Raw genomic sequence first — 238951 nt, forward strand, 5'->3', positions numbered from 1 at the left:
TCGGTGGTGTTGTGGTTAGATGTTGTTGCCGGGCGCCAGCTCTCTTAGTAAGAGCATCCTCCCACAAAGAGGTTAGTCGTGGACCATTCGGCCTGTGTGGCTTACCGAAGGACGTCACCCGTGCTGGAGAAATGATGCTATGCAGCCTAGCCTGAACCCTCACTGACCTAAGTGTTGCAGGCCCGTAGGTATGCCCCTCAGCTAGGATAACGATTGGGTCTAAAGAGAACTCGCACGTCTGGTAGTAGTCACGTTCGGCTTTAATGCAGCGCCCACACGTACCTACAACTGCACTTGCTGCTTGTCCGCAATATAGAGGCCGGTGCGCATCCGTGCCGGTTATTTACTTCGAAAACACGCCGGAGTTGGCCGGTCCCGTAAGCTTGGTGCCTGCTAGTGTTCCCTACAGTGCCAGGCGAACTGAGGGAGTTAGGCCCCTCGCTCAAAAAGTACATGCGTGCGGAGCTCCAAAAAGAAGAAAAGATGTTAAAACATTACTTAGAGAAATATGGCATTTACTAATGATGGGACCTCCATGAGACTTAGTCTGATCTAGCTGGTGGGTTTTACAAATAGAATAACGAGTAGATACAGAATGGAAACTTCCACGCTAGACTGCCATGCACCGTTTATAACGTCCCCGACGACTGGGGGACAAACTAACAGCAAGAGCGTGGGCCTTTTGAATCTTGTATGTGCCATATTGACATATTCAATCAACAATCTTAATATTCCAGTTTCTGGCAATTAGATAAAGGAATATTAAGCTTGTAACATTATGTTTCTATTAGCAAACATTTTTGTAAATTTAAAAATAATTTTTTCTTAATAATTTTAAACTGCACTATTTACTAAATGTATTTAAATTTTTTGGAGAGTAAAATTATTATGCTGTAGTAAGACATGCAATTATAAATAATAATACATAACTTTATGTAAATAATATTTTTAACTTTAAAAACTTTAACACTGTTGAAGTGTGGTAAGACCTAAATAGGGTATGTACATATCAAACAATAAAATGCAGGCCACTTATACTGTTTCACTTATTTTTACGTACAGGTGTTTAAATTATTTTTTTTGTTTTTGTTTTTAACAATGAAATTTTTTGTCGCAGCGTGGGCCTAACTAGGGAGTGCATCAGCAGTTCATTACTATGTATGTGACCATGTAAAAAATCATGTGAACCCAGCTTACGACTCTTGCCTAGGGTGTGACGTTGCCCGTGTGGGGTGCTAGAACTTAGTCCACTTGCTAATAGTTTTCATACAGACCTGGGATGCTCTTAACCACATCCATGCCTTGTAAGTTAAATGAAGTTAATTACACGTGGACTTTTAAAAATCTTCCCATAAGCCTCGTTCCTAGGCATGCACTCCCACATGGTTTAATAATTGAAATGTGGTTTTGGAAACACATCCTTACACCTTCCGATACGTTATTTCAGAATATCCTTTGGATGAAAACAGCCCAACGGCACTGAATCCAGATGAGGTGCAGGTCGCGTTAAGTGACATGTTCCAAAATGTGGATGAAAAAGTTAGTGAAGCAGTCTGCTTCCCGGAGGTAAGCCTCGATGTGAAACGAAAGGTTTATGTATCGTAATAAACAGAGCATCCTACCTCGGTGGTCGTCAGTGACCGGGTTATCTACACCGCCGAAAGGCAGAGAGTTGACGTTGCTGTTCCTTGCAATGATTTTTTTTATCTTATTTAAAATTGTACCATTAAGCAAAGAAAGATTTATTCATAATCATACCAATTAAATAACATGACATAACACAAAACCATTTAAGTATTAAGTCTACAAAACAAGCTGGCTCGTGTGCACATATGCACAGTATTTGCCTGGAAGGAAAAGAGGGAGTGGGGGTGGTAGAAGCAGTGCATTGCATCAGGCTCTTTGAGGGACCCAGCCCCTAGTTGATGTCATAATGTTATTTAATTTAGCCAACAGGAACTATAAAAAAAATTTATTTCAATGTTTAAAGTTTGGTAATTCTGCACATTTTGTGTGTGTGTCAAGAACGCAACATCAAGGGGCAGTGTTAAATGTGTGGAGTTCGGAAGAAGTAAAACAAAATCAATATTAGGTATTGTCTCTACACAGTTTGAATTAATCGACAGATAGATGACATGACAAATTGTCCCCTATAAGGATTTTCTTTCCATTTAATTTCTTCAAATAAGGGACCGCAATTGTAGCCACCCAATCATCAAAAGTTGTGCCATCAAACCAACCTGATGCCGTTCAGTTATACCTGATTCCTTTTGGTCCTCCTCCTGCCCACAATGAGTATAAATTCAATGCTCTATATACCACATAACATGGGAGAAGTACCCCATCTCCCGAGGCTGCAAACATTATAGATGTGGATGATTTTGTTGAGTTCATCACTCGTTCGGGATATTTGCAGCTTCGCTTAGTGATGATAGTTTTCTTTCCTGGGTCATCACTCAAATTTGTTTCATCGAAATTTACTATGTTTGCTGGTGACACATTCTCCAGGGATTTTTCCAGGTGATTGAAATATGTATTTATAACTTCAAGAGATGTGGCTGCTCGTGACCGCTTAATGTTTTGGCATGTTCTAGGTGTGAAGATATCTTTATGCCTTTTGACAAAAACCTACAGCAAAATCTGGGCCAGTCATACTGTTCTTAAATTTTGGTACTGTTCGTCCCAGTCTGTCCAAATAGCCTTTGACAATAACTCTTAGGTCAAAAAGATCAATAGGGTATCCCCATTTTGCACATATAAAAATCCTGTCCACTATTATATCTTCATCTTCTTATGAGAGAACTGTTTGTCCACCTTCTTTGATTTTTTTTTTTTTCCTTATAACCTGCCGAATATGGTGAAATGAATGTCAAATTGTCTTCCTGCCTCCCTTAAACTAAGCCCCTTCTGAACTGCATCAATTGCTTGCTGAAGAACATCTTTGTTCAGTGGCCTGTACTGCTTTCCGCGTGATTTGGTTTATATTTTCTAGGCATTGTCTGTAGCGGTAAATATTTACAATCGCTGTAGATACCAAAAAAAATGCTAAAAATCCGAAAATACTTTTATTCTATGCTCTTTCACTTCCTCTTTTCAAATCAACCGGCGGAGATAAGAAATTCCAAATACTTTAGGAGATATCGAATTTTTTAATTTCATGATATGTAGAGTCGCGGTAGATGCCAAAAAAATGTAAAAAATCCTAAAATACCTTTATCATATGCTCTTCAACTTCCTCTTTTCATTAAAAGCGGCGGAGATAAGAAATTCCAAATACTTTAGGAGATATCGAATTTTTTAATTTTGCAATACAAGACCTGTGGAACCATTCGAGCGGCGCCATTTTTGTTATTTTGCCATGTGTTCGTGAATACGTGAATCGTGAATGCGTAATTAATAAAATGGTTGATTAGGTCAGGTCAGTTACATTATTAATACTTTCAAACTTAGCCGACATTAAAAATTATTTTGTGAATTAATTTTAATGGATGTTTAGTTTTAAAATATTTATAATGTAACTGACCTGACCAAACAAACCCGGACAGAGGGTGAACAGTAAACTAAAATGGTCGATTAGGTCAGGTCAGTTATATTATAAATACTTTAAAACTAAGGTGATATTAAAAATAATGTGAATTAATTTTAATTATTCTTTAGTTTTAAATTATTTATAATGTAACTGACCTTACATAACAAACCCGTAACAAAGGATGTACAGTAACAACTCACGTAAATTTTTTTGTTACTTATTACTTGCGCAACAATATCAAAATAACAAATAAGACTTTAAAATTAGAAACGTTAAAAACTCACGTAAGTTGGAGGCGGTAATTAAACACCGTTTTAAACAATAATTGAACTAAATAATCACGTATTAGTTCATTTGAATTCTGGCCTATCACGAACAATCACGTGACATCATTATCCAATAAAAAAATAGATACTCGTACGTAAACAAGAAACAATGGTGCACGCACGCCACAGGAATGCGCTGGTTTTGTGCTGAAATTTAAAAATTCGATATCTCCTAAAGTATTTGGAATTTCTAATCTCCGCCGCTTTTAATGAAAAGAGGAAGTTGAAGAGCATATAATAAAGGTATTTTCAGATGTTTAGCATTTTTTTTGGCATATACAGCGACTCTACATATGATGAAATTAAAAAATTCGATATCTCCTAAAGTATTTGGAATTTCTTACCTCCGCCGGTTGTTTTGAAAAGAGGAAGTGAAAGGGCACAGAATAAAAGTATTTTCAGATTTTTAGCATTTTTTTTGGCATCTACCGCGATTGTAAATATTTACCTCTGTAGCTATTCACCCCATGCAAGTCTGAAACATGTAAACAAAGACAATATTATTTTGTCATACAGTAGATTTATAAAAGACACTTAAACTAGGTACCACAGCATATCACTTACCTTCAAGTAACAATAAGGTAAATATCTATATAAGTCTGTCTCTGCTGAAAAAAACCTTATGCACAAAGTTTAACACATATTCCAAAACTCACTATAATTCACTTTGAGGTTATGTCACCTTTTTTTAACAAAAAACATGGAAAATATTCATAGATACATTGACACAACCACAGACTACATGGTACAAAGATAAGAGACATAATAATATAAATGTTTTTAGTGTACCCTTGATTTCATGATGGTTATTGTTGGTCATGTTGAGGTTTTGTAGCTAATCACCCCGCAGTAGCTATACACCCCATTTTACGGTATATCTTCCAAAAAAAAAAAAAACAATCTGCCCTTTTAAAATTATTTTTAACTGCATTTATTAACAGGCAAATTATATTTGTCTGCAAAGACAACATGGAGCACAGACATTGCTATTCCCTCCACTTTATAAACATATTTTGATATGAACAGCAGGTTAATTCATAATTTTTAGTCAACTATTTTAAATTATAATTATACATTTGCAACATCACGGTTTTTTTTAATTATTTATAATAATTGACTGGAAAGTATGCTGCTAGTATTTTTTTATTATTATTATTCTCTTGATAGAACCAACTCTGCCAATCATGGGACAAGATAGGCCTGTTTTTATTTCTCTTTTCAAGTATATCATATATGGTTGAGGCTTGCAAATTAAATCAATACATAATAGTAAATGGCGTGCTAGTGCTCAATCCCGTTCGCTTGGTGAGACTTGCACTGTTGGCAGGGATGGCAATCGCACACGTAGTCCCGAAAGTCACGCGCTAGGCCCGGCCAGTGGAACAGCTTCCTGAGTTTCCATTGAGTGTGATATGCCCCAGAATGACCCGCCATGTCATGGTTGTGGAAGTAGGTACCACAGTACCATCTGTCGTGCTGTAACATGGGTCTGCTAAGTGTACATATCACTGGGCGACATGGAAGACAAGACTTCCTTAACAGTGAAGCTGAACGCCAGGTATTCAGCTTCGACTGTGCTAATGCAACTGTTCTAGCCCATGATACCAGTCCGCCCATGAACTTGATGCTGCACCCAGTAATTGAGTATCTGTATTTTATTGTCACTCTACCAATCTGTATAGCTGTAGCTTAGTAACTCACAGTTCCCTTTTTTTTATCAAACACTAATTTAGAGTCTCTAGTCTCTTTCAAGTATCTGAACACCCTCTCCCAGCAAGCCAATGGCATTTTTGTGGGTGGTTGTTAAGTTGACTTAAGCAAATAACAGCGCAAGATATGTCTGGGCGAGAAAATTGGGACACGTACAGAAGACTTGCAATTGCTCGCTGGTATGGTAATGTCTTATGATAATTAACATTGCCACTATCATGTTCCGCTTTGCCAAGGTCTCTTAAGGATGGTCCCGGCCTTTGTCTTGGACATGCTCCCTAACAAAATGATGCCTGATATCTATATGTTTGGATATTTGGCTGGTTACATCGATTTTAGCTACACGGGGTTGAGACAGGGTTGCAGTCTGTCATGCCAAATTTATGAAGCATGCATTCTATGTAGGTAGTTCATCTGTTCAATAAAGTGTTGTCCATTTTCTTTCTCCCTTTTGGTTTTCATACCTAGACAATTTTCTATCAGAACGAGGTTTTTCAAGTTGAATTCGATTCTAATTTCCTCTGGAATTGCCTTTGAATTTGCAGTTCAATTGTGGAGATTATAAGGTCATCATGATGACATTCCTGTAAGGACTTAGTGTATACGAGGATTCAGCAACTTTCCGCTTTGTTTAGGTCCATACATAACCTTTTTTGAGCCACCAAACCTTGCCAGGCGGCCTTCTCTCAAGCTCTTCTGGAGGTTACACGTATAAAACTTCATCTAGGTGTCCATGTAAATAAATAGTTTTCACATCCGTATGCACTATATCAAGGTCTTCCTTTAATGCTAGTGCAAAGAGGTATCTTAGTGAAGTGTGTTTAATCACTGGTGAGAAGGTTTCCTCATAGTCTATACAGAGCTTTTATCCGCACCCTTGACTACTAGTCTACCCTTGTATTTATGTTCCTTTAAGTCAATGGCGTAGCCATTTGTGTATGGGGGGTGTTAAGAAGCATGGCCCACCCGTATTAAAGCGGGGGGTCCGGTGGTCCTCCCCCAGGAAAATTTGGATTTTAAGGTGTAAAATAGTGCTATTTTAGCAGTTTTAGGTTCTTAAATTTAAATATTGTATTGGTAAAAATTTTATTAATTTTAATATGAAATTTGTTTGAGTGATGAATAAGAAATTAATTAAAGATTTGGTGATATGGGGGGGGGGGGGTTGAAACCCTAAAACCCGCCCTGGCTACGCCCCTGCTTTAAGTCCAGTTTTTTAATTAACACCCATTTTGATTTAAGAGGCTTTGTGCCATTTGGTAAGTCTACCCATTCATAAGTTTCATTACTAACAAATGAAGATAGTTTGTCGGCACTCCCGCTGCCTGATTATGTTTAAAATAAATATTGAATTGAAAATGATCTCGGGGGGGGGGGGTGTTGACCTCGTGGCTGCAGGCAGGAGTGCGTCGTTAGTTTAAACTACCTGGGCTGTTCAGGCCACCCAGGACTCCTTGAAATAAAAGGAAAATGAATGAGTAAACACAGTACTTTATTACTGCTTGATACACTTGCTTGTCCAATGCCTGGCCGAGTCTGTCGTCAGACCATCGCGTCACGATCGGTTTTACACATTGAAGTTGCACGCGAACAGGTTAGGCTGCAAACACGTTTATAAAGTTCTATCCTGAGGCCGGCACTGACAAAACTAAGGCTGTGGCGAATTACTGCAGAACTGATAGTTTGCAACTATATTTATATTGTAATTGAAGTTAAACATGAAATGGCAAAAATATACGATCAAAAGTTCTTAAACATGAGTGAAATCTAACATACTACAATACGAATGTTTCAGATTTTGCATAAGCATTGCTAGATGAAAATTATACTAGAGTCACAGTAGCTCCTTAAAGGTTGATAAAGTTCTTATTACGAGGGTAGATTGCAAATACATATATTACACAGTCAAAGTTAACTAAATCGAAAACACGTTTATTAAAGTGTTAGTACACCATGACACTAAAGGCCTGCCAGAAGCCCTAATCAAACGACGATGAACTGGCATCGAAGCCTGGAGAAATGCGTAAGACACAAGTCCGCTGCCCGAGTACTTTGAACATTAAATTTACGTAAAATGCCGAAATATCCCTGTTGGGATTTAAATGATTAAGCGAAAAAACGCACGTAAGAACGTACGACTAAGTGGGGTCGGGCGCAGAGCTAATTGTAAAAAATTAGGTAAACTTACGACTATGGCGATGAACTGGAAAAGTGGCGCGAAAACTATAGGCTCTGCGTTCACAGAGCGATCGGCCCCTGTGAGCTCCCGGCGGCAACTGGCGCTAGAGCCCCACGTGAACTCGCGTCAAGACACGTGTAGCATGGGAAAACAGCCACGACCAGTTTCGGACTTAGTTGTTAAATTTTGTGATATTACATGATTATTTTGCAATTGCACATAATTCTCAGATTACTTCAGAATCTTTTAATTGTTATTATTTTGGTTTCTAAAAAGAGGAATTTCTTATTTAATTACACACTAGCGCAATGCCAAACCCGGCCGGGCGCTTTGGTCGACTTGCTGTTCGTCGCGGCGCACTTCAACTCATACGGCGAACATCACGCACGGGCGTGTTCGTTGCACTTACGAGTAAGTGTTGTTGGGACATAACGGTCTGTGCAACCCAGAGGGAGCATTGGCGGCTGGCATCAAGTTCTTCATCGATTGCTTCCCTCCACTTTGCAGCTTGTGGACTTGTCAAAGCTTTTCCTGGTGTGAGGGGCTCATTATTTTCTGCAGTAAAGTAAGTCATAAAATTTGGATTGGCAGCTTTAGGTCTTGGGGTGCAATGAGATCTTCTTAACTGTTGAGGACTGGAGGTTTCTTCAATGTCATCATTTTCTGTAAACCTCTTGAAGGACTCTTCGTCTAAATTTGCAGCGAAGTCATTGATTACCCTGTACTGCTTATATTCTGGTTCTTGAGCGATAAGTTGTTCATTATCACCAACAGTTTGTGAGGTGGGCTCGCAACCTTTCATGTTATAACAATAACCAATAAATATAATTTTCTCGGATTTGGGGTCCCATTTCTTTCTCTTCTCTCTTGGAATTTGGGCCATAGCTTCACAACCAAAAATCCTGAGGTAACTGAGCTTGGGCTTCCTTGAATACCAAGCTTAAAACTGTTTCTTTCATTCAATGGCTTTCATCAGGCTCCTTTTGTTGGAATGGACGAAAGTCGCTACTGCTTATGCCCAATACATTATTGTAAACCTGCATCTTGTAATAAGCACCGTACCTTTTAAACAATTTTCCGATTAGCACACTCTGAAACCCCATTCTGCTTTGGTGAAGCTCTGATGGTGCATTGTTGACTATTAATGCTCTTCATTTTCTGGAAACTGTAGAACTCTCTGTTTACGAATTTGTTCTCATTTTCTGAGCATGAGATTTTTATTTTGTGACCCTTCTTATTTTCAACAAGTACACAGTATTCTTTGAACACATTACAGACCTGATCCTTTGACCTCAGTAAATTCACATTTGTGTACCGAGAATAATTGTCTGTCAGGTTAAAAAGTACTTACTGCCTCCAATATATTTTATATCTATTGGACCACGTAAGTCCGTATGCAACAGTTCCAACTGCAGAGGACCAATTATGAGATATTTAGAAGGGACAGAAATAGAAATGGGGAGGAGTAATAATATGTGTTCGAGAGGAACTCATTGGAAAGGTTGAATGAATGGGTGAAAAAGTGGAAGTATTGGAATTATGGATCTGAGGCTGGGGAGACAAGTAAGGTTGCTGGCGGTGTTCATACTCCCTGGGCAAGGGGATGAAGACATCCAGGTGGTAATGGATAGGTTGGACATGCTAGGGGAGGATATGAGGGTGATTGTAACAGGCAATCTTAACATGCCATGGGTATTGTGGGAGCAGGGGCCAGAGGATATGTGAGCAAAGTAGCAGAGTTGGGCATCTATATTGGTAAATAGAGTACTGGAGTAGATGGTGGTGGAGAACACCAAAAATGTAAATGGGAGAGGGGAGGTGGAAAGTGGAACTCTTTAAGACGTGGTGCTGATACGACCAGTGGAAGTGGTTGTAAGCAGTATGGTGATGGATGGGATCGGTGACTACAGGATCCTGGTGGTGGAGATGGGAATAGGGTGGCGAGCAAATTAGGAAAGGAGGGAGAAAGTGCTTAAAATATTGGTTAGGGCGGATGAAATAGGGGAGGAGGCATTTTTGAAGTTGGAGTATTGTAAATGGATAATTATTGGTGGACTTGACAGAGAATGGGCCGCCTTGAGAGACATGCTGGTGCTGATGGTGCAGCATTTTGAGCTTGAAAAGAGGGTTGGTAAAGGGGGTGATCGTCATTACTATGGGAGGGAAATAAGGATGCTCTTAAAGAGGACGTGTAGAATGCTACATGCAAGGGCCAGAAGGACAGGAGGGGGAGAAATAAAAGTAGGGATGAAGGAGCTGGGTAAGGGACTGGAAAGAAAAACTGACGTCGACCGGGACTACGCCCTCCCTAAGCCCAATGTGCCTCATGCCGTCGCCATCCCTCTCCTTCCACCACCACCCTCTATTTCAAACCCCCCGAGCCGTGTGCAGGTGTGTGTGTGTGCGTGTGAGGCGCCAACAAGAGGCGGGAGTAAAGTCTGTGCCACGACCCCTTTTATTTTATTATTCAATTTTATGTTTACCTACCTATCTTTTCTTTGAATAATATTCCCTAAGTGTTTATGTTTTAATTGCTAGTTGTAAGGACGGCACAGCGCCCCACGCAGCAGGCAATGGAACTACCCGCAACTAGTTTGAACCATAATCATAATTAAAATAATCAATACTCAACTTAAATAATTAACGAAAACTTGGTATGATTTTATTATAGAAATTTTAGTGTATTTTTTTTAGTTAAAATACGTATTAATAAATAACAGGAGAGACTAATGGTAAAACCAGTGCTTTCCGGCCGCCATGCTGCCCTGGCCTCTTCAGTCGCTTCCGTTCGTCACCCGGGGTAGGATGCTTGGTGAGCACTGCGCAACTTCATATTTTTCTTAATTAACTGATCTTTTAACATCCGCCGGACTTTTTATCATTCTTAAACATTTTTTGTATCTGCGAGGCCTACTCCGGGTGGCCGACTCGTTTTAATAAATATTTAAGTTCAATTCGAACATTTAATCACGAACCGCGTCCTAAACTAACGAGGCCAGGCCATGAGGTGACCTGGTCAGCCTGTAAACTTATTCTCTCCCGCCGTTGGCGTTAATAACAGTTTCATAGTGTATGTAGGTGTAGCGCGATTGGAGAAGTGTTGTAACGTTGCTGAAATAAAAGGAGTAGAGCGACCGTGTGACTTTTAGTCGAGTGACCACGTGTCCCTGCTCCTGAACCTCGAGGCGTGTGGGACGCCTTAAGAGCCCACTGTAACGATATCGCGTGCTAAGGGAACTGAGCCTAGCCCTACATGGGTCACGTCACGCCCTGAAGAGAGTCTCCGTCGGGTCCACGTGCCCACATCACGTGGTGGCGCCCACTCCGACAATTAATTTGTTCGTTCCCTTACATCCCTAGTCACGACAAAACAAGTGAGGTAAGGGATGTGTACATGGAGGGGATCTTTAGAGCTATGGGCGAATGGTGAAGGGAGAGGAAGGAATAGCGGTACTCGGAGGAAGAGAGAGGCAGGAATGTACTGAGGGCAGGGAAAAAGCAAATTTGCTACAGGAGCATATGCCTATCTGTATTTGTAAGTGGTGAGGTATGGTAGTGTCGGAAAGTAGCAAACATGATATAGTGGAGAGGTTTGGAGATAAGGATGGAAGAGGTGCGTAAGGGGGGCCAGGAATTTGAAAGGGAGGAAGGCATCTGGGCCGGATGGGATAGGGAAATGTCACCTTAAGAGGGGAGGGTTTGAAGAGTTATGTAGTTACTGAATGGTGATGTTCCAACAATCTCTGGGGGAGGGGAGGTTGCCAAGTCAATGGAAAAAAGTGGTAGTGGTACCAATTTACAAGGGATGTAGGGATAAGACAAACCTAGTGAACTAAAGGCCAGTCAACTTGATATTTTGTATAATGAAAGTAATGGTGAGGCCGGTGAGCAGTTATGTGGTGGAAGTAATGAATGATCAAGGTTGTGTGGACGATAGATAGCAAGGATTCAGGAAAGGGTTTTTCGTGTGAAACACAGATGACAGGGATGCTGGAAGATCTGGTGGAAGCAGTGGACAGGTTGAAACAGATAATTGCAATTTTCATAGATTTCGAAAAGATTTTTTATAGAGAACCAACCAAGAAATTAATGGAGAACGTAGAGATGCTGGTGGAGGGTGAGAGGGTGGTTATCTGGGTAGGAGACTTCCTCAGGGATGGAAAGCAGAGTGTGAGGGTGGGTCAGGATAGGTTTTAAGAGGGGGAAATAATGTCAGGAGTTCAGCAGGTGAGTGTGTTGGGGTCCCTGTTTTTAAAGATAATAATGAACGATATTGGATAGGGGATGGAGGCCAGGATAAGAGTATTTGCAGACGATTGTGTAGTGTACCTATTTGGTGGTGGGGGAAGCAGTTCATCAGCAAGTTGACTCGAACAGACTGGAACAATAAACAGAGGAGAATGGGATGTTGTTGAATGTTGGAAAGACGAAGGTAGTTAGGTTTTCCAGAATGAGGGATGTACCGAGGGAAGTGTATATGTGGAAGGGGCAGGATATAAAGGAGACAGAAGATTATAAGTAATTGGGGGTGACCCTAAAAAATAACTTGGGTTGGGCAAATCGTTTCAAGCATTATAGAACTTGCCAAAATGGTTGATATGACAATGCATATATTAAAATACTGTTTTATAAAAATAATCTGTTATGTGACATTTGATGGAAATACAATCACCTTTACACACACACTCATATATATATAACAACACGTCGACCCAAGTGTCTCCTCGGCTCCTTCAGGCCGTTATGCCTCGTCAGCGTCCTCTCTTGCATTACTAGTGCAACCTAAGTGCAGTGCTACGAGCAGGAACGCACCCGCATGCGCCCTGGAACGTCCAAAACAGATCTTGTGTGTTGTAAATAATTTCTATTGTCCTTTTCTTTTAATACTTTTCATTTCGGGATTTCTGTATATATTTTAAAGTGCTTATGCTGTGTCATATCATGTAGATCTGCAAGCCTGGCCCGCCGCGCGAGTCGCGTCTTCCCCGCCGGCCCGTTTCCCCTTCCTCCCATCCGCAGCCCGTGCGGGCGGGCAGCGGAGCGTCAGTCAGTTGCCTACTGGGAGTCGCATGGAGCAGACCTGTTACACTCCGCTCCGCGAGAAGTAGCACGGGGTCCGGGTCGCAGCGTGGATGAAACGTTCGTCTACCGACGTGGTCGTCCAGGCTGTGACAGGATTCCTCGCGATAAACCTCGTTAACAATATCGCGTCTTCGTAACTCCGCAACTCATTCCGCTCGAGACGCACGCAGTGCACGTCTGGACCTTCCTACTTTCTTAACCTGTATATATCGTTATAGAGTCGTCTACGCATACATCATGAGTCGCGTACGTGCTACGAAGCACCGCTGAACTTTTCGTAACTGGTACGATTCGCTACGGGACCGCATTCGCTGTTACGCCAGTTCTCATTTTGTCACCAAGTGTTTGTTTCCGGGAGTCCGGGTCGCGGCAGAGGAGGACGCTCGTTTCGCGACGCGCCGGCCAGGCTGCGACAGGAGTCTTCACGGAATAAAGGAGCTCGTGAAAATGGACAGCATCGTATTATCCTTGATACCATCTACCATTCCTTCCACATACACAAAGTTCCCTCCTGGTCCCTTACTTTCCGGTCCCAGCCACATTGGCCTGAACTCACTCCCTCACCGACGAGAGCTACACGGGCAAATCAGGACAGTTCACCACAGGGAATTAGGGACCATAGACCGAGGGACGTCAATATATATATATATATATATATATATATATATATATATATATATATATATATATATATTTGCCATCACCCGACCTCTGTGTAAGGCCCGGGAGGTACCTGACGGGCGCTACGGGCGTCGCGATGCTGTTGTTGTCCGGAGGGGCGCCAGGCTAGCGGGCTGCTAGGCCATTGATGTCGGGTCGTGGGTACTCTGCCCCTGCATGCCCCGCCAGGTACACGGCTTGAAATCTAACCTGAATGGATTTCCCTTGGCTGTGAAGGCCGCTCGGCCGTGTGGAGGACGGAAGACTACGAAAATGATTGTAACACAAGTTGGTGAGAATTACGTTTAATTTGAGAGCTTCACCGGGGGTCCGCGTGGGTACACGTTACACTCTACACATTCACTCCGTGGTTCAGTCCCGCTACAAAAAATCTCAACAACACTTGGCAATGTCTAGCGGTTACACAGTTACACTTACAAAACGATAAAAAAAAACACAACACTACGCGACACTGAAATAATTACCATGGCAGTCTCGCGGGACGTAGGTCAATGCTCGCTGGAGACTGCCAGCGCCGAAAGTTAACGGGTGCAGGGGGGGCTTGATGAGCGGGCTCCTAAGTTCGGGGTAACACTTGCGTGATAGTGCAGCCGGCAGGCAAATGCACGGCGTCCTTAAATAAAATGCTCTCGTTGGAGTCGGCCAGTACCGTAAGTTTCGTGATCTGATACGCAGCGCGGTATCACAATGAAGACGGTCGGGATAGGCCCGGTTTCGCAAAATACGCACCGAGTCGACATGGGCAGCGGTGAATTTTAATAAAAGGATTTAGCTATAAAGGTATAGTGCAGAATAAAAATAATCAGTGAAACTAACTTAAATGCTGCCCACGGACACACGTCTGTTCCCGGCGCGGAGTGATTGGAGACTGCCGAAAGATGATCGCTTCGCAAGGGAGGAAACTTTCACCTCTTTTGTGAGTCGGTGCCGAAAACTTATAATAACCTAATTTGTTATACTATGAGTAAAAAACATGTTCCAGGTGCTTGATTAAAACTTTGCACCTGGTAAATAGTTGCCTAAGGCTTAACAGTTGTTTTAAATGATTTAATAATTTAAAAAACGGCACCAAGTTCGCGACTGTAAATTTAACTTTAAATTGTCTCAACGTGCACTGTTTGGGTTTGAATTTCCTTAGTTTGGCCAGACCACTATCACAGGCCTATTAATCAAAGCCAGTAGCCACTGTGGCTAGTAACGAGGTTTGTTTTCTGTTCTGTGCATGCCGCGCACACACGGAGTCTCTACGACGCACTTGCTCACTGCTTGTGATTAATTAATTTTGTCTTAATGCCTCGTTTGGGAATTGTTTTCTGTAGTCGAGCCCCCGGGGTTTCGTGTCCAGATGTTTAATTCAGTTAATTGAGGTCACGCCCGGGGTTCTCGCTTGACTTATTCCGGCTGGGCTAGGGATGCACTCCGAAAACGTGATCCGGTACTGGCGGTGCAGAGCACGGGCTTAAAGGCCATGGTCGGTACGACGTCATATTGACAACGGTCCGCTGCCTCCCCGTCAAAGCTATCAAGTTTTTTGAGGAATGGGTCTCGGGGTTTGGGTTTGGCCAAGTGGCGGCAGGCAGGGACGTGTCTGTAGAGGTGATCCTTGGGCTGTTTAGGCCACCCAAGACACCTTACACTACAAATGATATACTCCGCTATGTGAAGTGTGTTTTTTATTCCTTATCAAACTTTACATGGCGCTATACATCCCCTGGCCGCGACTGTTCGGGGTTAGTGAGCTCTGCGCGTGTACGGCTGTTCGGTGATGACCCTGCTTATAATGGTGAAAGGGGGAGTTTGATGAGAACAGTACGTGGTGGACGTTGCTGCTCGTTGCGCGAAGACGACCAGCCTCTCCGAGCTCCTGGTGGATACTGACGATCTCGTGTAGCATGGCGCTACAGCAGGCCTGCTAATTGCGCGCCACAAGCGCAGCGCGCGGGAACAGATGCGGCCAAGTTTAGGACATATTCGCACGTTGAACAATTGCATTAATAAGTAAAAACGTTTGACGAATTATACATTACATACCTAATTTATGTCTGTGAGAGAAAACATGTGCCTTTGAATGCTATAGTCCGGCGGAAGCACATTGCGACACCCGGCGGAGTGCTTCTGCTGATGTGGCCGGTAGTGGTACTAGCTGTGGGTCGTTCGGTGCACTCACACTCGTTGTACCATGTTGCATGCGTGGGCGTGTTCGTGGCACATGGCTTTGAGAGGCGTCGGAGAGGCATCGCGGCCTGTGCGACTAAGATGCGCACTATCGGCTGGCATATATATATATATATATATATATATATATATATATATATATATATATATATATATATATATATATATATATATATATAACGCGTTTTTAAATAGTTATATTACATTTATATTTAACTAATTTTTCTTGCTTGAATATTTTTGTGTTATTTATGGTTTTTGTTTTTGTCATTGTGAATTCATTTCGCTGTGTGCTAAATTTCTGTTTTGGAAGCTAACCGACCAAAATTGAACGTTTAAAATATAATAATTGTTATCTATCTAAACCCCGGTAAACTATCGGTGAAATGTAACTTCTGATTATACTTTGATTGAGAATATTTAACCATTTTTTAATATCGTGGCGATTTGGCCCTAAGCATCAGTAATAAAGACCTTAAAATTTTTGTTGAAGGTAAAAAATCCCTTTATTTGTGAGAAGTTAGCAAGTTACTGTGTTAGCAAAATATTCATACAATTTTAAAATACTGTCAAACTCTAAAATGAGGATGGTTATGATTTTATCAGTTGATTTTTACAAAGTGTAAAACAAATTTTAATTAAAAATACGTGGGCTTAAATTAGAAGTTCTGTTGGCTACATTTACAGCTTTGCTACCAAATTCATGTTGTTTTCATGGCGGCTGTATGCTTTAGAGAGAGTAAGGAAATAATATTTTGGTTGTAAATCATCCTTGAAGAAAAGTGGTTTATTTTAAAATGTGATTGAAGATCTTGTGTGATACTGTGACCGTATGGAGTAACGTTTAGTTACAGGACGGTAGAAAATACCTTTTTACAGAAAAAAAACCTTTGACGGCGCTTTTAGAACGTTCACTGACAGATCGGAAATGTTAGACTTGTTTTGTTTACTTGCTTAGGTGTGTTGATTACAATCTTAATATTGTCTGACTGTAGAAAATAACCATCCTACTTTACCTTTTTAAAGATACACATTTGCAGTTGCCGACAACCTTAAGCATGTGTATGAATTTTACTGTTAGCTTTGGATAAAGTGCTTAGGAATTACAACTGAAACAATTGTTTGTTGCAGATATTATTTGAAGTTCATTATGGACAGTATTAGCGAATTGGTTAAGTTTTGAGCCATATTTCGTACCAAAAAATATCGACAACACATGTAAGTATTAATTATATTCTGCAGTGGGTCAGGCATGCCAGAATTATTTTTGCTCAAAATAGCTAATTTATGTTCTAGAATAATCATATTTTGCTGTACATTTCTAGTTTATGTCCTAGATGATACAGTGCACGACATGTTATTCAATGTTTAGTGTCCTTAAAGTTTTGTCTTTATCTACAAGGTATTTTTTATTTGCTTTTGTTTATCATTCCTATTACTATAATTTTGCTACAAAATACGTTGTTGAAAATATTGAGCACATTTAAACTTGCAAACTGTTGCAGTACTGCTTGATACTGCTGTTAGCAGCAATGTTGATTCTGCTGAATTAACTTATTTTATATTTTTTTATGTTTGTTTATTTATATTTGTAATTTTTTAATGTTAATATTGTTTTTTATAAATTAAATATTACAGAACAGACTAGCTGACCCGTGTGAATATTTCGCACAGAATCATGATCAACGTTAAACAGACTCTAAATAGATGGCGCCTCCTACATGTTAGTTGAATATATTTTCATTAGAATTCCATCAACAAATGGCATTCCTAATGAAAATGTTTTTTTTTATATATATATAAAAAAGTTGGGTAATAATTTTTTGAACTAAAACATTAGTTTTAAAATTTTGTCTATTTTTCGTCAATAGCGAGGAAAATAAGCCTTACAATTATTATGATGAAGAATTAAAGGATATATGTTATCACAGAAAACACCTTTGGGAAATAATATATATGATGTTTGTAGGTTATGTTTATGATACAAAATACTAACCGTAATTTCAAAAGTACTTAAGCTTACTTATAAGAAAAGTCTGATGTGCCAGAAGTTTTGGTTAAGTGGTTTTTGGTGGAATTTTTTGGTTAAGTTGAAGGATCCTCTAAAGATTTCTTTATCATAAGTTCTGTTTATTATGACGGAAGTGCGAATTAAAAAAAAAAAAAATATTTAGACTCTGATGTTTCAAGTGGATATCCGATTCGATATTTATCAAATCCAATTCGATATCTATCGAAAAATCGACGTATCCATTAAAGGACCTCTTATTAGATGACTAAATCTCAAATTTAAGAGAAGCGGTACATTTTCAGATGGTGGGTCTATTTTTCGTCATTAGCTGGCACGATAAGCTTTAAAATGAGGGGTAAATCATGGAATTTGATAAAGGGAGATCTCGTGGACAGACAGAATAACAGGCTAGAGAAATAATATATAAGATATTTGGTCCCACTTAATGCTTGAAAACAAATTTTATTTAAAACAAATGCCTAAAGTTGGCAGTTCTTCATGCTATTGTACAGTATCAGATTTCAAAATCATTACTTAATAATTAGCGTACTGTTTGTATCTGAAACTATATTTTTTCAAATAAGTTGTCTGATTGCAACAGAAAGCATAAAGTATATATTTTTTAATATGATTGCTGTATAAGTGCTGCTCTTCAGAAGGGTGGCTGAATTATTTGACTCACTTCTGCAGCGCAACATTTGCTGTATTCATTTACATGATCTGACTTGACATTGTTCATTCAACTTACTTTATTTTTAAATTTAAAATGATTTGAATGTTTCATGCTCTTTGTTTAGGGATAGTTTTGGTGAACTGGTTGCTTTATGGGCTGGCCAGCTAGCTCACGTGCATTTTAATGGGTTTACATAGTTATTACCGATTATTGTGGTTTATAGATTTATCCTAGGTTTTCCCTGATAGAACATTTATAATATTCACATTAAAACTATTTATTTTTAATTCACATATTGTGTGCTAAACATTTTATGAAATAAATTTTATATCAAAACTTGTTAAAAAAATTTAACTAATACAAAAATGGCATGCACATATTAATATACTTTAAAGTTTCAGGAAATCTTGGCATTATTATCTGATAATACAATAAAATAGCATTTTTAATATGATAAATTTAAAATTTAATTTGGGTGAAAGCTGTCAAAGTCTTAATCTCTACTCTTAATGCAGTTTTAAATTAAAACCAAATGAAATACTTCATCCTAAATTGAAATTGTCTTGTAAGGCAAGTGATTGATAGAAAGTGATAAACATAATTTTTTTATTTATCAGATACAGTTAAAAATGAGTTTTTTCATTGCTCTTTGGGGCATTGTAAAATAACAAGTTTTTTATTTTTATCAGAAAAACAATTTTAATATCTGTGGGAGTGTTTGTATATTATTGTACCTTTTTCATCATATTGAAATTCTGTTATATATGTGAAGCTTAATATTCGCATAATTTTATGTGCCAGAATAATTCCAGCATGTCTGTGTTACTAAGTGTGATTTGAGATATTTCAGAATTTGATTAGACCCTCCAGCAATAATTTCTCCCTTTTTATTTATTTATAGATTTTATTGCAATGATAGGTGTCAAGTAAACATGTATATATCATATTAGAAGGATTTGCTAAATAATTAATTAAAATTTGATTCAGAAACATTCCGGCTCGATAAATCTGGTCAGTTTAAAATTTTTTTTTTTTAATTTTTTTTTCTTAGTGAATGCCAAATTTATAAATATTTTACGGAGCAGTGACCTTGTGAATTTGTGTGATATTACAAAATTACTTATTTTGATATTGCTGAAACTTCATGCTGCAATACATTTCTTTTTGAAAGATTTGGTTTTGTTAGGTTAGCAACATTTAAAATATGATAAAAATTGTTTTCGAATTTTCATTGAAGTTCATTTTTATTCTGACATTAATCTGGAGAACATGCTTGTTGTGATGGGCTTTCCATTAAAATAAAATTTTAAGGTTTTTATATATTAAAATTTAGTAAAAGCACATTTTAAATATTTCAGTGTTTTTAATATATTTTTTCTCTTATATTTTTGAATTTTTAATGATTTTGTTTTTGCAATTTCTATGAGCTTCATTGTTCTCCTCATCAAGTTTTTTTATAATTCAGTGGGAATCAAATAACATGTGTTATAATTGCAGTATACTGAAAAATACTGTTTTCAGTTTTATTTTTGAAAAAAAAAACACTTATTTTATTATCCACCCAGTCAGACCTATGAGACAAACAATTTCTGGTTGTATCATTTACTATTATAACAGTGGCTGAAAGTAGTACTTGTTATTCATTTTAAGCATATCAATTTTAATTCAATTTAATTTTAAGAATACCTTTGAATTGGAGTTCAAAATTTTTTTTAAATTTCAAAACGTATTTTTGTCTTTATTCACTAGAAATCCAGCGATAAATATGTAGATAGCATACACAGAGAAAGAGGAGCATGTCAGCTTTACAATAGATAATGTTTTAATGTGGGTCTCGGGACAAATGAGGAAATATCTGGTTACAAGTGGAGCATTGTATGGTTGATAAGCAGAAATAGTAGAAATCAGGAGTAAAATACCAGCTACTGAAACTGTACTTTGGTTTATTTTCTATTCTCTGGTATTAATTAAGTTAGTGCGTGGACATCATGTTTTGATGGTTTTTAATGCAAAAAAGTTGTGATCTGATCTGTAATGTATCTACGAGTTGTCACTGTTGAATGCTACAGTGGCGTTCTTCAGTTGTCTGCAGGTTTGTAAGGGTAAATAAAGTCCATGTGTACTCTCACTTTGATCCAGTATTGTGAGTTGTGAGTATAGAGACCACCACTGGAGTGAAAACTCGTCTGAAACTATCTGTACTTCTGTACCAGTATTGTAAAGAAAGAGTGTGAGTTTACGTAAAATCTGAATTTATTCCTAAAATTATTTCACTGTATTATAAAGCTACTTTTTTTTCAGATAGCTATAGGATATGTTTTATTTTTACGAAATTTGTGTTTTCATAAGATATTGTTTACTAAAACCTGAAAACAACCAACCAAATTAATTGCTTTCATGGCTTACATTGAGTAAACCGTTAAAGAATACCAAATTAAGTTTTTATGTAATTATAATGCATTGAAACATTGGCTGCAATAGTGATAGAAATAGGGATTAGCCTACTGCTTATGTTTAAAGTTTCAATAAACATTTTATTTTTGCATCATTATTTTGTTTAAATTTTATAGGTAAGAACAAATTTTACTACGACTATATGGCAATGATACTGTGGATATTGACTTGACGTAAGCTTTTGTACATACGCCATTGTGTCCAAAAGCTTACATCAAGTCATGCACTCCCATTGCACAAATCTTTCAAAGATAATACTGTGGACATTGGTTATTTTATTAGCGATATAGATGTATACACAGAATGTATACATAGCTGAGTTCATCACAATTATTTGTGGCAAAACTGAAATTGCGCCTTGAGAGATGCTTACCACAGCTAGTTTTTTGTTTAGTCACACCTGGGTATTTAATGTTTACTTTGTGAGTTGCCTTATATTGTACTCTACCTGTAACACCATGTAGATTGTAGCAGCTGGTTTATCTCACGGACCCAGTTGAGGAACTAATCACACCGGAATTATACTTTGAATTTTCTGAGTAATAAAATGTTGTTAATTATTTTTTTTAAGTGCTCAATTATAGTCCAGCATCTTGCAAGGTTTGTACATGATTTAATTTTTTTTAAATAATATATATTAATTCTAAAAAAAATGGTGCAATTACCAATTAGACACTTGTCTAACAAAACAATTCAAGTGTTTTTTTTTGGGTTTTTTTTAAGGTAATGATAATTTTTTTTTCCATGTCTGTATAATGGTATTACCTACCTGAAGCATCTTATGGTGTGTGTGTATATAACGTTGCTTGCTGCTTCAAACTGTATCAGTGTATCTGTACTGTTACAGTGGTAGGGTGAATATCTCCTTCAGATATTTGTTCTACTGATGCTCTCTACTTGGCTGTTTGCTACTAAGGCATGTGTGCACGAGGGCTTGTGAATATGTAGTTGATTTTTTAACTTTAAGTGGTTCTTAACTTTTGTATTTTATTTTTATTGATCATTAATTTTGAGATTAACTGTGGTCATCAGGTTTTTTTTATCATAATTTACTTTTTACAGTCTAATTTTTTTAATAAATTACAATATTTTAATTCTCCTAAAAGAAAAATTAGCATTTTTTGTTGATAATACAGAATGCCTAATAAAGATTTTAAGAACCATAAAAGCAATTTAACTTCAAACATTATTTCTTTACAGAGATTTATTAACAAATGAGTATATTCCGCAAGGAGTCGGGAATGTTAATTAACAAAGGTAAAATTATTTTCGTTCAAAATTTTTAGATCTATCACCATTAAGTTCTCTCTGACAACTTTTTAGGTTTGGCATTCGTCATATCGATCAGCCATATATATTTTTAAATATCACTGAAATATGTTATCAGTGTTTACTGGGATCATCTGTACTTTTGAGCTACAGTAGTTTTATTAGAATTCTGCCTGGCACGTATGCAGAGAAAATATGGTAATGTAACTAAGCTACTAGCAGTATAGCCATTCAGTAAATAAGGGAACAGTTAATGATAAAAAAATGTTACTGTTTAGTAAGTTCTAGTCTTGTAGGAAGTTCTTTTACCTTCAAAATGATCAGCAAAAGTTAAGAATCACTACAGGCTATCGCATAGTTGTTAAGGCTTCCTTTATAATTAACATAGGCATAGCCATATTCAGATGACTGGCGGTATCATTAGGTACAAAATAAATTAATTGCACTTTTGGTTTCACTATCTAATGCTTAAGACCCTATTAACAACTTTTGTCTCATATTTTGCATTGATGCATTTTAAATCAAAGTATTTTTAATTTAACAGTGTTTTTACTGCCCTTCAAAGTTATTTAAAGTTCTTAATTTCTATTTTTCTATTTTTTTCCTTAATAACTTGACGTCGTCCGGGCCTGCGGCCCCTTTGAGCCCGATATGACACCGCCCAACCACCGTTTCAGTTCAAACCTCCCGCTCGTGCGTGCGTGTGTGTGTTTCCAGCCCGGCAAGAGGGCGCCTAGCTGCAGTGCGCCGCACCCCTAATTTGCTACGTTTTAATATTATTTGTAAACCCTTTTTTGTTTTTATTCATCTTTTCCCCAGTGTTGTGCAATTTACTTGTGTTTTCTTTAATTTAAATATGTTACTTGAAATAACCACAGACGTTGCCCGGGCGGACCCGAACAGGCACGGACTTGGACGAGGGTAGGAATGTTTTTATATAAATTATCATTAATTAAGTAGATATTAACAAACTTTAAACTGTCAGTAATTTTTATATATTTTTTAATGTTGATCTGTAATTTGCTTAACTTTCGCCGGGGCACGGAATCGTAGGATATAGTAACGGTAATTGTGTTGGAGCGAAGGGCGCCATGTTGCCACCTGCGAGCGATGAGCTCAGCCCAGTCCATCTTCATCACTGACCGAGAGCAGACGCGCCAGCACCCCGGAGACCTCAACCATTGTTCATCACTGACCAAGTAATTTCTGTATCGTTAATTCTTTCTAAATCGCTTTCGTTCGTCATCCTCGGGGCAGCTCTCGGTCAGCGGGCTGTTTAATTAATTAATTGTCTCAGTCGAGTTTTCAGCAATCGTGTAATAAGTAAATTTTGTAGCATGGCCACGTGTGTGGACCATGCCTTCACCTAAGTCGATTCGTGCCTCAGGCTTTTTCTACCGTGTAACGTGTAACGGACGTGGAGATAACGTGTTAGTGAAATTAAATCTGGGAATAAAATATAAACTGAGTATTTTATTTAACCACGTGGTGAGTGACTTAGCCTAGGAGTGTGGCGTGCCCGACGCCTAGAGCGGGCCAGGTCTGGAAAGGTAGGATAGAAAGGGCTGGTAACTCGTCCCCACTTGGGCTACGTAACGCCCTGAGAGAGAGACTCCGCCGGGTCCACGTGCCCTTCCACGTGGTGGCGCCCATATTTAACATCTTAAATTCACCGGTAACGCGCGAGCAGCCCTCAAATGGCGCCCAAGAACGTGGGGCGAGTTATATCTTCCGCGAAAACCAGACCTGTACGAGCGTGTGAGATAGGCGGTTGTTACGCGGAGCGCGCGGAACTAAAGTTCGCGCCAGAACTATTGTTCGCGCGGAGCGCATAGCGGGACTCTGGCGCGCCGGCCACGTGATCAGCCGAGCGCACGCTTCCAGGAATCCGCACACAAACAACGGACTCCGAGCGCAGTAAGTAACACAGTGCTGATGTGTTCGTGAGGACGGTTCGCGTGTAGAGTACCACGTGCGTAGACATGCATCCGTATCCGGACGAGTGTATCGGGTGTTATTTCCCCTGCCCGAGTTGGGACTTATATGGCAGGACCGCCGCCGGATATGAGTGTGGCTACTGCACGGAGTACCGCGTACACGGCGTGACGAAGTGTGGAGCTAGGTCGTGTCCTGGAGATAGTAGCGAGGGATTCCGCTGCCAGGAATGTACCGGCCTGTGGCATCGTGGCTGTATCGGCGAACGTGAATGGACCATGCTGCGCAAGTTTTTTGCCTTTACGTGCACACGATGTACCGCCTGCCCAGTCACCCAGGCGCAGTACGAGGCAGAGACGCCGGAAGATTCTCCACGACACGCCTCGACGCTTCCCGAAACGCCGACGCCGCTCACGCCGACACCACTCACGCCGGAAAAGACGCCGCTCACGCCGAAGCCAACCACGCCGAAAAAGATTCTGCTCGACTCGCCGACGCCGCCCGTGCCAAGGACGCCGCCCGTTGCCGGAACGTCACCGCAGCACCAAGCCGACTCCTCACGCACGACGCCGACACCAGCACCACGAAGGTACGTCCTGACGTCACCCGCACCGCCACGTGTTACGTTACCGACGCCTACCGCTCTGACAAAGACGCCCGTCGTCCTGACGCCCGTCGTCCCGACGCCGACGCCCGTCGTCACGACGCCGACGCCCGCCGTGCCGACGCTCATCGACTTGACGGCTCCCGACACAAGTCCGATTCCGCCGCCGTCTGCCACACTGCGTTTGGTCGACCCGACGCCACTTATCCCGACTCCGACAATTCCGCTACCGCCACCTCCTGTCCTGGAGCCGCCAACCCCGGCACCTCTCGTCGACCTGACGTCTCCCGACGCTGGTCCTAGCGCATCCTCGCCAGCAAGACCTCGTTTCGCCGACCTGACGCCACTCATCCCGACTATGATGACGCTTGACTCGCCGAAGCCAACCGAGCGACGCACGACGACGACCGTCCCGCCGCAGTCTGCGACGCCGTCCAGCACCCGCCTCGTGTCGGAGACACCTCCCGACGCCGGAATGACCTCGCCACCGCACCGAACCGCCGTCCCGACGCCACCAAGGTCATTTCCGGCAAAACCCGCCTCGTCTCCGCCACACGACTCGCCACGGACGCCACCAGACTCGACGCCGACGCTTCGTGTCACCATGTCGCCACCACCTGGCTTCGACGTCATCATGCCGTCGTCACCGCCACCAGAGTGCGCAGTCGCAAACAGGACGCTTTGCGACACGATGTCCAGGGCCCTGACGCCGAGACGCCTGAGCGCCGCCCCGCCGCCTGGGTTCGCTCCTCTGTGCCCACCCGGATTTGCCCCGCTGTGCCCGCCTGGCTTCGAAGCACAGCCGGTTGTACCTGCCCGAGTGAGACAGACGCGCGCGACGCCGACGCTGACGCCGCCTACATGCCCACCTGACGCGACGCCAGGAACGACCGAGACGCCACGACGCCCGATTCCGACGCCGATCGCCGCAGTACCGGAACACCGGTCAAGTGCCCTGCCGCCCGAGACGCCACCAAAATGTCGCAAGTTGGCAACATTGGGACGCCGCACCGTGAAGAGTCGCCTGAGCTCCCTGCGTCCGCCTGTCGCGATGCAGGTCGACGCCACGACGCCTGGACGCCCGACCGTCCCACCACCGAACGTGACCATCACCCGGACTTCGACACCTGTCACCCGTCTGTCACGACGGGCAGCGAAGCGCCCGCCTGTCAGCAAGGCTGAGCCGGGCCGTGCCGAGCGCCGCCCGCGCTTGCTGCCCGCCTGCCACGAGCCGCCTGACCTTGGTCGCCGCCGCCCCTGCCGGCCGGCGCCCTGGCCACCGCCACGCTATCACACGCAGCAGCCGCCGCAGCCGCAGCTGACGCAGATTTGGGGCTCGGGACAACTGGTGGGTCACCACCCACAAGGTTAGTCAGCCAGCGCCCATTCTGTCCGTGTGTATCGTCCTCCATAGTGTAAATATTGCTCAACTGTCATTTTGTAAACATTGCTCGCCGCCATCATGTAAACATTGCTCGCCCTTCCATCGTGTAAACATTGCTTGTCCGTCCGTCATGTCAACATTGCCACCTGCCCGCACAAACATAAACATCAACATTGCCACGTGGGAGTGCGCGACGTAAACACCACAGGCAACGCCCCCCAACCATCTGTCAAACGGCGCTGTCATATCGGCCTACTTTCGGAGGGGGCAATTGACGTCGTCCGGGCCTGCGGCCCCTTTGAGCCCGATATGACACCGCCCAACCACCGTTTCAGTTCAAACCTCCCGCTCGTGCGTGCGTGTGTGTGTTTCCAGCCCGGCAAGAGGGCGCCTAGCTGCAGTGCGCCGCACCCCTAATTTGCTACGTTTTAATATTATTTGTAAACCCTTTTTTGTTTTTATTCATCTTTTCCCCAGTGTTGTGCAATTTACTTGTGTTTTCTTTAATTTAAATATGTTACTTGAAATAACCACAGACGTTGCCCGGGCGGACCCGAACAGGCACGGACTTGGACGAGGGTAGGAATGTTTTTATATAAATTATCATTAATTAAGTAGATATTAACAAACTTTAAACTGTCAGTAATTTTTATATATTTTTTAATGTTGATCTGTAATTTGCTTAACTTTCGCCGGGGCACGGAATCGTAGGATATAGTAACGGTAATTGTGTTGGAGCGAAGGGCGCCATGTTGCCACCTGCGAGCGATGAGCTCAGCCCAGTCCATCTTCATCACTGACCGAGAGCAGACGCGCCAGCACCCCGGGGACCTCAACCATTGTTCATCACTGACCAAGTAATTTCTGTATCGTTAATTCTTTCTAAATCGCTTTCGTTCGTCATCCTCGGGGCAGCTCTCGGTCAGCGGGCTGTTTAATTAATTAATTGTCTCAGTCGAGTTTTCAGCAATCGTGTAATAAGTAAATTTTGTAGCATGGCCACGTGTGTGGACCATGCCTTCACCTAAGTCGATTCGTGCCTCAGGCTTTTTCTACCGTGTAACGTGTAACGGACGTGGAGATAACGTGTTAGTGAAATTAAATCTGGGAATAAAATATAAACTGAGTATTTTATTTAACCACGTGGTGAGTGACTTAGCCTAGGAGTGTGGCGTGCCCGACGCCTAGAGCGGGCCAGGTCTGGAAAGGTAGGATAGAAAGGGCTGGTAACTCGTCCCCACTTGGGCTACGTAACGCCCTGAGAGAGAGACTCCGCCGGGTCCACGTGCCCTTCCACGTGGTGGCGCCCATATTTAACATCTTAAATTCACCGGTAACGCGCGAGCAGCCCTCAAACTATAAACTTTTGCCAATTTCTGAAACTGTAGTGATTTTTTTTCTAAAAAAAGCTACAAAGTTTTGAAATTTTCATTCCATGATCAGAGTATTAATCATTCTCAAATTTATGTGGTTGATCCTAGGTCTGGGGACATAATATAATATATATTTATGCAGAGAATTTGGTCTCAACATGAAACCTATATCCTTGTTTGGAACTTCATTTAACTGTAACCCTACAATACCCAACATTTTGTATGTTTTGTTTTGAATGCACTGTTTTTTTTCTCTCAATAGATTCTTTTTCATGGATAAAATAGTACAGTTTTATTTAATTTTTTTTACGTGTTTGTGCAAGGCCTGCTCGTTTGTTGGCTTTAAGCTAGATACCAGTTATGTTAATTTTTTTCAGACTTCTGCGAGATGGTTTTTATTTTAGCAAGCATGATGAAGTTAATTTCTGTTGATGTACCTTACGCACTGTACTGTTGAGCGATATTGCAATACAAGCTGCGTCCAAAAGTTGGGATCCAAGGCTTCGTAACAATAATGTGCATATTGGGGTCCTAAGTTTGCACCAGCAGGTAATGGAAGCTTTATTTCAAGTTAACAATTTTCAGCTTTTTTTCAGTTAGATTTTTTTTAATTTAATTTTTTTTTTCCAGCCACTGTTTTTTATAATTTTTTTTATATTTTTGTTTTTTGACAGTGTGTTGTAATCTTCTGAATACCTAATGCACAAATATTTTTACCTGTAGGCAGGACATTAAAATAATATAATTTATTTTAGCTTAAGGGGCCCGCCTACTCGGGCGCACACATGATATGCAAACTTCAGAAGAAACCACACACTTTGAAAAGTGGTCCAGATATCCCAGTTGTGTCTGTTTACAAACAGCATTAAGCTATGCGCTGAGAGTGGATGGGTGGTTCTGCTTCCGTTTTTCGTTTTTAAACTTTATTTATAGGAGAATGTAAATGGCTAAAATGTGTGTTTCCAGAATAGTTTTTAGACATCAAACGCCAGTTTAACATTCTTGAAAGCACTCAAGGGGCTTACATTGCACCTTCATCTTCATTCCTCCTCCATCTTAAGTTATGGTTACCGTTCGGATTTAATAGTTGTCCTATGCATGACTAGAAGACTACAAACCCGTTCAGAGCAATGCGCTTAGAGGCGATACCGCGTTAAAAGCACCAGTGGGCGTCACACTGACCATCCCGTCTCACTAACACAAATACACCCCTGACTAGGCGGGCCCCTTAAGTACATTGGTGGAAAGATCGGTTATCAAAATATCCTTTTTGCTAGTGAAATGTTCCATGCTATCTTCTTATGGTGGTGGAACTATCTTAATTTTATTGGTTTTTATTAATGTCTTGTAGTTTTTAAATGGACAATCTAATTTAATTTTTTTTAACCATCTAACCAAGAATATGCATCTATGCTAATAATTTTGCACTTTTAATGGCTTCTACTTGACAATTGCTTTTAGCTGCAGATAGTTGCATTTTTCTAACATTAACTGGGTGACAGTTTTGCTACCATAATAGTCTTGTGACTTTAAGATTCAGAATGGTTTATATTTGAATAAGTTAGCTCAAAAAACTAACTCAAGTTAAAGTTAATGAGCAAAAAATTTAATTGAGTTAAGTTAAAAGTTAATGGTTAAAAAAACTTAACTCACTTAAGTTAAAAGTTAGGGCTCAAATATATTAACTGATTAAAAATTAGTGCATGGGAATAAGTTATGAATGTTTAATGATTAAATACTTAACAAATGTTTCATTGTAATGATCTACATTTAAGACTTGAAAACACTATTAAGTCACTCAAATACTATTTGTAGCAAAAACATATATATTGAATTTGCATTTGTACATTTGTGGTAAAATTTATTACCCTACATCAATCACTGTCCAAAATATTAAAATTTCATTTTAAAATATACTGTAAAAAAAATTTAACACAGAAATTTTTCAGCTGATAATTTCAAAGCTAATTATTCAAGTTAAACAGCAAATTAGTGGGCTATGATAGAACAAAGTTTTATTGTAAAACATTTTGGTTTTAAGAAAGTTGGCAAATTCTTTAAAAAAAAAAATGCTAGTAATTCAAAAAAGGTGAATTCAAGATGTATTGCTGCTGCCAATAGAAAATTAGAGAGCCAACCAATAGGAATGGGCATCAGGTCTGTGTGTAGTGCCTCGTACATGATGAATTCTGGTAAACATGAAAACTACAGGTATTGCAACAGACAACCCTTCAATCTATGTGCAATATGAATGAACCTATAAACCATAGGTAAGATATGATGATGTAAATACTAATGGAAAAGTTTCAATTTCTGACATATAATAGCAAATTATTAAATATCAAATATGAATTTAAATAATTCCTAAAAACTAACTTTTAACTTAACTAAAAATTAATTATTTTTCAGGCAAACACTAACAGTTTAAGTTGAAAATTAGGTACTTTCAAAACTAAAAAGTTAAGTTAAAAAATTCCCAAAAAAGTAACTTTAACTTAACTTTTTACTCGTTAAAACGTTAGTACCCATGCTGGAGTGATTGTTAACCAATTGCAACACATTTTAAGCATCTTTAGCAATATTGTTTTTGTTTATGGCTAATTTTGTGCTACATGAGCCAAGCATTAGATGAGGATGTACATTGTTCTGCAGATGTAGGGGCATTTTAATCAGAATGAAATTTGCACTAAGCAACAGCTAGTTTATTTAGCATTGTCATGATTTAGTTTTGATGAAAGTTGTAACTCAGTTTTCATAATATTGTCAGCTATTAGCTTTGTGGTATAAACTAACATATTCAATATAAAAAAAATTTGCATTTGTAACAAGGTTTATTCTTTTACAACATATACTCTTAAAATACCATGTTAGTCACATAATGTGTGCACATTAGGAAATAATGTTAGCACACTAGTGGTTAGAATGTTTCAGCATTGGAACCTGGTTTAATTTGGTATTTCAATTGGAACCAAAATCAGGTAGAATTCATTCACATGTGTTGATTTGTTCATTATTTAAAACACTGACCCGTTTCGTTACTTGTCGTAATGAATATTACTTAAAGGTGATTGGGAGAGCAGTACTTTCAGAGTATAAATTTTGCAGGGGGCTAATTTTAACAGATATGGTACACTTGTACTAATATTAACACTCAAAAGAAATCTTGGAAAAAAATTTGGCTGTCTTTGATACAATATTATAATTACCGTACCAATGTTTGTATTCCCAGTGTTGCCAGTTTCAGGAACTAAATTAATGAAGCTATAATATTGTTTTCATTATTTATGGGCTTAGTCCTGATTGTGATAACTGATAGAAATAACATTTTAATTTAGTTTAATGGTTAATTGATATTTGATAAGTTCTTAACCTTTTTTTTTTTTTTTTCACGAAATATGTAGGCAACACTAAATCCATTAAATTATTTATTATTAATTACATTTTATTTATGTGCTTAAAATAGTGTTCTCAGTAGCAATGAAAAAACAAATGTAGTGTAATAATTTATATATGAGGATGGTTTGATGACTTATTTGGTTTGCATTATCTCTATATGCATCTCTGTATGCAGTCATAAAGTTTCCTTCCTGTTAATAAATAATCTGTGGTCTCTAGTTTTTCTTACAGTAATTCATTGTTTGACAGTTACTTAAGCATAAGTGTTTAGAATAACAGAGAAAAATGGATATAATTGGAATTCGTGGTGCAATTCAATTCTTTTTTATGGAAGGAAAAACATGGAAGGAAATTCATGAAAGCATTTGACCTACCTACGAAAATGCATGTCCTTTTTGTGAATTTTTTTTGGATTTGGATTGGAAGGGCCCTTCCTGCCCCGGCGCGCACACAGTGCACAGAGCTTCTGGAAAACTATTGCGATTTGAAAACTACTCAAGATATTTAAGTGGGGTCTGTTTACGAAAAGCATTTAAGAATTCGCTGAGGGCCATATTAAATTTTTAAACTGTAATTTTAGGAGAGTTAAAACGGCTAAAAGGTAAGTTTTTGGAGTAATTTTTAGGTGTAAAATAACTCGTACAGATTCTTGAAAGCCCTGCATTACACCTTTATCTTCGTTTCTGTGCCATATAATGTTAAGGTCACCGCTCAAATTCCACAGTTGCCTATGGACAACGAGAAGACTCTGCCATTTCATAGCCTTGCCCTTAAAGGTGATATCGCGCTAGAAGCACCAGCGAGTGTCGCGCTTATCATCCAGCCTCGCTAACATACGTACACCCCTACTAGACGGGCCCCTTAACACGGCAGAACAAATATTGAATAAGCATCTCTTCCTGGTGGCCCCAAATCAGCTGTGATTTCTGTACTTATCAAGAAATAAAGGCCATGATTTTATTTTAGCCAACAGACAAGAGAAAGTGCACAAGTTAGTAGGAGCCACAGGCATTTCAACTTAGTGGATTCACTTCATTTTGCAAATTGAATTGCAGAATGGGTGCTGCATTAACTCAATCCAGAGAAAATTTTTGCATGCCAACATCTGATCTGCCGACAATAATTTGAGAGGTATCTAGTGGAGTTCTTGCGTGCTTTTTTGACAATAGACAAAAACTTGGATGCACCACTATATCCGGGAAACCAAACAGCAGTCAAAACAATGGATCACACATGCGAATCTGCTCGGAAAAATACCTTACTGCATTCCATCCCCAGCAAAAGTTATAGAGTCAGTTTTTTTGGAATGGAAAAGGAAATATCGTAATGGACATCCCCGAAAAGAAGGTAACCATTACTGGAGAATATTATACATCACTTTCAGACAGATTAAAGGTGGCAGTAGCAGAGAAATGCCTGGGATTAAAAACAAAACAAAAAGTGTTTCACCAATACAACACAGTAGTGCATTCAAACCGTGTCTTAAAAATTAAAGAACAAAATTAAACTTTTTTTAATTACTAAACCAACTTTTCAAATCACTCTCGTATACAAGATGTGTTCAAAAAGAAACCAAACTTTTGAAATAGATTGCCAACCGGCAGAGGGAGCGCGCTGCGACTAATGAGCGCACCTAGTGGCAGGTTTAAGCACGGACTGCTATTTTCTGCGTTTCACTATGACCGTTAGTTGGCGAGTTACAGCTGCTGAAGTGAGCACGTGCACATCTCTTTCGTTGGATTAATACCGAAGTGACAATGAAAGAGCTTCAAGAACAACGTGTGTGTGTGTTTTTGTGTGAAATTTTACTACAAACTGGGTAAAACTTTTACGGAGACTTTTAATTTGCTTAGATAAGCAAACGGGAAGGACTATGAGTCGCACTCAGTGCTATGAGTGGTTTAAGCGTTTTTAACACAGCAGAATGTCAGTCGGTGACGATCCCAAGCTTGGACAACCTTCCACATCAACAGATAATGATCGTGGAAATCACGGAAATCATTGTTTATCTGTTTGAGAAGTTGCAAACGAAGTGGGCATCAGCGTAGGATAATTTTGAATGACAAAACTTGACTCGTGTCAGTGCAAAATTTGTGCCGCGTTTGTTGACTGACGATCAGAAACAGACCCGTGTTGAAATCAGCCAGGAATTGCTTGACACTGCCAATGCCAATGCCAATGCAAACTTCCTTAAGAACATCATAACAGGTGAAGAGACTTGGGATTATGGCTATAATGTTGAAATGAAGGTGAAGTAGTCACAGTGGATGGGCAAAGGGTCTCCTCTTCAGAAAAAGGCACTCTTGAGTCGGTTAAAAATCAAAGTGATGTTGGGTGTGTGTTTTGATTGCAAAGGCATTGTCCATCAGCAATTTGTACAACGTTGCCAGATAGTAAACAAGGAGGTCTACCAGGGAATTATAGCACGTTTGAGGGATGCTGTGTGCAGGAAGAGGCCTGAATTGGGGGGAAACCAGACTTGGATGCTGCATCACGACAATGCACCAGCACATGTATCGCTCCTTATCCGCAGGTATCTGACAAAAAATCACTCTCCTGTTGTGCCCAACCACCCTATTTTCTGGACCTAGCCCCAGCAGACTTTATTCTTTTTTACCAAACTTGAAACCATGTTGAAAGGATGTCATTTACAAACCATAGAGGAGATTCAGGAGAATGTGATAAGAGACCTGCGCACGATCACAGAAAGTGCATTCCACTAGGCTTTCCAAATATGGAAGAAATATTAGGAACAGAGTATTGCAAGTGGAGGGCACAGTATTTAACGTGTTACGAGCGATAAAGATGTTAACAGCAAAAGTTTGGTTTCTTAGTAGATTAAAGTACCGAAAATAATAAATGAAAGTAGGTGTTAGTTTTCTATTTAGAACAGTAATCATCAGAGGCAAGGTGTACAAACTTCTGCTCCATATGCGGTCCTGAAGTTCAGCAAGGCCGAGTGTGTGATTTTACACTTTATTCTACACGTGATGCTCTTAGTGAAGAACTGGGAGAAAGAGTAGTTAATATATATCCTGTCATTTTTTGTTTCTTTAGACAATCATATTTTCAGAGTTTTTTTGTTTCATAAGGGTTTTTATGTTGTACTTACTGCCATGCGTAGCGGTGGACCACTTGGGTACGAACTCAGGGCTGGAACCCAGGACCCTCGTCACACGAGCGCAGTGCTATCGGAGGGGCTCGCCGCACGATCTTAAAACGAGAGCCGTGTTTGTGGACGGGGGAAGGGTTTTGCCCTGACTGCAGCGGCGTGCGCGCCTGTGCTCTTGGGGCCGGCAGGTTCGATTACCGCCAGGTGACCCTGCGAGCACCGATGGCACTGGAGTCCAACGCCTGGCTCGCGACCAGCAGCACGGCCGGCCGGGACCAGCAGCAGCACGCGGGGGCGGCGAAGCCGCGGGAGGACCCCGCCCTGGGCCCCGTGGCCCAGCAGAGCTTCGCGGCGGGGGGCACCGCGGCGGGGGAAGACGCGGCCCAGGGCCAGCAGCGCGGCCTGCTCAAGATCCCCTCCTCCGCGGGCAAGTGCTCCATGTTCACGCAGACGGAGCACACCAACAGGTAGCTGGCTGCCCGCTGCCGAGGGTCCTGGGTTCGCGACGGTTCAGCCGGGTGGACTCTTGTCGGGCCGTCCCGATTCCAGAGCAGCGTTGTTTCTTTAAACCACGGCATGTCGGGATGGTTCGTTAGCGTAGGCCATGCGATACCTTCCCAAAATTTATTTTTCATGTCAGTGGCGTAGCCAGGGAGGAGGTCTGTGGGGCCCAGACCCCTCCCTCCCTTCCGGATTTGAAAAAAAAAAGTAAAGACAAAATAAAAAGAATTGCAGCAAATTTAGCTAGTTTACAGATGAATTATTTTTTGAATTAATTTTTTGTAATTCTTGATGGTCTATAATAATGTATTTTTCTCCCTAATAGAGCTCAACATGCCTCGACACAAAATTGGCAGAAATTGTGTTACAAAGAATAGTGGTCTATATTTAGTGCCAGTTTGTACATGTTACTACTGTAAGCATGTCTTTCATAAATCGTGTATTTAATAACATTAATACATTTATGTGTTTATGACTTTTTATTTAACAAAATCATCAAACAATTGACTAAAGAAAAAAGAATTTTAAATAATTTAAAAAAAAAATTCCATTTTTTTTCTTAAGCATTTCATTATTAAAATTTATGTGTGTAAAAATTGGAGTTGTTAAAAGTCTATTATTCCATGAGATTTTAGTGTGACAATCATTTTTCTTTTGTAATTTAGTCACGAAGGAAACTCACAAGATGTATAGTGGTTATACTGTACCCCCTACTTCACAAAATCCTGGCTACGGTCCAGTGTGGACACCAGAGTTATTATCAGGGTTTAATTGAATAGTATGGAGCAGGAGCGTATGCAGAATTTCATTTGGGGTGGGGGAAGGGGGGAGGGACAGGACAACTTTGCCTTTGTTTCCATTTGTGGGTGGGAACATAGTGTATTTTAGGATTTCGGGGGGTGGGAGTATCCATTCCCCCTCTCCCTCCCCCTGCTTACACCCTTGTGGAGGAGTGAAAGGAAGCATAGGCCAGGGTAGCATGAGTACCCTGAGAGAAGCCCACCGGCAGATGGCAATGTCAGCCGTGTTCTTAATTTGCAAAGAATCTAGTTTCTAGAATCTAGGCTCGACCAGTAAGGCCCCTGCGATAGTTGAAGTTAACGGTGTTAAGTCGCACAGTTTTGCCCAGAAAAGTTTAGGTCGGTGCATTTTCCGAGATCATACTTGGCTCTGAACCATTTGGATACTGTCTTAAATGATTTCCAGTCTGAGCCCTCATAACGTGAGTTTATTTCTTAAAACATGCGTAGCCACTGTTGACTGCTGGATTGTGGGGGATTTTTCATTTCATGCACCGATATTTTTGCTGTAAGAGTTCTCTGTGGTTGTACACGCTAAGGCGTGGTAAGGAGGAGGGACATGTTACCATTTGTGACCATTTTTGGTATTGCTGCTAAAGTTGTGCTTTTTGAGCTTTTAGCCAACAACTGCGGTGGTCGGATGCTCACTACAACCCAGGAATTCCCATCATCTTGTATTCCTATGTGCATTCCTAGATGCACTTTTAACCATAATTGCTTTCCTGCTGTTGTTAATTTTGGGGAAATGTTCTTTAGAATATGGTAGACCTACTAATATTCTTCACATTTGTCAAAATCGAAATGCTTTTCGCCAATTCACATTATGTTGTAAACTTTTCAGCAGCCCAGCGTAACTGTAAAATCAAGTTTCGTCTCTTTTGAAATATTTTACCTAACTATAGTGATGTAATAATATAACTGAAACTATGTACAGTGATATAGTATTAAAATTTGTTTATTCATAATTTTTTTTGCCTTAAAAATATACAATAAAATGTCAATATTTTGAAAAATATTTGTGCCTTGGGTGTGGTGTCTATTATCAATTTAGTTTCAAAGCATTATTTTCACTAATTTTTTATGATCATGTAGATTAAGAGTTGATGTATTGTCTCGATACATGAAATATTGCTGGCATTTGCATGGTAGTGAAATTGATGCTTTAGTTTTTTTTTTTTTTTTGTTTTGTGAATATAGTGCCTGAATTTTTTTAATGCATCTTGATGCAAGTTTCAATGAGATTACATATTTATACTACGCAAATACTATATATATATTTTTTTCATCTATAAGCTAGAAATCTTGAAAACAAATATATTTTTACATAGTATATGTGTCTGCAATGAACGCACAATGTTGATTTTGCTTGTCCACAAATATATTATTGTGTATAATTTTATGAGTGGTATTTTTCTCATTGTTCAGAACATATTGGTAGTTTATGAACATTTATAGCTATAATTTAAACCATTCTAAAAATTTATGTGTTCACTTTTTTGCATCATATCCTATTTCAGGTTGTCAAATACGTGTATTTAGTGTTTGTAGAGGAGGTTTTTGTATTCTTTTTTCATGTGGCTATTATTATTTTTAATATTTACTTCAGTGCTCTGAAGGTGAGCAATCAATTCTTATGTTTTTCTCCACTATAAATTACTCTCAGTTTATCACATTGTGCATTGAAAGAGAGGTAAGTCAACTAGCTGGTATTGCTTGTTATAAGCCTTTGCATAATGTTCTTGTTTTCTTAGTCCTAACTAGGAATTTTTTTTAATAATATAATTTCCTTGCTGGACTTGCTAGCAAAGAATGCAGCTTTGATGATTCCAGGAAGAAAAAAAATTATGAAGAGGTCATTGGTTATCAATTGAAAAAGTCTTAAATATTCAGCAGTACGTGCTTCCTAAATGTATCTTATTTCACAAATTTGTAACAGCCAGCCAGCCAGCAGTGAGTAGCAACTGTTTGTGTGCTTGCCTTTCACCTAGTTGATTCTAACTAGCGGTTTAGAGAAAATATCCCTGGCCTTAAATTTTTTTTCTATTGTAAGTATGGCAAGTTACATGTTGATGTCATATTATCACTGTTCATCTTTTCTGTTTTTTTTTTTTTTAGTGTCATTGGTCATTATAATAATAAAAATTTTCAGGGATTTTGTAGCTAATTTCAGAATTTATTTGCCTTGTGAGTGGTAACCATAACACCTGTGTACTCTGTGATTATGACGTAGCTAAAACTCACAATACAAATTCACTGGCTCATGCGTGTTGGTGGGGATTTTGAATATTTATTGCGAACATCAGCTCAGGTGTCGAAATTAGAAAAGTTTTAACAACAAACACTTCATCTTGCTCACAGCTTTCTTGTTGGCAAGATATTCTGGGATAACATCCAAATATGTACAGTATATTCGTGTGTAAAACATTAATTAAAAACTTGTGTTAGTGATAAAATGAAAGCCAGGTATAAGGCTGGGTGTACTTAAGATTTTAGAACTCAGGCCTGAAGTTGATTATGAACTTAGTAAGTTTGTCATGTTCTCAGTACGTTAAGAATTGGATATTATTGAATTTTTATTGATTTTAATAACTCTATTTTATATCACTTGTTGACCTGCAGAATTCACACATACTTAGAAACGACTAAATGTATTCATTCTCGATACAGTTTTGCAGCATCTTCGCTTATTGTCAATATATTTTCTTTGTAGTGAAGCCTTTTTCATCCTTAATGAGCATGCTGTCTTGTGTTGGCCTCTTGTTTTAGAGGATATTGATTATTGACTGAATATCACTTCGTAGTTTAAAAAACTTTGACCCAAACAACATTAAATAAACCTTTTATTTAAAGTTAAATCAGATTTTTGGTAGTACTTCACTTACGTAAATTTACATCATTTCTAACTCTTGATGACTTATTGAGTTGTATTTTTGCTTCAACCATAATTAAAATTTCAAAAATATTTGAACTCGCCAGAGGCTTTGTTGCATATTGATAATAGATTAAGAAATTGTGAGCTGTATAATGAATGGATGCCAAACTTATTTTGTATTTGGTTTTTGTTAGGTTCACCCAAACAGAGCACCCGACAACCAGGTATGCTGGGAACTGTTTGGAAAACAACAGCAACGCTGTGAGCTGCAAGACTGATTCAAGTGCAATGTTCGACCCTTCGACAATGCAGCAGCCGCAGCAGCAGCCACAGCAGCAGCAACAGCAGCAGAGTACAAACACACAAATATACGCAGCCAACAACAGCGACGCCAAACCGAAGGACGGCGACAAGTCTGCGAACACGGTGGAGTTCCCGTTCTGCTACAACGTGAACATGCTGCAGAAGGTCCACCAGCAGCAGGGTGCGGCCGGCGTGCCCGTCGCGGGAATAACCGGCGACGACAAGGGCTGCTACCGCTTCGACGTCGCCCAGCCGTTCACCTACAACTACGCTCTGGTGAACCAGATGTCTCTGGCGGCGGCTGCGTCGACCGCGACGTTCAAGTGCGACGTCTGCGGGCTGGTGTTCAGCCACCTGTCGCTCCTGAACCACCACAAGCGGGTGCACACGGCGGGCGGCGCGGAGCGGCAGCACACGTGCGACCTCTGCGGAGCCTGCTTCAACCTGGCCGGCGAGCTGAAGAGCCACAAGACCAGCGTGCACGGCAAGAACGCCCAGAACCACAACCACGTCAAGTGCTGCGACTCGTGCGGCGTGGAGCTCACCGGCTGCGAGCACCAGATGGTCGCGGGCAAAGGCAAGAAGGGGAAATTCATAAAGTGTGAGACGTGCATGGAGATGAGCGCCGGCGGCGCCGGGAACAGTTCGAACGGGTCCGTGGGGAACGGAGCGTTCAGCGGCAGCAGTTCGGGAGGCGAGGGAAACTCGAACAATTCTCCGCCCGTCGTCGGCATCAAGCCGGGACACCATCCGGTGAAGCGTAGAGGAATCGCGAGCGTGACCAAGTGTCACAAGTGTAACGGTTCTGGCTTGATATTCATCGGCGGCACACGTAACACCACCGCTGTGGACAAGCCGTTTCACTGCAATGTGTGCGATGGCACTTTCTCCCGTTACTCTAGCCTGTGGAGTCATAAGCGTCTCCACAGCGGGGATAAACCTTTCAAGTGTGAAATCTGCGGTCTTGCATTCGCGAAAGCGGCATACTTGAAAAACCACTGCCGTGTTCACACCGGCGAGAAGCCTTTCAAGTGTGCCGTTTGCGGGATGCAATTCTCGCAGTCACCTCACTTAAAAAATCACGAACGTATTCACTCGGGCGAGAGACCGTATCAGTGCGAAGTCTGCGACAAGACGTTCGCTCGGCACTCCACCCTGTGGAACCACCGCCGCATTCACACGGGAGAAAAGCCATACCGTTGCGAGGTTTGCGGCTCTGCATTCAACCAGGCCACTCATCTGAAGAACCACGCCAAGGTACACACAGGAGAAAAGCCCCATCGCTGCGACGTTTGCGAGGTGGGGTTCGCGGATCGCTTCGCGCTGAAGCGCCACCGCGGCATACACGAGAAGTACGGCCGCACCGGCCCCAATGTGCCGAGCAGCGCTGCCAACACAGCGGGGCCCGCCGGCAACCAGGGCCCCGCGAACGGCAGCAGCCAGCAGGCCGGCAACCCGAGCAACGCCCCGCAGCAGACGACGATGGAGGAGCTGTACAAGTGCGAGGTGGGCGGGCCCATCGCCTTCCCCGGCTGCTCCCGGCCCCACGACGACAAGCAATGAGACAAGGTGCTCGGTGTGGTGATCGCGGGCGCCGGGGCAGCGCAGTATCACGAGCTGATCATCGGCGAGGGGATCCTGTGAACTGCATCTTGGCGTGGTTTTATTTTGAGAGACTCCTTGGGTGCGCCGTCCCTTCGGCTCCGCGGTGAGGTCGGCCCGGCAGCGAACTGGCGTTTACCGTTGGCCCCCCTCCCGGGCCGACGGTACTCTTCAGATCCTTGCATGGCCGGCGCCACTCAGAGACGGACTTGTGCCGCCGATGTTCGATAAAAGTACAGTACAAACATACTTTCAGACATCACAAGTTTCACGCGTCGCTCCGAGGAAGTTTTCCGTTCCGTTGACCCAAATCCTGATATTTAACACTATCACATGTTGTTGTTAGGCTGGACATTGTAAAATTTTTATTGTGTATATAGATGTTAACGTAAGCCGTAATATCATTTGTGCATAAATTGTTTCTTGCTTTCATTGTAGTCTAGCCTGAGAGTCAGAAAACTAAAATTAACTTTTTTGTACAACAGAACCTTTGAGCCTGTAAATACAAAGTAGATGATTTTTTTTATCATCATTTATATTTCCGGTTTTTTTTTGTAAATATATGAATCATTGTTCACGTCATTGCTTTAACTAAAAAATAAAAGAATGAGTAACATTTATGTCAGAGTACAATAACTGTCATTGGGGCTATGGTTGCACTCTAGTGTAATCTAATGAAATTTGAAATAATATTATTGTTCTATAGTACCTGTAGTTGGTATTATAAAATGTATGGTTTTTTGAGATCAGGAATTGTAGGAGTATATTTGTGGTAAAACTGGAAGATATAAGTTTTTTATAAACTTAAATTCTCAATACTTTGTTAGCACAAGAGTTTAACTGCTACTGGCATAGCCTGTAGTAATGCAAATAATAAACAAAAATCAAAATAGGATTTACATTTGATTGTTACAAATAAACATTTTTTAATATATATATATTTTTCTTGCATTTCCCACAGATTATTTTTTATGTAAGTAATTTGATATAGTTTTGAAAATATTTATTTACTGAATCCTTCAATTTATTTATTTACTGAAACCTCAGAAGTCCTTTATCATTTTAAAGTAAGGTGTTTGTAGCAGCAGACATGTTATAGAATGTATTGAATAAAATTATTTACTGTGCACTAGTAACTTCTTCATTCACTTTGTGTGTATGTTTTAAAGTCCTTGGAAATAGAGATCTCATTAGTCCTAGGTTATCCATGGCCTATTAATCGCTATATTGGATCAGTGAATGTGTAATGACTGGGAAAATATAATCATCAAAAACCAACCTCCATTGCTTTTTCAGAGAGAGAATATGATGTAATTTATGCCTGTGAAAGTTGCATTTGTAAAATCAGGATGGGCCAATATTTCCAAATTCCTTTGTGCTGATCATATGTTTGGTTTCAAAACACTGCTTTTGAATACTCAATACATGGAGTGGTTATAACATAAGTTTTGAGTTCTTAAAATTTTGAATGGTGTGCAAAGATATCAGAATTTGCTGGGTAAATGACTAGTATTTGTGCATCATTTGTAAGAAGTTCCTTAGTTAATATTGCCGGTATTTATTCTATATGTTTCTTGAAAAATACATATTTACATACTTTAATTTTTTTACTTGTGCTTTATGCACTTACATAAACTAATTTGAAGTCATGTTAGTTTGTTGAGCCAGCCCCATCGTTAACGTTTATACTCTTGTAATAAAAATCCTATCTTGTTATTGGCTCTTAAGTTTACCCTTTTAAAATTGCAGGCAGCGGGCAAAGACAATGTAGAGGGGAGTTAGTTAATCTGGCTAAGAGTGTAGGTTTAATGGCTGCAGATCAGAGAAAGAAACGTTGGTGATGGTACCAGCAAGATGGTTGTGTTAATGTTACTTTGTGCCTGCAAAACTGCTGGTAGATAGTTTCTGGCCATTAATAATTTCATTTTTCGGCTGTTGTGCCGATTATCTTCTCACAGAACAATATCTGGTTGTGATTTCCTGCCGCAGGGGAGGGGTAGTGGATTAGCAACAAGGATGATTTAGCCAACTGTATAGCCCTTCCCTCCCGGCCATCAACCCCTAGGTTCTTTATGTTGGAGGGTTGGCGGTCCACATCCAGTCACTGCAGCTGTCTATCCGCCCTCTAGCCAGGCTTGCGTAAGTTTGCTGCTCTTTTAGTGAAAAAAAGTTGGTCTGACCTGTGCGGAGCTTATGCGAGCAATTGCAACCACTGGTTCACACAACTGCAACTTAACATTTAAACAAACCATGACAATTTGTCTTTCGCAAGAGCAAGGGATGTGTACATATTCTTTATGCCGTTTTTTGTTTTGTAACATTTGTAACATAGGGTGTTCTTTTTTGCATTGTAAACAAATTTTAAGTACGATAATACGTGTTGCTACTAACAAGGTTCGTGGACGTTAGCCTTCTAAAAAGTTTAAATTTCTTTTATCAAAATTGCATTGAGCATAACTTGTGAACTTACTGCCATTGTCAGGATGGTGAGTGTGAAAGCAATTTTAACTGCGGAGTAAAGAGACACGTAAATTTTGTACAGCTATTCCTGGCTTATTAGATTATTAGCAGAAGGTTCAGTAATTTAATTTAAAATATTTAGATATACGCCAATGGAGATAGGTTTTGTCACAGAAAATATTGAATTTGCAATAATAAATTTTAATATGTGAGACAAGCTAAAAGTATTTTCATCTACACACAGAGAACTCTGAAGACAAAATTATAAACTAAATAATTAAATAAAACAATAATGAAAGAATACACAGATACTTACCTTATTTTTAGGTGTGTAAGACCAGAATTTTATGCAATTTTGAAACACAAAAATAAGGGTTTAAGTGTTGAATATGCTGCACCTGTATCCTAACTGTATTCCCAGTGATGATAGGACGTGGCCAGTCCTTAATTTTTAGGGAACTGATTTTTTTTTCCGTTGCCTATAGGTTTCCCAAATTCTGCACAAACGCAGAGCTTACTTTCTCGTTGATTTCGTCCAGATGGCAGACCCTCGTCTGGTGCCATCAACTCATATAGTCACTTTTGTGATCATCAGAGGATGTACCAAGCGTGTTGGTGTGCCAGATGAAGTTTATGGTAGTGAATACATTCTGGAATATATTTTGTACACTTTAATTGTCATAACAAGCAATAATTATTGCAACTTAAAAAGTACTTGAGAAAATTAGAAAGGCGGTTCTATTTTTTTGTAATGGTGCTGCTGTCTCTAGTATTTTTGCTATAACAATTCTATAGATGGTTGTGAAACATCCGCTAGAATGTGTTGGAACAAGTTTATAGCCTCGGGCAGGGCACAGTTTATTATAAGGGTCGCCAATCTGTTTCCTTATTAGGATTCGATTTGGACACATTCTGGAATATGGCCCATGAGTTAGGTTAAGGTTATATCCCAATAAGGCAGTGCTTATTTGCTACTGCACCCGAACGTCTTGGAATACCACCTTCAAATTTGCTACTTATGTTATATTCTTGCCCAGTGCTGTACCCCATGAGGCACAACATTAGACGTTAGTTTTTAATAACGAGCTAGAGAAGTGCTATGCAGAAATATAATTTTAATTTCAAATTAAATATCCAACAAACTGAGGGGCGTACCGGTGTTAAGGTTCGAATTACTGGTGGTAATAGTGGGCGCCACCACGTGAGTGGGCACGTGGACCCGGCTTGAAACTCTAACTCAGGGCGTTACGTGGCCCGTGTGCGGCGAGATATTAGCCCTCCTAATTTTTAATGCAACACCTGTTCCTAACCGAGCTCGCTCTCAGCGTCGGGCACGCTTATAATTAACCGCAGTGGGCTCTTAGGGCGTCCCACACGCCGCTGACTGGCTGACCCACGTGGCCCCCCCGAACACAAAGACACGTGACTCAATTAAGTTGGTTTTATTTACTCACGTTACGCGCCCTTATACAATCCTTCCTTGATACTGTTAGAAAACGCCCGAGGCACGAATCGATTTAGGTGAGGAGGTGAACCACGCACGTAGTCGCCTCAAATCGTTACTTATTACACGGATGACTAAAAACTCCGGAGAGTATAAGAGCTATTAATTAAACAGTCTCTCCGACCGAGAGAGGCCCCGAGGATAGAATGAAAATGATTTGAATAAATTAACTGAGCAGAACTACTTATCGTTGAAACAACGGTGATGTCCTCTGGGTGTCTGCAGAGACGTCCGCTCTCGGCCGGCTGAAGAAGGAGACTGGACTGAGACAAGGGCTTGCGGCAGGCAACATGGTGCCCTTCGCGCCGAACACAATTACCGTTAACATCTTAGCTATTGCGTGCCCCGGGTTATTATTGAAAATAACATGAACTCTTTATAAAAATTAGCACATCACATCCATGACCAGACCGTCTGTAATTATTACTTATGTGGTAAAAAATAGTTTAAATCAAGTTACATGTTAGTTCCGTCGTCGCCCGCTAGGGAGCGTCCTTGTCCGTGCTTGCTCGTATTTTATTACAAAAACATAATAAATTAATGAAACAAAAGGCACTCACGTACATAATCGTCGTGACACTATTTTGGGGCGAAAAGAAAAGGGTTACAATAATTATTAATACATATAGGGGTGCGGCGCACTGCAGCTAAGTGCCCTCTTGCTGTAGTTCGTGGTGCGCAGTTTAAATCTCACACGGCTACGTATGTCACGATACAAATGCCGGGTAGGAAAGGTGGTGGGAAAGGGAACGGAGGATGATCAGGCTCATGGGGCGAAGCCCCGGCTGACGTCAAAACATAAACATTAACCACGTTCTCTGGTTTGTACACTGCTTCTTGTAGTACAGGTATGATATAGTTTCTGTGAACACAAACAACACGTAATTATACAGCTGGTATTTTAAGATTTACTTAAATTATAAAAAGACCTTGCTTTTAATTATTATTCATACAAATTTTTCTGCAAAATTAAACAAGGCCATACAATATTACTTTCCAGTTCATCTGAACTTCAGTTACAATTGTATTTTACTGTACTGGATCAGCTGTCAGAAAGTTAACACATAACAAGATAATGACAGCTCAATTAATATTAAAAACTCTTCACGAAAATTCCTTCCAAATAATTTACAAATTTATCAATTAACTTATCGCGACTTGATAAAAATAAATTAAATGTCTTTTTACAGTTGTGATTTCAAAAATATTATAGCTTTAACTCTGTGAAAACTTTCAATAGTTTGTACGCTTCTTCAGCAAGTTGAAACTCGCTCGCAATAAAGCGTACGAATGAGCTGTCGCTCGCCTTCAGTTCTGGTGTCACACTTGTGCGAGTGCGCAGACAGGTTCCCTCGGTGAGTGGACCACTCGTTGGCTTCCGCACTCGCTCGGCCATTTCCCCGCTGCCATGCTCGCTCTCGACGCTGCAGCACACCCGGAAGCCTGCCTCCAGTTTCCTGAGCTACGCCTCAGATGCCAATTTGTCGTGACTATCTCTGCAACTGCAAGTAGGTCACGTAGCTCTACAGACTTGTGGTAGTTTTTGGAAATTCGTGTTCAGTACAGCGGTGAGCACACAATTTTTCAGGTAGCACCTCGGTTTGTTTGTGACTGCTATGTCAGTCCGGTTGTCAAAAGTGTAATTAAATATAGCCTTCTGCACCTTACACCCGCCGAACAAGACTGCCTTAAAATTTTCGCGGTTGAAAAGTTGCTTACAACTTTCGTCGCTGTGTAGTAGGCTCATTTGAAAACAAGACTACTCGCACTGCAGAGATCCCTTGTAGACTCAGCTGGTACGACTGCACACGTCCATGACTCGTTAGCTCTTTGACACCAGCGTACTCGTTCTCAGTTCTGTGCTCATCCTCGCTGAAGATGGGCTAAGTCCTTTTCGCAAAATGTGTCTTACCACTCGTGGATGGCTAAGTCCAGCTGAAGTTTCACTGCTCCTCAGTCGGGCAGCGTGACATTGCGTGGTGGTGGTTGGTGTGATGTGAAGCCTGCTCTATCGTGCTGATCGGTCGCTTTCAATCTCTGCTCACACATTGTCTTGGCTTGCTGGGGTCCGCTGTTTATACCCATGAGCTTGGTAATGAACATTTCTATTAGGAATGCTCTATACAATAGTCGCCACTTGGTCACGTGGCGATGATGTCATGGCCGGCGCAGGCAGCCAACTTCTGAAAGTGGCGACGAGCCCACGCGGCGATGGTTGAAGTAGGCAGGCCTGCCACCAGGGGGCAATTGTAGGCGGGTGGCCTGCCTCCAGGTGCCAATACTCGGAGCACACCTGAGTCGCTTACACAACAATATTTCAAGTACATTTCACATGTAATAATGTGACAAGATGTGACAGGTCGTCTTACGTGACAGTAATTGTGTCATCGCTGCGTGGAGTCCGCAGCACTCACACATTGCCGTAGACAGAAGAGGCACCACTCCCCTGGCCCTCCATTGCTGGAAAAAAAAAATGGTTATTGTGTAGCTCAAAAACAGATTTCTTTTGAAAACACTATAATGTTTCTTTATAAAGTATAGCCATTTTTTACCAAATATGTTGTTGATAATCAACTCGTGGAGTTTTCCCGGCTAAAAATTTTCTTCTGCCCATTCATTTCTCTCCCCCCACAACCTTCAACTCACATACACACACACACATACTTCCTTCTATTCAGTGTTATGTTGGGCAAGGGGGTGGTACTAATGCTACCATTGCGTGAAAAAGGATGAGGAAGAATTATTTTAAGAATGAATGAACTAGTTTTAGCTGTTTTTACCTTTGTGTTCTCAATTACAACCTCCATGTGTTGATGTTCTGTATTTTTGGTTTATATGAGTTTTTATTCTATGCTACAGTGTTTAAAAACAAAGGAAGTTAAATCTGATCTTCCGTTCCCCTCACCCCTTTGATTTATGAAATTGCTGGTCTACAATTTCCTGCTAGCCTGACATCTTATGCAAAGGTACTAGTTTATTTTCTAGTTTTCTCTACTGAAGGTTTGACCTTATTTATGTGCTACAAACTATGGTATGGAAAATACTCTGGATATCAGATTGAAGATGGCACAGAGTGAAAAACTAAATGTACTTGCACAACATCTGGTCAGCATTTGCATTTTATTGTAGGGATATATTATTGCAGGAATCCTGTTTTTGCTTTTGGTTTCTGTGTTAAATGTGCTTTGAATTCCCTGCAAAGATGTCTTTTGCATGGGTACATATGTAATGTAAGAGTAACTGTTACACTGTTTCTGCCTATTACATCATTAGTTTTAGAATTTTTGTTATAATGGAATAGCATAAATTTCCTGTGTGTTAACAATTAAAATTTCAATAATTTTGTAAATTTATATTTATTTCACTATAACACTTGATTTTTTCAAACCATGCTTTTATTAGCTTGACCTATATGTATGTATGTATGAATGGACTACGTAATAAAATCTTTCCAGTCTATTTTTACCCACCATTCAATTTTCGACATCCGAATGTGTTGAAAGTCTGCATGTATATAAAAAACATCTGACAATACATTATTTTGAGAACTTAAGACCTTAGTGTTAAGGGGGAGTGGTTCAAAAAACCACTAATTTCAAGCTATGGGTAATAACTATGCTTTATGTGTATCCATGAGGTTTGGGCATGGTGGGAATTTGCTCCAGGGTCACCTGTGCCCCGGAGGGGGGGGGGGGGGGGGGGGGGGGGTAAAATGACAACATTTGGAAAAATTTAAAAATTAGTCTTTTTCGATTTGGAGTGTTTCCGATCAGAAAGGTCGGGTTATGGAGGAAAATGTTCCCGGGGAAGGAGGTCGTAAGGCCTTTAAATTTTGAAAATTTTTAAAAATATAACCTTATCAATTTAGAATGTTTCCGAGGTTGGGTTATGGAGGAAAATGTGCCCTGGGTTCGACTTTCTCCCCTTCGAAGGGGGGAGGGCTTAATAACCTAAATTTAGAAAATTTTAAAATGTATTAATTTTTGATTTTGAGTGTTTCCGATCCAGTAGGTCGGGTTATGGTGGAAAATGTGCCTGGGGAGGGGTTAAAGCCCCAAAAATTTTTAACGCTCCCGTAACCCGCCTTAGAGGCTGATTTTAGAATAACCCTGAGCTCAGTTAATGTGTGTAATATAAAGAATATCCGTGCCTAATTTTTAAGTCTGTAGGCATATATTTGAAAGATGGTCAAGAGCTTTTTAGTTTAACCTAGAACTCACAAATTATACAATTTACAAGTTTTGCGAAAACTTAACTAAATCATTCATAAGACAACTGACATTATTCTAAATGAAGCACAGGAGGTAAAATCAGAAGAATTTTCTTGGTATTTTTTTGTTTCCACACAGTAATTTAAGTTATCAAGTAATGTTGGTGCATTACCTGAAATTACTAGATTACCTGAACATTAATGACTAATTTTTAAAGTTTATTGAAACAAATAAATACTTTAATCACTCATATTTAGTATTTTTAATTTGTTTAAATTATTCATGTTCAATATATTTATTATATTTTGAGACTAAAAAGAATAAAATAAAAAATGAAAAAACCTGGTTTTATCGTTGAATTTAAAAATAAAATAAAATAAAAAATTAGTTTATTGTCCACCAGCCAAATAATGCTCCAGAACTCTGAATAAGTAAAAGTGTGGGGTGCTTGATATCATTTATCTTAAAATTGATATTAGTAAAACCCATATGATTTGTAACAGATTTTCTATCCCTAAGTTTAGTATATAGTCAGTACTAAAGTGACTATATGATCTTAATAACAATAATGAACTTAAAATAAGTAATGGGGTGCTATATATCATTTGTCTTAAATTTTCTATTACTAATTTTAGGATATAGTCATGAAAATGAAAGGAGAACCCCACTTTGCTTTAGTTACCCAGAGTTGTGGAGCATTATTTAGCTGTTGGACAAAAAACATACACCTATCCCTCACTTAGCACGACTAATTTGTTCCTAAAAATGCTTGTGTTATTCGAAATCGCGTATTCTGAAGCATTAGTTTCCATAAATAGCAAGGTTAATTTATTTAATGTGTTCCAAAATTGTGTAGGAAAATATACTTTACCTAATATAAATGCGTAGAATAACACTCAACTATAAATACGTCATACCATTAATCTTTATATGCCTCCCATCGCACTTTGTATGACAAATACGACACCACGTAACGGGAGATACATGCTTATATACTTTATCGTCAGTCGGCTGGCTGACTTGCCCGCCCGGGCGTGACCTTCAACTCACGTCGTGTACCTTTCCAAACAATCCTTTTCTGACGAAACCGATATTACTGTCTGGATAATTACATTTTATTTTTCAATAATTAAAGTGCTTATTCGCGTATCACCACCTGGTTTACATCAATCCTGTCAGGCCAATGATTTTTTTTTTCATTGCAACATTAATTTAACAACCTTTTCCATATGAAGCATCTGTTAATTTATGTTCCGGCATCTAATGTCAAATATATTCCCGCTAGTACAACCAACAGCATCAGACTTATATAAACTTTTGATAAGAGTCCGTATTTCGTACGATTGTGCGCACAGTTGACTTGCTTAAAACTAAAGTGCGACCAACATAAGCGTGGCCTTCATGGCAATCTGCATGCTGTAATACTTCTAGTTTTGTCTCAAATACTTGAACACGATGCATTATGAGTGATCAAGCACGTACAGTTACCGGCAGCTGAATGGGCAGAAGTTGCTTTTGTTTGAGTGAATTCCCTGCCACTGGCTAGACTGAGTTCACGGCCCGGTCTGTGGCCAGGCGACAACGGTACGGCACGGCGGCATACGCGTGGACGTTAAAATATTTGGTTCTTTACACTCTATAGTCGCAATTTAACTTGCCATAGCTGATGTTTGTACAACAGCCGATAGCGTAGACTGACCTGCACGCGCATCTCTTCCCCCCCCTTGTATAGCTAACTGTATCCCACGGCATATATGTTGTTTACATAAGCTGAAACAGACTTCGTGGCATTGTGCCCGACTTTTTTTTTTTTTTTTTTTTTTGCCTGTGGAGATTTTGTGCTAACTGAAATTGACAGACGTGCTATTCAAGACTGGGGCAGTAAAAAAAACATTGTGTTAAATGAATCCGTGCAATCTGAAGACGTGCTAAGTGAGGGATAGGTGTAATTTAATTTTTTTTAAATTTTTAGTTCATTCAAAGAGAAAAGCAGGTTTTTTTTTTTTAAGCATTTTAAATTATAAGTTTATTTTTTTGTATAACAGCATGAATGCTCCTAAGAAGCTATAGATGTACACATGTTAATTTAGTGATGGTTGCTATGGTCTTGTTATTTTGTGTAATGTTGTGTTATTTTAATTATTATTTTTTTGTTAAAATGTGTTTGAAATGGAGAGAGAATCCAGAAATATTGTTATTATAGGGCAAATAGTGAACTTGTTAATGTAAAATATCACAGGAAACAAAAAAATCATGAGTGGGTGGACAAAATCTGCAGAAAGAAAACAAAAAGGAAATAACTTGGTGTCATTTGGCTACACTCATTTATTGATGAAAATTAACATTTGTGATGGAGAACACAGGTCATGTAAATTAATATGTGTACGTATGTATTAAGGCAGACGAGTCTATGGCTATAAATCCAGATAGTACTGTCTTGGAAAATTGTTCCCTTTTTCCCCCCTGAGACTTATTGTAGAAATGAGATTCTGCCATAAACTTTTCAAACACGTTTTTATGCCTGCTCTATTTCCTTTGTAAGTCCTTAATTTGTTTTCTATTCCTTAAGGGCCCCTAAAAATCCTTAAATTTCACCATGGATTGTATAAACTTCCTTAATAAACATGTAATTCAGAAATTAGAAACTTATTCTGTATGTATTGTTTTTTAATATTCATTTTAATCTCTGGCACCAAAGCTATGTCGGGCACAAGCACTTTTTGAATATTTCACATCGGTGTTTAGCTCCTCAGATAACTCTTGTACCTGTGTTCTTATGTCAATGGTAAAGCAGCAGAATTTTTTGAATAATAATAATAATAGTTATAATTATGGTAAGCTTTGAGTAAAATGAAATCAATAAATATTCTTGTATATAAGAAGACATTTTTTTTATAAATGTAAAATGGGTACGAACCATGTCAAACGAAGTCAATAAAATTATGTACACACCCAAATAACAAAGTACATATGAGTAGCCCATATGCAAAACCCGCTAAATCCAAAAATTATCGAAAATGAGATTATAGTATTTATGGATTCGTCTTTTCATTGGCTTCATAATGGTGTGAAGAACGAGTGTGAAACCACGCTAAAACCCATCAAAATATTGAAGAGAAAAGTGAGGTCAGTTGCAAAACCTGTTAAGTGACTCACGACATCAGATACAAAACCTGTTAAAAACAATAATTGGAAATGTCAATACCAATAGCCGCTATATCCATGACCACCATGATAACCGGAACATGTTTCCATTTGCAATACCTGTTATAACCAGGGTGGTTTCCTTGTACATGCACATTAAATTGCATATAAAATGATATTTCACATCATTTTGTTGGCTATTGCTTTGTATTTGGTAATGATAAACAACATTCTATGAAACAGCTGTTCAACAAAATTTTTGGAGCCAAAATCTTAGTGTAATCCGTGAGTTGTGAGACGAGAGACAATTGTGTTAGGGCTTGGTTTATGTTACGAGTAGGCACATTTTGCTAAATCGTAATAATGGATGGCGAAGAAGAGATTGCATCTGCATGTCCTGGTAACAATGTAGCAGAGACTCCTGTACACAAATCAAGAAAACGAAAACGTAGGCCGGAGACCTGGAAACTAAATGTTGCAAAGCAGGCTAGGTAAGTTAGAAGGTAATTTAATATCAGCCTAACATTTGCTATAATTTTATGTCCTGCATATAGTATGGTAGCTAATTTTTGTTACGACAAATATAGACATTGAAAATAAGTATCGGCAATACATATAATTCTGCACAGCAATGGGTATGTTTTCTTTTCAGACATCGCCCAAAGGGATTTCCTGTTATGCCTTCCTGCGGACATGGGATGAAGGGACGTTTTCAGTGTCATCAGCTGTCAATGCAGAACGTATGAAGAATCCACCGAGTACTATGCAAATCCAGATCTGGAATCAAACAAATCTTACATCCTGCAGCATGTGACAGTCTCGTCAGCCAAAAGAAGCAGTGTACCAGAAGGACAATCAAGACGACAAGTAAGCACATGTTATACATGACCAAGGCAAAGGCAAGGCATTATTAAACATGTAAAAGTTTGTAGAAAAGCATTTTTAAGTGTTTTAAATGAGAGTCGTGATCGCGTCCAAAGACTGTGTCAGAAATATGTTGACCTCGGTGTTACTCCGCCTGAAACCGTGGAGGAGCCCGCCAGGTCGAAAAGTATGAACTGAAAAGGACTGCAGTGAAAGATTTCATAAAAACATTTCAGCCCATACAGTCCCATTATTGCAGGGGGAAAAACAGTGTGCGTCAGTACTTTAGCAGCCAGTTAAATGTGAAGAAAATGTGGGAAATGTACCTCCAGAAACACACAGAAGAAAACCTGCGAGTTGAATACGAGTTTTTTCGAACTGTTTTTAATGAGAATTTCAATGTAAGCTTTGATGCCCCATACACCGATAAATGTTCCACATGCTTGAGTCTCGAGAACAAAATAAACGATGAAAGGGACCAGGCAGCAAAACATACTCTTCAAATTGAGTTATTGGCACACAAAAAAAGGGCAGATACTTTTTATCAATCTTGGAGAGGACTGTGCAGTTAAAGACTGGAAGTTATATTCACAGGAGATTTTGAAACCAACAGGAAGATGGCACTTCCAGTTTCAAAAAACCAAGAAGCTTGTGCTAACTAGAAGCCACTCTAGAAAAAGCATTTTGGTTCAAGGGGAACCATTTTATAACTTTGAAAGTGGTGAACCTAAAACCATTTGCAAAAAGGGTAAAACATTGAGGGATTCTCAGATCCCAGATGTAGTGAGAGGGGTGCAACTGAAGGATGCCAAAATACACGATGTGCGCACATTGCTGTCACTTTACTTTGGAGAGAAGTGGGAAGAAAATGCCAAGCTCACATTTTATACTCTTGTGTTTCAACAGCAGACTACAGGTAATGTTCCAGCCACAGCAAGGAATGAAGCAGATGAAGATGAGATGAATGATTTTGAGTTGATGTACGACGACGGTACTGAAATATCTTAAGTGTACCTACGTCTGTTAATAGGACAGAACACTTTCCGAGTGATGTTTTCAAATAATGGCTGTATATTAATGTCAGTGTTGTTATGCGAACATATTAATTTGGTAACACAGTATCTTAAGTCTGAGTTATTTTTGTTATTACAATGTATAATTCCAACTATGTGAGTGTCATATTCATAGAAGTGTTAATTTGTCATTGGATGTAACATGTTTTGTAACTGACATGAAATTGCAAATGGCTGATATAACATTTCCAAAACCTGTTATTTTCATGTTTCAGGTGCAAAACCTGTCATGTGCATAATTGATTTGTAAATAAAAAACTATTCATATATCCTATATTATACAGATTTGTTGGCTAAAAAACTAATTTTTTTTCGATTTTTCACAATTACATTGACAGTTATGAGATATCTATATCATTTCCTATACGTTTTTCTCTATTATCCACATTTTTGTTGACATGGAGATAACGGCTTTTGCATATGGGCTACTCATATGTAAGTAGTACCATAGAGTAATTTTCTGGAATTCTGCTCAATTTTTTGTACCAGTTTTGAAACAGGCTTAGAAGCTAAATATTGAACCAATATAAGAGGGAAATTATTGTTTGCATGTCCGGACACCCCATGTACAAACGAAAAATATTGTGTTACTTCAAGCTTTGCAATAGAATCCAAATATATAGAAAAAAAATTGTTTGGTTGTTTGTTTTCCATCTAAATAAAATATTTGTTTTCTATTTCACATGGGGGTTTTTTGTTTGATAGTATTTTAGAAATTGCAGCAGGTATTTATTATTTACAATCATGTTGGGAAATTAAATACTTTATTATTTTGGCAGCTATTACCAGTTCTATGAGTAAATTGCAAAAAAAAAGTGCATATAAATTGAATAAATGTAAATCATTTAAGATTGGTTTTAGCTATTTGTTTTCTGTTAAGAACTCAGTGGTGTAAACTTGATGAAGTTTTTAATACTTAAACACATGATTACACATGGTACATATCTGTGTGTTTAGTAGAGCACGGGAAAATCTTTTGAAAAGTATTTATAAACAAATGTGAATTGAAATAAAAAAATCTACACAGATTTTATAAACCTTGTAATCTATTAGAATTAAATTTCCTACATCTTAAAAATGTTTGTCAGAATTTAACATTTATTATTTGAAATGATTAAGATTGTCATAAATGAAAATGTGACGTTTAGGTGCTAATTTTAAGAAGCTAACTAATAATTTTAAGGCAGTAACATAATTATAATTTTTACAGTGATAAGTCATTGCCATATATGAACAAACCACATTTGTTTTCATGTTTCTTGATTGTGTCTTTAAAGTAATTGCTAGAAAAATTTGGCATGTAAACAAGGAAGATTTTTTTTTTATGTTAAGAGATAATTCTGTTACAAAAATAAACTTGCAGACCATAACTCTTAACATTAGCTAGTAGAGTTAAGAAATGCTGTGAACTCTACATTAAGTACTTGCTAACAATAATAGTATTGAGAATCTCGTAATGTGAATTATATTGGCCCATTCTAAACAAAATATTGAGTCTAGATTTGTGAAGCGTGTATGATACAGTTTGATTAGTGCTTCTTCTGCCTAATTCTTTTCCGTTCATGGGCATTGTTTTAAGTGATGTAATTTTCATTAACAAAAAAATGTTTTTTTTGTTTTGTTTTTTTGTTTCTTCGCTTATGTGTAGGTATATGTAACTCCAGTAGCCTTAGGTGTGAGAATTGAGTTATAAGTGAGATAAGCTAGCAAGACTGCCTTGATGCCAGGTCATCTGTACTAGCAAGAGGAAAATATGGATGAGTGTAGCCTTCAAGGCTTGTAGCCAGTTTCTATCAAACCGGACCAGAACTTATTACGGGGTGCTGACAGTGGTTATCAACCTCTACCACTGCGCCTACTTTATGGGACATTTTGCCCCTTAGCTGCCGCCTTCTATCCCGTAGTGGTTTTAACCCCGTGTGACTACTACAGTTATTGAACTGATTAAATTTTTTAACATTCTGAGGTGTATAAATTAAGGGGAAAATACAATTCCTATAGTTTATAATTGTTAGTTAGCAAAAATATGCTATATCAGTTTCCATGCTTTTTATATATATACTAGCTGCCCGACCCGGCTTCGCACGGCTATACTAATGGAAAAAAATTAAGCCACATCACCCATTTACAGTAATGGTAAATAATAAAAAAATCAGTGAAAATTTATTACAATGCTGTATAATGTACCGGAGAGAAAATGAATAGCACCGATGGTTTCCCGACTCGTGCACGCAACGTACAACTGATGTACCCGTACTTCGCTACGGCAGTCTACAGGCAGATCACGCTTGCGCCGCTCATTATACTTGCCCCTCCTTGTGGGTACGCCACTGCCGCGCGATGCCCGTTGCCATGGAGACGCAGAAGGCATGAACAATGCAAAATCCTGTTGCCTTGTTTTAACCACCCATGGGATCTAATTTTCGGAAAATGTCATCCTGCGTAACATAAGGAACATTACTGTGAAGTTTCAAGTCTGTAAAATATAAATACTTGAAAAAAAAGGGTAATTTTTGATATTTAGATACCAGCTAAATTTCAACGGTGATGAGAACTGCACTAACAATGAAATAGTCAATGAAGCATCAACAAAGCAACAGCCGTTGCCATGGTGATTTCCTACCAAAAAATGGAAAATTTTGATATATTACCCCCCCCCCCCTCCCCCCTCCGAAACTCCCCTTGGGATCGGATTTCCGCAGAATCCGTTCTTAGTGAGCGTCTACATCACAAAATGAATAATTATGCTAAATTTCAAGTCAATTGGGTTTATAGTTTTAGAGATCTCGTGATGAGTGAGTCAGTGAGTGGTATTTCGCTTTTATAAATCGCAATAAATTAAAATTGCGACTATAATTTGAGATTTAAACTATCCTATCTCTCAAGTTGGATCGAACTGCACATGGTGTGCGAATTTTATTATAATCGGTTAAGTGGTTTAGGAGTCCATTGAGGACAAACATTGTGACACGAGATTTTTATATATATATATATATATATATATATATATATACATATATATATATATATATATATATATATATATATATATATATATATATATATATATATAGAGGTTTAATATACTTTATTCCCACCCCACCCCCTCAAATTCTCAATGCAAGCAGCTAGATTTGTGTCAGATTACAGAATACATATGCATAACCAAAGAATATGGGTTAAAGAGGATTTATGTTATGCTCATTTTATCTTTCTGACAGCTAATTATGCAGAAACTAGGCAGCCTAAGAAAGCTTTAACCTTAATGCCTGTATAATGACGTGAATTGTACACAGATATAAATAAATATATAGAAAAGTTCTCTGTAGGTTGAAAATGTTTATTAAAATGTTTTCCTATTTTCTTGGCAACACTGCGGGGATAAATTATGCTGACGCTACTCAAGTTATTTGGTAAAATAATGTTCGCAGGCTTTCACGGCCATTGTCTGAAGTAGCTTGGCTTCTGGGTTGTAGCCTCGTCCTTGGCGAATAATTCACCGACGTTTCGGTCAACATTGCAGTCGGCATCATCAGGGAGCAGTTACCTACTGAGGTTCTTACAAGTTATCCTGCCTTTATATACTCTCGCCTGAGGGGAAGGTGCTTCCTGATTGGCTGCAGCTGTGGGCCAATCAGAGCCTTCCTTTCTTCTATGATATAGTCTTATTTAAGACTCTACAGTTTAGAGACATTTGTTAAGCAACTTTGTGCAAAATTGTTTGAAGTTAAGTTACTTTGAAATCTTAATTTTGTGTTTTTTAAAACAGTTGTTTCTAAACTCTGATGGTTTATAATTTTTGTATTCAATTTAGAGCGTAGCTCTAGTTTGCTTTTTGCTAGTTGTAAGAAAGGTTTTAAATGAATAAAACCCGCCTTGTTTTTTGCAATAACAGAGTACATAAATAGTAATATTTTTTTGTTTCTAAATAAGAATGTGCAGCTATCACCAGAATTTATTTTCTCACCCTTTTCAATCAGGGTTATTAAACGAATGTTGTTACTGCTGTTGGCAGATAATTTGTGTTTTGTCTTGAATTTCCAGTTAACTCTACTATGGATCAACGTTCAAAAAAAAAACTACTTTATAGTACAGAAATTTCCAGAATACACCAGTGTAATGATGTTAAGTTGGTAATCACTGTTTACTATGAAATTGCAGGTGCAACATTGTCTTTAAAAAGAATATGATCCCTTTAATTGTTTGAATACCAGTTTCTTAAATATACCATAATCTTAGCCTGAATAAATTTGGTTCACAAAAATAGAGGATGAAACTTTATTTTAGTACAGTATAAATTCAGCAAAGGAAAGATAAACTCCCCACTGATTGGTTTGTGAATTTGATATTTCTGACCTTTATTTTTTTAGTGATAATTACATTTGCTTATGAGACTTGACAACATGACATTAACTTTGAATAGTGTTTTTTAAGTGTTGGTGCAGTGTTTTGCTTAGTGTTTGTCAAAGTAAACAATATTCATTGTACTGTATTTATAATATACTGATGCTGTTTAAGTTTTGGCAAAATTTTTCTTTTTCTTTTTTGTTACAATCCTTTTATTTGTGAATATTAAGATGACAGTACAAAAAAAAATTTTTTTGTCAATAATGGTTTATCTGTGAATCTTATTGAAAACTACTTGCCACTTTATTTTAAATTTAAATGACTAATATATCAGTTTATAAGTTAACAAGTTTATATTTATAAGTTACAAGTTTATGTTGTTAATGGTGAAACAGTGTGCAGTTCAATGCAGATTATGAGACAAAGTAAGAAAATAATCTAAGTGCCATAGCAAATTTCTGTGTACATCTAATTCCATCTAAATTTAAGGTTGTGAATGGCACTGTGATCCACATTCAAAGAAGAGCCAAATATCTCAAGCCACTTAAGCCATCATTTAAAATGCCAAAATAGTTAACAGCTTCTAAACTCACTGTTGTTTGTAAGTATACATTTGTATTGAAAGCTAACATCTGTAAAAAAATTTTTTTGTTTATTTACTGAAGAGATCTAGAAGTCTACAAGTTACTAACCGTAAAATTTTCCCTGCTTGCTTAATTGCGTTGTAATAGCTCATTGGATTTTAAAAAAATGTGTGTATGTATACCTGGGTACGCATCTTTACTACAGTTAAAGGGGTACCTCCTATTTCAGGTCATTATTTTATATTTATATTATTCACTGATCAACTTATAGACTTTTTAAATGGTTTTAAATGGTTTATCATTCACAAATTGAAAAATGTATACAGCACATCCTTTTTGCATAATTAGCTGCCAAAGTTACATTTTTAACATTTTTGGGTTGTACAAATAAGGAGAATTTAATGGATTGCAGAACTGAATCTTTTTATGCTTAACTGTAGTGCTACTGGCTACTTCGTAATATTGTTTGCATTTGTATGTTTCTTGGCTGTCAAAATCATCACAAATTTGAGAATTTAATATTCCAAATGAACTAAATAATATTTTCTGAAATAAATTCTAACTACCGTATTTACTCGCATATAGGTTGCGGCAATTTTACCAGATTTGATGGGGAAAAAATTAAGTGCTACCTATATGTGAAGAAAAAATTTTTAAAATTTTTGAGGAATTTTTTTTTCAATACAGTAGAATCCCGCCGATGCGACCCCCCTCTGATGCATCCATTCCGTTTATACAACCGTTTTTTGAGAAACCGTGAAAAATTTGAGCAGAGAAAGTCGAAAATTTGAGTAAAATCGGCTGAAAAACAAGTCTGTTACACTTTGTTGGGCGCTATGTGTTCACGTTTATCTTGGCGAGAGCTGTACTGTAAGCAGGCAGGCATACAAAAGACGGCTAAAAATAGATACCACCCCTCTAGACTGTCCACGCGGCAGTGTCTAGCCGAGCTCGGCGCGTCCACTATCCCACGAAAAGCCACTGTGGTAGCTTCTGCGAGAGCATAAGAAACTCGTCCGGCCAGGCTGGCGGTAGCGGCGGCTTGACGTCATACGTGACGTGACGCGACGCTTACCTCTCCCATCCCCTGCTAATTCTTCAAGGTTCATCCCTCCCAGAGCCACAAACCATGTAAAAACACCCTCCCCCCCTTTTCTTCCAACTAACATTTCTACATATTCCCTCCCTTATTTCAACCTTCTGCGTGAGAAACTGTCAGCATCCTCCTCCCCTCCCACACCGTGTGCGGCAAAAGCCAGGTTGTATAGTCCATTCTCGGTAAATTAAATATTGTTATGGGCTTATACGACTGTCCTTCTCCGTTAATAAATACTTTATAAGTTTAACTTATTATAATACAATTTGTTTATTAGTCACACAGCAGTTTCTGCTGAAAAATCACTAATACCTAGAATTTTATTGAATAGAAAAATTTAGCAGGGCCATAAATATATTTATTTTACTGCATAGTTACTTTTCCATCTGCATTAGAACGTGTTTTTTTTTTCTTTTTTTTTTACGCTGTGAAGGGTCGTGGGAAAGATAATTGCTTGAGCTGTCAAAATAAACATCGCTGACGGCAAGGGCGAGAGCGCATCCTGTCGGTCCATCGCTGTGATTATCTACTCCAAAAACATGTCACAGCATTTCAGGATAGCATTGTTCTTATATCTTTCGTTTATAGCCGAATGTTTTCTACCTGATCCACACAAGTTCCTTCGCCACGTTTTGAACGAAAATAACCAGCCGGCTAGCATAGCCGAACTCTCGTGACGTGAATTCACTTAGCGTGAGTATTTATCGGAACCCATAACGAAAACCGCTGTAGATATAAAAAATCATAACAGGCCTTTTTTATTCTTAATTAAATTTACTACAACTTTTATTCTGTGCATTTTTTCAATACAAAGCACTGTTTTCGAGTTATAGTCTACAATTAAGACATTTTAAGAAGTCAGGAATCTAACTTGACTTCAATTTTCTATATTCGGTTATTATGAGTACTTGTTGTTACAACAATTTATCACGCCATTATCAGCTCTCGTAGTAGCGAAGTTTTACAGTACCCGTTAACTCTTTCGTGCACGGCGCGCCGGCCGTTCGCGTCATTAAATTACCGGTGCGACCTATATGGGGGGAATCTTAAATACCAAATTCAAGACCTCAAATTATGGGTGCGACCTATATGCGATAGCGACCTATATGCGATGGCGACCTATATGCGAGTAAATACAGTATTCCTTGAAGTAGCCAGCAGCATTGCAGTTAATCCTTAAAATGTTTCAGTCCTGTTTTCTAGTTGATTCTCTTTATTTGTATGGCCCAAAAACATTAAAAATATAACTTTGGCAGCTAATCATGCAAAAAAGTATCCTATGTATATATTTTTTTATCTCATAAATGTTAAACCATTTTAAATTCACTAAGTTGATCTGTAATAACTGTAAATATAAATCTTGACCTGAAATGGGAGGGAGGCATCTTCCTAAATTTTAATTTCAAACACTTATTAAAATTAATTTTTGCATGATATACGATCCAATTTATGCAAAAATTGATTGGATATATCATTGTAAATAAGTGATACTACAAACTTTCAGAAGGAAAAAAATTAGGGAGGGCTTAGTAATGTCTAAGCCATTGGGGTTTGGTTGAAAAAGTAACAATCTTTGGTGTGTGTGTGTGTATGTGTGTGTGTTTTTTTTCTTCCCGGGATATTAGTCAAAGTCAAATGGTATTGGTATTCAAATTCTGGAAAGTCAGGGAAGATTAAATTGGTCAGGGAAAGTCAGTGAATTTACTTTAAAACCTGGAAGAGTGGTAGTAATTTAAGAAGGAAATGTTATCCTCTGGTATTCCATCACCCAGACTTTTAACTTTTTCTTTTTCCCCAGATGATGTTGTAGTGCATAGTCATACACACTGTAAAATGGCGTATGTAAGGATATGTTTGAAATAGAACAGCTATAGTCAGGGCCGCCCATGGGTGAAAGGGGGGGAGGGTAGATGTACAATTTGAATGTCATGTCACAGAGGTTGTGATCCCCTGGAAAACTTAAAGGATTGTCTGGTTTGCTCTAAGTGTATCGAATATTTCCCAGAAATACTTTTTTCTCCCTTGTGTGCAATTTAAAACTAAATCCAGAAAATATTGTAGGCGCTTATTTAACGTAAAAAAAAATCAGTGGGAAGTCTAATCGAACATTGATGATTCATCTGACTGACTAAAACATTTTAAAAATATATATTTTTATTTCTGTATTATTTTGTTGTAATATATTTTTGTTAAACCTTATTTGAGTACTAGATGTATAATATTTCTGGAAAAATTGTTTTTACCCCTTTTAAAAACTTTTTACTCTCTGAAATATGGTTTCAAAATAATTCCTATGAGATGATTGTTGAGTTTTAGGTAATGAATAAAAGTAGTGGTTTCTAAAATTCAGGGGGAACTCACGTAGCAAATTATTTTGAATTTTTTACCAGTGGTGAGGGGGAGAGGATTAAAATGTTTTACCCTTTTCACGAGAACTACCCGACTGATCAGAATAATAAAACTATTTGAGGAAACACACACATGTATAATAATAATAATAATAATAATAATAATAATAATAATAATAATAATAATAATAATAATATTGTGCCATAAGCTAATATGGGAAATTAAATTATTTGAGTCTACAGAAATGATTGGAAATACCGAAAAATTATTTTCATTTTCTCATAGGGTAATTTTTATTTCTATTTCATTTTTAATTATATTGAAAACATTGTAAATTATGTTGAGAAGTCTTTGACTCTGCTGTTTTTTTGTATTTCAAAATTATATGTTTTGTGGACTGTGTAGTCATGATTAAATTTTTAAAGTAGGAATAGTAAGACTCAGTACATATTGGGTGTAACTTTATTATTTTTCACATTTTTATTTGCATCTTTCTGTAAAATAAAAGAAATAATGTACAATATATTATTTTATTTATTGTTTGTGAACAATTATAAGTTTGGATTTTCTCCATTTACTATAAAGATAAACTGCATGAGTTTTTTTTTCTCTTAAATGAGAATATATAAGCTATTACACACATTGGAGTTCTATGAAAAATATTGTGGGTTGTAAATTTAGACAAGAAATGTATTTTTTAATGTATGTATAGATTTATATGCTTGTTACAAACATGGGTATATTTTATTGTTTGTGATAAAATCTGCACTTTTATTCAATTGACATTTTAAATACATGTTAAAATTTTGTTGCCCTTAGTACATTTTTAATTTCTACTTTGAACTTGCAACATCTACACCTAACAGAAACACTCAGAAAACCATGCAGATATTCAAGATTCTTTTAATCAAATTTTTGCAAAACAAAATAATTAATTAGCTATTTATCGCCTTAAGTATATTGACCAATAATGATACTTTTTGTCTTTATTTTATTGAAATCTTTATTTTAATAAGATATTTTAAAATAAAAGTATTTTTTTATATAATTTGGGTATATGTACTTAATATTTTTTTCTGCAGAATTCAGTTATTAAGTAATTTTGGTAGGACAACCAAAAACAAAATTATATTTTTTGTAATAATGTCAAAATTCAGGCAAATGAGGTAGTTTTTAAGCATTTAGCTTTAGTAACTATGAGATATTGATACTGTTGTTTTTCTGAACTCTGTAACTTTACCTAGGATTATTGTTTTGATAATAGGAATTTTATAATAAGAATTTCTATCTAGAAATTTTGGATCTCAAATGTGCAGAAATTTTAAACATTGTCATATATGGAAAGTGTAAGATAATGGTGTGCTGGAGTTGATGCATCACTTATTAGATCTGTAATTGTGAAATTGGAAAAATTAGGAAATTAAAAAAAAAAATAACTCTGTCAGAATTTCATATAGAATATGAATACTGTATTTAAGTTGTCAAAGCTGTACTTCATTGAGATGTTGAACCACTGTGTCGAGTGTAATGCAACCGTTCTGGTTACAAAAAATATTCTCTCTTTAGTACGGTTGAGAAGGGCAGACGAAGAGGACAAGTTGAGTGCCATCCATCTGTTTCCTTGTCTCGTTGGGTGTTTGTTGAGAGATGCAGCGTGATGTTAGCTTGTCAGCGGTTGTTTGCTATGTCAATATTTGCACCGTGTATCATAGTTGTGACCACTTATTTCCTATGTTTTCAGAATTTGTTACTGTAACAAGTTTCTATTTCCATCTGTTATTCCTTAATTAAATATTTTGCAATCAATTAGTGAAAACACTAGACCTTGTTTTTAGTTACTGATTTAATAATAAAACCAAAAAAAAATTATATATGTTTTTAAGATAAAATTGGAGGAAGAAATTCTCTTGAGGATGCAGAGATCATGTTGTTCTTTCTACCTCTGTTACATGGACAAAACTTATTGCCGCGAAGGCAGTGTTATGTTGTATATTAGTTGTAACATTGTGACAATAGCCTGTTGTTCAGAATAATTGTATTTTATTCATCATGACAACCTTGTTTTACTTTTGGTTGCAATCAAGTTATTACTGTTGTTTGAACCTCTGCTTCACCAGCTATGTTGGGCGGCTTTTTTTTTCTTCGTGCCATTAGGACAGTTTAAAAGCATGTTCCACTATCTGAGCATTGCAATTTGTTTTGTTACAAATTTTATCACCAGATAGATGTGACATGTTATCTGCTATTTGTAAAAATTCAGGCTAATATTCATAATTAAAATTTTTCATTACTATTTGCATTGCTGTAGTTAACTAGAAATAATTTACCGAGTTATCACACCTGAGAACGCCAACAAATTTACTTCTAAATTTTACGTTTTCTGAATATTTCGTGGTGTAAAAAAAATTGGAATTGGCAGGGGAAAAAGCAGTTATCTGTGAAGTTATAAGTCAAATCTGCAAGGCATTCTAACCTTGTTGCAGTTCATGATGCGGCTTGCAAAGTATGAGCAATTTAGGAAAAGAATATATAATTTTTAAGTTAGTTTTCCTTCAAGAAATCAGTATTATAAATGTATTGGAATTAATTTTCTGTCAGTTATAAACGAAAATACATACCAGTTCATTGTTCCAGATATTGTAGACATATCAAAGTGTCATCTATCATAAAGAAGTGTCATCTCCAGCAGCAACCTAAAAAAACCAATAAAATAATTTTGAAGAAACATAAATAGATGAAAAAAGTCCCATAGATAAAAACATTAATTATATTATAAACAGGCAAATTGTGTATTTGGAGGTCAATTACTGCATGTTAAATTGCATGGTCTGGACCATATAGACATGAAAGTTTTGCGCTACTTCAAAATCATCTTTTGAAGAGCTGTCGACCTGGTTCACCAGTGAACAACGAAAAACTGGATGACAAAACTGCATCCGACCTTTCAGGGGAAAAGCTGTCTCAAGGCCCAACCAACAAATAGAAACTTAACTTTTACAAGAGACAGTTTTCTCAGCCAATCCAATACTTGGTAAATAACAGAATCGTCATTGATTTTCTTTAGATAAATTATGTAACTGTGTTATCGTGCTAACACCTACCTACTTGATTTCCCCACATTATTGCTACAATTCAGGAAATGCCAGAAGCTTGCTGCTACAGATAAAAATACCAACCGGTGCCATTGTACCAAACACCTGTCATCCTTTGCCACATTACTGTAGTACTGAAAATTAATAAATGCAACAGCGTTGTAGAAATTTAGCTAAATTTAAATACGTGTAAAACAAAAATTCTGCATAATACATGAGTGCAGATTGCAACCTACCCAACAGAACACTATTAACAATTATTAATTTAAGACTTTTTCATAGCATAAAAATTTAACATTATTCCTGATTTGGTATAATACCTAAAATACATATACATGATTCAAGTAAATGAAACACAAATCATCAAAATAAGTTCTCATAACCTTAATTAGGTAGATTATTAAATAAACATAGGTTTAATAATTTTTTAGTTCTCCTTAAATGTCAAAATAATGTTTATATCATATTTGGGGGACTGTAATGCTGCAAGGGTCACCCGAAAGTGTAAATAAAGTGATAAAATTGCACTTGTGTACTCTTTGTCATTTGCACTGTCCAGTTCTTTTACACCACCCACAAAAAATTTAGGTCACTGGTACTAGCAAGAACACAGATTAAAATAATGAAAAAAACATTGTTTCTTCTTATCAGTAGTTTCATCGAAAAGAAGCTGAACTTTTTGGTTTTCAACTGTTTTTTTTCATCATGTCAACACGCCCCACACCCATTTTGGGTAGATATACATCTCTTAATACCCAAGCAGTTTGAATATATCCAGTACCTGTAATTATAAAGGAATAAATTTTGTTTCGCAGTTTGGAGTAACACAAATATTTTTTAGAATCTTTAAGTCTTACCACTGTATGCATAGCTCGGCCTACTTACCAGGTGCATATTTTCGATGCCAAGCACAGGCAGAGTCATTATCTCCCATTTTCTAGTGGTACGTAGGCATCTAACAACATGTTCATGAAGTCCACAATTAATTCTTGTTTATTTGCCCTGCTGCTCTGCCTGCGATAGATTGCACTAATAATGGTGGAATTGTTCCTTTATGTAGAATACGGGTAGGTGTTTGTAGCACTGGGCATGTTTATTTTTCTAATTTTTTTTTCTTAATGAATGTGCTATTGAAAAAAAAAACAGTAAAAGAATAAAAATTGTAAGTTACGAGGTGCACGAATTTGACAGATTAAAATTAGTAGTACAGTGATTAAAGTTGTTTGAACATGAAATTAGATGAAGTAAAAGTTCTTTCATGCTACACATTCCCAAACTAAAATTTTTTTACTAGGTACGGTACTTAGTTTTCTAGTGTATGAAGGACAAAACTTTTTACTCTGCACAGGAAATTAAATCTCTTACTTGTGGTAATAAAATGTAAAAAATATATTTTATAATTGTTTACAGTAGCCTGAACTATGAGGAAGCCAAATTACCCAAGCAAGATATAATTAACTTATTGTGCATCATGTTCATCATTCCTACCCATTAGTTCACTCACTGAGTTATGGCTACCTACACTAAGACCAGGGATTGGCATGTACTTCATCAGCATCGGGACCAATTAAATGGTCCACCAGGCATGGTGACAACACAAAAGGTTCTTTTCGTGAGTGCATGCAGCGACTAGGACTAGGGGTGTATGCAGAGGGTGACAGGAGAGGGGTTGTATCCCACCTTTACTCCAAAAAAATCCTAATAAAGAATATTCCTATCAAGAATATATCTCTCCCTTAAAAATAAATTCTCCATACACTTGAGGCCAGGATTACCAGTGCAGTCTTAAGTCACCTTCTGGAAGCACGCAATTAAGAGGTCGGTGGTAGTCAAAGCTGAACATTAATGATGCCCAGGTAAGAATAGAGGCTCCACATACGAGTCGTACCCCGAGACATCATTAAGGGCATTGCGTGCAGGACCTCATTGTTAAATCCAGGAGGTACGACAATCACATTCTGCTCATATTTAAAAACATAAGATTGCAGGGCTGAAAACCTATTGAGGCAAGTTGCTACCTGGTTGAGTAACATGAAAAACTGGCTGTTGTGCTGTTACTATTTTCATAATGCACAGAAAGTTATGACTTATTTTAATGATACTATTATTTATAAAGTCTTATTATTTTGATTGTTATTATTATTATTATGAAATTTTATTATTTAATTTGTATATTGTTCGCCCGCAAAAGTTATTTAAATATATTTTTATTAATTATGTATATCTACGAGAGCTATGCTCTATGACCTGAAATGGACTTATATGGACAGCCAATTGAGTATACCCCTCTAAGGACTAATGAACTTAACGAATAAACGATGATTTTATTCGGGGTATTACTTAAAGAAATTTTCATTGTTGGAAATTTTCGTTTTAAATTTACCGCATTTTTGTGTTTTCAATTGTATTAATAAGTGTTATTTACGGTATTTATATTGTAAATTACGCTAACCGATTTTGGTTTCGGCCAATGAGAGGCCGTGTTTTAGATGTGAGGCGTCTAGAACGTATTAATTAAGAGGTTGGTTGTATGAAGGCGTCTGATGCCGACGCAAAGGCGCGAGGCCTATTTTAAATTTGAAATATAGCTAGCTAGATTATGCCATCCGACACTCAGGATGAGCTTAAACGATGTATAAATAAATAATGTGTAAGATTATAAGGGCATATTCTGACGGATATGTTATTAGGAGTGAAAATCTGTAAGTAAAGATCTTGCATTTTGTATCGCCCATAGACATACCCAGCTGTATGTAATTTCGTCGTAAATAACTCCGATTTGACTACAAACTGATTAGTTTTCACGTAAAAGGTGTCAATTATCCTGAACTACGTCATGAATTATTAGTTCCAAGATTTAAATTATTATTTTATTTTGTGATACCCAGAGGTGAAATGGGAGTACAAGTTTCGTGTCTCTACCATATAAACTGAGTTAAGCCAAGGCAAATACGAACCCAAATATAAACATAAATAGTAATCATACTAATTATTAATTGTGCTATGATTTCAAACATTTTTCTGTTATGTAAGAATGCGTCCGTAAAAAATATCATTTGATTGATTTTCTAAACTTACACTAACGAACTTTTGTGAACGATTCATGTGTGCTACGTATTTTCCTGATGTTTTAATTTACATAAGCGCATATCCACGAGTCATGTTCAGTATCGTTAGGATTGTTTTTCTGTGATTGTTTTTATCTAATTATATTAATATTGATTTTTATCTCTACACATATGTTAGTTGTCCCTGATGAATAGCAATTTTTATTATTAATAAAAACCTGAATTCTATCCCTATGTGTTGATATATGTTACCTAGCTACCTGTGTCCAAGAGTGTGTGTTTTATGATAAATAACATTTTTTTTTGCATGTTTCTAAGGGTCAGAGTACAAGAGCATAACAGTACCATTGACACATATATATATATGTCTATATATATATTTTGAAAAATAGTGACAGCCAGTGTATATCGTCCCGACAACACACACACAACAAAAGGGTCTATATATAAATAAACGAGTACTATTAATGGTACTGGCACCAGCAGTAAGAACACACCGAAGAAGTTTAGCAGCAGTATAGTATACTGTTATCCCTACGTGTGTTCGGTAGGTACTGTCATTTATTTTATAGTAAATTAATAGGTAAGACCCTTCTCCGATTGTGCCTCCATGGTAGAATGAATAGGAGAGCCAATATAAGACATTTATTTTTAATTCATCAAATGAATATTTTAAAGTTAATGTAGTATGTACTTCTATTTTTATAACTTCCTGGTCAGATGCTTATTTTAATTTTTTGTTTCAAACTCCCTAATAGAATAAAAATGAAATGGCTAAATAAAATAATACAGATTTTTTTTTGGTAGGTGCTGCCATCTGTTGATTAAAAATTGAACTAATAAATAACACACCTTACTTGTTTCTGACTCCCTGATAGAATAGGAATGAAATGGCTGGATGGGTGCATATTTTTTTGGTAGGTGCTGCCATCTGTTGATTAAAAATTGAACTAATAAATGACACCTCTTCCTTGTTTCTGACTCCCTGTTAGAATAGGAATGAAATGGCTGGATGGGTGTGTATTTTTTGGTAGGTTCTGCCATCTGTTGGTTAAAAATTGAACTAATAAATGACACCTCTTCCTTGTTTCTGACTCCCTGGTAGAATAGAAATGAAATGGCTGGATGGGTGCGTATTTTTTGGTAGGTTCTGCCATCTGTTGGTTAAAAATTGAACTAATAAATGACACCTCTTCCTTGTTTCTGACTCCCTGGTAGAATAGAAATGAAATGGCTGGATGGGTGCTGAGTTTTTGGTAGGTGCTGCCATCTGTTGATTAAAAATTGAACTAATAAATGACACCTCTTCCTTGTTTCTGACTCCCTGGTAGAATAGAAATGAAATGGCTGGATGGGTGCGTATTTTTTGGTAGGTTCTGCCATCTGTTGGTTAAAAATTGAACTAATAAATTACACCTCTTCCTTGTTTCTGACTCCCTGGTAGAATAAAAATGAAATGGCTGGATGGGTGCTGAGTTTTTGGTAGGTTCTGCCATCTGTTGGTTAAAAATTGAACTAATAAATGACACCTCTTCCTTGTTTCTGACTCCCTGGTAGAATAGGAATGAAATGGCTGGATGGGTGTGGTTTTTTTTTTTTTGTAGGTGCTGCCATCTATTGATAAAAATTGAACTAATATACCTCTTCCTTATTTCTGACTCCCTGGTAGAATAAAAATGAAATGCTGAATTTCTTTCTTGGTTGATCAACTAAATTTTTTATTTACATTTTTTTTTATAACTGCGTGGTCACTTAGTTTAAAACTAAATTTTTAATAATGTTGATGCTATGATAAATCACAATGGGATAAAAATTCTAGCTCCTAATAATTTATATACATCAACTATAAGTTAAGCATGGAAATTATTTGAAACAATCATGAAAAACTAAGAACAATTACCCTGAATCAATGACGGCTGGAACAAAGGTCTTACCGACATAGATACATTACGTCATAAGCATAACACCAAAATTTTAGATCTCAACAACTCTAATATGGACCTCCGAATAAGTCTGCATCAACTTAAAAAAAGGCATTTCAAGCTAATCTCTTTCCCTCTTTGGGAGCTTAGCCTCCCACATCCACGAGTTTTGATACATTTTTATACTACCACATGGTTACTTGCTATTAATACTCACAAATTTTAAAAATTAACAATTTATCTAAAATAATATAAACTAAACATAATTCAGTAATAAATTATTTTTCTCATTAAATCATATGCAACACATGCGGTGCAAATAAAGTAAACTTTTAGCATAAAAAATTAAATATTTAAAATAATCTGAAATATTTAAAAATAAATAAACTAATATATATTTTTTTTCCTCCTTCCAATTTAAGACACAGCAAGAGCTGAACAAAGTGAAGAGTAAAACCAGGATCACGATTCAATCTAGTCATCTGCGCCTAACCAAGAAGTGTCTCTCTGTAAAGGATGTTCACAGAAAACACCGTACTTACCTGCAGAACTGTCTCCAATTAAGTTAAATATCTATGGTCTGTGTCTCAGCTTATTCCATAAGAAACACGGCACCAGGTTCTTCATCTCCACCCTTTTACATCCTTTATGGCCCAAGAATACTATTTATTGTACTAGTTTTTCCCTTCCCATCTATTGCACTATTTTTATCAGTCTTCTTTTCCAAGAGAAAAAAAGACAACACACTGCTCAATATTTTTTGTCAGTTCCTTCTATAAAAACAAGCACATCCTTTACAGCAGTTTGTCATGGAATGTTGCACTAGAAAGTGTGGTGAAACTCACACCAAAAAAAAATGTTTGGATACAGTTGCATCACAAAAGCCTGTCAATACGGTCCCAGTTAAAGAACCATAAACGCTGCTGCATGGCAAAACAACCCCTCTTTCTCTCTCTCTGGATGGTTTATTTTTAGCCCAGCGGTAGGCAGCACTGCGACGGCGACTGTTGGGCGGCAAACACAGCTTGATGACACAGTTCATGATATTTTACACACGCTGCTAAGATATTTCAATTAAACTGTTTATACTTACTCGTAACATATTTATTAAAAATCAACACAGGCTTGTTATTTACGCACATATTCAACAGCACAGTGCAATGTTAATTTTTTTTTTACTCAAAATGAAAAAAATGGTATCAGTGTTGCGAAAATCAGCATAAAATGTGTAATCCTTGCGTAAGTGCAACCCCAGTTCTTGTAGACATTTTATTCTAACTTCCCAACAAGGGTTTATATTAATATTACAATTTTAAATGTGTAAATGTTCAAGTGTTTAAAATAGCAAGATGTTTTCAATATTATCTCATAATGAAAGTTAAAATTTTACAGTTAAGTTATTTTCACTTTTCCTGTATTCTTTTTTTTTTCTCCCCATAAATGTACTACGTGTTAAGTGAAACAAATTTTATTTACAGCTTTATTAAAAATTTTGACTTTTTATACAGCTCTTACCAGGTTTTTTACACCGCTTTCACTAGTTTTTTTGCACTGCTATTAGTAGTTTTTATTTACCATTTTTCAGGGTCCCTCTAATCCATACACAGATAAATGCGGTAGTAACAAAGCCAATTTTAACAAGCATGCATGTTCAAGTAAATGAATGAATAACATCATGTGCAAGTACTTTGGATGAGATGAGAAAACAAACAGACAGCTTGCAAAAGATAACATATTTTCTGAAATTGAATAAACATGCCTGTTAAAAAAAAACTTAAATTACTGCAGTTCATCATTTATTATGTGTATACCTGTTCTTGTTAAATAGGGGTTAAACAGTTTGAAACAATTAATATTTGTTAAAGTGACATTTTTTTGTAAAATATTATAGCTTCACTTTTAAAATTTATAAATCCTGTACAATGGAAAAAGGTAAATCAATAAAAGATAAACAATTTTTTTAAAGCCGATTTTATTACTTTTTTTTAATTTGATGTGTAAGGAAAATTCTTCCGATGCCACACACGTTCCCAAAAAATGTGGAACAATAAATAGGAAGCAGCACAATATGAATACTCCTCCCGCGCTGGTTATAATGCGTTGTTGCCACCAATGACATGATCTGTGGTGCTACGTCCACTGGGCGTGTTTACACAACCAAAGCTGATAGTAAACTTGGGACGTTTACAAAGCAAGACTGTCTTGCACAAAAAAAAAAACTTATCACAGTAACTCCTCCAACTTTCTGACATAGTAATTAATGCAGTATGTATGATATATTTGTTTTGGTTAATACCACTGTAATACAAAAAAATGTTAAATCCATAACAGAAGACAGAACAAAATAACAGCAGCTGTTTTGTACGTAGACTTTTCACACAATTTTACAGAAGATTATACCAGCACCTATCAAAAAGGTAAATTAAATATTATCTTAAAAGGACAACTTAACACCAATAACAATGTTATTTGACATGTTCAAGGTTTTCTTATATCAAAATGAAATTTTTTTAAAAACAATAACACGGAAAGAATTCCACAAAATTACTCCTTTTTTTATAGTACTCTAAATAGTTTCAAATGAACTTTTGTTTTAAACAATAAAAAAAATTGTTTCTTTATTAACATTCATCAAAAAGTCTAACCAAAAACCAAACATTAGAAAAAACTTATTTGTATTAAAATATTTTAAACATAAATTAATGCATACAATCTTTAAGACATGATGCTGAATGTTTCCCTCAATTTTTTCATTGCAATATAGTTTGCATTAACAAAGGAAAATCGAAAGCAAATATGTGCACATTAATTTAATTTTTTTTTATATTTTAAATACATCATTAAGACTTATTTAGACAGGAAAGGCAACTGGTAATCTAAGTAATTTCCTTAAATATTATGTAAGATTTTTGGGAGAAAAAAAAAAAGAACTCTCAAAAGTTCCACACGAAAGGTACCAGCTCTCTTGCATTCTTGTGAAGGACGATGCCGCCATTTCGTTACATATCTGAAACACATCACAGTTGCAAGTAAAAAAATATTTTACAACAGTCAAATGCACATTTGAGCTCAAAACACAATATTCATTAAATATATATTAAGCAATAGCTAAAGCCCTCAATTTTCCATGGTAAAATAAATTTACAATGTAAAAAAATGTAAATGAGAGGAGGGGAAAGAAGTACAAACTAAAATGTAAATGAGAGGAGGGGAAAGAAGTACAAACTAAAATAAAAATGCTGTTTAGCCATAATTAATTAAATTTTTGTTTTGTTTGGATTCTAAGAAAATAACAGATGTTTCAACAACATGTGTTGATATATAACAAAAAAAACTGGGATACAAAAACAAGTATAAATTAGCTTGAATTTGGTTTTGCATTTTACAGATACAGTAAAACTCGCTTAATACGTTCCCGCATAACACGTTTTCCCGTTTATTAAGTTCAAAAAATTATTCCCTTGATCACTTCCATATATCCCTATTTTAATTTTTCCCTTTCATAACGTTTGTGTTTATATACGCCTCCCGCATATAACGTTTCGTGTTTGTAGAAAAAATATAAAATAATAAATAACTTTAAGCATTTGAATAATTTTTAAAGTTAATTTAAAAAATTTACGTATGTATTTACAAACTATGAGTTAAGAGTGCGAGGGAGATAATATTTTCTCGCGCGCGCGGTCAGTTGAAGTGGTTCATGTTTTCCTCGTAGGATAGCGTTGCATTCGGCCAGAAGAGCGTACGGCGCGGCACCATGTGGAAATCCCACGAACTAGTAGGAAAACGGAATGCCACCTGGAGAGGAGGGGGGGGGGGGGTAGTGGGGTGAGATAGAAAGACAAATGAAGGACTGCTGATAGGGTGGGATGAGTCAGCTGAAACAGTCGAGGCAACGGCTTTGTGATGTTCTGAGAAGCACAAGACGACACTGGACTATCATGCCCGTTTCATACAAACCAGACAGAGCGGATAGATTTTTTTTTTTCGTTTAAAGGAACGCCGATTTTATGCTTAACTGTTTCGGCGTCCATTTTATAACCTTTACGCTCCATGGATGTTACTGTGTGATTCAACACCACTTCGTTTAAATAAAAACCGTTCAACAGTTATGGTACATAAAATATTACAAAGTAAAATTATCACTCGTTTATTTTACATTTTACTGCAAGCGAAAAAAAAAAAGAACTTTAGATACAAGTCTACACTACATACCTAATAGTTTAGTATTGTCATCTATCTGACAACTGCAGAACGAAACTTCTTATTTATACCTTTTTTAATACACTTGACATTTCTGACTCGTGTTTTGTAACAAATATACCGTTGATTTGTAGAGAATAAAACACAACATAATTTGTTAATAGTTTGAGAAGATAACAGCATATTCAATTCTGAAAAATCGGCGATCTCGGCACTTTCCGCATTACAAAATATTGGCTTGACCTCAACGTTTTCTGCTCTTATCGCGCGAGGTGGCGTTAATACCAATGGCGCGTCCTGATAGGCTGGAACAGTTTTCCGCTCTGTCTGGCCGGCGCCGGCGTCCCGGCACCCGAATTACTAGGTACTGGCTCAGGCAACTGAAGCTGAATTACTCCAGGAAATATTATCCTAATCAGTTTGCTAGTTTACTATTTTCTAAATGAAAATTTGTTAATTGTTTCTCCAAATTTCGTTTCGAAGTTACAAAAAAAAAAAGTGAAGTCCGCGTAGTCTACGTTTTTGATTTTAAGAAAAGTCAAACAAGAATTTGTCTTTTTTTTTTTCCCCCGCAATGGACCTAGATAATAGTTTATATATTTTCTGTAAAATTCAAATGTCCATACTTTAATTTTAACTTTAAGTTAACTTTTATAAATGTATGTTGTGTATAATTAAGTATACCTTTTTTTATCGATCAACATAATATTTGCTCCGTAACCAATTAAGTGAACTTAAAAGTCAATATTACTGGCATTACAGTATATTACACATAAATTATTATTATTATTATTGTAATCACAACTGGTAATCATAATTTAAACAGAACTACTATAATCTATTTCATTGTACGAATTTTGACGTTTAGCTTGAGAGAAAGGTCTCTGTGAAAAGGATTGCAAAGATCTTATTTTACCAGAAAACTATTGGACTGCCAGAAACTTTTTAAAAAGTGAACGTCAAAGTTCGGACAACATGGACTTTATCTCAATGGAAGTTATTTCTGAATACAAAATATTACCATATCGGTTTTTCGAAATTGAATTACAGTTCACTATATTATCATTGTGTTAGGTATGTTGAAATTGAGCCAACTTCTCGCTACAGAAAGGAAACGTATGTCTCTTCTCATATAACATAGAACATGGTCGTGGTAACTACCCACCTATATACTACCTCTGAAGGTACAATTACTAAACTCGCATTCGCGGTGGCCTGGGTTTCAATCCTTTTTCAGAGAGTCTTGTTATATTTCAACTAGTGTATCTATATTGCGGCAAATATTAGAATAAATTATATGTGTCGTTAAGAGCCATGACCGTCTATGGTGGAAGGCCGCGGCCTAAGGTGTGGGAGGGCTTGCTGCCTGTCGCTCAGTGGCTGTTCTGTAATTGAAGCTACCGTATATCTAAATATGATACAGAGACTATAACAGCTAATGAGCGACAGCCATTAACCCTAGCACACCGCGGCCTTCCAATAAAGATGCCCACGAAATAGCCCATCGAAAATTAATATTGAAAATTGTAATTAATTTGAGTGAAAAATTATGTTTTACTTAATATTTTTTTCGTTCATGTTGCGTAGCGTTTTCTTTCCATAGGCTAGTCATAGGTTCACAAACGTAACCAAAGTAAGTTTACTCTTGGTTATTGAGCACTATATATATATATATATATATATATATATATATATATATATATATATATATATATATATATATATATATATATATATATATATATATATATATATATATATATATATATATATATATATATATATATATATATATATATATATATATATATATATATATATATAGATATATATATAGAATACATATAAAGTTTAAATATATACACAACGTGTATCTAAAACATGTACAAACTTCGGCAGGCTGTTTCTGGAAAGAATACAAGACGAAAGCCTAATAACCACTTTACTCATAAATCGAGTTACGAACCTCCGAAAATGGAATTTTCCATATCTTGAAATTAACATCATCAGTAAGTAAACTGTGGCATATGATATTTTTAGAAAGGAAACTTTACACCTTGCAAACGTGCTTTGTAATGCCTGCCCCGGTTTTTTTAAATTTATTATTAGCTTTTCAGGTGGTAAAATGTGCTAAAACAGAAATGCAGTTATATTCATTGAAGGATGTTCATTACAACCTACGTATCTAGTGGTGAAAAATTTGCGTTCTACAAAATCATCAGACGCAGTGCAAGTTATTCAAGAATAAGAAAATTTGATTTTTGGGGGTTCAAAACTCCGAATCCATTGACGAGAAAAGTATGGTACACAGGTTTACGACTTGTATTTTCGCCAGGAATATTCTGCCAGAATTTGTCAGTATGTTTTAGATACAAGTTGTATATAGAATACATTAGAAAGTTTACATATATATATATTGATATGGAATACAGTAGAAAGTTTACACATATAATATATATAATACATTACTAACTTAAAAAATGTACATAGAATACTTTAAAAAGTTAACATTCCGTGTTCGGCCCTTGCAAGAAGCGAAGTTTTACAAATCGCATCCACAAAATAATAAGTAATGTGTGCAGAAAATATAAAAGATTATGGAGTACCTATATTTTAAGAAAATTATATGAAATGAATTTACAGTAGGAGAGGTCCATGAGCGTATATAATGGGAGGGGGGGGGGGATTTTTTGGCTCATTTGGGTATGTAGTAAAGTTCAAGGTCACATAGTCGTGTATGTATTAATAAAAAGTCACGAAAATGAAATATTGTCAGTAACATTAAATTTGGGGGAAATACAATATTTCAAAAATGTTACGTGTTATGGCGTCAAAGGGTCAGGGTCTCTTGGCGTAGTGCAGGATGTCTGTAATGGTGTAGGTGAAGCACCTTTATTGACTCAGTTTGCATGAGTCATTTTAGGCAGTCTCGGTTTTTCGCCAAAAGAGCCCAAAATCCTCCATGTTGGTTAGCTAAGTATTAGTAACGGTTCTTAAATTTCATTAAGATTTTCGGGGTATCAAATTGCTTCGAAGCTGTAGGTACCAACAAGTCTTTGAGCGATAAAATACATAAACTTTCAAGTTATTTTCCACCAATAAGTTTTTTTTTAAATTTACTATATAAAGTACATCAAAATTTATTTTGAAATAAAGCATAGTCTTAGTAGAAAACCACATATGATACCACAAATTAACGATTAATTGTTAAAGATGGAATAGTACCTTAGTAGCCATTGCAATTTGTTTTCTATTCATCTGTTCATGCGTATTTATGAAATTTTTAGACACGTGAGATTTTTTACAATGTTCTCCAGTCGCGGTGAAAATTACGATTATTGTAATGTACTCGCACAAAACAGAACAAGAGCACATAAAAGCTTCACCACCAAAAGTAGTACACATAAAATAATTGAAGCTATAGCAGCTCGTAAGATTCGTTTACCGTGCCCAAAAGTTTGAAATACTCCTCACTTACAAATAAGTGTAACTATGTTACACCGCGTACTGATACAAACATTTTGGGACCAATAACATTTTACGATGTAATTATAATATTCTATTAAACTGTACTCCTCCCCCGTGTATCCGGCATCCAGTTATCTGGAACTACAGTTGAGGAAAAAATCTGCTGGCCCGTACAACCTCACAACACGATGCCCTCCTCCCTTTCCTTTTTCCCCTCCGTCAAACCCATAACACCCATTCACTTGCCTTTTATGGTAGACGCGGTAGTTGCTTACAGCGTTACACCTTATCTTTCAGGTCGCACGTCGACCTCGGCCGGCCACTAGTGCTAGATAGTGAATTGGCAATGCAGTTGTGCCGTATATATTTTGGACGTTTAGTATTTGTTTATACTGTGTTATGTGATGTCAGCAACAATTAACATTAATGTGTGTCCAGATGTAGCAATAGAAAATATGTAATGACCAAAAAGAGTCCTGGATAGCCGTTTTTAAATCCTCTGAAAACATGTTTTTAATAGACGCGATATATAATTGCTATGCTACGCTTATTTGATAAGTTTCCATTCACATGTGACATTTCAAGAGTAGTACAGTTAGAGCACACCTCAACAATAAGTCCCACAAGCGGAACTCCCGATATCCGGAACTAATTTTCCAAAAAAATTAAAACATTACAAAACACCTCCAAAACATTTCCGCACTGGAACGAGGCGTTTTTGCTTTTGCCTGACTCTACATGTAGGCGCGCGCGCGCACGTCTGTCAGAGAGCTAATTATAGCCTGTCTTTCCCACGCATTGCGTAAATACACCGCTGGTTTTCGCGTAGGACGAGAATTACTATAAAGATATTTATCCTATAAGTAGTTTTATTGATTCACTATGTCAAGTAAACGGAAAATTCCGGCCGGCCCGAGAGTATGTACACCGACTCCCACTATACACGCTGACACACGTGATAGCGAGTAACATTTACTTCCAATGTGTGATGCTTTCAGTTTGTAGACAATAATTTAGTGTGCAAATATGTATTATGTAAATATTTATACTTTAATATATGGTTAAACAGTCTACTTTTATCTGTATTTTCTATCTCTGTGTTTTTAAACGAGATGCTTGAAGTGTTATTCTTGTGTATGTGAAATGTAAACTGTGCGTGGCAGTAACTATACACTCTCCAGGAAGTGTGAATCACTAGCACGTCAACACAGAAGTAACACAACACTGTAGCTGTAGTCCTACTACCTCCCCTGAACCCTCTTCATCGTCCTCTTCGCTCACGCACGCCCCCACCCACCCACAGAGATAAGAAACACCCGCTTGCCAGCTTGCTAGAATGAAGGTTATTCAACCAGCCGGAAGTTTTACGACCCGGTACGTTTTGAAAACAGTACTTGTAGATCTACATATTTTTTATTGTATGGTTTTATAACTGTGGAAAATATTTACAGTAGAACTTTGGCTATACATATAAGTCAATATGTGCAGCATGTAAAGGCCTTTTTATTTGCCTCCCTACCGCAACTCCCCTTACCCGGAATTTTCCCATAACTGGAATAGACCTCCCCCCCCAATGATTCCGGTTGAGGAGTGCTCTACTGTATTGCATAAGGCTGTGCGAAGTTCGAAATTTCGAACTCGAACCGAACTTTGAAATAGTTCGGTTCAAGTTCGTGTCAATAAATTTGGGTTCGAGTTCGTTTTTTGTGACAACACTAGAACTTGTTAGTTTCCACATTTTAATAATACTAGAACCACGATTTTACGTATGCTCACGGCAAGGGGCGCCCATATGGCAGTTTGTAATGGGGGGGGGGGGGGGCAGACTATATGATAGATTGTAAGGGGGGGGGGGGGGGCAGACCTTCAAAAATTGACAAAAACTGTCAAAAATTACAATTTGCCAAAAATCCTCAAAAACCCATACTTTTTTTCCTCTTCCTGAAAGCTGGGGGAGGGGGCCACGGCCCGACCCTGCCCATGGGCATGGGCGCCCTTGGCTCACGGTTCCAAGGATGGCATTCGTAAAATCGCTGCCTTTGTAAAATCGGAGCTGGCCCATTTGCCCCCCCCCCCCCCCCCCCCCCTGCTCACCATTTTATTTCTTTAACTTTTCGAACTAAATATATTTGGTATTACTTGTGTGTATTTTGTCGTTATAAACAACATATCATTAAATATTAACGACTATTACTGCAACGAGGGGGGAAAAAAACCTCCGGCCGCAGCACATAGAGTAAGTAAAGGGAGAGGCGCCACTCCCATAGTAATGATCGTTTGCTTAAATTTGTAAACAAAACCCTTGCGATCATACCATTTCTTTGCAACTTGACAACAAAAAAATTACAGCCAGATACAACCTGAGAAAGGTTTAGTGTATGATAGTTGGCACCTTTGTAGTCGCCATATTTTATATTGTTTCGATAAAGGCTACTGATATTGTAAAATTGTTTTATGTTAGTCCTTATAATGGGACGTTAAACTATTTCCGCAATAGAAAAAAAAACTTGATTCAAAGTGGATTCGAACCCTCAAACATTAGTTTATAACCTTGACGCCTTTACCCACATGACCACCAATTTATCTAGAGTAAAATTCAAGTGTATGTACTTATATAATATTTTTCTGCACTAGTAAAGTCCAAATTAATTATGCAGCCAGATTGAAACTGATGATCGTTTAGTAATGAATTTTATTTCTGTTTATTATATTTACTTTCCATTCCATTATTAATTTTCAACTTCAAAAACTACAGTAGCAGCCCTAGCAGGTAATATGGAGAACGACAGGCCAACGTGCTCTAATTTTCGTTTTCGGCAAAATGCCACGCAGCATCTAGTTTTCAGTGACATTTTAAATTATATACTTTTACTTTCAAATCCCATTATTACCACGAGACAATACAAAGATGGCCGTATGTAATTATAATAACTGGATATGTAATAAACTAAAGAGATCAAAACTTGTAATTTTTTTTTCCGATGTTGGTGAAACATGGTATGATCTCATTTTTAAGGATTCAGTTTGTCCTATATACTGTCACCAGCGTGTGAACGTGGAATGCGCACTAGCTTCGCCAGCCCGGCGCCGCCCGCCCTTTCCCGCGCTATCTTCCCACGCTGCGGCCGGTCTCTGATGCTACAGTCTCTGCGCTGCTGTTATTTGAAATATTCAGATACATGGAAAGTGTTATACACTCGACCACTCGTTTTAAAGATTTTGGAATCAAAAACAAACTATCATCATCAATTTAAAAATAAGTTACCTAACTTTTACTTTTCCGCCTTGCAGAAAGAAGCAGGTTTCCTTTGTCACTATTATTTTTAAAACGCGTCTTATTGCCACCAATTGCAGCGTTTCCCACCTATTTCAATTTAAAAATGTGGCTTCGTGGTAGCGCGATACAACAAAACAAGTAGTGACGATCTCCGACATGTGCGACATCTGTTATGTGTTAGTGCAATGAACCTCTGCGTGCGGAGTGCCCAACATCTGTGTGTGGACGCGTGAACTACGATGTGTAAAATTCGTTCTTCGTCTACCCATTACAAAGGTTACGGCGGAACAGATTTTTCAGCTGGTATTGCTTCTACATGCATCCTGCTGTTTCTAACTCATGCACACATGTGTTGTATAATATTATTATTTTGTTTCCCATTTCCAATCAAATTATACTAGCATTCGTCTACTAAACTTCGCCGTTTTTAGGAATAATTAGTTAATAAAATAAGACGCATACCGAAATTTCGAGTAATAACATTTTAAGATCCATCCTTACTCTGTAAATAATATTTTACCAAAATCCAATTTATGTCATGGTATTTACAGAATCTGCTCCACCGCAAACGTCGATTTTGCTGCTCGGAACCACATGTATCGCGCACTCTTAATTTGAACAGCACAAGACCGTCGAAACCTGCGCCACACGCCACGCACTGTTACGAGTGTATTTTATGTCCAATCATCTGCTTGACTGAGACGCTGTTCCATCAATACACCATTTCCCCCATTGAGGCATAAATTCTGACGAATGATAAACGCACACGATCGTCGAAACCTGCGCCACAGGCCACACGCTGTTACAAGTGTATTTTGCGACCAATCATCTGCTTGACTGAGCTGCTGTTCCATCTACATACCATTTTCTAACAAAAAGCAGTGCACGCGCTTTATATCGTGCTCAGTAAACAGTAATTGAAAACCTGCAATAAAGGGGTTTTAGGTTGTGTGATTTTAGGCGAACTTTTTAGTTGTGATTTTGTGGTTATTAATCTTAATAAACTAAGGCAGCAAATTGATGGCAATTTACCATCAATAGCACGCCGTACGAAGAGAAAGGTCATTGTACTTGGCCAGCTGCTGTTACGGCGCGGCGTAGCCACCAGCTGGCTCTCTTTGTTCCCTGAGCTGCGCATGCGCAGTATAACTCACTTTCTATGCTCCGCCCAGACTCATGACCTTCCATCAGCAGCCAGCCAATAGACGAGCTTAGCGGAAAAAAATATAAGTTCCACCTCCCGTGTACCAGTTTTGTCCAGTTCTAATACCAATTTATTGGTATACGCACCAGTTTTCTCGCTGCCGTGACATGTTCAAGTTTACGTTCATCTTGATTTCTTGATACCAATAATTAATTATTTACGATTCCCAGAAATAAATGGTTAGTTTAAAAAATATGTGTCAACTGTACAATACTTACGAAATTATAAAATACGTATAAAACAGTTACCAAGACTCCGCTCATTTTATCGTGTGAAGTTTATGTCTCGTACCAGTATTTCGGCTAAGTTATGACATAAATACAGTATCAGAATTTACAAGCAGCCACATAACTATCCCGACATTCCCGTTACGTTTGTACATTAGATTGTCTCCTGCTATGATTACTCTGACTTTTACACACCTAGGCTTAAATTTTTACATGTTTAGAAATAAAAGTATCTTTTCATTTTATATAATATGTATATTTTGCAATTTAAAATGTTCATTGCCAACTATAAACGTTACGCTATTCACGATGTTTTTAGCCCTACTAGCTAATCTTATCTACACTTAAAGTACCCACGGTATTTTTTTATTTGAGCAAATATATTGTGTGTTAATTATTATTTTATTGTAGTTTTTTTTTACGTTTGATTAGCTCAAGTGTTGTTTCTGCACGAATAGGATATAATTTCGATCGAAAATACATCAGCATAATATATAGACATGGCAGGTCATTTCCCGTGGCAGCAGGACATGGCAACAGCAATTCATTTCCCGCGGCAGCGGTGTGGAATATTGGGGGGGGGGGGGATTTTAAGCCACAAATGGACGTAATTTTGCCTCGCTGGTTCGTACGTACAACTCGGTCGTAAGGACAAATTTTGGAGTGTACGTAGAATCGAAGTTTCACGTACTCTGAAGTGCTTGACCACTTGGACAAACTGAAGTTATTTGTGCATGGAACACAAAATGGTCCTGATAGTGTGAGCAAGAGTTTGTGGGAACTTGACAATTTTGTAATGAGTCAGTCAGAAAATGTGTTAAAACAATCAAAGCTGACACAATATTTTTCAAAACTGATTTTTTTGCTAGTGTTTTAATACATTTTTTATTGAGCTTATTACATTTAATTCAGTGTATATAATTCAGTTTATTGATGTAATTGTATAGTTTTCCAAGTACACTGATGATAATAGGCGAGTGTAATTTTATAGTTAATACAGCATGTTATATGAGTAAATTTGGTTTTTATATAGCGACTGAATTTTAACCAATGTATTTCCCCTGTAAGAAGTTTTCCCTGTTAAGAAGTTTTTAGCATCCAGTCCCTTGAAAAAAGTCTCAACAGAGTTTTACTGTATTTGGAAACATGTGATTATTGGCTAGCACTGTTACTATGCGGGCGTGATTGGAAGATAACGTGGTGAGTCAAGCCAATGATAAGGGAGGGGGAGGGGGGATGCGGACAAAGAAACCCTTCGTGATGTCATGTGTCGCGGACAGTCTATCTATCCAGGCGCGCGCAATGGCACGCACCTACGCAATTCAGTTACAGCGCCCGGAGTTTTTAAGCAATTTGAACAATTTTTTTAATTTTTCCGTACTTGGACAGATGATGCAAAGGCACATATTAATATATAATATCTCCATTCTATTACTGACACCAAAGAGTGTATTTTTTAATAAGTTTCCATTACAATTTCTTTTCATTTTTCGAAATCTGTATTATTTTAATAAATTGGTGTTTTTTTGATGGTTCCTGAAAACCTTTACGTTAAATCGCTGTTTTTGTTAAATCCGTGTTCGCAAAATAGGGGTTCTACTGTACTTCGATGAGTTAGCTATTTGAATTTTTGTTACAAAAATTTTGTAAGTAACTAGTATCAATTAATAAAAAGTATAATAAACTCATTATGAAGCACAAGGTCTAAAATATGTTTATCCAGTTGCATTGCTGTTAAAGACTTTAAATTTAGCATGTTAATTTGGAAAATTATAATGAAAATAATTTTTCACACCAACACTATCATTTAATCGCTATTTTAAGTATTCAAGTTCGTTATTGCTCTATACACTATAGACCCAGTACAAGAATATTCAGGGTGCATGAACAATAATATTGTGCTTCTGCTCAGTGGTGAAGTAGCAGTGCCGTAACATTATATTTGCCCCATATATATTTCTGTTGTTCACAGTAACGATGGTGCATGTGTGGTAGTTATTGTGCTTCTGCAGTAACTATGGTGTTTCTATAGTAACTTTAGTTCTTTTTATGGTAGTTCTTTTATGGTAACTATTGTGTTTAATAGTAATAATGGTGCTTCGCCCGTGTTTCTTCGTCGGTTGTCATTCGTCTTCACTTCATGTTTACGTGCGCCATTAATATTCTCAGACAGGTGGTGGGAAAATAGACAAGTATTTTGTACGTTTATTTCTTTTCAGTAACACATGGTATAAATACGTATTATTTATGTGGAAAAGGATATTCCAAGATCATTTTACGAAACAGTTGTTACTGCAGAAATTTCTACAAAATTTTGAGTATGGAGATTGCATAGAAGTTATAACTATTTTTTATGTTTGTAGTATAGGTTAACATAAACAAAATTATGATGATGATGTGCTAAATGACCGAAAATCATAAATACAGTATGAAATTATGTAAAATCAGCCACCATCTCTAGCAAATTCAATACTTAATTATCTACATTGTTAATAATAATGAAACAGCAGGAGAATATAAGAGTTGCATGCTGAAGGTACTTAAGTTGTAATGAATACCTTTTTAATCAGACCTACATCAACTAATCACGTTTCCTAATGAACTGCGATGTAAAAGCTTCAGAATTACTACAGCAAAACCCCTTATTTGCACTTTTCATGGGGACAAAGTAAAAAAGTGTAAAAAGCGGGAAAGTGTAAATAAAGGGAAAAGTAAGAAATACGTTAAAGTGAATTAAAATACAGTCACATCCTGCAGCGTTCATAACAAATACGGGCTACATTACACACATTGTACCACGGTAAAAAAATTAAAAAAAAAAAGCCGCAAATTGGAAATTTACCGTCAATAGCACGCCGTGCGCGGAGAAAGGTCATTGTACTCAATCAGCTGTTGTTATGGCGCGGCATAGCCGCCGGCTGGCTCTCTCTGTTCTCTGAGCTGCGCATGCGCAGTATAACTCACTCAACGCTCCTCCCAGACTCGTGACGTTCCATCAGCAGCCAGCCAAAAGATGCGAGCTTAGCGTAAAAAAATATAAGCTCCACCTCCCGTGTACCAGTTTTGTCTAGTTCTAATACCAGTTTATTGGTATACACCAGTTTTCTCGCTGCCGTGACATGTTCAGTTTACGTTCATCTTGATGTCTTGATACAAATAATTAATTATTTACGATCCCCAGAAATAAATTGTTAGTTTAAAAAATATGCGTCAACTGTACAATACTTCCGAAATTATAAAATACATTTAAAACACTTACAAAGACTCCGCTCATTTTATCATGTGAAGTTTATGTCTCGTACCAGTATTTCGGCTAAGTTGTGACATAAATACTAGTGGTGCACCGATGCGGATACCGATGAATCGTAATCGGCGATTATGGGTACTTACCGATTAATCGTAATCGGCGATTATCTTAACGATTACTTTGCCGATTATTTACATCCCGGCGTAATCAAGTAGGTTTTTACTAATATTTTTTTACACATTTTAGGACGAAATATAGTAATATTTGTATATATTACAAAATTCATCTAACTCCGTCATATCATAATTACAGATATTTCGTTAAGTTTAATAAATCTCATTGCCTCAAACAATAAAAAAATACATTTTTCCTACACGTTTATTTACGTTTCGTCTTTTGTTTAGTGGCCTTGTACATTACCTATAGCCAGAGACGTAAAATAGATGGCACCCAATCAAAATAACACAAACAGTTGCAGTGGATTCTATGACAATCGATCTTTTCGAGTCTCAGTAGCGGTTCAAAATCGTGGTCCCGATACCTTCTAGTTTTTATCACTGCGTTTTACAAACTCATTATGGGCGTCTTTGGTAACATTATCCGTTTGTTATTTGTATGTGACGTGAAGAGTGAAAAAGTATTTATAATTTTATATATTCAGTCAACATAAATAAAATCACATGTGCTAGAATTCGTATTTAGTAATTTTTATATAATTATAGTGATATGGCGAGTAGGGAGAAAAAAAGTGAAGTGTGGAAACATTTTTCTATAAACTCAAGTGAACAAAATAAAGCAGCATGTTTACCTTGCTAAACGGTGATTTCTTGATGCAACCTTATGTGATAGTCGATAATAATGCTTGTTTTCCGCAACAAAAACTTACCCATTGTAAATTACAATTATTAGACTGTAGTTCAAGTTGTTTACAATAACAAATATTTAAATAGAAGTTAATTTAATTTACACTTTGCAATGACTTAATAGTGTATTTTATATATTTTTATACTGTTATTATAACTGTATTCTCAATTTTACCTAATCTTGTTATCCAAATCACATGGGAATAATAATTTTTGTGTGCATTATTACACTTAAAAAAATTTCATTATAATCGGTAACTGAATCGGTATCTGCCGATTATTGCTCTCATAATCGGTAATCGAATCGGTAATCGGTAAAGTCATATCGGTGCATCACTAATAAATACAGTATCAGAACTTAACAATCAGCCACGTTTATACATTCGTGAGTTTACGTTTTTTCCTCGTGCATTTTAGATTGTCTCCTGCTATAATTACTCGGACTTTTACACGCCTAGGCTTAAATTATTACATGTTTAGAAATAAAAGCAACTTTTCATGTTATAAAATATGTATAGTTTTTGATTTAAAATGTTCATTGCCGACTATAAACGTTGCGTTTTTCACAATGTTTTTAGGCCTACTATGGTTGTTATATGACGTAAATAGCGGGATGCATTCGATTTTTGAGACGTAATTCGCGTGAATGTATTATATTGGACTAAATGGGAACTAAATGGGACCTGAAGAATATAGTGCAAATAACGGGAAAACGTAAATAACGGTAACGTAAATAAGGGGTTTCACTGTATGTATATAAGCCTAAAGATTACTCAAGTTTGTATTAAAGATGCTCCATGGTTTTTTTTTTTACATCCCTAGACCAAACATGGAACTACTTGAATTTTTTCAATTTTTAAATTAGGCTTGAAAAGATTTCCAACCAGTTGTGTGTTAAATATTTGTGAAATTGGCTGTGTTTCGTGGTTGGCTTTGTCAACTGTCAGCCATCCAGTGCGGAAGCAAACACACCCTGAATGGCCCAATCAAATAGGGCAATAGCTTCTCTTGCCGACTGCCGCCAATTACAAGAAAACTATCGCTAAAGCAAGCACAACTTACTGCAGTTTAATAAGCAATCAGATTTTTTCCGTAAAAAAATACATGCTCCAAGCCATTGCCTATTTTAAAGAACCATTCCAGAATCCGCCCAGAAAAGTTTTAGGGGGGAAAAAAAAACATTATCAGCATGAATGGTCTGGAATTTGAACCCAAGTCCTTTAAGTTAAACCCTTACGCCACCTTTCTCCGAGTGTCTGCACATGTCGCAAATGGCACGGAGTGCCAAAAATTACCCAGGAGAACGGTGTGATGCGACGCAGGCAAAGTCACTTTTTGACCTTGCCAATCGTCATGCCGCACGTGCCCGAAACATCGCAGAAATGGTGCTTGACCATGTCTGACGAAGGTTAGTAAGTGTGTGTGAATTAGAATCTCAGTCGTTAAGAACCGTATTTTCATTTAAAAAAAATTCGTAAACTGTTTCCACGCAGCAAACGCTACACTTCGGCCAATGTTCTGGGCATCTAACCAATATGGCGCAGCAATAAGCTGAAGGGAAAAAAAAATGGCTTCACACGCAGTCGGCGTGGGGGAACGCACTCACTCTCGGTGCTGGGGACGTCAGTGGGCTTGCCCTGCGGGTGCATGCTGAAGCCCGGCGGGGGAGGCGGGGGCGGGGGTGGCGCTGGTCCATTCGCCGCCAGCGTACACCACCTGTGGGCTGGCCCCGTCCTGGAGCCAGTGCGAGGGGAGGGGGATGATGGCCGGGTCCAGCGCCGTCCAGTCGGTGCAAGGCCCGGAGCCCGTCCAGGCTGCGACATTCACCGCGCTCATCAACTACCGTGCACGGAACAACAAACACTTTCAGAGTGGGGGAACATGAAGGACGCTGCAGCGATTTCTCAAGGTGCTGCCATTTCCTCTCACTCATCTAATGACCTGACGCTGGCAAGACACTCTTCCCTTAATTCTTTTAACAGTCTCAGTTCACAGAAACATTCACTTCAGTTGCAACATTGCAGAACCCTGCCCTCCCTTGCTTTTACGAGTTTTTTTGAGAAGAATAAATATTTTGTTTTTGTCATGTAGGTGGATTATATTTTTACGTATGTATGTATTTCATAGTGTTTTGTGACGTTTGTACGCGGGACAGTGATCATGTGAAAAAGAGAAGTGAAGAAAGGTGTGCGAAGCCGTGGCGCTGGAATGATAAAGACAGTATTTTATCGCATTCGCATCCCGTGTTAAGAGCAAGACAAGAGAAGTTTGTCAGGACCGTGGAAAAGTTCTCTGACCGGGGAATCACAGAGTTGTAATAGTAAGAAAAGTATTTATACCCCAATAGGAAGGCAGCATTTTTGGAGAAGTCCCCAACTGGTACTTTTTGTATCTTTTTTGTTCTGTGCTTTGTCTGGCTAGTCATCGCTCAAACATTGCCATGGGAGGTCGCAGTGGTCGAAGGCTAACGAATTATTTTTTTTTTGTAGCGAGAGGGACAAATTTAATGGCTTTTGTCCGGGCTGCACAGAACATTTTATTTTGAATATCCGACAACCAGTCTTCTGCAGGAGCCCATGACAGGGCAATAGTTAACTTTTGTATCATCCCACAGACCGCTAGCTTCCTGGGTGTACCCAACTTTTAGAAGTAACCGCGGGACATTTCAGTGGACAAAGAAATAATACTTGGAATAATCTCACTTATTTTTCATAACCCCAAAATAATCTTTTTGTCCTGAGTGATCAGTAGCCATTAACTGTGTTGAATCTGTATTGTCATGCACAGTGTGAAAAGTATTTCATAATGGAAAATAAATCTACAATATTTGGTTATTAACTTTTACTTAAAACATCCCTCCAAAATCACATAAAAAACATTTGCCAATTTAATGTTCACAAAATATCTTAACCAACTACACTTGTAGTGATACATTGGTTCGCTAGAAAAATAATTTTTTTTTTTAAGTGCGATTCAGATCACATCTAGCCGAGGTCTGGGTTGTTAAGGAATGTATACAAAGAATTTCAATAGCACACGTGAAAAAAAAAAAATCAAAGAATGTGTCTCGAGCAAAAAAAATGCACGCAGTAATAACTTAGTTTGGATCGGCAAATGATTCTCTCACCTTTCTGTGAGTTTGGCTGCACCGGTGCGTGAACGCCAAACACAGCGCCCTGGGAGGACACCACGGAGGCACTCGTGCCATTGAAGGCAACGCCGGGCAACAGGGCACGGACGCTCTCCGGCCAGTCGCTGGCGGTGTACGCCTCGCCTGGGGACGACTTTGAGGCGTTGGGGAGGAGCAGCCCTCCGCTGCCGTTCTGGAGCCCGTACGGGGTGCCCGACGGCTGGAACAGGGCGGCCTGAGAGTGCGCTGCGGTGGGGGACGGTGGGCCGTTGCTCGTCGCGTTCGGCTGGTTGTTGAGGCCCATGAACGGCAGTATTTTGCTACCTGCAAACACAACCCAAATGGGCATTAGCATTGTGACTCATTATGCCCTCTCGTATCAAAAAAACCTAAAAAAATCAATGTTTATTATAATTAGAGCTCGGCCGATCAGGGAATCTGCTGATCACGTCGAAACAGATTGCTTGCTGCAGATCTGGCCGATAACCAATAACGATCATCCTTTCAAAAAAACAGTAAACACCACGAAGCATGTTGGATTCTTCTTGCCTTCATACTTTTTTTTTTTGGAAATAACTTGAGTCATGCAAAACCAATATTTGAACAGATTAAGTTGGTAGGAGCAATTAAAAAAAAATTAACACAAAAATAAAATTGGTACAAAATTAAAAGTTTTAATTTGACTATTCGCTTTACCACATACTTGGTTTGTCACTATTGACACAACAAACACAAAAGTGGATATTTAAGATATTACTTTTTTTTACACAAATTTAATGACAGAAAAATAGAACAGTAGCTCCATAAGAATCAGCACCAAAATGTAATTGGAAAATGTTTTACAAACAGCATAATTATTTGGAATTGCAACTTATAGTAATTTTTTTATAGCTGATGAAGCATGGAATACACAAAAATCTTCATTTTGAATTAAGTTAACATAAATGTTTCTGTATTTTTATACTACTTGTAAAACGTAAAAATAAATATAGATTTTTGTGGTAATGACACTTAACTAAATAATATTTTACCATCAGTTGTTACAAAAAAAAATGCCCATCATGATGAAAAAAATCAGTTTTCCCTGTTAACTGAACAAATTCCTTTTAAATAAAACAAGACTTCAGGTAATTGGCTCAATAAGATCATAATTTAATCAAACTTAATATGTAAGATTTTTTCCATCAGAAAAAAAATAGTCAGAAAACCCATATATTTCCTGATTAATAGGGTACCTGCTAATAAGTAGGGAATAGAGATTAGTGGGATATTGGCCAATTAGAGGGGCATCTAGTGATTAGTGGGGTATTCTCAGATTAGTGGGGTATTCTCAGATTAGTGGGGTAGTCACCGATAAATGGGATAGCGGCCAATTAATGAGGAGCTACCCAATGAGATGAAAATCCTTATTTTAGGGTATCCGCCAAATAGTGGGATATCAGCCAATTAATAAGGAACTACCCAATTAGATGAATATCCATATCTTAAGTATCAACAGATCAAGTTTTTACCCCTTTTAAAAATACTAATTTATAAATTAATTGTGCTATAGGGGAAAAAATCAACCAGCTTTGATCCAAAAACTATTTGACTAAATCCTTTAATACCACTGAAATCAATCAAATCAGCCAATTCCAGATCTGGAACAGATCCACACTAACAATATTTATTTTCACTTTAGGTCTTGCAGATTTAGAATCTGAAAAAAATTTTAAATTATAAACATTGACGCTATTTAATTTAACAATCTTACAAACTTTATTTAATGTATTTACCAAGTTGTGAATTAACATACAATTATATTACTTAAAAATTTTAACAACATTAGAAAGCTTAGTTCTCGAAAACAAAGTTTCATTAAGAAGTGTATTTGTAATATTTTTTTTTTTAAGAAACACTATTAAACAACATGCAGATAAAATATAGATATCAAAAAAAAAATTAACCTGGATTCGTAAGTGCCCTTGGAATACCGAGTCCAAAGGCATTCATGTGATTTGGGGTGGTAGCGAAACCTGGGGGCGGGGGCGGGAGTCGCGGTCGCGGGACTGGGGACGGGCCGTTGGGCGGACTGGCTGCGAGCGCTAATCCATCCAACAGCTTGGCACATCCGGACACAGACATATTTGGTAGCAGCCTGCGAAACAAAGAGCACACACACAGAGCTTAGGCAATTCTGCTTTCCAACTAAATAAACGTACGTACTTGATTATAATTTTTTATTATAAATCACAGTAACTTTTTTGCTTTATCAAGTAACAAAGACTGTATTGCTAACATCCTGTACAAGAGAGGCCGTAATTTGAGTCTGTTCAATTCCTCAACTACTGTATAACTTAATTTTTACGTACCTGTGATTTACTTATTTTTTTTTACTTGGAATATAATTTTCCTTACAGTATTAATGCATTACTTTCCAGCTTGATGCTAAATAATTTTCCTCTATGCTGCAACAGTGATGCATTTAATACCCAACCGTCAGAAAATACTTTACACAGAACAATTTTTGATGAAAGTGAATATTGTAAAGTTTATTTACTATACGTTAATGTGTTTGGTCATTGCAGCTTCGTATACCATTGTAAACATCCTTCATTTCCAATTTTTTCGGGCCATGTGCCCCAGTAAACCATTCAGCCAAAAACCAAAAACTTGGTGACGCAAGCACAAAAATTATTTCGTAGCCAAGTTGGTGTCTTTCGGTTTTCTCTCTCTCCTCTTTAAACTTTAATATATTACGAATGAAAACAGTTAGTTGTAAATGAGGTTGCAATCATAAGTAACCCTGGATTACTGCGCAATTACTAAACTAAGTTTATAAACCAGCATAATAAATTCCTGTAAATATGGTGTCTTTGCGCATGTTCAGCGATTCTTGTTTTACTAAAACAGAAATCTTTCGGAAAAGCAGTTGGCAGCACCGAATTTCCTAAAATCCCAACGAAAACATTTGTAACTTTTCTATATTCCCAAAAGTAAACAATTGTTTGAAAGTGGTTGTGTTTGTTTAATAGAATTGTTCCCAACAAATATCTGAAATTAATGTTAACAAGCAATTACAGTAGAACCCTGTTATAATGTTTTTCAAGGGAGCACAAGAAAAAAACATTATAAGCAGGAAAACGTTATAAGCAGGAAATCTCAATTTAGCACTTAACAATGTTCGAGCTTTGTACCAATGGACTCACAAAGCTATGTAAACAACTTTAATGTTAAAACCAAAGATAGTAATAGTATACTTGATACATGAATTTTCTGAAACAAGCCAACAATTTTTCAACTTCTTCTTGTTCCCTGGTTAAATTTTGTTTGTCTTTAAAGATACACTGCCACATTTTTGTAAAATTGTCTCACGATTCATGATGACAACATTAAGAGTGAGAATGTCTACTCCTTCGCCACCTGAAAATGTTTAATTTTGGGATTCCTACGTATGAATGGAAAAAAAAAAAAAAAAAATTATTTGTAAGCAATAGAAAACACTTATAGTTATGCCCTCACTCAATGGTTGGCAACTTAAATATCGTAGGATTATGTACGTGCATCTGAATACCCACTGGAATGGCAAGGAAGAGAAGAGTTGACTAAGGATGCCAACTGACACGTAACTATGAACATTGTGTACCTTCATTATATTGCATAAAATTGTATTTTAACAAACTTCATGTATTGTATGGCAGTGATTGTAAACATACATAAAGGAAAATTTTTATTGTAAGTGTTGGAATAATTTGGTTTTAAAACATTTTTTCCCCATTTATTGAATGAGAAAGCAAACATTATAAGCAGGAAATTACACTTTATGAACATTATAAGCAGGAAATAAATACATTGTCCTTATGGGGGAAATATTGGGACTTTAAAAATATGACATTATAAGCAGGAAAACACTATATGCAGGAACATTATAACAGGGTTCTACTGTATACACAAAGTTCAAAACAAGAGTTGAACAAGATAATCTCACCATAAAAAACTGGACTTTTTAAGTCTCTTTGATGTGCACATTCTCTTGCCCAAGTTAACCACTAGTTTTAGTACTTTACAATGGCCATGTACCCATTCAACAGTATTAAAAACACTTTTACAGCAAACTTCCACTAGAATCTGGCACTTTATTTACGTTAACATTTGTTGATGTTACTTTCAAAGCACAAGTTCCATCAATTACTAAATAAATGGAGCAAGTAAACTACTACTGAGTGAACACAGTGTTAGATCAATTTTAACTATTGATTTAAACATTGTTTCTAAAACCATATTCACATTTTGACCATAACATAACAGTGCCCGCGTTTTGTTGTTGATGTAGTCCATGGTCGTAACCAATTTTGTTTACATTTTTCGAAACCGGCACTTGATCCGAAACCAACAAATAACAGTTTCTTACAAATTTAAAATATGTTTAACATTTATATTTCCAATTGTCGATAAGAATAGTTGTGCTACCATTTCACGAAAGTAGTGGAATAATTTTGATTACTTTGTGTATGTTTCAAATGCTGAATAGATCATGCCTGTGAATATTTTTTTACGCCACCGTTAATAATTTGAGTTTAATATGCTGATAATAGTAAGTTTTAGATTGCATACATGTACTGAATTAGGTTAAAGTGCAGAGCTTTCTTTGCAATTGCATGTATACCACCAGAATAAATTTTCCCACCCAACCATTTTGGGAAGGACAGGTACCCTCTCTAGTAATTCTATGTGCCAGAAGCCAGACCACCTTACCTTTGGTTCTGCTGAGGCATGACGTGCTGGACTGAGGCGAACGAGGCCAGCACCTTGCTGCCCCCGCTGAACGTCGGCAAGGCTGGCGGCTGGCCGAACTGCTGTGCGTGCTGTGGGAACATCTGCGGGGGGACGTGTCCGTGTGCCAGGATGAGGTTGTGATGCTGAGCGTTCTGGACCCCCTGCAAGTTCTCCTTCTCCATCATCTCCGCCAGCGCTTTCTGCGTCTCTTGGAATGGATCAAAGTCCAGGTCGTCTGTTAGCCTGTCCTCTTTCACCACCACCCTGTCGCTACCTTCCCCGAAATAAGTCGAAAACACTTCCGGGTTGCTTTTCAGCCGCTCCACGTTTGCAAAGTTCAAATATTTTTCTTCGTTTAATGCACCTTCTTTCTCATTGGTTCCACCGTCCCCATTTGACAGTTTGTCGCAGCCCGACCCGTTCGGAACGGAACCGTCGGGTCTGCCGCCGTACTCGGAAAACTTACCGTTTACGCTAGTGCCGTTTGCTACGAAGTTATTGACAAAATTTTTCCTGTCCAAACTGGAATGGGAGTGTATCTGCTGCTGGCTCTGTTGCAACGCTTGCACTTGCGCCTGTTGCCGCAAGTGAAAGTCCGCAAGCAACTTGCTGGCCACCTGTGACGGAGCCAGACCGTTCGGAATTAAATGCTGTGCCGCGAGCAACTGATGATGCATCTGTTGTTGCCGCAATAGGAACACCCCAGGATCCTGAACGAAGGCAGGGGTGTGGATGCTGGGAAAACCTGCAGGGTTTCCGTTCGAGTGCAAGCCGGCGATTTTCCCACCATCCTGTGGTCCGAGCGAACTGCCGTTGTGACCTAAATGTTCTAGCACCATGTAATCTTCAGGTATCGAGCGCTGCACTAACTTCGGAGGCACAACACTGTCTAAAGACACTGAATGGGCGATCGGCCCGTTGAAAACTTGCGAGGCTAGCTGCCGGTCCTCGCAAACCTCGTCAGTCTTTACGTTTCCCGGGACCTGCGACAGTTCTGCGACGTCTGCCGGTGGGGTGTTGCCTGGAGAGTCGGCAAACCCAAATGCTGCTTGCCAGTCTTCTGAAGAATGTACAGGAGGCAGGACATCCGGCATGTGAGTAACTGCGAGTCCATTCTGCTGCCAGTCAGAGGAACCTAACACCAGGGAAAAAAACCAAACACAGTATATAAAAACTGTAGTACACACACTAGGTAACTACAATTGATCAGGGTAAATTGATGCAATTTGGCAAATGAACAAGATCAAATTTTAACCAGAGATACAGCATCTTCAGCATATATGAACATTCCACAGCTGTTATTCAAAATGATTCCACAGAAAATGTTAATATAAGTATTTATGTATACACAACAGTGATCAGTCCTTCCAATTATAGTAAAAACAGCTCACGTTACTGGGTTCTAAAATATGTTTATACTGCCTTTGACTGTGTTGCAAAACATTTACACTCATCACAAACCACTACAAAAAGAATTAAAGATGTCAAGTTCTTTGGAGTACACATTTATCAAAAACCAAATCCTATTTTAAGATTCCCCAAATTACTATGCATCTTAATAAGTGTCAGTATATTTTACTCTTCATAACAAACAGACATGTTTTGGCCCTTTTTAGAATTTTTCACTGTTTATGCGTAGTCTTTTTCAAAAACTTCTATAAAGAGTTTTACTGAATTTTAATGAAATAAGCAATGCAAAAAACCTTTCATGAATTTTTTTCTCAATAACTTTATAACTGGTTATTAAAATTGTTTCCACAGTTATTCATTATTTATAACAAAAATTATAGATGGGCTGAAACTAAAAACTCGAGCAGAGTCGAGCGAGCAGCTTCAGTACAACTTGACACTGTATATTCAAACCTGATACATATTTAATTTGAGCAATGAACAAAAATAACATACGACATACAGTGAAATTTCATATATACATTCTTAGTATGTATTTATTTTTGTTGCCATTTATGCAGTATTTTACGAATTTACAATACCCATAAATTGTATATGCCACTACATACAAAGTGTGTTCAAAAAGTAACGATAATTGGAATTTCTTTTTTAAAATTAATGTTATTCCCTTGAAAATAGCCCGAATTAGAAATAATAATACACTTCCAGTATTTCTTCAATCCCCAAAAAACTTCTAGAACTATCTTTGGGATAACGTTCAGCCCTTTTTGCGATGCACTTTTAATATCATCTATGCTTGTAAAATGTACGAACAAGCAATGAAGTGTGAGCAGGTGCATTATCGTAGTACAAAAGCCATGAATTATTTCGCCACACATCCTGGAGTTCCTTTTTCGGATTGCTTCACGCAAATGGTGTTTTAACTTGTAGGTAGTAATTCTTGTTGATTGTTTGACCTTGTGACGAACACATGGTGCACTATGCCATTAAAATTTAAGAACACAGTGAGCATAACCTTTACATTCGACCCACTTGTCAAGCTTTTTTCGGTCTTGGCAATTCAGAATGCCTCCACTGGGACGACTGAGCTTTAGTTTTAATGCTATATCTATAAACCCATGTTTCATCACCTGTTAGGACACGTTTCAAAAGTTCTGCATTGTTGTCAACTTCATTTAGCAACTCCAGAGCAACTTAGTTCGAAATTCAACAATCTTGGAACAAATTTTGCTGTCAAACGTTTCATACATAAAAAATCAGAAAAAATTTCATGGTGTTAGCCAATTGATATGCCAACATCATCAGCGACTTCTCCGATTGTGATTCGGCGATCGTTCATAATAATGTTTTTCACATTTTTCAAGTTTTTATTGAATGTTGATGTGCTGGGGCACCCAGGACGCTGATCATCTTCAAAATCTTCATTGCCTTCTTGTAAATGCTTATACCACTCATAAACCCTTGCTTTACTTATAGCACTCACCAAAAGCAATATTTAACAGTTCTAAAACATTGCTAACACTTTATTTCGTTCTTGTAACAAAATTTAATGCAAATTCTCTGATCCATTTCTAAACAAATAAAATAAATAAATAATCACCGATGGTACCAATGCAAATGTAACCTTTTTGACATCTGAAAACAGACTTAACATCAGATATGGCTAAAGATGTACACACACATCTAAATACACTAGAAATTTTTGAATGAAACAACAGCAGTACACCATAGATTTGTAACACAGCAAACCAACTTCGTGAATAAAGTATTTTAATGTCTCTTAAGTACATTTTTTCTACTTCAGAGTCAATCGATAGTATCGATTATCCGGACGGACATAGCAAAACCAAAAGTGATACATCTTGTACTGGTACCACCATAATTTGGATCCGGTTAATGCCATTTTTAAAATTTGTAACATAAATGCATAAGTATAATTATTTTTAAGGGGGGGGGGGGGGGGGGGGGAATTTTAACCAGAAAATAATGGAAGAAATCAGAAACTATGCTAACTAGAGCTAACTACGCTGCGGTTCTGTTTACACTATTTGTTTTGGTAATTTTAACACTTCCCTTCAATGGTGTGGAAAATGTTTATTAGATTATTTAAATACTGAAAACATTACAAATTCAGGGAAGTAATGCAAATAAAAATTTAAGTGTAAGGTATGTTATGTTAGGTCAGCAACATTAATAATATGTATTTAATACATAATTACTGTAGCTGACCTAAACCTAACTTACCTTTCACTTATGTTGTTATTCCCCTTATTTCCCAGAAGCCACTCTGCCACAAAATTTCCAAAAACACTCAATATTTTACAAAAAAATGCAAAAAGTAGTATTAAACATGTAGCATTAGACACTATTAAAAATGCAATTAGTACATTTGACCCATTTAAGATAGTAGCAATGATGAACTACACTAGAGTCCCGTTATAGCGAGGTGTCACGGTTTCGGGTTTGATCCTCGCTATAACCGTGTCCTCGCTATAACCGAATTGGACAAATTTTGGCCCCCAAAAAATAAAAATTAACCGAAAATAGCATAAAAATTGTGTTTAAACCTGTATAATAGGAAAATAACAGGTTATATTAACGAAATCTTAATTTCTGTGAGCAGATGTGTGAATTCTCTTTAAAACGATACCCCACAAGTACGGATGCGATCACCGATTGCGTCAAAATAACCAGAATACTCTATCAAGCCACGTAAGTATAGCATCTCAGCCCGCGGCCGACGCAGCATTGTCCTGCTATCTATTGCCGACGCGGGCTGTCTGCTGGCGGCCATGTTGGTTCGGGATGTTGCTGACAGGTGGTGCTAGTGTAGCGTGACGATTTAATTCCTTACAAAAAAGCAGGAGTGCGGCTGCGGCAACGCACGTACGCCTCAAACGTAATAGTCGCTGGAAAACTATACTTTTTTCATTTAAAGAAACCTGTCAACTTTTTTAGAAAATAAATTTGGGATTAAACTCAAACCATTACCACCCCTTTCTCGGACAGATACCCCAACAACTGACCGAAACAAAAGTTACAAGAAAACTGCCCTAGCGATTCGGAAATAAATACGGTAGTGCCGACTAGAGGTGTAAAAGTAACGAAAAAATGTGTAACCGTATGTATTTGTTACTATAACAATTAGTACTCGTTACTATCGTTACGTTACTCGTTACTTCTGATACCGCATAACATGCTATGTTATGTTGCAGCAACGAATCCAGTCGTATTGCGTATGCGATCAGTATGACGTCGCGTAAATAATAAATAGAATATAAACAATTAACAATATTTGATAATTAATAGTTTTTGTTAACCAAGAAACAATTAAATTTCATTAGAGCGGCTTTTTGATATTATCTCTTTTAAGATAACCAAAAAAAACGTGAAAATACGCGATTATAAAAACAAAAACATACATATTTGTAATTTGTAAAAAATACTTTCTTACGTTGTTTCTGTTCCAATCTCAAACTTTGTCTACACACGGCACAGATAACTAACGGAAGTTTGATAAAAGAAAGAAAGGATGGGATTCTATTTTTAAGCCACGCACTTAGGTGGCGACTGCACGGCTGAAGAATGTGACGCGTCAACGGCAAGATGTCTAGTGGCGAGCGAGAGGGGTGGAGATAAAGCAGACAAATAACAAAAGCGCGCTAGAAGCGATCACGCCGTAAATTCCTCAAAAATACCTCGTTATAGCCATGTTCTCGCTATTACCGTGCTCGCTATAACTAGATTCTACTGTACTTTCAACATTTACAAAAAAATAATATATATACTAGTACGTTTGTCTATGCATTATTCATTTTGACCATTAGTAAATTAATAGATTTTTATAATCTACACCTTTAAAAAAATGTAGTCCTTCAGTACTCAATTTATTGTAGAATTTTTAAAAATAATGCTAAGCATAATAAATATATATAAATGTATTAATTTCAGGGAAAAATTGTGATAATTTTTTACCTTTTTAAAACCTAACCAACTCTGTTTAACAAGATGGTACTATTGATTTCTCAGGGCTAGCCGAACAGGAGTACCAAATGCGTTGCGTGTAAATGCCGCAACGCTGAACCTGTGACATTTCCCCTCATCCGGTATTATCACCGCCTACATTCTATATACACATTGAGAGTGAAATTTAAGTATGCACCAGAAATGCAATGAAACAAGCGCATGTTACACAACGGAAATCTAACAGGTTGATAGTCCACTGCGCATGCATGCAGAAAGCCAGAAACATGCTATAGCCACAAGCTGAAGTCATCTAGACAGCGGACCCAAATGTGAAACATGCACCTGTATATATTAACTTTCACGAACATCAGAGGATGAACTAAGCATATAGGTCAGCCTATGTAAGCTACCCTGAAATAAAATTTGTAAACTTGAATAATCATAAAATATAATTTTAACTTAAAAACATGCTGCTATCTTCAAGTATTTTTCAAACTAAATTTTAAATTAAAACATAATCAACCTGAAACAAGTTAAAACAGAAATCAGTTAAATTCCTCCTACAAAGAAACCTTAACCTTATTCAACATTTAAGATTTAAATGTAAAAATTTAATCAACCAATTCTTTTAATCAACACGATGTCCGATATACGTAGGCTAACCATATCTTAGGTCTACAGTATGACGGACATTGCACTATCTGTATATTTCAATGTTAACTAGGATTGCCAAAATTATAATGCATATTTTTTGATTTGGCATTGTTTTTTTAATACCTGCACAGTGTTCACGAAAGCAATTTATACAGAAGAATCCCGCGGATCCACCATTTTTTTTTTTTTTTTTTTTTTTTTTTTTTAGATTTCCGAGACTTCCACAGATGACAGCACCGTGTTTACACATTTCTGTTCTAATCTAATTCCGTTCCATTCACGAAATTACGCCTACCAAACACAGTATACTGAAAGCTACAATGTTTACACGTAAAAATAACTAGAGCTCGACTAAGACTAGAAAATAACGAACTCTGCTTGGCTTTCAAAAAATTTGCTGTCTCGTCCATCCCTAGCAAAACTGTTTCACAATTTTTTTTTCCAAGCATGCAGTTATGCACTTAAATAAATTACTTGAAGCCTAGAACATTTACTACTTTGATCATCATCAGGAACGGGACCTAACCGCTAAGGTCACGCCAAATTGTTGACTTGCACCCTAGGGCAAAAGTGCACAAATACCTACTACCTGTTGTCGAGGCCGCGGTGGTCGTAGGGGGCGGCGGCACTTTGGTGAAGCCGTTGGCCGAGAAGAAGGAATTGTTGTTGTCCGACTCGAAGAGCTGTGCGGCCGCTCGCAGCCTCCCCCGTGCAGACGCCGCCTCCCCCAGGCCTTCCGCTTCCGGGCAGTCCGACGACTCCGATCCCACGTCCCCTTCCGACAAGCTGGTGGACGTCCGCGAGTTGTTGCCGTCGCGCGACAAGTCGCCTTTACCTGCGTGCAGGCGCTAAGTCTCGTCACAGGAACTACCAGGCGGACAATACAGGTGACGAACAACATGCAACCACCTGGAGGGATTCACTAAGCCTTGACTTAGTCGTGCAGTCACTGCTATCATTAATCTGTATGCAATATTAACAATAAACTATTTAGATAAATATTGATACTAATCAATATTAAGTTCTAAGATGAGTCTCAGGTAGAGACCTGAAAAATTCGCGGATTCATTTCGTGAAATGCTACATTTCAAATAATTTTACGTTAGTGCTGCTTCTGCCATTGGTTCACTGATAATCTGGAGTAATGAGGGCCAATTAGAGACCCTCACTCGTAGAAGTGTGGAATCACAGACCACCCAGTCGAGACGACTCACAAGTCAACATCCAATGAACAGTTGGCATTTGCCCGAGTGTGTAGATGATAGTGGAGTCTATCCTGGAGGTCATTGAACCCGCGAATTTTTCCGGTCTCTAGTCATAGGTTTGAGAAATGAAAGAAAAAAAGTTTCAATATTTCAAAAATGTGTGCTCTTCAAACTTAAAAACCCTCCCGATAGAAACATTAAAGTTTTTCACTAGTCTAATCTTCTCATACCAAGATAAACAGTCTGAATTACATGATTAAATTCCGTTAAGTTTATTATTACTATTTTATTGCCATTTATATATGATCGGTAAATAGGTAGTTTAATTAGTTACTTGTAAAAATATGACTTTTTTTCTTTTGCTCTTGTAAAATATAGGCAAGTTAAAGAATTATGCCAAACTTACTGCAGAACTGAAATTTCAAATTATTAGTACAAAGTATTTCTTAACTTCTTATTTATTTTCTAATAGGGCCCTGATCAGTAAAAAATTAAAATTCAATTTCTTGATATACCTCATCCTCATGTATAAGTGTTTTTATATCTCTTGAAATATTATTACAAATACATTTAGTAGGAAAAATACAAGTGTGTGAATAAAAACAACACCGCATGGATTTGCACACAATCCTTGGACAAAAAATTACAATTTTCAAATTGGATAGTTATTTTTTATTTACTAAACCAAAAAAAAAAGTGTTTTCTTTGCATATCTGCTTATTGCAGGCAATGAAAAATATAGAAACTCAAATATGCCATATGGTTTCAACTTCCAACAATTTGTATGCAAGCACAGTTTTTAATAGTTTAATATTGAAAATATTCATGTCACAAATTTAGAGATTTAAAAAGTCAATGACATAGTGTCTAATGACAGGATTATTACAGTTGTATTTTATTCCCAAGATTGAATTAAATACTAATAGTGAATTCTCTGGGTGAACTATCTGTAACTGTCACTATTAACTTAAGGCATCCCATTAAATCATAAACTGTACTCTAACAGGGCCAAATTTTGAAAATCAAATAAAAAAATATAATGGTATAAGAACTGTTGGTATAAGAACTGTTGGTGTTGAAACCAAGATGGCGGTTACCATCCCCGAGTTGAAAAACCCCTGCAATTTCACCAAAGCACATGTTAACTTACCATGTCTTGGCTGTTGACGAACAGACCCAGGTTTGTGATTTAATTTGTGTTGGTTGTCTTCTGATAAACTATGGGATTTTTCTTTTGTCTTCCTGCTATAATGATAAAACAATATCCATTAAAAAAAAATTACAATAAAATGGTAACTGCAGCAAATAACCTTGAAAGTTAAAAAGGTTTATACAATTACATTTTACAACTTTACAACATTTCATACTCACTAAAAACTAATAAAATTTTTAATATTCCATACACATTACAACTATACTACTTTGATCACATACTTCACAAATAATTATGATACAAAATTTCTGAACAACACTACTTAGATTAAACCAGTTCTTAAAATATCTTCATTTAACACAATTTTGCTGTAGCTTTGTTTGAAACTCATCCTGATTTCCCAACCATGCATACTTTTACAGAATACTTAATAAGCTTAACAAATATTTTTCTTTCTGTTATTAAAAACTAGGAATTAGTTTGTAACTAAATTATTACAATCAATAGTTTACACTTCTTAACTGTTGCTGGTATTAAAACATTCAATGGATTGATCAATTACGTTCATTGTGACAGACCTTTGTTACCAAAGAGACATGTCGATTGTTTGGTACTAATTATTCAAATAAAAATTTTTAACCTAAACCATACATACCATATTTACCCAAATATGAAAACTACCTGAACTTCATAAAACTAATGCCAACCGAGGACAAAATCAAAGAAGAAAAAATCTTCAGTAAGAGAAAGCCTCAAACAAATGAAAACCTAAAGCATTAAACAAACTCAAAATTGAGATGACTCATCTACAACATCCAAGACAACCTACAATCCTAAATTAACATTGCATTACTCCTGCCTCCTGCTAATAACAACTCCACTTTAACTATGAATGTGTTATGTTGCTTGCGTTTTCTTTAGGGTTCACAATTATTTTATAATCATGTTTCATCTGTTATGCACATGTAATTAAGGTACTTTCTTTATGCTAAAAAAATATTAATAATTATTAATTGTGGTTAGGTTTTGCATAATATTCAAAGTCATTTTTTAATTTTTTTTTTAAATTCTCTTATTGCTATTTGTTGGTCAGTTTAAATCAACATGTGATAATTAAATTTGGGCATTTTCTTGTACTTCAGAATTCTCCAAGGTAGGATTTCAAACAGAAACCAGTGACGCGACACCCTGGCGCCGTAAGTCATTTTCCAAGAAGTTCGCAACATCACGTAGGCATGTGACTGCACAGCAATGCAGCAGAATGTTCGCTAGGCACAGCCAATCAGAACAAACTACGCTGTGGAGTAATGTGACGCTCAAGAATTTCTTGGGACAATATTCAAGTCCATATAAGGTCATGTATCTTGTAATTAGTCTTGGCACACAGACCTGCCTCCATTTGTTTTCCACCTTTGTAAGGGAAGGTAAGTACATCCTCCAACCAGTTTTCGCTTGACTGTAGGTTGCATCGCCGGCAGCTCAATACAAAACAATGAAGTGAATCACGAGGCAGACAATTTCACGAATGTGGTCAGGGCCAAGCCACATTTTTCAAACTAAAAATTTCAGCTTTAGTACTGTGTATGTAAAAATTTGATCACCGGTATCAACACCGGCCAATGGCGATGATGATCAGAGGCGATGCTATGCCACTCTTGCATGATATTGTACTTCAGTTAAGAATATGACTGAAGGAGTTGATCTAGGTTTTATTGTCTTTTTTTTTGTTATCACAATTCATCAAGGAGTGACAGAGGATGTGTGTGGAAAATTATACATACATGGTATGCAAGTTGTGATGGTTATTTTTTAAATAATAATAAAACCAATTATGGGTCAAATACTCATTTACTTGGAGAAAAAAAAAAGAAGTAAAAACCTTTCCATTTAACAAATAGTTAATACTATATTTGTATGAGAGACTAATGTCAAAAATAATTTTTAAAGTAATTGCACATTAACATTATCAAACTTTCAAAAGGATCAGGAAATTGTTACTATTTTTGGTTGCCTAGCCGGGCTAACTTCAAATGTAACAATATACTGTATCTTTAATCCTTACTAATATTATAAATGCGAAAGTAACTCTGTCTGTCTGTCGCGCTTTCACCCCCAAACTACTGAACCAAATTAAATGAAATTTCGTACACAGATAGTCTAGAGCCTGAGAAAGGACACAGGCTAATTTTTAATGCGAAAAAAGGGTTGTAAGGGGTTTAAAAAGGGGGGGGGGGATGAAAAGTTGTATGGAAGTATTGTCATTTTTAGAGCTAGAAGCTTGAAACTTATTTTTTAGGCTGTTGATTCTATATAAATAAATATGACATACAAAGTTTGTAAAAGTTTTACCTTCAAGGGTGTAAAATAACAATAGGGAATAGGGGATGAAAGTTTGTATGGAAATATGTAAGGTTTATGTGAATGTTTTATAAGTTTGCGGCAAGAGACAAAATATTAGAGCTATTCTGATGTAACATTTACGGAGTCATTACAAAATGTGAAACTGAAGTAAACGCAAGTAAGAAACTTGCCACGCACCGTACACAATGAGCGCTGTGCAGCCACGCGGCATGGTACGCGCGGTGTAGATGGGGAAAAATGCCTAAGTGTGCTTACCTGAACGGGCAGACACGTGAGGGCAGACGACTGTGCCACACGCATGCGAAATCTGATTTTTTTCCCGCTGCATATTCATTATTATTCACTGCAAATTGATTACAATTCAATTTGCTTACACAATTTTTTGTTTATTTAATTAATGTTCTTTGTGAAATACAAATAACTTCAAGTTTTTGGGTTAGTTTATTAAATATTTTTTTCTTTAGTTGGGTCATTGTTTTGTTTATTTCATTCGTCAAAAGTAGATTACTTTCGAATTTAGTTAGATGCTATTACGTCATTATTATTTGTTGTACATTTGGATATTAGCTAGGTACCCGAGAACGGTAACTTCTTTTGTTTATTTTTGTGAATCATACATAAAATACCATTGTTGTCATTAATTTTGTAGTTGGTTTGCGTGTGTATTTTTGTAATACGTAGTTTAAATAATCTTTTGCGTTCTTTATGTTCTTAAAAAAATTAAGTAAGTTTATTTTGCTTTGATTTTGTTTTTAAGTGCAAAAAGTTCTAGTATAGAGGTTTTGTTTATTTGGGTCAATAAAAGTAGTTGAATACTAATTCATTTAGGTTCTTAAATATAATTTAGATTCTTATAAAATTGAATAAAAGTAAGTTATTTTCGTAATAGGAAGTTTTGTTTTCTGTGTTTACGGTCAAAAGTAAAATAAAGTGTAAATAGTTATAGGTATATTGTTAACAAGTCACATCATACCCTATAGAGTTTCTCAACTCTTTAGAATTATCAGGAGTGCCTTCCCATAAGTTGAGGCTGAAAGTTGGTGTTCCAGTCCTATTAATGAGAAATCTTGACACGCCAAGACTATGTAATGGTACACAGCTACAAATTACACATCTGGGGCACATTATAAAAGCTACAATCATGACTGGAATGGCCAAAGGAGAAAAATGTTTTCATACCCCGTATTCCAATAATTCAGACTGATTTGCCATTTCAATTTAAAAGAGTGCAGTTTCCCCTGAAAGCAGCATTTGCAATAACAATTAATAAAGCTCAAGGATAGACGCTTAAAGTTGCAGGAGTTCATTTAGAAAAAAAATGTTTTTTTTTCCATGGGCAATTCTATGTGGCATGCTCACGTGTATAAAATCCGCAAAATCTTTATGTTTTGGCAAAAGATGGGAAAACAAAAAAACGTAGTTTATAAAAATATACTTAAATAAACTCATTTTAATACTTTATACCTTATGTACTTATATACTTAAATAATTTAATAAGCTATTTGCAGTGAAACACTGCAAATAGCTCATTAAAGTATTTATATGTATGAGTCTTATTTGTAAAATAATTAGCCTAAATAATTAAAAATGCTACCCAAAGACACTATACCACACTGACAAGTCGCGGGCACAGCTAGTATACTACGAACTTAAATGTACTAAACCAATAACCACATATTGAAATTTTCCTTAAATCACTTAAAAATAAATTTTCTGATGCACCATTCAGCCACACGAAAAAAATAAATACCTACACTACCTAACCTACCATAATTACACAAAGATGATTCATAAATTACTAATTATTCCTCCAAACTAAGTTATCTATGCTAAACAGTAGTAACAGAAATAAATAAAGGACAGCCCTACAAGCCCAGAAGTTCTGGCCAGCAATTCAAGACAGGGCAACTTGCATCAACCAAGAAACTACGAACTTCCTTCATATGAATTCAGCACACTGACACAAAGACAGAGAGAGGGTTTCATTTACACAAAGTTGTTCAAAATGCATATCTCTTACTCACAGTACAATAAAGATGCCTTTCATGAGATAACTCGCAGATCCAAGCAAAATTTGCAGACCAACCCATATCACATAATAGTTTCCAGTTTATACAACTGAGTTTAAATATCACTTACGTATAACTGTTAGAAATAAATAGGCATAGACAGAAAAGTACATTTCAGATAACAGGTAGTCCATTAATAAGTTCAATATTTTTAAAAATAATTTGAAATATTCATGGCCCTTTGCTGTTTGCAGAAAGTTGTAGACCTACACTATGAACCTATCTTATCTTATCTACAGCCTCTTTCCTGATTTTTTCAACTTCTAACATAGCTGGTTATCTGTGAATCACGAAAATGACCCATAAAAAACTTTTAACAGCAACCACCAGATCTGCTACGTCTTTTTCAGTATCTAAGCCATTGTGAAATGTGTTATGAAGTACGGGGGTTTTATAAGTACAGTCAACTCTCGATTATATGCGGTAATGAAGGGAGCCGTGGTCACGGATAACCCAAAACGCCGGATAATACACTTTAACCATTTTTTTACAGCACAATGTAAAAAAAGCGGAGAGTCCCCACCCCCTTATCAAGTAAACGACCACGGCTGCGACGGAAGGCAATCGGAAGTACGGTAATGTGTTACAGTGAATAATGCTAGTAACTTATGTACTATTATGTGCCAGTATACATACGTACAGTATTAGTATATCATTATATGAAATTGTACATACTAATTTATGCAATTGTTAAATATCTTTGTAGTTATGTAAGAAAAAAAATATAACAGATGCAATAAAACAAAAGAACAAACTTTGTGGGGTAGATACATAATGCACTTTCACATCTCATTACTGTCAAATAAACATTACATAGACACTCATTTTACTTACGTTTGGTGCACACACTGCAATTTTCTGTTGACTTTCCGGCAGTTTGGAATAAGAAATAAGGTACAGTCGAGTGCATTTAAGTAAAATGCTTCAGGTGAAAAAATCTCGGCCTATTAGCCCACGTGTTTGTCTTGAGTATGTTTGTACAAATACGTATGGTTGTACCCTATACGTATGTCGATATGTGCATATGAATATGTAATGTAAATATAGAATGTTAATTTATAGACATTTTATTTATTTATTTATTTGATTTGTTACATGCCACACCAACAGCACAAGGCTCCAACGGTGGGCACAGCATGTAACACAAGTAAAAAAACAAATACAGTAACAGATCTCTGCCTCTTTCTTTTCCCTTAAAAGAGGAATATATTTTTTTCTTACCCAGTCTGCACTAGGTATATCACCAGTACCACTGACATGTTTTGCTAGCCTTTCCCTAAGTTTGCAGTTGTCCAGTTTCTCAACAGGAATTCCAGCCGCAATAAACGTTTCAACTGTTTCCAGTACAAAATTATGTTTTTGTTCCTTGGCTCGTTTTAGCACTGGCCCTGCCTCATTAATTGAAAGCTTCCATTTTGAAGTTTGTTGCCTTTGCTTCCCATTTTTGTGTCTCTCTGACTGAATGTGTTTGTTTAATGTATCTTTCCTTTCAAACTCTAAATAACAGTCGCAAAATTTGCACATCAATATTTTACTACCACTCACATAAAACCCTTCTTTTGAAAATTCTGCTGCACGTGCAGCCACTGTTGGTTTATTTATTGGCAATTTTTGGTTGGTTACACAATGTTGCTAACCTTTTCCTAAGACAGCAAAGCAGAAAAAAAATCCACAGAAACTTAACGAATGTAAAAAGTTTTAAAATGTAATGAAAATATAACTCAATTTATGTTGCAGCATGGTAAATACATCACGGACACTGTAAAATTAATTTTTTTTATGTTTACAAAAGTAATGTTGTTTGATGCAATCATGCCAATACACGAAACATAAATATCCTTTTTTTTTAACACATGCAATGCGTGCTGCACTTCATCAAGATTTTAAAGTTTCGGGTGCTGTGGTACACTTATTTAGTCAGAAAACGATACATTTTTTCCTGGCTTTTAAATTAGGTTATAAAAAACACACGCCGAAAATTATTACGCTCAACACAAGTGTGTTTGCATCGTGTTGGCTAATGGTGTCTATTTACAATCTTCGCATCATGGTGGCACTGTTTTTCTAACGTGTGTATATAACCAAAAACAAAAAAGTTATTATCTGTGTAAAAACTATGAAATATTAAAGTCTTGTTAGATTTATATCTTGCAAAAGTGTGTTTGAAACACATACAAAGATAGTTGTTCCAAGAAATGACATAAACAAGAATTTGTCATCTAACTGGCAATGTTATTGTTAGGGTTAGGAGTTTTCCACAATTCCGCGATCGCGGAATATTTCGCAGAATTACAAGAGTCCCGCATAATCGCAGAAACATCACAGAATCACCAATTTTGCTGTACCTTTTATGTCCATTTTGAGTGCAGTAATAATGCGTTCAAGGGTTATGTTATCCCAAATAATATCTTATTATGGGCAGAGTGAATAATTTCCAAACATTGTATAAAACATAGGTTTTCGTAATTAATGCGGCAATGCCGTTAAATAATACAAGTTTGAATTACCAAAATATTATCACTTACGTACGGCAAAATAAATTTCGTTTGCAGAGAATCCAAAGATAAGATTATAAGATGAGCAGCACATTGAGCGAGCGATCCTACCGGCATTTATGAAAGGACTGTAGGCACAGTTGATGGAAATATGTGCGCATCAAGCGATTAATCGATCGTTACATGGCTTCGAATACGAAAGAATGACCTTATGGCCGTTGGCGCAAGCTGTAGGCCACACAGCATATTAAAAAAAATAAATATATATATCGTGATCCACCAAAGTAAATAAAAATGTCTTTGAGTAAATACGTTTTTAAAGAAGCCAGCGGGGGAAAATCGCATGTGGGAAACAAGTCTGCGGCAGATAGAGCTAAGGAATTTCCAAGTGTGTTACATAGTGATGGTGGTAAACTCTTTTGCTCTATTTGCAATGTGTTATTGGACCATAAACGGCTCTCCACGATTAAGGATCATTTAAATTCTCAAAAACATAAAGCCAGGTCAGTGCAACATACCTCACGTTTGGCAGGAACCTCCAAGCAAACAACAATTGGTACTTCCTTCAAAAAAGAAAGTTTGTCTGCTGAACGAAAAATTGTGTCCCAAGATCTCGTGAAAGCATGCGTCAGTGCTAACATACCACTGACAAAACTTGACAACAGTGAGTTTCGTTCATTTTTGAACAAGCATGTTGTAAATGGTGGCTCTATTCCAAGTCACTCACAGCTGCGTAAAGAGCACCTTCCTGCTTTGCATGCGGAGTACCAAGGGAAGTTGATGTCTGAATTGGAAGGGAAACAAATAGCTATTGTAACTGACGAAACAACTGATGTTGAAATGCGGTATGTTTTGAACATTATTTTCATACCTTTGAATGTACATGAAGGTAAACTTCAACCATTTCTTGTGGATACAGTCATGTTGGAAAAAACCAATAGTTGTACTGTGGCTCAAAGCGTTATAAAAGCAGTGTCAAATTATAATATTGACTACAATAATGTTTTAGGGTTTGTTACTGATAATGCAGCTTATATGCTGAAGGCATATAAAGATACACTGAATGGAGTTTTTCCTCACTGCATCCACATTACTTGTATTGCACATATACTGTCATTGGTTGGTGATGTTTGGAGAAAGACATTCAAAGACGTTGATGCATTTGTGAGTGCAATGAAAATGTTATTTTGTAACGCACCAGCCAGGAAAGCAAGGTTCATGAACTACCTGAGAGATAGAGGTCTGGAAGTAAAAGCACCTGTTATTCCAGTTATTGTTCGTTGGAACTCATGGTTTCAGGCAGTAATGTACCACGATAAAATTACACTTGAAGTCTATAGGTCATTTCTGGAGGAAGAACTGCAACATACAAGTGTTCCATCTAATGCTTTGGCACATGTTGTTGATTTTATGCAAAATGATGTCAACCAGAAGAAACTATCAGCTTGTTTAAAGTTCATTGCTGAAATGTGTCAGAAAATTGTTCAACTTCTGACAGAGTTTGAAAGTCAGAGTCCCAAGGCAACAGAAGTGTATGACACCCTAGTAGATTTGAAGGCTTACCTTGAACTTCAGTCAAAAACAGACCACTCCCATTACTTGAAAGAAGTGCCTGCTGAAAGTTCAGTTTCTGTAAAACAGCTATTCAAAATTGTTTTTGTTAGCTCGTTGGAAAAATTGGCGAAATATCAGTCAGCACAGGGTCAACCTGGTTGGAATTTTTTGAAATATGTGAGAATATTTTCTCCTAATAAAGCTCTTCTGCTGTCACACAATTTTAACAATTATGTCAGTGTATTGTCACTTCTAGCATCTTGTGGTGAAGTAGAGTTTGCTACTTACATTGGAATCTTAAGAGACTCAGATTGTTTAGATGTAGACCCATTCCAGTTTTGGGACAGTATAAAGGGCAGGTGTCCAGTTCTGGCAGGTATAGCAAGGGCTTATTTATGCATGCCTACCAACAGTGTTGATTGTGAAAGAAGTTTTTCTTTTTATAAGGACATTCTTTCAGACAACAGGCGTAATCTGTTACCAGAAAATATTAAGATGCTCAACATGTTGCATTTCAATACCAGCCTTTATAAAGAATAGATAGTTCACAAATGCTCAGTTGTTTGAACTTTTGAACACAAGAATATGATTAATGATGTATTTCAACATTTGTATAGTGCCTTACATTAGGTAGGAATTTCACATGTATAGAAATAATATAATTCCCTTTAGTTAGACTTTTTTAGGTTGTATATACATGTTTCAAACGTTATAAACAATTTTTAATAAATTGCAGAACTTTACATTTTTTATTGCAGAATTTCTTGTTTTCTATCGCAGAATTTGTGTTTCACTATCGCAGAATTTTGGCCTTTGGTGTGCAGAAAACTCCTAACCCTAGTTATTGTTATGTATTTCGTGTTCATATGGTACGTAATCTATTTTTCGCATTTTGGTGGTGTTAACACTCAATATCGTTTTATTTCGTGTTATTTTGCGTGTGCAAAAAAAAACCTTGCCCAAGTAATAAATTAAATTTCTCGACTTTTTTTCTGGGAGGATAGAGGAGGTTATCATAACTAAAATGAAAGATTGGTTATGTTATGTTATATCCTAAATCTTTACAATATGGTGTTTTTCCACGAGCGATTGGTAAACAATTGGCAACGTTTCTATGGGATAAAAATATTGTTTGGATTTTAATCATCTTACCATACCGCACGAATTTAAGACGGACAATACACGAGTTCAATAATGTACGTATGATAGTTTAAGGTTTGTTGCCATTTCTGGCTGTGTTACAGTAATAAAACGAATTGCATATAATTTTCATAGTAAGATGGTACAAGTTGGCAATGTCTCTGTTGTGCTAACAAAGAAGTTCACAGTTATTTTTGTATTTTTCATAGGTTTTTTCATGAATTAGTCAAAACAAGACAAGTTTCACAGGAAAATCTGATTTAATTAATTTTTTGTGTTTTTCATCTTTTTCCGCTGCCGCGAAAATTGCATAGCCCTGGGAATAAATAGCCTTTAAATAAATATAATGAAAAGAAAACAAAATAACCAACAAAGCACTGGAGATCGAGCCGAAACACATGCATTACTTGCACAAAACTATCGTACATTGAACATTTCCGATACCACACCCGCACGACTTAACAACAGAACACAGACGCTACAAACACAACCACCAAACCGGCAAAGCTGGAAAAAAAATTCCACGGATCTCACCCTCTGTTTTCTTCACCTGATGTGTGCCTTTTTTTGTGCCCGTTTCCCCTACTGGAGGACTGCTGCTCGCACTTCTGCCGGCGCTGGGCGCCCTCCCCCTTCGACGGACCAGAGCCACCACAAGAGCCGCCGCCGGCGCTGCCGGAAGGCACGGTGCCCGTGCCGAAGCCACCTGCGCAGAGAAGCAACCAACCTGCCGCAAGCAACCCTTTAGAGACTTGCGGTACATCCCGGGACCACGGCCATGCCGAAATAGCTAAGTTTGCCAGATTATTCGACATCAATGTAGTTTTAGCAGGAGCATTAAAGAAAAATTAATATACATACAGTAAAATGGTGTTAATAACAAATTTCAATAAGCTGCTCTATAGAAGAATTAGTATTACTTTTTAATAAGTCTCTGATTTCACGATGTATCTGTGAATTAGAAAAAATCATTACGAAATGTAACTCGCTAGAAAACAGGAAACCAGCAGTAAAGACAAACTCTCAGCTAACAAAACACCAACAGTGCATTAATGCGACCTGACGATATTAAAAGCCATTACCCACTAAAAAAAATTTTAACGGGAGTGGTTCTGTTGGTACCAAATTTGTTTTTATTTAGTACATAATACCCTAAATTAAAGATTTATGACAAATTCTATATTTTAACAAAAAAAAAAAAGAGGTAATTAGCAGCATTTTGTGTTTTGCTTCGTATTTTGGTGCTATACAGTGTATTGACTTCAATTTCGCTGTTATTTTGGATTTATCGTTATTCAACACTTGATCTTGCCTCTACTAATGGAGGCTGGAAAATTTAATTTTTTAATAAGTAATTCAATAAAATAAGATAAATTAACAATAAGTAACTATGAAATATACTGATTCACGACATACGAAGTTTAAAAAAGCATTTAAAATGTGCAGGATTGCGAGAGTTCGTACATGTTTACAATTCAAGAACAGGAATTTCAATATCAACGTTATGCATGCAGTGGCAAAAACTTAACAGTACCAAACATTTAAACGGAAATGCATTTCATGTGGTCGCTTTGCTGGGGAAACGGTTAAAAGTAATTTACATTGTGTGAAGCCCTATATTATTGAGTTATTTTTTAAAAAAATTCAATTTTAAAAACATGACGTAAGATAACTAAAAAATTTATTTGCCGGAATATTCTGAAAACCTTTCTTTGCAGTTAAAGCAGTTGGTTTTTTCTGTTGTTCGCAGAAACATCGCTAGTTTGCACAAATACAGGCAGCCAAGTACCACTGTTATATGTGGTTGGCATTCCTGTCCGTAAGAAAGGCTGAGCCTCCTTCTGCCTGGCATGTTCGTCCCCTGACCTGTGCTGTTGGGGCAGGTTCCCCCGCTGACCGCCACCGCTGGAGGGGATGGCGTCGGCTTCCTGTCGCAAACAATCACAACATACATCACTCTCACTGCAACGAATTTGGTTACAGATTCAAGACAGCCTTGAAACCACTACAGTGAAAACTCATTACAACATACCTGTAAAAACCCATAGTCATAGTACTTAATAATGAAAGGTTACTAAATGTAAAGCATATTTTAAGTGTCCTGGAAATGCGTACTTTACAGTGAGGTGCATTGTCATGAGGTTTCACTGTATTCCCAAGTTAAGAGGATGGGAAAGGTAGCATTGTGCATGAATGACGAGAATATAAATAATAATAACAGAATCGAACGAATTAACAGAATTCAATAGGGTTGGTTTTTTCAGCTAGATATTTTCACTGCAGAGACCTGAATGTACAGAAATGATCAATGCAGTATATAGATTAAAACAAAGAGAATAATGAGTGGTGTAAGGAATATCTTAATTATAAATCATTTTTACAAATACAGGCCCATGAACAAATGTTGGCTTCTGTTTAAATAACCAAAACCTAAGCTCGCCTTTGGGTAAAAGTTACACTGGCTTGGTGTAAATGCAACTGAAAAAAATTAACTTATGTATAACATAAAAATAAGAATAAGGTTTCTTTACTATGTTCATCATCAACTGAATGGGTTTGTTTTTCATCCTACAAAAACCTTTGAAACCATTCATGTCAATACACACTTTATTAAAATTTTATAACAAATATTTTATTGATAAAAATTTTTTGTCCTAAGTACTTGTAAATACAGGAGAACCTGTTACATTATGTGCATTTAAGTGCAACAGTATATTCTGGTAAGGGTTGCAGAAAATTACACACCAGTACTTCTCTTCAGCACAGCAGTAACAAAATCAATCAAAGTGATTTTTTTTTTATTATTTAGGTAATTTTACCTTTCTTTATTGCAGGCATTCAGTAACTGGTCGTGTAATTTTTTTTCGTACTCTTGATGCTTCCCTTGTTGCATTTCTTCTTTTGTAAAACTAGCTTCCGAGTCACCTAAAATAATTGAGGTTGTCTTACATTTCATACACTTTCTTTTTAAATAGATTTGTAATATGCCCACCAACAGTCTGGGACATTTTCGGTGGGCACGACATATGCAGACCAAATACAAGGTTATCACTACAGACCTCCGTCAGTACCAATAGCAGCAAGACATTCGTGATTGGCTAACATAAGAGGGCAAGAGTACCACATATCAGCAGTGATCATAACAAAAACAAACAAATATTAGACCACTAAATACAGAATGGATAGCACAAAAAAAATTTTCTTAAAAAGTAGAATATAATGTTGATAATGAAAGAACAGGAAAACATAAAAAATTTCCAAAAAAACTTAGCGATTACAAAGTTTATATATTGAATGCAATGATAGAAAAGTATTAACTGAATACAATAAATAGAAAGCTACATGTGTATTCAAACACCCCTCAACTATTTTTGCTCGCACACAAACTTAAAAATCCATTTGCCATATCTTATTACCTACCAAATTTTACGAAGATCCAATCAACAATTCAAAAGTTACGATAGAAAAAAGTCAAATACAAACATATATAGATACTGTGGTATTCATTTAATGTCTTGTCTTTAGGAAGACACAGCCTTTCAGTTTAATTATCTCAATATTGATTCACTCGAAGAAAGAACTCTCACTAAACATCAGCTAGAGGGTACCAGAACACTATAAAATTGTAACAAATATGCCATTTTTCACTAAATAAAATATATTCTACGGTATTTTGCACAAGCTTACTTATAAGTGGTCACTATGCAACAAAAAAAGATCCAAAGCATACATCCAAAGTTAAATTGAAACAAAGTAACTAATTCAGAGAGATAAAAACATAAAAATACGGAAGATGGTATGAATGAATGCTTGAACTTTAAATGGTCAATTAAAATACTACAGTCATGTGACTTGAAAATTCCTCACAATACATACAAATGCTGATCGTTATAGATGGTACGGACACCTAGCTTCGCTCAGTCGATAAATGATACGAAAAAAAGAGGGGAGGGGGGGGGCCAGTGAATTCTCACCAAGGTCGTGGAGGTACATGCAGTCTGGCTTTGGACACGGCTGGTTTTTCATGAAGTGGGAGCAGTACTTGGTCGTCCCAAGAGACGCCTTGAGCGTGCGGCCATCCACAGAGATGTTGTTCACAGCCTGGATGGCTCTCAGCGCATCGTCCGCCTTGTGGTAAGTGACGTACGCGCTCGCACTTGGACCCTGCCACGAGACCACCACAACTCGAGTCTGGCTCTGCCACAATACAGAACATCATCCATCACGCACGCTGCCATGCACTGTGAACGTGAGATGTGTCCTGCGTGGTATCAACTCACCTGTGAACCTGCGTAGGACGTGCTCTGGTTTATCACAACTTTGTGGATCTTGCCGAACTTCCCAAAGTACTCGTGTTTCTTCAAAACCTACCACAGAAATAACACCAACATTAACAAAATTTAGCCTAGTGTTCGAATAACTCGCAAACAGAAAATATTTTGAAGAAATCAAAGATAACATTTAAAAACGAATCACCTACCTCAGGATCCGCAAGTCTCATCGGTAGGCCCACGACAAAAACGAGATTTCGCTGCACCACTCTGACGTTGGCAAGATGTTTTCGGTTCTCCGTGATTTTCTGCTTCCGCTGCTGGTCTTTGTGTCGTTTCTCCGCCTTTAGCCTGGCGACCTCCTCCTGTGATAGTGGCTTGAAGTCGGCGGGGTTCTCGGGATATGCTTTGCGACACGCGGGGCACAGCCCGTTCTCGTCTGTACGGATACGGTGCCAACAGAATCTGCAGATCTGAAAGATAAATGCAAAAACATATTCATATAGTATAGTATTAATCTATACTATACGTACATACATTTATGTCATATTTTATTACATAGCGAGAACTGTGTAATCCTCCAAGACTAGTGTACCTTATATAAGTATGTATGTATGTATGTATGTATGTATGTATGTATGTATGTATGTATGTATGTATGTATATATATATATATATATATATATATATATATATATATATATATATATATATATATATATATATATAGCCTTTCAAAGGCTTCAAAAAATTACTAAGATGTGGGGAAATATAAACAGAAGCTAGTTTTACTTAAGTTATGGCATGTGGACCACAAGGTATAAAAAAACTAAAACAAAGGATAATAAAAAAAATATTTTCTATATTTAACAATATAGTTCCAAAATACTGAGATGGTTTGATGAAATCACAGAGAAACTACATGCAAGAATAAATATACAGCAAGAATTCAGATAAATAATAACTGTAAAAACCCAGTGTAGTAGGTGCAGCAAACCATTAGGACTACTTTTTCCAAACCTATTTAATGCAAAGAATCAAATTACATCTAAAGTATTCTTAACTTTCATATTAATGACCATGTCAATTTCCAGTATTTTATTAACATTAAACTTTGTAAATTACATAAATTAATTAACAAATATCCGTTATTCTGTAAAAAAAATACTTGCAACCTTCTACCAAGAGACTGTCTAATTACATAAATAATATGTTGGTTCAAATTGCACTGTTTGGATATTTAAAAAAAAAAAAAAAAAAATATGCTGTATTTTTTCTTACACATAATAGGTTACGCAGATGTCTGGAGTAGTACACCCCCCCCCCCCCCTATATTTAAATAGATTAAGTGATCTTAAAGTTTCCTCTGAACTGCTTATCAGGCTAGGTGGACACCATGTAACACCGTAACTAATCATGGTTCCCAAACTCTTGTATCAGCCAATTTCCCTCAGTTTTCCCTAGATAATATAAAACATTTTGTTCCGTCTACTCTATAAATTGTTTTCCTGCACAATGTACAGTTTTCACTGTTGTTTCCATGAACCCTGCATAAATACAAAACTGTCAAGTAGAAAAGATTTTTTTTTTGATAAAACTTTGAAACATACGGTATTGATTGTAATCATGCAAAATATTATAGATATTTGCCTGTGCTTTAAATTAATACATATTTGATAGTTTGCCAGCATTTAATTAAATACACTACTATTAATGGCACATAAATATATTATCATCATACATTCAGTTTTAAGATATGAATATTATATAATGTATGAAAAATTACTGCAAGCTTATTTTTTATATGGTGTTGTGCTTAGACGGCATAAATTTCCCTGCGATTTTCAGGCATCAAAAACACCTCTTCAATTCCCTGAGTTTTCCCGATTTTCCCTTAACTGCGGGGAACCCCGTTAGAATACTTCTTGGTTATGGCACGAAAACAAAAATTACAAAAAAAAAAAAAAAACTCTTCCGAAGTCACTTTCACGTGCCACGGCACAATTTCAACTGCAAAAACAACTTGGTTGGAATGTTTCCCGCGGGGACGGGACGACACTCGCCTGGTAGCCGCACGTGCACGGGAAGAAGTTGAGATCGTCGACCTCCAAGGGCTCCATGCAGAGGGGACACTCCACCTGCTCCTCTCCGCTCTGGTTCAGGACAGACATGGCAGGACTCTCCCCTGCGGGTCACACACCACACCCACGGGCCATCAGCTTCGACCCTCACACCCCCACCCAACAACCTTCCGAGTTCTGTGTCAGCAGTCCACGCTTTATACATCAAGACTAAATCAAGGTACTTTAAAACCCATTTAAGAATTTAAATGACTATGGATCCGTAAAATACTAATAATTTTTACCTCTTAAGTTCACAATAAGTCATTAATTATATTTAGCATAATCTAAAAATTAAACTTAAATGAGATAAAAATCAAAATATTTTATTCACAAATTCAACAAAGGCTATTTAGGAAAAAAAATACACAAATGTAATCTACTGATAAAACAAGAAAACCTGAATTATTTTAAACAATTATTAAAAAATTTAAAAAAAAGCACCTGGGCGAATGCGGTGGTGGGACAGTGCAACGGTAGGGGCGAAATCGCACAGTTTGAGGACATGCATTGTGATTGTGCTGTTTGATTTTGTTCAGTGCTGTGGCAGAGCAGTGAGTTGTAGAAATGTAAAATCCTATGCAAAGAGCAGCATGAGGCTCACTAGCTACTGTCTGCCGACCCCTGCTCTAGGCAAATTCTGGGATGGTTCCACGACCAATCTCTGTCCCATTATCTGTGTTCTGTGCCAGTTGTTACTGTCTCCAATGACCTCAAGGTCGATCAGATGAAAAAAAAAAAATCCATCACCCTTGAAAGTGAGGATCTCATCCTATAACAATTTCAGCTTTTTTAACCGCTTGAAAACCATATTAAAAATTGGCCTCTCTATAAACCGGTCTTTAAAAATTTACTAACATTAGGGAAAGCTGTCATAATGCTGAATGAGTGTCTGAATCCTGGCAATGTGATGTAAAAACTTACCAATTAAAAACTACAGCCAAAAGTAACAATATATTTCTTGGCTACCTCAATGCTACAAACTGCATGGATGTTTCTCTATGCCAAATGCAAACCGGATATAAATAGCAACTGGAAAAATTTGTGTTACTTGGCGACCTGCAAGACTAAAAGATCACTACAAATAAACTGCTATTATTGAATCACATGTTCTTTATTTGATCAGCCCTGAAAGATCAGAAGCCAACAAGAAACTTAAAAGTATGCGTCTTGTGCAACTCTGACAAATAGACATTCCATGTCAGATCAATAAAAAAAAAATATTTTTTGACCTCACCTGTTCAGACTCTGATAAAATTTGTTATGAAGAACAGGTATTACAAGAAGTATCTGTCAATTTTCATATTTTTATTTTCAAAAATTTATAGGAAATAAATAATAAAAATCAAAACTTTCATACAAAATGACACTACCACACTCGTACATGGCTGCTACTTTTTCCCTAAAGCATTGAATAGCAATATATATTTAATAATATTATAGAGACAAACAATAGTAAACAAATACCCTATAGATATGTGGATAGCATGAAGACTGCAATTCAGAAAATAATAAAGTTGCTTCATAGAGACATAGAAGTGTGGCTACGAACTGAGCTTGTAGCCGTTGCCACGGGATGAAGAAAGTATCAACATTGCAATAGCTATTGTCAGGAGATGACGAAAGCATCAACAATGCAATAGCAAAATTTCATCAATCACCAACATATTGCTTTAAGAGGTTTGGGGATGGATGATAAGGGTGGTTTTCCAAAATATCATATAAACAGTAACCATCCTCTTGTTTCAAAGGTCAAGTGTGCAATATTTAATTGAGAATGAAGCACAAATGTAAATTTGTAATAGAAACAAACCAACTGAAACTCTTCTTATAGAAATATCTCACAAGTAAACATAAATTTCTGCCTTTAACCTTGTCTTTCTGCATTTATCTTTGCCATGATATCAAAACAGTAGTGCTAAATAGGTTTGATATTGAAGGCTAAATACAATAAAATTAATTAGAATACAACATTAATTGAAATTACCATTTTTAGTGAAATTTAAAAAAAAAAATGCCCTCTTAAAAATGTTTGTCTACAATGTGAAACCTGACACTGCAGCTATTTTATGATAAATCTTTCAATATTTTTAATACACACACACATCCTCAAAAAAAGAAATATTTTTGCAAAGGTATATATGTATGTGTCTTACATACAGAGGTCTGCAGAAATAGGCTTCTGTTAGTTCCACACTACTTTACCATTGCAGGAACAGCTTAATATTTGGCACATGGATGGAAGAACGTTGTAGAAATAACATTTTTTTCCATACTTTTCCGAGAGATCATGTATTGAAATATTCAAGGTCAAAAGTTACAGCGAATGATCGTGAAATGGTAATCCTCCACAAGGTCGTCATGTAGAGTATATATGTATAGAAATGGTTTTAGGATTTTTAATCCACTACAATAAGGGAAAAAGTAGCAGCCAATTATAAGTGTGTGAGAAGGTCATTTATAATGAAAAATTAGATTTTTATAATGCCTAGCTTAAGATAATTTTTGAAAATAATCTGAAAATTGACAGATTTTCTAACCTTGTCATGTGTGTTCTTTATAGGAAATATCATAAAAATCAGAATTGGTGACATCAACAGGTGATTGATCTGACAAGGAATTGCTCAGCAGCCAAAAATAAATAAACAACACATGCCCCAGACTTTATTATACCTAGCTGAAGAAAACAAGAACAATTCTTTACAGTGTAGTCATTCATTCCCCACCACAGTGTATGAATTATAAAGGTCAGAGTTGACTCATGTTGTAAAATGTAGCTAAGAAAGAAAGACTGCTGTTTGGAGTGGAATCCAGTTTATCAAACTCCCCAGGGTGGGGAAGAGACACAGAGGGGTAGAGAGAAAGAGAGAAAGAGACAAAGAGACAGAAGAGAGAGCAGAGGAAAGTGATAGAGATAAGAAGGAGCGATAGAAAGAGAAAAAGAGTGAGGTAACTTTATCACCTTATGATTTCTTGCTACAACTCACATGTTCACAGATTGTGCGTGGCAGTGATATCGGGATGATTACAAACGTAAAGGTAAAACTGCATACTGAATGTCATCAGGAGAAAGGATGGGAGGGTATGACTATCCTAGATGACCCCATAACCATTCATGTGGATCTATGAAGGTTACAACTACTATGAAGATTTATAATTTTGCCTTAAAATCATTGAATAATCAGTAAATCAAAGAGCTGTGTGCACTACAATTATGACTGCAGCCAAAGACAAACCAACATTTTAACAAACACAACTAGGTATACATATTACCAAACCAAATAAAACTGTAATGTCCCAGCTATTCCTGCTTTTTTAAGGAGTCATACATACACTAAAAATTTTAAAAAATTATATCTACCTTCTAAAATAAAACCGCACATAGTCAAAAGTCTCTTAAATAATTTTGTATGCTCATAAAACTAGCCATGTTCAACATAAAATGCATGTAATTTAAAGCTAAAGTAAAATGAATGACCATCACAATCTCCTGTATACTCCAGGTGGGGGGAGGGGGGGGGGGGGGAGATAAAATGTGTAAACAAGAGAACTAGGTCCATGGGACACATCAGAAATCTGAGGAAATTATTAACACTTTAGCTCTGCAATAAAGAATATAAACAATTTCAGTACAATTCATTTCTGAGTGACCTATCACTAAGTTGCCATGCAGTTAATTTTAGTGATTAAATTTGGTTACATAATAGAAGTTTTGTAAAAAAAATAGGTTTGTTTATTTGAGAAGATTTCAGTTAAAATTATTTCCATGTCTTGATGGGAATGATAAGTTTTTCTTTTGTATATTGAGTTGGCGGGGAAGGGGGGGGCTAGTCCCCTACAGGTCTTTAAATAGGTATTTTGTACTTTGATTTCCACTGAATAACATGTTGGTGGCCTGTTGAGCATTAAATTGTCAAACTCTCGACGATAAGCTGTAAAACTTAACTTTTTTTTTTTAAATTAAAGATGTACATTAGTTTGGAATGTTTTGTGATTTTAGTAGACTACATCAACTATAGAAAGCACTGCCTATTGAGTCAAATGGGACTGGAGTTTAGGAACCTTTAACCTTTTTTCCCCTGCTTTTGCAGTGTTTTGTGTGTGTGTGTGTGAAATTGGACGTGTGTGTGCCTTTATTTCACTCTGCAGCCAAAACGACACATCGCAGACGAATTGTTTTTGTGCATGGTAGTAGCCCCAAGTCTCCCATCGTGCACTATTGTGGTTGCGCATAGATATCTATACGGATGTGAAAGTTACCTATAGGACACACGTGTTTCAACAGATTTTTATAAGAAAAAGTGTACAAATAAAGGAATAGTAGAAAGTGTATAGTGAAGTGTGAATAGTAAAAATATAAAAAACAATAGCAAAAAGAAACAATTTTCCATAATATTCTAGAATAGTCTAGGACTATGTGTGAGAAGTGGGGATTGCTTCTGAGACTATATAAGGCGAAATGTGACACACATGCTTCAGTTGATTTTTCATAAGAAAAAGTGTATGCATTAAATCTATTTGGGTATGCACCGGACGACAAAAGATCTAATGTAGTGTATAAGAAAGTATTTTAATAAAATTATTTAGTAATAAGATATTTGTGTATGCTTAGTATGCAAGATATTTATGTACAAAAAAAAATTAATAAACAGAATACAAAAAGAAGTCTTTCAACACATGTCTTATAAATAATTAAAAGTACAATCAAAAAAACACCCAGCGAAGCAGGTGCTTGCAGCTAGAGTATATATGTAAGTACATAATTTAAAAACAAATATGTAAATCTTGTATAGTTCCCAATTGGTTTAAGGTTTGCAATAAGTTTCACAAAAAAATAAATTGTGTGTGCAATCATTAAGCTAGCCCCTGAGGGTTCTGGTCTGTATTTTTGAACATCATTTGTTTGATATGGTTCAAGATTTAAATTTATGCTACACTGACCAATTTTCAGATATGTTAAAACTTTAATCAAGTTCGTATTTTCTTGCGCATCCTACACCTCCTTCACGTATTTAAATATTTTACTCTTAAAACTTAAAGAGGATACCTTGTAATGGTTACTCAATTACCAAATACTCCATTTGCATTTTGAAATTGGCAAGAGTTAAATTACTGCAAAATTACTGAGACCATGCAATGGCCACTTAAGAAGGTATTTACTGTATTCACTATTAAATGAAGACAGCAGTCTTTATTGTGATACCGTGAAACATTCACAAATTGTTTGTATACTATTCTATGATTACTATTAAAAATAGTATACTTTTTTTACTTCTTCTTTCACATGTACAGCCATTCTAAAGAATATTAAGAATAAACATAGCGAAATGTATAAGTCACTATCCTACAGCGCATTTCACAAGGAAAAACATTATTAGTTATAATGTATGCTCCTGCATGACAATCATAAATTTTATGGACACTGATTATCAATAGTGTATGAAGCAAAAAAAAAAAAAACCTTTTTAACAGAATCCTACATACTGTACATTAGCATAAGGGAAGATTTTTACATATTCAAAAGTCAGAGCTTGTAAACAAAACAAAAATATGTAAGTACTCTCAACTCATTGAAGAGATCATCTTAGGAGAAAATTAGTACCACCATACTGAAATTTTCCTAAGATTTCAATGATGAGTTACTTATCCAAAATTCTATAATGAGGGCACAAATAATATATTTCCACTCTTTTATATAGTGTTTGGCCTTGAAATTTACTAACAGATCCTATAGTATGAAAGAAAATAACTCATTCCACTGGAGCAACTAGAATTATCATAACTATTATTCAAGTTCAAAAATGTTAACATTTATTAGCAGGTTATTTACACTAATCTGTAATAAAATTTCCCTGACTTTTCGCAGACCAAAATTTCATATTGCCTTTTTTATATATACAACCATTTACCTATTCATCAATTTTATAAAATAAAGCAAACCTGTCTCTGCCATTTACATAGTGTTGGCCAAGTTCTCTTTCTACTTTCTTTATTCAAACAGAACATTGCATACGTCATCCGCATTAAAACGAATGCTTTCACAGTCTGGGTGATGGCACACTGGAGAATGACGTTTTCCCCTCAAATTACAATCACTGGAGAGTTTCCATCACTTCATGACCCAGATTTCAAGTGAATCCCCTGACCAACTCACCACTTCCCTGACTTTCCAGAATGTGCGACATACACTAGGTCATGTGCCATGTTGAATCATACAATTTAAAACGAAAGCTGTACTACATTTTGAATATTTGGGGAAGGAAAAAAAAAATATGGTGGGACTCATTCCCCACAACTAGTCATTCAATTTCTTAAATCTCGTAAAGCTAGTCTGGCAGTCTTCAAAATATCTTAACTACGCCAACACTTACTAATATAATGTTGAGCTTAACTTGAATTCTATATAACCCACAGTATATCACACCATGTATGAATTTGAGGTTAGCTCTACTAAGCTAAGTCAACCTCACAGCTCAAGTGATGATTAGTTCAAGCAGTGTACAAATTCAAGAGGGTTCTTACTCTCTGCATTCTCCTTCTGACATACTCGGGAAAGAACAAGGGGTGTTTGCCCTTAAATGTGCCCTTTGTGCAAAAACAATCATTTTTGATATAACCTAACAATATCCGACCAGTGTATCAGGCCTCTTAAACTATATCTACACTAAGTATTTTTTTCCGCTCAAACATACATATTGAATTTTATCACAGAGTACTAAACATGGGATTTTATAAACCATATTTAGCGATAAAATAGCGTATTAGTTGACAAAAAGGGAACTAAGTGTGAGTGTGTGTGTGTACGCGCGTGTGTGCAGTGAGTGAATTCTTCAGTTCACGCTTGCTTCCACCTACTTTCCTCCAAGCTGAGACATCCCACACTGTCCACTCTCTTGCCCAATTCAAGAATGGATGAGGGGGAGAGAGCGAGTGTGTGTGCTCTCTCTACGAATTGGGGCACTGCCTAAATTTTACGTCTGCTGATCTCGCTTTCTTTTAACGCGACTCAGGACCAAAAGTGTCACCTTAATCCTTAATGGTAACTACGTTACTGTTCCTGTTCCGAGAGTACATCGGAAATGGATACTGTGGTTTTATTCTTACTCATCATTCCACCACTGTGACACGTCCTCCCCACAAACAGTCTCTAGGCTGGTAAACAAGCAAGAGGTTTTATCTTAAGAAAGTCAGCACGTTGTAGTAAAAACCTGCATCTCATTCATAAGAAAGCTTTTTTGTCAGTTAAGAACATACTTGTGTATTTTTTTATTATTCAATAACTAATACAGACGTGTCTCTACACAGAATATGTTATCAAAATAGGTACCTAGTGATAGATTTTGTAATAAATAATACAGAGACCAAAACCACATTTTATAATTTTTGCCTGTCCAATAATTTGTGCCAGTATCATCACTATCACATTATTTTGATTAAATTTCACAAAGTAATATTTATGTTGTGAAGAAAATTCCAAACACTTTTTAATTTGATGAGTTACACCATCCCTGTAAGATGCACACCTCAGTTTTTTCGATCATTGCTCTAAAAATTTGTTTAACGAATTCCTAACATACAATCAAAGTCGTGGCAACAGCTGGTTTACAAATTAAACCAAAGCAATAACCCAGAAAAGCAGCTTCTGGGATATAAAGCAAATCTTAACAAAAGCAAATATTAACAAAAGCCAAAGGTTGGTTAGGTTAAGTCACTACATCAATAAAATATAAAATCACTAACAAATATTTAAAAACAGAATTTTTGCATGATTTCTATGCAACTAATCTAAACCAACAAACGTATCCCTTTAGTTACTATTCGCTTTCATTCCCCAAAAACAGCTACTCAAAGGTATTACCTACACCAATATTAAATAGAGAAATCTTCAAGCAGACCAAATAAATACAACCATAAATATAATCCTTAAAAATTGACTGGTCAAGCTCACAACACAATACCATGCATTACATCATCTTCAACATCAACTGCTCCCAGCCTGCTGCCGTGTCAGCAAAGTAAAATGCCTCCATCTTCCTCTGTCACTTTACCATTCCACCTCCTTTACCCTGCTCCATTCTTCTTCTACGCTCTCCTGCTGGAGCGTACGTAGAATTTCAATGTTTCCTGCTGTTTGCTTTCAAATTCTTTCCATTTGTTAGTGAGAATGGCAAAATTTTTATAATTAAGAAGGGGGATGATATATTCATCTCATCTCCCCCTCCTGTGTACACCCTTGCTCTCCTGCACTCCCGCTTCCCACATACTCCGTGTTGCTTTAGGCCTTTTTCCTGTGCACTAACTTCATCATTTTCCTAGGCAGCCTCTCTTTACCCATTCTCTGCACATGGCCATACCATCTCATTCTTGCTTTTTCTCTGATCTCATTCAAGTCCTGTACTCCTGCTCTTGCTTGCAGCATCTCATTCCTGATCCTGTCTGGCCTCGTAACTGCAAACAGGCCCCACCTAATGCCCTGATCTTTCCAGCGTCTCTCTTGTCTACAGTCCAAGTCTCTGCTCCATAAGTGACTATGGACACATAGTAAGTATTGTACAGCAGTTGTTTCCATTTTAATGGCAAATCCCTCTTCAATAGTGACTCTCACACACACCTGTAGAATGCATCTCCTTGTTGCTCTCTCCTTACTATTTCCTCCTTGCTTTTGCCCCTGTACCAAAACCGTTCACTTCCGACACTAATTAAAGGTTTACAAATGTTTCAACTCAACATTTTGTTCCTAGTCATGACCATTTTTTAGTGCTGAATTTCAAGCCACATTTCTTCACTTCCTCAATCCATGCCATTAGTGAATTATTTTTTACTGGGTGGAAAGAAATTAGGAGACATGTACAACATCATGGAAGTTGGCCAATGATAAACTAGAAAGCTGAAACGAAGGAAGCATGTATGTATGTAACAGTGAAAGGCTGAATGTAGACTGAAAATGAATAGCTGTTGTACAAGAGTGAAGTAATAAATGGAATGGAGTATCTAGATTGGTAAGTGATTAAATAAGTAATAAGAGATGGGACACGGTACACCATGTGCAGAGGAATCTTAAAAGGTATACTATGCTTGCTATGGTATAGGAGAGACACTCCATAACTAAGCACAATCCATACTGGCTGCCAAAATGATTCCAAGTCAAATTTCCACCCCCCCCCCCCCTTAATTGTTAGTAGGCTTCCAAAGAGCTTTAATACAATCTATCCCACGCACACTTTCGAATGAGGGGGGTTCGACTCCCCCTCCCATTTCCCTTGGACGAGTTCAAATTACGAGCAAAACTTCTGTTCTTGAATAATGGGTATGATACAATTAGTATTTACTTAGTATGTAATAAGAATTTATTGGATGTGTATGGTAATGAGCGTAGTAGTCAAGAAAGAGAAATGAAAGGGCGTCTCTCTTTATATTGAATAAATTTAATGGTAGTGTGATAGTAGTAGTGATGACGGAAGTGCCAATTTGTGTTTCGCAATATTTAAAGATGTAATGGGTAAATTTTTTGTGCAAAATTTAAATACAAAGTACAAAACAAGCATGTGAATGTTCCGTGCCCAAAATCCCCATATTCATGTGCTTGTCCCATAATGTATGAGAGGTTATGACATAAGCACCACCTGACACCATCAATATTGTTGTGGTATCGGAATCTAGACTACTTCCAAAATGACGGGTGAGGTGATAAATAATGCACATATAAGTTATTAAAACATGGTCTCACCTACCTTAGCTGTTTTAGATTTTCTTACCCATGTACTGTTGATTATGAAAAAATATCTCAAAGCTAACACTACAGCTTTAATTGAATACTTTATGTAGAAACACTGGGAACTTAATTAATACCATGCGACTGTGGAACAGTTATCCAAATTTATGTTAATAACAATTTTTCTGATTGACACAATTCAGCGCTACTTGCTTCTCAGGGTGATCCCCTGTGATTTAAATTATGTTGGATAAAACATGACAATATGATATACATATGGGCACATCACAGTAATTAGTTGTTAGAAACTGGAGCTCAAACATACTGAAATGATAATCCCAGATGTACACTTGCCAAACTATATGTGCATATTTGCTATGACTACACTACCATTATCATTTTTCATAACATGTTACATCTGGCATGCTAACAACATATACACCACATGCTTTTGTTTATTCAATAAAAATTATTCAAGTTTTGTTTAAATAACGTCCAATATACTATAGCGAAGTAAAATTTCCGTAACAGGCTATTTAAAACTTTGTAAACAAACCATAGAATGACAGTCCCTTGGCAGACCACATTTACCTACATCAATATCACACTTATAGGATTACACCTGTTAATATACACATTTCTGACGTTTACTGATGCAAGACAGCCTACATACCTCAAAAACTACGAAACAATCCTTAAGGTCAAGCTAATGTCCAAATGACAACTTTCAAATGCAGTAAATAAGTGGAAATCTAAACATTCCAAGACCATGCATTAAACAAAAGATAGAAGAACATATATTATACGTTGTTTGAGGGCACTCACAACTATTTACCCGACGTGACCGTCGAACAGGCCAAAATGACATACACGTATGGTACTTGACGGATTCTACTATTGAAGTCTGCTCTTCCAATGGGCTGTCAAACTGCCATGTTGGTTAGTCTAGTCTTTGAAATACTTCCGCTTTGGAACTACGCCCAAAAATTAGGTGAGATAATTATAAATAAATTGCGTTTGAAAACAGCGTTCAAAAAATTATTAAAAAGTTATAAGGAGGCCTACTAACCATTAAATATTTTATTCACAATACATAAATGAGACACACTCGGAACGTCTCAAACCTTACGTTGAATTCGAAAGTATTTTAGAACAAAGACACTATGGACCAATGATTTTTAATTTTAGTATACGTTAATACTAACAGTTTTAATCTGCTGCATGCATGACGAATCTCTAAAAATTATTTACGAATAATGTTTACTTACCTAGTCTCACTTCACAGCAGTAGATGTACCAGGAACTTTGTGCTACGCGAAATAGTTCCTAGCGCAGCAGCTCTGCGCACTTTGAGCGGATGTTAATCAAGTGCGTATTGTTTTTAACCATAACAATAATTATTCGACATCTATCGGATTCTGCATAGTTTGTTTTATTTAAATAAAATTATTGAAACTTTATTTTATGTAAATATATATTTATAATTTCCTAAATAAAAATTACAAATATAACAATCACTCTTACGTCGGCTGTTGGCTTTAGTAGTACATAAATTTATCCAAAACAAATTTACGATATTCAATGTTGCCTTGGCAACCAAAATGGTTTTGTATACAGAACGCATGGTTTGTATAATACATAATAGTAAAATAATTTGTATAGCGAGAGCAGCACATGGAAAATATATTTGGCAATAAAATAAAAATTTATAAATTTGATGTTTAATTTTTTAATGCTGTCTCAATATTTTATTTTATTTAGTGTAAACTGTTATAATACAATGAAAAATGTCCGAAAAGGAAGTATATAAATGAGAAGTTAACGATAGTGTTTAACAGAATACAAATTATTATTTAACAAATACGCTATGTTGATTGAAATATATCTCCAGATAAACTAAGTAGCACTTACTATCTACTTAATTTAAACAATTTGGTCAACTAGGTTATTGCTTGTCAGGGGCGCAACAAGGGAAAGGAAGGGTATTTTGCCCCCCCCCCCTCCCTCTGAAACCTTGAAGTGGGGGCAAACGGGGGCAAAGAAAGTGCTGTGTAATCAATTTTTAGATAATAAAACTGCTTAAATAGCACCATTTTCCACCTTAAAATACGAATTTTCCTGGGGGAGGACCCCCGGACCCCCAGCTTCAATAGGGGGATCGATGATTCTTTATTATAAGGTATATTGCCCCCCCTTTGGAAATTTAGTTGTTGCACCCCTGTTCCTTGTGGTACATAGTGATGAAAAATTTAGGTACTTCGGAGGAGTGTTATAATCAAGCAGCATGCTCATTGTGTACTTTGTAAACCTTTCATACATTCTGAAGTTCTAAAAAGCAGCGTTCAGACCTTCAAACCTGGCATATTGACAATCTGCAATATACCTATTCACGATAGCTATACGAGGACTGATGGCATAGCAGTTTGGCTGATGGACCTGTAGTTCCTTATATGCTGGAAATGCTTGCAGAGGTGGTCCTGTTTGTTAGTTGTGATGAGAATAGACTTGCAATCAGACATGTTGCAGAGATTCTTATAACTTCTCTTTGAAGAGGTACACATTGCTGGGCCATGTGGGGTCTTATGAGGTACCCGTGTCCTCTGAAAGCAGCCTTGGTCCTGTCTTGTAGTTAAGCTAACAAACCAAAAGTTTGAATTGGCTCTGACTGCACCTTAACTGTTAATAGTTTTTCTGCTTCCTGAATACAGTTCTCTCACCTGTAGAATTCGCACCAAAATTATACTTCAATTCTTTTGGAAAGAGGTTGAAAAGTTCCATCAAGCCACCCTTGAAGATAAATCTGTACATATGACCAGGCTGAAGAGCCTGTACATAATAACCTAAAAAACCAAAGCCCAGGTGCCCTGAAACCTTTCGTACAAAGTGTACCTAGTAAGATGTTCTCTACCAGTAGGCAGTAGTAAGAGCTAAGGAGTGTGTGAGTGTGTGTGTTGCTACCCTAAAGCATTTATCTGGCCACCATTTAGAATTTGATAAGCTTTCAACTTTAACTTGCGGTACAGTTGTGGTATTACATTTTACGGCTATGCAGAGTATTTGGCATAACTTTGGACACTTCAAGGTTCCATTCACCTACACAATAGGCCAAAAACCATCAAATAGATTAATGGTGCCCTTAACGTAGAATGTGGACCAGTTATTTTTGAGTTAGGATGTTAGCAGTCTTGGTTTATCTGGCATCATAAATCTGCATAGGACTAGGTATGGCATTCAAAATTGAGGGTTTGAAGCATCTTGCATGACTTGTGGTTTCTTTCTCCCCTTGGCTAGCACCCCAGATGCTAATCTTTAACAAGATTTCCCGCTAGTGCATAGTGGTCTCACCAACTCTTTATGGAAATAGGAAATAAATAAATAATTACAGTGTTGTTATGTCAGTAGACCTACAAATATTTTCGCCAACTCATTTTACTCCAAGCTAGATTCAACTTGCCTATAAATTAACAAGCGTTTCTAAAATGCTCATTGCCTGATAACGTCACATCATTAAGCGGGGCACTTGTGATTGCAACTTGTGATGGTTTACAAATAGCTCGGGGACATCAAGCCATATCAAGAGCATTTTAGTCGAGTCATCATCTAGCACAAGTATATAATGCTTAAAGTCTGTCTCTTTTGCTAGGTACCCAAAATATCAGCATGAACTCAACTAAGCTGACCTCTGTTATGTCTACAATAAGGATTCTCTTGGTCCGATAAAAGCATCGGGAGTATTAAGGATTTGGGAATATTAAATGACTATATTCTGAAATTTCCCTTGAAAATATTGGTTTCATTAAAAAAATATATATATATGACTACAAATTGGAATGAAATTTAATTATTATTACAGTTTTTCCAAGTCTTTGGTAAACATTAAGTAAATTTTACACTACTGCAACAACAAAAATTGTTGCATATCTTTGTACTTACTCATAGTTCCACAAATTGTTAAATTGTTTTGTTTTTTTTGTGTCCATATAATTACAGTGGTGCCTGCAGGTATGTGGTACCTGCATGCCTACCTGGTACATGATGGGCCAGTGGTCATGTGCTTGCAGTAATTATACTTTACTTACATTTGTCCTGTGTTTGTTCTCCTGGTGTGCCCACCATCAAAATCCTAAGACTGTTGGTGGGTAGGTATATAACAAATTTTAAAAAAAATCTTTTTCCTAATCTGTTGCAAAATTAACTGAGTGAAAACTAGGCACGGTTTCAGTTTAATACAAAATAGTATTTGTAGTAATTAATTCATCATAAAGTAGTACACAAAATATCCACATATGAAGTTTATAAAGCTTTCTTTTACATTATGTTAGTGTACTCAGTAGCAGTACACGTTGCGCTCATTTGTCAGGAGTCATGGGCCCCACACCTCGGCACGTCTTACAACATATGAGTACCGAGAGTCTGTACCCAAGATTTTTGGAGCACACACGTGTGATATAAAGATCTGGATTCAATTTAAATTCAACTCTAAGGTTGTCAAAAAAAATTGTTAAAGTACCTCCATAAAAAATATTGTTTAAAATACTTCTCTTTCAATACTTCATTAACAAGAGGAATGCAGTCTGTTTTCTGATTGTTTTGTATATTGCGGGAATGTAAATGTAATGTTTGAAGAGTTTTTTTTTTATTTAGAAAAAAGCAACTAATTAATTTAGTCACTTAGTAGCTCTCAGTATATATCTAGACCTTCCTTTACCAAACATTAGCCTTTTGTTGTAACTAACCAATCTATCACAATATCTGCTAGAAGGCTTTTGTGAAAACAATTGCTGCTTCCTTAAGATTCTAGTGTTATGTTAAAACTACTATATTATGTGTCATTTGTATTCCAGATGATTAAAAATTTAACAAAAAATTAGAAAGTTGATTATTCTAAAGGCTGAATTAGAGCAACAGTAATAAAAAAATAACAGCGTGGCATGGCCTATCTTTTGATGATGAAGATGTAGCTTGTAGTTCATTGGCTGTTTATTCTTGGGTAATGATTGGCAAATTGCGAGCTGCCACATTACTGTCGTGCTCGGCTTTCTTGCTAGAGTGGACGGCTGGAGCTCACAATAAACAGGATTGTTTTGCTTCTGGATGTTTTGGCATCCTGAGCTTGAGTTCCACAAGCAGGGTCCTGAAAAGGGTTTGGCCCGACTAGGATACTCCTGACCTAACTAAACCAATTTTTTTTTTTCCTTTCTCGCAGTTGTAAAAGGTGTGTAGGCTGCAGTCAAATGGTGAGGTTTCTTGGTGTATTTTATATTCCTGTTTTCCCCACAAGTTCATTCCATCGCCACGTCACCTCACTGTGATGGCCCCCTTTTAAAACTTTCTCTAGCCCTGATGTTAGGTATCACTTCCTATCCCTCATACAATATTTCAGAAAATAACAGAGAAAGTATTCTAAAAAATAGTAATTATTATTCTCCTGGCCATAAAAAGGCCATTAAATTTCATTTTATTTTTCTACTTGTGTATTGTTTAGACAGAGAAAAATCAATATTTAAAGGTAATTTCCCCTGCTCAATGCACAATGGTGCCACCAGTTTGACGAGGCGATTACAATTCCATCTTGTGTCGGGCAGCCGTACTAGAATTCAAAAGTGGAATTAAATATTATTATGGCTTGGCAACTTCTATTAAGTATATTTATATTCAATGGTAATATACAATATAAACTTAAATGCAAGATGTACATTGTCTTACATGAGTCAACAAATATAACTAACGACAGAAAACACATGAATAAAATTCATGACATTGCACTCTTGCTGATAAATATACCATTACAAATTAGAAGACTTTTATCATCTTTCAAAAGTTTTATAACCTTACTGGACGCCTCTATGCCCAATCATGCACTCTTCTGAATGCCCCAATCAGAAATTAGGTACCTTCTTCCTACTAATGTGCTTGAAAAGTGCCAGTCATATTGAAACTCATTTATTTGGCCTTGCTTTCACACTACTGCGTTTGTTTCTTGTATCTAGACTTTCCTGAAGAAAGGGACAGATTCAAAGCCATGACACATCATGAAATCTTATGTTGCCTTCTCTGACTTCTGGTGTTATTATTTGTGTCATCCCCTGTGTTTTGCATTTTCTTTACGTCCAAATTCGCTGAATAATTTTGTTTTACACTGTGATTTTTTTATTCCTGACGTTTGTATTTCTGTTGGCCCATGTTAAGCAATGGAAATGTCAGTAATAATTCATATAATCGTAAAGATATGCAAACCTTCATAAAGGCGTGGAACGCAATTCTTTTTGCTTGTTGCTCATTGTGGGACTGCTTCCAGTAGGCAGTACCTGCATGAGGTGAGATGCATACTGCAGAGTAATTAATATAAGCATTTTGAAAACAAACACATGCTTTACTAGGAAAGGTTCAGACACATGTTAGTATGTTACTTAGAAAATGTACATAGCTATGTTTAATAGTTTATAGCATTATTTACATTTTGGGATGAGTTGGAACTACAGATATTTAAGCCAAAGGTAAATACGGGTAGTGGTATGTACTAGGAAATAACATGGATTTAAATTATACACACCACAGTTGAAAGGCTACCACTAAAAATAATTCATTAAAAATAATAGGTATTTCAGGTGCAAAAAATGTTATCTTTATACAATTTTCTTCACAAAGTTTACACAATGGTTACAAACAAAGGCCTTCATTCATGAACAATCATACAATAACACAAGCAACAAAGTGTTTGATTTTTCATAACATCAGATCAAGTTTATGAATTTGTCTCTATAAAAAAATACAATCTGACAAGATATAGCCTAAAAATACATGAAATTTTCAAGAGTTCTCTGTCTTGACCAAACATAAGTATCTAGATGACTAAGAAAAACTACATAGCATAAGAAACTTTTTTAATTTCCAGTAATATTTTTTTAGTAACATTAAAAGCTTTTTACTCATAGAAAGAAATTTTAGTTTCAATAGAACACAGCAAACTGAAAACAAATCAGCACCATATTATAATAATTATAATCCAGTAACTTCAATTTGTAACTGATAAGATTCCTAGCTCTTTACAAACAAAAATAAATAATTTATTTTTAATAGACATATACATTCCACTCTTAACATTTTTCTTGCACATATACTCACATAATACATGATACAATAACAAAAACAAACTATCATATATTTTTAACTTCTAAAAAAAAATTCTCCAATTCTACTAAGGAAGTGAAAATCTGCACACAATTCAATCAAATCCACAGGAAATATTACCAACTACAGAGAGAGACACGCAGCTCGCTTAGCCATTTGCCCTTTACAAAAGCATATAATGCTCAAATGAAAAACTGCCCTCAACAAACTACAATCTTATTCTTGTTTATGTTTAAAAAGAAGCTATGTCATTAATATCCAATGCAATTCATATACTGACGAAAATATCTCATTAGTTTTAACTTATGACTGTTCACTTATCAGGTCAAGACCTCCATCCAGCTTAATGTTTAGATCTCAAATGCTACTAATTTGATGTTTAAATTTAATACCAGTTCTGATTATCATCACACACAGCTGCTTTGACAAGTCACTTAAAAAAATGTTCAACATGGATTTAGGATGTAAACGTGCAGGTATGCTCATAGAATGATCCTTAAATGATACTAATACACAGGCCCACGGAGGAAATAATGGATTGATTGATTGATTGATTGACTGATTAAGACACAATAACCGTTCTCTGCACATATGGTCAGATAGCTCTGCAGGCCACAGGGGCAAACACTTCACACACACGTGACTCTACTACTGCCTACACTTTGCCAGTCTTCTCACGTTAGCAGAACATACTACATTTTAGCAGCTCAAATGGTTATTTACATCTGATGGTTTGAAAGTCAACACATGAGAATTGCATTCTACAGATATAAAGTGCAGAAAAAATACCACCAAGAATGAAAAGGTTAACAAAATAGTATAAATTAATGCATGATGGCTGCAAAACAATTTTTTTCCATAACCTATAAGTGTAAGGAATATTTTTTTTGTGTAATGATATCATCCAGATGTTAGCAATAATTTGTGATACGCACCATTCCGGACCCAAAAGAACATACTGCGACGGGTTGTGAATTTCAGAGCAACAGATTCAGTGTTAAAAGGAAAACCTTCAAGTTCCATTTGTTAAAACAACTACTCCATGCAATTTCGGGTTATGCCTGCTAAGGTGGTAGTGAATTTTTTTGATCTTCAAACACTAATTTTTATCCTTTGCACTAATACGTGAGCATATAAAAATTTGCTTTGAACCAAGAATTATGATATTAGCATGATTAAAAATAAATTCAAATAAATTTGATACGGAAGTATGCCGTGTAAGCTCTGGTCTTCACCTCCGTTCACGGGCAAACAAGTAGTTCTACAGAGCCAAGCTCTTCCGGCACTGCGCCAGGGCATACTCGAATTACCGCATAAACCTAAACCCCCTCAGACACACAAATGTGTTCATCCTCCCACTTAAAACATAATTCCTCGGAGATAAAAAGACAGGGTTCACTCTGGTAAGGCTGCCTCTTCACACACAGCCCCAATGCACAAAGCCAAGGTTAGTCTAGTCCATCCTGAACTATCTCACAGCATAGGTACTCTGGCTAATCAGAACTCGCATCCTAAACCAACCTGTGTGACCAGCAGATCAGACACGAACCATGCAATGCCCCAGACCACTGCCAAATGTCTTAATGCCAGCGTTCTCCCTTCCCAACCGGTTCCTCTCTCGCCAGGTTTTTACTGAGAACTCTGGGGAGAAGAGCCAACCCGCAGATAGTTGCAATGCCAGTCAGAAACTCACCAGAAATTCACATACTTGGACTACACAGCCAGTTTCCCAAAACAAAATCAATATAAAGAAACATGTCCACTGAAACAGACACAATTATTTTAAACTTTGAAACCATTAATTTCTCACCATATCTGTTAGATTGCACAGCTTCAAATCACTTTACACAATTTAACTTTAGCAGCATATTTATATACTTTTCCATTAAAGTGTTAATGAAAGAATATTATAAGAAAAATTTACACACATCTACTCAATGGAACAGTCTGAACAGCATGCCAACAAAACACATTGCAAATATAAAACATGCAATACAACCATGGCTGAAAGTCTTAACCCCTTACTGCCCCATGTAGCATATATATGATACACACTAATTTATTTTAAGTGAAAATTATATTTTTTAGTGTATGTGCAATCTAGCTCTTTTAAAATGTTCATATACCTTGGGTAGAAGTTTTCTTCATTGTAGGTTTGCCATGCTATCTGTATATTATTGTCTATGGAATCATTTCAATGGGACAGTTTGTTTGTTTACATCAAGCAGTAATGCTCAACTACAAACCTTAATTTTGGAGGTAATTAAAAAATAGGTAAATATGTAGAGTAGCGGTATTTGCGGGAAAAAAAATGCTAAAAATCCAAAAATTATTTTATTATATGCTCTTTCACTTCCTCTTTTCAAAAGAACTGGCGGAGATAAGAAATTCCAAATACTTTAGGAGATATCGAATTTTTTAATTTTCATAGTTGGGCGATATTTGTTAAAAAAAATTAAAAATTCCGAAAATACTTTTATTCTAAGCTCTTTAACTTCCTCTTTTCATTAAATTCGGCGGAGATAAGAAATTCCAAATATTTTAGGAGATATCAAATTTTTAAATTTTCATAACAATACCTGTGCATTCATGCGGCCAACATAGTTTCTTGTTTACGAGTATGGATTTTTTTTTTTTTTTTGCGACGTAGGTGAACAACTACATCATTTTTTACTAATGGCAAAGGAATTGTACCCGCCTCTAACTTAGGTGAGTTTTTAACGTTTCAAATTTTAATGTTTTATTTTTGTTATTTGAATATTGTTGCGCAAGTAATAAGTAAAAAAAAATTACGTGAGTTCCTACTGTTCATCCTTTGTCCCGGTTTGTTTGGTCAGGTCAGTTACATTATAAATATTTTAAAACTAAACAGCCATTAAAATTAATTCACATTATTTTTAATGTCGGCTTAGTTTGAAAGTATTAATAATGTAACTGACCTGACATAATCGACCATTTTATTAATTACGCATTCACGAACACACGGCAAAATAACAAAAATTTTGGTTGTCGAATGGTTGCACAGGTCTTCTATTGCAAAATTAAAAAATTCGATATCTCCGAAAGTATTTGGAATTTCTTATCTCCGCCGGTTGTTTTGAAAAGAGGAAGTGAAAGAGCATATATTTTTTAGCATTTATTTTCGCAAATACCGTTACTCTACATATTTACCAAAAAATAATGTTTGTCGTGATATTTAATTAATCAACATACATTAATGTATGTATTATTATTAGTATATCAGCCAAAAGTAGAAAATTATTTGAATCTGAGTTGAAAATATGTATGTATCAAATCTGATACATTGGGCAGTTACTGCCAATGTACTGTTTTGAGGTTAAATTTGAGTGATATCATATTTTGGAAAGTAATTATATCCAGTAGCATAGCCAGGATTTGTGTATGGGAGGGGTTAAGAAGCATGGTTCCTCCCCCCCCCCCCCCCCCCCCTATTAAAGCGGGGGGTCTGGGGATCCTTCCCCGGAAAAATTTGGATTTTAAGGTGTAAAATAGTGCCATTTGAGCAGTTTTCGGTACTTAACTTTAAATATTGTAATGGTAAAAATATTATTAATTTTTTAATAAAAAATTGTTTGAGTGATGAAGTAAGAAATAATTAAAGATATTTTAATCAATCCAAGTGCCTTGTCCACGTCCACTCAAAATCATAAATCATGCTCGAAGCTCGACAATACACAAAAAAAAAAAAAAAAAAAAATGGTTGGGTTTCGGCAGAACTGGCCTATTCCTGGAAACAATTAGCTTTTGCTTGAAGAGTTATCCAGTCACCACCCGCTTATAATTACCGCGCTGGTTAAATACAATAGGTGTAAGATATTTGAAAGCTTGGGACCCGTCACGGCGTCACAACCTTATAGCTTCTGCTCGTGACAGGGGTAGGGGAAGGGAAGGAGAATCGGTAGGGCTCGCTTACTCTTCCCCTCCAGTGCAGTGGCCGGTGATAGCAGTAAGACACCCAGGCTTTTAGCTAACCTGCTTTCAGATAAGAAAAAAATAATGGCTAGGGGGGCGGGGGGTTAGAACCCCTAACCCCCCCTCCCCCTGGCTACGCCCCTGAATATATCTATATTAATTTATTAGGGTCTGTTTTAGACATAGCTTAATTTTCAATGAAATACACATATTCTACAACAAATTATAGTTTTATGACAACTCTGTAAACCAGTAGACTTGATTTACATAATTCTGGACAATAATGTAGGTATTCATTTTCAATAAAATTATTTTCAGATGGAGGTGTATAATTCGAGTATCCCGGATGAAAGTGAAGATGAGCGCCTCGAAGGCAGTGATGATGATCCTGATTGGTTGCCAGAATCTTCTGATCGTCGGAAGAAGAGGACATTAGCTGTTCAAAGCTCAGAAGGGTCAGGTAAAGAAATCAATATTTTTTTCTAAAACACCATAATAGGATTCTTTGAACATTGTTGGAATACTGTGATCAACATTGTACACTTCCAATACCAGTTTTCTTTTGTAGATATTTGCAATTTTTAGATTTTAGAAGAATTTTGCAATAGGAATTTTTATGTGATACAGTGCAGCATATGAATGGTGTTCATCTACAATATTACTAATGATTACAATATTTTGAATGAAAAGAATGTAATAACATGACAAATAATATAACTTAGTTTAGAAAAGGTTTTAATATCTTGGGGTCAACATAGCACCATTTCTCAAAGAATACTCTGCTTACCATAACCCTAAATATATATTCGGAACTATACAATTATGAACTTTTCACTTTTATTTCAGTGTGTAATGCCGGCCTAGCTTATGTTTTCTTTTTGTTTTTTAGATGAATCCAGTGACGAGGAAAGCTGTGGTCCACAGTCTAGACAAAACTGCTCAAGATATCTGAGCACTCAATGGCATGATATCAACAAGAATGATAGTGAGAAACATCAGCCTGTATGGTGCTGCAACCCGGAAGACCTACAACCTTTGCAGTCTCCCATTGATTACTTTCAGCAGTTTTTTACAGGTGAGCTTCTGGAAAATATAGTTGATCAGTCTAACCTGTACAGTATACAAAGGGATCCTAACAAGTCCCTCAGCACAAATGTGAAAGAGCTTGAACAATTTATTGGTATTTGTGTTTACATGTCTATATTTGGTCTGCCAAGATCACGCATGTATTGGGCATCAAATACATATGTTGAGAAAATTCAAAATGTAATGTCTAGAAACCGTTGGGACCAAATAAAAAATTCAATTCATTTCAATGACAACTCTTGCATGACAGAAAGGGATGATGGAAAGAAAGACAAGTTATTCAAAGTACGGCCATTGATTGATTCTTTGAAAAATAAGTTCAATGAAATACCCCTAAATGACCAACAGTTGTGTGTTGATGAACAAATTATACCCTTCAAAGGAAAAAGTGGACTAAAACAATACAATCCTAAAAAACCTCATAAATGGGGTTACAAACTTTTTGACCTTTGTGACTCCCATGGAATCATGCATGACTTTGAGATTTACTCAGGGCAGATCATGCCTGTGCCAAACCTCCCTGATCTAGGTGCAAGCTCAAACATGGTTTTGAGGTAGACTCAAATCATTCCAGAACATAAGAATTTCCTTGTGTACTTTGACAATTGGTTCGCCTCACCAAGACTTTTTGTTGCACTGGCCAAGAAAGGAATAGGAGCTCTTGGGACTGAAAGATTTAATAGATTTTGTGGTCTCACTTTCTCTGCAGACAGTGAAATGAAGAAGAAAGGCAGAGGGACTTTTGAAGAAAAGGAGACAACTGTTGATGGAATAGATGTCAGAGCTGTAAATTGGTTTGACAATCGAGCAGTCACCATCGTTTCAACATTTGAGTCGGCAGAACCAGTGAGAACTGTAAAAAGATACGACAGCAAATCGCACAGAGATAGATATTCCTTATCCAAGAATTGTTCAAACATATAATAAGTTCATGGGAGGTGTAGACCTTTTGGATTCGTTGATTCCTTACTATCGAATCAAGATTAGATCAAAAAAATACTATCTACGATTTTTCTTTCATTTTGTGGATTTTGTACCGAGAGGATGGGAAAGGGCATGGGATCGGCAAGAAAAGCATGATGGACTTGCTTGCATTCAAGGCGGATATTGCAGAATCGCTATGCAAAAAAGGGAAAGAGATGAAAAAAGAGACAGATCATCTCCTCGGACTGATGTAGAGAAGAGTTATGAAGCAAAGAAAAAACGTGGACCAGCGGCACCTATTCCCAGCTTTGACACCAGAAGGGACAACGTCGCACATTGGCCATCATTTTCAGAAAGAAGACAGAGGTGCAAATATCCTTCATGTAAAATGTTTTCTAGTGTGGTGTGCACAAAATGTTCAGTAAATTTGTGTTTATCACAATTACGAAACTGCTTCACAGAGTTTCATTTGTAAACATGAGTGGTGAACTATTTTGCTCATAAGATTTTTTACATTTGCAATTTTTTTATGTAAACTGTATAAAACCTTTTTGTGACAAATTGTAATATTTCATAAAAACCATTCCTGCAATTTTGCTCTTGGTAAGGATAAAAATAAATTATCTGTATATGTAAATAATATTATACCATAAGTGCTCAATGTATAAAATATAATACATACCTGGATTTTATAATTATAACGATGTAAAAATTACCAAAAAATTTGAAGTTACCCTTTGATTAGCTAATAAAGAATATATGCATTAAAAAAATTCTTATGCAATTTTAATACTTTTGGGCAGTAAGGGGTTAATTAGTCTCGCAAAAGATAACCGTAGTATAGGTTTGGCAATGAAATCATGAAATAGTGTTGTACGTATTACTCTCTGCAATAAAGGCTTCAATTTGTTACAAAGCCTAGATTTATGAATGAGTTTAATTTATTATCTGAGACAAACATTAACACTGCTCTAGATGTTCCCAAACATGCTCTTCAACTCAAATGACAGATGCTTGTCCACCACACAAACCAAATATGTAAACACTTTTTTAAAGAAATTAATACAATTTTACAAAAATTTGGTACTTACAAGAATATTGAACTAAAAATTATAATGAAATGCAAGCACATGTTTTGATCAGCAGTCTAAATAATATATTGTTTCTAAATAATCAATTGTTGTTTGAACCAAAAATAAAAATTACATTACCCAAAAATTTGGGATAAAATACTGAGGTGTGTTAACTCACATTGTGCCAGTACTGCAAGCCAAACCTATTTTAATACGTTGAAGGCAATGCTAATTACCTAATAAATAGGTAGTAAATAATAATACTATATTACAGCCACAAAATAATTGTGACTACAAATTTAAAACTCCAAACAGGAGATAAACCAGTAGGCCTACTGAATAATAATAAGTCATAATCACAGAATAAAATGTAGTTTAAATAATTTTAGCTGACTTAATTCAACAATAATTTGTCACATTTAAATTGTTTCTATGAAAACTATAAAATTTAAAGATATAATTAAAAGAGGATTCAAATACCACATACACACTTGTTTTATAAAAGGCATTTATCCATACATGAAGACATGTACCCATTTATGTGTTTCAGTCTTAAAAATATACCAACTAAATTGTTCAATATAAATTTATAAAGCAGTGACAGCATATCTGTCTAATGCCTGCTAATCTAATCAAGTCTCTTTCACTTTGCACTGTTTATGGCACATAAAATTACTTAATTCTAAAATAAACTAGAAGCAACAAGTAACAGACCCACTTTATCTAACAAACAAATCACATCGCTACCATGGAACCTCCCTTAAAGACTAGATGGCAGCATCCCACCATTTCCTTTGCGTATCTGATCAACCTGCTCGGGCGTCAGAGGGATCTTGCTCCCGTTGGACATGACCAAGGCGTACCGAAAACTACCGGTGGTGTGGTCGACGTCGCCAACAATCGGCAGCGAGCCCGGCGTGGAACTCCCGTTGTCCTGTTGAAACAGCCGAGCCGTCTGCCTGGGAGACGAGGCTGCGGGCGAGGCTCTGCCCCGGCCGGCGACACTCTGGCCTCTGATGGGGGTTCTCTGACGTGCCGCGTAGCTGCCTCTGCCACGCGTCACTGGCCGGGGAGAGTACTGTCCTTGGGGTGAGTTCCACTGCGCTGCACTCGGCGAGAACGTTGCCGGGGCTCCCGCCCTCTGGGAGTTCGTGAAGGAAGGAGACACACCCCTTGGGGAATTCGTGAAGGAAGCAGACATACCCCTTGGGGAATTATAATAAGCTGGGGTCTCAGTCCTGGGGGAATTCGAAAATGTAGGGGGCAAGGTGTTCCTAGGAGTTGTAGGATATGCAGCAGGCTGCTTTTTAGGGGTACTCAGGAATGACGAAAAAATATCTGTTCCTCTTCCTGACCCCTGCTGTTGTGTTGGTGTGTTAGGTGAGCTCTGTAGAAAAGTTGAAGAATTTGGGGAACGAGTTGGAGTGCTGTTTCTTGCATTAAATGTTCTGACTGGCAGAGTTTGTGTTGGTGGTGTAGTGACCATATTTTGGTACTGATGCTGCATCGTGATTGGCAGCCTCTGATTGACCTCTTTCGGGGCTTCACCTGATATGGCCACATTGAGTCGCTTATCCAAAGCTTTCTTAAGCGTGCTCAGAGGATGAATGTTTTTAGGTGGAGTAACTTCGTTCTTCAAGATGTGTTCAGGGACGAAAGATATCCTCCCTGGAGTGATTGGCGTGGCTGGTTTTGGCACGGCTGCTTTTGGTTCAACTTTGATGTCTTCAACCAACTCCACATCACTGTCACTGCTATCAGAATCAAGACAAATCACTTCTGACGAAATGACAGGGCTGGGACCACCCACTCGATGCAGTACAGTCTGTCTGACCGGTGCTTCTGCACCAGAATTGTGTGTCATTGGCATGGCCAATGAAGTCTGTGGTGAGGATATGGCCATCGAAACCTGCGACGAGGGTGCCGCCATCATGGAAACCTGCGACGTGGGTGCAGCCATTGAATCCTGAGATGTGGGTACACCCATCGAAATCTGCGAAACCATCATAGGTGCCTGCACCTGTGATGCAGGGGACACCCCAACACAATTTGAGGACGAAAACGGCATGGAAGCGACGATGGGCGTAACGATCACAGACGAAGCCCCCGCGAGGGCATTTATCTGCTGGGGCTGGTACACAAACAGAGGCATGGAGTTGAGTTGGAAGTCTACGTTTTGCGTCGGGGCAGACAGGACGCTGTCGTCGGCTACTGGCTCGGTCTCTTGCTTCACTGTTGCCCCTGGCTCTTCCTTGATCTCTTGCTTGACTCCCAGGTCTGTCCTCACTTGCACACATCCAGCTACTTGACCAGCAGGTTCTGTGGACGGCAGTGCGTCTTCCTCCTTTTTCACACTCAGGACCTGTTCACACACATTTTCATCACCAGTTCTATGTAATGCTGAATCTTGGACAGGAGGAACTGAAACATCTGAGTTTTCATTGCAGAATAGCTTTCTTGACGCATTTTTACGAACAGGGCCTGCTTTACTATTAGAAGTATTTGCAATCTTTTTGGCTCCAGACTTTTTGGGCTTAGGAGTGACTACAGAGCCATCGGGAAGTACTGCATCTGGTAGACTCAACTTGCGTTTTCGCCCACGTGGTTTGGGGTTGGTAACTTTCTTTTTTTTCCCCGGCATTTCCCACACATCATCATCATCGTCATCTCCCTCCTCCTCTCCCTCAGCTTCTTCTTCGTAGTCATCAATGTCACTGACCAGGAGATCCAATTGCAAGTCGTCATTTAGAACGCCCTGCATTTGAGCGTTAGCAAAGTCTACTTTGCGCCTGGCACGACGTGAGTACCTCTCTCGCCCTGGAACAGATTAAAAAAAACTCAAAATAACCACAAATACCAATTCCACAAAAATAATTCCATTTATGTATACAGACCCATGAAGTAAGTTGTAAGAATGCAACAAATTATATATGAAATTTTTTTAAAATTATTTACTCCATATTCATGCTTAAGTAAAAACTAAAAACAGTCTATGTCTCAAAAGTACAAGGTATTAAGAAAATCGAACTTGTAATAATATCTAGTTGGAATATTATGAATGAAAAACCCTAGTTAATACTCAATTCTCACTACATATCACTTTAATCTTGCTATGATGGCTTATTCAATTTTTGTTGATTTCAGAAGTTTACGAAAAAATATTTTAAAAATGTAACTTTAGAAGTTGAAATCTATGCATTGCCAAGATGTAAAAACACAGAAAATGAACTTATACTGTGACCATGATGAAATTAGTCAAACAGTAAGTGTATATACTTGCCTGACATTAACAATAGCTAGTGACAAGATAATATGATGAATTACAATAAAACCAAAATAACACTGAAATGCAAGTACATGTATATACACCATTTAGCACCGAAATGTAAGTAATAATATGAAATCAAACAGCAATTTGAAAAACTTAGCTCAAATTACAAAAGTTTTGTACCAAAATATATAAAGTAAATTGACTGAAAAAAATTAATGTTATTGTGTTTGATCTTGCAGCTCTTATTAGTAAAACATTTTTAACATTAATGATGTTGGCACATTTTAAAAAAACACAAAAAATTTACAGATTTATTTTTATTTTCTCAGTAGTTATGTTCTAAATATGCTTATTACTAAGAATTTTATTGTATAACTGCATCATGTGCCAGTCAAAATGAGATAATTATGGTGAAAAAGTATTAAGAAATATAATTTCATATATGTTGAGAATTTTAAGAAAGAAGACAATATACAAAAATTAAAAACAATAACCCAGATATCCTGTTTTAAAAATGAAACTGACCTAAAAATTAAACCATATATCTTAATAAATGATATTTATAATCCCAAAATATGTGGGGGGGGGGGGGGGGGAATGGAGCGTAAAGCAGCAGGCATTGCAAGTTTCAAATATCTCCAAGACCTGCTGAAAACACAGAAGGAAAAAATTTGCATTTTAGGCTCAGCCTTTGCCAATTTGCCAAGTTTGAGATTTTGGTTGTTATATGGAGTTTTGTTTTAAATACTAATTACAAAATTTACACAATGAAATTATTCGGAAACTGGTACAGGGCACCAGAGACATTCATAATAAAATGACAAGTAAATGAAAAAAAAAATCAACATAGCATGTGAGTGACTACTTTGAGGAGGAAAAAATGATACCAAAAGACACCCGCCACCTTTGATTTAACAGTTCCTAGGCTACAAAAATTTTGTATTGTTTTATCACTGGAATTTTTCGTAAGAAAAGTCAGCATAAAATACCAGAAACACCCAAACACCACAAATTTCAGACATTCCATTTGAGTATGATTGTGTGTTAACACAAAAAAAAAGTAATAGTTAAAATATAAACTAAATAATTGTCATAACCTATAAAGTTAAATCCAATACTGAGCCATTAAATAAAAAAATGGGTGTGTGTACTTAGGTACGCGTGTGAGAAGTTATACTTCTTTGGCATCATTAAAAAATAGTTTTTAATTGCATGCAAATAATTCTTCATGGTAGCATTATTCTCCATGGTAGCGTTAAACATTTAACGCAACCTTGTTGGAAGTCGCATTAGAAGTACATATAACTTCAAAAATGGCAGATATTACATAGCAATTATCTGGAGACAAAATTTGCAACAAATAATATGCAAAGTTTATATAGTGGAACATCCATAGACCATAGACAATGTCCTTAAACAAAACTAAGGACATGAAAACGCAATATATCAACATTGGGAATGATACCAATTCTTTTAAATAAATAAATGATAACATTTTACTGTTTTCCAGGCGTGTGTGAATATCAGTTTTTAATGAATTCAAATACAAATATAAAAATATTTTCAAATGTGAATACCAAATTTGAATTTTAAGAGTGGAGATAATATTTCTTTCAAACTTTGTCATCATATCTGTGGTAACTACACTTACATGTTTTGCTAGATATATAAGAATAGATATGTAACCTTTTTGTTACCACGTTGGACAACAGATTTATGGGACTACTTTCATTACTATTATATGAAATGGCATATAAGTTCATGTATCTCAATAGTAACTGTTCCACAGCTCTGTTTATTCATCGGGTAGTAACTGTATCTATCACAGAACAAACATTCACCTAAATAAATCCCGGAATTTCTTCAATTCCGCTAATGAATTTATTTATCTTATGAGCGCCAATTTCCAAATAAGAAACTCAAATTATTTTAAATGTCATGAAAATACCTGTGTTCCCACATTTATAACAATACAGTAAAATAAGAAATGAGTTTCTTAATTATGTGCCCGGCCATATCCAAAAAAAAATTATAAGTTGTATGTCTGCAGTTTTACAAGACAATTTTATAAAGATTGATTTTTAGGTCCGAACAAATGCACCACACTTGGGGCCAAGTCTGCTGCAAGTAACCAGGATACCAGGTGGGGCCAAACCTGGTTTGTAGGGAAATGTGACAGATTTGACTGTGAGCCAGTCAATTTACTCGCCCATTCATTACAACATATCATCTTACTAATGTCCTTTGTCTCAAACTACCCCCAATGATTACAGGGGAAACATCCCTAAGTCATTATTCATTCATTCACGATAATCACAGGTGCTACAAGACTGCGTTGTTACAAGTGGGACACGTAAGTTGGGAAATATGGGAACTCACCGTCTAACTCTTCTGATTTGTGCTCAGGAATTTCTTCATGGTGATTTTCTTTCACGGCACTGTCAAGTTGTGATATGGAGTTCTGGATCTTGTCATCCACTTTTTCATCAACCACATCATGCTGATCAGAACTAAGAGTCCAAATGGCATCACTGGGGTCCACAAAATCATCGGGTCTGTATGAAGGAACAAAATGTTTATTTAAGTACTACAATGTTACTACTCAATGAACACTGACAAAAAAAATTCAAAACCTTGTACTATTCAAACAATGGATACCAAAATTGAATCCTCAATTTATTAATACTCTCAATCAGGGGCAAAAATCTGTAGTATTCCCAGGGGGGCCCCAGGATTAAGTTTATCATTCTTATTATTCCCGTTTCACTGTTACGATTTTGCAAGTGCAATAGAGCCCCCTCCGAATTTTGACATCCCCCCCTCCAGACCAAGCCCATGCCCTCAATATTGAGAACTCAAAGAATCAAAACATGCATTTTAATTTACTTGCTCACTTAACATTAATTATGAAAAAGAAAAATTGAGATCTACATAACCAACTGTAACAATTTCTGGAGAATCACTAACTGCAATTGTTGATTATCAAATTCAATGGAATTGGGGAAGAACAGCAATCATTCAAATTTTTAACAGAGTTTGTTCTAAAACATGTCTAAAGTGAATGTCTTTAACATGCTATTCTATGGTTTGGAACATTCTAAAATCTGACACCAATCGGGCCGCTCACATTTGGATTTATTTCTGTTAAGAGATTCCAGCCGTTGACCTTGGCCGCCCATTCGCATTACTGCTCTGCCAGCATTTTTATTTCGCTTAGAGTTCATCGACACTGTCAGTTTTCATTTAATTACAGTATTTTTGTTACATTCATTTTCACATTAGGTATTAAAACTAAAACTACATGTTTAAAGTTAAAACTACACTGATGCTCGATTATCAGATAAAGTTGTTAATCCAGCACGGCCGAGGTTCGAACGTGCGGGATTAAAGACCTCCCACATTATCATCATTATCATCAGACACGCTGGACCCACCATTCAGATGACTCTGGTTCCAATCCCTTACTAGCATCCTGATTTAGATTTTCACATGGATTTCCCGTAATCACTCCAAACAGTTGCTGGGATTGTTTCTTCACTATAAACCACGGTCAATTCCTTTCCCAACAGCCCATTTTGTGTAGTTGTATATTACGACCACTACTGACCTCACTTTTGACATTGTTAAACTCAGGATGTCCACAAAAATCTGTTAGTTCCCATAACCAAAATTAAAAATTTCTTGGACTAATTTTATCTAAAATAACTCCCCTATTTAAAATTTTCTGAAGGAAATAGTAAATAGAATTCAGCCACCACCATCCCCATAATAGCTGGCCTAGTTCAAACAGAACCTTCAATAAGCACTTTATAATGTGTATGACTATGTACTGAAACATCAACATAAAAAAAATCCTTTGACAGTCTGTGATGGCAGACTGCAGCATGACCTTTCCCCCACAAATTACGATCACTGGAGAATTTCCATTACTGTTCCAGGATTTAAAATTAATTCCCTGACTTTCTTTGACCAATTCCTATTTCCCTGATTTTCCCTGACACTCCACAATGTGGGCACCATGTAAAACACAAGTATAAAACAAAAATAAACAACAAATAAATAATAACTTGGCACTAAAACATCAGAGGTTATATTGTACTGCTACAAATAACTTACTTGTACCCTCGTACAAAAATTGTGTTCACAAATTTACTACTAAAATATACTGTACCTAGTCTGATATTCCTGCCACTCCTTGTACATTTTCTCGCGAGCCCTCTTCATACATGCAATGAACTCAGCTTCAAATTCCTTGAGGTTACTCGCTAAAATTTGAAGTTCTTGCACCAATTCTGCCTCACATTTTGGGAGCTTTTTTTTAGGAGTCTGCAAAAAAATTTTCTATTAAGTTTATAGTTAAATTAACCACTATTTATAAATACACACTATAGTAGTGATTTTTTTTTCATTAACACTTGTTAGAACTGGGCTGATACTGATTTCCAATCAATCAGCCAATATTGTGCGATGGAATCGCGCTCGCCGATATCCGCATCTCAATTAATTGGCGCGTAAGAAATACAGCACTGGTGTTGAACCATTTTGTGCCTTCTTTGTCTGCTTTCTGTCATTCTTTATTACTCTGGGAGAAGGTGAGACAATAGGCAGTCTTGGAACCACTTCTCTTCCCCTCCCCCTTTTCCCTGCACAAAACACTTCTTTTGAAACCTTATTACTGCACTACCTAACAAAGAACAACGGAAAATAACACTATTTTTTATACCCATGGTAAAGGGGAAAGCTCTACTTTTTTTGTCTGTTCCTAAAATAGTGCGGGGTCCTTGAGGAATGTAAAAACGCCACTTCAAAACATGAGCAATGGCTGCAGCTATGTTGTCATGGAATGTTACAGCTGAAAGTAATGTTTGGGAAATGTTGCATCATAAAAACGTGTGGATAGACAAGTGAAGATTGTGTCCGGTGCCAGTTCACAGGTGTTTACAGAGCTGAGAGAAAGAAGGGGGAATCATCAATACTACTAGATGGCCACTCACTAACCCTGGCTCATATATTTTTAGTTTCCCCTCCTACAGCCATTGCATCACTTATCGGATGTGAAAGGCGGCATTCAAAGTATAACGGCACAGTTCATTGTAGAGATATTTTAATTATATAAATTATACCTACTCATGATGTTATATTTCTTCCAAACCAACATAGGCTAGTTGAAGAAGCACATATTTAATCTGGGGCATTATGCAGGGGGGGGGGGGGAGGGGGAATATAACCCAAATCCCCCCTCCCAAAAACATCCTACCAAATCTATTATTCACACAAAAAATGGAAGAAAAAAAAATTGATTTGGAAAGCAAACATGGGGTTCCATAACTTGTCTTTTTCCCCCACCATACCAAATGAAGTTCTGCATCTGCATTCAACCACACATTTGTAAACTTAATTCAAAATGAAAACTTACCATTATACTATGCATTAAATGCAAAACATTTCAGTGAGCTAGTTCATATAATTATGCTGTTTATAAAACAATTTTCAATTAAATTTTGTTCCAATTTTGTGTTAATTATTTTCTGCAATCACCATTACCAAATTAATCTGTTCAGAGTTTGGTTTTCATGGTTCAAGTTATTTCCAAAAAACAAAAAAAAAAAAGCATGAAGGGAGGAAACCAACATGCTTCATATTTTTTTTTTGAAAGGATGATAGATATCCGTTATTGGCCAGATTGGCAGCAACCGATCAGTATCAGCATGATCGGCCAATTCCCTGATTGGCCCAGCTCTAAAACTTATATAACCTTTGATAGCTTGTTCAGTATCGCTATCTAGCAATAAATAAAAATTTTGGATCCTAAACTAATTTTTTTTAACTACTAGTAACAACCAGGATTAAGGCACTTTCTTTTTGAAGGCTTTTCCTTACAATTATGATTTTAATTTCACATAATTCTTTTACTGAAAAATAAAATTTTTTTTATTAAGATTTTCGCAAACACATTTTCATTTAATACTATACTTCCAGGCAATTTCATATACAGTAAATCCCTGTTAAGAAAAATTCAAGGTACTTAGAAACTTATAACTTATTAACAGAGAAAACTTATAAAAGAGTATTAATAAGTCAAATGCTACATTTTTTTGAACTTACTTTGTACAAACTTTTCTTAAGTGGGATTTTCTTAATAGGATTTTACTGAATTACTAGGTATGGGCTTGTAGATTCATCAGTGCTTCTACTACACCACTTCTACCTGGAAGGTAATGCAGGTAAATTGTGTAGTAAAAAAGTACAAAAATTGTTCGAAGAGGAAATATATTTAGGGAACATTATGCTAATTTTATGTCACAAAAAGTATGTATATTAAGAGTTAAGTAGTTTTGATAGCTGTTCCTTCTGTTCGAATTTCCAAAATTTCATTCAGAAATGAAGTAAAATTTAGAATTGCAATCAGTATCTAAATCGACACAGGAATCAAGGGAAATTGTGGAATCAGAATCAAAGAAACATGGAATCAACCCATTTTTAATATTACTATAATAACTTTAAAGGTGCTCAAACTTTAATCATAAACTATACATAAATAATAAATTCTGGAGTAATATTGCTCAAATACTTCTATGATTCAATACTAGGAACAAGATTAAATGGTAAATTGCGATAAAACTGAAATAACACAGCAAACCACGTCAATACAACATATAACCCCACCAAAATATAATTAAAAACACAAAATCAATCGGCAGTTGTACAGCATTTAACTCAAATTACAAAAATTTTTATCATTTACTATGGTCAATTCATTGAATGTAATTTATTTCGCACAAATTTTTATAAAAATGTATGAACTAAATGGATTGTAAAAAATTAATATTAAATTGTTTGATCTTGCATCAATTTTTAGTAACATTAATGATTTACACTAAAGATGACTTATTTTTCAAACACACAAAAATTTGCAGATATTGTATTTTTATTTTTCTGAGTAGTTTTATGCTAGCAGAGCTGCCAACCTCAAATCATACCCATCAGTAATGACAATTATATGAAAAAAGGACGCGTAAATCATGCACGATAAATATTTCCTAGGGAATTATGACAAACACAATATAAAACAAGGACAATTATATGCAAAAAAAATGAAAAATATAGGCCTATCTATATTAATATAAATCAAATTAATGAATCAAAAAAAAAACTATTTGAACAATACAATCATTTGAATATGTAAGAAATGTCAATAATTTTACTGGAAATTTTGAATCTTCAATTCAAAGTATTCAAAGTTAAACTTTTGAACAACTTGTATTTTTATTTGCTTTTTTATCCTGGTTGGATAAGAACTGTCTTGTAAACAAACAACAGAGGAGAAACAAAAGAAATTGTAAACAACAACTCTGCGTTGGTTACTTTCGTTTCTTCAGATGTAGCGAAAAAACGACGATAGAGATTTATTGCTCGTCATGGCTATAAAATGTTCCGCATGTTTATTTGCTTCAATTTGCCGTCTACAGTCATCCCTTCCAAAACGTGCAATCGAAAAGTCACACGTGCATACATTATAAAACGCATGGCGTTCCGAAACATTTGAATAGGACACGCATGGCCATTCTTTTGAATAGTTAGGTCGAAAGTTCTGAAGAATAGCGTTCTTTTTTTTCCCCCAGACACACATTGTTCTGTCACACGCTTCATTTCTACACCCGGCACTGAAAAAGAACACTATCGAAAAACATAAATTTTCATGTCTGTAGACACGACAAAAACACTTTAATGGAAAAAAATGGCTTTCAAGAAATAAATTAAAACACAGGTTAGCCAAAGTACCGTACAAAAATTATCGTGATGTAAGTAGCCAACAAACGAAAAGTCCAAGAATATGTACTAGTTGTATCGTACAACGAACGTAATACTATCCCATTAATATCTCAAAACACGAGTATTAATCTACTTATTTTGACAGTACATGCACACACTTACTAGTTCCGTTATTTGCGCAACCACGTGATGTATTCGAACTGCGTTCACGAAACACGCACACAAGAAATGGAATTTTTTCCATTACCATGCAGCACAAAGCCTGGTTTCCGTAATAAACGAGCGATGTTCCGTAATTCCGTAATTTGGTGGTAAATCCGTAATAATTACGGAAAATTCGTAATGGTTGGCAGCTCTGTGCTAGACATGCTTATTACTAATGATGTTATTGTATAAGTGTATCATGTGTCAGTCAAAATCTATTTCGGTAGAACAAGTATTAAGAAATACATATATTACCTAAATATTTGCTGTATAATACACTTTTTTATGAAAAAAGTAAATTCATAAAAATAAAAACAATAATGCAGAAATATCCTGTTTCAAAAATGGAATTGACCTAAAAATAAGTCCATAAAATCTTATTTTCATTCACTACATACAATAGTCACTAATGAGAGCAAGACTGTAACAAAATTTAGAACTGCATAGGTTCTGGATAACTTCTACAGCATATGTAAATTAAACAACTTATTAATTAAACTACATGTCACAAAAGCAAAGCACGAGCATGCTGTAGAAACTATTTTGAATTACCAATTGAAAAAAAAAACTTTTTAACTTTTACTCTAGTTAGAACAGAAATTTTTTGTAAGTAAAATCAACCCTAATTAATATTTTTTTAAATTAATACAAAAACTGTTTTTAAAGCAGATCTCCAACTATACAATAGTATTTCCACAAAGATAAAAATAACTATGTGCAAATTAAATTGTGGTACAAAATGCAAAGAAAGAAACAAATCTTTAACAGACCTTAGCATTGCAGAGGTTTTGGTCGGATGTCTCCCCGCTTAACCTAGAGATAAGTTCATTCAGGGCTTGGTAGGAATCCACGACGACTTCAAACCCAGAGTTCTCTGGGCTGAGCCAGTGTGGGTCGTAGATATGCCCGTGCTCCTTGACGTAATCGAACCTCGCCTGTATGAGGCTGGACCCGGCACGAGACTGCTCGTTGCTGGAGTCGTCACACGGCCTGGTGTCGCTGGAGTCACAGCTCAGGCCGCTGTCCGATTCCGAGCTTTTCACGCGTTCCTTCCTTCTCTTCCTGCTACCTCTCTTGTCAGAACAAGTGTCCGCAGCGGTGCAGTCTTTTGTTGCATCTGTCTAGATAACAAAGGAAAAAAAAAAATTCACAGCCTAAATAACACGCACCCTGAATCAAATATTATCTTGCTCTCAAACAAAACAGTACATATATGCTGAGAAATTTCAGAATCAAAAACATGATATATTAAAAAGGACATCCAGGACATTAAAGATGGTGAGGGATGATGAGAGTGGAGTATTGATGGAAAGTATCAGTGGGGGGGAAACTGAATAACCCTGGGAAATCCCAGTAGCTTATGTCAATGTCCACCATACTTCACCATACTTCCCACTTGCAAAAAATCTGGATTTGATCCCGTCGGTAATCAAACCCTGATGTCTTGATGGGAGTTGAGTGATCTGACTACACAATCACTGTGGCATCACGGAATTAAAAACTAATCTTCTATGGTTCAAGTACTGCATTTACTTGAATATAAGATCATATTTATTAAAACACTTTTGTTTTTTTCTTTTGAAGCTTAAATTTCTTGATAAAAATTGTTTACAAGTATATAATGCACTTCAATTTAAAACACATTTACTTTCAATACGAAAATTTTATGGTGTATTTATCCATAGGCGTGCGCAGGACTTCAGTATTGGTGGTGCCAGATTACACAACAGCCCTGTTATTCACGGACCCCGAGCCTAAAGTGGGGGGTCCGGGGGTCTTCCCCCGGAAAAATTATGATTTGAAAGCGCAAAATGGTGCTATTTAAGGTGTTTCCGAACAAAAACATTAAATACACAGATGTAAAAATTTTAACATTTTTTAAGACAAATTATGGCTTTGAACGTTATAATCACCAGGAAAACTACTAAACTATTTACAGTTTTAAGCTTTGTTGAGCCATAAAGTAAATTGCACAAATTGTTTGCACGGAATTCATGCTAGTGGCTTTGAAAAACCGTACATACATGTTTTCTGAAGACGCCAAATAAATGCTAGAAAAAACATTCTCAAATGTTAAGTTTTAATATCAACAAATCAAGGGAGTTTTTGTAACATACCTTAAATATGTAAAATATTAAAATAATAAAAATACACAAATAAGAGTGGGCAAAAGTTTTAACTTTTGGAATACAACAAAAATATTTTGTCGGCTACTGCATATAAGTCTTCGAGTAAGCCTATCCTTTTAACTAACTAAACTCTCTCTCTTTTTTTTAAATAAACCCTGGCGGACGGCGGCTATTATTCCGTGCGCCTGCCGAGTGGAGTGAACAGTGGACACCGAGAGCGCATTCTATGTAATTCGAGGAGAACTAGGAGAAGTATTTACATTTCAGAAGTTTCGTAGCCGCGGCCCGCGTGTACAACACAAGTAATTGCAACTGGCTTGATTCCGTGTGTATAGTTGGTTCGATTGATAATTGATATATTGATAGTGTTATGAGCACATATCTGTAACTCGACACGATTGGAAAACATTTTTTTTTGTGGAAATAATACGGATTTTTGTAAGTATGTATTATTTTGCTTGTAAAAAATAAAATAACGTTAACCCTAATGGTGGTGCCAAGGCACCTGTGGCACCTACCGTGCGCACGCCTATGTATTTATCCTTCCCAGCAGATTTTATGTACAGGCTGTACTGCTCAATGTTTAATATATTTAGCTGCATCAGCCTAAAGCAAGGAGAGATTGTTTTTCTTCAAAGTGATTAAGTACTAGGATTGAGTCCTTCAGGGGGGCTTAATGAGGCACGGGTTCGCTGCCAGAGCATGCACGATGTGGACAGCTGGTAAATGACAAGTTGATACAATTTCCAATGCAAGGACATTTATTGTGCCCAAAGAGCACATACAACAGGATCTGGCCCCCTTGCCACACTGACAGCTGCATAATATTTAATATAATATATTTAATACATTATATATTATATTTAATTAGAAACTTTATTCACGTAGCACTGGCAGGATGAAATCAAACACGGTATACCTCAGGGTATTTATTAACCGTTTCTCAGATAAGAAAATAAAAATTGTATAGTTACCAAAAAAAATTACGTTTTACTGATTGATGATACATAGGGACCCCAGAAAATGGTAAATAAAATTGGCTCATTTCGGTGTAAAAAAATGACAAAAGCGGTGCAAAAAATCGGTGTAAAAATAAGCAAGCGGTGCTAAAAATCGGTGTAAAAATTTGGTGAGATACATTAAATTAAAATTGAAATTGGCAAACGAGGATTGTTTTGCTTCAATTTTTTTTAAATTCTAATATTAAACATAAAATGCACTCAGTTGGCAAACACTAAAAAGTTCTTAGTATTTCTAGTTTTCTTCTTGGTCTTGTCTCCTTTACAGCAACCCTGTGTTCCCCTAGCCTGTTCTACACACAAAATAATAAAAAAATTTAAAAAATGCAATAAAAATACTGAACCACAGTACTTTGAACATATTTATTTAACCAGGTCCTCCTGTTTGGGTCATCTGCTTTTTCCAAAGGTATGTTTGCCCCCACCATCATTTCAACAAAGTCAATTATAAATTGTTGTTTGTTTACAACTATGTTTTTATAAGTTTGCAAAGCAGCTCCTATAGACGTCTGTTTTGCAGTACCAGTAGTCGACGTTGATGCCGCACATATTTTTTTTTATGAGTTGCGTTAGAAACTTGTTTTAGGCATGTGTATCGACGCATCCAGTCCACACGAATGTTGCAAAACTTACACATTATTATCTTATCCTTAACATCAAATATATAAAATCCTTCCTGCTTCATCTCTCGTTCTCGATCGAAAACCGTAACTATTTTCGGCATCTTAACACAAAAATAAGCACTACTAACTAGATGCTTGGAAATTAATACCGAGTAACCGAGACGTCATAAAAAAAAACACTACTGCAAGCTGCACCGTAAAAACATTATGCCGTAGTTGCACGCACACGAAAAAATATTGTGTTCGGCCAGAATTAAACTATTATGTAAGCGTAAATATTGTGTTCGCTTCTGTGCGCTAGAATTTTGAGAACTAATACCAACTACACGAAAATTGTGTTCGTAACGCTGCTACATAGCGGCAACGTAAATATACACGTTTGCCGCCATGTTGGAACTACAATCGATTTCGTTACGCGATATCAATACAATCGATAGTAAGATTATTTACAGTATCCGACCAATGTAAACATTCTTGGTAACGGAAATTACGTGGATTTCGCGCAAAGTTTCGTGTTTTGTGAAAAAATAGCAGATTTCGTGAAAACGGTGAAATAGTGCCCAATTTCGCGGTATTTCGTGTATTTCGCGGTTCACCATTTTCTGGGGTCCCTAATGATACAGTAACAATAATATATACATTCTACTCAGCTAGCAAGAGAAATCCCACAGCACACAAAGTAACACAGCATGAACTGATTCTTGCAATGGGAGAGAATGATTTCAAAAACTATTTTGAACTAGGGTACATCCAAAATATGGAAACCATCTCACCTGGCACGCCGCCTGTGATGCTAACTGCTCCCGGTACATTTCATCCCTCTCAATAAGGGACATACAGTTGGGCGCCTGGCGGTAGACTCGCAGGTCATCCCCGCACAACTCGGGGAGGTGGTCGTACCGGAAATCACTGCGATCCCTACCCAAGTTATGTTTGAAGGCGTCGCGGTTTTCTGGCGTGCTTATCTTACTATGCAACGTCAATTGATTGTGCTGTAAGAGGAAGAAACCAAAACATTCAAAGTTCTACTTCTATGTAGTGATAATTTTTTAATTACTTCACTGTATAATTTATAAACAACTTCTTCATATGGTTTATTAATTTGGGAAACAAATTTAATACAAACATTAGGGACTAAAAATCATTTCACCTAAAAATTATCAGGATTCAAAAAAAAAAAAAGAAAACAAATTTTTTTAATACATATTGCTAAGGTTATGTGAATACTTCTATTCCAAAACTGAAACAAAAAAAATGTTAGTTAAATTCACAGCTTAGTGAAAATTGATTACAGAAAAATATTGTTCTCTTGGATTGAGGAAACATAAAATGTAATGTAACCATGCACTCGAATGCATGAAGGTCTACATTTTCGTCTTTCCTTAAAAGAAAAAATTATTCAGATACATGATATGAGAATTGGATAAAACAAACATTGTAGCTGATGCAAGTTGTGTGTGATCTTAATATTCTGAGCCTGCTAATTACATGTTAAGTTTATTTAATTTAAATATTCCAAAGTTTTTGTTGATGTGACTGAAATAAATGGTCCATGATGTAGCTTAGCATTAACTTAGTGACAAGCAGGGAAAAAAATTTAACAAAGTCAATCCCATTTTATATCCCCAATGCAAGACAAATTCGAATTCATACACAGTAAGCTTGTGAAAAATTCTTGTCTTGTATTTGGGTAAATACTGTAATTTAACATGCAGAACATTATCTATTCAATTAATTTATCAAATACTTGGGGAAAAAATACAATATTTAAATAAATAGCATTGTTATTTAAAATTCTCTTATTATTTATAATTAAGGGTCTGGTGAATTAAAAAGTAAAAATTAACACAATTTCAAGTAATGTTTGGTTATGACATGAGTTATCTGATATTTAAGAAATCATTTTATTTGAAGTCATAATTAAAGGCAAAGTTTCCTTGAATTTGAATGTATCTTGAATTTTAAGGTATTATAACAGTGTCTTAAAATCATGGTTGACTTATGACCAATAATTTACTTTCATCCCCAATATTCCTTAAATTATGAGTACTCTTAAATTAGTGGTCATCTTATAATTGAAAGTTGTTTTATAATGAATATTTATCATCTTATATTTTAAGGCATCTTAAACTCAACGGTACCTTCTAATCAAAGTCATCTCATACAACTAAATGGATATGATTCTTGATATTTAAGAATGTAAATTAATAGCTTGGGTTTTCAGTATTTGCTTCAAATAATAATCTACTAATTAACTCCCTACTAACTCACATTAACTAACACTATGTAAACAAATATCAGTATATCATCAATAAAAATTTTTGTTTCATTGACTCTTACCAAAATTAAAAATGAACATTCCTAATATTTTTTAATCAATAACATTACTGAATATTGAAACAATCCTTTATATTATTCGTGGACTGTTTCTGTTTTCTATGAAAGAAAGATTTTAAAAAAACATGGATATATGTAGTAAATACATACCAGACAATAGTCGCAAAGTGACTTCAACACCCAAACTCTTTGGTGAAAGCTTAACTCATGGAATGTACATTTTTCTAAAAGATTTGTTTCACCAAGAACTTTCCAAAACTCTGTCTCCACACCTATCATCTCGAACGTCTGAAACAAACAAGTAATATGTGAAATACTTTACAGCTAACAGAACACGACTAATGAAAACACTAGAAGACTTTAGTCTATTACACTGAAGTTAAGTCTGGTTTGACTCAGATAATAATTAAAAAGTTTAGGTGGCTTGAATTCCTTAATATATCTACACCCATGATTGCAATATTTTATTCTTTCAACTTTATTCTTAAATGGGTAAAAGTTAAGAGATGAACAAGTCTGCAGATTTTTAGGTCCAGTGAAGTTGAGCAGAGTTCAGTCACTACCTTTGAGTCAAGCCGAGTCGAGTCCAAACATGATAATTCAGGGTGGCCTCACAAAATCTCAAATGAAATTCCCTGACATTTTCAGGTTTTCCTTGACCAGAATCTAATTTTTCCTGACCCTTATTTTGCACTGTTATGCTATTCACTTTTGAAAATTAATCAGCATTATTTTTTTAAACTGCCAGTATTCAACAGACAAATGAGTAAACAAATATTGAACTTAATTTTATTCAATATAGGGTAATATAAATGTGATATTTATTTCTAGTTGTTTATTATCCATGTTCAAAACTCACCGAGAGTAAAAACATTAAAAGATTATGTAAGTAACCCAAATGAATTGTAGCAGGCAATTGAGATATCAAAATAAGATGCAGAAATTCTAAAGTAGAACCACTTTACCGCAAAAATTATAATAAATTTCCAAAATGCCTCTTTTTTTTTACTTCCTGACATGTTTTACAATTATTCTCTGAGGACACTGTGACAAGTAGTTTACCAGTGATTGGTCATTTTTAAAGAGTAAAGTTGTAAGACTGGTTGGTAAAAAAACACTTGATAATGTGGATGATTGATTGTTTAGGAATACTTTACATTTACTTTTAAATTATGATAACTATTGGTTATCTATATTCATTAAAAAAACTATAAAAAAGTAAAGATGTTTGGTTAGTTTAAGTAAGCTACATTATATTGGTAATTCCTTACCAATTTTTTAAACACTATCTCAGGATTTTTAATGTAGCTTACCTCATGTAACTGATCATTTTCACAATATCACAGTATTTTTAAAATGTAACCTAACCTCACCACTTGTATCACAATACCCTCTTAAAGAATGATTGTAATACATGTCACAAAGTAAAAAAAATGCTTTTTTTTTTTTTTTTTACAGAAAACAGGGTGGCTACCAAACTGTAAAGAATAAATTCCCTGACTTTTCCAGGACAATCATTTTTATTCCCTGACCAAGCCTAACAATCCCATCAATTTTTTTGAGCGTAAAACCTTATTTTTGCATATTAAATAACTTATTAGATAACATACACAAATATATGTCAAACCAAAATCAGACAAACAATAATAGCTTTTAGAAATTAAAATTTTTCGATTATAGTGTATGTTAAGTGATGATGAACTTGCTAATATTTAGTGAATTATATATAGGTCCTAATGAACATTCTTAAGAAATATTAGCAAACAATCTTACTTAAAAGAGTTTTTATTAGTTTTTCTGTCTAATTGTAAGGTAACAAATTAGAAGAGTAATGGGTCTTTTTTCTTAATAATATACGTAATTTAGTTGCCTGTAAATATTAACACATTTTTTGTTGATTATTTCTAAAACTTAAAAAAAAATTTGTATATTTATAAAACTGTATTTTATTCACTAAAATAAACACATTTCATAAACAATATTTCTTTAACTAGCTATAAAATAAATGATTTTATAAATTAAAATTTTTCGATTATAGTGTATGTTAAGTGAAGATTAAAAACAGAACTGTTATATACGCCAGTTTACCCAATAATGAAAATTATTGTTTTATTTACTCATTTGATGTATAATAACCCAAAAAAGGATAATAATCTAGGCGTTCACAACACTGATCATTATAAAAAATTACTACTATAACATACAAAGAAGATCGCCTGCAGTAGCGGTAGCAAAGCGAACAAACTAAGTTATCTGTGACCTGTCTTCTTTGAATTCGAGATGGGAGCGGACGAACTAAAAGAGCGACCTAGCTCGCCGAGCTGCGAACTAACGTCCTAGTTCGCCAAGGAGCTCCGAACTAAAAGGAGCGCTCCCGGTCGCGAACTATTATGCGCAAGTCTAATGATAAGCTACTCTTAATATTTACCTTTCACTTTTCTTATCCTGTATTGGAATTCATTAAAAAATGGTTTACTCCATAAAAGTAATGGGCTAAAAATTTGAATATAACTGAATAAACACTTTAACTCATTACTCACCTTTACTCTTAGCTTTCAGCAACGGCAATATTCTTCCCAAGCCCACACGTTCATATATGATCCCGCGCACATTTTTTTTTTCATCTTTGTCTTCTACTTCTATTATTTCCTTTTTATCTTCATAACAAAGCCCGACTAGCTTACTAAATAATACTGAAAACCTGTACACGCCACTATTCAAAACGTTTACACAAAGAGGACAGCAAAATAAAATAAATAGTACATCTGAAAAGTAAAACGTAGAGAAGCACTACACGACGGAACAAAAAAAAAATCACACACGTTTTCATCCCAAAACATTCGTGTACTTGTACCACAGTTGCCAATAATACGAGAAAACAAAATAAAACTATCTCGGTCATCTCGGTGTACTATGAGCTATAAAAATAGTAAGCATAGAATAATTTGGTACATGTACCATGACTATGGTAGCAATACAATGCTTGCGCGCGCGCGTGCGCGCGCAAGTCAGTTGTTATCAGCAACGCAAACACAGCAAAGAGTTTTTCATGGACCCGTGACATCAAAAATGGCTTCATTAAAATGTCAAACTTCGTATAAATTATAGTATTCATAATTTCAGTTATTAATTCGCTACATACAATTAACATAAGACTATGAATAATATTAAGCTGTAAAATTCTGCAGCAGGAACTTTAGACATGATTTAATTGTTTCCCTGACTAGTTGAAAAATTTCCTGACTTTTCCATGACTTTTCCCTGCTGGCAAAATTCCCTGACTTTTCCCGGTTTTCCCGGTTGGTCGCCACCCTGGAAAAGTGGTTCTCCTTTAGAATTACTCAAATAAGCCTCGCACTCTTGATAATTAGACCAAAAACAAAAATATTTTATTAGAATAAGCCTCACACCAAACTTAAACATAGACCTTAGAATCATATTTCAAATTTTTACTAATTTTTTTAGTTCTGGGCTCTCATAATCATTCCAAATTATAACGTACCTTAAAGGTGTCCTGTAAAAATAATATAGCATTCTTGGCATACGTCTACCAGTTATTTTTTTTTACACTGTATTTTTGCCACAAGAATACTGTTAAAAATTTCAAAACTTCCATTAAATTTCTTGAAGTAGCTTGTAAATAAATGTCTCTGCAGATATTAGGCACAAATGTTTTATTTATGGATTAACTGTGAATGATTTGTTTACCTTGAAGAGAGGAAAAAAAAGGTCATGAATGAAAAAATAATGAGTACCATGCAGACAGAAAATGTTTGTTCAATGCAATGAAGCGCTATTAAAAGTTCGGCCAAAATATTATTTTTTACCTTCTGTCACGTATGATTCCCCATTTCCACATCAATTTTTACCATTTTAGGGGTTTTCAGCCACCATAAATAATCGCAACCGCAAACCTTCAGTAATCCGAGTAATCATTGCAACATCTTTTTTTCACAAATACATGCACTTTCAAACCACATACAAAAGGTCTGTTGTCATTTAACCAACAGCAGGTTACCCAACATTGGAGCTTGAAGAACTTTAGCTATGCAGCGTTGCCTTGCAGCAATGTCAAGTTCTGAATAAGCCTGCACCACGCTTTTAAACACACATTAAAAAAAAAATTCTGCATGGATTACTGGATGAAAGTGACAATTTTGAAAATGATAAAAGCTAACTCATGTTTTTATTAGTGGTGTGCGGGATCCCGAATTTCGGGAAAAGTTTCAGGGAGGCATTGTTTTTTTTCCCGCCGGGAGGGAATAATATTTTTCCCGGTATTTTCGGGGAAAAAAATTATATTTGTGACAACGGCCCGTTTGGCCTACAATAAAAGGAAATATAAAGAGATAGCTTTACGGTTTAATATAGATAACACATTTATTAATGAAATTATATTTTAATGTCAACGTATATCCATGGGAAAACAAAATCTCGGAAAATGATATACATCACGATCTTCTAAACTTACGTAACTGAAATAAATAAGCAGTCGGACTGAAACACAACGCTGAACAAGACATTACTTTAATAGTTTGCATTATTGGCAAATCCCGTGTATATTGCACATTTCGTAATTTTATATTTGTATTAATGTTTCTGTTTACCGGAATGAAATCGTATTACGTCTGAAATTGTTTCATCAAAAAATCAAAAGACAAAAAACAGTGACGTAATTATCAGGGACAGCTGCGATTGGCCAGTCCGTCACTTAGAGGCGGGGTTACGCTACAGCCCACAGGAGATGGCAGCACCATCAGTTTTTTTTCCTGTGACACGTAAATGGTGAAAATAAGATTAAATTGAATAATTTTCTTTTCTGATGTTTATTTGAGGTCCATAATATTAGGGGAATTTTACATGGGCACGTAGTAATACAAAATTATGGTAATATATTTTGTCATTTAGTTCACGTTACCGTTTCATATTGGTTGTTTTGTTTAGTTGTTTAGTAAACATGGCTGAAGAAAAGACGCGTATTTGGAACTACTTTGCTAGAAGCAATGATAAACTTAGTGCTAAATGCAAGACATGCAATAAAACTCTGAAAACAAGCTACGGCAGCACATCGGGTCTCATAAGGCACTTGACTGAACATCCAACTGTAAAGTTGGAATATGAGACACGGCAAGAATTGTTAAGTTCACGGCCCGTTACGGCAAATTCTTCACAACTAGGTCCATCAAAACAACGGATTGAAGATGGGAATCCTTCTTTTCACAGACACGAGAGCCAAACCCCCGATCGTGCATCTTCGGATTTTTTTTTGTTCATTGTAAATAAATATAGCGGTGTTGATAAAAGGAAGAACCATAAACCAAGCAACGGTATTTATTTGTACGCCGCCATATTTTTCGTTTGCCATGTGTCCGTGAATGTTTATTTTGGACAACTCATGATAACTAATGGTCAATTAGGTTAGGTTAGCTACATTATAAATACTTTAAAACATTGTGGACGGTTAATTTGGTTAGGATAGCTACATTAAAGATACTGTGAAATAATGTAAACAGTTTCCTAGCAGTTTCTTACATGAAAACAGAGCATAATACTAAGTCTGTTTTCTAATGGCGCTGTTGTAAAAACACTCCAAAACTTATCAATATACCTACTGGCATCCTATATAGCTTATGATTTTTTGTTCCCGATTTTTCCCAATTTCCCGAGTGAAATTTGATTTTCCCACCCGAAATTTTCCCGAGGCTAAATTTCCTTTCCCGCACACCTCTAGTTTTTATAACAATAAGTATGACACTTCCAGGTGCTTCTAGCATAGTATTGCCTCTAAGTGCAAGACTCTGAACAGGGGCGCCATCTTCTCATCATCCATAAGGCAACCATGCTATTTGAGCAGTAACCATAACGTTACATGGTGGAGAAATGAAGATAAATGTGTAATGTAAGTAGGGCTGGGCCGATACCACTTTTCACCGATTCCACCGATAGCGATTATTATGGGCCGATACTGCTGATACTCGATGCCGATACTAACCAAAGAAATTTTTGTGTTATGAAAGGATATTTTACTTATAAAGTATTTTTTAATTTCATATTTTAATGACAGAGTACCATCAAACGGTCAAAACACTTACTAATATGCATCTTACAATAATAATAAAACACACACAAATACTTTCTTTTTAGCCCACATGTTTAATCATTGCCCCACCTCGTTATATTTTTACATGGCAGAAAGTGCATGTAGCCTTGGTATCTTCATTTGATTGAAGAGTGAAGTATGTATTTCCAAGCTTCACTTCTCTTCCCAGCCATATCATCACACTCAGAAAAATCTTTAAAATATCACTTTAGGTTTAGATTTTAAAAATTCAAGCTAACGTAAATACTAAATTGTAAACAAACACAACAACATAACATCAGCAAAGTCATAGATATATAAATAACATGGAGATGGGGCAAGTAACTCAGACGTTCTTCAGCAACTGTTTCTATGATCGCAAGTGCTGTAAACGTGATCGCTAGTACAATTTACTTTATCGCGAGCACTGGTAAACGTAACATGAGGCTGTCTTTGCTCCACAGTTGGCAATGAATATTTTTTTATTTATTTATTCAGTTTTTGTTCAGTGGACCCCATATGGAGTTAAGGGCTACGGAATATAGAACATTTTAAACTTACAAAAAAACCAGTTGCGTGAAATACTATTCCTTAGTGATTTTTTACTAACAAAAACAATATAACACAGTTTAAGAACTTGGACTGAGGTATCGGTGCGAAGTATCGGCAAATATTTTACAGATGCTGCCGATGCCGATATTCTGAATATCGGCCGATACTTAGGAATCGGAATCGGCATCGGCCCAGCCCCAAATGTAAGGCACTTGAGTGCTTTTGAGAATCTGCAATGGATGTGTGTCATGCCTAAAAAATTTTTTTAAATAACACGTTTTAGCCAATTTCACTCTTCCAAAAATACGATTTAAGAACGAGATACACAAACAAGAACTACTCATCCGCATTTAGCGTATCCTTAAATGCTTCTAGTAAACAAAATCCACTTTGGTATCATGAGAAGTTTTCAAACTGTGTGGTTTCTTCCGAAGCTCTGCACAGGTAGGGCAGCGGTAGTTACCCTGAGGGTGTTGCAGTTGTTCTTGGCGTGGGTGCGGTACCAGGACGAGACGCGGAGCGCCAAGCGACGGCTCCACATGTGGTAGGACATGGGCGGCAGGTGCAGCATGGCCTGCCGCAGCTTGGGCGATATCAGCAGAGACGTGACGAGACGGGCCAGGGCATGCGAGGCCTGCGGCATCAGCAGCATGCGCTCCACCTCGTACATCGATATCTCGTCCACGTTGAGCGCATCCAACGCCAGGTACACGAACTGGCCGATCAGCGGCAGCTGGAACAAACCCGTTCAGGGGCTGTTCCCAAAATCTTCCCGCGGTCAATTTCCCACACTTTTCCCTGCCCCACTCAAGTATTTCCCCCTGTATCATCCATCTATCTGGCAACATAACAAACGTATTACAGCACACAGTTTACACTATTATCAGTTTCCTTGAGTATCAATACTGTCAGTCTAAAAAATATAATCAATATAATTGCTTGATCAAACTTGTACAGGTTATTAAATTCTCAAAAATTTATGACTGAAATAAATACCAAGTTTAAGACATTAGGATACTACATAGAATGGAATTTTCACTACTGATACTGATTTGCAACCAAGTTTTCGTCGCTTCCCCTATGTTTTCACAGTTTTTAAGACACATTTTAAATTCCCAGAGTTTCCCCTATTTTTCAAATTTCCCCTGTCTGCGAGAGTGCTGATCGTAGACTGTGGGGTCCTGCCCACCTGGTGGCTTGTTTGCATGAGAGAAGCAGAGAAAAACAGATCCATAAGGAAGGGCACAGCTAGCTGATGCATTTGCTGCTGTTAATACCTTTATACATGAGACTTTAAACTATACACATACTACTCTACAAGTACTATTCTAAAGTACCTACACAGGAAGATGACACCAAGAAAGACCAAGGAGGTGGGAAGAGCAGCAAGTTGAAGTAGTGCAGGAGAGAGAAGAATGGAACAGAAGGAGGAGGAATGGTATAGGGACAGAGGAATGGTGGAGACATTTCACTTTGCTGACCTGGCAACAGGTTGGAAGCAGCTGATGGCGATGACAGTAAACTTACCTACAAACAGGGCTCTAAATTGCACAAACTTTTCATAAAGTAATGTAGCTAATATGGGACTTGTAAAAGTTAAACATAAAATATTAAATAAGCAAAGTCTGTGCTTGATACAACCTTATGTTGAACATTTTCCAGTTAGTTAATTTAAAAACACATAAGCTTTGAAAACTAGTTATTTGGCTATGATTGAATTCTAAAATTATGTGTGTTTTTATCTTTAATAGTGTATTGATATTTCTTCAGTTTTCTATTAGTCTTCAATTTGACTTTCATAATCCACAACTTCGCACACACATAATAAATAGGCCTATATTCTGTCCAAAAAGAAAATGTGCAGTATTTCAACTTATGCACATATACAAAAACAAATTACAAGTAACAATGTAGTATTTCATATTACAGGACAACATGAAAATATTTTTTTATTTTTTTACAAACATGTGTTATGTTAGTAATGTAACAACCCAGATTACAGCCTTCCTCATGCAATCCAGCAATAAACGTTTGTTAGAAATTTTTTTTGTTATCAAATTAAAGGTTAGGTTTTCAAATGATGTAAAGTTGTTTCTTTTTCGAAGTTATTGAAAAATATTACACCGGGTTTATTGTTTTTAATTTTAAAATTCGTAAGTTTATTTTTGAAGTAATTTTTTTTTTCTGGCTTCTTTGTGTGGGAAGGCATGCTGACGTGATTCTCCTTCGTTTCTTCCACGACCAAGGCTTTATTTCACACGCTAGGCGTGTGATTCACGGTCATGGGAGTGTGAGAAAGAGACAAAATCGCTGCATCATGGGAACAGAAGCAAGCATTTCGTGGAAGCTTCTGTTGCCATACGCCGTGATTGGCTGAGAATTACGTCAGCGAGCCCAGAACACTGCCCGCACAAAGGAAAGGAAGGCTGTAAAATTCAGTCATTGTCCGAGCGCCAGGCCGAGTGGTCATTGTTCGGGCGGCGGGCGGAGCAGGCTGTGGCCAGGCGATGGCTCCGGGGTTTATTTTTTTTAATGGACGTTAAATTTTTATTTATTCAATTGTACGGAATTTAGTGTGAATTTTAAATTAAATAAAAAAATTAATAAAACCAGGTAATACATCGAACTTTGTGTGTAAATTTCTTCTTTCTTCGTGACCTGCAACCTGTATGTTCCACTCATCACGTAATTTGGGCTAGCCGGAGGTGGTGAGTGGTGACAGTATTAAGGCTAGACCTCAGTCACCATTCTGGTTTGTTTGTTTTATTGATTCCAAATATTTTGAAAATAGGAGTATTAATTAAAGTACTATGCATTTCCTAGCTGTAAGTAAGTGATAACCATGTAATAAGCCAAGAAAAATTTTTAACTAAGAAATTTTACACAACATTTTACATATAGCAGATAATGTGCAGTGTAAATCTAGCAACAAAATTAGCGTGCTTATACAGTGAAAACTAAACATAAAATGCAAAAATAAATGCTGCAGTGTCATTTTCATGCTTCTATTATGTTAAGTACAGTAAAAGTCCGTTATAACGTAAATTTATAACGGCGCCAAAAGTTTATGTTATAGCTAGAGATGGTAATTTATAGCATTTAAAATAATAACATTTAGCATTTTGAATTTGAAATTTAGCATTTTGTAGCATTTTTAAAAACAAGATTTAGCCAATTCTCTCATTTTACATTACTGAAGAAAAGTATATTTTTAAAAATCATTAAATAATACACATATTAATTATTAACCACAGAAATAAAGATCTAGCACAACTACAAAGATAGCCTAAGATCTAGCACAACTACAAAGATAGCCTATCTTGGCAGGTTTCCAAACAACTTTTTAGCACTTATGAGTGCAATAAATTGAATACTTAATATTACAATAAATAATTTTTAACCGTGTTCATGGCCATAGTTGATGTAGTGTGCACAAATAATGTTATTGAAACTTGTTTTTTCAATTTTTTTTTTTTTTTCGTTTTTTCGATTTTCACATTTTTTTGGTTTTCGATTATGCCAGAAACCGTTGTTTGCCGTTTTACCGACTTTTTTTCTTCATCCGATTTCTCTGTGAATTTTTTTTTTTTTTTGCAACCTGATGTCCCTCAGATTTAATGTGCTTTTCAAGTACATATTTTTTTTCCACTCCAGACGGCGATTACATAAATTGCACATTAAAATATTAGTATCACATTCGTAGAACTGTTCACTTTTGTATTCATTTATGCGATAGCGAATGGAAATTACGTTTTGTCCCATTTTTACCACGAGAAATAACAGTATACAACACATTCACGAGTATGCGCGTATTTGTAAACACACCACCTTCCACAGACTACACAAGATCGCGGCTTTCATGTGAAACAGCCAGAAAATGGGCACGGCGAAGCAGAGATATCGCAATATGGTGGCCTAAAAACTTGTACTCTGCAAGATGACGGACACTCTTCCAGCTAGTTGTTCTTTGCATTGTTTACAATCGCGAGGCACGGATGGCCATTCTACCATTCAATATTTACGAACAATAGTGTTGTGAATGACGTGACACTAAGAAACTGATGGTTTCTTTTGATACTGAACTGAAACGAAATACAATCGGTAAATAAATTGTGTAGAGTGAAGACGAATCTACGTTTTTTACCTTGATTTCGCATTTATCTTGGAATAGTCTAGATTTCCCTTTTTATTGCGGAAAAATTATAATTTAGCATATTTTCGCATCTATTTCGCGAAAACGAAAAATCACCATCCCTAGTTATAGCGAATTTTCGTTATAGCCAAAATTTAAAAAAAAATCTTATTTTAGTAGCATTTTTAAAATATATTATTTTCTCGCTTGTTTTTACTATGGAAATTCACAACAAAAGTAAAGGAAATATACATAAAACTTACTAAAATAACATTTTTAAGCTATATCAGCACTTGCCGACTGCGAAATATAAGACCGCGTGGCCGTGATAAGGCCGTCACGCACATCGTGGCTAAGCACACAGCTGTTTGTTTACATGTAGATGGGCGGGCGGGGTCACGCAAGGTCATGCCGGCCGCTTCCTGTCGCTTTGGCCGCAGCTGGTTTGCTGGAGACATGTGCACTAAGCTGATGATATCGGATGCATATTTGCGGAGTTTTGAATACTTACTAACAATATGTAAACTTAAAGATGTAGTGAAATTTATTTTAAAATTTGTCACATTATTATTCACGTTAATGTCAAACACAAAAAAAAATTTTTAAATCTCTAATTACATTGGACAACCATACAAATTATATAAAATAATTTTTCCGACAATTGGTCAGTAACACAAAAATAATCACTCATACAGACCCTTGGAAAATAACACAAAATTAAAAATCACTTTTTAAAAAACGAATGAATTTTTGTTTGCCTTGATTTCACTAGACTTTCGGACAAAATAAACGACTGGACCTCTTGGAAGTTCATCAAATCTTTCGTTGAAGCATTTGTATGCTGATAAAAACGACTGATTGACGTAAACAAAAATGCACGTAGTACCGTACACTGAAACTACATAGAGCTGTAGCAAACCGTATGTATTCGGTACTGAGTAACGGGTGCGCCATCTAGTAACGAGTAACGAAACCTTACACACGGCGGCATCTCGTTACTCACATTTTTCGTATGTTTTACGCATGCGCGCGCATATTCGATGAATTTACGTTACAAAGAACTATGTTTGTTTATTAAGTAAAGTCCATTATTTGGTAAAGTATAATTTGGAAATTTGTCGTTCAAGTTTTTTAGTGTTTATTAAAGGTATTGTGTGTGTAGACAAAGTTTGAGAATGGAACAGAAAAGATGTAAGAATGAGATTAAATTTTTTCTTGGTTAATAAAAACTGTTAATTATCAAATATTTTTAATTGTTTATATTATATTTATTATTATTTACGCGACGTAATACTGTACGCGTACGCATTACGACTCGATTCGTTTCTGCAACATAACATAGCATGTTATGCAGTATCAGAAGTAACGTGTAACATAACGATACGATAGTAACGAGTACTAATTGTTATAGTAACAACACACTGGTACGCTTTTTTTCGTTACTTTTACACCCCTAAAACTACACCGTACGCAACGCTTACGATACAAGTGTGAGACGAGTTATGCTCATTTACGGGCTACAGTCGGCGTGATTCTAAATAAGTAATGCTCGCAGCGGGGCCCTGTCGCAGTAGCTTGCTTTCGTCGCCGCGAGGCAAGCTATGCTTGCTGTGGGGCCCCACCTTGTGCGGTGTTGCCAAGACGGCCACATCATGCGCGTTGTTTCATTTGCCGGACGCGTGGAATTGTGCGAAGCTGTTTCTCATTTATTAAGTAAATTGTAGATGTTTTCTCATTGTTTTAGAGCAAAATTACAGGTGTGTAATCTATCGCTATAGCGAAAATGAGCCCACACTGCATTCGTTATTTCCGAAATTTTTATCCTACGCAGCATATGCAAAACTGACGGTGCCGATGGCAATTATCGTTATAGCGGACTTTATGTTATAGACCGTATTCGCTACAACGGACTTTCACTGTAATTGTTAAACTGCCTACAGTAGGAAATGATTGTACAAGTATTTATTATATTTGTTATTTTCATGAGGCATGTTCTATAAGTAGTTGACTTTCTGGCTAGGTTAGGTGAGATGTTAATTGTGTTTTACCAATCACAGATTTAGTTGGTTAGAGTGGGAGAAAGAAACAAAGCAGAAATTCTTCTTCTATCTCTGGACAGGATAATGGTGCAAATTCACAAAAGTAAATACCTCACACGAAGTAAAGAGGAGTTACTGAATCTAGTAGTGAAGTACCAATGTAATTGTTTCAGCATTGGTATCTGACCATATCCCCAATTTTATGGATTTCCTATATAATTGTTTCCTATTGATACTTAAAAAAACCAATACCCATGATAAAAGTACAATAATTTCATTCATTTAGGTGACACCCATATTTCCTATTTACTAGGGGTGTGCGGGATCCCGACGCTTCGGGAAAAAAGTCGGGAAAATAGGCTTCCCGAAATGCAGGGCGGGAATTTTATTACTCCCGCATTTTTCGGGAAATTGTTTAAAAATTTACAAATGTTTACTAATCATTCGAAAGATATTCTATCAATTCAAACTGTTTTTACAACAATATTTTTTAATGGATTCGTACATTTTTGAAGTTTCCGTACTATTTAAACGCAAAACATCTTTTAAACGTATGCCGATCGTAGCGACAGCTGTGGTGTGCAGTGAATTATGATAATCGTTTACACATATCTAATTGGAATATAAAAAACGTACATGGAGTACCTTAAATATGTGAATAGTCAGTTATATAACGTTATTGCCGTCACCATCGAATACTTAACCTAAAACCACTGTGTGTCCTTAGACACAAACAAAACACATGCGCAATCCAACCTTTTCGCCAAAGATATAAGAAATACTAGACTTGCGTTACATAACGAAGCGTAACCGTTCTCATTACTTGATAGCAGTGGCGATGTAGAGAACTGTATTGGCACTTTGAAAAATATGAAATCACGTAGTTTTACACCACTGCTCACGAGTATCTAAACATCTATGATTTTGCTTTGGGAGAAAAAATAGTTGTTTACTGTTTAGTTTGGCGGGCTTTCTCGGCTGACGTTACGTTATTAAGACTTGTGCAAAGTATCTGTTCCTATTTTTGATGCCGTTGAATATTAAAACAAACTAGCAGCCTACAAATAATGGAGGTTGCAACAGATCAGCTTGTTACTTCTAAACCTAAAGTGTTTGGAAGTATTTTGAACGTCTGACAGACAGTAAATCCCTGGCAAAGTGTGTGTCGTGTGAAAAATTTTTGAGATGCGAGCATGGTAGCACGTCTGGATTACTAAGACATCTCAATAAACATCCCTCTATAAAAAAAAGAATTTGAGGATGCTAAAAAATATGAAGTCACCGCTGAAAAAAGGGCAAGTGAAGCAGACAAAAGAAATAGCAGCAAAAAAACAACTAACTTTGCAAGAAACGTTTAAATGGCCATCTTCTCATATTAGAATTAAAAATTTGCTTTTTTTTTTTTTAATTTTCCCGATCCCGTCCCGTTTTCCGCGGGAATAATTTATTTTTCCCGAAAATTTCCCGCAGTACAAAAACCTATTCCCACACACCCCTACTATTTACCTGTTTATATTTTTCTGTAGACACCTTTCACTCCATTTTTTTTGCCTGTAATTTAGGGCTATACTTGAATGTTGTGCTCGTTAATTAGTCAAAGGCATAATGTTTATTGTGCCGTGTTCAAATTTCATGTGACTAATTACTCTTTTTTTCATCCACCAGAAATTGTTAAATAATAAATAATTCTGTTAAGCTACTGACTTATTACTTTTGAATTTCTGGACACTTGCACTGCGATCGTTTACAACAGAATCCGTTGTGCGAACGGTCGTCGGATCTTTGGAATAAAGCGGTTCTCGCTACCGTGTCGCCCGTCCCCGGGCTCTTGCGGCGGCGGCAGAGGGCGGCTGGCTCTCACCTCCCACATGCCCTTGATCTGGCGCTCGTGGGCCTCGGAGACCAGGACCTCCCGCTCCCAGCGGATGACGTCCTTGTTCTCCTCGGCGAGGGAGACCTGCTCCGCCACGTGGCGCTGGCGCTCCTCCTCCTTCCTCCGCTGGTCGTCCAGGACGCGCTCCAGCAGCTGGGACCGGAACCCCTCGCTGCCCCCGTCTGCGGGCACATGCCAACACACGCCACGTCCTAGCAAACCTGCGGTAAGAAAAAAATTCCCCGACTTCTACGGGTACGGGAAAAAAGTAAAAAAAAATTTGGACAGCATCTTGTTTTTGTGCAGATTTAAAAAAAAAAAATTCTAAGTAAAAGTTCTGCTAAAACACTAAAAACTGCATAACCGAATATTTGTACTTAACCTCAAAACTCAGAACACCAACAAACCTTTTCGGAGAACATTATCAACATTTATTTATTTTTGAAGTGTTTTGTGAATGTTGCACGTCAGGTCATCTTTTAGCTGAGCCGATCTGAGTAGTAGTATATTGCACCCCAGACCTAGACTATAGCAGTAATCATACTATCAATAGACATAATGTTTGAACTTTGTTAATAGCTGCCATAACGAGGGCCAATAATTAATGCTAAAAATAAAAATTATAAATGGCATAAAAAAAATTGTTCAAACATATATGACATCTTCCTGCTCCTATCTCAACCCCTTACTCCATAAATATAAACTGTCTAAAGATGAATTACCTTCTACTTCAATAACTTCATCATCTGGCAGCAATGAACACTGGCTTTGCAGTTCTCTAAAACAAACAGCATTCACAATATAATTTAAAATTTGACACGATAATCAAAATTGCCCATAAAAACATTCATTGTTTTACTAATCTATAACTTTCTTCTACTTCTCAACAACTAAAGTGGTCTGACTTCAGTGCAAGCAAACAAAAAATAACAAAAGTTCTTCATTTACCACATTTTTAAAAAGGAAACATTCACACATTATCACATGAACAAGACGATCAGTCTTGATCAAACAGTTATTCAAGATTAGAGACAAGATTTAATGGTTTTAATCCTAAATTAATTTTGCTTTCAAAACAAAAATATTTCTGTGCTATTGTTTTTATTTTACTAAATTATCTTCACATGCAACAAAAATAACACTATAATAACTCTAAATACTTATTTCATCAAGGAGTGTAATTTTGACTATCATACATGCTACAATTTTACAACAAAGTAATGTGTGAGAAACAAATTTATAAAGCATTTACTTATAACAATAAAAATAAATCACCAAATAATTGTGTTTTTTGAAAATGTACCAACACCAGTAACATAAAAATTAGCTAATAAAGAATGAAAGATCAGTCAAAATAAAAATTTAGTTAATATATCTCAGTTTAGTTCAGGTAAAATAATGCCATTCATTGAATTATAATAAAATATTTATGATTATAGTTTTGATTCAATACTGTTTAATTTTATAATTTAGTTCACATGTTGCATGATTTATTTGCCTTCATTTTGTTGTAAATTAACATACTTTTCAGTTTTATCTCAATTCACCATAAAATCTTGTCTTTATTCATGATAAATCAAATGAACCCCAGTGTGGACTAACAAAGGCTACAATGAAGTGTATGAAACCACATTAGGGAGACCAACACGTTAGATGAGAATGGTATGCAAATGTGCGCAGAATAAAAACTAAAAGAACAGTACCTCAATTCACAGTTATCATATTTGTATACAAAATAAAAAACTCCATGTTTACAAAAACTGTGTTGAGAACTTACTGTGGAAGCAACAAAACGCACTGGATGTAAGAGCATTCCAGCTTCAAGGCACGCTTTGTTGCCAAGTTGTTGGCGCCAAAGAAGCGATAACAGTTCTTCAGCAATAGCCGCATATCTGCAGCAAATTGCTTTAGTTCCTGGTATTCACCAGACTCAAACCTGCGACGCACTGCAACAAAATACACACAGCCTCAATTTGTAATTCTGTCATACAGTGAAATATAAAAAGAAAAGTTGTCAATATGAAAAAGAAAGAATCAAAGGTAGATTTTTAACATAATGTAAGGAGTATACCAAAAACTTTATGTGTTTAATATCCCACTTATTTAAAAATGTTGAGTCGTATATGATTATAGAATTAGTTTTTTTTTAAAAAAACTACACACCATAAGCACACCAACAAAGTTACTTTGTACTTTCCCATTTTTTTTACTCTAAATGGATTAAATACAGGCTACCATCAAAAAATTAGAACAATATGTACTTTAATAGCTCTGAAACCCAAACAAAAAAGGCAACCAGAAGATTTTATGCCAGCAGTCTTATCATATTTTGGCCCGCATCCATTAAAATTTTTCACTAAGTAACAGTCAGAAAGATGTTAACTACAAAGTAACATTGTTTGGTGTTTACGTAATGTAAACTTATTAAAAGTAAATAATATTATAACGTCTCTACAAGTTCATATACCAGGTGTACATGTATTTTCGTGTAAATATTTAGAGAATATTTGTGTGTTAAATCACTGTAGCATCGTCTTGTGTTTCGTGATTGGTCCAATTTCTCTCAGACACATGTTTACTGTCAGCACACAAATCACAGTGATTCACTGCAGAAGCAACCACATCCTGAATGGCCAGATAAGTAGGGCCAAGGCTTATCTTGCAGACAGCCCCCAATCAAAAGGGAACAATCGCTGCTTGGTATATTTTATTGCAGTCTAATGTGCAATCAAAATTTTTCACGAAAAATAAATGGCCCTAACAATAGGATCTGGCTGTAAGACACCAAATACTAATGGGAAGAAAACCAAAGCACTAGGAAGATATGGTGAAAATTGACATTATTAATGAAAAATCCTGTACGAACACTCTAAATAAATCACGCATATGAGCAGCTTCTTTAAACATTATAATTTTCAAGCACAATAATCAGTAAGAACTTACTTTCGTCAAGCCACATGGGCTCCTTGACAACTTCATAGTAGTCAACCATGTTCTTTGCACTGCTGTCCGGCGGGTAAAAGAATGTCTTGTGGCCTTTCAGCAACTCCAACAGGACACTATGCGGAAACAAAAACAATGGATGCAAGGTTCAACTACACTAAGTATCACAACAATATACAGTACATGAAAAATTAGTATGAATTTATAGCCCAATTTAAGTGACTAGATATGCGCAAATCTGTTTCTCTAAGAATCATTAACTATGATATCTTTAGTTTAAATTTTTATGTTGGTAAAAATTTTTACCAACATTATTTAGAGTGAATTTCATTGAAGAATTTGTACTTAAAGGTGTGGTGCTAAGTTTTACGTTTGTGCCTTGCAGCTTGAACACACGAAACATATTGTTTTAAAAAGGAGCTTGACATTTAAGACAAGCTGGATCATCAAAGAAATGGGTTTGTTTTGGGTCCACCTATACCTACACACACACCTACACACACACACACACTTACCTACACACACACACCTACACACCTACACACACACCTACACACACATACACATGTATGTAAATATATGATAGTGATCCAAGTCACCGATATTAATCAAATGCAAAAAAAAATTGCAACAGAATACTGTGTAACCAATAGAAGGAATACACTAATATATGTATCACTATCCAATTTTGCTTGAAAACAAAACAGCAAGCCAGAGATATTATTTACATACTTATCTTCAAACAAACTTGTTAAAATAATCTAATTTTTATAACAATAAAAGTTTCGAAAACATAAAGTTATCCAAATAATCACTATAATTAAAGTTTTTTAATGAATAATAGTGTTGTGGTCAGACTCTAGATTATGTTGTGGTCACACACTACAAGTAATTTATGAGAAAACCAAATTGTGAAATTCTTAAAAATTTACTTTTGTAGTCCCATTAAAAAGCCAAACTAGCCACCTAGCCAATGGTTTATTAGTGTTAGAGAGGTGTGATGATAGTGAGACACACTCTGGTGCTTCTAGCGTGGTATCTCCTCTAAGTGTACGGTTCTGCACTGGCTAGTTGTCTTCTTATCGTGCATCGGCCACTAAGAGATTTGAGAAATGACCGTAACATCATATGGCAGAGAAATTAAAATAAAGGTGTAATGCAAGTACCTAAAGTACTTTCAAAAATTCTATACCAGGTGTTTCTTACGTAAACATTATTCTGAAAATGCACATTTCAGCCATTTTCACTCTTCTAAAAAAAAAATTCAAAAATAAAATATGGATACAGAGCTACTCATCCGCCCGTCCGCGTATTCTTAAATGCTTTTCATTCACAGACACCACTCGGATATCTTGAGCAGTTTTCAAATTGCAAGGTTTCTTCTTAAGCTCTGCACACCGCACGTATGCCCAGGTAGGCAGGGACGTCGGAACGTTTTCATGAGTGGAGGGGGGGGGGGGGGGCGGTAAGATGTATCACACTTACCTCAGTCCTAGAGGGGAGGACCCCCGGAAAAATTTGGAATTTTAGATGCAAAATTGTGCTATTTAATAAGTTTCCGAACCAAATATTAAATATACCATTCCAAGAATTTGATGACGTAGTATGTATTAAATACTACTCTGACAGTAGATGTAGTACAATTTAAATAAAATACCATCTAGGAATTTGCAATCATTTTACAGTATATTGACAATCATAAATTTGATTTTCTAATCAATGTGATCACCAATGCAACATTTGTAACTATTGGTTGAGAAAAATACTATTAGGACCAAACATTTATTCTGGGAAAAGGAGGGGGGGCGAGATGCTACTCTCGTCCCCACATGCATAACAGCACGGGGGCGACTCGCCCCTGCTGCCCCCCCCCCCCCCCTGTTCCGACGTCCCTGCAGGTAGGCAGGGCCCTTGGTGAAATATTTCCTCACCAAAATGACGAGGGGTGGCAAGGGACGGAAAGGAGGGGGGCGAGCAAGGCTCCGGGAGCTGCAACACACCAGTATCCCTGCGTCAGATCCTTGGTTGCCAGGTCCTTGGTCGGCTCCGGCAGTTTCTTCTTCTTCATCAGCTTCCGGTGCGGTGTCCCGCCCGTGCTGCCGCCGGGCGACTCCTGCTCCAGCATCGTCGCGAGGACGGCAAGCTGCAACACGTCCCAACAACAACGCACTCCTTTTCAGTTCTTCGGTCGGCGCAGGCACCAGGATTGTGGGAGGGGCAGGGAGGGGAGCCTTCGACGCCAGTGTCCAGGCCCATGAACAAACCTCCCCCCCCCCCCCCCCAAACATCCTCCAATGTTTTGAGTTTAGATATCGATGGCTTAGAATGAAAACCTCGTATCTCAATTTTTGGACGAAAATACGTTTTTTTTTTTATGTTTTTGGCTGGAAAACCTCGTATCTCACAAAATGTTTGGCTGAAAAAAATAAAATGTGCATCCTACTGCTTTCTATCGGGAAATCACATAAAACCATTGTACAACCATTAATTGAGGGGGGCGAAAGAAACTGTTTTTTGTCTCTGCTGTAAAATTTGCATTTTATGAGATACAATGTTTTCATTCTAAGCCATCTATATTAATAATATAATTCATAGGAAACCTTACACGTTATGCAATACACGCGGATCACATGTACGTTTATGGCCCACCGTACAGTTTACGTGTTCTTTTTTAATATTTTTTTGTTTGAATCGCGGATACTGAAAAGTTGTACAATAAATAATAGGGAAGGGACCCCACAAAATTATTTGACCCCAGGCCCCCTTGGTTTTTCTCAGCGACCCTGGGCATTCAAGCAACTCACTTGAAAGAGTAAGTGAGGGGACCACCAATTCACTCACTCTTTGCAGTACTTTGGAATTTTTTTGGAAACAAACAAGTACAGTGTTTACAGTGTTATTTATAAAACACTTGTTTGTATAAATGATGTGTTATATGTTAGTTACACGAAAAAAATTTGGCATGTTAGGTTATTCATGTTTGTAATACTGCCAAGTCTTTCAGCAACCAAAAACAATATCATGCAAATTAGTAATACGTACTTTTTATTTCCCCTAACAGAGCATTTACAACACAGCCAACCAGGATAGTAAGGGTAGAGATGCTCTTTGATTTTTTTTTTTAACTAAACTTCAAATACCCTGCACTGATTAGTGCTAGCTACAGTCTTCGAACCACCTACAGTGAAAGGTCTTCACTCTGGCATTCTATGGTTAGGCACGTTCTACAATCCGGCACCAATCGAATAGCTGGTGTTCAGATATTTTCCCGGGTGGATTCCCACAATTGACCTTAGCCCCCAGGTAGCATTACAGCGCTTCTGGTGTTTTTATTTAACTAAGAGTTTATTGCCATTATTAAGGTATATCCCAATCCTAGTAATTTTTATATATTTACGTTCCACACAGTTAAACTTGCCAACTTTTTGAGTGGCTCAACTTTCACAAAATGAAAACATAATTACATTGCATACTTTTTGCATAATTAGCTGGCAAAATTGCATTGTTAACTTTTTCATGTGATGTTGATAATGAGAACGAAATGGAATATAAAATTGGAACTTTTTAGTTTTAAGAGCGTGCATCAGATGGAGTTAAACTTTCTAATACAGTCATCCAGGATTCGGAAGATTACTACTATACTTTTACACGTTTAGCATTTCTGTTGACGCATTAAAAGAATTTAAATGTTGGTGAACATTTTAAATGCATAACATTTTGAAAATATCAATTGAAAGTTGCTTTAAAAGCATACTGTAATTGCCATTTTTAGCCATTTTCAAACGGCGTTGTAGCCAAGAAATATAGACAAATCTCCATTATGTTTTAATAGGAAAAAATTGTAGTTCCTCGCCAGAAACTTTGTCGCTTTGTCCCCCATTGTCACCGCGACAAATCTCGAGTAATCTTCCTAAACCGAAGGCACTGCACTCGTTTATAGCATACTGCTCGGCGCGCCTGACTGCCCTGTCTGTGTGAGAACGGAACAAGAGATACTCGCGGTTCCTATCTTGGAATGCGAAGAAGCGTCAAAGAGGAGACGAATAAATATTGCTTCCTGACCCGGCGCGCCGCGGCGTTGCTGCGTAAGCTAAGATTACGAGGAAGTATTACCACCCTCGTAAATAACCAAAGGAAAAATTTTTTTGTTGTAAATTTGTAAATGTTCTATTTTCCTAACTCTGCTAATTTAATGTGTTTTAAAGGATAACTATATAAGAAAATAAGCATAATTAAGTTGTAAGTAAGTTTATGCAAAGTTAATTGCAATTTTGAATGCAGTAATAAGCCGCACGATGACTGGTTGTTAGACTGTAAGGTATAACTAAGTGTCTAAATTTAGGCTGTTAGGGTGTACAGAGAATTTCAATCCTCCAATGAATACATACGAATGTGTTTAGATGTAGCACCAAGACTTGGTGACCAAGTACTAAACAGCTATATCGTATTTGTTACCACTTCGAAAATTCCAATTCATAGATAGTGTTAATGATTTTGGTGGCTGCTACCAGTGTAAAAAAAAAATAAGAACTTAATTATTTATGTCAATTACATCATATTTCTGCACGAATTAATTATTTTGAAATGATTGTTGCTACAAGTTGACGCTTCATTTTCAACGAATATCCAAAAACTTATTCCACAAATTCCAGAAATTAGTTCAATTGCAATAATGTAACTTTTAAGTTCCAGAAAATATTGAAATTTTAACTGGACAAATATGTGAATAATAACTTTTACATTCAAATTCTGGAACACATTATTAGTTTTTTTTTTTTTTGTATTTTGTAGGACTATATCAACTCTAAATGTGCACTACTGTATCTCATTTATGTTCACGTCGTTTTTTATATTGTGTATATGTTGTATATGTGATTGTGTTAATGTATCTTGACCAGTGTTCCTTGCCGTGTGTTCTTGTTAGCCTACATTGGTAAAAATAAAACCACTGTAACTTATGTACTGGTACTTAATCATGCAATTATGTAAATTAAAATTGTTTTCATAGGATAAAATGTCTGTGCTATACAACAGGAAAACCAAGAACAACCTCTGTGTTGCTGTAGTTTATGAAATTTTTTTTTTTCATTGTCCTTCTGTTGGTGATCGTTGTGGAAGTAACTGAGAAACCGAGGTCGAGGTAGTCCACAGGAATGACTATCGCTCGTTACTAACGCACTAATTACATAATGTATAAAAATTGTGCATGGGTGCCACGCATATTACAAGTGACATTTAGTTCCATACTAAATGCCATTTTGTTTACGAAATGCGAACTGTGTTGCTATCAACACTACGTATTTTTTATTTGTACTTGTGGCTGAAATTGGGTATTACTAATGTATATATGATAAACAAAATTGTTTGTTGAAAACGCAAAAAATTTGGTTCTTTTTTGAAAGAAGCAAATACATCATTGTTATTTTATACAGTAATACTGTATTATGTACGGTGATTATAATTGATTAAAATTATGATCCATATATAGGTACTTAATCGTATAAAATGTGAACTAAGCTACTACGAAGATTGAAAAAAGAACTGTTGGCGACTTCAGCGTGTATCTTAGAGTGAAAACTACGGACCTATAATTGTCCTGCGAATATCTTGCTTCGACTATTATGCTGGACCACGAACTTCAGGGCGAGGGATATCTAAATCAAGAGCCCCATAATTCAAATTTTATAATACCTTGAAGAACCTGGGTATACATTATGATAGTCAAACTCCGAATATAGAGTTGATGTCTAAGGATCTACTGGTTATTTCTACTGCTACCTACCAACAAACGTCATGACAATGAAGACATTTATGGAGTGTCATGACTATATGTTATGGTTGGACGAATAACTCCACGATATCCTTTGACTTATGTTTGGAACTACAGAAGGATTAAAATGGTATGAAGTTACTGTTAATTGACAGTGTAAATATGTATGTGAAGTGCTTTGAAATATTAGTAGGTACTCCAAACGACGTGTTGCTCTGTAGATTTATTCCTGATTAATTAACGTAACATCAATATTATAATTTTCAATTTGCTGCACCATTTATTGTGAAGTAATTTTCTATAACTATCATCAATGTAGAAATGTTTATCGTAAAGTGCTTTACCCTAACTGACAAGCCTGTGCAAGCTATATTTTGTTTTATTTAACTTGGAGTTCTCTGTAATTGATTAGGCTAGTCTAGAGTTGGTTTATATAATCCCAGATAAAGAAAATTAAATGAATTTAAACTAATTTGGAATGTTAATATCTCCGACTTTGATTTTACATTGTTTCTCATAGAGGAAACTAAACCTTGTAATTTGGCGACATGTACTTCATGTTAAATTCAGTGTCACATCCAGAGATTAGAGAAATATACAGATGGAGAATAAGGTCTGACTTTAGACGAGGGGGTTTAGATTATCGTATTTTGTCCGTAGTATTTAAAGATAATAAAAAAATTGGTTGTCTGTAAATTTGGTTTACGTACGATAGTTTAACGTGACGTCATAACAAAACATTGATGAAATGATTGCATACTTTATGAATAAAATTGAATCATTTTTATTTTAATATTAAAAGAATAAACACTTGAAATCATACTAGTAATCAGATTTTTAAAATGCAAGAATAATTAACCTTTATTGCCGAAATTGTTGTTGTTATTAGCAATGAAAACCACATTAACTTTTCACTTCACTTTATAAACAGTCGACGAAACAGTTAACTTGTAGATGACTTGTAATTAATTTTAAAAACTGGTGTTTAGCTATAAAGTTTAAATATAATTATGAACAAGTTTTCATATAAATAAACTGTAATCAAATATCTATCATCAATTATATGAATCACTATAATTTTTTAGTCAATTGTAACATAAGCTATTATTACTGCACTCGTCGACAACGTAACGGAACACAGCGTAACGGGACACCGCGTAACGTGACACAACATAACGGAACAATGAGCGTAACGGGACACAGCGTAACGGAACAATGTGCGTAACGGGACACTTTTTCGTGCGTGCAGCTGGAGTTCATCGATTTATTAGACGTCACGTAAAAAATAGTTTAGTTAAAGTACTAAATTTAAAAGCTACTTTTGAAAAGCCCGCCTTAACCTATTTAATATACTTAATAGTAGATTCATAGGCCAATCTAGTGGAAGAGAGATATATGCGGCGCAAAGGTACAATGAGCGTAACGGGATAATGAGTCATCCTTTTCCTTGCGTGCAGCCGGCGTTCATAGATTTATTAGACGTTGTTACGTCAAAAATTAATATTTGCACTTATAGAAATTATTACCTAATTTGGAACATTTTCTATCATAGTTCCTAGCTTCGCATTACAACTATTTCAAAATGTATTCAAGTTAAAGTGTGGTATGTATTATAACACCATTTTTTCTTTTGTGATTATAATATACTAATATGAAAGAAGACTAAATAGGATGAGTGAATCGCTGGAGTGTACATATATACGTATGCGTAGCACTGTGGCTGTGGCTTGCAACTGTTATTGTGCGTCCGTGGTCTCGGGAAGGGTTTATCTTGACAAGGGGCCCGCAAGGTGGGGGGAAGAAAGATAACACCTCGTGAATGGTGTGGAGAAGACCGTAGGAGAGCGATAACTGACACATTTTTGTCTCCTCCTTTCGCTCTCTTCGCGGTCACACACACTCACATACCCAAATGCAGATGCCAGGCGCGAGCTGAGAACTTGCTGCTCTGATGAACGCTCTTAAAGTCAATTGTACTGACTACTGTGTGATAGGGTTTAATTTCTTTCAGAAAAAAATAAATTTTTGATTTTACCTAGCTTTTTAAAATCCTCAGTATTTTTATGATTTTAAAAGGCTAAATAAAATTAAATAAAATTTTCTGAAAGAATTAAAATCATATCACGAAGTATCCACCAGGATTGACTTTAAACCCAAAAAAATTCTGTAATTTATTCAATTTTGTTCTCCTTAAGCATACCGCACACAAATGTTAAAAATACAACTTTGCCAGCTAATTATGCAAAAGTATGCACTGTATACATAGATATATTATTTTGTTAAAGTTTTGCTACTAAAAAGGTCTAAAAGTTGTTTAACCCTGTTAAAATTAATATAAAATAATAACCTGGAGTGAGACATACCCCCTCACAGGTTTTCATTTCAGTAAATTGTTTCCAGTTTTATACTGTGTCACTGTTATATTTCCGTTATAATGGTTTTTTTTTAAAAGACCAAAGCTAATTTTTTTTTTTTTTTTACTAGATTGAGCAGTTTGTTAAAACTGGTTTTTTAAAACACCATTTGACTGGAAATTGGTATGAACGTCCGATAATCCGGCATGTCCGGACTACAAAGACGCCGACTGCAAACACGCGGCGAAGACGAATCATGCCGTCACGGGTGGACGGCGGCAGAAGGAACGACGTAAAAAGAGGCGGGTGGAGGTGGTCGTAGTGGGTTTTGGAAGGCGGTAGGGGGGGGGGGGGGTTGTTTTTTGCGCGTGGGCCGACGGCAAGGCACGCGAGGCGCGCGTCTTCGGACCACCTCCTTCATTAGCACGATTAGATCGCGGTGCGGGCGCGAGTCGTCCCCCCCCCCCACTCCCTCACAAGCAGCCACCCCTACGGCCGGACGAGGACGTCGCGGGCCGCAGGCGAGGGTGAAGGTAGGGCTCGAGTTTCCGTGGCACTTGGCAGGGGCATAGCTAGGATTTATTTTCAGGGGGTGTTTACTTACACCCTGCCCCCGTACTAGGGAGGGGGCCCTACACCGGAAAAATTTTGATTTTTATGTGCAATTTGGTGCTATTTAAGCACTTTCGTAATTAAAATATTGGATTTAAATAACATACATTTGTGTCCCGACTTTATGAAATTTTTAACAAGACGCTGTTGAAAACTCATTGCTGAATATTAAGGGTTATCGGCTCAAGGGTTCTTTCTTAGTTTCTTCTAAGTGCATTTGCAACAACTAGACAAGTGTAAATTTTGTCATAAGTACATATATATTTTTTTTTAAATATTTCGGGGGGTGTTTGGACACCCAAAACACCCTCCCTGGCTACGCCCCTGGACTTGGATCTTAAAGCCGCGTCACGAGTGAACAGTTCGCCAACGTTTCGGTCGCCGTCATCAGACGATCAGATCCTGATGATGGCGACCGCAATGTCGACCGAAACGTTGGCGAACTCCTTTCCCGCTCCTTTGAAGCGGCTAAAACTCAAGTAAAAAAAAAAAACATCGCATTTCACAGTTACAGCGCTTTCAACAATATTGCAAGAAATGAAACTTATAACATGACTGATCTTAAACATGTTCCAAGAACAATTCTTAGCTCTAGTTCTTAACGTCTATCCTTGGCTAAAAGAAAACATAAAGAGGGGATTAATAAAAAAATTATCAGATAAGCCGGAACGCACTATTGTTCAGATAAGCTGGAATGCACTACACGCGCGTTACAGGGGCGGATCTCAGCGAGTCTGCGATCGTCCTTCCAAAATAATGATACCCAACTGTTTCGTCATTGCTTACAACCCATACACACATAATACTACTCCACTTGTCTGATCCTTGAGCCCTGTGGAGTAACAAGCACAAGATGCAGCTGGCTGTTATTTTGCTCGCGTGGCTAACAGCGGGAACACAGCGAGCATAGCGTCCTGTGCTGCCGTAGAACAAAAGAGCATAGCGTCCTGTGCTGCCGTAGAACAAAATAGTCCCGCGTCGACCTCTAATCTTTTATTTTCCTTGCTTGTCAAGTTTTCCATGAAAAAAAATATGGAAATTAATGAGAAAAGTAACAATTAAATCGTAACTAGTGTGCAGTATGAAGTGCTGATCAATATCTTTCGATATTAATTGGGTTTACATGACTGCGTATAAGGAAAAAAAAAACTTTCAAACATTTTACTGCCACGTCTAATGACGCGATTTCAACAGAGTTGCAGCCTCTTTTTAAAAAAAATCAACCCGAGTATAATCTTTAAGGGAAAAAATATATATTTAAATTTCTTAAGACAAATTAAAAGAATAGTCGAAATTTAAGTTCCAGCTTGGATTTAAAATGTTGTTTAAAAGAGTTTAGACGCCAAATTTTCCAGGATGGAGCCCCCGAACGTCTATATTCTCTGGGGGCTATTCCTTCTCCCCCCTCCCAAGCCAACGGTAAGGCCCCTCCTGGTAGATAGCCCAGGGAACTGCAACGTTTAGGGGCGTCACTGACGGGCAGCGATGAGATGCGATATGCGGCAGCAGGTAAAAGTCACAAGTGACGGTTAAACCTCCAGGAAGAGTCAAGAGGTGTACATGCCGATCGAAGCTGCCGCCTCGCCGATATTCTGGGTCAGGCGCCGAATGCTGCTCACACAACAGCGAAAAAAAGAATTTTTCCGAATGAATCACGACTGATGGCCTAACTCACGACTTGACTCGAATAAAAAAAAAAAAAAACAAGCGATAATTAAGTCCAAAGTTAATTAAATGAAAAATGTATGCGAAGTTGGCGCTGTTTTAAAAAAAAATTAAAAATAAACGCAAGCTTCGATAATGCATTTTTGGAGCAATCCAGCTATCAGTTTTGCTGTTCCAAGACGTATAACTGTTCGTTATTGTTCGTTTATAGTGGTCAAATTTTTTTCCACCAGCAGACATTGGAATAGGGTTAGACATTTTTTTAAGTAAATTCTAAAATTTAAATTTTTGGCCAGCCAAGGTGATCAATGAGTAATTTTTTATTACTCAACAATATTTAGCAACATTTAATGACTTTTTATAGCATTGTTGTACTCTTACTGTATGTGAAAATTTGTGCTTAAATTCGAATTAAGGATCAATGTCAATTTGTTTCTAAATGATTAGACATTTTAATAAATTTTTATACATATTTTAAAAATTATTGATGTTATTTAGGACTAATAATCGTGTAATAAGTGACTAAATTTAATGTATGCATTTAGTTTTCCTTTATTTTTAGTTTTTATAGGATTATAATTTTTTAGGGCCTCGGAATCATAAGTTATTTATCAAATTCAAGAAAAATGCTGCATCTTTTGGCAAATAAAAAATAGGTAAATTAATCAGGCATTGCAATATTTTCGTATAGGATAATGATAAAGCTGGGGTTAAAAAACCTTGTTACAAAATAATTTAATTAAATTTAGTTGCTACATTTTTAAATTCTTAGGATATTTTAAAAAATAGTGTTTACGTTATTTATGATAATTTATGAAAACGATAAGACATGTAAATTGTTTTGACCTTTTATTTTTTTAATATTTTTGAAAAAAAAATTAATGTAATAAAATTATTACAATTCTACGAAATATGTTATGAATTATTACATTTCGGTCGAAATCAAAAGCCAAGGTAAGTCGAGATGGCCGCCTCGTTAATCCCTTCTCGTTCTTGACTGTTCATTTATTTACTATTAGGTGACGTATACCAGGCGTTGTCCTGGTTTTACGCAGAATGGAAGAGGCTTCATTTAGAAGAATGAGGATAGTTTTTTTTTCTTGAAATCATTTGTAAATAGTAATTTGCCTCGGATTTTGAATGTCAAGAGTGTAAAAATTCAACAAGAACCGAAATTCTTCTTTTCGGGTTAGTGATACCAAATTTTTTATGAAATCTCGTGTGGGCAGAGTACTTTTCCTCTTATCTTAAAACATTAAGTGTACAAAATTTCTTCAACGAGAACCAAAATCCTGATTTAAGATGTGGGGGTTGGTTTTTTGAATTCTCGTGGAGATAGTGACCTCTCTTGCTTTGAAGGTCAATTGCGCAAAATTTCATCAAGATGGTAAGAAAACTGTAGATTTGTAAAAAAAAAAATTAAAAACTCTTCTTTTACAAACATACTTTCCAAGCGTAACAATTTGCCTATAAAAATGTGTTTGTATTGGTTGTAGTGATTTCCTGTAGAAGCAAAGTGAAAATCATACAATTTCCAAGATCTTTCACGAAAGTTTTCCACGAATTGGGTCAGATTTTCTAGCATTGTTTCCACAAAAACGGTTCAATTTAGTAATCACCGTAGTTCATTAGCATCAACCATCCCCCCCCTCTCCCGATCCTTTTTTTTTTCCTGTATCCTGCTCCTAGGGGACGATCGTAATGGCATACCAACGTGCTTCGCTGTCCTGCTTTCGAAGGACAGGTAACTTGGTTTTTTTTATCCTCGCCGGAAGTAAAATGCATGGTACTAATCGATTAGTCCCAGCTCTTGTAGTCTAATTAACCTAATCCTGATGGGTTTCTCTTTTTTTTCAAGGGACAGTACTGCCCTGCTGTTAGCTCGCGTGCGCCTAATGGAACCACAGCAGCGAGAGAGCAAAACATCGCGTTATTGTGAACGTTAGCGCGACAAACGAAAATAAAACGATTTCATACATTATAAAAAAATTCTTCTGGTTGTTACCAATCGCCAAGCAGACATCAATGCTTTAGAGCCTACCGGTTTTATAATCGACATGTAGAGAGAAACACGCCTAATGAGAAACTAATTGACATCCGTTCGAGAAAAAAAAATCACTGCACATTTCTGGACATTATCTAACGTGTAGCAGGGAATCTAAACCCAAGGGTTCTCCCCCCCCCCCCCCTTTTTTTTTATTCAAGGAACACACATCCGGAAACGCAAAACAGCAAAGTTACAGGCACTAACAGTACGCGCCGATTTAATTTTCGCACGCATTTACACTCCACTCCAGTGACTGAGAGGACGCCTGAATACTAGGTAAAAAAAAATTAAATTTATCTTGCCAAAAGTTTTCCTTACTATGTTCGAAGACTGATACTATATAAAAGGTTTCACACGTCCCCTATTTACGGTTCAGTTTTGTCAACCTTGGTCTTTGAACATAATTTGTTTATCGCGATCCTAGCAATGTGTTGTATTTTATAGAGTTGGACCATTCCACCAGAAATATATTTAATATACTGACGCTCATCACTGACGGACTCTGTAACGCTGAACGATTGCGCCTGCCTGCAGAATGCCAGCGTGCGACGGGAAGTCGCCCACCAGGAGTCTGAAGCCCGCACTTGCAGGCAGCCGCGCTGCTGTTTTACACACAGCCACACTTTCGTAATTTTTTTTTATATTTGTTAAGAAGTGCATGCGTTAAGATAATAATGACTCCGTCTACCTGGGCACACATAACATGTGCAGAGCTTTAAAAATAAGTCGGGAAAAAACGACGCTGTTGAAGATATCAGAGCGGTGTCTGTTTACGAAAAGTATTTAAGGGCTCCGACTACCCGGGCACACATATGATGTGCAGAGCTGTAGGAAAAACAACGCGATTTCGAAACTACTCAAGAGATCCAAGTGAGTGTGGTCTGTTTACGAAAATCTGAGGGCCGAAAAGTACTTTTGATTTCGGATGAAGTTTTTAAACGGTATTTTTAGAAGAGTTAAAATGGCTAAAACGCTTGTTTTCAGAGTAATTTTTAGGCGTAAAAAAAAACAGTACAGATTCTTGAAAACACTTAAGGGACTTGCATTACACCTTTATCTTCATTTCTCGGCCATATAATGTTACGGTTACCACTCAAATTTCACAGTTATCCTGTGACGACGAGAAGACTGTGCGTCAGTTCGGAGCCTTGTGCTTAGAGGCTATACCGCGCTATAGAAATACCAACGAGCGTCGCGCTTATCATCCCGCCTCACTAACACACATACACCCTTGACGAGGCGGGCCCCTTAAGAAAACGCCGTGGATGGATGAGTAGTAGGGTTTTCGTATTTAGTTTTTAAACTGTATTTTTAGAACGGTGAAAAGTGCTAAAAAAGTTTTTTTAGACATGAAAAGCACGGTAAAGATTCTTGAAAGCACTGAACGAACTTGCATTACACCTTCATCTTCATTTCTGCGCTATATGATGTTACGGTTGCCGCTCAGATCTCATAGTTAACCTACACACGACGAGAAGATTGCGCTCCAGTCCACAGCGTTGCGCTTAGAGGCGTTTACCGCGCTTGATGCACCAGCGGGCGTCGTACTTATCATCCCATCGATGGTACAAATACACAACTGGCTAGGCGATCAAATTAAGCATGTATGAAAAAAAAATTAACGAATTTTAATCAAAACCATTGACTGCACTCTTGAAATGCAACAGATTGTTCCGACCTACGGCCGGCAATCTCACGTTCCCCTCCCACATATGCGCCCTATCAGGGTAGAGTGGGATAAATTTCCAGTTCGTTTTATTTGCATTCCAGAGCATAATTTAAACAGAACTGTTAGGGATCACTCCCTGTTTTTTGATCGGGAAGGTATTAGTTCTTCGGCAATGACCAGCGGCTGGGGCCACCAACCCAGCATAGTCACCGCCTCAGCTCCGTACCTTACTCAGCTGACCAGACAGTTGGCTGTGTTCCTTGAAAAGCTTCATGACATAGTTGATCCACCGCACGTGATCAGAACAAATTTTATTTCTCGTGGTTCTCACCGTTGCCGAGGCAGTTAACAATGGTCGGGCTATTTCCATTCATTATGTCTCCCTCCCCCCCTCCAACCATGCCGACCCGGGCAGGGCAAGTCTAATAAACGCGCAACACGCACACGGAAATCTTCCACTCGTTTGGAGAACATATCAACACGTGCCCTCGCGCCGATACAAATCGTTTGTGGACTGCCCTCATTCAGCCAGCGTGTCATTTCCGAAGGGGGGGGGGGGGAGGGGTGAGGCGGCAGGAGTCCAGCGGATGTGTTCGACGTCAACAACCACACCAAGCCCTTCCGACAAATCTACTTCCCAGGTGCTTTTCGGCACCACGACGAGGTTAGGGTTCGCACCAAGCAACTCTTCAATGCCATGGCGTCTCCACGAGTTGCGTCTTCCGATTCAAGGTAGTCTACTTACTGGTTTGCAAACTATATGGCACACTACTTAAATTAACTTTCAAAACACTTAATAAGAAAAGCAATTCAGTCTTCACAAATCATTGAAAGAAATTATTTATTTCATTACTGCTGAAATACATAATGTATTGTTTTATACCAATTATAATAAGAATTGTTTTAATAATTACATATGTAAGTTTCTAAACTATGTTTCAGGAAGGAAGGGTTTAAGTTAGAAAGATATAACCTTTACAGAGATAATTTCTATATTATTTTTGTGTACAATCTATAATTATATAAAGTTTATGTACAACTTTAAATTGAAGTGAGATGTCACAAAACAAAATGCAAGATAGCAAACAATGGCTGGAAAATAAAAGTTTTGTGAATTTCAGCATCATTACTGTTTATTTCGAGACTTTTTCTAGACAGTAGACAACCTGATTAATCAACTGATTCAAAGCCTACTTCAACTCCTTTTCCATATTTTAACACTGCAAAAGGTGACTTTGTCAACCCTTTGGAACAAGGCAGTTCCATCTAAGTTTCTAGCATCTATGTCTATAGAACATCAGAGATTTATACTGGGTGTTCATAAAAGAATGTCCCAGTTTTAATGGTATAATATAACAGACTAATTTAAAATATTTACAACAAATCATGCATCAAATTGAAGGAAAAATAACCTAGTTTTTCTTACAAATGTTCAATATGTGCACCTTTAGTTATATGGCACACATCCAACTTAAATATGGAAGCCAGCGAAAAAGATCTCTGTCGTCTCGTCCATTACAACCACCACACAATCAAGAAAGTCATCTTCCTGCTCAAACACTTTAAGTGCAAAATAACAATTCACCTAGCTTTAAAGCATGTAACCGGTATGAATGCATGTGTAAACGTATTCTTAAAACCTTCAACGAGGTCGTCTTTGGCAACTGAAGGTCAAGACTTGCTTTAAAAAAAAAAAAGCACTAAGCAGGTAAGATGCTCTGACACTGTCACACTCTTTTGGTCGGCAAGTGCCCTTCCCTTTACAAACACATCTGGTCATTTCGAATTTCCTATACCATCGATGGATGTTTTTGCCACATGGGGGATCACAATTAAAATTTAAACGAAACAAATATTTAACTGAAATTACATATTCACACTTAATCAATTGCAGAACACAAAACATTTTATGCCCAAGAGTCGCTATTTTGCGTAGATGGCACTGCAAGCGAGAAAACAACAAAGTAGTCAAGCATGCATTACTCTTTAATAGAGACCTTGAACCAACACTCTACAATGCTTAAAGCCAATACTATTATAATTTATAACAGGTACATTCTTTTATGGACATACTTTATTTATTTATTTTTCTCACACTGTTACAAAAGTTTTAAGCACTTTTGTTCTCCTCCAAAAAGTCTCAACAAAATATAGCCTGCTAATAGGTGGTACATTAAACAAAAATAAATACAGCTGTGAAATCAAATTACTTGAGTCTACCTGTATGTTATGTTAAGCTGGCTTAGTGGCTTCAGAAATCTGTCATACTAAAACCATTTCACTAGTTTACTGCTGTAAATTAAAGTAATTTATTAGCATGACCCATAACTTATAAAAAAACTTACATTTTCACACAATATATGCAATAGTACCATTATTTATCAAACACAATTTATCAAAATGTTAACTCCTATTAATATCAACCACTAAGTGCTAGAGATAAGTTAAAAACCAGTTTTTACCACACCTTACTACATGTCATGTAGCCATCACATGAAAATTTTCTGACAATATAGTAAAATTAGTAGGTACCAAAAAATATTCCTACCTTCAAAAACTGATTGTAAAATGCTTCAACACAACATTTTAAGGTTATAGCTTGTGTTGCTAAGAGCATTTGTGTGTAAATGAAATCAATAAATTCCATTATATCCATGTACAACTGTGCCTACATAAAAAAAATAACTCCTAATCAAAACAAAAATATTTGTTTTCTTTAAGTAGTAAGATTTATAAAATTTATAATATACTTTAAAAATGAAATAATATGAAGCTATATTTTATCACACTAAGTCTCGACACCATAATGAAGTATTAACTAAAAAACCTGCATGGGCCCTTCAATAGTTAGAATTATATATATTGTGTTATAATGACTCTAAAATATGCAACACTTAACTGCAAATAATTATTTCTGCTGAACTCCTGAAATACCTAGCACAACTACATAAAAATCACTTTAAAAACTCTCTAAAAACTATTTTTGTAGAAGAAAATAAATTTTAGTTAAATAAATTATACAACAAACACTCTTCATAAGACATAAAAAGTCACATACTTATTAAAGCAAGTATGGAATCCTGTCATATTCACCAATTCAAGTTTTGTTTTTTTTTGGGCTAGTCCCCCTCCCACAAGGTGTAGCATAAAGTGTACACAGCACATGGTAATGCTTTTAATAACTTAACAGATTATCTAAACATGCTATAGTTTTTTAATGTGACGCAAACTGTATTGATGGTGGTGGTGGTTGAAGATTGGGTTGGAGGGTAAAGGGGGGTTAGGGCTTCACCAGCTAGGCTTTTTACCAAAAGCAACTCAAGGTAATCGAAACAGTACTGGCGGGATGTGACTAAATATGATAAAATATTGTAACCGCAGATAATAGAAAAGCAATCAAAATTTTATACATACTGAGCATTCTGATGAAACCAGTTGCTTTAAAGTTTTGCCACGCTTGACATTATTCTACTGGTAAGTTGATAATAATTTGTAGAACCAGCTTTAAGGACAACTTTTAACCTAGTGTAGATATCACAAACACAGCAGCTCATGTGAAATACTGTGATTTTCTTTGGGCGCTTATATGTTATTGGAGGCTCTCCATTAATATTGGATGATAAACGCATAAAAAAAAAAAGCTTGGAATAATGTAGTTTATGTCTTGTCATGTCAATAATTATAATAGGTATTCCAAAAAGTACAGGATAATAATGCCATTTCCAAGCTGGCAGGTATTATCCATTGAAATAAATTATATATGACATACATTTCAATAAGTAAACCTGTTCATGAATTTCCTCTTTTTCAGAGACTGCCAATGGAGAGTGCCAAAGTTTTCAGGATAAAGTTGACGCCCCAAGAAACTACAGTCATGAGCGACTCAATCCGGCCTCGGCACAACAGCACAGCGTGGACTGCTGTGTACAACATGAACCAAGAGAAAAACTCGGCACGCGGCTTCACCTACCAGGATTCCTTGGCCAAGGACAGAGGCGGCGTTGGCAAGGCGAGTGCCACCCCATCCATCGCATCCAAAACCCAACCGCAGCTTAGGAGCATTTTCAACAAAGTGAACTGGGTCAACACCGTCTGGGACTACTGCCAGAATAGCTCTCTGCACGGGCTGCGATACGTTGGAGACAAGCAACTCAACATTACAGAAAGGTAAGCACAAAAACCAGTCTGCGAAATACAATACCGCAAGTACATCAGATATTAAGTTCTTTTTAGCTGCCAAAAGATTATTCTGAGTAATAATTCTCTGTGGCTGGGTCATCACATGGCCATGCACAATAAAGTTTGTAAAAAAATTCAGATGGGGTTAACGTCCACCTCCAACATCATCCAATAACTTACGACATTGAGCACCAAGTTGTTATGAAGGTGGTTCAGAATCCACTATAATCCTGCAGGTATCATTGTTTTCAACATATTTTCTTGGTGCATAGAAGTACTACACGAAATCGCCCAAATTTCAGCTGTCATCGGTTTTATTGCAATAAAATCTGCAATGTGTGTTCATCCTGTACACTATCCAATATTGCTTCACATCAACTTTTGCTGCATTACATTTGTTCCCTCCTGCAAACATATGTGTTGGTCAGTATCTGTTTTCACATCCGCAGGGTATTCTGGAGCGTGGCGTTTGTTCTCGCTGTGCTCTCGGCCGGGTACTACATCAACATGCTCTACACCAAATGGGTGAGCAACCCGGTGATAGTGTCCGTGGGAGCAACGAGGACGAACTTGGTCGACATCCCGTTCCCTGCGATCACCGTGTGCAACATGAACAAAGCCAAGAAGTCGGTGGCCGAAACCATCTTGCAGCAGTTAGTGAGCGTCTCACGAGAGTTACTGTCCTCAAACACTTCTCTGGAGCCACGATTCACCGAGGCTTCTTGCTCGTGTGATGACTCAACAGGCGCTGTTTACGCCCAATACCCTGCATAACTCATAATAATTTATGAGAAAAAAAATCTGTATCCAAGTGGTTCAAAGCCTTCCTTTCTTCCTAGTCAATACCCATTCTTGGCATGTCTGCCATCAGACGACACGCTGACCGGTAGTAATGTGCGAAACCATAGTAGCCCTTCACAACATTTTTACAGGCATGGGCTGGATTCTGGCTTTGTGGGAGGTGGGGTCCCTATTATCCTCACAGAAGGCATAGTATTAAGACTACTGGTGCATAAACCCTTTTCTTAACCTTACTACCAGCAATTACCACTAATAAAAGAAATCCACTAGATTGGCACAGTAAGGTTTCCTAAAGAGATATAGAAAGTATAACCGTACATTATGAATAAACATGTTAAAAATATAAAAATGTTCCCATAAAGTTAAGTGTTACTACACACTTTGACAACCAGCACAGTCAATGAAAGAAACTAGTTATCTGCCTAAGTTGTTTTGTATGTGCTCTAAAGCACTGTCACTCTTAGATTCTAATTGGTATATATAAGGGTCATCAGCAAAAACAATCACTAAAATCAAGGAATGCTCATATTAGGTTCATAGCTTCATAGAGGCATAAAAATGTTTACGAAAAAATGCCATGACTAGTTCCCAAACCTCCTCAAAATTAGTTTTGATACACTAAATTATGTTACAGGTGACCAATGTATACTTATATGTTTGCAACATTTAAAAATTACATTCGATTTCAGAACTGTTAATGTTATCATGTTTTAAATTTAAGTTAGTTAAAAACTACAGAGAAATATCTTGAACTACTGAAACCAAATCTCTATTAGTTATTACTAGGTACTTTGTAAAAGCTGAATACCACAAACCATTACAAATAGCCATAATAAGCTATGAATGGTTATAATATACCGGCAGATCTTTGACATGTCTTGACCTTGTAGGCCATGGGACAGCCCAGAACGACAGCTACTGAACGATTTGTGCGACATGGAAGAAGAAATGGAAGAAGAAAAACAGCCTGGCAGTAAACCACAGAACATAACCATTGACTGGGAAACCGTTAAGAAATTCATGGTCAAGGTATTCTCATAGCTTAAGAATATAATATAATAAAGAAAGTTTTAAGAACGTATTTTCTATTTTGATTCCTTTTTTTTATATTTCTTTGCCAATTTCTCATAATAAACTATTTTTTTTCTCTGAAATGTATGAGATGAATTTTTGTTGCTTGTATATCATATTTTAAAATTTTACTTGTAATACTAATGCTCTGTAGCACATCACAACTGGAATTTTCCGCAAGCCAATGGCGAACCGAAATGAAATATTTGGTAGTTTTTCCGGGAGCGCGTCATTTGGCCTAAAATATTTGGCCTAAAACTGTTTGAGAACATTCACTTGGCCTAAACTTTTTTGACCTAAAGTCATTAGGCCTAAAATTATTTGGCCTAAACATATTTGGCCTAAAACCATTTGACATAAATTTGTTTGGCCTAAAGTCATTTGACCTAAAATTATTTGGCCTAAAGTCGTTTGGCATAAAGATATTTGACCTAAAGTCATTTGACCTAAAATTGTTTGGCATAAAGTCACATGGCCTAAAAATATTTAGCCTAATTTTAGGCCAAATTATTTTAGGCCTACTGGCGGGTACCCGTTTTTCCACAACACTTACTTGTAGACAAGAACACCACACCGTACAGACCATTACAAAAGGCCTATGAAAATAATTTTCTTACTCCTTGCACCTGACTTGCCTAATATTTGCAACATTTTTGTAGTTCCACAAATGTGCACCTTATCAGTGTTGATAGAGTTTAATTTTCCCAGTAAAACCCCAGTCTTTCACCTATGGTTTTATCTGGTGAAACACCCTGGTAAATCACAAAGATTCTCCCACTAGCTACTTTTTTAAAAAAATTTTAAAAATTAGCATAACTTATAACTGTTCATACTAATACCACATATGACACAAATTTTTATTAAATTATTTATTTATAATCGTGGCATTTATACCAACAACCCTTTAAAGAGACTTCTAGCATGTCTGCGAATTATAATAACAAACACATAAACCAATTAAATTTTATGAACAGTGGGTTTTTTTTACACGTGAACAATACAATTTACTAATGAAAAATTTTACCGTACCTAGTTTCCTTTTTTCTTTTTTATACACCCTGTTTAAAATGGGGAATATTTAAACCCTGACTTCTCAAGATTAAATTAAAATATAACCCCATATTTTTCACCCAAAAAAAAAACCTAATGAAGTTACACTCATTTGCTGGCAGGTGAGTCAGTCATGCTCGGAGATGTTCAAGCTGTGTTCGTACGCCGGCCAAACGAGGAACTGCGAGGAGCTGTTCAACACTGCGCTCACCGACGACGGACTGTGCTGCGTGTTCAACCAAGTGAACAGGAAGCAACTGTTCCGTAATCCGTGAGCATCCTGCGAGGAGAAGCGTTGCTTTGCACGTTTGCTCAGGGTGTTTTTACCCTCGGGTTTGCCGGCAGGGAATCACCCTTAAACGGCAAAAATGGTTTCAATTTTCAAAATTATCATCAGCACACGCAAATAAAATAATTGATTTTTTAACTCATGATTGAACCATAAATAAATTATAAAAATTATGAAATCTAAAGTAAATTTTTACGTTGTTCATAAAGAAGAAATGTCTTGACATTTGAAGCTTCCCATGAATAGACATAGTTGAAATGTTAGATTGGTTCACTAGTTTCTTAATGATAATATCAGTTATATTTGAGTGGGATCAAACCCGGATTTTTCACAAGTTGGAAACAATGTTGGATATTGTAGTGTATGAGTGGGTTCTATTAGGGTAGTCCTGTTTCCCTCATTCATCGCTGCTGCACCCCTCCCCCACCCCTTAATCTTTTCTAATGCATTCCTCAGACCATCCAGAACAACACATCTGTCCTTATGGATAGGACAGCCTGCAGATGTGCACTAAGTTAATTTATATGTTACAATAAAACTATGGTATATCAAGTCTTGACAGATAAGCCTCTTGTATCAGTCATCATGCTTCATCTCCTCAAAGAGTGCAGTAAATATCTGCAGAGTTAAACACACTCAGATCCAATCTTGGGGTATAAAAAATCTTCATGGACGGGCACTTTATATAAAATCCAACAGTTTAACATCACTGTACGTGCAAACATCTCACGTCAAAATTGGTAGGTTTTCAGGAGTTTGAAAAAAAAAAACTGAATCTAAAATAACATCTAAGTATAATAAAATTCGTGTTTCACTGTAGAAGGTTGTGGGTATTGACGGACAAGCTAATTTCACCTGTTGCAGGAAAAATTTTAACATATTTCTCGGATGTTGTGATCTGATGTTCCCCCAAGATTGACGAATGGAGCTTTGCATCTTCGAAGTTATTCAATGCCATTGCTGCCAAAAAAAAAAAAGTTCAAGAACAAGTTCCCATTGCAACAAAAAAAAAAGAATTCCTCAAAATTATTGAAATCAGAAGTTGCTGTTTTGACGAGAGAAAAAAATCTACACACCAAAATATGTATTACGTGTTCAGCTGCTTTAAACCAAAATGATTGCAATGTGTGTTTATTGCTTCCGTAAAACAATTTTTAATCTAATTTATTTGCAATCCCTCACGCGACCAAAATTATTTTCGCACGGACCCCAGCCAAGAGTGAGTGACTCTGTGCGGCAGGCTGGACCTCAGCGACCTGAACGTGACCGCCCAGGGCAAGCCGTCGAGGTGGACTCCGGACGGGGGCTACCCGCCCGAGACACCAGTGGGCTCCGTGCCGTACCGGCCGCGGGGGGCCGGCGCGCACCTGGGGCTGACCGTCGTGCTGGACGTTCAGGACCACGAATACTTCTGCTCCTCCTCGTCCAGCATCGGGTTCAAGGTCTGCGCCGTCCCGAGTACTTTAGTGATTGGTATAGAACACTGGTCCATATAATATAATATCATTTATTTATTGTGAATATTAGTGATAGAAATTGTGTTTATTACTTTTCCATGCGTATTTATTAAAGTTAGGTTATGTTCCCGTCTGTATGACGATGTCAGGTTGCTTGTAAGCTTCCACTGTCGCTGGCAGGGAGTGTCTGTGGAGGGTTTAGTAGTCTCCTGGCCATTTTTCATGGAAGTGTTTACGAGGTTATGTTCCCTTATGTATAAATAATTTCCATTATAAATTATAACATTATAATTTAATAAATAATTAAAATAATAAAATTAGAGTAAACATTCAGCTTATTAATTTTCCTTACTAAATAAAATTTATCTTGGTTATTTTACTAAATTAAATAATTAATTTTATACAATTGTCTATATTAATATTGAATTCTGAGTAGTTTTTTTTTTATTGAATTTATACTTTACCAACTATATTTATCATATCACTTCAGTCCTTTCGTTGTTTAATTTCTGTTGATTTTATTTTCATGCAAAATTAAAGTTTTTTTTTATCACGCCACATAAGTATAACCTACAACACACGTACGTAAGTACATGCATCCATTTTTAAAGTATATAGTTATTAGAAATTTTATCATTTTAGACAGAGAAATAAATTTTCAAAACTACAGTGGTATTATTTGCTTCTTGCAGAGCGAAATGAGGACAAATGGCATTCCTGCTCTCAGGTAAAAAAACTAATGGCTGCTTTGGGTCACCCCCCAAACTTTCATGTACACATACACAATAACACACCATTGAACTTGGAACCAGGCACAAGAACGTTAAAAACATTTTGCTTCAAACATTACAGATGATGGTGCACAACCCGGCAGAAAACCCTAAGATGAACATGTTTGCATTCCTGGTGGAGCCGGGGAAAGAATCGAGGATTGTGGTCCGCCCGACCATCAGCGGGGCACTGCCGGAGCTCCGCCTGATGGCCCCAGAAAACAGGGCCTGCGCCTTCTCGGACGAGCAGCACCTGAAGTATTACAAGACCTACACGCAGAGGAACTGCGCGTTGGAATGCGAGGCAAACTTCACGCTTGAGCAGTGCCAGTGCGTCTCATACTACATGCCGAGTGAGTCTGATCAGGTAGTATTTTTCGGAAATTTCGTTCAAGCAGCGGGTCTTCTGGCGTTCGCTCTCAAAGTTAAAGCTAATGGTCCGTGAGTCGACATAAGTCCCGTGTTCGATTCTTGGCTGGGCAGGCTTCCCACGCACGTATTCTGAACAGTTTCACAGAGTTTTCTAAATTCAAACAAACATTGTATCCCTATATTGTTGATCAATCTTCCAAGAAAACACAAATATATTAAAATTCAATTGCTATCGAAAAACACATTTCAACCACACGTAATATGTCAAAGTGACCTTTTAATCTTTTCCTGCACAATACACAGTTTGCACAGTTATCATTTCTATAAATGATTTGTACCCAACACTGGCAGTCTGCAATATAAAACAACTATAAAAGTGATTATATTTTGACACAATCCATTGTTCATTGAGACCATGTGAATGACAGTGCTTCTTATCATTATACAAATCAATATACAGTTGATAAATTGATTATTCTCTCTTATATTTAATTATGGATAAAAAAATATAGATTTTCAACAAACGAGTTTATTATCAAAATACAAAATATTTACAACATTAAAGAAACATAATAGTAGTAAAAATTACCAACCCAGTTTTGGAACTAACATTTTGTCAAATTCTTTGTTTTTTCAAGTTTTGAAGACACCTTTTCAATCCCCTTAGTTTACCCTGTTTTTTCAATTTTCTCTGGCAGCAAAAACTTTGCCAACGGGCTGATTACGAACACACATTTTGCGATATAAGATTAAATATACTTAGAATGTCGTGAAGATTCCCGCAGAAAAAAACTGTGTGATTACGAACACAACATTTTTTTGATAAACTCTAACCATTGATGATGTTCTCACGGTATATAACGTAACCCTTGAGTAGAACACACATTTTGGATGGATTTTATTGCACCGGTGCTGCGTTATATACCACGTGTGTATCAGATGTGGTGTGGAACAAATAAAGAGATTATCTATGTAATTTAAAATTATGTGAAATTTTAGTGGCACTATTTACTTTTTATCATAGCTGGGGCTATTAATGAGCCAAACCTATTAACAATTAAGTTTAACGTAAACAATATTTGAGGTTAGGAATGTTACAGTAGTATTTTTATCTATGGTTTTATATTTTCTATGGAAATACACAGATATTGCAACACTGATGACACAAATTTATTTTACTCCATCTTTAAGTTAAATAATTATCAAACAAATCACCAATAGTTCAAAATCCATAATAAACATAAAATCTAAAAAATAATAATAATTATTATTCATCAGTGAAACAACTATTTAATATGTCATTGACAAAATTGTTTATTTAACTCACAAGTTAATTATTCTGTGGGTGGTTGATGGCCCTTTGATGTCACCGATTTATACCATGGCACACAAGTCTCGCAGATCATAACGAAACACACACCGCATGTTGGTTCGTAATCATGGTACGCGGTACGTGTTTCGGTAGAGTGTGAAGACTGTAGCAAGTCTCCGCAAGTGTTCGTAACCAGCTCGCACGTATGGGGATTTCACTAATAGAATAGTCCCTTCCTTCCAAGGTTTAAGACTGGGTGTTGTGCTGTCCCTTCACTTATTCAGAATGCAATGGCAAACCCCTGCAGAATCATCTCATCTAGTCTGCTCTAGATGAGCCATCACCATTTTCCCATGGTGATAGCCTGGGATTCAACTGACTGATAACCTTGTCAACACCAGCAATAGCAATTTTTGTTTATGTTATGAACATGATTCCTGTCTACTCTCCTCAAATTGTTACACGTTGTTTCAGAAAGTGCCAAAACACCAATCTGTGGCACGTGGAAAGAAGCATGTGCAGACAACGCCCGCAGTAAGTTCATCAAGCTGTGAGAATGTGTATAGCTAAATCTTGAAAAAGAACTTGCAAGTAATGGATAAAGCAATGTGTATCCAATACCTAAAGCTACTTTTATACTGCCTTTTACTCATACACAAGTACATACCTATGTTTCATTTGATTTTATATTAAAATTTACAAAGTAACGAAGCAAGGTACTCTAAAAATATAAACTATAAATTTAGGAATATAAGTAATTTTTTATTTTATTTTAAGAAGTGTTTGTACTCTTTATTCAATGACGGTTTACGTAGCACCAAATGTTTTTATCACCAAGTGTTATTTTATATTGATTTAACATCTTGCCAGCAGTAACGTCATTAAAGACTGACAAACACTACATACAAGTCAAGATGATTCAGAAAGAATTCAGACATGATCCCTATTCCCAGCATTTGCAAAGGGATCCAGGGAAACCATGGAAAACCAAAATCGGGTCTGGCGAACCGGGTGCTCAAATTGCAAGTTCAACATTCGTATTGTTGCGCCACCTTGCTTGGATTTATCATCAAATGGTAAATAAAATTCAGGACATGGATCATTCTAATATACAGGACATCCATAAAAGCACATCCCAGTTTCAATTTAGTTTAATTTAGAACAAATCATACATCAAATTGAAGGTAAACTAACCTAGTTTTTCATACAAATGTTTAATGTGTGCCCCTTCAGTTACACGGCACACATCTAACCTAAAGTCCAATTCTTCCCACACTGTGGTTAACAAGTCCGGAGTAATAGAAGCATTAGCCTCTTCAATTCTGTGTCTCAACTCTGGCAAATAATTAAGTAGCGGTGCAACGTATACACAATCTGTTATAAAACCCCCAAAGGAAAAAAATTTCATGGCATTATGTCAGGTGAACTTGGAGGCCAGTTTTTTTCCTTTACAAACATATCCGGTCGTTTGGAACTCAAATGCCTATACCATCAGCGGATGTTTTTGCTACATGGGGAATCACAAACTTTAAACAAAATGCACACTCAACTGAAATTACTGATTCACTATTGAAATTACTGATTCACTATTGGCAAATTGCAGAACACGAAATGTGTTATGCTTACGAGTCGCCATTTTGCGCAGATGGCGCTGCAAGCAAGAAAAAAACAAAGCAGTACTCGCGTATGCACTTATCTAAAACTGTTTGAGTTACCTTGAACCAACATTCTACAATGCTTAAAGTTGATACTATTAAAATTTATAACTGGGAGATTCTTTTATGGACATACTGTATGATAAGCAAAAATAAACATATTAAGAACTATATCTTTTATTCACAGGAATATGCCAATTATAGTTTAGATAGCTAAAACCTTCTCAGAGTTAATTTCAACATAATTTAAACGGTCATTCTCCAACTATTTTTTTAACTTGCAAATATTAAATGAAGTGAGCAATCAGAAAACAAAATGCAAGTTAGCAAAAGGCTCCTGGATTGTAAATTTCATGACTTCCAGCACCCTTACTGTTTATTTTGGGACTCTTTCCAGACTTTAGTGACCTGTAGACATTATTGTTAATGTTATTAAATGTTGAATTTTGAAGCACGAAATTCTTATAACTGTGAAAAATTTTGCAGAGATCATGGAGATTCACCTGGAGGACAAGAATGCAAACACGTCCGACATATTTTTGGAACACGAGAACAAGCCACGCTGCAACTGCATACCAGGCTGCAACGAACTTGGATACTCTACTTACTTGACAAGTTCTCAGATTTACAAACCCAACAAGTTACTGGTGACTGACCCTAATAATCAGTTAAGTATTATAAACAGCGCCAAGCAATTACAATTCTGTAATTTTGTGTTTTGCACACGATTTTAAATAAATTCATAATATAACCTTGGTTATAAAATGTTTCTTCCACTAAATAAGTCCTTATTTACATATTTTTATAAACTTAATGGCAAATTTTTTAAAAATCCTATTATGTAATGAAAGCATGAAATTATGTAGCATAGAGGTTTTGATTAGCTATTTGCATACAGCCTTTATCTTTATTTTCAGTACATCATTCATTAAAACTATAAAAATTATGTTTTAATGGTTTTAGAAAACCAAATTTTTATTTATTTAATGAATGATATACTAAAAACAACTGTTTGGAGACAAATGCAATGTACGAACAGTTAATCTGAAACTATACCGCATGATCACATATTTTCAGTACATGATAGGATTTACATAAAAATTTACCTTTAAGTTCATAAAAACCATTAAATAAGGACTTGGTTGATAGAAAAAATCTTTTATAAACAATTAAATAATGTTATATTATAAATTTCTTTAAAAATCATGTGCAAAACACAAACTAATATAAGCAAAATAGTTTAGGATACTGCCGCCTTAAGGCTCCGCCCCACCTGCATTTTTCTGCAGTTTTCAGCCATATAAAAAAAAAAAAAAAAACCTTATTCACTGCTAAAAAGTTTAAATTGTACTTGTTACCCAACTGTGCAAACCCAGAAAATGAATTTATAGTTTATGATCATGATGCAATTAGCCAACCAACATTATAATTATAACCAGCAAATACCAACATGTGTCGTGTATCTGGCAACAAAACACACTATCCAATGTCTAACTAGTAAAACATCTGTTGTAACTGTCCTACAATGCAAAACCAGTCTTGACAGTGAGGCCTGATTTAGGTATCTTGCAAAAACGCAAGCACAAAGGACAATCGCAAGAAAACACCGGTCGTTTAATGAACATGCACGTCTCATGACATCCCCAATCCTACATGTTAAACGGTAGACAATGTTTCTTCATTGAGCTTCTTATAATAAATAATATATTTTAAACAAAAACATGTGATATAATTACTAGCTTGACTTAAAAGTTCAATTTGCTTCCAATGTGTGATAATCAAAATGTTGTGTGTGTGAAAAAAAAAATTGTTTGGAAACCTTCATTAAAAATATGTAAGGTGGAAATCCAAACTGAAACACAAGAAGGTGAAAGCTGGCTGGTACCTGTGTTTCGTTTTTGCATGCTATATGAACGGGTATTTGAAAATGTTGTTATTAAACTTCTTGCATCTAGCATTTCTTACACAGTTAATAAATCCCGGCCTTAATATAGACATGCACAATGCCGGATTACATTCATCAACATGCCCAAGGATCCATGTCTGTTTTATGAAGAAGCCTACACTTTTTGGTTAGTTGGCTGGTTCCTGTACTGACAATGGAAACATGTTCAGTACTGTGTGCGCACAATGTTTATAAAAAGTAAATAATGCAAAAGGTTAGTTATATAGTGATTAGTACAGACTAAATATGTGTTAGGAATGTTGTTACAACTTTCAGGCTGCTTTATAACTAAAGAAAGCTTTTTGTTAACTAATTCATATAATTAATAACATTTCAAAAAAAAAATTAAACATTACCATTTATAAACTTGACCACCCCCACAGATATTGTATTAAAAATAATCATTTAAATTTTTAACCTCAAGAGAAAAAAAAAAAGCATAACTAATATTTTGAAAATTTAAATAACACTCATCAATTTTATTTTTAAGTTCAAACAATAAATTTTAAAATTTCCATAGTAAATAAATGAATAAATTAGACCTTAAAACTTGTCAAAATCTAGGTCACTAGGTAAGGGGATTGATGGAACAAACACAGGTGGGGCAAATGGGAGAACACAGAAAAAACACACCGGCTCTCTGCAATGTCCAGCACATCGAACCCACCGGGAATTAAAAAAGATCTTTTTGGTAGGATGTGAGAGATCTAATCACTAACTCCCCCTCCCCCTTGCACTTGCTAAAATGTAACATACAATGACAAACATTTCAATGAAAACCAAAAATTACAGTACATTCAAACAAACATCGTAAAATGCTGAAACTTGGCTTCTTATCTTTTTCAGAGAAAACATTGCAATTGTCCACTTGTACTTCATGGAATCTCACTTCCTGAATTTTCAAAAAGGAGAGCTTTTCGGATTCATTGATTTTTTATGTAAGTACAACTTGATTTCCTTAAATGTAGTTCATAATTTTAAAAAAAGTATGTTATCTATTGCTAGCTATACAAAACAGTTCACACCAGTGTGTGCCTTCTCAAAAATTAAGTTTCTATTCATCAAATGCATGTGAGCACGATAACCTGACAAACGAGCTCGCTAAACAAAATCTTTCCATCCCAAATTATAAGGACTTTAGCTATTAACATTTGACACCCCAATACAACGTCTGGTACTTAATTATTAATGCCACCGCAGCAGAAGTTGTGCTAATGCGCCAATAACGAGCAATCTTGTTGTTTGCACGCGCACGCAGTTATTTTTTGGATTCCTTGTAGCCTTGTTTTTTGCTGATTTTTGACGCCATTTTTTTTAGTGCTACGAAAATGTGTATTTGGGTTTTTGCCAAAAACAGAAGATGCAATTTTATTTTTTCAGAAGCGAAATATTTTACAAAAAAAAAATGAAAATGAAACAATTCCCATGACATGAAACTTTATTTTGGTAAACATAAATTTTGGAAATGTAATTTAAGACAGTGTGATCAGTAAGTGGGACTTAGAAAAGACAACTGGTTTGAGGGAAGCAGAATTCCATTTTGTTCAGCTTTGAGATTCATATACTGCTGGTGCGAGGAGTTGACATCGATTAAATTTTGTGAAAAGCAACTTGATTTATCAGATAAAACAGTCATAGATTGGAACAATTACATGGGTGAATTTTATAATTTGTCACAAAAATTTCAGGTGTAAATTGGCGGCACTTAAAAACCGCCAAATCTGTAGCTGCGGTGGTGTTAATACGTAAGTACCTAAAGTCCTCAAAGATATTAATCAAGGTGGCATCATTGTAGATAGGTGAACGTCTTTTATTTCAAGCATGTTGCCCCATAGTCATTGGTTGCATGTTTACTACCACCAAGTTTTTCCATTAAAAACACTTGCCTATAATTATTAAATTTTATGTTTAAACAAAAATTTAAAAAAAAAAAAAAAGAAAAAGAAATATTCAAGTGTACGAAGATTTTGCGGGCAAATTTTTTCTTGTCGTATAAGAAGCTTTTGAGTGCTAAGCTTTTAAGCGATTATGTGCTTCTTTCAGTGTTATCTTTCGATGGTCAGTTCAGGTACGTAAATAATTTCTGTGAGTGTTGAACGTTACTTGTTAGCCAACCATTACGAACGCTTTAGTCACATACGACCCAAATCGAATGGTCCCGGCATAACAAAAAAATGTGTTCCATTCAACTCTAGCACGACTGAAAACTCAAACGTTAAGACCCCCGGGAGGTGAGACCGGATGGAAGCGGAGGTGAGAGATCTTAACCGGTCGAAAAAAAAAACTTTTTTTCCAGCGAGCACGGGCGGGCTGCTCGGCCTGTTCATGGGCTTCAGCTTCCTGAGCGCGGTGGAGGTGGCCTACTACCTCCTGCTGCGTGTGACGTGCCTGCTGACGGCCGGCCCGCCACGGGTCGCCAACCAGTCGTCCCTGCCATTGGTCCGCGGCGGCGACCAGCCCCGCCCACTCTACCCCTTCAGCAAGTAACACCACTTCCGCCTCAGCACTGGGCCCGCGGGGTGACACGATGCCCACGCAACAACTGGGCGTCAGGGGGATTTGCTTTGAAACCTGGAAAAAGTCTCGGGAATTCCTCAAGGATAGCAATTCGAGGAGGAGATGTCACGCTCCGGCATACCATCACCCAGACTTTGGACACTTTTTTTTCCTTCCAGGTGTTGTTTTAGTGCATAGTCATTCATTATAAAAAGGGGGTATGCAAGGTTCTGTTTGAACTGGTACAGAGAACTAATAGGTACAGATATAGGGATGGTGGAACCGGATTATCTTTATTTCTTTCAGAAAATTGCGAAATATGTAACTTATTCCAAAAATATTTTAGGGAAATTTGCAATTTTATTCATGGAAAGTCAAGGAAATGTCAGGGGATTTTCAGAATCAGGAAAAGGTCAGGGAATTTCTTAGGTAGTCAGGGAATCTCCTATGCAGTCAGGAATTTTTTTAATGATGAAGTTATTAAAAAATTGAAGGTACAGTAGAGATTTATTTTAATTTGTTCCACATACATTCATACATACATTCTTCCCCCTTTCCAACATGTGCCTAAGAAAGTGTGACCAAAAGTTTTTCTCCCATTCCTTTTGCTTGCAATAATATCAGCACTTTGACCATACACATTGACGGCTGTGCTATAGACAGAAGTGAAATAAAATAATTGATAGTTGCCTGGTCCAACAGTGAAGTATGGTGTGCATACGAGTTTTGATTCTGAATATGAATTTTTGATAGTTATTGGCAAAAAACTAATTTAGTAGTCAGAAAAAAAATGTTTATCACATATTTGCTAGCCACCCTAAATCTGGATGGTGTTTTACTATGGTTATGACTATACATTAATATTAATTCTAAAATATATAATAATAAAAATAATTGTATGTAATATGTTTTTAAATTATTGAACACTTTAGGTTGATATTATTCTTTCCACAAAATTACTTATCAATAAAATTGATGGTGGTAACTTAAGAAGATTTTTGTAATTTCTGAGGCAAAGATGATACAAAACTATTGTGTGTACAAGTTGCAACTCATATTGAACACGATATTTTATAAAAAAAAAAAAATACAATAATGCAATGTATATAATTGGAGCAAAATGGTCGCATGTATGTGTAGACAATACATGGTTTGAGACAAACATGTCACACAACACCCAAATTTAAAATAAAAAAAATTAGTATAATATACTGAGACATAAGTAGTAAACCCACCTGAGAATTCTGTGTTAAGGTTGTTGGGTCTAGTAAGCTGCTATACTAATGCTAGATGCTGGGTTTTCAGCTACCACTGTAAACACAAATATGTACTGGTATAATTATTTGTTAGTCTATTAGCATTATATAACACTTAAAAAACTTTAAGATTATATTTGACAATTGTGTGTTACAAACACAAAGATATTATATTGTGTGTATGTGTGTGTGTGTATATATAAAGTTTGAAATTCACATACAATATACATATATCAAATGAGTGAATAGTACAAATTAAAACAAAATACTAAAAAAAAGTACAAGATGGCAACTATGAATATATCCCAATGGTCACGAGATCTTGAGTGGAGTACACTGCAGGAGAGGAGACATGATGAAATGGCTGTTAAGGCTTTACTTCAAACGTTACACAGGATGTCCAATTAAATTGCATGTTAAGACTCCCTGACTTTGCCCTGTTTTATAGACATTTTCTAAGAAAAAAATGTCCCTCAAATTTTGAGAATAAACAACTGTGTAAAATAAACATAGGCTAACTGCAAATGTTTCTGAGGGAAGCCTGATGAAAATAAAATTAAACAAAAACCAATAAGAATTGCTACTTTTTTAATGTTAACTTTAAAAATTGTTTGTTAATAAAATATCCCCCTCAAATAATGTACCTTTTGGAACTAAAAATGTGTTTTAAAACTCAAACTAGCCTACAAATGATATGGAAATAGAATAAAAACTGAAATAATTCTCCCAATTCAAAACAATTTAAGGATTGGCCTATGTGACAAATTGTTGCATAGTCAAAACAAAAAGCCATCACAGCAAGCTATAGGAGCTTTTTTTCTTTTAATTGATACATATTTTACTGTTTTTAGCAGGACGGTCTTTAAACCCGTTTTTCTATGGTTCGAAACATTCTGTAACCTGGTACCAATTGAGTCATTTGCATTCAGATTCCAGCTGTTAACCTTGGCTGCCAGGTTACATCATTGTGTTGCTGGCTTTTCATATGCACACAGTATTTCCTGTTTTATAACAAGTAAAATTTCAGATTTCCACATTTGGTATTTCCATTAAAAAAAAAAAAGGCCTATTAAAGTTCGACAAAAAGGAAAAGTTGCTAATCTGGGCATGGTACAAACATGCTATAAATGCTATAAAAAGAATTCTACTTGTTTAAGGTTATATTTATGACAACTCTTTGAGTCATTCATCACTACTAATTTATGAAGATCAAATGGTGTGTCCTGAATTATTTTCTTACTAATGGCTAAAAGCCAGCTTAACTGTTATACAGATATATCAGCATTTTTTTTTCACATACCTGTAAAGGGTAGTTTAGCAACAATCACCAGCAAATCTTACTATCACTGTTATGTTTGCAGCACTGCCCTGTAACTAACACGCAATAGCTAAGCAAATATTTAACTGGGAAGACAGAAGAAATAAAAAATTGTTTGTTGATAGGTGATTTTTAAAGAAAAAAACATAAGATTTAGCTGTGTTCATGCATCATTCTAGTACCTTATGCAGGAATTACAATGGTCCAATATATATCCGTTTGTTGGTTACAAAATACTCCAGTCGATCTGCAATGGATAGATATTCACGAACTACCCACCATTAAATATGATTACGAGTAAAAAGTGATCATTGATGGCATAAATTAATTGGAAGAAATGGGAGTACCCCAAAAATAAACCTGGCTCACTAAGTCCATAATCCACATTTTACATTAGAAAGAGCCACGAATTGAACATAGATCACCTTGGTGGGAGGCACATGATCTATAACCATTCAATTACAGTGGCCCCAGATGGAATACACCTATCCCTCACTTAGCACGACTAATTTGTTCCTAAAAATGTTCATGTTATTCGAAATCATGTATTCTGAAGCATTAGTTTCCATAAATAGCAAGGCTAATTTATTTAATGTGTTCCAAAATTGTGCAGGAATATACTTTGCTTAATATAAATGTGTTGAATAACACTCAACTATAAATATATCACACCATTTATCTTAATATGCCTCTCATCGCACTTTGTATGACAAATACGACACTGCATAATGGGAGATACGTGGTTATGTACTTTATCGTTAGTCGGCTGGCTGACTTTCCCACCTGGAATTGACCAACTCACGTCGTGTACTTTTCAAAACCACCCTTTACTGACAGTGAAACCGATATTACTGTCAGGATGATTATAATTTAATTTTTCAAAAATTAAAATACTTATTTGTGTATCACCACCTGGTTCACATTAATCCTGTCAAGCCATTTTTTTTTCATTGCAACATTCATTTAACAACCTTTTCCACGTGAATCCTCTGTTCATTTCTGTTCCAGTATCTAATGTCAAATATATTCCTGCTAGTACAACCAACAGCATCAGACTTATATAAACTTTTGGTAAGTCCCCTTATTTCGTACTATTGTGCAAACAGTTGACTTGCTTAAAACTAAAGTGCGACCAACACAAGCGTGGCCTTCATGACAATCTGCGTGCCGTAATACTTCTAGTTTTGTCTCAAATACTTGAACACGATGCATTATAAGTAATCAAGCACGTACAGTTACCGGCAGCTGAATGGGCAGACGTTGCATTTTTTTGAGTGAATTCCCTGCCACTGGCTAGACTGAGTTCACGGCCCGGTTTGTGGCCAGGCGACAACGGTATGGCACGGCAGCATACGTGCGAACGTAAAAAACATTTGGTCCTTTACACTCCACAGCCGCAATTTAACTTGCCACAGCTGATGTTTGTACAATAGCCGATAGCGTTGTCAGACCTGCGCAAGATTCTCTTCCCCCCTCCCCCCTTGTTTGGCTAAATGTATCCCACAGCACATGTTCACAGAAGTTGAAACAGACTTTGTGGCGTTGTGCTCGACTTTTTTTTTTTGCCTGCCGAGATTTTGTGCTAACTGAAGTTAACAGATGTGCTATTTGACACTGGGGCAGTAAAATTAAAATTGCGCTAAATGAATTCGCACAATATGAAGCCATGCTAAGTGAGGGATAGGTGTAAAAGATTTCCCTTTTATTGGCAAGATGCCAGATAATGAGCCATTATGAAGTTCAAGTTCACAACACAATACTGTGCATTAATTATGATTTTAAATGGGTAGAAAGATATAAAGGAAATGTATGACATCATGAGGGTTGGCCAATGATAAACTAGAATAGAGGAACAAAAAAAAAATAGCGTAAGTAATATTGGTAACAGAAAAAAAGACAATATCATTCTGTTGGTTTTATTGCGAAAATAGCAGTTGTGATACGAGTAGGAGTAATAAGTGGATTTAAAATGTATACAAGTAGTATTTAGTAGGTAATAAGAATTTATTGGATATGTGTGTTAATGATTGTAATACGTAGTCACAAAAGAAATGAAAGGTTATGTTTATTTACATGGCATGGTGTAGAGAATGAAAGTGTGGTTGTAACTGTAGCAGCGACGAGGGAACCGTCGGTTCATGTTTCGCGGTATCGACTTAATTTAATGGTGAAATGACTAATTTTTGTTGTAATATACATACACAAGATTAATACTGACAGTAAATGATTATTGTCATAAACCAGGAAAGGTAAGTGGTTTTATATTATCTTAATGTTTTAGTGATTTTCAATTATGTTTTATGTGCATTTTATTTGCAATGTTAGGTGAAATATTTGTTTCATTTTGTTAGTTGAATCACATTAGATAATGTAAAAATCGCTTTTTCCTTGATTAGAATAGTTTTGTGCAGTTTAAAGAAATTGCAACAAAATAAAAGATTTGGTCAGGTTAGTTCAGCTACATTAAAAAAGATTTTATACGCTTACAGTTTGATATGGCAGAGATATTGATGAAATAGTAACAAGGGTGGACGTAAATTATGACCTGTGTTTTCTACAGTACAAGCATGGCAATAGGGCATTTTGGACGGGAGAGTTTCAAATGCTTTCTTTGCTCCATAGTTGTTTCTTGAGGAAATTACATTATAAATCTCATAATATATATATTTATCTTCAGCATCATGTTCTATATTAGAATCTGTAAGACTGCAATATACAATATGATACCTGGGATGTTTAAATAAAAGTTGGATATTAATATTTTCATATAAGTTGGTATTGCAAAAAAAAAATACTAAATGAGGTGGGATTGTAGTATAGAATACACCATGGGTAATACATATTTGGTATCATGTTCTAAACTATTACCTCGTTTAGGGTAAAATTTCAATCTGGAGTGAACCTGGAGTGGAGTGAACTCGGAGTGAATGTGTAACGAACATAGACTGATGAAATGTGTTTATGGTAAATATCACAATCCAGATTGAAATGTAGACAAGATCGAAGTTGAAGTCAACATGGACTGAAACGTTGTCCTTTCCATTTAATTATTATCTGTTCTGTTGTTCTTTTGAACCCCCCATTATCCATTTCTGCCTTCACCAACTCAAATATCTCACATTCCCTATACTTTTTTTCCATCCAGCAATCTTAAAATATGTTTTTCAATCATTACGTCCAACAATAACTCTACTTCCATCTCTGTCCACACATTCCTCTGCTCTTTTTTTTTTGCCATTTTCACAAATTATGCCTTAAATGCAACGAGACCAATATGGCGGTGGCTTGCTCGTGCGTGTTTTTTTTTTCACTCCAGTTCGTGTTTAAAGTAAAATCTCAATCCGTATTCTTCAGTCCAGTCCACCTCAACAAGTGGAGTGGATTATCTCACTTCACTCCAACTTCAGTCCACAACAAAGTGTTTAGAGTAAAATTTCAATCTAGATTCCTCACTCCACTCCAGGTTCAATCCGGATTGAAATTTTACCCTAAACGAGGTATATAATAGGTAGTCTCATTTAGAAACTAATCTTGCACATAACACGCAAGTGAATGATCCCCACCCAAAACTCCTAAATTCCCACGCTTGTCCCATAATAATCTAGGGGTGGTAGTGATGTAAGCACAGCCACAGTGGTGACATCAATATTGTTATGGTATCGGGATCTAGACAACTCCCCATCGTGACACTAGTTTAAGAAATTAGGTACAGGCATTCATTTAAGTTTTGTGTAACATAATATTTTACCCAACACTACTCTACTATTCATGCTCGAATTTTGCATTTCTAACGATTTATCTATCAGAATATGTTTATAACTTCACAATAATAACTCCAAACAAAATAGGTTATCATGCAGTCATACATGGACCCAATACTATTCGGTAAACTAGTTGTTTACTATACCTAGTAATTTACAAACTTGATATAGTAAGTACATAGGATTGTAAAATTTGGTTCGTTCTAACAAGATGTAAATCTTAACGAACTATTAATTCATAAAAGTTAAAACAATACCTCTCACAAAACAGGATAAGCTCCCGAGCATTACATACGCCATTAAATGACACGTAACGAAGGAAAATTGTATACGAAACCACTCTGTAGAAGATACGACCAATCTATGCTTATAAATTCATTACGAACCAAGCTAAAACCATTATATGTATATTTACGTCCAATGAATTAAAGAAGAATGTAATAAACTCACTCAGCTTCAAAACCCTACAACAGAACAGCTGCCATTATTGATGTCACCTTCCCAGCTTCTACTTAGAAACCAATTTTAAAAAACCATGTTTCATGTTAAAATAATAAAAAATATATAACGCCTAACCATATACTAAACCTCTTTTGTCAGCACATACCTGCATTTCAACAAAGATCACTTACTTGGAGCAGAAATAGGATCTCCTCTATATCCTTTTATAGAAACGTGTATATTGTTTATCAATGTCATAGATTTACTAATTCAATGAACGTGTAAACTAGGCGCAGCAACCTATCATTCTGGTAAACACCATTCATAAAAACACCTACAACCTACCACCTATTGTGTACATGTCGAATACCATAGAACAATGTTAACGTCTATGTCATGGTATATGTTGCGTGTCGCTCCAAAGAGAAACGCGACATTAGCCGTAGGCGGCCGTAGGCAACGCATTAGCACTACATTGAGCGACTACAACTACAATCATTGGTTTGTAAAGCTCGTTGGGTAGTACCAACCAATGAGCACAAAAAATCACTTCCAAATTGTTAAAAAGAAAAATAAAAATATTCACAGCCAATTACAGCGCTGCATTTCGTCAGCATGACGTACACTAATAAAATATTGACGTTTATAAGAAAAGACAAAAAAAATTTTGATCAGATTTCTTCCGAATTTAATATAACAAAGAATTAGGTATTATATATTCTTGTATATTTGTTAAAATCATTTTTAATTATTTTTTTTATTTAATAATAGTTTTATTAAATCCAATGCTGTGCTGATTCTGATCATATTTTAAAAATTAAACAAAAAGGTAACCTTTTAAAATTATATAATATAACTCTATCACATCATTAATTAAACAGTGAAAACAGCACAAAACTCAACATTGGAAAAAAAAATTCCTGAAAGTTCAATTTAAAACAGTGTTACCATTTTGGAACCAATGGGTCAGGTTAAACTCTGTTTGAAATTTTTTTAAATTGATGCAGAATTGAACCAGCTGTAGTATGATTATCAACATTTCCTTGACATAAAGCATACTTTATAATGTAATAGAAATCCTATAGGTAGTAATGATTTTTGGTTGCTAAAATAGTTTTACCAAGGAACAAATTGCTAGCATTTAGCTTTGAATTCAATTTCGGAATTAGTGAAACTGTTGTCGATAAAAACAATACTGTTCCTATTTTTAAAACTCTTACGGCCGCTTGCATGTTCATGTAGGTGTAATCAAGCAAGACAATTTTTATATTTATGAAATTGAGAAATAATTTATTTTACTCAAGACACGATTGCGTGTGTCATTATGTGTGATCTCTGTAAGTAGGTAAATTTAAAGTTTTAAACTGGTGAAACAAATATGGCGTCTTTAAGTTCATAGCAGTCACAACTTGTATTTGACCTTATCATCTATACTCATTTTTATCTTTTTCTTTTTTTCCTTTTCACTTTTCCCAAATGGGTCAGAAAGCAAGTCTCCCTTGGGAAGCAACTTGGTAGTATGTACAGCAACATCGTTAGTAGAGGTCCATGCACATTTTTTATAATGGACACTATATTTTGTTGCCTTTAATTTTTGTTAACGAACGCCAAACTCGTTACTGCAAATGGGTGGGTTGGTACTACTTGAATAGCATGTATATATTAGTATCCAAATGCTGAACTGATTACAAACGTGAATATTTCTTGAATGCATGTACAATAGTTAGTGAATGATAACACTACAGTTTTAAAAGTGTGTGTGCATATCTTTTCTCCCGTGCCTATAAAAATTGAAGATAATATGATACATTAATATTGATGATGCACGTGGCAAAAAAGACAGCCAACTCAACCAGTGCGTCTGTAGTGACTAGGGAATCTGTGCAGGTCAATCACCGACTTGCCGGACGGTGGTGTAAACAAGCCGTTCCATTCCAAATAGGTTTTTAGACTGCCATGAGTCTTAACGTCATACCTCCTTGGTCCTTATTTTAAGCCCGGGTTTCAGCCCTTACTCTGCTGTTGTCGGAACATGCCTGTGATGTTTCATAACTTCCTTGCTTTGTGTGTTTTGTGTACTATCTACAGTCAATATTCATGGTGTTATTGGGGAAGCCTTATTTTCACAGACGAGAGAGCCAAACTCCCGATCATGCATCTTCGGTTTCTTTGGTACATTGTAAATAAATATGGCGGTGTTGATAAAAAGAAAGACCGTAAAACCCTACACTGCATATTGTATCACATCTGAGACAATTAGGGCGCGGTTACACGGGACCCTGAACTACTTCAGGTGAACATGTTTAAGTAAACACGTTTACAAACGCGAAAGTGTGCGGTTACACGGTAGTTGCTGAAAAGTGTGTTTAGCTCTAAAACCGATTGTCTACTGTCAACGAATGACTGTGTTGTTGATCTCTATTTTTTAATTGCATCCAGAAAACGCGGGATTTTCTCACTTGTTTATACAGCATTATCAGCAGAAATGAAATGTGTTTACATATTGCTCAATATTTTTTTACAAATCGGGAATTCAAACATGCACAGTAAAATTTTTAAACTTATTTTTTATTATTTTTTGAGCGAGAGTACCTATCTCAGTTTTAAGAAAATTAAGGTCAGGATAAATTAAAAAATATGTATAATTATCTGTTGGTTTTTTTGTTGCATTCGGTAAAATATTACTCGAACTTGTGCCAGAAACACTTTCCATCTAGAATTTCTGCAAAAGACTGTTTATATTCTAACCAGCCAATCAGAGGCTAATGTAGAAGATATGTCGATCTGAACTACTTTGCCAACCTGTTTAAGTTAAATGAGAAATGGCCTCGAACGAAACATGTTCAGACTGTGTGTAACCGCACTCAACAGCTGAACATGTTCACCTTGCCGTCGTCCGGGGTCTCGGGCTCGAGTCCCGGTGTGGCTCCTAGTGGGAAAAGGCGGTTCTTGATCTGTGTTGTCCGGGTGGGCGCCAGACTAGCTCGTTTCTAGTCGTGAATTTGGGGTCGTGGATGTATGTGCCCCTGCGTGGCCCACTAGGGCCGGCGGCGGTGTTGCGTGAGATGATTTTAAATAAGAGACGTGGAGTTGAGGTGGCGGTGTCGTACCTTTTATTCAGAGGAGCGAGTCGTACACGATACAACACTCTACAGAGGTCCCCGGGGGGTTTTACTTGTTATTCCGTGGCGCCGTATTGTTTGTGTTCCGCGTTACGTGGCCTCGGATGCTGTTATGTCTCAGACGTCTCACTGGGTACGCAGGTAACGTAATTTCGTAACACAAAGGCGGGACACAAAATACACTGAATTAAGGGGGCGCGTACAGGTTACGTGGCACTCGTTACTCGGGTAACGTAAGTTAGCAATACAAAATACGGGATACAAAATTACACTGAATTAAGGGGGTGCGCACAAGTTACGTGGCACTCGTTACTCGGGTAACGTAAGTTAGCAATACAAAACACGGAATACAAAAATACACTGGATTAAGGGGGCGCGCACAAGTTACGTGGCACTCGTTACTCGGGTAACGTAAGTTAGCAGTACACAATACGGGATACAAAAATACACTGAATTAAGGGGCGGGCGATTGGAGACGGCCAATCCCGTATGCAAATGTCTCGGCGCGGGTATTGTGCCCACTGTGGTGAAACACGCACCGCAATTAAGTTTGTCCAAGTTCCCTTGCGGGTTTGTGGTCAGCGCCGTGCGCGTGATCTTAAACAAAGTTCTGTACGTTGCGGGAGACGGCCCGTGCCGTATGCTGAAGAGCCGCCCCGCTGACCAAGTGTGGTGCGGGGTGTCCTTAAGTTGATGCGGCCGGATTAGGTCCGGGACCGAAAAAAGGGACCGGGTACTCACGGAGAGGTTAAGTAATAAAAGGGGTTTGGTTAATTAGTGACTATATTTACCGGACGTTACTTTCAATGTAGACAAAGGATGTTGCCTCTCCGTGGGACGTAGGTCCGCCCCGGTCCATGAGCTGCGCTGAACTGCCGAACTGGCATGGCGTCCGAGGGAGGCTCGGCCTCTCTCGCGCCAGGCGTGACCTCATTACGCTAGACTCCAAACAGGTGTCTCTGGAAGAGATTTTATTGTCGCTAAAATCCTCATTTAATGTTTCAGGAGGAATGGGTACGGTTCTTCTCTTGTCTACTCAGGTTTCCGCGGTATACTATACTGCTGCTAAACTTCTTCGGTGTGTTCTTACTGCTGGTGCCAGTACCATTAATAGTACTCGTTTATTTATATATAGACCCTTTTGTTGTGTGTGTGTTGTCGGGACGATATACACTGGCTGTCACTATTTTTCAAAATATATATATAGACATATATATATGTGTCAATGGTACTGTTATGCTCTTGTACTCTGACCCTTAGAAACATGCAAAAAAAAAATGTTATTTATCATAAAACACACACTCTTGGACACAGGTAGCTAGGTAACATATATCAACACATAGGGATAGAATTCAGGTTTTTATTAATAATAAAAATTGCTATTCATCAGGGACAACTAACATATGTGTAGAGATAAAAATCAATATTAATATAATTAGATAAAAAAAATCACAGAAAAACAATCCTAACGATACTGAACATGACTCGTGGATATGCGCTTATGTAAATTAAAACATCAGGAAAATACGTAGCACACATGAATCGTTCAGAAAAGTTCGTTAGTGTATGTTCAGAAAATAAATCAAATGATGTTTTTACGGACGCATTCTTACATACCAGAAAATGTTTGAAATCATAGCACAATTAATAATTAGTATGATTACTGTTTATGTTTATATTTGGGTTCGTATTTGCCTTGGCTTAACTCAGTTTATATGGTAGAGACACGAAACTTGTACTCCCATTTCACCTCTGGGTATCACAAAATAAAATAATAATTTAAATCTTGGAACTAATAATTCATGACGTAGTTCAGGATAATTGACACCTTTTACGTGAAAACTAATCAGTTTGTAGTCAAATCGGAGTTATTTACGACGAAATTACATACAGCTGGGTATGTCTATGGGCGATACAAAATGCAAGATCTTTACTTACAGATTTTCACTCCTAATAACATATCCGTCAGAATATGCCCTTATAATCTTACACATTATTTATTTCTACGTCGTTTAAGCTCATCCTGAGTGTCGGATGGCATAATCTAGCTAGCTATATTTCAAATTTAAAATAGGCCTCGCGCCTTTGCGTCGGCATCAGACGCCTTCATACAACCAACCTCTTTAATTAATACGTTCTAGACGCCTCACATCTAAAACACGGCCTCTCATTGGCCGAAACCAAAATCGGTTAGCGTAATTTACAATATAAATACCGTAAATAACACTTATTAATACAATTGAAAACACAAAAATGCGGTAAATTTAAAACGAAAATTTCCAACAATGAAAATTTCTTTAAGTAATACCCCGAATAAAATCCTCGTTAATTCGTTAAGTTCATTAGTCCTTAGAGGGGTATACTCAATTGACTGTCCATATAAGTCCATTTCAGGTCATAGAGCATAGCTCTCGTAGATATACATAATTAATAAAAATATATTTAAATAACTTTTGCGGGCGAACAATATACAAATTAAATAATAAAATTTCATAATAATAATAATAACAATCAAAATAATAAGACTTTATAAATAATAGTATCATTAAAATAAGTCATAACTTTCTGTGCATTATGAAAATAGTAACAGCACAGAATTGCCGCCCTTGTCAATCATATTGAACTGCAATCGTTGACCTGTTCAAAACAGTACAATGTGATTGGCAGTTTACCGTCTCTCTCGCACTGTGTACAACGAATAGCCTTGTCGCCTAGCGGCGCGCGCACCACACATAAAAAAAAAAACTTGGAGCGACTGAGTTTCTTCTTCTCCTCCTTTTTTTTTTCTATCGTCCTTTCGACCGTTACACCAGACAATTCGCGCAATTTTAATCACTTTGCATCGGGTCGTCGCCGCTAGCAGACCTGCGCTCGAATGGTCCACGGGTTTTCCCGCGCAAAATCTCTGCTGGACCTGCTGCAGCTCTCCGACGGCGTCTACTCCCTTGAGCCGCTCCTGTTGAGAGGGACGTGGGAGGACATACTTACTGTAAGTAGCAATCTCATATGGCTGTAACGGGTGTATGTACATGTGAGTCAACAATGTGACGTTCTCCAGGACACGTCATGGCAGTGGATCAACGTCCACCCGCGGTGCAAACGACATCCACGGCAGCGGCTGAGGAGGCATCGGGACAGCGCCCGACCTCAAAGCGGCCAACACCAACACCTGCTCCACACCAGACGTCGGCGGGTTTGGCGTGTGGCGGCTCGCAGTACCGGACACCACGGCTCCTAGCTCCGCGGCGAACATCTGCAGCGGCGGACTGCGGCTGCAGCTGCCGCCCTAACTCACGAACACGTGAGAGGCGGCGTCGGGACGTCTGCGGTGCTGCTCGTGTCGGCGGAACCGCCATCTCACAAGGACGCACTCGTCGGGTCCCATCACTGATAGGTACACAGCCGTTGCGAACCGTATTGTGTACATTTTAACTAACAAGTGTCCCGGTCATTAAACAGTCTTAAAACTCTTCACTCATGTGTGAATCGTGCACTTGTAACGCACGAATGTCGGCAGGCTAAGACATCTTCTGTGCTTAACGTAGCCTATCCACAAGCCAGTTCAGTATAAACTAAATCTATTAAAACAAATAGTAACTAATGGGATCAAATAACATCAGATATTAAATAATAAGTATAGTAACTTAGGCTAAACATTCAATAACTTTCAAAGTGAAATTGTTACATCTTAACAATAGGTATCATTAGCTAGATAACATTCAAGCATAACTAACTAAACTGATTTTCATGTTAATGAAATGGTTTGTTTACATCATTTTTAAGCATCCTTATGCCTTCAGGTTGTACCTGTTTTATTCTATGTACAATTTCATTATGCATCTCGTACATTTCCATAAGCATCATCTCACAATCTTTCATAACTTCATAATATCAACAATTGATAAAATTAATAATTCTCACTAACATCTCATATCATATACATAAAATCATATTTACAATATCACTTCAAGGAACATTTCATATATTACATCATTAAAAGCATTTGTTTATGTTAGCAAACAAATCAACAATAGTTTTGATTTCGTTTAAGTACACGCATCATGTGTAACTTGTGCTTGGAAAGGGAACGCACAGTGTTTCCTTTTTTTTTATCTCTCTTTTATCGCAGCTTTTCGCTCGGCGAAGGCGGCCTTTCTTTTTCTTTTATTTTACTCGAGTGTCTGGTGAACTTTTATTTCTACCATTTCTCGCAAGGTAGTATTTTTTTTCTGTAATCAGCTGGGTTCTCATATAACGCAAACAGCTGTTTGGAAAGTGTATAGCAGTCTCCCTCTCATCTCAACCATTAGTTTCGTTTTCAGGCATCCGATGCGGGCTTCGCAGGATCCTGACTGTGTATTCATATCATTCAGAAATTTCTCTGATAGGAATTGTTTCTTGTTAAAATCACTTGAGATTCATGATCTCGATGAAAAGGATAATTCTATCCTGACAAAGCCAAGTGAAACAAAAAAAAATGCTTTCATGATAGCTTGCAAATTTTTTATTTTTTCTTTTTTTTTTTCTTTTCTGGCTGGCTCAATTTTGCAGTAACTTAGTACTTGTTTATAATACAGCCTGCTGACATTTATTGCAACAGTGTACTAAGTCCGCGACATAGTTGTTAGACATTGAGTTTTTCAGGTCTTCATTTGACATCATATTCGCCTACTCGACGATTACAAACATAAACAAACAAAATCTCAAGTGCCACGTTGAATGAAATTACAAGTCTTTTGTATAGTTTTTTTTTTTCACAATAAATAACACAAAGTCGCTCGTATATATCTTGTTATCATTTCATAAATATCATTATTTAAAATAACCAATCAAATTAATTTAAAGAAATAGCTTTCTAATACTGAGTGGATTTGTATGCGAAAGGAATGCATACTTTTCTACTCTGCATTCAGGGCAGAATGCAACCCTATGAGATCGTTTGCAAAGCCCTACTTCAATCATAGAATTCGTGTAAAACAAAAGTATTACATTTGCAAAAAAAAGAATATTTTTTTTTTATCTTCTTCTGCAGCAGTGTTTAATAACAGAAAATGATAAATCTCGGCGATTCTTAATAAATTCAGTGGTGTGTTGTGCTTCGGAAAAAATGGAGTAACCACATCAGTAATTCAAGGTAACCTTATTATTATTGTTATGCTAGTAGTTGCAAAGTGTTCATGTGCTTCTTAGATGCTTTGTAGAACAGTGCTCACCCATGTTTACACAGCTAGGCCATACTTCTCTCACACAAGTTAGTCGACAACACATAAGCTTGACATTTCTTTTTGCTAGTTAGTATGATAGTACTTACAGATAGGCGCATCTCATTACATAGATTCAGATATTACTGTTAGTGAACTTATACTCACACGAAGAATAAGGCAGACCAACTGACAAACAATATTATACACATAATACACTATTAAATTCGAAGATTCATTACATCTGTGTGGGTGGCATTTCACTTCACCTCACTACAGGCAATAATAAGCGGGAATTGCACTTCCGCATCGACGCGACGATAATGTACCAAGCGGGTATCACACTTCCGCTACACATTAGGTACCTGTCAGTGGTTGCAATACGCCTCACATGGCGTATCAAATTACACAGTAACCATTTAATACCTTTCACATTTATACTGGTCTGGTCCTGGCTCTGACCTAGACATTCCGATTGCGCTCAGCTGTTATGCTACCTATACTCGTACTATACAGGTGTCTCACTAGCTTGTGTCGAACTTGTTCACTGGGACACAGGTTTCTTGTAGGCTCTCAACTGCGAAATATTATACCGGCCTACTGGTCGGCCTGTAGATGGTTCTTCCAGAGCATAACAGTTCTCTTGAACTATGTCAGTTATGACATATGGTCCGTCGAAAAGCAAAAATAATTTCCTGGTGACATTCTCCCACGCCTTGCTGACAGGAGATGTTTTCTTGAGCACAAGGTCGCCGATATTAAATTTAGACAATTTGGATGCTGGTTTCCTTCTTCTTCGTACATCAGCTTCTGCTGTGAGCTTCATTCTTACGAATGCTTCCACTTCTTCTCCTGTGGGTAGTCTTGTCCTTTCGGGCTCCTTGTCACAGTGGGGTATAAATTCAGGGTTGATCATATAGAGATCCTTAATAGTTTAACGTGCCAGTGTTGGCACGTCCACCTGGAGCTGGTGATCTGGCTCCTTCTTGACGATTCCATTGTCGGTTCCCTGCTGCTTCAGACACAGCAGCTTTGAATTCTGCTGCCACCTGATTTGCTGGTCCCTGGTTGTAGTACATCGTCTGCTGAGATGTAGACGGTGCAGCAAATGGTGGTGGGAATGTTGTCATCTGTGTGTTTCGGTTGTACGAAAGGTGGCTGTTCTGGGCATGGCCGCCACTCGTCTCGTGAGTCCTGGGGGCATAGTGGTATGGCGGGCGGTAGTCCTCAGGTTTGCCGTTGTAGCGGGGCTCGTCGGTACGGCGGTACTTCTTGCAGTACTCCAGCTCGTCTTCTGACGATGCTCTCCGGCGGCTGTCTGCTGACTCCCTGGGTGGCCGTGACTCTGGCGAGAATGATCTTCGCTTGTTGTGTCGGTAGTCCCCCTGCCTCCGGCGGTGGTTTGCTTCGTCATCGCTGTGGTAATTCCTGGAGTTGGACCACCACGTCTTTCTCTTGTAATAGGGGGTCTTCCTGTAGCCTGTCTGGTATTGATCGTTCCGGCTAGGTCCTCCTCATCTTGGCTGCCAGTTCATTGTGTTTACCGCTGCCTGTCTGAGCTCCTTGGGTTTTCCCTCGCGATTCTGCCAGTAGTTGTGGACTGGCTGTTGTCGGTGGGGCTGTGATACCCTCTCACTCTCCTCCTTGGTATTGGGTGCTCTGTCCATTTTCTCAAGTTTATCATAATTGAGAAGGCGCTCGCGGAACTCTGTCACATCACGGTACGGCAGGCCTGACAACTGCTTCTGATACTTGAGTGGAAGCTGCGTGAGGATGGCCGCGATGAATTCATCATCCGTCATGGGCTGATCCAAGTAGCGTGTCTTCTCAAACATTGCTGATAGATGCGCTTCCAAGGACGCGCACTTCCTTGGGTCATACTTCTCCGTGTGAAGCTGTGCACGGAGGTGACTCTGTATTCGGATGTTCCAATACTGGTTGTGGAACAGGGACTGGAACTGGGCGTAACTATGCGTTGATGCACTCAGCATCTCCCACCAGTAAAATGCCGGTCCTTTCAGGGCGCTGTTGAGACACTTCAGTATCTCTGTATCTCTCAAATGAAAGGTTGAGGTGTATTCCTCAAATCTTTTCAGAAAACGGATGGGGTTCTCTGTAGCTCTGCCAGCAAACGTGGGCATAGCTTCTGCCCAATGCTTAGCTGGATGGTGCATGAGCGTGGCCGCATCAATGTTGGATGGGCTCAATACAGGTGTTTCTCTGGGCAGATCCATTTGAACGGTAGGATGATTGTGGATGGGTAGCAGTGGAATTGTGTACATCTCACTGGGGTACGGTTGCCTGTCTACTGGGGCAGTCGGTACAGTTGACACAGGGGCTGTGTGTGACGGTACATGAGCTTGGCGGTTAGCTGACTCACTCCTGGGACTGGGGTGTACACTAAGGTGCTCGATTCTATCTCGTAGTGTGGCAGTAGCCACCTCCATGTCCTCCAGTCTATGTTCGAGATGCTGGAGATGTCCTCGCACCTCCTCCCTAGCACTAGCTTGTCCCTGGTGTTCATTTGAGATCATGTTTCGTATGGATGTTACATGAGTCTCCAGACTGTCCACACGACTACTGTTCTGTGATACCTGCTCAGATATCTGCTGGACCTGTTCGTGTTGCTGGGCCAGCCTAACCTCAATGCTGTGTTCCAGGCTCTTTAATCCTGAGTTGGTCTGATCCCTCAGCGCTCCCAACTCAGTCGTAAGCCTCCCCATTTGAGTATTGTTCTGTTCTAATTTTGCATTTAGGGATGCATTATGCTGCTCCATTTGAGTATTGTTCTGTTCTAATTTCGCATTTAGTTGAGTATTACTCTGCCGTAATAATTGCATGAGTGCTTCCAGTGTCACAAGTGATGTAGAAGTATTATCTGGCAATGGTGTGATGTTAGGGACAGTGGCCTCTCTTTCCTCCTGCTCCCCTGTTGCTGGTGACGTGGGCCGCCCTAACCTCTCAGCCACGGTGGTAGAGTGATCACTAGGTCCCTCCACACAAGTGTTCCCTGGTGAACCCCCTGCTGATGATGTCGCCGTGTCACTTCCTGAATTCCCTGTGTTATCGCAGTCTTCACACATACTGTCATGCCTACTCCTGAGCGAGTATGTGGGGTGGTTGTGTGCCATGTTATTATAATGGATTAGATACACAATGCAGGATCAAATGACAACTTGAATTAAGGTGCGACAACTCAGTGTCAACACACTCGGGCCCCACGTTTATGTGCGCCACTTTCTATACTATACTGCTGCTAAACTTCTTCGGTGTGTTCTTACTGCTGGTGCCAGTACCATTAATAGTACTCGTTTATTTATATATAGACCCTTTTGTTGTGTGTGTGTTGTCGGGACGATATACACTGGCTGTCACTATTTTTCAAAATATATATATAGACATATATATATGTGTCAATGGTACTGTTATGCTCTTGTACTCTGACCCTTAGAAACATGCAAAAAAAAATGTTATTTATCATAAAACACACACTCTTGGACACAGGTAGCTAGGTAACATATATCAACACATAGGGATAGAATTCAGGTTTTTATTAATAATAAAAATTGCTATTCATCAGGGACAACTAACATATGTGTAGAGATAAAAATCAATATTAATATAATTAGATAAAAAAAATCACAGAAAAACAATCCTAACGATACTGAACATGACTCGTGGATATGCGCTTATGTAAATTAAAACATCAGGAAAATACGTAGCACACATGAATCGTTCAGAAAAGTTCGTTAGTGTATGTTCAGAAAATAAATCAAATGATGTTTTTACGGACGCATTCTTACATACCAGAAAATGTTTGAAATCATAGCACAATTAATAATTAGTATGATTACTGTTTATGTTTATATTTGGGTTCGTATTTGCCTTGGCTTAACTCAGTTTATATGGTAGAGACACGAAACTTGTACTCCCATTTCACCTCTGGGTATCACAAAATAAAATAATAATTTAAATCTTGGAACTAATAATTGATGACGTAGTTCAGGATAATTGACACCTTTTACGTGAAAACTAATCAGTTTGTAGTCAAATCGGAGTTATTTACGACGAAATTACATACAGCTGGGTATGTCTATGGGCGATACAAAATGCAAGATCTTTACTTACAGATTTTCACTCCTAATAACATATCCGTCAGAATATGCCCTTATAATCTTACACATTATTTATTTCTACGTCGTTTAAGCTCATCCTGAGTGTCGGATGGCATAATCTAGCTAGCTATATTTCAAATTTAAAATAGGCCTCGCGCCTTTGCGTCGGCATCAGACGCCTTCATACAACCAACCTCTTTAATTAATACGTTCTAGACGCCTCACATCTAAAACACGGCCTCTCATTGGCCGAAACCAAAATCGGTTAGCGTAATTTACAATATAAATACCGTAAATAACACTTATTAATACAATTGAAAACACAAAAATGCGGTAAATTTAAAACGAAAATTTCCAACAATGAAAATTTCTTTAAGTAATACCCCGAATAAAATCCTCGTTAATTCGTTAAGTTCATTAGTCCTTAGAGGGGTATACTCAATTGACTGTCCATATAAGTCCATTTCAGGTCATAGAGCATAGCTCTCGTAGATATACATAATTAATAAAAATATATTTAAATAACTTTTGCGGGCGAACAATATACAAATTAAATAATACAATTTCATAATAATAATAATAACAATCAAAATAATAAGACTTTATAAATAATAGTATCATTAAAATAAGTCATAACTTTCTGTGCATTATGAAAATAGTAACAGCACAGCGGCTTTGTCTTTAATTGCTGTTCGGGTCGCCTGACTCGGGTGGGCCATGGCCAGGGGTGTGTTCCGTTAGCGGGAGCGTATACTGGCGGGTGCAGGTCGGGCTCTGGGGTGGTCGTCGGCCAGACGACGTCAACCTGAAGTAGTTCAGACTCCCGTGTAACCGCGCCCTTAGTAAAAACCGTTATAATTATTTTTTTTCATGTCACAGGTTGTGGTTATGTGAGATACAATATGGATGTTTTATAGTTCATTGGAACATTTGTAGATGACACAAAACATTATAAATTGGTGGTTGTTGTTCGGTATTAAAATGGTTCTATATCTCTATGGCAACTGGTATTTGATTTTGATATTTTTATCTATGCATCCAGCAGTGGTTTGTTGTAATAAAAAATGTTGTATTGAATGTAATATTGGAGTTTATGCCTATAACTTTCTCATAAGTGTGGTAAAAACAATTTATTTTATAATTTGTAATTTCCCTGTGTATCATATATGATACACCATGCAGTGAAGTGATGTTTGTACATTTGTGAAAATATTCCTTTTGATTTGTTTACTTTTGCTTCTAAAGTAATTGTGTAGATGTAATATATATTATGGATAGCAACGAAGTGATTTCTTCACTTGGAATATCATTCGGCAGTGAGGATGAACTCGAAGAAACTTCAGATGACGAACTTTCGAATGGAAGAAACATAAAATACACTTTTACACACATGGAATTTTTTTTTTATGATGTATGCGACGTTCCTGAACCATCTACTCAGATGTTATCAGTGAACCAGAACAACAGCCTTCATCTTCCACATCTGTACCGGTAGATAAACAAAAGAGCAAAGCCAGCAACAAGAAGCAGCCAGTTGCAGCATCTAAGTGTTTTAGTTTGCCATCAACCCCTTGGAAAGAGGAATCTTTTGCAAAACCCGATGTTATGTTCACAGGACAGACTCATTTGCCAGAAGATGTCATGGGGCTGAAAACACCATTCCAGTTTTTTTTAGATATTTCTTCACAGACAATATTGTTGAAGAAACAGTCCGATATAGTGTACAAGTGAACCCCAACAAGCCTTTCAATATCATAGAGGATGAGATAATGAAATATATTGGTATATGCATAGTGATGTCCATTGTTCATTTGCCAAATGCAAGAACATATTGGAACCATGAACTGGGCAATAAAATGGTCCAAGAAACGATGTCTGTCAATCATTTTGAAAAAATTAGGCAGTTCTTGCACATAAACAACAATGATAAAATGCTACCGAAAGAGGATCTGGGACATGACAGACTTCACAAACTTCGCCCTGTGTTTGACATGTTTGTACAGAACTTTCAAAAAATCCCAGCTGAGGAATCGCTGTCAGTAGATGAGCAGTTATGTGCAACCAAGGCCCGACATTACCCGAAACAGTACTTACCCATAAAGCCACACAAGTGGGGCTACAAACTATTTGTCTTGTCTGGTGTTTCAGGTTTTGCCTACAACATAGAAATCTACACAGGCCAAGAAAATACAGCAGTTCGGCCACAATCTGAACAAGATCTTGGTGCATGTGCAAATGTGGTAGTTAGACTGTGCAGAGTTTTGCCACACAATGTACACCACAAAGTGTACTTTGACAACTTTTACACAACATTGCCGTTGCTTGTGCAGTTAGAAAAATGGGGAATACACAGCCTTGGAACTGTAAGAAAAAACCGCATGCCCAAACCAGCTTACCCAGAGGACACACAAATGAAACACAGGGGGTATTGTATTGGAAGAGTAGTCACTGTTGATGATGTAATGGTAACAGCAGTATCTTGGTTAGGCAACAAAGTGGTGAATTTGGCCTCCACTTTTGTGGGAGAAGAGCCAATTTCAAAACTGGAGCGCTTCGACAAAAAGAATAAGAAGGTAATTGAATTTGACTGCCCAAACATAATCAAACATTACAACCACCACACGGGTGGTGTCAATTTACTATACAGTATTCTGGGGCGACACACAATATCCATGCGAACCAAAAAATGGTATCTTCGACTGTTCTACCATTTGATAGATCTGGCTCTTACAAATTCATGGCTATTATATCGCAGAGTCAACCAGGCAAAGAACTCAGACAAGAAATCTGTCACTATATCTGCATTTAGAGAAGACGTGGCAAGGACGCTTTGCCAATTGGGCAAAACGACAATCCCAAAAAGAGGTCGACCATCATCTTGAAAAAAATCTGCTTAAGAAGTAGCAGAAAGTTGGTAGAGGTACACATGTTCCCAGCAAATATGTGAGGACTGACCAGACAAGTCAGTGGCCAACATGGGATCAGTCACGGAATCGATGCAGAGTCCCTACATGCAAAGGACTTACATTTGTGAAGTGTTCCAAATGTAGTGTATTCCTATGCTTTAACAGAGACAAAAATTGTTTCTTCTCGTTCCATAATGATTGAAAGTAAATCAAATGGCCATGTATATAGATGGTGGTGAAGTAGATTTAAAGTCACAATGTTTATGTTTTGCTTTGTGTGTAAATGCATGATGTATCATATATGTTACAAATAGTTTTTAACAATTTTATTTAAAAAATATTTGTCAAATATTTTTTTAAACATTTTTCTGTGTTTTTATAGGCTGTTTTCTACACAGAACAAGAACTTTGACTTAAAAAAAATATCATGCAGTGTAGGGATAATGGATAAACAAGGCAACAGTATTTATTTGTAATTGTTTTTAGAGGAAAATACCTAATTGAAGAAACGTACTTCGTGGAGTTGTATATTTTTCATACCGTATAAAATCTAGAAGTCTTTGTCTTCCACAAATATTCTTGGGGTGCCCCATATTGTGTGAATGTTTATTTTGGACAACTCATGATAACTAATGGTCAATTAGGTTAGGTTAGCTACATTAAAGATTCTGTGAAATCATGTAAAGGGTTTCCTAGCCCTGGATAGCTACATATTAAAGTTATTTGCTAAGCAACCATAAAATGATTTTACAGTATTGATAATGTAGCTACATATACCTAATATAACCAACCATCCACAATGTTTTAAAGTATTTATAATGTAGCTAACCTATCCTAATCGACCGCAAAATTTAATGCCACACCGGTTTATACAATAAGATAGAACGGAAAAAAAAGCGAGCATAAACTTCGGGTGTGGCTCTCTCGTCTGTGAAATAAGGCTTCCCGTGTCATTGACTGAGGCGGTAACTTCTGTTCAAAGTGTGGTTCTTCATGACTGTTAATTGAAGTTGAAATTCTGAAAGTCGAAAATTCCTGGTTTTTATGGCTAAACGGGTACCTCCCAAGGCCAAATATGTGAAGATGTGAAGAAGTGACTGTTCGAAGTGTTCTGGGTAAGAATAAGAAATTGATTGCCTAGTTTTATTTGAAAACTTATTGAACACTTATTAACCTCGCTGTAACTCGTTGATAGTATTTTAAAGTTTAATTACATAATATGGATGTTAATTCAAGCATGATATTAATAACATATTCAAAAGTTACCTATATAAGCTTATATGCAAAATTATTAAATTTTTAAACATAAGTAAAACATTTGCGCTGCAGTAGGGTACATTTATAAGTTTTAGTAATCTATTTATCAACACTGTTAGAAAGAATTTGTACTTGCAGGTCATGATAAAAAAAGGTTTTAACATTTCTCTTACATAATTTCAGAAGAATAATTTACTACCTTTATTTCAGTAGAACTGTTGATGAGGGGATTTGAACTCGCAGTAGCTCATTGTTAAATTTTCATACTTTAACAATTAAACCACTAAACCATTGAACTAATCCAAATATGGCATAAAATTAGTTTGCCTGGCTGACGCTCGAAATTTTTACTTTTCAAATGCCTACATTTATGTCGGAAAAGATAGTGACGGGGTGACTCTCAGTGCTGTAGAAAGAAAGCTGAAGAAGCCGACGCATGCAGTAGTACGATTAGCTAAGTATTTGTACGGTTATAATAGGAACATAACTGTAGATAATTGGTTTTTGAGTATGGAGCTGGCACAATATTTGTGTGACAGGTCTTTGACAGTCGTAGGGACACTAAAGAGAAACAAGCCAGAAATTCTTCCTGAATTTCAGTCAAATAAGAGCCGGCCTGTTGAGTCATCATTATATGGATTTACCAAAGAATTTACACTTTTATCATATGTGCCAAAAAAACATAAGGCTCTCATATTCCTGTTATCGATGCATCACGACAAATATGTCGACAGTAAGAGTAACAAGCCGGAGATAATTTCATTTTATAATTGCACCAAATCTGGAGTCGACATGTTGGATATGAAGTGCAGCGTGTATTCGGCCAACCGAAAAACCAGGAAATGGCCTCTGGAAATTTTTTATCATCTGATATCCATTAGCTGCAGCAACGGCTACGTCATCTACAAAAAATATTACGAAACCACAAACCTACGTTGATTTGACTTTATATCCAAATTAGGGCTGTCACTGACAACAAACCATCTTCATCGACGGCTTACCATTCAGAACTTGCCATCTGGTCTAACAACACTAATAAAAAATTGCCTGACAACCATCCATCCTGAAGATGCCGATGCTTCTTCATCGAAAAAATCAAGGACGTATAGTCTTGAAAAACGAAAAAAACGTGCCGTTATTGCCCGTACCAGAGGGAGAGGAAGACTAATTACAAGTGCGTGCAGTGCAACACTCCTAATTGCTTGGAATGCTCAATGAAAATATGCAAGAGATGTGTGTCACATTTATAATATTATTTAAACATTCATCTACTTTGTGTATTTTTGTGACATGAATTTGTTGTCTTAATTGTTTTTATATTTCATATGTTTATAATTGGAAAAGTTTTATTCTATTTAATTTAATTTTATAAATATGTTCCTGACTTATTTCATAAAATATTGTGGGAAAAAAAAAATATATATATATATACAGTGAACTCTCCATATAAAGATTCTCCCTATAACGATACTTTCTCTATAACGATTGATATTGACATTAACGTTTGGTCTACCATAAGAACAACATATTTTTTCTCTCTAAATAACGATATCGTTCACTCTCTATAACGATGTATTTACTTAGAACACTAATCAAAATATGTACAGTAAAACATTACGATAAAACCAAATTTCCAGTCGTACCACTTGACGAGCGATCGCCAGTTGGACTCAAGGTCAATGCCCGTAACCGGTTATTTCCAGTGTTTAGGCGAGGGGGTGGTCGAGTCCACTAGTCGGCGCGGGGGTGGGAGGTCAGTGGCGGGCGAGGGGGTGGTCGAGTCCACTAATCGGCACGGGGGTGGCAGTTCAGTGGTGGGGAAGTTGAGCGCGCGCCAAGCAGCTCAGTCAGTTTACTCAGTTAGCCACATCACGCCTGGCTGTTCATATCGGAGCTGTTTTTGTACACCTTACTGCACCGTGTAAGTTAATGAGTGTTTTATCAGTTTTATTCTAACCATTATGCTACCAAGAAAGCGGAAAGTGCTCACCGTGGATGAAAAAGTGTCATTAGTTAAAGCAATTGAAAATGGTGAAAAACAAACTGATGTTGTGCGGCGAACGGGGCTTTCCCAATCGACTGTGGCTACCATTTGGAAGGATAGGCGCAAGTGGCTTGACGCAGATGTGCATGGGGATAAAAAGAAAATGCGAAAACCTCAGTATGAAGACTTAGATCGTGCTATTCTGCAGTGGTTTCAACAGCAACGCATAAATAACATACCGCTCTCTGGACCTTTGATAAAAATGAAAGCTGAGTTTTATGCAACAGAGCTTGGCATTCCTGATTTTAAGGCTTCTGAAGGTTGGCTGAGCAAGTGGAAGCAGCGCCACAACATTAATTATGGACAGATCAACGGGGAGGCTCATGACATCGATAGGAACACTACAGATGGCTGGCTAGAAAAGGTATGGCCTGATCTTAAGGCTCGTTATTCAGCCGAAAACATTTTTAATGCTGATGAGACGGGTCTATTTTACAAGTTGACACCAAACAAAACTTTAAAATTCAAATCAGAAAAGTGCATTGGAGGAAAGTTGTCAAAAGAAAGAATTACAGTTTTGGTAGCGGCCAATATGACAGGATCGGTAAAGAGAAAACTTTTGGTGATTGGCAAATCTAGAAACCCGCGTTGTTTAAAAAACATCAAGCGTCTGCCTGTCACCTACAAGTCAAACAAAAGTGCTTGGATGACGTCTCAAATTTTTGAAGAGGAGTTGAGAAAATGGGATTCTGAGTTGAAGGGGAACAAAATCTTGCTTTTGGTGGACAACTGCCCTGCACATCCAATGATTGAAAACCTCGAAAACATAGAACTCTGCTTCTTACCTGCCAACACCACAAGTGTCCTTCAGCCCATGGACCAAAGTGTTATCAAAAGTTTGAAAAGTCATTATAGGCGCAGGCTTTTAATGGAACTCGTCGAGTCTAATGGGAATTTCAAACCTACGATCCTAGACGCCATACAAATGGTCAGTAGGGCATGGGCAGAGGTAACGGATAAGACCATAAGACATTCCTTCAAGCATGCAGGATGGCTGAAAGATCCCGAGCCAGCAGATGATGAAGATGACTTGCCTTTGGCCGTTTGGGTTCAGCAGCTGGAGCTTCCTACAACATTTTCAGAAGAGGAGCTTCTGGATTTTGAAAACATCGATGGGCAAGTGGCTACAGCAGCGGGTGTTACAGACGAAGACATCCTGAATTCTGTTCGTGTTGATGAAGATAGTGATCAGGAAAACATTGATCCAGAGGAGGAGCCTGAACCAGAACCGGTCCCAACTCCAAAAGAGGCATTGGAGGCTGCTAAAGTACTGAGAAGATTCTTTACTCACCAAGATGATCCTGTGGCTACGGAAGATGTCGGTCGTTTAGAAGATAAAGTGAGGTCATTGCTGTGGAAAACTAAAAAAAGGCAAACGACGCTAAAAGACTTCTTCCAATAAACTGTATGAACTGTATGTCTTGTTGTGTTATGTATGTACGTATTTTGACATTCTAAATACAGAGTACTACATATGTACTAATGATTGTATACACTGTATCATTGTATCATTTCATATAGTACATACATATGTAATTTACTACTACATATGTACATATGTGTGTTTGTGGACAATGTAAATATAGTACTGTATATTGTATTTATACTGTTTAATATGGTGTTTTATTTCAGCACACTACTCCATCCAAGATTTAAAAATAGGTTTCTCTCTGTATAACAATTTTTCTCTATAACGATGAAAATCGCTGGTCCCTTGGATATCGTTATAGGGAGAGTCCACTGTATATGAATTGCACAAGAAAATACATTCAGTTGTAAATGTTTCTTTAAAAACCTGGTAATTCACATATATTTTAAAGTATGAAAATACCTAAAAAAAAATTATACTGGTCTGACGGACCGGTGTTCCACTTAACTGATAAAAAAGCGATGTTCCGTGCAGAGGGTTAAAATTGCTTTATATAGATTTCAACATTGCAAAAACATTTAAAATTCAATAATAAAATGTCAAATGTTGCATTGTTTAAATCCGCATGAAAAATTTTAAATCCAACTTTAAACATCAACTATAAACTTAACTTCAACATATAAGTAATGTTAATTTTTGCAGCCGAATTGAACTCTTTACTTGTCAGCTGGAAGCAAGCAGAAACATGCAACCAAATCATTTTTTAAAGAATTTGATGTGCACAACATATCATTATAATTGTCAATATGCAAAGAATGATACCAACCTAACAATGTTTTTTTCATCCTTTACAGTACGTACCATCCATTCTAAGGATTGATTTTTGTTAAATTACTTTACTCTCTTAACACAATTCACCAACCTATTTGAACTAAATTGAAGTAATATTAATAGTTGACCACATGTATAGGTACATTTAATTCATTTGCCACATTTGTAAATTAGAAGAATATAAATTTATTGTTTGTTGAAAAATAGACTGAAACATCTGCCAGAACTCGAAACATATGATTTTATAATTTTTCCCACTGGCTTATGCTGACTGTAATTTTATAACATTCATACTTTGAATTTTTTGAATGTTCAGAAACAAAACCTAAAAATTAAGTGTTTCGTATTTAGTAAATTATTTTATACGTAAATTGGAAACATATAAATTCACATTATTTAGAGCTGAGGCTGTACTTCAAATTTTACAAATTAAATATTGTAGGTCTATAAGCCTGTGTTTTAAGTGCAGTGGTTTTGGTTGATGAAGTATAAGAAGGCAACAATGAGATAGCAAGGTTTTTAAATCTTATCTTCTTTTACTATCAGGCAATACATTTTCCCAAAATTCTTTGAAATAATGATATTAACTAGAGCCATTGTGCCTAAACATATTATTTGGCACAGTAACTATACAAATACCAGATGTTAAAGTATTATCACAATTGAAACAACTAAGGTGCCTATTTATAGACAGCAATTTTGAAAGTCATTTCCATTGTGCATGTGCAAAAGTGCACGGAACCTGAAAACCTACAAGAAGATTGTGAGGAAATAGTTATATTTATCAATATTTAGGTAGTAATCTTCAATTTAATATCTGAACCTTGATGCACATTTAATTTTCTCTTATATTACCTACCTAGGGTAATCAGGAAGACATCATTTTACAGCGAAAATTGTACTAAAACATTTCATAGACCTTAAAAAAATTCCACTTGCGAGTAAACTAGTCAAGTTGCAAGGAATTTAGATTACTACCACTATGACTACCACCATCGGACATTACTCCGCTGTAATTCCTAACCTAGAAAAAATTGACTTCAACTGCATAAACTAAACTTGTTTAAATTTTCAGTTTTCAGCTCTATCCATTTAGAGTGGTAATCCACAAGTAGGTAGGGTTTACCATGGAGAAAGAATATATCAATGTCTACCTTCTGCCAGGATCGATCTGGAAACTAGTATGGGAGAAGTGGTAGGCTTGGTTTTTTTTTTTGAATAATTTGCATATTTCACATTTTGCATCAAAAGCTGAGATATCTGATGACATTCCTGGCCAAAAACAGTACCATGTGCTCTTTGAGTACACTTTTCCTGTCCCTTGATGGGCAGGACGACCGCGGGTGTATCTAAGCATTTCGGAACTCAAACACGGAGGTATGTACTACTATTGCACTGCCCTTCATTTTATAACTAGGCCATAAGCACAAGTAAGATCCTCCTGGTATGTCCAGAACTTAAAAAAATTTAGGGGGCAATGCTTGAAACTTCTTGGGCCAGCCTGCGTGGATGATTCTATGCAAACTCTACAGATCCTCATCCCTATCAGTACTCTATTGAAATTCCAACAATTTGGCATCTGTGAGTTTTGAATTCACAATTACAGAACACACTTGCAAGTCTACTTCTTTTATAATGTCAGCGAACCTATCCACTTGGTTGTCATCTGTCCGACATGCATAAGAAAGGGCATCAGAAACGTACAGTTGCGAAGCAGGTTTGTGTACACCACTGACGGTGTATACTGTTGAAGTCATCCTCATCCGTGGTCAGCGTCCTCTGGCTCCAGCCAAGACATCACGAGAACTGTTTTCTCCTCACTGCAGCCAGTTAACTTCTCTGTGCTCATCTGTGTTTCGTGTTTTGAGCAGTACATCAAAAATAAAATTTGTTTAAACTAAGTAGTCAATTCAGGAACAATGCTATTCCCAACTGACTCCTTTCATCTTCATAAGTAGTGCTACTGATATGCTTTCAAATTTTCTTCGCCTCTTGCATGCGTTTGATACACAGCCAACATAGCAATGTTGTTCTATGCATCATCTACATCTTCTTTTGATGTCTTGAGGAATTAATCCAAGCCCATATGATTGTCAAGTGGAATCCTTAGTTTTTGTTTAAATTATATCCACCTTAATTTCATCATTGTTTCAAATTTTACATGTCTGTTTTGTGTTGTCCAACCACTGTATTACTCTTGTGATGCTGTAGGTTTGTGAGTACCACGTCTTGGGATACGAGTTCGAATATACCATCTGTAATTTCCAGTGTACCTCTGTACCTCTCCGGATGGTGTTCTACCGTCATAAACTTCTATCGAGCCCCGGCATGAGCCATCATGCCGTCTACGCCGTGTTCCCAAAGTACCATGATGCTCCAAAGCTGAGGCCCATTCGACAATGACACGGACACTGAAACAGATCTCCAGAACACAGTTTCTACAATAGCATGCAGACGGAGACGGACATGTACAGATTAGCTCGGCAATGCTGAGCTCTTCCTTTTATGTTGCTCCAAGCACCCAAT

The 238951-nt window shown here is 36.7% G+C and overlaps 5 protein-coding genes and 1 long non-coding RNA gene across 24 annotated transcripts; 3 read left to right on the forward strand and 3 right to left on the reverse strand.

Moving 5' to 3' along the window:
* Positions 1 to 1957: 1957 nt before the first annotated feature.
* On the reverse strand, positions 1958 to 4581 carry LOC134534875 (uncharacterized). Its single transcript, XR_010075548.1, has 2 exons — positions 4420 to 4581; positions 1958 to 4330 (listed from the first exon to the last, which is right to left on the reverse strand). It is a non-coding gene; the product is annotated as an uncharacterized LOC134534875 (long non-coding RNA).
* Positions 4582 to 16065: 11484 nt separating this feature from the next.
* Positions 16066 to 47394, forward strand: LOC134534876 (zinc finger protein 62 homolog). Of its 6 annotated transcripts, XM_063373525.1 has the most exons (5): positions 16241 to 16640; positions 16814 to 16900; positions 27763 to 27934; positions 34082 to 34360; positions 38261 to 47394. In XM_063373525.1, the coding sequence occupies exons 4-5, from the start codon at positions 34116 to 34118 to the stop codon at positions 39930 to 39932; spliced, it is 1917 nt and encodes a 638-aa protein (XP_063229595.1). In that variant the 5' UTR covers positions 16241 to 16640; positions 16814 to 16900; positions 27763 to 27934; positions 34082 to 34115; the 3' UTR covers positions 39933 to 47394. The 6 variants fall into 6 exon arrangements, with proteins under 6 accessions (XP_063229594.1, XP_063229595.1, XP_063229592.1 ...); XM_063373524.1 differs by lacking the exons at positions 16241 to 16640; positions 27763 to 27934 and adding an exon at positions 16066 to 16175; XM_063373522.1 differs by lacking the exon at positions 27763 to 27934.
* Positions 47395 to 70087: 22693 nt separating this feature from the next.
* On the reverse strand, positions 70088 to 129512 carry LOC134534877 (uncharacterized). 12 transcript variants are annotated; one of them, XM_063373539.1, is made up of 15 exons: positions 129438 to 129512; positions 118401 to 118522; positions 116547 to 116810; positions 116347 to 116433; positions 116041 to 116230; positions 114886 to 114991; positions 113933 to 113994; positions 112601 to 112772; positions 102445 to 102539; positions 100679 to 100924; positions 94039 to 95194; positions 91251 to 91441; positions 89302 to 89628; positions 87781 to 87988; positions 70088 to 72692 (listed from the first exon to the last, which is right to left on the reverse strand). In XM_063373539.1, exons 2-14 carry the CDS (start codon positions 118506 to 118508, stop codon positions 87798 to 87800), a joined length of 3195 nt encoding a protein of 1064 aa, XP_063229609.1. In that variant the 5' UTR covers positions 118509 to 118522; positions 129438 to 129512; the 3' UTR covers positions 70088 to 72692; positions 87781 to 87797. The 12 variants fall into 12 exon arrangements, with proteins under 12 accessions (XP_063229609.1, XP_063229607.1, XP_063229606.1 ...); XM_063373537.1 differs by having other exon boundaries at positions 100676 to 100924; XM_063373536.1 differs by having other exon boundaries at positions 116041 to 116263.
* Positions 129513 to 138855: 9343 nt separating this feature from the next.
* LOC134534881 (piggyBac transposable element-derived protein 4-like) lies at positions 138856 to 140959 on the forward strand. Its single transcript, XM_063373544.1, has 2 exons — positions 138856 to 139693; positions 140123 to 140959. Exons 1-2 carry the CDS (start codon positions 139552 to 139554, stop codon positions 140875 to 140877), a joined length of 897 nt encoding a protein of 298 aa, XP_063229614.1. The 5' UTR covers positions 138856 to 139551; the 3' UTR covers positions 140878 to 140959.
* A 494-nt stretch (positions 140960 to 141453) lies between these two features.
* On the reverse strand, positions 141454 to 216073 carry LOC134534880 (uncharacterized). Of its 3 annotated transcripts, none has more exons than XM_063373543.1 (14): positions 215772 to 216073; positions 210040 to 210115; positions 179291 to 179433; positions 177291 to 177406; positions 176125 to 176293; positions 175070 to 175125; positions 174336 to 174529; positions 166767 to 167036; positions 159823 to 159960; positions 158109 to 158327; positions 154335 to 154685; positions 149759 to 149913; positions 147967 to 148142; positions 141454 to 145133 (listed from the first exon to the last, which is right to left on the reverse strand). In XM_063373543.1, the coding sequence occupies exons 3-14, from the start codon at positions 179413 to 179415 to the stop codon at positions 143077 to 143079; spliced, it is 4026 nt and encodes a 1341-aa protein (XP_063229613.1). In that variant the 5' UTR covers positions 179416 to 179433; positions 210040 to 210115; positions 215772 to 216073; the 3' UTR covers positions 141454 to 143076. The 3 variants fall into 3 exon arrangements, with proteins under 3 accessions (XP_063229613.1, XP_063229612.1, XP_063229611.1); XM_063373542.1 differs by having other exon boundaries at positions 215747 to 216027; XM_063373541.1 differs by lacking the exon at positions 215772 to 216073 and adding an exon at positions 215590 to 215760.
* On the forward strand, positions 195228 to 208888 carry LOC134535369 (pickpocket protein 28-like). Its single transcript, XM_063374441.1, has 10 exons — positions 195228 to 195574; positions 196036 to 196239; positions 197278 to 197416; positions 198631 to 198779; positions 200038 to 200239; positions 201107 to 201377; positions 203183 to 203242; positions 204850 to 205068; positions 207148 to 207246; positions 208605 to 208888. Exons 1-10 carry the CDS (start codon positions 195228 to 195230, stop codon positions 208793 to 208795), a joined length of 1881 nt encoding a protein of 626 aa, XP_063230511.1. The 3' UTR covers positions 208796 to 208888.
* Positions 216074 to 238951: the final 22878 nt, after the last annotated feature.

The sequence above is a fragment of the Bacillus rossius genome, chromosome 8 (assembly GCF_032445375.1).
Source record: "Bacillus rossius redtenbacheri isolate Brsri chromosome 8, Brsri_v3, whole genome shotgun sequence".
NCBI lineage: Eukaryota > Metazoa > Arthropoda > Insecta > Phasmatodea > Bacillidae > Bacillus > Bacillus rossius.

What these genes read in the sequence shown, in the direction of transcription:
- LOC134534876 (XM_063373524.1), top strand. An exon ending in CAGACGGAGCACACCAACAG is followed by an intron (nt 34,361 to 38,260) that starts GTAGCTGGCTGC and finishes GGTTTTTGTTAG; the next exon opens with GTTCACCCAAACAGAGCACC.
- LOC134534877 (XM_063373528.1), bottom strand. Translation starts at nt 129,037, where the DNA reads ATGTCATTTTGGCCTGTTCGACGGTCACGTCGGGTAAATAGTT. An exon ending in AACCTGCCCCAACAGCACAG is followed by an intron (nt 112,773 to 113,932) that starts GTCAGGGGACGA and finishes TTCTCTGCGCAG; the next exon opens with GTGGCTTCGGCACGGGCACC. An exon ending in TCGTCAACAGCCAAGACATG is followed by an intron (nt 100,925 to 102,444) that starts GTAAGTTAACAT and finishes GCCTGCACGCAG; the next exon opens with GTAAAGGCGACTTGTCGCGC.
- LOC134534881 (XM_063373544.1), top strand. Translation starts at nt 139,552, where the DNA reads ATGGAGGTGTATAATTCGAGTATCCCGGATGAAAGTGAAGATGAGCGC. An exon ending in TCAAAGCTCAGAAGGGTCAG is followed by an intron (nt 139,694 to 140,122) that starts GTAAAGAAATCA and finishes TTTGTTTTTTAG; the next exon opens with ATGAATCCAGTGACGAGGAA.
- LOC134534880 (XM_063373543.1), bottom strand. Translation starts at nt 179,415, where the DNA reads ATGCTGGAGCAGGAGTCGCCCGGCGGCAGCACGGGCGGGACACCGCAC. An exon ending in TGAAGTTATTGAAGTAGAAG is followed by an intron (nt 174,530 to 175,069) that starts GTAATTCATCTT and finishes ATGTGCCCGCAG; the next exon opens with ACGGGGGCAGCGAGGGGTTC. An exon ending in CATCACAGGCGGCGTGCCAG is followed by an intron (nt 154,686 to 158,108) that starts GTGAGATGGTTT and finishes TTTGTTATCTAG; the next exon opens with ACAGATGCAACAAAAGACTG.
- LOC134535369 (XM_063374441.1), top strand. Translation starts at nt 195,228, where the DNA reads ATGGAGAGTGCCAAAGTTTTCAGGATAAAGTTGACGCCCCAAGAAACT. An exon ending in CGTCCAGCATCGGGTTCAAG is followed by an intron (nt 200,240 to 201,106) that starts GTCTGCGCCGTC and finishes CAAACATTACAG; the next exon opens with ATGATGGTGCACAACCCGGC. An exon ending in CGCCAAGCAATTACAATTCT is followed by an intron (nt 205,069 to 207,147) that starts GTAATTTTGTGT and finishes GGCTTCTTATCT; the next exon opens with TTTTCAGAGAAAACATTGCA.